This window comes from Dipodomys spectabilis, unplaced genomic scaffold (assembly GCF_019054845.1).
Source record: "Dipodomys spectabilis isolate Male_0828 unplaced genomic scaffold, ASM1905484v1 ptg000421l, whole genome shotgun sequence".
Classification (NCBI taxonomy): Eukaryota; Metazoa; Chordata; class Mammalia; order Rodentia; family Heteromyidae; genus Dipodomys; species Dipodomys spectabilis.
This window is the reverse complement of record NW_024871098.1, coordinates 4,114,519-4,402,876: the sequence shown is the minus strand read 5'-3', so window position 1 is coordinate 4,402,876 and position 288,358 is coordinate 4,114,519. Positions and strand designations below refer to the sequence as shown.

The 288,358-nt window shown below is 36.9% G+C and overlaps 2 pseudogenes; both read right to left on the bottom strand.

Moving 5' to 3' along the window:
- Positions 1–55,602: 55,602 nt before the first annotated feature.
- LOC122097314 lies at positions 55,603–55,702 on the bottom strand (annotated as a pseudogene).
- Positions 55,703–167,509: 111,807 nt separating this feature from the next.
- On the bottom strand, positions 167,510–167,609 carry LOC122097295 (annotated as a pseudogene).
- Positions 167,610–288,358: the final 120,749 nt, after the last annotated feature.

The window sequence follows — 288,358 nt, the reverse complement described above, 5'->3', positions numbered from 1 at the left end:
CAAAATCTCCCATGCTCCTGGATTGGAAAGATCAACATCATGAAAATGGCAATAATTCCCAAGGATATCTACAAATTCAATGTGGTACCTATCAATATTCCAACCTCATTCTTCAAAGAAATTGAAGTAGCAATCGAAAAATCCATAAGGAACACTAAAAGACACCAAATAGCAAAAACGATGCTCAACAGAAAGAACAGTGATGGAGGAATATCAATACCAAATTTCAAACTCAACTACAAAGCCATAGTGATCAAAACAGCTTGGTACTTGCACAATAATAGACTTCAGGAAAAATGGAATAGAATTGAAAGCCCCGAAATGAACCTACAGACCTATAGTCATCTAATCTTTGATAAGGGAGCTAAAAAAATAGATTGGAAGAAAGACAGCCTCTTCGGTAAATGGTGCAGGCAAAATTGGATAAGTACTTGTAGAAAACTAAAGCTAGATCCTTATATATCACCCTGGACCAGAAGCAATTCCAAATGTATCAAAGACTTCGAAAACAAAGCAGACACTCTGAAAACAGTACTTGAAGGAATAGAAGAAACCATAGGTCTCCTTGGCACAGGCCGAAATTTTCTTAATAGAGACCCAGAAACACAACAAATCAAAGAAAGGTTGGATAAATGGGACTGCATGAAATTGTAGAGCTTCTGCATGGCAAAGGATATAGCTAGCAATATTAATAGAAAGCCCACACATTGGGAGAAGATCTTCACTAGCCATACAACGGACCAAGGGCTCATATCTAAATTATACCTGGAACTCAAAAAATTAAGTCCCCCAACAATAAATCTTCAAAGAAACAACTACCCAATAAACAAGTGGGCTAAAGACTTAAAGAGAAACTTTTCTGAAGAGGAAAGAAGGATGGCCAGTAGACACATGAAGAAATGCTCATCCTCACTAGCCATAAAAGAAATGCAAATCAAAACACCATTGAGATACCACCTCACTCCAGTTAGAATGACAAAAATCAAGAACTGTAATAACAACAGATGCTGGAGGGGATGTGGACAGAAGGGAACCTTACTTCATTGTTGGTAGGAGTGTAAACTTGTCCAACCACTTTGGAAAGCAGTATGGAGGTTCCTCAAAAGACTCCACATAGAGCTCCCCTATGACCCAGCAATCCCACTTTTGGGCATTTACCCAAATGTTTGCAAACAAGACCACACTAAAGCTAACAGCACGACTATGTTTACTGCAACATTATTTACTATAGCTAAGATATGGAACCAACCCAGATGCCCCTCAGTAGATGAATGGATCAAGAAAATGTGGTATACATACACAATGGAATTCTATGACTCCATCAGAAAGAATGACATTTCCCCATTTGTTAGGAAATGGAAAGGCTTGGAAAAAATTATATTAAGTGAATTAAGCTAAGCCCAAAGAAAGACAGGTCCCATGGTTTCCCTTATTTGCAGTATCTAGTATATGTGTGAGTCAAGCAGAAAAAGTCAGATAAGTTGATGTTAGGGAAATGAACCCTAAGATATGTATTCAAATGTTTTTTTCTTTCATGTGATTGTTTCTAACACATTGATAAGACCATTTCTTTGTTACTATGTATGTCCCTCCCCGAAAGTATAACCCCTGCTTTCACTGTATTTGATGTCTCTATAATTTGTGGAGGGGAAAGGGAAAAACAAATCGTTTAAATATGGATACAGGTGGACCCATTGCAACAATGAGATGTACCAGTCGTTATGTCGAAAACGAACTTTACAACTCTGTTGCGGCATGGAGGGGGGCGGGAGGGGGATCTGGGAGTATTGGGTTGGGGGGGCTAGGGGAGAATGGGAAGGGATGGGCAGGGGAAATAAAGGAGGAGGCTACAAATCTTGATAAGAAATGTACTCATTATTCTGCCCATGTAATTGTAACCCCTCTGTACACTATTTTCACAATAAAACAATAAAAAATATATATATCACATTAAAAAAAAAGAAATGTTCTCATTGGTGCTGGGAAGGTGGCTCAGTGGTAGAGCCCTTGCCTTGCAGGCATGAGGCCCTGGGTTCAATTCCTCAGCACAACATAAGCAAAAAGCAAAAAAGCTGGAAGTGGGGCTGGGGCTCAAGTGGTAGAGCGCTAGCCTTGAGCTGAAGAGCTGAGGGACAGTGTCCAAGCCCAGAGTTCATGCCCCACGACCAGACACCCTCCCCGCAAAAAAGATATGTACTCATTATCTCGGCTATGTAATTCTAACTCTTTTGTACAGTATTTGCACACACAAAGAAGATGTAACTTATTCAGTTTGGAATATAGTGAATGAGGAGATGAAGAGAAATGGTTTGGAGTAAATATGTTCAAATACTTTATAACTTAGTATGATCACATAATAAAATTTAAGTATAAAAATAGGGTGATGAAATTAATAACAGGAATAAAATTTAACAAGCTACACTATGTGGACATATGTGTATAACACAATTAAAAATACTTTGTGAAATTAAAATTTCTAATAAAAAGACAAAAATTCATTCCAGTTGTTATAGATTCATATGTTAATTTCTTTTTTCAGTTAATTCCTTGACAAAGTAAAAGGAGAAATATATTTTGCTCATTTAGAAAGACAATCTTGTCCAATTAGCAGTAAAGTATTGTAGTTAATTACTGTCAATGTGAAAATGTTCAATCAACTTAACTATTATATTAGAATATTTTCAATGCATTCTTCAAAATATTATCTCTATAGGTATATACTTTTGCTATTTATTGAATATGTTTTCTTACTTAATTGCTATATACCATTTTCTGACTGTAGTTTGGTGTATGCAACTAGGATATATTATACCTGATCTTGAAATCAATTATTCAAACAGGTTTTTCAAATAAAAATGCTTATAGTGAAATAAAGAGGTAAATCCAAATTATGTATATTTGAAGACAATGCTTGGTTAGTCCTCTTCTCACATTACCCATTCCCTTCTTGAGAATAATACGCATTGTAAGGAAATGTTTAGAATGTTTTGGAGAAATAGTTTGACTTTAAACCAGTGATTTACTTTATGCTTCATTTTGTTTACTTTATATTCAGAAAAGCTAAATTCTTTTTTAAATTATTTTTTTTATTGTGAAAATACTGTACAGAGGGGTTACAATTACATGGGCAAGATAATGAGTACATTTCTTATCAAACATCGTAGCTTCACCTTTGTTTCCCCTTCCCATCCCTTCTCATCCTCCTCCCGTCCCCCCCCCCCCCGCCCAATCCTCCGCGCTCCCCCCCCCCGCCCCCCTGCACCAAAGTTGTAAAGTTCGTTTTCGACATAACGACTTGTACATCTCATTGTTGCAATGGGTCCACCTGTATCCATATTTAAACGATTTGTTTTTTCCCTTCCCCTCCACAAATTATATCGACATCAAATACAGTGAATGCAGAAAAGCTAAATTCATACCTTATTTTCCTTAGGCTTTATACACAAGTTTAATGACTGATAGGTGACAGATAAAGGTGACACTTTTTAAAAGTGGCTAAATTTCGGCTGAGGAATCTAGGTACAAGTATACTCATGCAGATAGGCCTCATCAGTAGTGAGACCATGATATCAAATTGTTAACCTCTGCTTACTGGTGTCATGCTTATGAGATTATGTGTATTATAAACAGTGATTATGAGCATTTGTTTTGTAAACAACATCATTTCATGGGTTAGGAACTGAAGTGAGACATTACACTCAGAACTAAATTGAAGGAGAAATCCAAAATTAGTTAACCATATACACTTAACAAAATGTTTCAAAAATGCAAACTAAAGGAAATAATTTATGAAAAAATCAACATTTACAATAAATACAGAATCAGTATGACTGATTTTTTTTTATCCAGGTTGCAATAAGGCTTGCATGATGAGTTTTCTGATTATGTGTTTAGTTAGGTCATGATATTTAGTTGGAGAAATTCTGTTTTTTCATATATTCATTTGTCAGATCAAAGAGTAAATGAATTCTATGCCATAGCCAACATCCATAATAATGTTATAGTTGTACCCTGCTACTTTGCCAACCTTTCAAATCAGTTCGGGTATCTTGGGTCTTTTCTCGATCTCACTAAATAGGTATGCAATTTTTTTTGTCAACACTAGAAATAGTTTGACCACCATTTATTAAAATTGTATTTTCCAGAAGCTACTATTCTCTCTTTTCATGAGATTTTTTACTTTCATTTATATAATGTGCTGATGTTTGCCTTTAGATAACCCATGTTCAGTCTTCTACAAACTGTGTAATTTAGAGTAGGTTTATATTAGGTACACTCATGTAAACAGCTCAGATTCTATTACTTGCATATTTTGTGCTTGTTAAATCAATTGTATTTAGTTGTCAATATGGATACTATTGGACTTATTCTTTGCATTTATGAATATGTTAAGTATGTCATGATTTTTGTGATTTAATACTGTAGGATTTTTTCCTTCAAATATGTGCAGATCTTACTTCATATACAGTTACATTTGTTTTAAACAATTTGATCCTTTCAAGGGATTTGCTATATTAGGTTCACCCAGATGAACTTAATTACAAATTAAAACAAACTTATTTCTGAGAGACAGTTATCCTTATAGTTCTACTCAAATTAACATGTATTTGAGGTTTTTGTACTTTTAAAAAACTGTACATAACATGTTTTTGTTCCTGGGGAAGTTCCACTTTCTTGGTTCTTTTTGCAGATATGGTGACTTCAACATATGTGTGCATTTTATTTCAATTGTTTTGTGTTTATATTTTTTTATATAAGAGAAAGTACAAATAGAATCAGTGATTTAGAACATTTTCAAATAGAATTCTAAGAGAGACATGAATTTTTATGACAACTGTGAATGGACAGGTCTTAGTGGAGGAGTAGCAAAATAACAGAGACATTGTTGGATGTGAGTTTAATTCTTCCTCCATTTGCCTCACTATTTCCAATTATATTACTTCAAAGTCTTTAGTGAAAAGAAAATAATTTTGTCTGTATGAACTCAGAATTTTTGGTTTAGTAAAAGGCGAAAGATTTGTACGATCTGAAAAAAACCAGAGTATTTTTTGGGGGGACACACTACACATTCATATTAGATTTTAACACTAAAATCTTTCTTCCTTAGTTTAAAAACACAGTTGTGAATTTATAATGTTAAAATAGCACCTAATAATTTATATGAAATTGTCCAAACTATTTTCACTTCACACTATATGCATTATAGAATGTAATAATACTGTGTAAGATAATATGTAATAATTGACTTTGTGCAAAGTTAATGACAGTGGCTATTTGTGAGATACTGAGTAATAGTAAAAATTATATTTGAATCTATTAAAAATCCCAGTTACATCTAAAAATAACTCATAGTTATAAATTAATGCTGAAAAATAAGTTTGTTTATTGGAAAAAGCCAGAAGTTTCAATAAGCTTGCTTTTTTAAAATTGCCTTGGATCTGGGCTTTGTTGGCTCATGCTTGTAATCCTATCTATTCATGACTCTAAGATCTGAGGATAATGGTTGAAAGCTATATGGACAAAAAATCTGTGAGACTCTTATCTCCAATAAATGTCCTAAAACACCAGAAACGGCACTGTGGCTCAAGTGGTACAGTGCTAGCCTTGGCATGGTGTTTTACTTTATAATTTCATGATTTTTTATGAATGCTTGTTCAGTGAAAATGTCATTGGTTTTTATATTTTGTGTTGGCATAAAATGAGCCTTCTATTGCCTTAAAGTAATCAGAAAAACACTCTGATTCTATGACAGCATAAATTTTGTGGGTAATGGTTAAGACCAAATTGCCTTTTTGAAAAAAAATTATGTCACAAGCCAAAAAAGAGGAACAAATGAAAATATAAGCCAAAAACTTACTCTGTAAATCTTTATGGACTAATAGTCTGTCAGTTTGTTTTAACTATTAATCAAAAATTAAAGTAATACTGGGTAATATTAACCAATTTAAATTTCTTCATCCTTGTCATTTAAAAGACACTTTAAAAAGAAATTCAACAGATGAGTAATAGATGAGTTTTGCAATTATGTAGTTTAATAGAGCTCTGAGTTGTGGATATAGGACATTCATCTAAGTGACTAAATATGTAAATTAAATCCCATAAAGTATATTCCTTCAATTTTCTGGCTAAAGTGTTCTACAATCTAGGTAATTTTAAAAGAAATATTGTATGTTGTTTCCTTGGTGACAACGTAATTGTAAGACTAAAAGTTTTCCTATAGCACGGCCACCTTAAACAGGATGGATGTGTTAGGGTTGCCATGTAAACCTTTTGGGACAGCTTTAATGTTTGAATCTTGGATAGGATTTGATTGGGAATTGTGCCACACCTTCCTGGTTTGAGAAGAAAAATGACAGGCCATACGAAATACTTTTATCTGATACATTGTTATATTAGTTTTTTCAAACGCACACATACACACATACATGCACACAGATACACACATTTGTAGTATAAAGACCCACTCCATCTGCAAGAAAATATTTTAATAGGAATTCCAGAAAATATTTAGTCTGCTGAGATCTAATTAGAATTTATAGAAATATCTAGTTGCTTCTACCCCTGGACATGTCATTATCATTGGTGAAGATGTTGCCATTTGAATTTAGAATGCCCCAGAAAGACCTATGTGTTAAAGAAAAATGACTTTCTATTTCTTACCAGACTCTGGAGAATACCTGAATAGTTCTTCTGGAGAGTAAGTTCTTCAGTGTGAAATCTATGAGAACATAGACTCTCGTCTACTTTCTTCTTACATCTTTTAATCATTCTAGGTCAAAAACTTTTCCCTTTGACATACTCCCCACCTTGATATTGTCTTGTGACATGCCCCAAAGCAATAAAACCAACTAAACATACACTGAAACCTTTAAACTTGTAAATCTGAGTAAGACTTTCTGTTTAATAAATGGACAATATCAGTTATTATGGTAGGTTATAAAGCTAACACAAGTCTAGTCTTTCTAACAATGTAGAGTATATTAACTTGTGCTTCATTATAAAATATCTAACTTCAGGTTTTATTTTATGTTCTAGTTTCTGTTGATCCCAGGGCTTAAACTCAGGGCCTGGATGGTGTTTTCGTGTTCTAGGCCAGTGCTCAACATACAATCTGAACTGGAATTCCATTTGCCCTGGTGGTTAATTGGAGATAAGAATCTAATGAACTTTTACTCAGATTGGCTTTGAACTGTGATCTTCAGATCTCAGCCTCTTAACTAGCTAAGATTACATCCTTGAACCACCAGTGCCTAGCCATGTTGCATATTTTGTGCAATTCCAATTTTCAGCATCATATAGATGCTCCTACTGCAATAAAAAAATTACCCCTGTTTTCACTGTATTTGATGTTGGTATAATTTATGGAGGGGAAGGGAAAAAACAAATTGTTAAAATAGGGATATAACTGGACCTACTGCATCAATGAGATGTACAAGATGTTATGTAGAAAAACGAACTTAACAATTTTGGCTTGGGTTTGGGGGAGGTTCAGAAGGGGAAGATGGACAGGGATGGTAAGGGGAAACAAAGGAGGAGGTAACAATGCTTGATAAGAAATGTACTCATTATGGGGCTGAGAAGGTGGCTCAGAGGTAAAGTGCTTGCCTTGCATGCATGAGGCCCTGGGTTCGATTCTTCAGCACCACATAAGCAAAAAAGCCGAAAATGTAGCTGTGGCTCAAGTGGTAGAGTGCTAGCTTTGAGCTGAAGAACTGAGGGACAACACCCAGGCCCAGAGTTCACGCCCCACGACTGGACCCCTGCCACCCCCCCCAAAAAAAGAAATATACTCATTTCCTTGCCCATGTAATTGTAACCTCTCTATACGGTATTTTCACAATAAAAAAAAACTTAAAACATACTAAGGATATTTGTAAAGTATATAATGAAGAATTTTCATTCTTTACAAAATCTATGCTAAACTATTTATATTTTAATGGACATTTCCTGCAACCAGTTTGATGTAGTTTAATACTTGTCACACCAACTTTCTCTATAGTCTACTGGAGATTTAATTGTTCATGTATGTACATATATGTGTATTTATATGTATATGTATAAGTATCTATCTATATATGTTCCAATGTGGATCATCAGAATTGAAACTTTGCTTTGTTTTACTGTACAGCAGTTAAACCTGGTCAGCTCATTCTGTGGCAATATTTGTGTTCATTCTAATCATTCCTTTTTTTACCACCCCATCAGCCTTCTAAAATCAGCTTCATTTCCTGGAGAAATTACCAATCAGTCCAACCAATATACACCCAGAGCGTTTTAATAAAGCAAGTTTTAATGAAGGAAGATAACATGAAGAGACAACTACAGAATTTCTACAGAGACCTGACATCTTTCACATTTCTGCCTTCCTCCTCATACTTAAGAAAGTATTGACGAATACTATAAATGTACTGCATTTATAACTTAAGGATCAGTGTTTGTTTGTTTTTTTTTCCAAATTGAAGCCTTCTTTTCCATGATTTTTGACATAAACTTTTGGGGGATTTTTTTTTATTGTGATGGGATTTCATCCAAAACAAAGCCATGTATATCAAGAAAGTCAATGTTTTCAACTCAGAGAACTAAACAAAAGAGGGAGAAAATTATGGTTAGCTATATATGTTAAGCACAAATATTGGCAATATCAAGATATTTTGAAATTGCATACTTTTACTGGATAAAGTTGCTCAAACCTATATTATCTACTTGGAAAATAGAGATTAGAGAATTCCAGCTCCAAGCAAGCCCACACACAAAATGAAGTTTCAGATACTCTAACCATTTGCTGGGTGCAATGTTTTATGTTTGTGTTAGGAGGACCACAGTCCAAGAATACCCAGGCATAGTGATACTGCCTCAAAATAAGCAATCCAATTATAATCTGCAGATATGGTAGTAGTAGAGATGCTGTTTCACAAGTATACGGTTTTGGGTTCAATCCTCCAGTTCCCCTAGAAATATAAGTGTGTGCAAGGGTAAGAATTTGGCATGTCTAAGGTCATGATTTCATACTCATTTAACAAGCTCTAATAAAGCCTTTACTTTTTTTGCTATTTTTAAAAAGTATAACCATAACTTCCATGCCACAAAGAAATGATTTCCTTTCATCCATTAAGTAATATGTTATGTGTTGGATACTGTCCCACTGAAATCATACTAAAGATCAAAAACCTATTGTCTTAGAAAGTGACTGCATGTGGAAACAGAATCTGAATGGTAACATTGAAGTTGAAGTCTCCTCCAAGAGAAGCAGAAGGTCTTGAATCTGCCAAGGAAAGAGGACTCAGAAGAAGAAAACTCTGATCTTGGAGTTTTAGTTCCACCAACTCAGAGGAAATATATTTACAGTGTTAATGCACTCAAGCTGTGGTAGTTTATTATTACAATTACTAGCAAACATGTGTATTCTATAATACATGAAAAGTCATTGACTCTTGGGGTCCATGACTCATCTCTATAACGCTAGTAATTAAGAAAGATGAGACTTGGGGGATAATGGTTTTCTGTGTGGTAGGAAAGTTCATGAGGTTCTATCTCCAATTAAGTACAAAAATTTCTGGGCTGGGACATGGTTCAAATGGTAGGCTGACTACTGTTAGCAAACTGAGCATGAGTTATGTTCAAGCCCCAAATTGGGAGAAAGAAAAAGTCCTTAGAAAACTACTATGAGAAACATAATTATGAATAGGAAAGCAGAAACAAAAGAAATAAACTTATTGATACAGAGAAAGCTTCCTAATATGAAACATGGCACAAACTATAATATTTAGGGTTTTCCTTCCTATACAGTAAAACTAAATGATATTTTGACTTGACGAAACTAAAATGTAAAACTGTATGCAATAAATAATCACATTACTTTTATGTTTCCATAATTTAACTTGTTTTCCTACAAATTTATAGAATACTGTAGCTATGGAAAAATCAATAAATGTTTCATTTTCATATAGGTTTACATATCCTTCAAGTGTTGTCTAAAATTGTTCTATACTGAAATGATTGTCATTGATATCTTTCTCAAGATTCCAAATGTTTATACTTTCAGCTGACCTTCCACAAACTCATACCCCAAACATAAATTATTAGTTTGTTCATGCAATCAAAAGAATATAAACATATGTTTCAAAATGTTAATTACATTTATCTGCGGTCATTAATGTAATAAAACTAATAGAATTAAGTTTATACCCTGAGAGAAATAAGACACTTCCTTCTAAATACAGACTGGCAGGCACACACACACACACACACACACACACACACACACACACACACACACATTTACCACTTTCACTGAGGTTAGGTTCCTGACATTGGGTATCAGACAATGATCTAATAATCAATCTTCCTGCCCAGACATAAAATACATTCATAATTCCACACATACAAAAACACCAGAAATTCAAAATAATGAGAACATTTAACAGAACCAACCAGCTCTTGAGCCATCTACTCACTGATTTCTTTTATTCATGATGATGCATTTTTCATATCATAATTAATAATAATTTTGAGTCTCTCTGATTAGCAGCCAAAAATATGTTATCATATAATAGAAAATGTAGGTAAAATTACCTGTCTGTAGGTAATCTTTAATATATCTTAACAAAGACTTCTTTTTAGAGTCTGTTTTTGGCATTTTGCCCTAATTACTCATATTAAATTACAAAGGACATGCCATATTCCTGAATTCATTTTTCGTAAAGGTTATGGTATGGAATTGAATCTGATTTGTTTGCTTATTCTAAAGTAAATTTTCTCAACAACTTGAATTATTTTTTCTGTTACTCCTAAGCAATTTGAAATATCAAATAAAACTGGAAATTCCCTTCAGCAATGATTTGTGAATGGCATTAATATTTGTGGAGGGATGCAAGACTTGAATTATCTAGAGTGCCTTAAAAATGGCACTGTTGGGGCTGGGAAGGTGTCTCAATTTTAGAGTGCTTGCCTTGCATGCATGAGGCCCTGGGTTTGATTTCTCACCACCACATAAGCAAAAAGAAAAAAATCCAGAAGTGGCACTGTGGCTCAAGTGGTAGAGCACTAGCCTTGAGCTGAAGAGCTGAGGGACAGCGCCCAGGCTCAGAGTTCGGGCCCCACGACCGGACCCCCCCAAAAAATGGCACTGTTATTCAAAAGGCTGATCGTTTAGTCATCTTTTAAAGTGTGGTCTTCTTATTTCATCTAAGAAGATAAAAGTATGCTTTTCATCACATTCTTGCATGCAAAACAGCAGAATTATTTCCTTTGTACATTTGATGTCCAGCTGTGAATGTAGTGAAACCTACAAACAACTGCACAGCTGTGTTAGCTGCTCTACATTTTGAAATTTTCTTCCAATAGTCCTTCTGATTTGAGCCCAAATTATGGGATAGTCACATAATCCACAATTACAAAGCACCAAATTATACGAAGACCACGTGCAAAATGAAGTTCAATTTTTTTCTGTTGTTTCCTTTTATCTTATTATCTTTTTAGGAGCTAGGGGCTGTTTATTTCTCATTATTGTTGATGTGACTTAAATAAATTTACCAGATTTTTCAAATAAAATAAAGACATATTTAGTCACAAAATACAGCTAAGCATTTGCGTGATTTATTTTTATTCTAGTCCTGTTCTCAGTTATCTTCAAATAACATAGAGATGAGCCAATCATATGTGTAAATCGACACATATCAAGCACACAGAACTCTAATTTCTATATCAACTTCACCTAGAAGAGAAAATTATCATTGTTTCATGTCTTAAGTAATGTACTTAAAACAAGTTTTATTAATTTTATCAATAAATTTCATAATTATGGAATTGATGCATTGCATAAGTATTTGATTGCTCATTTCCACTGAATTAATGTTACATGTAGTTTACTTTTTTACATATGAAATAATGACATTCTTGAGGATAAAACATGCCTGTTTTTCATTTTGGTTGCCAAAATGGAAATATTAGGCATTTTCAAAATTTAACTTTAAATCTAAGCCTATAAATTTCACTAGAACATGAATTGTGTTACTTACAATTTTCATATTAAAATAAAAAGTATTATTAAATAGAAAGCAAAATTATGTTATCACACCTTAATCCCTGAATTAACGTTTTGATAAAAAACAATTATATTTATATAACAAGATATACATATGCAAACAAACTATGAAATATGGAAACAGAAAACTTTTTGTTTTTTGTTTGTTGTTTATACTTTGTGATAATTCTCTCTTCTTTACCTTATGCCTGGCATATTTATTGTACATCTTCAGGAAGGTGAGGGGTGGGCACAGAGCTTTAGGGAAAAGAGCGAAAAATTGCACATTGATGAAAGTGAACTATTTAACACATGGATGGGGACAGGAGGGTGGAACTGGGAACAAGTGAGGGAACGGAAGACATTTCACAAAAGGAAATGTACTCTTTACCTGACTCATGTAATTGTAATCCATCTATAAATCACCTTAATAAGAACAGCTGAGTAAATTTATTTTAAAAAGGCAAAATAATGTTGTTTCTTAGAATCCTAGAAGTTTGTTTTGTTCACTGGTTTTAGCTGGTTGAGTCTATCTCTGAAAATAGCTAGGTTGACCTTCATTGGGCAAATATGTGAGCTACTAGTAGATAAATGTCAATTATGATTGTACGTTTTTTAAGACTCAAATTCATTTATTTCTTTAATCTACTTTGTATTATTTCTGTTTACCAGTTTTTGGTTTGGCTTGTTCCTGTTTTTCAAAGACATAGTTCCACATCATTAGTGCTGATTCAAGATGGTTCTAATTTGTTGATAAGCATACTCAAAGACGTAAATTTTCCTCTGAGTATTGCCGTGTTTTTGTGTCCCAGAGGTGGTAGTATTTTGTATGTTCACTTCTACTGAATTCCATAAACGTTGCAACTTCCCTTCATATCTCTTCAGTGACTCGCTGATGATTTATCAATGTGTTATTCAGTCTGTGAGTTTCAGAATTTTCTGTGATGACTTTTGAGGTCAAGATCTAATTTGGTCCCATCATGGTCTGACAAGATGTAAAGAGTAATTTCATTTTTATTTTTGAATTTTCATAGACTCTCCTTGTGATCTAAGATCTGATCTATTTTGGAGAATGTTACAGGGGCTTCTGAGAGGAATATGTATTGTGAAGCTGTTAGGTGAAATAGTCTGTAGATATCTGTTAGGTATAGCTTGTCAATGCAGTTATTTAGCTCTGAAGTTTTTTGCTAAGTTTTTACCTGGATGGCCTGTTCAGAGGTAAGAATGATGTGTTCAAGCAACGAACAATGTATTTGGATGTATGCATGGTTTTAGAGTAAGTAGTATTTGTCTGATGAATTTGGGAGCTCTAGGATTCAAGGCATTGATAATTAAAATTGTTATATCCCTCTGATGGAGAGTTTTCTTTATGAATATTTAATATAGTTCTTTGTCTCTTTTTTACTGTCATATCACTTTTAATTTAAAGCATATTTTATCTAATATTAGTATAACTACTCTGACCTCTTTATGAGGTCCATTTTTAATTTGTAAAGATCATGTACAGAAGGGTTACCATTACATAAGTCAAATAATGAGCACATTTCTTTTTGAACAGTGTCACCTCTTCCCTCATATACTCCCAGTTTTTCCCTTTCAACCTCCCTCCCCCATAAGTTGTACAGTTCATTTACAATGTAGCGTGTATTGAGTAGCACTGCTGTATTTGTTAACCCTGTGTCTCACCATTTCTGTGTTCCCCGTTGCACTTTCCAAACTTACATATGAGACAAAAGGTGCAGAAATATAAAAAATACAGCATCAGAACACAGAAGGAAAAAGCAAAATAATAATAAAAAAACCTCTCATTGTCTTTTCTTGGAGATTATTTTAATGAACATTATTTTATATGATGATATTCATATAGATATTTACCCTTGGTGATCTTCTCAAAAAGGCATCCTCCTTTGACCTCACTGTATAAATGTTTAGAATCCCTTATAATTTATTATGTGCAAGTGTAATGTTTTCTCTTTTACCATCCAAGTGTTTTTACTTTTAGAATTAGAGGCACATTCTAATATAACAAATGAGAGATATCAGGCAACTTATATTTCTTTGAGTCTGTCTTCCTTCACTTAATATAAGTTTGGTCCAAGTCTTTCCATTTGCTTATGGATGGTGTAATATCATTATTTTTCTGGGTAAATAGAATTGCATCATACTGAAGATTTTCTTCATGCCAAAGGAAAAAGTTAGCAGGATATATAGAAAGAGAACAGAATGGAAGATTTTTACTAGCTAAGAATCAGACAATTGGTTTCATAATTAACGCATATTTAGAGATCAAAACGTTAAACCCAACAAAAATAAAGCCTCAAATAAACAAGAACCCAATTAATATATGGGATAATACTTCTTAGAAGAAAAGGTAAGCATGACAAATAGACACATCTCTCTCCATAAAAGAAATGCAAATCCAAATAACACTGAGATTCATCTCACCCCTGTTACAATGTCATTATGAAAAAATGAACAATCACAGTTATTGATAAATGTGGCCCAAAGGAAACACTATTACCCTGTTATTGGGAATGTAATCTTGTTCAACCCCTTTGGAAAACACTATGGAAATTGCTCAGAGAACTGAATAGAGAGCTATCTATGATCCAGCATTCCACTTACAGGCATTTATACAATGGAGCAGAAACAAGGCCAAACTGAAGCTACCAGCAAAATCATGGTCATTATTGCATTATTTTCTCTAGCCAATAAGGGAGCAGCTCAGATGCCTCTCATTGTAAAAAGAGATAAAGAATAACATATGTATATATGAATTATATATATATATTATATATATACCTAATGTTATTGATCCCAATTTACAATTATATATGTGTGTATATATGTATATTTATATACATACATATATACACACATATATATATATATATATATATACACATATATATGCATACATAATGGAATTCTGTTCATCCATCAGAAAGAATAATATTGCACCATCCTTAAGGAAAATGAAACAATTATAAATAATATTAAGTGAAATAAAGCCCACTCAGAGAAACTTAGCTTGCATGATTTTCCTCATTTGTGGTAGATAGAAGGTGCCTATAAATGTAAAAGTAAACACACTGGATGGTATGCAAGGAGGTACAAATGAATTATCTGAAGTGTCAGAGTCACTGGAGAGTGAAAATTCCATAATTCTCTTAAAAGACTAAGTCACAGCTCAACAAAATAATTACCAATAAATATGTACTGCAAGAGAGGACAGTGGGGGGCATTATGTGAGGGGTAGGAAATTGAAGGTGAAAAGGATAGTATACAGGCAAGAATCCATTGTATACTTCCAAGAATTGAAATATACAAAGGAAAGGGTAGTGTGAAATGGGAGTGAAGATGTTGAAGTGGTAACACAATTCCAGGTGCATTGTACACATAAACTGCTTTGTTAAATGTCAAGTGATTCCATAACATAATATTGAGATACATAGGATTGGGGTTGTTTGGGAGGGGTGGATGAGAATGTTGAAAGAGGTGACAGTGATCAAGATACACAGTATCCATAAACTCAGTGAATGTACAACTACTTAAAGATAATAAAAATATTCAAAAATTAATTATGATAAATGAATAGAGTTGAACCTCAATTCAATTCCAATTTAAAAATATTTTTAACCTGTAGACTTGGAGAATAAAATTCAAATAATAAAATTTTATGAATATTTTTGTCAGAATTTGTGATATTAACTAAATATTACTTTGCCTTTTGTCAGCCATTGGGCTTTTATAAGAGAATACTTAAAAGTAAGTGGCTTAAAAACAACAGGAGTATATTACCCATATGCTAGAAGCTTGAATATTAATTTATTAATATTAATAAAAATGGTTGTTCAAACAATTCCTTATCTTATGGGGGTCCACTTTCTGGTTCATTATAATCTACTTGCTGGACGTTCACATGGCAGAATAATTATATTGGGCTTCTTTCATCAGGATCATTATTGTAGTGTCATCTCTGAAAGGTTGATTCTAATATCACCAGAAGGGGGAGTAGAATTTCAACATGTGTATCTGGAAGGAGTTACATAGTCCAATACTTTTTGCAATTTTTGCTTTAACTCAGTGTAGAGTATCATTTGGATATTATTTCATAGAAGATAATAACTTAAGGACAAACTTATATCATGTGACATGTGAATAATTCTTTTTAAAATGGGAATAATTATAGTGATAGCAAAGTGAAATATGATTGTTTAGTGGCTCTTGAATCACATCATAGGTAATCTTGTAAATGTGGCACAGCCTTTTTAAGGACCTTTTGATGTATTTGAACAATCTCCAACGAGTTAATTGCTTTCAGAAACATTCATTTGAGCCATCAAATACAGATCTCTTTTGATTTTAATTACTTTCTGCTATTAGGACTCAGACACCAAAATCAGAGCATGCTAATTTCTCTGATAAAATACATAATAAAATTTTTATAATTATATAACATTAAGACTGTAATATTAATAGCAATACAAATCCTTGTATTCACATTATATAATATATTGACATCCTTTGGTTTAATCAATTTTTAGAATATTTATACCTAAGTGTAAATTGTTGGCAAATATTTATTTGGTAATGTATAGAAAATGAGAAAAAGATTTGCATACATATTACTACAGATGCAAACAGATTCACGAGGTTATTTATGATCCTTCATTTGTTGCTTACATTTATGAATCCAGAACACGCAAAGAAGTGAAAATTGACAACTTGAATTTACTAAAGGATTCATTATATGAAGTTTTTGTTGGGCTAAATATATTTTATAAATTAAATGGTTTTGTCCCTTCCTTTTTCGCTCCCTTCCTTCCTTCCTTCCTTCCTTCCTTCCTTCCTTCCTTCCTTCCTTCCTTCCTTCCTTCCTTCCTTCCTTCTTTCCTTCCTTTTTGTTATTACTCCTGACTTTTTGGTCCTTTTTTATTGCTTTCTTTTTTGAAAGAATTAATTACTGTTCTGATAATCCCCAAATATTTACCCATGTTTGATAATTAGACTTTATCTGCCATTGTGTACACACTTAATCCAGAAATTTATTATTTAATTCACAACCTCTTTCTCTTAAATTCTTTAATATCAGTATTACCAATTTATACCTATATAATTTTAAGGTAACTAAATTTGAGAGGTTTTTTTTAGTTTTTCATGTCTCCTTTCTATCCTTGCCTTCCTAACATCCTATCCTTTTCTTCTCTCAATATCATATTTAAACATACATACTTGTTAAGTGTTTCACTTTTTTAATTTAAACTTTTTTTCATTTTTTCTTGTTTATTTTTTTTTCTTAATCTCTGTCCTATCATTCTGTCCAATCCATTTCCCTCTATGAGATTAGGACTTGGCTAAATTCACTCTCCTTTTATCTGTCCACATCCCTCTAATCTTATCTTCCCCACATTTCTCCTTAAAACTAATAATTTCTGGTTTGCCAAATTCTGCTTTGTTGTTCTTAGCCCATTAATCCATAGTTGTTTGATATTGAATAGATTTTATCTGGTAACTAGATTGTATCTGCAGTCTTTTGACTGTGCTACTACAAGACTTTGGTTGATGCTTGCCTTAAAATGATGTTCTAGCACAAAATTGGTGTTACTTTCATACCAAATGGGCAGAACAAGCCGGAAAAACACAAGAGATAATCAGTTGACAGAATAGTTAATAAATAATCCAGAGGAGAGTTCCCAAAAATCTCTACAAATACTATTGGTAAACATGGTGAATGAAAAGATTGAAAACCTGCAAAGGACGAGTGTGAGTGTGATACGGAGAAACAGGCAAACCAAGGATTCATACTGGAATCTGATGAGCATGAAGAAGCTACTCAAAGATTGATACAGGAATTGGATGAGCAGGTTGAGGACAGTCAAAGAGAAATACAGAAATTGTGTGTGCAGGCTGAGAACAGTCAAAGAGAAAGACAGGAATTACATGAGCAGACTGAGAACAGACAAAGACATACAAAGGAATTGTGTGAGCAGGCTGAGAACAGCCAAAGAGAACTACAGGAATTGCATGAACATGAGGAAGCTAATCAAAGAGTAATACAGGAATTGTGAGAGGGGGATGAGAAAAGACAAAGATCAATACAGGCATTCATGGAATCCATAAACAGACAGCTGAAAGAATTCTAGGAGACCACAAAAGCAATGATGAATGGAGACCACCAGAAGGAATGGGAGTCCAAGGAAACCATCACCAATCGACTAAGTGATTTGAGAATAAGCACATAACACCAAATTAAGGAAGTAAAGAAGTTAATCCAAGACCTAAAACAAAGCTCCAACAAAAAATTTGAAGCCATCAAAGCCCACCAATTAGAAGGAAAAGAAATAAAACACAAAGAAGAAAGTCTTGGCAGAAAGTTAGACCATGCAGTAGATGGAATCTCAGGTATTGAAGACAGCCTAGGTGTTATAGAGAAAGAACAATTACTTAAGACAAACCCAAAAAATATTATATATCTATTCAATATTTGGAAGACACCATCAGAATTCCTAATCTGAGGAAAATGTGTGTAGAGCAGCACCTAGAAATAGACGTTAATGGTCGAAGAAATTTGTTTCAGGATCCTAGCAGAGAACTTCCCAAACATGCAAAAAGATAGGCCTATTCAGATACAAGGGGCATTTACAACCCCCAAAAGACCAGACCAGAACAGGACATCCCACTGTCACATTATAATCTGAAAAGTATCAATTCAGAGCAAGGAAAAGAAGCTTAAAGCTGTCAAGGAGAAAAGATCAATCACTTATAAAGGGAAACTAATTAGAATCACCTCAGATTTCTCAGCAAAGAGAATTAAAGCAAGTGCCTGGAATGATGTATGCCATGCCCTAAAGACAAATAATTATCAACCAAGAATACTGTTCCCAGCTAAACACTCCTTCATAACCAAAGGTCAAATAAAAACGTTCCATAGCAAAGAAAAACAAACAATATTTCTCCACCAAACCAGTCCTACGAATTGTCATGTACTAGAAACCCAAAATCTCAGAGAGCAGCTCCAAAGGCATTTCTGGCACTATCACTTTTTATACATTCTTCTTAAAATCTTCTCTTTTCATGATTGCTATTATTTTGAATTATGGTTAATATTTATTTGACTTCTATTTTTAAATAATGCACCACCCAATTCTGGACCTCTTTTTCTTTATGTGTCTAATCTATTTCTGAAACATCTTTATTTGAATTACATGAACTTCCTGTAGTTGAGTAATTGTGGAGAATAAAAGAAAAGATGTCTCTTTGTGCAAGTCACATTAAAATTGTACCTTTAAGCTTTTTATTTTAAAATCATCAATTTTTCATTATGTTTAAATTCTGATAAAAATTAGCCTCTCAACTCACACAACGTTAATGCACTCTTTTTTTTTTTATTTGTGAACATACTGTACAGAGGGGTTAAAATTACATGGGCAGGATAGTGTGTACACTTCTTACCAAGCATTGCAGCCTCCTCCTTTTTTTACCCTTCACATCCCTTCCCAGCCTCCCCCCTATCCCCCCCCCCCAGTCCCAATCTTTCCCACCACCCCGCACCGACGTTGTAAAGCTCGTTTTGGACATGACAACTTGTACTTCTCTTTGTTGCAACAGGTCCACCTGTATCCTTAAACGACGTGTTTTTCCCCATCTCCTCCACAAGTTATACTGACATCAAATATAGTGAAATCAGGGGTTATACTGTGGGGGAGGGACATACAAAGCTGCAAAGAAATAATCTTATAAATGAGTTAGAAAGCCATGCATGAAAGAAAAAAAACCTTAAAATACATATCTAAGGGTTCATTTTCCTAACATCACATTATCTGACCTTTTCCGCTTGACTCATACATATACTAGATATGGTTCAATAATCTTATAAATGAGTTAGAAAGTCATGCATGAAAGAAAAAAAACCTTAAAATACATATCTAAGGGTTCATTTTCCTAACATCACATTATCTGACCTTTTCCGCTTGACTCATACATATACTAGATATTGTAAATAAGGGAAACCATGGGGCCTATGTTTCTTTGGGCCTGGCTTACTTCGCTTAATATAATGTTTTCCAAGTCTTTCCATTTCCTAACAAATGGGGCAATGTCATTCTTTCTGATGGAGGCATAGAAATCCATTGTGTATATATACCACATTTTCTTGATCCATTCATCTACTGAGGGGCATCTGGGTCAGTTCCAGATCTTAGCTATGGTAAATAATGCTGCAATAAACATAGTTGTGCTGGTAGCTTTAGTGTGGTCTTGTTTGTAAACATTTGGGTAAATGCCCAAAAGTGGGATTGCTGGGTCATAGGGGAGTTCTATGTGGAGTCTTTAGAGGAACCTCATACTGTTTTCCAAAGTGGTTGAACAAGTTTACATTCCCACCAACAATGAAGTAAGCTTCCCTTCTGTCCACATCCCCTCCAGCATCTGTTGTTAGAGTTCTTGATTTTTGCCATTCTAACTGGATTGAGGTGGTATCTCAATGTTATTTTGATTTGCATTTTTTTGTGGCTAGGGACGTTGAGCATTTCTTCATGTGTCTTTTGCCATTACTTCTCTCTTCTTCAGAGAAGTTTCTCTTTAAGTCTTTAGCCCACTTGTTTATTGGGTAGTAGTTTCTTTGAAGATTTGTTGTTGGGGGATTTAATTTTTTGAGTTCCAAGTATATTTTAGATAATAGACCCTTGTCCTTTGTATGGCTAGTAAAGATCTTCACCCAATCCGTGGGTTTCTATTGATCTTGCTAGCTATGTCCTTTGCTATGCAGAAGTTCTGCAACTTTATGCAATCCCATTTGTCCAACCTTTCTTTGATTTGTTGTATTTCCGGGTCTCTATTCAGAAAATTTCGGCCTGAGCCAAGGAGATATAGGGTTTCTCCTATTCCATACTGTAATGTTTTCAGAGTGTCTGCCTTGACTTCAAGGTCTTTGATCCATTTGGAGTTGATTCCGGTGCAGGGTGATATATAAGGATCTAGCTTTAGTTTTCTACATGTAGTTAACCAATTTTGCCAGCACCAATTACTGAAGAGGCTGTCTTTCTTCCATTCTATTGATTTAGCTCCCTTATGGAAGATTAGATGGCTATAGGTCTGTAGGTTCATTTCTGGGTTTTCAATTCTATTCCATTGGTCCTGCGGTCTGTTCTTATGACAATACCATGCTTTTTTGATTACTATGGCTTTATAGTAGAGTTTGAAATTTGGTATTGATATTCCTCAAGCAGTGTTCATTCCATTGAGGAGCGTTTTTGCTATTCGGGGTCTTTTTTTGTTCCATACGAATTTCTGGATTGCCTCTCCTATTTCCTTGAAGAATGAGGTTGGAATTTTGATAGGTATCGCATTGAATTTGTAGATAGCCTTGGGAAGTATTGCCATTTTCACGATGTTAATCTTTCTAATCCAGGAGCATGGGAGGTTTTGCCATTTTTTAAGTTCTGGGTTGATTTCCTTTTTCAAGATTTTAAAGTTTTCATCATAGAGGTCCTTCACTTCTTTAGTTAAGTTAATTCCTAGGTATTTTATTTTTTGAGGGGCTATTACAAATGGAGTTGCTTTCCTAATTTCAGCCACGCTTTTCTCATTGTTGGCATAGAGAAAAGCCATTGATTTTGGGGGGTTAATTTTATACCCTGCTACTTTGTCAAGGTTTTGAATCAGCTTGAGTAATTTGGGAGTGGAGTCTATGGGATTCTTTAAATACTAGATCATATCATCTGCAAAGACGGAGAGTTCTATTTCTTCTTTCCCTATTTGTATCCCCTCTATGTCTGCATCTTGTCTTATTGCTGTAGCTAGGCATTCTAATACTAGATTGAAGAGAAGTGGAGAGAGTGGACATCCTTGTCTTGTTCCTGAGTTAATAGGAAATGGCTTTAGTTTTTCACCATTAAGTATAATGCTGGCTGTAGGTTTGTCATATACAGCCTTGATTGTATTGAGGAATGTTCCATGGATTCCTAATTTTTCCAAAACCTTCATCATAAAGGGGTGTTGGAACTTGTAGAATGCTTTTTCTGCATCTACTGAGAGAACCATGTGGTTCTTATTCTTGCTCCTGTTGATGTGATGAATAATATTAATTGATTTGCGTATATTGAACCAGCTTTGCATCCCTGAAATGAATCCTGTTTGATCATGGTGTGTGATTTTTTGGATGAATTGTTGAAGTTGGTTGGCCAAAATTTTGTTGAGAAGATTTGCATCAATATTCATCAAAGAAATGGGTCTATATTTCTCTTTCTTTGATGAGTCCCTGCCTGGTTTTGGGATGAGGGTTATGATGGCTTCCTAGAATGTGTTCGGTAGTGAACTTTCTCGTTCAATTTCATTGAAGAGTTGGAGGAGTATTGGTGTGAGCTCTGCTTTGAAGGCCTTGTAGAATTCCGCTGTAAAACCATCTGGTCCTAGATTTTTCTTAGCTGGAAGGTCTCTTATTGCTGTTTCTATTTCAATGCTGGATATGGTCTTGTTATGCTTATTTAACTCATTTTGGATTAGGTTTGGCATGTCAATATTTGCTAGGAAAAGGTCCATTTCTGTCAAGGTCTCAAACTTATTACCATAAAGTTTTGAAAAGTATTCCCTTATAATGTTCTGAATCTTGGTTGTTTCCGTGGTGATGTTTCCATTCTCCTCTCTGAGTTTATTTATTTGGGTGTGTTCTCTTCTTTTTCTGATAAGATTTGCTAAGTGTCTTTCAATTTTTGTAAGTTTTTCGAAGAATCAACTCTTTGTTTTGCTGATTCTTTCTATAGTTTTTTTGGATTCTAATTCATTTAATTCTGATTTAATTTTAATTATTTCTTCACGTCTACTGGATTGGTTTTTATCTTGCTGCTCTTTTTCAAGAGGTTTACATGTGTCATTAAATTGTTGGGTTCAGATCTCTCCAATTTGTTGATGTAGGAGCTCAGAGCTATAAACTTGCCTCTGAGTAGTGCTTTTTCTGTATCCCAGAGGAGCTGGTAATTTGTGTGTTCATTTTTGTTGAATATCATGAACATTTGAATTGCCATTCTAGTCTCTTCTACGACCCACTCGTGATTCAGCAGTGTGTTGTTCAGCCTCCATGTGATACCAGACTTTCTTTGGTGGCTTTTGGTGTTGAGTTCTAATTTTATTCCCTTGTTGTCAGAGAGAATGCAAGGTATAACTTCAATGTTTCTGAATTTGGACAAGTTTGCATTGTGGCCTAAAATGTGGTGTATTTTAGAAAATGTTCCATGTGCTGCTGAGAAAAACGTGTATTCTGATGCTGCTGGGTAGGATGTTCGGTAGATATCTGTTGAATCTAGTTGATCTATGCAGCTGTTTAGATCTGCAGTTTCTCTGTTGAGTTTTTGCCGAGTTGATCTATCTAGTGGGGAGAGTGGTGTGTTAAAATCCCCAACAATTAATGTCTTTGAATTTCTATGGGATATGAGGGAAAGTAGTGTGTCTTGGATAAATTTGATTGCTCCATTGTTTGGTGAGTAGATAGTTAGAATTATAATAACCTCCTGAAAGAGAGATCCCTTAATTAGTATGTAGGGACCTTCTTTATCTCTTCTCACGAATTTTAATTTGAATTCTAGTTTATCTGATATTAGGATTGCAACTCCCACCTGTTTATGGGGGCCGTTTGCTTGGTAGATTTTGTTCCAAACTTTAACATTGAAAATGTGTTTTTTTTTTTATGGGCAAGATGTGACTCCTGAAGACAGCAGAGAGAAGGGTCTTGTTTTTTGATCCAACTAGACAGTCTCTGTCGCTTAATTGGAGAGTTCAGTCCTTTAACCTTAAGAGAAAGGACTGAGAGGTATTTGGGAGTTCCTGCCATGTTATCCACCTTCTTGGGGGTTGAAAATCTGGGTTCTTCCTATGGTTCTTGGATTCTCAGTTTGGGTGCAGTTTCTTGACCTTTATTGTGGTCTTGTTGATTTTCTATGTGTAGAACATCTTTAAGAATCTTTTGTAGGGCTGGTTTGGTGGAGATGTATTGTTTCCATATTTCTTTGCTATGGAAGTTTTTTTTTTGGCCTTCAGTTATGAAGGAGAGTTTAGCTGGGTACAGTATTCTTGGTTGATAGTTGTTTGTTTTTAGGGCATGGCATACATCATTCCAGGCTCTTCTTGCTTTGATTATCTCTGCTGAGAAATCTGAGGTGATTCTAATTCCTTTCCCTTTATAGGTGATTAATCTTTTCTCCTTGACAGCTTTAAGGATCTTTTCCTTGGTGTGAGTTGATTCTGTGTGGAATATAATGTGACGGTGGGATGTCCTATTCTGGTCTGGCCTGTTTGTAGTTCTAAAAGCTTCTTGTATCTGAATAGGCCTATCATTTTACATGTTTAAGAAGTTCTCTGCTAGGATCCTGTTAAACAAATTTCCTAGGCCATTAACTTCTGTTTCTAGGTGCTCCTCTACAACCATTATCCTTAGATTAGGCCTTCTGATGGTGTCTTCCAAGTGTTGGATAGATCTATCATATTTCTTGGACTTGTCTTGGATGGTTGTATATTCTTTCTCTATAATATCTAGGCTGTCTTCGATCCCTGAGATTCGATCTTCTGCATGGTCTAACCGTCTGTCAAGACTTTCTACATTGTTTTTTATCTCTTTTCCTTCTAATTGGTCAGCTTTGATGGCTTCAAGTTCTTTGTTGAAGCTTTATTTTAGATCTTGTATGAACTTCTTTACTTCCTTAATTTATTGTTCTGTGTTTATTCTCAGATCACTTAGTTGATTGGTTATTGTTTCCTTGGACTCCCATTTGTTGATTGGTTATTTTTTCCTTGGACTCCCATTTCTTCTGTTGGGTTCCACTCAGCATTCCCTTTGTGGTCTCCCTGACTTACTCCAGCTCTTTGTTATTGGATTCCATGAATGCCTTTAGTGATCTTTGTGTATTCTCTTCCTGCTCTCTCAATATAAATGAGTTAGAAACACATGCATGAAAGAAAGAAACATTAAAATACATATCTAAGGATTCATTTTCCTAACATAACATTATCTGACCTTTTCTGCTTGACTCATACATATACTAGATATTGCAAATAAGGGAAACCATGGGGCTTATGTTTCTTTGGGCCTGGCTTACTTCGCTTAATATAATTTTTTCCAAGTCTTTCCATTTCCTAACAAATGGGGCAATGTCATTCTTTCTGATGGAGGCATAGAATTCCATTGTGTATATATACCACATTTTCTTGATCCATTCATCTACTGAGGGGCATCTGGGTTGGTTCTAGATCTTAGCTCTGGTAAATAATGCTGCTATAAACATAGTTGTGCTGGTAGCTTCAGTGTGGTCTTGTTTGTAAACATTTGGGTAAATGCCCAAAAGTGGGATTGCTGGGTCATATGGGAGTTCTATGTGAAGTCTTTTGAGGAACCTCCATACTGCTTTCCAAAGTGGTTAAACAAGTTTACATTCCCACCAACAATGAAGTAAGGTTCCCTTCTGTCTACATCCCCTCCAGCATCTGTTGTTGTTAGAGTTCTTGATTTTTGCCATCCTAACTGGAGTGAGGTGGTATCTCAATGTTGTTTTGATTTGCATTTCTTTTGTGGCTAGGGATGTTGAGCATTTCTTCATGTGTCTATTGGCCATCCTTCTTTCTTCTTCAGAGAAGTTTCTCTTTAAGCCTTTCGCCCACTTATTTATTGGGCAGTTGTTTCTTTGAGGATTTGTTGTTGGGGGGTTTAATTTTTTGAGTTCCAAGTATATTTTAGATATGAGACCCTTGTCCCTTGTATGGCTAGTAAAGATCTTCTCCCAATCCGTGGGCTTTCTATTGATCTTGCTAGCTATGTCCTTTGCCATGCAGAAGCTCTGCAACTTTATGCAATCCCATTTGTCCAACCTTTCTTTGATTTGTTGTGTTTCCGGTTCACTATTCAGAAAATTTCGGCCTGAGCCAAGGAGACCCAGGGTTTCTCTTATTCCATCCTGTAATATTTTCAGAGTGTCTGCTTTGACTTCGAGGTCTTTGATCCATTTGGAGTTGATTCCGGTGCAGGGTGATATATAAGGATCTAGCTTTAGTTTTCTACATGTAGTTAACCAATTTTGCCAGCACCATTTACTGAAGAGGCTGTGTTTCTTCCATTCTATTGTTTTAGCTCCCTTATGGAAGATTAGATGGCTATACGTCTGTGGGTTCATTTCTGGGTTTTCATTTCTATTAAGTGAAGGACCTCTATGACGAAAACCTTAAAATCTTGAAAAAGGAAATCAACACAGAACTTAAAAAATGGCAAAACCTCCCATGCTCCTGGATTGGAAAGATTAACATCGTGAAAATGGCAATACTTCCCAAGGTTATCTACAAATTCAACGCGATACCTATCAAAATTCCAACCTCATTCTTCAAGGAAATAGAAGAGGCAATCCAAAAATTCATATGGAACAACAAAAGACCCCGAATAGCAAAAACGCTCCTCAAAGGAAAGAACACTGCTGGGGTAATATCAATACCAAATTTCAAACTCTACTATAAAGCCATAGTAATCAAAACAGCCTGGTATTTGCATAAGAACAGACCTCAGGACCAATGTAATCGAATTAATCATGCAAATTTGTAAAGATAGAATGGAAGAATAATTCTGGTTCCAAGCAAATCAGATTTAAGAGTATGGACTTAATTGGGAAAAAAAAGGCCATGTTGAGAAAGCAGGAATTATACTATCAATGAATGGGTGGCTAAGATCCCATTTCTTTTTCTATTTATTCTTTCTTTTTCTTTTTCTTTCTTTTTTTTTTTGTTTGGATGGTTGTGGGGCTTGAAGTCTGGGCCTCCACTCTTCAGCTCAAAGCTAGCGCTCTACCTCTTGAGCCACAGTGCTACTTCCAGTTTTCTGGTGGTTAATTGGAGATAAGTGCCTCAGAAACTTTCCTACTCATGCTGGATTTGAACTGCAATTCTCAGATCTCAGCCTCGTGAGTAGCTAGCATTATAGGCGTGAGCCACCACCATCACACTTAACATCACATTTCTAACAGTGTACATTCAGTATATGTAATGTTTATGTTTCTCTATCTTTATATGAACTCGAGTTAAAAATCTGGGCTACAGCTTTTGCGCTCACAAAAATGTTTCTAGTTTAAAAGTTGATACTCCTGGAAAAATAGAACCTAAGAATGTAAAGGAGTCTGGGAAGTTCAGTTTGCATCCAGCCTGGGAGAACAGTCTTTGAGACACTATTTATAATTACCAGCCAAATGCTGCATTGGAAGAATTGTTAATGTGATGGAATACTAGTTTTGAGCAAGATTGCTGTATAGAGCTTGAGGTTTTCACATATATATACAAACATGCACATACACACAGAGACACTTATATGTGCAGACACACATATGAAACAACTCCCAGAATGTGTAGAAATGTTAGAAAATAATAAAATATGTCCTAAGGCTAGAATCAAGTGATAATTTTTTAATATTAGAAAGTCCTCAAGTGAAATTTCCCCCCAAACTCTTGAGAATATTACATAGTTAGGGACCAGAGATAGTAAGAAATTCAAGTAATCGTTATTGAAGGGGTTGGATCCATGGAGGAATGAATCAGAGACCTCTGCAGGTGCATCTGAAAATGTTCATATCCTCTGTCAAATATTGGAAGATCTTCGAAAATAGAACATAAACATTCTGAGCTAACAGTCTTTTGAAAAATATTATCGGAGAAGTACAGAAATGCTAGTCTGTATCAAGATTAAATAAACCAGCAAAGTATGGTAGGACAATGAGATACAAGACTGGCATTCTAGCACTCAGACTAAGACAGGAGATTAGAGAGTGGAATTATATAGTGATAACTTCCCTGGACTAGGAAATATAATTTTGTCTCAATAATACAAAACATGAAAGGAATAAAAAACAAGAAAGGAATATACAGTTGCAAGTTTGGGCTAATTTTGTCATTATGTTTTAAGAAGTCAAGTTTCCTATTGAAATGCAACTCATATATAATCCTCAGTTGTGTTTTAAATGCTGTCATCATTACAGAACATTCCTAGATGCAAAATAGCTCATGATTCCCAACCAAAAATTTGAAAAAGTAAACATCATTCTGTTGGATTCCAAAGAAATTATGAAGGATTACAAAAGCTGAAGCCTGGAGAAATAGCGAAGTTCATCTAATGTAGGACTTTGTAGACCTGGCTAAATTAGAATTTAGATTTAAAATGAATATTTTTGTTTGTAATTTTTCTTTGTAATTTCATATTCTATTTCATATTCTAGAGGATAGGAGATTTAATTCACAAATGATTCTGGCATTCTATTTGCCTAAAATATTATTTCAAGTGAGGTATAATTAGAACTTAGTTAATAGATAATTGCAACAGTTCCTGTGTAACATGATAATGTGAATTATCTAGACAAAGTTGCCAACAAATTTATGATATTAATTTATAAATTTAGAAAAGGCAGAACTTTTTGAGACTTTGGTATGAATAGAGTAATTGTGTGACATCCTTTTTCTTCTACCTATATATAGCACAGGAAGAAATTTTCTTAATTACATACCTTTGTATACAATGAGAAAAATGCTAGGTTTGGAGTTTGTTTTTATTTTGGTTTTGTTGTTTGCTTTGTCCTAGGGCTTAAATTGTGGACTGGGGGACTGTCTCTGAGACTGTTTTGCTCAAGGCTACTGCTCTTCCACTTGAACAACAGTGCCACTTGTGTCTGGCTTTTCGTGAGCAGCTTATTGGAGATAAGAATCGAAGTAAACTTCCTACCTGGGTGGGCTTTGAACCATAAGCTTCACATATTCATATTCAGATCTCCTGAATATCTGTGATAGATAAAATGTAGCTATAAATAATATTTGCAAGTGTTTTGATCTCAAGAATACCACTGGGGGGAAAATGATGCAGCAAAGTTTAGTGTAGAGTTCTTTCCCCAATAAGAAGGGCATCACATTAGCAGAAGGGTAGTATTTTTTCACAATAATGATAAACTAGTCCTGATGGGAATTTAGGGAATTTTAAGGTCCACCTTACAAGTTGGAAACTGTTGGGCTAGGATGACTTTACAGCATAAAAACTTAGGATTGATGGTCATAGAAATAATAGTTTACTCTGATGAACATATGTTTACATTTGAGGAATTTATTATAGATACTTCATAGTTTTATCTTCTACCAGAATGTGGCTATTTTTTCTATTGACTTTTAAATTTGTACTCCCCCCCACTGGAAACTGCATTTATTGCAGAATAAAATGCAAACAGGTAATGTTTTGAATGTCTCTGGTATAGCATGTTCAGAATTTGAAAACGAGTAGTTAGTAGTCATAGGAATGTTGAAGAACATATATATTCTGTCCTCTTAACAATTAGTCAGTTTTCAAAGTTAGGAGTTTCCATAGAATTGAACTGTTTTCTGTTTTAGTATGACAATACTAAAATAAAGTTTTTTTTGCAAAATAATGGCAAGTATTTTCTGAAAATTTTGTATAGTTTGATAACATTCAAGTTGATGACCCTCTGATAAAGAAAGGGGTAATTAATAAAAATTAAAAGACAAATAGGGTTCATTTTTTTTAAAAAAGTAATACACATAGAATAATATTTACTATACCAACATAGTGAAATTATATTTTATGTAGCTTATTTTTAATTTGATTTTATTGTCAAGGTGATATATAGAAGGGGTTGCAGTAATTGTAAGGTAGTAAATACATAGCATGTCAAACTTTTTACCTCATCCCTCATTTTTCTCATACTTTTCCTTAACCCCAATACCCCTTACAAGTTGTAATGTAAATTTCCAACAAGTCTTGTGAGTATTGCTATTGCACTGGTTTGTCTTTTGCCCTTTGTCTTTCCATTTTGTTGTTCCTCTTCCCTTGTCAAATTAAGGTATGTGTATATACAATATACAGGATCCCGAAATCAAATACAGCAGGGAGTAAACCATAGGGGAAAACACAAAAGAATAAAGAAATCTCATTGTTCATTAAAAACAACAACCACAAAGAAAAACCTCTGTTTCCATTTCTAGGACTTTATTTTGCTCAGCATTTTCTTATATGGTCATATAAACATAACTATTGAGACATACGGCTCATCTGGTAGGACTATCCTAGACACTTTCTACTTATTGCAAATGAGGGAAACCATGGAATCTCTTTGTGTCTTGCTTATTTTACTTAGTAGGATATTTCGAAGTCTTTCCATTTCCTTATGAATTAGAAGCATAGAATTCCACCGTGTGTGTGTGTGTGTGTGTGTGTGTGTGTGTGTGTGTGTGTGTGTGTGTAACATTTTGTCAATTCATCCATCAACTGAGTGGCATATTGGTTTAAGACATGATTGCAAATAAGTATCATTTAGGGTCATTAAAAATGACACATGCCACTTCCCCAGACATTCTAAAATCATGATTTCTAAGTAAGGCAGGATATTATGGTGGCACAAGTGTTGAGATATCTGGATGAGTCTATGTCTGTCTTGCACTGAATTAGGCAGGAAGATATCCAATATCATATAGGATAAAAATGGTAGTGACAAAATATTCCCTTGAGAAAGATATAGGAGGTTGCCAGAAGTATGAAGTAGTTGAGATAATTTTGAAGAATTTAGAAATGCAAGCTCAGTTATGTCTCTTTAAATAATTATTATGTAAGTTGAAGGCAAAAGAAGGGGAAGAGAAGAAAATAACTGACATCAGATCATTGTCCCAAATCAGAGTATAAAACATAATCAATAACTTCCAAGTTAAAAAGAGACCAATATAATATGTCCCACTTAATTTAGGTACATGCAAAATATTTACTTGGCTTTTTCCTACTTTAATGCTCCAAAATAAATGAAGACAGAGAAAAGTTATGTGATTGCCATTATTTAAACCTGAACACTAACTGTGATGAGCCCTCTTTTTCTCATTTTGCACTGGGAAAATAGTAGCTAAGTTGATGATGTTGTGGCTGATTAGAGGTAGACAAAGGGGCTTCTACTTGTACAATTATACCAGAATAGTTTAAAGCAGTTTTTCTCCCAAGATATCCAACTACATTTTCTTAAGTTGTGCTTTGAACACACCCTCACACTTGAGCAGATTGTTTGAAATTATACTTCAGTATTTCCTTAGCACATTCTACTTTGTGCCTTTGTCTTTTTTGCACATTCCTTTTGACTTCATAGTTGCTCTATTTCCATTTCATCTGTAAAAACTGCTAAGAACATTGTTCAACTACCACTTCTTGTTTGCACATGCCCGGTCTATGTATGAAGGTACTTTGTACATGTTTAGCAATAGGCTAGTACTCACTCTCTGAGGAGAAAAGTTCCACATTATGCCCACATTAGAGGGCGTAGGATTTAAAGCATTTTGAGACAAACAGTGATATTAGAATTGAAAGGCTCGTTAGGGACATTTTCTTGGAGCTTCTTAGTTTACCCAGTAGATATATAAATATGCTCAAAACATGGAGCTAATTAGTAAGTATCCGAATTAACACTAGATCCTAGATGTTGTGTTAATACAAGTCACTATTTTATTATTGTTACATCAGAATCCTTCCCTACTTACAAATTTGGATGAGGAAATGAAAGAAAGGCATTAAAGTAAAATGTCTTATCTTTTTAGGCATTTAATCCTAGTGCTGAGGGTAATGTCTGAACTCTTCCATTCAATAAACGTTTAAAGTTTATAAGAGTACTTCCTACATATAAGAATTTGTGGAATGTTGATTAACAGGGTTATTTCAGCATGGAGATATCCCTAACAAGAACTAGATTAATAGAGTATAGGACAGTTATGATGTGTCAATCAATCATTTTCTATTCTAAAGAAGAATCAATTCGAGGAGTGTTCAGTAACATCAGTAATATCAGTGTTACTTGTCCTAGATTTATAATGAATAGGGTGATAAAATATCCAAACATAACTAAAGATATTTCAATAAAATCCCAAACTGATGTGGATACATGGGTCACTCATTGGAACTGTAGACAAATTAGTCTTATCTGTGCTGTAGTTCAATCTATAATCACCTGGCTAAACAAACTCTTCAAAAATATTCATAGTATTCCTCTGAGTAAAGATCATGAGTTATATCTGTACAATTCTTCTAATGTCAGTATAAAAGCATTTGTTCCCAGCATTTAAAATCAACAGGATCTGTTGAATTCATGGATCCAGAATTTTATGGCTTCACATTCATATCTCAAAATTTTATTAATATGACTTTCACCAAAACACTGTTTTTATTGAACTCATCTATGTCCTTTTAGTTTTCAAATCCAAATAGCATATTTCCTTCAATAACTTCCTGACAATTCTTTCCCTCCTTTACTTCTGTAAATCTGTTTTTATTACTTTCTTGTTTCCTTATTTATCTCTTTCTTCTATTCTTGTCCACTATGATGCTCACATTGCTCACATTTGTATCATAACTTTCCTTTTGTTCTTCCCTTTAATAATGCCCCAGATTTTATTATTCTTTTTCATATTAATGGTCGTGGATATTTTAATGATGTCTAAAAAGCCTTATCTATGCATCTGTTCAACATAAATTTTAGAACTCTCAGAGAGTTTTTTCCTCTAAATCCATCATTTCCTCCTGTAGTCCTTATTACCAAGAATATTACCAACGTGGTTGCCAGAGAAGTGGAAACACTTCAGATTTCTTCTTATCCTTCTACTTCCGTCCATTAGATAAGATGAATGATCAAGATTTGCCCAGTTTCTGTCACTAATATAATTTCTATGTACTCCTTTTTATGCCACTGAAACGGGCCTGTTTCAAATACTCATCATTGGTCACTTAGTCCTAAAACAACCGCTTACATAGTATGCTTTTTCCCCATAGACTTTTCATATTGTTGCTCTCCATCACCAAATTACTGCTCCATGTAAGCCCACAGAGTGAAGATCTCAGACACAAATTCTAGTATCATTATTTACTCACTGCATTGACTGTTGGCATTACATTTCTCATCTGTAAATGGATATAATCTACCAGAAATATTGAAGAATATATTTGTTGACATCTAGAGTAAGAAAAAAGAACAGTGAAGAGTCCTTACATTTTCCACCTTACCTTACAAATAAGAAAAGAGTCAAATTCAGTTTGTTGGTTTAAAATCACAAATTTTTTCATGCAGAAATAAAAATAAGTCCTCATCAGGCTACACTGTGGTCATCATCCTCATCAAAATTATTATCACCATCATAAGTGCTAATTATTGAAACTCTGATATGTGTCTATGACATTGCTATTATTTGTCTTTTGATTAATAATTTTAATGTTACCACTGTGCATACATCCATATTAAAATTTTGAACAAATAAAGAAACGAAAAAAACTAAACCATAGCAGGTAGCTTGACTATGTGCTTATTTTTGTTATTATTTTATTTTATTTGTGGACATATTGTACAGAGAGGTTACAATTACATGGGCAGGATAATGCATATATTTCTTACCAAGCATTAGAGCCTCCTCCTTTGTTTACCCTTCACATCCCTTCCCAGCCTCCCGCATCCCCCCCAATCCTCCATCCCCCACCCCGCACCGACGTTGTGAAGCTCGTTTTCGACATGACAACTTGTAATTCTCATTGTTGCAACAGGTCCACCTGTATCCTTAAACCACTTGTTTTTCCCCATCTCCTCCACAACTTATACTGATATCAAATATAGTGAAAGCAGGGATTATACTGTGGGGGAGGGACACACAAAGCAACAAAGAAATAATCTTATAAATACGTTAGAAACACATGCATGAAAGAAAAAAACGTTAAAATACATATCTAAGGGTTCATTTTCCTAACATCATATTATCTGACCTTTTCTGCTTGACTCAAACATATACTAGATATTGCAAATAAGGGAAACCATGGGGCCTATGTTTCTTTGGGCCTGGCTTACTTAACTTAATATAATTTTTTCCAGGTTTTTCCATTTCCTAACAAATGGAGCAATGTCATTGTTTCTGATAGAGGCATAGAATTCCATTGTGTATATATACCACATTTTCTTGATCCATTCATCTACTGAGGGGCATCTGGGTTGGTTCCAGATCTTAGCTATGGTAAATAGTGCTGCAATAAACATAGTTGTGCTGGTAACTTTAGTGTGTTCTTCTTTGTAAACATTTGGGTAAATTCCCAAAAGTGGGATTGGTGGGTCATAGGGGAGCTCTATGTGAAGTATTTGAGGAACCTCCATACCGCTTTCCAAAGTGGTTGAACAAGTTTACATTCCCACCAACAATGAAGTAAGGTTCCATTCTGTCCACATCCCCTCCAGCATCTGTTGTTGTTAGAGTTCTTGTTTTTTTGCCATTCTAACTGGAGTGAGGTGGTATCTCAATATTGTTTTGATTTACATTTCTTTTATGGCTAGGGATGTTGAGCATTTGTTCATGTGTTTATTGGCCATCCTTCTTTCTTCATCAGAGAAGTTTCTCTTTAAGTCTTTAGCCCACTTATTTATTGGGCAGTTGTTTCTTTGAGGATTTGTTGTTGGGGGATTTAATTTTTTGAGTTCCAAGTATATTTTAGATATAAGAACCTTGTCCGTTGTATGGCTAGTGAAGATCTTCTCCCAATCTGTGGGCTTTCTATTGATCTTCATAGCTATGTCCTTTGCCATGCAGAAGCTCTGCAACTTCATGCAATCCCATTTGTCCAATCTTTCTTTGATTTGTTGTGTTTCCGAGTCTCTATTCAGAAAGAAGAGAGCACACCCAAATTAATAAACTTAGAGATGACAATGGAAACATCACCACGGAAACAACCAAGATTCAGAACATTATAAGGGAATACTTCTTAAAACTTTATGCTAATAAGTTTGAGAACTTGACAGAAATGGACCTTTTCCTAGCAAATATTTACATGCCAAAACTAAACCAAGACGAATTAAACCATCTTAACAGGCCCATATCAAGCATTGAAATAGAAACAGCAATAAGAGACCTCCCAGCTAAGAAAAGTCCAGGACCAGATGGTTTTACAGCGGAATTGTTCAAGGCCTTCAAAGCAGAGCTCAAACCAATACGCCTCCAACTCTTCAATGTAAATGAAAGAGAAAATTCACTACCGAACATATTCTATGAAGCCATCATAACCCTCATCCCAAAACCAGGCAGGGACTCATCAAAGAAAGAGAACTATAGACCCATTTCTTTGATGAACATTGATGTAAAACTTCTCAACCAAATTTTGGCCAATCGACTTCAACAATTCATCCAAAAAATCATGCACCACGATCAACAGGATTCATTTCAGGGATGCAAAGCTTGTTCAATATAGGCAAATCAATTAATATTATTCATCACATCAACAGGAGCAAGAATAAGAACCACATGGTTATCTCAATAGATACAGAAAAAGCATTCGACAAGATCCAACACCCCTTTATGATGAAGGAATCATCATGGAAAAATTAGGAATCCATGGAACATTCCTCAATACAATAAAGGCTGTATTTGACAAATCTACAGCCAGCATTATACTTAATGCTGAAAAACTAAAGCCATTTCCTCTTAACTCAGGAACAAGACAAGGATGTCCACTCTCTCCACTTCTCTTCAATCTAGTATTAGAATGCCTAGCTACAGCAATAAGACAAGATGCAGACATAGAGGGGATACAAATAGGGAAAGAAGAAATAGAACTCTCCGTCTTTGCAGACGATATGATCTCGTATTTAAAGAATCCCATAGACTCCACTCCCAAATTACTCAAGCTGATTCAAAACTTTGGCAAAGTAGCAGGGTATAAAATTAACCCCCCAAAATTAGTGGCTTTTCCGTATGCCAACCATGAGAAAAGTGTGGCTGAAATTAGGAAAGCAATTCCATTTGTAATAGCCCCACAAAAAAATACCTAGGAATTAACTTAACCAAAGAAGTGAAGGACCTCTATGATGAAAACCTTAAAATCTTGAAAAAGGAAATCAACCCAGAACTTAAAAAATGGCAAAACCTCCCATGCTCCTGGATTGGAAAGATTAACATCGTGAAAATGGCAATACTTCCCAAGGCTATCTACAAATTCAACGCGATACCTATCAAAATTCCAACCTCATTCTTCAAGGAAATAGAAGAGGCAATCCAAAAATTCATATGGAAAAATAAAACACCATGAATAGCACAAACGCTCCTCAACGGAAAGAACACTGCTGCAGGAATATCAATACCAAATTTCAAACTCTACTATAAAGCCATAGTAATCAAAACAGCTTGTTACTGGCATAAGAACAGACCTCAGGACCAATGGAATAGAATTGAAAACCCAGAAATGAACCTACAGACCTATAGCCATCTAATCTTCCATAAGGGAGCTAAAATAATAGAATGGAACAAAGACAGCCTCTTCAGTAAATGGTGCTGACAAAATTGGTTAACTACTTGTAGGAAACTAAAGCTAGATCCTTATATATCACCCTGCAGCAGAATCAATTCCAAATGGATCAAAGACCTCGAAGACAAATTGACTCTCTGAAAATATTACAGTATGGAATAGGAGAAACCCTAGGTTTCCTTGGCTCAGGCCTAAATTTTCTGATTATGTTCTTATAACACATTATGGAATAGATTTTTGAAACATTGCAAATTCCTAACCAGTATGAATTAACTTCCTCTCTCTCTGTCACTACACACAAATATTTAAGAGTTTGAACAGTACTTTTTTCAAGTGATATACTGCAAATATTACTACAATATCATGTGTATATCTAAAATTTCTTTAAAGTAATAATCTCTACTTTCAAATCAAGTATTAGTTATTTTATTCTTGGAAACTTTTAGATAAAGACTGTATATCTTTGAAATGAAAAATGTCAAAATATTAGCATAAAAATTTTAGAGGGAGTCTGTCTTCAGAAATACATATATACATATATATATATATATATATACGTTATGTGCAGAAAGACATACATTTTTATAGATTATTTGTCATCTGAAATATGTACAAATATCTAAATTTCTGTGTAGAACCATGTACATTATAATGAAAGATACACCTCAAAACATCATTAAAATTTAAAAAAATACATCAAACCTAATGCCAGTGACTCATGCTTATAATTTGAGCTATTCTGGGTGCTGAGATCGTAGAAATGTGTTCAAAAGTAGCCCAGACAGAAAAGTACTTGTTAGAGTCTTATCTCCATTAATCACTAAAAACAGGAATTAGCTCTGTGCTTCAAGTTGTGGAGTGCTGGCCTTGAGCATAAAAACCTTGGAGACAATGCCAAAGTCTTGCAAACAAGAACAACAACAAAATGTATCACATTAATTTCACAAAAGCATCTTTTAACTGGTGTGAACATTTCTTAGAAACATGAATACATGCCCCTGGAAAATGTTAAGTAAAAGTATAGAATATTTACTTCTATGTTAAAGACATGACCCTTTAGGTTGTTTAAGGTATTTAGGTGATGAGTAGGAATTAAGAATAATGAGAGTTAGGTAATAGATTTGGACTGGACTTTTATTCTATTTTACAGTAGTAATAAAATGATATTTGTAATGATTATATAAACTTATTCTTGCTTGGTGTATGAATTATATTAAGTGATAAACATTTTAAAATGATTTCCAATGCAAAGGATTATCAATTCTTTTTTAATTTCAAAACAATTAAGAAATGTATTCCAAGGCTAGTTTGCTCTAAGACTATATTTGTTTTCTAAAATTACTTTAGGAATGAGTTAAGATTTAGATAACTCTGCACAGCAGAGGAGAGTGAGAGGGGATAGAATGATGGACCACATAGGAGCTGTATGTCATTGGTACTGTATTTCAAAAAACAGAAAGACTTCAGAGAAGAGAAAGAGGAATATAAGGTGTCGTGAATCAAGTTTCGATTTAATCCACCTAATAGTTTTGACTGAGAGTCAGAGAACATGGGAAAAATAGAAAATAAAATAGAAAATAAAGCATTGTAAAAACCTGTTACAATGTAATGAAATTGTAATAGGAATATGATAATTAATTTCCAAAGAAATAAAAGAAAGAATAGGTAAACTCTAAAGGGAAAAAGAATGAAGAGAGAAAAGAAGCAAAGTAAAACCTTCATCAATAACAAACACAAGAGTTTGGAAGTGGAAAGGCAGTAGAAATATTGTAAGTAACAATAAAATAACAATAAAAATTGCTAACGTGGATAGAAGATGGATCACATTTTATCATATATGATTTTGAATTCATAGGAAATGAAAATTTTAAAGACATAATTTAAAACAGTATTTGAATTATAACTAGACAGTATATCTCAGTGGTAAAACATTGGCCTAACATGTGTGAAGCAATGGTGTGATCACCCACACATTACAAAGTACACACAAAACACCCACACAAAAACCCACATTAACACAGACACACACACAATTTGGAATATTGATATTATAATATTAAACAGAGGAAATTATCAAAATAGTAAAAATATGTTAATATGAAATCATATTATTGCTCATACTATTTAAAAGTTTAGTAGAAATAAAATAGTCACAATATACTTGGATTCTTATAGATCAACTAAATTGAAAATTAAGAAATAGAAGACATGAGAATCGTTGCAAACAAGTTTTAAATAATAAACATTTTGAAACATGTATACTTTTGGCAGAAGATTTATGTTAATGGTATTTTAACTCAAGATTTAGAATATGATATCCAGGTGCTCTATATCTCGCAAGAGATGGCTATATTTCTAATCATTTCACTCTGGATACTTTTTTTTTTAATTTAATTTAATTTTATTTGTGAACATACTGTACAGAGGAGTTACAGTTACATGGGCAGGATAATGTGTACATTTCTTACAAAGCATTGTAGCCTCCTCCTTTGTTTACCCTTCACATCCCTTCCCAGCCTCCCCCCTCCCGCCCTAAATCCCAATCCTTCTCCTCCCCGCACCCCAGCCCCCCCCCCACCAACGTTGTAAAGTTCGTTTTGGACATGACAACTTGTACTTCTCATTGTTGCACCAGGTCCACCTGTATCCTTAAACAACTGGTTTTTCCCCATCTCCTCCACAAGTTATACTGACATCAAATATAGTGAAAGCAAGGGTTATATTGTGGGGGAGGGACATACAAAGCAACAAAGAGATAATCTTATAAATGTGTTTTTTTCTTTCATGCATGTGTTTCTAACACTCTGGATACTTTTATAATAAGGTCTCATCATTTCAAAGCCCCTCCCAAATCACAAACCCTACTTATACTACCCACCACAGCTAGAGAATGGAAGCCACAAATCACCATGTCCTGCTCAAACATTTTTTTCTTTTTTTTTATTTTAATTTTATTTTTTTGTGAACATACTGTACAGAGGGGTTACAATTACATGGGCAGGATAATGCGTACATTTCTTACCAAGCATTGCAGCCTCCTCCTTTGTTTACCCTTCACATCCCTTCCCAGCCTCCCCCTTCCCCCCCCCAATCCCAATCCTTCTCCTTACCCCACCCTTCCCCCACCCCACCGACGTTGTAAAGCTCGTTTTGAACATGACAACTTGTACTTCTCATTGTTGCAACAGGTCCACTTGTATCCTTAAACAACCGGTTTTCCCCCATCTCCTCCATAAGTTATACTGACATCAAATATAGTGAAAGCAGGGATTATACTGTGGGGAGGGACATACAAAGCCACAAAGAGATAATCTTATAAATGAGTTAGAAAGTCATGCATGAAAGAAAAAAAAAACCTTAAAATACATATCTAAGGGTTCATTTTCCTGACATCATATTATCTGACCTTTTCTGCTTGACTCATACATATACTAGATATGGCAAATAAGGGAAACAATGGGACCTAGGTTTCTTTGGGCCTGGCTTACTTCACTTAATATAATTTTTTCCAAGCCTTTCCATTTCCTAACAAATGGGGCAATGTCATTCTTTCTGATAGAGGCATAGAATTCCATTGTGTATATATACCACATATTCTTGATCCATTCATCTACTGAGGGGCATCTTGGTTGGTTCCAGATCTTATCTATGGTAATTAATGCTGCAATAAACATAGTTGTGCTGGTATTTTTAGTGTGGTCTTGTTTGTAAACATTTGGATAAATGCCCAAAAGTGGGATTGGTGGGTCATAGGGGAGTTCTATGTGAAGTCTTTTGAGGAACCTCCATACTGCTTTCCAAAGTGGTTGAACAAGTTTACATTCCCACCAACAATGAAGTAAGGTTCCATTCTGTCCACATCCCCTCCAGCATCTGTTGTTGTTAGAGTCCTTGATTTTTGCCGTTCTAACTGGAGTGAGGTGATATCTCAATGTTGTTTTGATTTGCATTTCTTTTATGGCTAGGGATGTTGAACCTTTCTTCATGTGTCTATTGGCCATCCTTCTTTCTTCTTCAGAGAAGTTTCTCTTTAAGCCTTTCGCCCACTTATTTATTGGGCAGTTGTTTCTTTGAGGATTTGTTGTTGGGGGGTTTAATTTTTTGAGTTCCAAGTATATTTTAGATATGAGACCCTTGTCCCTTGTATGGCTAGTAAAGATCTTCTCCCAATCCGAGGGCTTTCTATTGATCTTGCTAGCTATGTCATTTGCCCTGCAGAAGCTCTGCAACTTTATGCAATCCAATTCGTCCAACCTTTCTTTGATTTGTTGTGTTTCCGGGTCTCTATTCAGAAAATTTTGGCCTGAGCCACGGAGACCAAGGGCTTCTCCTATTCCATCCTGTAATGTTTTCAGAGTGTCTGCTTTGACTTCAAGGTCTGTGATCCATTTGGAGTTGATACTGTGGAGGGTGATATATAAGGATCTAGCTTTAGTTTTCTACATATGGTTTATCAATTTTGCCAGCACCATTTACTGAAGAGGCTGTCTTTGTTCCATTCTATTATTTTAGCTCCCTTATGGAAGATTAGATGGCTATAGGTCTGTAGGTTCATTTCTGGGTTTTCAATTCTATTCCATTGGTCCTGAGGTCTGTTCTTATGCCAGTAACAAGCTGTTTTGATTACTATGGCTTTATAGTAGAGTTTGAAATTTGGTATTGATATTCCTGCAGCAGTGTTCTTTCCGTTGAGGAGCGTTTGTGCTATTCATGGTGTTTTATTTTTCCATATGAATTTTTGGATTGCCTCTTCTATTTCCTTGAAGAATGAGGTTGGAATTTTGATAGGTATCGCGTTGAATTTGTAGATAGCCTTGGGAAGTATTGCCATTTTCACGATGTTAATCTTTCCAATCCAGGAGCATGGGCGGTTTTGCCATTTTTTAAGTTCTGGGTTGATTTCCTTTTTCAAGATTTTAAGGTTTTCATCATAGAGGTCCTTCACTTCTTTGGTTAAGTTAATTCCTAGGTATTTTATTTTTTGTGGGGCTATTAAGAATGGAGTTGCTTTCCTAATTTCAGCCCCACTTTTCTCATTGTTGGCATAGAGAAAAGCCATTGATTTTTGGGTGTTAATTTTATAACCTGCTACTTTGCTAAAGTTTTGAATCAGCTTGAGTCATTTGGGAATGGAGTCTATGGGATTCTTTAAATACAAGATCATGTCATCTGCAAAGAGGGAGAGTTTTATTTCTTCTTTCCCTATTTGTATCCCCTCTATGTCTGCATCTTGTCTTATTGCTGTAGCTAGGCATTCTAATACTAGATTGAAGAGAAGTGGAGAGAGTGGACATCCTTGTCTTGTTCCTGAGTTAAGAGGAAATGGCTTTAATTTTTCACAACTGATTATAATGCTGGCTGTAGGTTTGTCATATACAGCCTTTATTGTATTGAGGAATGTTCCATGGATTCCTAACTTTTCCAAAACCTTCATCATAAAGGGGTGTTGGATCTTGTCGAATGCTTTTTCTGCATCTATTGAGATAACCATGTGTTTATTATTCTTGGTCCAATTGATGTGATGAGTAATATTAGTTGATTTGCGTATGTTGAACCAGCTTTGCATCCCGAAATTAATCCTGTTTGATCGTGGTGCATGATTTTTTGGATGAATTGTTGAAGTCAATTGGACAAAATTTTATTGAGAAGTTTAGCATCAATGTTCATCAAAGAAATGGGTCTATAGTTCTCTTTCTTTGATGAGTCCCTGCCTGTTTTTGGGATGACGGTTATGATGGCTTCATAGAATGTGTTCGGTAGTGAACTTTCTCGTTCAATTTCATTGAGGAGTTGGAGGAGTATTTGTGTGAGCTCTGCTTTGAAGGCCTTGTAAAATTCCGTTGTAAAACCATCTGGTCTTAGACTTTTCTTAGCTGGGAGGTCTCTTATTGCTGTTTCTATTTCAATGCTTGATATGGGCCTGATAAGATAGTTTAACTTATCTTCGTTTAGTTTTGGCATGTCAATATTTGCTAGGAAAAGGTCCATTTCTGTCAAGTTCTCAAACTTATTAGCATAAAGTTTTGAGAAGTATTCCCTTATAATGTTCTGAATCTTGATTTTTTCCACCGTGATGTTTCCATTCTCATCTCTGCATTTATTAATTTGGGTGTGTTCTCTTCTTTTTCTGATAAGATTTGCTAAGGGTCTGTCAATATTGTTAAGTTTTGCGAAGAACCAACTCTTTGTTTTGTTGATTCTTTCTATAGTTTTTTTGGATTCTAATTTATTTAATTCTGATTTAATTTCAATTATTTCTTTCTGTCTACTGGGTTGAGGTTTATCTTGCTGCTCTTTTTCAAGGAGGTTTAGATGTGTCATTAAATTGTTAGTATCAGATCTCTCCAATTTGTTGATGTACGAGCTCAGAGCTATAAATTTGCCTCTGGGTACTTTGCTCTGTCCCAGATGAGGTGGTATTTTGTGTGATCATTTTTGTTGAATAGCATGAATATTTGAATTTCCTTTCTAATCTCTTCCATGACCCATTCATGATTCAGCAGTGTGTTGTTCAGCCTCCATGTGATACCGGACTTTCTTTGGTGGCTTTTGGTGTTGAGTTCTAATGTTATTCCCTTATGCTCAGAGAGAATGCAAGGTATAACTTCAATGTTTCTGAATTTGGACAAGTTTGTTTTGTGGCCTAAAATGTGGTCTATTTTAGAAAATGTTCCATGTGCAGCTGAGATAAACGTGTATTCTGATGCGGCTGGGTGAAATGTTCGGTAGAAGTCTGTTAAGTCTATTTGATCTATGCAGCCGTTTAGATCTGCAGTTTCTCTGTTGACTTTTTGCCATGTTGATCTATCTAGTAGGGAGAGTGGTGTGTTAAAATCCCCAACAAATATTGTCTTTGAGGTTATGTGGGGTTTGAGGGAAAGTAGTGTGTCTTGGATAAATTTGCGTGCTCCATTGTATGGTGAGTTGATATTTAGAATTGTAATATCCTCCTGAATGAGAGATACCTGAATTAGTATGTAGCGACCTTCTTTATCTCTTCTCACTAATTTTAATTTGAAATCTATTTCATCTGATATTAGGATTGCAACTCCCGCCTTTTTATGGGAGCCGTTTGCTTGGTAAATTTTGTTGCAGCCTTTAACATTGAAAATGTGTTTGTTTTTACGGGAAAGATGTGACTCCTGCAGGCAGCAGATAGAAGGGTCTTGTTTTTTAATACAACTAGACAGTCTATGTCGCTTAATTGGAGAGATCAGTCCGTTAACGTTAAGAAATAGGACTGAGAGGTATTTGGGAGTTCCTGCCATGTTATCCACCTTCTTGGGGGCTGCGAAAACTGGGTTCTTCCTATGGTTCTTGGATTCTCAGTTTGGGTGCAGTTTCTTGGCCTTTATTGTGGTCTTGTTGCTTTTCTATGTGTAGGACATCTTTAAGAATCTTTTGTAGGGCTGGTTTGGTGGAGATGTATTGTTTCCATTTTTCTTTGCTATGGATGGTTTTTATTTGGCCTTCAGTTATGAAGGAGAGTTTAGCTGGGTACAGTATTCTTGGTTGATAGTTGTTTGTTTTTAGGGCATGGCATACATCATTCCAGGCTCTTCTTGCTTTGATTGTCTCTGCTGAGAAATCTGAGGTGATTCTAATTGGTTTCCCTTTATAGGTGAGTAACCTTTTCTCCTTGACAGTTTTAAGGATCTTTTCCTTGTTCTGAGTTGATCCTGTGTGGATTATAATGTGACAGTGGGATGTCCTATTCTTGTCTGGTCTATTTTGGGTTCTAAAAGCTTCTTGTATCTGAATAGGCCTATCTTTTTGTATGTTTGGGAAGTTCTCTGCTAGGATCCTATTAAACAAATTTCCTAGACCATTAACTTCTGTTTCTAGGTGCTCCTCTACACCCATTATCCTTAGATTAGGCCTTCTGATGGTGTCTTCCAGGTGTTGGATAGATCTATCATATTTCTTGGACTTGTCTTGGATGGTTGTATGTTCTTTCTCTATAATATGTAGGCTGTCTTTAATCCCTGAGATTCGATCTTCTGCATGGTCTAACCTGTTGTCAAGTCTCTCTACTTTGTTTTTTATCTCTTTTCCTTCTAATTGGTCAGCTTTGATGGCTTCAAATTCTTTGTTGAAGCTCTGTTTTAGGTATTGTATGAATTTCTTTACTTCCTTAATTTGGTGTTCAGTGTTTGTTCTCAAATCACTTAGTTGATTTGTTATGGTTTCTTTGGACTCCCATTCCTTCTGTGGGGTTCCATTCAGCATTGCCTTTGTGGTCTCCCTGACTTCCTTCAGCTCTTTGTTAATGGATTAGATGAATGCCTTTAGTGATCTTTGTGTATTCTCTACCTATTCTCTAAATTCATGTATTACTCTTTTCTTAGCTTCCTCTAGTTCGTGGGATTCCTGCAGTTCTCTTTGAGTGTTCTCAGCCTGCTCACGCCATTCCTCCCTTTCTCTTTGAGTATTCTCAAGTTGCTCACTCAAGTCCTGTATCAGTTTTTGAGTAGCTTCCTCGCGCGTATGATATTCCTGTATAAACTTTTGGGATGCCTCCTCTCTCTCCCTATCACGCTCATACAGAGTCCTTTTTAAGTTGTCAAACTTTTCATTTATCATGTTTGCCAGCAGTGTTTGTAGAGCTATTTGGGACCTCTCCTCTGGATTATTCATTATCTGTTCTGTCCCATGATTATCATGAGTGGGAGTGGAGATACCCAGACTTGCCATTTTTCTTGTGTTTTTCCGGCTTACTCTGCCCATTTGAGATGAAAGTAGCACCAGTTTTGTGCTAGAACACTATCTTAAGGCAACCATTTACCAAAGTTTGCATTTGTACAGTCAATAGTCTACAGATACATTCTAGTTCAACAGATACATCTATTCAACATCAAACCACTATATGTTAATGGGCTTCGAACCGCAGAGAATTTGGAAAACCAGAAATTATTAGGGTTAGGGAGAGATGTGGGTAAAAGAGAAATAGATTGGTGTGGGGAGGCACAGGGAGAGTTAACTATGTCCTAATCTCAATGCAGGAAATAGATTGTGTAGGATGCAAGTAGAGAGAGACAAAAAAAGGAGAAAGGGAAAGAGAAATGAAAAGAGACCAGAAAAAAATAGAAACGTAAAAATTAATATTATTATGGAGATTTACAAACAATCTATTTAGAGAGTAATGTGAATATATTGAGAGAAGGGGAGGGACATAGAGGAGATGTGAAAAACTTAAAAAAATGCTTAAAATATTATATAAGTATAAAGAGGTAGTACTGCTATTAAGGAATTTAAGTCTCAGAGGTTTTGAATTGAGTAATAAATTTGTGGATTATGTGTGTACACAATGGGGGATAAGGTCTACTAGTTAACTAAGGGTTTATCTAAGGATGTGCAAGACAAGAGTTAAGTCACATAAAGAAGAACAAAAGAGAGGAAAAGATGAAAAGGATAAAAAAGGGAGAAAAAAAGATCAGAAGTTCAGTAGAGCTAAACAAAAAAACAAAAAGATAATTCAAAAAGAAAGAAAAAGAGAAAGAAGACAAAAAAAAATAAAGGAAAACGCACATTCACGTATTCCTAAAATAAAAATTATAAGAGGAAAAAAACGTTACTGGAAAACAATTTTTTTTTTCAAAAAAGGCAAAAATTAAAGATTAATAAAAGTTTTAGAAAAGAAAAAAAATATTTTTATATATATAAGGTACCAAAAAAAAAAGAAGAAGAAGAAGAAGAAGAAGAAGAAGAAAAAAAGTTCTTTGATTTTTTTTTAATCTTTTTGGGAGGGGTGGGAAGAATCCTGTATCTCCCTTGTGTCTGTAACCTGCCTCTTGTTGGAGTCTCTGGTCTGCTTGAGGTCCTGTGGCTTGATTGGTTTCTTAAGTCAGTTTGTTCGAACAGGCAGAAAAATGCTCTGCTTTACCCAAGATTTTGAGATCCCCCTCCCAGGTTAGTTTAATGGGAGGGTGATCTGCTTTGAGAATCACAAAAGAGGGGGATGCAGTGATGAGGCTAGGTTCTGGGTAGAGTTGAGGCCTTTCAACAAACAGTAGCTTTTCCCTGGGGCTATTTTGTGAAAAACTCACAGAGCCCAGCCTGGAGCCATTCTCAGGGTTTCTGTTTTTCAATTGATTATGGAGGCTGCTAGAGGGAGGGGCAGCCTCTGGCTCTGGTTACCCAGTGAGGAAAGCCACTCCTATGGCTGGCACCTGAGCTGGGTGACTTTTCCCTGGATGGATCTGAGTCTGGCAGGTCACTTCACTGTCAAGTTCTTGTGACCTGCTAAATGACTCGTTTTATTCCAAGGCCTGAGTTGGAGCTAGCAGCTCCGCCGAGCTTTGTCGGTATCCAAGATCGAGATCACTGGTGTTGGGGGGACGGGTGGCCTTCTCTCCTCTGCTCCCTGAGAAGGATTGAGGACGTCAGGCTTCTACTCACGCCAAGTCTTGGATCCTGGGTAGTCTCTGGTCTGCAAACTGCAGGATGAAGATGTCCGCTCCTTGTCGGTTCTTGCTGGTGTTGAGTAGAATCCACTCGCCTGCTGCATCTGACTCCTTCGTCCCAGACTCTCTGTGGCTGAGGTATGGGTGCCCTGCGGTAGCCACCGCAACCCTGCCGCAGCAACGGCGGCTGCTGGCAAGCGCTCAGATGTGTCTCCTTGCCTTGGCTTCCCCTCTCTTGTCTAACTCTCTGTCCTGTGATGGCACACTTGGTGTGATTCTCTGGCTTAGGACTGTTCACAGGAACTCTAAAACTGCTTTCTCTGCGAAAGCTTGTTCAGATTCCAGCTTCTCCTCTGCCATCTTCCCGGAACTCTTCAAACATTTTTTTAATTAAAGTACAAATATTTCCAAAATGTGACGCGGTAATGAAGCCTTCTTAATAAAGTATGTGCTTCTTGAAAACACAGTAACAACAAATATGTTTAGAACTACAAGAAACTAAATTTATTTAAATTCACCAACCATATAAAAATTAAGAAAATAATTGTTAAATATTCATGTTAAATATTTTAAAAGCAAAATATGCGTCTAAATAATTTACATGTGTAAAACTCATGCAAAATTAAATTAACTAATACGATGACTGTGAAAAAAGAATTACTCTAAAGAAACAAAAGAAAATAATTAAGTTCAAAATTTGAAATTTAGAAAATAAAATGACATGCATTCTTTAGTTGACTTACGTAACTGTAAACCCTCTGTATATCAATTTTATAATAAAAAATGCATGAACAAAGAAAGCAAAAATACCCATTGATCAATAGCAACAGCTAAAGCATCAGTATTTCTTTTTTTTTTCTGTACAAGAAAATCGATGGAGGGGATAACAATGTTCGTTCCATTGAAAAATATACTCATTACCTTACTTATGTAACTGTAACCCCTTCATACATTACCTTTACAATAAAATTAAATTAAAATTAAAAATAAACTAAATAATATACCAATTAAGAATTCTTAGAAGCCATTGTTTAAAAACTTTGTAAAAAGCTGCCCTAAGTACCCAAGGAATATACTTTGATGATACTATTTAAATACTTAAACTTCAGCAGAGAAGCAAAAAGATTATAAATGTTACAAAGTAAAATAATAAATCAGAATATATTACTATTAATTAAAATCATAAGTTGAATTTATAGTGGTAGTCAAATATGTGAGAAATGAGACGAATTGCCATTTGCAGTTAATAAGTGAGAAAGAATTTTCTAGGTCTTTTAAATTTATCTTAAGATAATGAAGAAACTATTTTGTCACATCATATGATAATCAGATAAAGATCATAGTAAACCAAAGAACAGATTGAACTAAGTTTTGGGATGTTAATGTATTTACCTATTTTGGTTGTGGGTAATTGTGGGGATTTCAACTTGGAGTATTGTTCTTGCTAGGCTGGTGTCATATCAGTGGTTAATTTTAGAATAGGGGGTCCCTTTCCACAAGAACATGCACCCGATCTGTCCTTTTAGCCTTCCATCATCCATGGCATCAGAGTTGCACACTAATTTGTCTAGCTGCCTTCCTTGGCTGGCCTGAATTCTGCAGTCCTTCCAATCTTAGCCTCTAGATAGTGCAGGATGCTTGAAATGATCCAGTCACCCAGCTATACATTGAGAAGGAAGTCCACTAAACTTTTGGCTTGGGTTCTGTTCTCAAGCCTCCTCAGTAGTTAAGATTAGAGATGGGATCCCCTGGTGCCAAATAGTAACAATATTTTTAAAGCTCCTAGACATATATATGAGTTAGGCTTGTGATTACCTCAGGAAAAGAATAAAAGAGAAGTGAAGCATAAAGGACAATCAGAATTTTAACTAGCTACTCAGAGGCTGAATCAGCTTAGCTAGCTACTCAGGAGGCTGAGATCTGAAGACCACTGTTCAAAGCCAGTCCAATCATGAAAATACATGTGATTATCTCCAAAAAATCGCAATGGAGTAATGGCTTGAGTGGTAAACCACTATCCTTGGGCACAGAAGCTTAGGGATAGTGTCCAGGCACTATCAAGCTTCAGGAATGATGAATACATGCATGAGCACCTGCATATGTGCGTGTGCATACACACGTGCGCATGAACACACAAACACACCAATGAGTATTTCAATGCGACCTTCTTTAATTTTTTATCTTGTTGTATCCTTTTGCCATGTATTAGTTCACAAATTAACAAAATCAGCTAAGCAGCTATTTACATCAACTCATCATGTTTCTCTAAAGTCTATTCTCTTTTTGCAATTATTCAGGAGGGCAATTCATCTCCCTCAACTCTGTAGTATTAGATGATTGTTTAGGTTCTTCCTAGCTATATGATTTTGTGAAATTCTGCAGCGAACAGCTTATTTCTTTCACGAGAAGGGAAGCCTCTGTCAAACAATTCATAATAGGTTTTTCTCCTCCTGGCAAGCATCTGTAGTTTTATTATCTTCGTATATTTCATGATCTGTCTCTGTATGCCAAAGACTGCTGTGAAAATAAAAAGACCCTTTTCAGCATTTAGCATTCATATAACATTCATAGGTATGAAGGTGTTTAAATATTACTGAAATTGCTTTGGAATAAATAATGTTGACCTTGACTATCTTGAGAAAGAAGAATTGGTTTCTCAGCACTTAGGTAAGAACGTGAGTGAAAGAAACAAAAGGAAAATTTGGAACAACTCAACACATACATTCAAATGAAATAAACAACCCAAGAAAACACAAATTAATTCAGTACTCAAAAACCTGCAAGAAATGTAAAGATTTAAAAAAATCAGCTATGATAAGCTTTTGAAAATCCTGACTACATGGGAGTCTACTGTTGTGAAGACAGTGGTTAAAACTTAGACTGGACAGAATGATCTGTACACAATGCCATGCACCTGTTATTCTAAATTCCAGGAAGAATAACATAAAGTGGACTGAGCCCAAGATCATACACAAGAAGGAAGCCTGATTCTATTTGAAAAATAATCAGAATAATTTAGGGCTGGGGGCATGACAAAGTGGCAAGAACACCCATGTAGGAGACACAAGACACTCAATGCAAAATATATTATGGTTATTGAAGAAAAAAGCTATGACTTTAAATAGTTGGAATGATTGTAAGATTTGAGTATTTCAGTGGAGAAAAAACCCATGAGAGAGATAGAGTGAACCCATGTTGTGATCCATTCTACTTAAGCTATAATGTTGTGTGGTACTCCAGACATAACAGAGTTATCTTGCAAATGAGCATGGATGTGCATTTGGGTGATGGAAATACTCTACTTACACAGGTGTAAATTAGATTTTTGGCTAGATTATAGTTCTTGAACTAAGACTCTGTGTGATGTCCCTGACCTTATTCTCTCAAGGCTACCACTCTACTACTTTGACCCGCAGTTCCAATTCTGATTTTCTCTTCATTGTTTGGAGATAATAGGCTCATGGACTTTCTTGCCCAAGATGGCTTCAAATCATGATCGTCAGATCTCATCCTCCTGAGTAACCAGGATTCTAGGCATAAGCTGTCTATTTTTTAAATAATTTAGTAAATCATACAGTTACAGAAATTATAAATTATCATTACAACCTGTGTAATAGATGTGTGTATGTATATATCAATGCATACAGATAGAAATATTTTAACGTATCTTTGTATCTACAGTAGATTTATGAAAAATCAACCTTTGTTGTAAAATAAAATGGAAACAAAAGTTATTATGGAGGAAAACAAAGGGAATTGTCACATGTTTCTTGTTGTTGAATGGAATATGAATTGTGAGAATCAGTTTAGGAAAACCATCTTAATTTAACAAAATGGATAATGGGTATTAATTCCAATCTCTCTATTTGCCCTTATTGTGCATCCTCACACATGAGTGTCAAAATCAAACCACAATTTTTGCTTTTGTATTTAATGCACCTGTTATAATTTAGGGGATTGATGAAGTAATCAAAAAATGATTAAAATAATAGTAAGTGAGCCTATGAGTTAGAGCTGAAAATGTTTTTAAATATTATAATAGCTAATTAAATTGAATTTCTCTTACTTTTCCTCTATTGTCATGTCCCTCATTCCCAAATTAGAAAAGTACATAGAAGGTTCTCACTAAATTATTGTACAATAATGAAAAAAATGCATTGCACAGTGTGGTTTTAGCTTATTGAGACCTGTAGGGTGTAGTGTGTTTTTGAGGACTTGCAAAAAGTTGTGATGGTGAAGAAAGGACGGATGTGCTTATTCTGGAAAATTGCCTAGAGGATTGCTCCCAGAAAGATAGTGACGAATTCTTCCAAAAGATACAGTAAAATCACTTTCACAATCATGTTCACTGCTGCACTATTTACTGTAGCCAAGTTATGAAAACAGCCTAGATGCCTTATGGTGGAGGAATGGTTGGAGAAAGTGGGGCACATATACACAATTGGATTGCACCCATCCATTATGAAGACTGTTACATAATTTGCAAAGAAATAGATAGATCTAAAAATATGTTAAGTAAACTAAGTCAGAGCCAGACACACAAAGGACCCATGTTCTGTCGCGTATTTGGAACATAGGACTTTATGCAAATTTACACAATAGTATTGCAGAAGAGTATTTAAAAGGCGAAATTTCTTATAAAATTGAACTTTTATCCAACAAAATGAATACCAAGAAGCTATCATTTGGCAGATATGAGAAAGTCAAAGGGAAGGAATAAAGAGAGTTATGGATGAAGAGAGGGAAGGTATAATATTCAATGCAGAAACTAGAAGAAATGAAAGTGGGGTGAGGTTTGGAAGGGTGTGGGAAAGTTATGTAAAGATCCATTGTACTTATAAACTGAATTGTTGAATAGAAATTCCTTCGTACAACTATTTAATAAAAATATAACTAAAAACAATAGAAACACGGCTGGGAAGGTGGCTCAGTGGTAGAGAACTTGCCTTGCATGCCTGAGGCCCTAGGTTCGATTCCTCAGCACCACATAAGCAAAAAGTAAAAAGCCAGAAGTGGCGCTGTGGTTCAAGTGGTAGAGAGCTAGCCTTGAGCTGAAGAGCTGAGGGACAGCTCCCAGGCCCAGCGTTCTGGACCCACGACCGAACCCCCCCCCCAAAAAAAAAAAAAACAATGGAGACATTTGAATCTTAAACTGTGTTTTCTTAAACCACGAGTCAAAATAATAGTTTCCTTCTCAGAAATTTTCTTTGAAGTTTTTTCCTCAAAATGACATAAAAGTGACCAACAAAATGAATGTCAATACATCACATTGCATATCCTAAAGAAACACAATATAAAAATCACAGTGAAAATGTTAGAATTCATCACATAATCAAATAACAGGGAGAAATGATCAAATCCTGATTGTTTTTCCAAGTATGTTACGTATGGTATCTAATTTGATCCTCACAATAATCCCATAAAGTAGAACTACTTCCATTTCTAATTCTCAGATGATGATATCGAAGTCTTCAGAGCTGGAATTATTAGTACAACATTGCACAAATGGTAAATCTTAGCCTGTGCCCCATTCCCACCGTATCAAATAACTTCATTCTAATTTATGGCTAAAATACCAGCACTTAGTCCACTAATTCTAGGAAAATTTCCCAGAATTATTGTCCACATTCTAATAATATTTCACTTTATCTTTGTTAGAAAATAGGAAACTAAGCGGGATGCCGGTGGCTCCATCTGTAACCCTAACTACTCAGGAGGCTGAGATCTGAGGACTGCAGTTCAAAGCCAGCCCAGGCAGGATATTCTGAGAGATTCTTGTCTATAATGAACAGCTAGTAAACCAGAAGTGGCACTGTTGCTGAAGCGGTACAGTGATCAACTTGAGCGGAAGAACACAGGGACAGTACCCAAGCCCAGAGTCAAGCGCCACAACCAACCAAAAAAAAAAAAAACAAAAAGAAAAAAAAGGAAATAGGTAACTGTAATATAAAAACTCCAAGTTAATAATCAATTTATACCTCCCTGGTGAAAGGAACTGCTAAACTATAACATTCTTGATTTCTAGCTCAAAATTTTAGAAATCATATTCTATCCCATGACAACACTGCATTGCCTGGAGACCCTCATCTCTGTTTAACACAGTCATACTGAAAGAATAACCTTCCCAATTCCTGATGGAAACAGACTGCCGGTCTATAGACCAATCATTTCCACATTGTAGCTCACATAAGTTGTTTACCATTAGAAGTATTTTGATTGCTTTTTATACCCAACATTTTGAGAGAAATGTATTACATTAAAATGCTATTAAAGCAAAACTGATATAAAAATCACCTTTGACCCCAGATAAATATTTTACCTTTCATATACCCAAAAATACAGTCTTACCTATCATTAATGTTAGGAACGAGAGGTTAAAAATCATAGACACCAAGACCTAAGCATCAATTAAAGACTCTCCAACTTGTGAATACAATTGGTTTAAAAAGATATCAATACTACTGCACGTTTTTCAAAATTTCTTGTGATACTGAAGATTCAATCATAAAATATTAACACTTGAAAACAACTCATTTTCTTGGGAGTAGGACACAAAACACAAGATTAATACTAATCATTTTCAAATACCTTTATTTTTCTACAAATTCACTCTTATAATTATAAAGAGTGTGAAACTAACTGAAGTACAGAGCCACAAAGGTAATAATTTAACTGCATCATCTACATTCAAAAAACTATTACTAGAAAACAAAATTATACTAATAATTAGCTCACCAAACCACTTTATTCTATTTTATTTACTTTCATAAAAACTGGGTTTTCATAAAATGATAGATTAAAAAAGCCTATATACCCACTTACATCTTCAGAACTTAAAAATATTTAGTTCAGAAAAGTCTTTAGCTCTATAGTCAATGAACTGAAATAATACTAAAATATTCAAAGGCTTTTCAGAAATTGCAAAACTAGCTCTGGGTTGTTATGTATATTGGAAAAGATATTCTAAAAGCCTTATTTGTTAAATTTGGGATAGTTACTCCCACAAAAGAACCATTAGTGAAGATCTAATTGCATGTACAAAACAAGTTCAAATGCATCCACAATCTGGAGGTGACACAGGCTTTTTGTATGTTTGTTTTTGAAAGGTATATATAACAAGCATATCCACAATACTGTTTTCAGTCAATATGATGGGATATTCAAACCTAAAAAATACAGGGTTGATTATCTTAGTGAGAATAGATATGATGTTACAAAGAAAGTTATTTTCAACAGAAATCTGGAAAGAGTTTATCCACCTTGTGTTTCACAGGAATAAACAGAGAGTAATACCTGTTTGGTCAATTAGGTCAAACTCACTCCATGAGTATATCTTAAAAGTTTAATCAATTTGAGAGGTCAAATACATGTTTTGTACTGACAGTCATCTTACAGCAATAACTTACTACTTAATTATATCTGCATCTTCTTACCTGACATATAACAAGAGCTGAAATTGGTCTCTTTTATCTAATTTAATGTTGTATATGCTTTGATTATGATGATGTTATTATTTGACAAATAAAATGTACAGAAGAGTGACTCCATAGAAATGACATGACAGAACACTGATAAATAAAAACATTGCAACACTGTTAGCTCTTTTCAGCCTCACCCTTTCCTCATTGGCAAGCAACATTGCAACAGCACACTCACACATATACACATACACACATATGTACACACATATATATGCATGCTAAATTCAGGGTTTAGTACAAAAAAGTACAAATAAAATATTAGTGATTTGGACAAACGTTAATTTGCCTTATTACAAAATAATACACAATCCAGTCACCATGGGTGTTACATTTTACTTGCCTCGCCACATGTGACCACTTAATTTATGTTAATTAATTAATTCATTCATTTGTTTTGTGCTAATACTAGCCTTGAATTCAGGGCCTGGTTCTGTCCCAGAATTTGTTGTTTTTTTGTTTTAAAAATTTATGAAAATTGTTCTCCTAAGTCATAATGGTTTGGTTAAGTTTCTTAATTTTCAAAAATGCCAATCCATCTTTGTGTCTGTACAAAATATTTTCACAATACAAAGCAACGGCAATATCTTACTTTAAAAGTTCATGGATTCAATGGTATTCTTCAAGTGAATTGCCTGACTTTGATGTCAAATTGTATTCAAGAGTTGTTTGTATACATCTCTAATGATTTCTGCAGAGTTTGTGATTTTTTAAATCAGAAATCATTTTAACTTATCTGTTGAAATGAGTAGTACAGAAACTAAAAATATTTCTGGTGCTTGTCTGAAAAAATTATATTTTAAAATAATCTGTATTTTGTTTGTATAATGTCCATAATCTATTTCATTCTCTCCTAGATATAATACTTTGAATTCTACATTGTTCTATATTATATAGGTTCATTAATAAATGTGTTATTTCAGATAGCATTCCATATAGAAAAAGTTTAAGATTCCTTTTTTACCTAGGTCCTTATAGTATTTTATTTCTTTGGGATAAAATGACAATGTTATCTACTTTCAACAGTTTTGTAAAGATTATGCTATATAAAGGCCTTTCTAAGGTGAGGATTTAATACACTGATGTCAAATTAACTTTCAGTTCAATGAATTATATGTGTTGCTACATTTGTATTTTTTATTGTGAAAATACTGTACCGAGGGGTTACAATTACATGGGCAAGATAATGAGTAAATTTCTTATCAAGCATTGTAGCCTCCTCCTTTGTTTCCCCTTCCCATCCCTTCCCATCCTCCCCCTGCCCCCCCACTCAATCCTCCCCACTACCCCCACCCCGCACCAAAGTTGTAAAGTTCATTTTTGACATAACAACTTGTATTTTTGTAATCAATTTTTTAATAACTGTTTTTCATTTCTTGCTTCTGAAGAATGAAAAATATTGAATTCTTCACAAATTTTCATATCATCCTTTTGCAAATGCCATGATAATCTCTATATTGTTGTAATTTGGGTAAACGTTCTGCTGAAGCATGTAGTATCCTGTAAATTTAAGTAGTTAATGATGCAATCTTTATACAGGCATATATCCTTGGTTGACTGTTTGTAACCAGGAAACCTTATTGTTCCTAAAAATGCTATTGATCTTAATTCTCTAAAATTCTGTGTATATTGGAAAAAACATATTGTTTGATCGATTGCTCACATTTGCAATTTTTTGTCAATGACAATTTCAAGTTTTTTTCATTTTAAATTTGATCATACTTTGAAGCCTTTATAGCTAGGTCCAAAGGTGATAGCTTTTCAAGTACTTATTTATCAACTGAGTTAGCTTTGTGGAGCTAATGGATTCAAAGCAAGCCTTGCTTAATAGTTACTTCTAAACTTCTGGGCTTAAAATTTCCTAAATGAGGTCGTACTGGCACAAATGTCTACCTGACCATTTACTCTTCTTTCATATAGCAACAGACCAACCAGAATATCTTACCCTGACAGCATAGATTGTCTTACTGGAACAAAACTAATCTTAGTTAAAAAGGATCATGGAGAGATGAACAATTAAGACAGAATCATTTAGACTAGAAGGTATTTTATCAAAATATAATTGTTTCTTATACCTAATATTTCAAAAGTAGCTAAAGCCAAGAAGATGAAAAAGTTTTCACATGCATGATTACCTAATGTCCTGGCCAGTCTACCATCCAACCAGGCAGGAATTTACATGACTGCCTTTCTTTCACCAAATATTTTCATAGTTACAAGAAAAGTCTATATGTTTCTCCTTGATATTAGGCCTTAAATTGGTGATGTTTATCACAGTGTTTCCTCTTGCCACTAGGATGTAAATCTACAAATGGTAAAGCTTTAGGTCCAACTCTGCCAAACACTGAGGTAGAAATAATGGAGCAATACTTTAAAACACAGTTGCTTTTGATGCCCCAACCACAACAGTACATTGCAAAACATGTGCCTTTTTCTTACATTATATATAGTTATATATTTTATCTTTATACGTGCTAATATTTTATTTCACACAGTGAAACTTACTAGAATTAATTGATAATTTGACATATAAATAGATTGGAATATAAATAATAAGGTTTAGAATGTACATTAGAATATAAAAAGCATCAATTCAATGTCTTCGGTATAAACTTTTGATACCTTCTAAGTGTTCTTGGTCTTCTGAATTCACATTGTAAAAAAAAATTATTGTTTTCCTCTAATCTTTAAGGGACTTTACCCTGCTGATCTGTTTATTGTTTTAATTCACTGATGCCAAAATATTTTTCTCCAATTTCGGAAGCCTTCCCAATGATTATACCCAATTTTTCTGATATGATATCTAAAAGGTATTACTCTTCTGCAGGACCCATGGGTACTAGGATCCCAGGTCCCAGTTATCTGCTTCATCAGATAACAAGGGCAAGATATCACACCTAGACTCATGAAACATGTCAACAGAAAGTAATTGAAAATACATCTCAATTCCTTTCGACACCAGAATTAGCAGTATGCAATTGTGAAATGCAATGCAACTTAAAATGCAAGATGAGATCACAAAATCTAACAGAAAGTACAGCAATTCAAACTTTCAAAAAAATGACCAGACCATATGTGTGACCAAGATCACAAATGTCACAAAATTATTTTTAATACCCCTCTTCTAATGATTACTGAAAGATTTAGTCCAGCATAAGTAGGCCAAAAAAACAGTTCCTGAACGATAGATCCATAATTGGTCTACCAAGGCTAGGAAAACTTGACTTCAGGTCAAATATAATTCACAAAAACATTAATTGAGAAGATCGTTAATGCTTCAAAATACTGGTACTTCAGTAAAACTTGGTTCTGTTGTATAAAAATGTTATCATTCACAAACAAATGACAACCTACATTTAATCTCCTGAAAACAGATTCCTTTTCAAATAATATTTTAAAAATCACATTCACCAAAATAACATTTGACACGTAGACGATAGTGACATTACAAATTTTTCAAGTTTAGGGTGCAAGTTACAATAGAGTTGATTAATTTCTCCAGCACTAATGCCAAGCAGTTTCAACCATTCATTAAAGTGCAGAAATAGTACCACCCACCATTTGTGTTGTTCAGTAGGTGCCTCCCAGAAATGTGTCAAATAGAACAACCTTCCATAATCCAAACCCAAACACTAGCTAATATAGTAAGTTTTATCACTTAATAAGGTACATTTTAAAAAGTCACAAATAGATGCTTTATCATATGTTGTTTTATGTTTTCCCTATCTGTCTAACATAGTAAGAAATATGACTTAAAGTCATGAATATGGGTACTCATCAGAGATGTGACAAACATAAAATCTGTCTTCTATTTCTATCATATTCCTCTATAGTAGTAAATCATGGTTTTCTTCTTTTTCCAAAACTTATAGGTAGTAGAAAATATTATCCCATGTAAAATAAAATAATCACAAACCTTTTAACAAAGCCATTTATAAAATTTTGTAGTTAGGAATATATTCTAAGCCATATTTAAACTTTCTTGTTGAATAAAGATTAATCTTCCAAATGGATGAGAATAAAATCATGTCTAGGTCCTTCACGTCTCCAGTCTTGCAAATTGTTATTTCAGATGAATAAATTATGGAAATATAAGCTGACATCAGTTCAAGTATATTCAGGATTGAAACTCCATGGAATGTATTTAAACCTTTCAAAATATTAACAGACAGTTTACCAGAATGACTATCAGGAAGTTGAAACCAGAGAGGAATAATAGTAAAGACATAGAATGAATGACAAATGGAACAAGGGACAAGTACAGCTAGAATACTCAATGTACACATGTGATAAAGGACGTGGTAAATCTGAAATAAATCTTGGAGAAGGGTTTGGTTGAGAATAACAGAAGGAGTCACTCTGATCCAGGAGAATTGGACAATTAGATGGACATATTTATTGTAATACACTTGCAAAACCTTTTGAAAATTAGTTAAAAAACACAACAAAAAACAAAAACACTCAAAAATCACAACCAAACAGCAATCTCTAGAAAGGATGAATGTGACCACTCAAAATTTTAAATAGTTAATGAAAGGTAGTCTTGGGAAAGCAAACAAAGCTGTTCAAAGAGGGCAGTTTTGGGTAGCAGAGAATTTTGAACAGATTTAAATAGATTGTCTAAGGATATGAATCACCTATATCTGCTGCAAATATTTTCTTCTGTGAGTTCTCTTTGTCTGCAATGGATAATCCAGTCCTCAGCCACACTTTATAGCTAGTGAAGATAGAATGGGAGAAACAATATCAAGAACCCATTACTCCACTGGAGACAGAAACGTCCTCTATGTTTTCTTTCATCTCTCTTAAATACTCTTTCGTCAAACTTTTAAGGCAAGTGATTTCTTTTGTTTTTTCTTTTTCTTTTTTAATTTAATTTAATTTTATTTTATTTGTTGACATACTGTACAGAGGGGTTACAATTACATGGGTAGGATAATGCATACATTTCTTACCAAGCATTGCAGCCTCCTCCTTTGTTTACCCTTCGCATCCCTTCCCAGCCTTCCCCCTCCCCCCCAATCCCAATCCTTCTCCTTCCTCCCCGTTCCCCCCGCCCCGCACCGACATTGTAAAGCTCGTTTTGGACATGACAACTTGTACTTCTCATTGTTGCAACAGGTCCACCTGTTTCCTTAAACAACTGGTTTTTCCCCACGTCCTCCACAAGTTATACTGACATCAAATATAGAGAAAGCAGGGGTTATACTGTGGGGGAGGGATACACAAAGCAACAAAGAGATAATCTTATAAATACCTTAGAAACATATGCATGAAAGAAAAAAACATTAAAATACATATCTAAGGGTTCATTTTCCTGACATAACATTATATGACCTTTTCCGCTTGAATCATACATATACTAGATATTGCAAATAAGGGAAACCATGGGACCTATGTTTCTCTGGGCCTGGCTTACTTCACTTAATATAATTTTTTCCAAGTTTTTCCATTTCCTAACAAATGGGGCAATGTCATTCTTTCTGATGGAGGCATAGAATTCCATTGTGTATATATACCACATTTTCTTGATCCATTCATCTACTGAGGGGCATCTGGGTTGGTTCCATATCTTAGCTATGGTAAATAATGCTGCAATAAACATAGTTGTGCTGGTAGCTTTAGTGTGGTCTTGTTTGTAAACATTTGGGTAAATGCCCAAAAGTGGGATTGGTGGGTCATAGGGGAGTTCTATGAGAAGTCTTTTGAGGAACCTCCATACTGCTTTCCAAAGTGGTTGAACAAGTTTACATTCCCACCAACAATGAAGTAAGGTTCCTTTCTGTCCACATCCCCTCCAGCATCTTTTGTTGTTAGAGTTCTTGATTTTTGCCGTTCTAACTGGAATGAGGTGTTATCTCAATGTTGTTTTGATTTGCATTTCTTTTATGGCTAGGGATGTTGAACCTTTCTTCATGTGTCTATTGGCCATCCTTCTTTCTTCTTCAGAGAAGTTTCTCTTTAAGCCTTTCGCCTACTTATTTATTGGGCAGTTGTTTCTTTGAGGATTTGTTGTTGGGGGATATAATTTTTTGAGTTCCAAGTATATTTTAGATATGAGACCCTTGTCCGTTGTATGGCTATTAAAGATCTTCTCCCAATCCGTAGGCTTTCTATTGATCTTGGTAGCTATATCATTTGCCCTGCAGAAGATCTGCAACTTTATGCAATCCCATTTGTCCAACCTTTCTTTGATTTGTTGTGTTTCCGGGTTTCTATTCAGAAAATTTCGGCCTGAGCCAAGGAGACATAGGGTTTCTCCTATTCCATCCTGTAATATTTTCAGTGTCTGCTTTGAGTTCAAGGCCTTTGATCCATTTGGAGTTGATTCCGGTGCAGGGTGATATGTAAGGATCTAGCTTTAGTTTTCTACATGTAGTTAACCAATTTTGCCAGCACCATTTACTGAAGAGGCGGTCTTTCTTCCATTCTATTATTTTAGCTCCCTTATCGAAGATTAGATGGCTATAGGTCTGTAGGTTTATTTCTGGGTTTTCAATTCTATTCCATTGGTCCTGAGGTCTGTTCTTATGCTAATACCAAGCTGTTTTGATTACTATGGCTTTATAGTAGAGTTTGAAATTTGGTATTGATATTCCTCCAGCAGTGTTCTTTCCTTTGAGGAGCGTTTTTGCTATTCGGGCTCTTTTATTGTTCCATATGAATTTTTGGATTGTCTCTTCTATTTCCTTGAAGAATGAGGTTGGAATTTTGATAGGTATTGCGTTGAATTTGTAGATAGCCTTGGGAAGTATTGCCATTTTCACGATGTTAATCTTTCCAATCCAGGAGCATGGGAGGTTTTGCCATTTTTTAAGTTCTGTGTTGATTTCCTTTTTCAAGATTTTAAAGTTTTCATCATAGAGGTCCTTCACTTCTTTAGTTAAGTTAATTCCTAGGTATTTTATTTTTTGTGGGGCTATTACAAATGGAGTTGCTTTCCTAATTTCAGACACACTTTTCTCATTGTTGGCATAGAGAAAAGCCATTGATTTTGGGGGGTTAATTTTATACCCTGCTACTTTGTCAAAGTTTTGAATCAGCTTGAGTAATTTGGGAGTGGAGTCTATGGGATTCTTTAAATACAAGATCATGTCATCTGCAAAGAAGGAGAGTTTTATTTCTTTTTCCCTATTTGGATCCCCTTTATGTCTGCATCTTGTCTTATTGCTGTAGCTAGGCATTCTAATATTAGATTGAAGAGAAGTGGAGAGAGTGGGCATCCTTGTCTTGTTCCTGAGTTAAGAGGAAATGGCTTTAGTTTTTCACCATTGAGTATAATGCTGGCTGTAGGTTTGTCATATAAAGCCTTTATTGTATTGAGGAATGTAAGTCAAGTGATTTTGAATTATATCTTTCATTCTTTGTCCTGGCAATGTAATTAACCAAACTAATTTACTAAATATTATTTGCCATTTTTTCTACCATGCTGTTTACTTGTCTAAAAGAGCCCATTAAACTTCACCTTTGCATTTGGTTGCCACAAAAACCCAACGTCTATGTTAATGAGGACAAATTCTAATGTAAAACTTTGTCTCCAAACAACTGGTCCAAGAAGCTGTGATCACAAATATTTAGCTATACTTTTTTTCTTTTACATTGAAAGTCTTCTTGTGTCTAAAGTGCCACAAAAATAAGTACTCCATCTACTTTTTGGTTCAATCACTTCTAACCTCAAAGATATATTTTGCTAAGAAGATGCTTAGAGGAAACCAAAGTATACTCCACTTTTATGTTCTCTCTTAGGTCTCTCCTTACATACCATATCAGGATCAGTGAAGTTATTCTTTGCAAAATTATTTCAATAGATTATTTTTCTCTTGGTCTTGCATTTGCTCAGCAAGATGTATGGAAAATAATAGAGTTAAATGATCCATACCTTGGGTGACAGTGTCTGTTACAAAGGACAATGCTTCTATGTCCTAAATCTATGTCCTCCTCTTAGCTCTTGCCTAATTTCCAATTAAGCACAGTTTCTTGGCCTCAAGTCGAGTGAAGCTGAAAGACTAAAAGATCTCCTCCTCACCCTGCCCCGCTATATCTTCATTCTTTCTCTTTTAAAACTCTTTGAAGTTGCCTCATTTGAACACAGAATTTATTTTCCTGTCTTCATTCAGTCTATTCTGCATTGTAGTGAGCCATATAGGCTCTGTAAAATCACTTTAGGTAGCAAAAATATTAAGACAATCTATATCAAAATTTCTGGCCTCCCTCCACTGCTGAAGTCAATATGCTTAGATAGGGCTTGTAAGAACATTGTTTGCTTACCCTTTCAATTTTCTCAATTCTTTTCTGATCCCAAACTTTTTGGCTTATGTAATGAGAAGTCTTCACTACCTCATGTTGATAAGGATATTATTTTTGTGAGCTGCTTATAAATGTGTAATCATTGGAGTATCCAATCAGATTTTTTTTCTGTGTTTCAGTGCTTCACGTGCAAAGACATTGGGGAAAGTGTTACAAACAGAAAAGTGTGAACCCAATACCTTCTTTCATTTTGGAGGGCACTTTCTGCCTAAATATTTTGACTCAAATTATCTTTTTCAAAGAATAATTTTGGTAATTAAAGTTCAATTCACAAATTTTGATGTCTAAGTTTTTTTAAGAACTTTGAATTTCACACAGTGAGAGTATATTTCCTGGGTAAGGACAATTCTCAAGGGAACCTACAGGATTTACAGTAAGGTTTCTGAAGTTTGTTTAGTGTGAAAATGAGCTAAATTTTTACCCACTTTTCTCCCTCTCAACTAAGTCTCCATAGTTTCTTTGGATGAAAGCCTATTTTCCCAGGCAATTTTCTTAATAGGCTAAGTTGTTAAAAAGTTTGAACACTTAAAATATGCCTGTCATAATTTTTAAACTCTTTTGAAATTCCTTTATCAAAATCACGTTTTCCCCAATCCTAATTCAACCTTTAACATCAAAAACTGTAACATGTTGTTCACATGATATAGTGTCCATGCAACTATTATTTTCCAGTGGTTTTATGTGTATATATGAACATATAAGCTGATGCTGAGCAAAATGAACTCCAAGATATGAATACAGAGATTTTTTTTGCAGTTGTTTTTAATGTACTATATGATTTCTATTTTCTTTGGGGTTTTCCCCCTATGGTTTGTCCCCGGCTCTATTTGATTTTGGTAGCCTGTGTATTGTGTATACATTTACCTTAATTAGGGAAGGGAACAGGAACAACAAAATGGCGACACAAAGGACAAAGAGCAAGACAATGCAATAGCATTACTCACAAGACAATATGTTGGAAATGTACATTACAACTTGTGAGGAGTATTGAGGTGAAAGAAAACTGTGAGAAAAATGAAAAGGGGTAACAAGTTTGAAAAGTTATGTATTCACTACCTCACAATTACTGTAACCCCATTGTACATCAATTTGACAATAAAATTAAATTAAAAAATAAGCTGCATAAAATATAATTTCACTGTATTGTATAGTAAATATTATTCTGTATTTCATATAGCAACTTTTTAAAAATCAATACTATTTGGCATCTAATTTGAATCGATTACTCCTTTTTTATCAGAGAGTCATCAACTTGAATGTTATCCAACTAGACAATATTTTCACAATAAACTTGCCAATATTTTGAAAAAAGAATAAATTTAGTACTTTCTCATACTAAAACCGAAAACAGTTTAATTCTATGGAAACCCATAACTTTTAAAAGTAAATAAGTTGTTATGAGGACAGAATATATGTGTTCCTCAAAACTCCTATGACTAATAAGTACTCATTTTCAAATTCTGAACATTCAATATCTGAGAGATTCAAAACAGTACCTGTTTGCATGTTATGTAATTTTGCATTAGATGCAGTTTCCAATGGAGTGTTACAAATTGAGAAGTCAACAGAAAAATAGCCACATTCTGGTAGAGGAAAAAATTATGAAGCATCTGTAATTAATTCTTCAAGAGTAAGCACATTTTATCAGAGTAAGCTATTATTTCTATGACCATCAATCCCAGGATTTATGCCATAAAGTCATCCTAGTCCAATAGTTTCCAACTTAAAAAGTGCACCTTAAAATTCCCTTAATTCACATCATGAATAGCTTATCTCTATTGTGAAAAATACTACACCTCTGATAATGTGATGCTCTCCTTGTTCTGGAAAGAATACTACAATAAACTGGGTTGCATCATTTTTCCCCTAGTGAGATTCTTGAGATGAGATCACTTGCAAATGTTATTCATTTTTATACTTTTTTAAACTATCACAGATATTCAGGATGCTAAGGTCAGAAGATTATGGTTGAAATCTCCAATAAACTCAGAAAAAGTCAGACACAAGTGGCACTGAGATTGAAGTGGTAGTGCACGATCCTTGAGGATAAACAGGCTCAGAGACAGTTTCCAGGCCCAGATCTCAAGCCCTAGGACAAACCAATAAAACAAAAACAAATCCCAAATGTAGCATTTTTCTCATTGTATACAGAGGCACGTAATTAAGGAACTTGCTTCCTGTGTTACATATAGGTAGAAGAAAGAAGATGTCACACAATTATTTTCTTCAGACAATGTCATACAAAACCCTCAAAAATTGCATTTTTTTCTATATTTATTAATTAATATTGATTTGTTGGCAACTCTGTCTAGATTATTTACATTATCATCTTATACATGAACTGTTGGAATTATCTATTAACTAAGATCTAATTATAACTGGTTTGAAAGCATATTCTAGGCAAATAGAATGCCAGAAACATTTGTGAATTTGTCAATTAAACCCTCTACTTAAAAAGAATTTTGTAGTATCCTATAAAATATTAAATTACAAAAAAAACCTAAAATATTTATGTTAACTCTAAATTCTAATTTAGAAATATCTACAAAGTCCTGCATTTGATGAACTTTGCTATTTCTCTAGACTTAAGATTTTGTAATCCTTCCTCATTTCTTTAGAATCCAACAGAATGATGCTTACTTACTTTTTCAAATTTTGGGTGGTAATCATGAGCCATTTTGAATCTGGGAATATTCTGTAATGAAGAGAGCATTTAAAACACAACTGAAGATTATACACGAGTTACATTTCAATAGGAAAGTTGATTTTTCAAAACATAATGACAAAATTAGCCCAAACTTGCAACTGTGTATTCGTTTCTTGTTGTTTGGTATGTTTTATTAGACAAAATTATACTACCTGTTCCAGGGAAGGTATCGCTATTTAATTCTACTCTCTAATCTCCTGCCTTAGTCTGAGTGCTAGAATTCCAGGCTTGTATCACATTGCCTTGCCATGGTTTGTTGGTTTATTTAATCTAGACATAGACTAGCAAATCTGAACTTCTCCAATGATATTATCCAGTAGACTGACTGCTCAGAGTGTTTATGTACTATTTTCAAAGATCTTCTAAATTTGACACAGGATATGATCATTTTCAGATGCACCTGCTGGTATCTCTGATTCATTCGATCCTTTTAATAATAATTACTTGACTCTCTTACTATCTCTCGTCCCTACCTATGTAATAGTCTCAAACTTTTTTGAAGAAAGTTCACTTGAGGACTTTCTAATATTAAAATTTATCTCTTAATTCTTACTCAGGATGTATTTCTATTGCTTTTTTAAAACTTTTCTGAATATTGTAAGAGTTGTTTCATTTATGTATTTGTGTGTGCACATATAAGTGCCTCTGTGTGTATGTGTGTGTTTGTATGTATGTATGCAAAAGCCTCAAGCTCTTATTCATCGATCTTGCTCATGACTGGTATTCTATCACCTGAGACATTCTTCCAATCCAGGTTTTGGCTGGTAGTGTGGCAAAGAGTGTTCGGCCCAGGCTGCATGCAAACTGAACTTCCCAGACTCCTTTATATTTTTAGGTTTTATTTCTCCAGAAGTATCAACTTTTAAACTACAAACATTTTTGTGAGTGAAAAGCCTAAGCTGTAGTCCAGATTTTTAACTCAAAATTTCATAGAAAGATAGATGAACATACACATTGCATATGCTGAGTGTACACTGTTAGAAATGTGATCTTAAGCAAGGTGGTGGAGAGATGTGAGGATTGGGGTTCAAAGCCAGCCCAGGTAGGAAAGTCCAAGAGACCCTTTTCTCCAATTAACTACAAGAAAACTGGAAGTGGCACTGTGGCTCAAGTGGTAGAACAGTAGCCTTGAGCTGAATAGCAGAGAGACAGCGCCCAGGCCCAGAGTTCAAGTGCCAAGACCACCAACAACAACAAAATGCAAGTAAAGAAAAATAAATGCGATCTTAGCCACTAGTTCATTACTATTATAATCCCTGCTCTCTCAAGATGGACTTTTTTTCCAGTTAAATCCATGCCCTTATAGTTGACTTGAATTGGAACCAGAATTATTCTTCCATTCTACTTTTTAAAAATTTGTGTGGTTAGCAAGCGTGATTTAGAAAGGGAAAGGCCTCATACTTCATGTTCCACTTAGTAACACTCCCATAAATCTACATACTGGACTTGGCTTTATTGTTTCGATGTTGTCTTCTTTGTAGTCTTCTATAGTGTATTGAACCCTTATACTTAAACACAGTACTTCTCTTTCTCCTATTATTGCAAATGTTTCTCTTACTGTTAACTCATGTGCACTAGGGAAATAATGTACAGCACATATACTCAAAAAAAGAATGATCTGAGGACCTTCTTCCCATTTAAAATTTGGCTTAATTTGCAGAGCAATTATGAAGTTTGAACTAAATGTACTCATGGATAATGTATTTATAAGCAATATAAATTTTATATTTTCTCTTTACTAAGTTGTCTCTGAAACACCTGTTACCTCATGCCCAAAAGTGTCCTTGTGTTAGTTCAATGAAGCCCGAAAACATTCCTTAGACCTCAAGAAGCACCAATGATTGTTACTGGACTTTGTGGAAACTGAGCCCAGGAGAGGAATTGAACATAGAGGAATGATAGAGTTCAAATTAACTTCTGCATTCCTTTTTACTGTACAAGTAAAGAATCCCAAGGCTTGAAGGAAACTCTGTCCCTTGCTTTTTCCAGTGTGTTTTTTATTCATATAAACTTGTCTGTAAACTTCTAGTTGAGAGTATTACAAAAGATAATAATGTGCCATGTGAAGGCCAGCATAGAATAAAAGGAATTAACATTGTTGTTTTTTTTAGTTAGTTTGTATTTGTTTTTGCCAATTGTGTGGCCTTAACTCTGGGCCTAGGCACTCTCCCTCAGGTCTTCAGCTCAAGGATAGTGCTCTACCACTTGAACCACAGCGCCATTTCTGACTTTTTCTGTTTATGTGGTACTGAGAAATCAGGGCCTCATGCATGCAAGGCAAGTACTCTACCACTGAACCACATTCCCAGCCCCTAATAACATTGTTTTTAAATTGTTCTGCTGCAAAGAATCAAAGACATGGAGGTTTAAAAGTGTCTTATGGATGGATATTTCACCCCTGAGATGATTCTCTTTTTGCAGGAGTCAGTTATCAATTCCTTTAGTCTGGTCCTAACTTCTCCATAGCAATAAGAATTCCAAAAAAGCAGGATCCTGTGAGTATGATCCACACAAGCAGCCTCTTCTCAGACCAGTTTCCTTTAAGGAGAGTCCCAAAGAAATATCGGGGGTTGTTTTTGTTCGCTTGTTTGTTTAGTTTGTCCGAGTTATGGGGCTTGAACCCAGAGGCTGGACTCTGTCCCTGAACAGTTGTCTTTCTTGCCCACCTATCCTCCAAGATAGTACTCTACTGCTTGAGCCAAAACTCCACTTCAGGCTTTTTTAGTGTTTATTTATAGATAAGAGTTTGACAGACTTTTCTGTCTGGGTTGGCTTTGAACTAAGACAGTAAGAAAGCCAAGTGAGATCAACAGTATGGACTTCTCTTTTGAAAAAAGAAATATTAGATGAAGTTTATTATAAAGCTAATATTTGACAATTTTTAAAAGAAGAGAATATGCCCAGCAAAGAAGCCATAACTTAAATAACTCAGCAAAAGTAGGTGTACTGAATCATTTTGGAATTATTTTTTATGCTTGGGAAGATTACTATTGACCTTGTCATTCCATTTGGGGAAACTGAAAGTCATATTTGCACTTTTTTTGTTGGTCATGGAGCTTTCACTCTGATCCTGGGCGCTGTCCCTCACCTCTTCATCTCAAGTTGAGCACTCTATCACTTTAGCTACAGCACCACTTCTGGGTTTCCTGTGATTAATTGAAGATAAGGGTATCATGGACTTTCCTTACAAGGCTTGCTTTGAACCAAAATCCTCTGGTCTCATCCTTCTGAGTAGCTAGGATTACAGGCATGAGCTACCAGCACCTGGCTCATATTTGCATTTATGTGTACTTAATGACACTATGTAGACAAAGAATGGAAATTTGATGACATTGCAGCTTTTCAGAAAAATTGGGGTAGGAATAAATATGTCCTCATTTTTCCATGTGGTTATATTAATGACTCATGAGCTATGGGACTCTTATATTAGCATCCTATGCCATCTGTGTAGGTGTTATTTAGTGTTAGGCAATATTCATAGAGTAATATAGAAAGACTGAGATATTTAGAAAGCAAAGGAGATCAGGTATGAAAGAACAGCATAGAAGGAGATACATTTATCACACAGATATTAAGAAGTAGCCTAAGAGATTTAGAATGTTAAAGGCAATGAGGTATAAGCCTAGTTGATAACTAGTTCTTCAATAACCAAAAATATTTCCCTAGAACAGTTTCTGGTATACGTTAGTTACTATCATTTATTCATTCCATCTGGAGTTATTCCTTCTCTTCTATCACAACTGTTAATTAGCCTATGCTTTTTTGGTGCCATGACTGACCAAAAAGATTTCCAAATCTCACTTAGACTAGCCTTCTCTGTGATTAGCAGTGACCACTCAAAAGCCTGGAATCTTTGAATTTCCAGAATTCATCTTCACTTCACATCTAAGTACATTCCTGGCATTAACTGCAGTGATCTAATGAACAAAACATTTTTGTTCAACACAGTACCCTAATATAGGCAAAATGCATGAATTAGGGACTGTTGTCAGGTATCCATATGGAAGGAGCAATTATATATTCCAAGTATGTGTTCTGTATTTTGTATTTACTAACTGTTTTGTTTTGTTTTTGATAGTCCAGGGAGCTTAAACTCAGGGCTAGGGAATTATTCCTGAGCTTTTTTTTTTTTTTTTTTTTTTGCTCAAAGCCACCACTCTACCACTTGGGGACAGCACCACTTTCAGTGTTTTTCTGTGATGAATTGAACCCAGGGGCTCATGCATGCTAGGCAATCACCACACCATGAAGTCACATTCCCAGCCCTAAATGACTTTCTTAAGATGACATTACATTTTCATTCTATAACTATGTATCATAATTTTGGCCAGGTGGTAGAAAATGACATACAAAACAATACTAAGTCCAGTAAGGCTGGATGGACAATGAATAACCGTCATGGTCTAGCCAGGGCACAGAGGGGCTTACCTCATGGAGCTGGTTCAAAAGGCTGAGCAAGACAGCTCCTAACCCACAGCCTACCTCCAGAATGAGAGGGCCACCTTGGGTTCCAGCCACATGAGGATGCTGGGCCACTTCCTCCAGCACGCATTAAACCATTTCCTGTGTGTGAGAGAGAGAAAGTCAGAAGTACACTTAAGCCGGGTGCCCATGGCTCAGACCTCTAATCCTAACTACACAGGAGGCTGAGATATGAGAATCATGGTTCACAGCCAGCCCGGACAGGAACGTCTGTGAGACTCTTATCTCCAAAGAAGCACCAAAAAACTGGAAGTGGCACTGTGGCTTAAGTAGTAGAGTGTGAGCCTTGATCTGAGGAGCTTGGGGACAGCGCCCAGGACCATAGTTCAAGACCCAGACTGATAAGAATTGGACTTCTTGACAATAATAGCACTCATTGTACTAGGGAGCATGGCAGAGAAGTCAGGCCAAGCTTCTTGTGAACTGGAGATCATGAGTATGTCACCTGGCTTCTCCTTGCCTCTGAATCACCAGCTGCAAAACTGAACACAGGGAAGGATCCCCTTCCTTATGGGGATAAGGTAAGGATGAAAGAGAGCTATGTTTTGTTTCACAATCCCTCACCTGTTCCACGATTAATAACAGGCCCCACCTGAGCCTTTTCCAGGTATCTTCCTTTCATTTGCTCACAGAATTGCCAAGAACCATATTTGATGACCGCTCCCTCTGTGCCCTATGCCAGAGATCCCTCTGTATAAATCCCTTGTTGCCTCACAATTGTCCCAAGAGGAGACTGCGGTCCAATGTTTGAGGCCTAACACAGGGCTTAGCCTGTGGTCAAGAATTGGCTGCTGTGCAGTAAGAGTTTGAGATAATCCATCTAAACCGATGCCTGAACATGGTGCTACATGCCTACTATCCCAACTACAGAGGACCAGGCCTGGTGGATCATGCCGGTCACAGATAGGAGGATCATGATCCAGCCCAGCCTGACCATATATTTAGTCTCTATCTTGGAAATGCCCAAGACAGAAAGGCTTTGCTCACATGGTGGAAGACCTGACTGGCAAGCATAAGGCCTTGAGTTCAAACCCTAATATACCAAAAAGAATCCGAGGCCCGGTGCCAGATGCTCATGCTTATAATCCTAGCTACTCAGGAGTCTGAGATCTGAAGACCACAGATCAAGATTTAATATAGGTTTGGCGTCACCCATCAGACATCATGGTGAGAAGACCCGGAGTCTGACCTATGCTGGTGCACTCCATACTCGCAGGGTGCACATCCTTACTAAGTTCTGGCTACACAATCTGTCCCCCTGGGAAACCACCCCCTGTGGGACACACCCCCAGGTCCTCCCAAGCTCCCACTGCCACCAACCAGGCCCAAGGGAGTAGACAGCTCCAGGGCACACAAATCCCTTGGTCTTGTAGTTTAATGGTGATAAATCCCCTTCAAGCACCTTACCCTTCCAGGCCCCTAGACCTCAGCCATGAAGCCCCCAAAGATAGCAGGAAAAGTTACCAAAGGGTCCGACTATCTTTGTTGCAACCCACTTCTACACACACACAAATCCAGACTGGTGACAGAAGACTCATCCATGCAGCACCTGAAATTTGCCAATTGATCACTCACCTGAGCACTGTCAGGATGTACAAGTAGAAAGATGATCTCTCTCTCTTTCCCTCTCTCTCTCTCTCCCCCTCTCTCTGTCTCTGTCTCTCTCTCTAATGCACACACACACACACACACAAACACACATACACACACACACACACACACACACACACACACATGACTCAGAGAAGTGCCTCTGTTCGTTCCTCATCTGGCACAATGTACAAGCTGGAGCATGGAGGTTCCCTTCGGAGAACCAGGGGCTCCCACCCAAGGGGAGCACCACTCAAATGAAACAGCACCACCCCGCCTCTCCCTTTCTCCAGGGCCAGATCCTGCCCCTTGGGAACAACCAGCCTTGACTCCACATTCACCAAAACCCTAGGCCAGGTTGCTGGGTGAAGGAGTCCTGAGACAGGTGTCTCCTCAGAGCCTGGGAAAGGAAACTAGCAGAGGGTCATGACCTCAGAGGAGTGTCTGACCAGGGGTGAGGGGAAATGGATGGAGTCCTAGGGCTACATATATCGACATACTACTTACTTCTAACCTACATGCTCCTGGGCTAATTGGTGGATTCTTGGGGAGGACGAGGAAATCAAATGGAACAAGAGCACCAGCACATGCTGGCAGAGCTGGTGATGATCCTGTGAGAACTGTTGACAGCTGAGGGGTAGGGGAACAGGCCGGGTGTATGTGTGAGGGGGGTTGGGGTATTCCTCCCAGATATTCACCTTCTGCTTTGACCCCCAGCGCCCTTCACCTCCCTCCTGGGCTTTTCTGGGACCCTCTTCAGGTGAAAGGATGACCAAGCACAGAAGACAAGGGCTCACACAGCAACGGGGGGGGGGGTCTATCTTATGCATCCAACAACCTTCATGCCCAGAAAAAAAAGACCAGAGAAGGCAGGTGTGGAGGTGCTGCTCCCCACCTTTGACTAAAGCCACCAAGTTCCCACTAGGGAGAAAAAGGGTGCATGGCTCTGTGGCTTCCACTGCTCTAGGCCAGGGACGATGTGGCACCCTGTCTTCACCCATCATTACATCTGCCCTTTTCCTGGGACATTGGCCGCTAGGGATGGGGGTGGGATCCCCGGGTTGACACCCACCCCCTACCCTTTTGGCGCATTAGTGGCAGAGCCCTGGCTGGACTGTTGGGTGTGATGGAGGTGCAAGTCTGGGACCTGGGGGGGATCTCCAAGTACGAGTGTCGCAGGGTGCAGGCCCACTGGGCGGCCACTCACTTGTGCTGCTGGGAGGAGTTGTTGGCTGATGCTCCTGGTGGAGTGAGCAGCAATGGAGGGGGCATTGCAGACACTTAGGTCTAGAGCAGAGGACCAGGGGCCGGGACCAGGTCATGATTGCAAGCTTACAAGAAGCTTGCCACCACCTGAGGTTTGAAATATGGTGACTTGGAGGAAGCAAAAGAGGGGGCTGGGAAGCAGGAGGGCACATCAATTTCCTACTCCAAATTATCTTCAAGTCTCTTGCTCACAACTCAGCCACCACTACCTTCTTCAACTGCTGGTAGTGGTGACGACCAACCGAGGGAATCCTGGGGGTACAGGGCAGCATGGAATGTGGGCATGGCCACAATTCTTGTATTCGATTGGTCAGAAAGAAACATGAAAGAATGGGATTGTGGCCAGAATCCTGTGATGCAGGCAGCATGTGCAGAGTCAAGATGACAGCAACTCCCCAGCCACTTTCTCTGGGAACTATGTCCAATTCAGTTGGGCACAAGAGGATGACCTGCTTTAGTCAATGGCTGCACAGATTCTTGTGTATGTCTGTTTGTTGTCAGTCCCAAACCTTGAACTCAGGATCTGGGCACAGCCCATGAGCTGCTTTTGCTCAAGGCTAGCCCTCTACCACAAGAGCTACACGGCTCTACTTCTGGCTTAGTTGGCACTGAATTTGGACAGGGGTCTCAAGGACTTTTGTACTTAGGATGACTTTGATCCTCCCATCACAGCCTTGTAAGTAACAAGGAGGATTGCTGAGAACTACTGCTGCCTGCCTCATCATTGGTCTTGCTGATGTTCTTGGACAGACTTGTGAGTTCCCTATCCTCGGGTTTAAGTGGTGGGAGCTGGAGCCTACAGTTCGAATCCTGGTCCTGCCACCTCCAAATGGCAGGAGATCCTATGAAATCCATTCCTATCCATATGATTACCAATGGAATGTGATTAATGTCATGAATTAATGAGCAGTTGTTGAGTTATTCTATGAAAAATTTATACACAATTATATTATAGGACACTGATTGATTTTAATTAACACTTTATTAAGCATTTAAACAATCACATTCATAAAATGGAGGCATAATGAAATACCGAAGAATTGGACCTCATATACTATAAAGGTGCCTTTTTTTCTGCCAAGACTGGGATTGGAACTCATGGTCTGGGTAAGCCTGTTGCACTGTGTGGGAAGGGGAAGATTTCCTCCTTGAAGACAGGAAATTCAAGTCTGTTCCTTAGGCCTGAAATTGATCCCCACCACTAGAAAACATCCTACAATTTACATATATGATTTATATTTATATACATATGTTGACTCCATATTGCATTCAGTGGAGTTTTTCATTTTATTTTTTGTTTTAATCATGTATTGACCGTTTATTTTATTGACTATTATGACACATAGAACATTGATTACATTGAATACATAGTATATAGGTCTGCATATGTTTTCCACTTCATACCTGACACCCAGAAGATTCACAGTAAAGGAAAACATGTGTCAACATCAGCTTCTTACTCCACTATTCATTGTTTGGGAGTGCTGACATCTGAACTCATGGCCTACAAGGCCAAATTCATGAATGGGTGAGTTTCAACACGCCATCCTGGGGCAAATTGAGCTGACAGGCAGTTCCTAGGACCTGAGATCGAGCCCCAGGGGTTGACAAAATAAGAACAGATTGACACACAGATGGAAGTATACTAATAAATATATATCTTTATAGCATGCTAGAGATGTCTGTCCATTATTCACTTATATAGACTACATTTGTACCAATTCTTGGGTATTTATTATGCCTCCATGTAATTATTGTTATTGTTTTCATCCTTAAACTATTAATGAAATCAATCAGTGTCTTGAAATTATTGTGTTCCTGTAAGTAATAGTATTCTTTTAATGCTTCATAAAATCAATCAGCCTCCTAAAATTGTGCTAATTTTATAGAAGCATCATTTACAATCAACTTATTCAACCATGACATTGATAACATTCCATTGTTATTCCTATGGATGGGAACAAGTCTCTTAGTATCTCCTGCCATTGGTTGTGTCAGGACAGGGATTCGAAATCAGGGCCTACCTTGCCACGTGGGCCTATGGCTTCCCCGGTATTCTGCCAGCCTTCAGTAATGCAAGGTGAAGTACCCTTTGCAACAGTGTCAGTCAGACCCAAGAGGGTCACCATGCAAAGGAAGAAAACATAAAAAGCTATCTCACAACATTTTTCTGTGCATTTTTTCTCTGCAAGGCCTGGGGGTTTAGGATCCCAGGAGCAGCTGTGGATCCATTGGCTCCATCCCAGCCTTGAGTGATCAAAGCTGAGGCAGAGTTGCCACAACATGAGTTCAAGTGTCGTGCTGAGCAAAAAATAAAATAAAATAAAAAATAAATGAGCTCCCTGGCTTGCAATTCGCGCTGTTTATTCTGCCCGGTTTTGGATTTGAACTCAGGGTCTGGGTACATCTGCAGCACTGTGGATGAAGGGGAATCTTACCATACTTGAAGATAAGAAAGTCAGGTCTGTTCATTAGGCCCGAATTCAAGCTCCAGCTCTGGAAAGCATACTATTTATATACATTGTAAAGATAGGATGTATACTTACCTATAGATGTTCAGTCCATACATGTTTGGTGTGGTTGTTCCTTGTATTTTTTTATTCATTTATTTACCATTGATTTTATTTACTACAATGACACCCACTCCGTTTATTACATTGATGATATACTATTACATAGCATCTAGATTTGTAGACATGTTCTCCATCATGCCTAACACCCAGGACTCTGAGAGAAAAGGAAAATAATTTTCACACTCAGTTTCTTACTTCATGATCCACTTGTTGGTAGTGCTGGGATCTGTCTCAGGGCCTAGCAGGACCAATTGGTGAGTAGGTCAAGGTGAACAAACCAGCCTATGAGCAACTAAGGAGCTAGGCCATTCCCAGGATCTGACATTGATCCTCAGGGTGCCCCCACTATAGCCATAAATTCATTATTTAAACATAGGTTCTATATTAACATATATGTTTGGACAGCATCTTGCATTCGGTGTACTTCATATTGTGTATTTTCCTGAGTATGGTGACAGATATAACTGTGATGACATGGATAACAACCTGTTCCTATGGTTATAGGGTTGCCTATGCATTCTCCATCTTTGTTGAGACCCAGGACTTTCACAGGAGAGGAAAACATGTGCAACGATTGCTTTTTGACATAAGGATGAATCTTTTGTCAGTGCTGGGATTTTAACTCAAGGCCTAGCAGACCCAATTGGTGAAAGGGTCATGGTGAGCACAAGAGCCTGTAGCCACAAAGGAGCGAAGCCATTCACTAGACCTGAGATCGAGCCCGGGTGGGGAACAATATAGTCATAAATTCATAATTAAACCAAGGATCTATATTTCCATACATGGGTGGGCAGCATCCAATTTTAGACTCAACTGTTGCATGAACTACTCTATCAATTGGTATTCGTATGCGTAGGAACAAGTCCCTTGCGATCTCCTGCCATTGGTAGGTGTTAGGACAGGTTTGAACCAGAAGCCTATGTTAACAGGAAGCCTATGGTTTCCCTGATAGCCCGCCAGCTTTCAGCAATGGCAGGTCAGCTCCAGTTTGCAACCAGGTAATTAAGACCCAGGATAGTCACCTTGCAAAGAAAAAAATCGTAAAACCCTCCAGCCCTCTGCAGCTCACCACTTTTTGTGCTTTCTAACTTTTTTTTTCTTCTTGCAAGCCCTCTGGTCCTAGGATCCCCGGATCGAATATGGGTCCAGATGCTGCACCCCAGCCTAGTGTGATCGAAGCTAAGGCAGAGTTGCCACGACGTGAGTTCAAGCCCCATGGTTGGCCAAAAAAATAAGAACAAATAAAAATTAATTAATTAATTAATTAAATAAATTAAAAAAATAAAGCTCACTTGTTTGGAATTTCTGCCAGTTTTCTTTCCTAGCCTGGGATTTGATCTCTGGGTCTTGGTAAATCTGTAGCAATGTGTGGCAAGGTGCAGCATTGTCACTACTTAAATTCAAACCCTGTGCCAAGCCAAAAATAAAAAAAATAAGTCACTGACCAGGGCAGGGGGAGTAGTTGTGGAGATGGGAGAGAAGGTATGGTAGGGAGAATACAGAGGAGGAGGCAACAATGCTCAATAGGAAATATACTCATTACCTTGCTCATGTAACTGTAACCCCTCTGCACAACCTATTTACAATAAAAATGTACAAAAAAAGAAACAATGTAGTTCTCAGAGAAGCACTTTAGGGGTAAAGGAAGGATGTTTGAATAGCTGTACAAAATTCTCCACTGTATTTTTGTTTAATATTCAGTATGAAACTGAATAAACATACCTGCTTCCATTAAAAAAAATTAAGTCTCAGTCTTGGAACTGGGGCCAGTATTTCTGCCATTGCTGGGATTTGATCTCACTGTCCAAGTAACTCTTTTGCACCATGGGTGAAGGCGAACCTCACTGTCCTTGAGGAAAAGAAATTCAGGCTAGAGTTCCCAGGGCCCGAATGAAGGCCCTGCAATGGAAAAACTATTTCTATACATGTGTAATATATGATATATACTTACATATGTATGTTTATTATATATTATGATTACTATTGATTTTGTATTTTATTTTTATTTAAGTCATTAATTTATTGTTTTATTATACACATATTTATTACATTTTGAACATACATTATAAAATTATACACAATAATTTAGGACATGAACTCATTTTTCATTAATATTTTATTAAGTGATGAAACATGATACATAATTAAATTGAGGCATTTGTCACAGTCTTCACGTTTAGAATCTCACTCAAGTATGAGCTGTGTTTTACCTTTGGACACCTTACTATAGTGATCTCTTTAGATGATTTATAGTCAGAAACATTTTCTTGAGGATAGGCAAGTTGAGGGATAAAATTGTAAGGGTGGGGCAAGAAATGTGGCTTAGTGGTAAAGAGCTCACTCAGTTTGCATGAATGCCAGGGTTTGAATCCTCAGTGCCACATACTCAGAAAGAGCCAGAAGCTGTGGAGTGGCTCAAGTGGTAGAGTGCTAGCCTTGAGAAAAAGAAGCCCCAAGACTGTCAAAAACAATAGGCCAGATGCCAGTAGCTCACACTTGGAACCCTAGCTCCTCTGAGGCTGAGATCTGAAGATCACTGTTCAAAGTCAGCCTAGACAAGCAAAACCTGTTAGACTGTTATCTCCAATGAACCAACAAAAGCCCACATGGCGCTGTGGATCAAGTGGTACGGTGTTTGCCTTGCTCAGGAAAAGTGTCTAGATATGATTCAATTCACACAACTGGAAAAAAGTAAGGGTTAATCAAAGTACTTTTCCTATTTGCTAATTAGGAGAACATTCTCTGGAAAATGAACGCTGATGTAGACCAGAATCGAAGTCAGAGCTCAAGGTTCAAGTGTAGCAGATCCATATGCCCAGCCTCTCAGACTCTAGCATTATAACCTGTGTCCTACGGGGTTCTGAAAGGTCCAATATTGAAAGACTTAATATGCTCCCCAAGCACTTTGTGATGAGCAGTTGGCTTGTATTGTCGATGTCATTACACTACTGAAACAAGCAGAACAGCAGTGGCTCACAACCATCACCTAGCTCAGGAGACTGAGATCTGAGGATCACAGGGTGAAGCCAGCCAGAGCACAAATGTCTAGGACACTCTGACTTCCACTTCTGAAATGTCAGATGTTCAAGAGATTCCTGTGTTTCTCTTGGTGATTAGAAGTTACTTGCACTCTAAATGTTCTTAGAATTCTTGAGCTATAGAAGCAGAAAAGAAACATTTTTGACCCATCCTGGGTTCAAATGAAGTTTTCAGGATCCAAGCCCTAGCCGTGTTAGCAGGAAGAACTCCAGTGTATCACTTTATTTCAAAGACAGAAAACAGTTTCAAAAGACATGCTAGATGAAGAGACCTAGGCCTGCAGGATTAGGAGGCAGAATGTACATAATCAACAGGGAAGTCAGCTGCAAAAGCACTTCATGCATTCCAGGCACAGCTAGCAATGGGGGGTTCCGTGAAACATTTGTTAGAGTTACATCAGGGTCAGGCTTTTCTCAGCCTCTTCAAACAATGACTGATTAACTTTCTCCCTCAGGTGAAGGGAGCCTCAGCCTATCTTTAGGTTAACAATAGAGAGCCAGTTTAGTGGGGGAGAGTGGAGGAACAGAGAAGAAAAACTCTGCTCTCTGTCTTAAGGAGTGGGGTTTTGACTCTCCATCTGTCAGATTTAAAAGACTCTTCTTCTACCTCTGCCAGTCCATTCTCCTTCCTTCATTTTGCACATCATTAATGCAAATTCCCAGTCCAAGGAGAAGCAGGGCCCTTTCTCTTCTGTCTCCAAGCACCTGAGTTAGAACTTGGCTCTGCCCTCTTGGCTCTGGGGCCTTCGGCTGCCTGAGAAGTGGGACAGAGACAGTCTTCCTGCTCTGTGGTTGTGTTAAGACAATGTGGTGGCCTGGCACCCTACAGAAGGCCTCACACTGGTCTGTATTCCCTTCTTTCCTCCTGACATCCAAGATCTATCTATCCACCTACCTACCTACCTACTTTCCTACCTACCTAAGTAGCTAGTGATCTCTTACCAGTTTTTGGGATGAATTCAAGGCCTGGGCACTGTCTCTAGCTCTCTGCTACTTGAGACAAAGTACCAATTCTGGCTTATTTTCTGTGTGCTACTGAGGAATCGATCCCAGGGCTTCTTGCATGCTAAGCAAGCACTCTCTCACTAAACCACATTCCCAGCCCCCTCATCTTTTTCTTCATGGTAGTTTTTACATAAGTATGCTCCAATTTTATGTCCCCAAGTTAAATTTTCTGAATATTGGTTATTTCTATGAACCCTAACCTTTTCTTCCCCTGCGTGATTTGTGACTTTCCCTGCCTTGGCCTCATAATAAAATGTAAATAAAGGCTGCTGAAAGCTTAAGTGTGCATCATACAAAGACACAGACCTGGAACCCTGGAAGAGAAAAGCCATGTACTTGAAATGAAGAGAATGATGCAGTATGTGCAATGAGTATATCCAAAAATAAATCAGTATATAACACAGAAGCATTGAATATGGTCTGTTTGCACTCAGGGTGGGAATATACACACATAAGTAGGTAGGGCACTGATACATTACTTGATATTCTCTTTTTTAATTTATTTTTTGGCCATTCCAGGGCTTAAAATCAAAGCCCGATGCGTTCCTCAGCTGTTTTGCTCAAGGGTGAGGCTCTACGACCCCCACAGCTCCACTTCAAGCCATCTGGTCATTAATTGGACATAAGCACCTTCCAAACTTTCTTGCCTGGTCTGGCCTGTTTTTCCTGCTGGGCTTTCTGTCTCAAAGCTGGAGCTACCCTCTGGGCCAGTACTCCACTTCTGGTTTTCTGTTGGTTTTTGGAGATAAGAGTCTCAAAGACTTTCCTGCTTGGGCTGGCTTTGAACAGCAATCTCCTGAGGAGGCTTCAAGCGGCTTTCCTCAAGGACTCTCCAAGGAGGTGCTCCACACAAATCCTTAGTCTACATCTTGAGACCATGAGCTCAGAGCAGAAGCCCAGAGCTTTACCATTTTGTGCCACAGCTTCATTTCTGATCTGTGTGTATGTGTGTGTGTGTGTGTGTGTGTGTCTGTCTGTCTGTGTGTGTGTGTGTGTGTGTGTGCATGCACGCTTCTGCTCTGAGCTCATGGTCAGCACATAGGCCCTGCATTCAACCTCAAAACCTAGCCACTCAGGACCCAACTAAGAGAACTGAAACATTTCAAAACCTGATGAGCTTTACCATACTCATATGACAGGAAGCATTGTGATACCAGACATATGCTTGGATTTCCCAAGCTTCCAGAAACCTGGGAGAGGCATCATAGGTCCATCATTGCTGCAGGTCCTGGGGTTGAACTGTGAGCCTAGGCATACTCCCTGAGCTCCTTTTACTCAAGGGTATTGCATTAACCTTGAGTTCCAGCCTTAATTCTGGGGTTTTCTGTGATCTCTCAGAAATAACAATGTCAGGGACTTTCCTATGCTGGCTGGATTCAAACTAAGATTATCTATATCTCAGCCTCCTCAGGAGCTGGGATTACAGTCGGCAACCACTGGCACCTGCCTTTCTCTTCTTCTTCATTTTTTTAATCTGGACAATATGACTTCTTAACAGTGTCATTCCAATGGTTTGAACTTATAAGTAAACTACCCCAATGTTCTTTACAGCTGCTTTCTCTGAGGATTTTCTCTCCTCATCTTCTCCTCTAGTCACAGGTTTGAAGCCAAAAGTGAGAAATGAGTGCCACAGGATTTGGGAGCAAATGTCCACAGGACATGCCAGATTTGTCACTGCATTGAGCTGTAGTGAATGTACTGTGGCAGGATGAGAGGACCAAAAGCTGGAGTGATCCTCATACTCTCTGCATTGCTCCTTTTGTTTATAAAATGACCTAATAATTATGAGTGCATTGTGTCTCCAACCTTAAGTATCTAGAACACACTAGAAGCATCTACATGTTTCTTTTTTTGTCTAGCACACACACATGCACGTACAACTTCACTTCTGGTCTGTGTGTATGTGTGTGTGTGTTTGTGTGTGTGTGTGTGCATGCACACAAATGCACATACACATGTGTGCGTACATCAGTCCTAGAGCGTGAACTCAGGACCTGAGCACTGTACATAGTTTCTCTTATACAAGGATAGCCCTCTCCCACTTGAGCCACAGAGCCACTTCAGGCTTTTTTCTAGTGAAGTGGTCCTTAGAAATCAAGCCCAGGGTTTCATATATGCAAAGTACTCTACCTCTAAGGCACATTCCCAGCCCACTAATTCAGGTTTGTTTGTTTGTTTCTTTTTTTTATTGTTGTTGTTGTAGGTTTTAGGAGTTAAAGTCTGGGCCTGGTGCTGTCCCTGAGCTCTTCAGCTCAAGTTTTGTGCTCTACCACTTGAGCCACAGAGCTACTTCAGGTTTTCTGGTGGTTCATTGGAGCTATGTGCCTCAAGGTCTTTCCTGCCCAGGTTAGCTTTGAACCATGATCTTCAGATCTCATCCTCCTGAGTAGCTAGAATGACAGGCATGAGTCACAAGCACCCAGCTTCCACTTCAGGTGTCTTAGTGGTGAATTGGAGATAATGGTCTCATGGGACCTTTTGTGTCTGGGATAGATGGGAACCCAGATCCACAGATCTAAGCTTCTTATAAAGTAAGGTGACAGACTTCAGCTATCAACTGCTAGGCCGTGGCACTCTGCTGCAAGGAGGTTAGTGGCTCCACGTGGTGGAGTGTTAGCCATGAGCCCAAGAGGTAAGTGTCAGCGCCTAGGCCCCGAGTTCAAGGTTCATGACTGAGAAAAATCAAAACACAACACTTGTCCACAGGATACAACTCACTAGTCTTCAGTAATACATAATTTTGTCTCTGCAATGGGGACATATCTGAGCCTCAATATTCTTGTCTGCATAATCATCTGAGTGGTGGAGGTCTTCGAGTACCAGGTGAAAGAATGCACCCGATGAAGGACACACCACATGTTACTCTTTGCAGAACTCAGCTGACAGCACTCTATGAAGGACTCAGCACATAGATCTATTCGATAAGTTGTCATTAAGATTAGGGTTCTTTCATCAGTATCACCATTCTTTGAGGAATATTTCACAAACCAAACAAGTTCACATCTAATGGTTTAATGGGATTTTTTTTGGGGGGGGGGGGGAGGCGCTGTCCTTCAGCTCTTCAGCTCAAAGCGAGCGCTCTACCACTTGAGCTACAGGGCCACTGCCGGTTTTCTGGTGGTTTATTGGAGATAGGAGTCTCACGGTCTCTCCTGCCCAGGCTGGCTTTGAACAGCGATCCTCTGATCTCAGCCTCCTGAGTAGCTAGGATTACAGGCGTGAGCCACTAGCGCCCGGCAGGACTGGGTTTTAAAGCCCCCAAGCAGCCAGGATGATAGGGGTAAGCAAGCAGCTTCTGGTTCCTTGCAGCTGGGTTGCAGGGGTTTACATCTGGCTAAGTCAGGTTAGGTGGCAACTGTCAGCACCAGACTCCTAGCTTGCTTTGTGATGAGGTATTTGAAGTCCTGTCCTTCTACAGTTGCAGTTAGAACATTCTGCCTTTTTTGGCAGCAGTACTGGGGCTTGAGTAAGGGCTTTGACACTGTCCCTAAGCATTTGTGCTCAAGGCTGGCACTCAATTGATTGAAAGACAGCAGAACTTCCAGGTTTTCTGTTTATGTAGCACTGAGGAATCAAAACCAGGGCTTTATGCTTACTAGATGAGCACTCAACCACTGAGCCCCAGGAGTGAACAAGATATAAATAGATAGAGATTGCTGTATATAAATATTATATACACAAAAGAGAGATATCTGTGTATTATTAAATTATAGATAATATTACTACCAATTATTAGGTATTAAATTATGTCTCCGTTTAATGATGTGTCCCAGTTGAACCATTAATAAAGCATTAATTAATAATTACTCAATACCTTGTTATTATTTATCAAATATGTATATACATCCATACATATAATTACATATTTTATAGAATGAGACAGATGTCTATATATAATTAAATTATGTATGCATCATCTGCTACTACCAATTATTATGTACTTAATTATGTCTTCATGCAATTTTTATTCTGTTAGTGCTTAATAAAATATTAACCTTAATGCAGTCCTATACTTATTATACCTAATTTTATCTTACAATGATTCATTACTAATTCAATTTGTTTATCATTTATTGTAGTGATAACTTTTCCACCTATAACATTTATTACATTTATGACATCCTCTTACATAGCATATAGATTTGCATATGAATTATACATCCTACCTGACACCGAGCACTTTCAAAGAAAAAGAAAACATGTGTCATGCTCAGCTTTTCACTCCACGATTACGTTTTTGGCAGTGCTGGGATCTAAACTCAGGGCCTATAAGGTTCAATTCATGAATGGGTGACTGTCAGCACAGCAGCCTTTAGCCAATTGATCTGCCAGGCAGTTCCCAGGTCCTGAGATCAAGCCCCATATGTTGACTCCATATCGTGTTTAGTGTATTCATTTTATTTTTTGTAGTATTCATTTATCTACCATTTATTTTATTGACTGTTATTACACAAGGAATATTTATTACATTTATTACATAAGGCATAGATTTGCCTGTGTATGAAACTTCACACCGGACACCCTGGCCTTTCACAGAAAAGGAAAACATGTGTCAAGATGGGCTTCTTAATTCACGATTCAATTTTTGTGAGTGCTGGCATCTGAACTTATAGCCTATAGGGTCCAACTCATAAGTGTGTGAGTGTCAGCACGTCAGCCTGGGGCATATGGAGCTGACAAGCAGATCCCAGCACCTGAAATCGAGTCCCAGGGGTTGACAAAATAAGAACAGATTGACATGCAGATGGTAGTACACAAATAAATATAGATCTTTATAGTGCCAGAGATGTTTATACATTATTCAGTTATATATGCTACATTCCTACCAATTCGTGTGTATTCATTATGACTCCATGTAATTAATGTTATTGTTTTCATCCTTAATGAATTATTAATTAAATCAACTAATGTGTCGAAAATATTAATTAAAATCCATCGGCCTCCTAAAATCACTCTAATTTTATAGTAGTATCATTCAAGAAGAACTAATTCAACCTTGACATTCAAAACCTTCCATTGATATTCCTATGAATATGAACAAGACTCTTAAAATGTCCTGCCATTGGTAGGGGTCAGAACTGGGCTTTGAACTCAGGGTCTATGTTGCCATGTTAGCCTGTGGCTTCCCTGGTAGCCTGCCAGCTTTCAGCAAGCCACGTTAGGAACATTTTTCAGTTGTGTCATTCAGATCCAGGATGCTCACCTTGCAAAAAAAACAAATGTAAAACCATCAGCCATCTGCAAGTTGAACGGTTTTATTATGTGTTGATTTATTTACTTTTTTCCTGTCAGCCTTTGGGGCCTAGGAACCCAGGTTCGGCTGTGGATCCAGTGGCTACACCCCAGGCTAGAGTGATCAAAGCTGAGGCAGAGTTGCCACGACCTGGGTTCAAGCCCTGTGGCAAAATAAGATTACATACATACATACATACATACATACATACATTCATACATACATACATATGTACACTACAAATATTTAAAAAATTATAAGGCTCCTTGGCTTGGCATTCATGCCATTTTTTTCTGGCAGACATGGGATTTGAACTCAGGATCGGGGTAAATCTACAGCACTATGGGGGAAGGGCAAGCTCACTGTGTTAGAAGACAAGAAACTCAGGCCTGTTCCCAGAACCTGAATTCAACCCTAGCACTCAAAAACATAATATTCGTATTCATTTTAAATACATGACTTATATTTACTTAGAATTGTTTACTGCAGAGGCTGGGAAGGTGGCTCAGTGGTAGAGCACTTGCCTTGAATGCCTGAAGCCATGGGTTCGATTCCTCAGCACCACATAAGCAAAAAGCAAAAAGCCGGAAGTGGCAATGTGGTTCAAGTGGTTGAGTGCTCCTCTTGAGCTGAAGAGCTGAGGGACAGTCCCCAGGCCCAGAGTTCAGGCCCCACTACCAGACCCAAAATGTTTACTGCATATTGCAGTTAGTGTAGCTAATCATTTTGTTTTTAATTATTTGTTATGTATTTTAGTGAGTATGATTACACATATAACATTTTTTACATCCTATCACATAGGACATAGATTTGCATAACTATTGTACATCATACTTGAGACCCAGGACTTTCACCGGTAAGGAAACCATGTGGGACAATTGGCTTCTTCCACCAGGATTAAGTTTTTGGCAATTCTGTGATTTGAACTCAGAGCCTAGAAGGCCCACTTCATGAATAGATCAATGTTAGCATACCAGTCTGATGCAAGTGAAGTTGTCGGGCAAATTTGAGGACCCGAGTTCACGACCTAGGAGTGGCCAATATATAAACAGATAGATGTGTAAACTGAAATGTTTGTGTGTATTTACATATGTATATGCATCTATCAATAAATGTATACAGAGACAGACATTTATGTAGATTCTAGTGTATAACTCCATATAAAGTTTGATGTCTATATTGTGTGTATATATATATATATATATATATATATATATTTACTAACAATTATTTGGGATAAAATTATGCCTCCATTAATTAATCATGGTAGAAGATTTAATGAAGTATTAATTAAATTAATGATCTATATTTATTGTGTACAATCTTATACTAGAATGACTAACTAATTAATGATTCAATTAGTACATGTCAACATTCTATTAGTATTCCTATAGATAGGAACGAGTTTCCTAGGATCTTCAGCCATGTGTAGGTGGCAGTCTCAGGATTGAACTCAGGGCCTCTGTGCCTGGCTTGGGCTCAGGCTTCATTGACAACCCCCCAGCTATGCAAGGTCATGTAAAATTTTCAAGCTTATTCACTGTCACCCAGGATGATTACAGTGCAAAGGAAACAAAGGTAATACTGTTGTGTATTATTCATCCTCCATTTTTGTTGGTTTGATGTTTTTTTTGCCAGTGATGGGAGTTGAACTCGGGTCCTAGGATACCTGGGTCATCTGTGGGTGTAAAAGCTGCACCCCATCTTAGGGTAATCAAGGCTGAGGCAGAGTTAGGACAACCTAATTTCAAGACCCATGCCTTCCCCCCCCCAAAAAAAATGTTAACACATTGACTTGGAATTTGGGCCATTTTATCTGCCATACCTGGGATTTGAACTCAGGGGCTGGGTAACTCTATTGTGATCTGGGTGACATAGGAGCTCACCCGCCTTGAAGAAAAGAAATTCAGGAACATTTCCCAAGGCATGAATTACAGGCCCAGGAGTGGCCAAAAATAATATTTATAAACATTTATAATGTACATCATATATATGTATGTATTTGCATAGATATTACATATTGTACCTAGGACACAAGTCTTTCACAGAAAGGAAAACAGTTCAACGTTGGCTTCTTACTCCATCTATTGACTTTGGCACTGCTCTGATTTGAACTCAGGGCCTGGAATGTCCCCAATTCTTGAAGTGGTCAGTAAGCACAGCAGCCTCAAAATAATTTACTGCCAGGCAGTTTCCAGGACCTGACTTCTAGCATATATATATATATACAGAGAGAGAGAGGGCTGGGGGAGAGAGAGAGATTTATAGGTATATTCGATTGTATATTTAAATATATAAAAATATTTATAGAATGCGAGATGTCTACATATAAAATTACATGTAATATATTCCTAATAATTAATAGGTATTGAATTATGCCTCCATTTAATGATTATCATGTTTTAAGGCACAATAAAATGCTTCCTTGAGCAAAAGGAGCTCAGGGACAATGTCTAAGCTCACAGTTCAAGACTCAGGACCTGCCGCAAAAAAAAAAGAGCAAGTAACTCCACGTATCTGTGTATATATGCAAGTATTTCTATCGGTGAACATCCAGAGTTACTATGAAAAAAGGAACCCAGCTAGGAAATTTGCTTTAAGTAGAATGATTTCATAGCACAGCTTTCAAGACAGTGCATGTTCCAGAGCTCCCCTCACGGTTCCCAGTGTAACTTCAGGGTTTCTCCACACCCCAGGCTACTGGAGGAAGTCTGCTTCATTGTTGGAACAGGCAAAAAAAAAGCCTTACTCCTGTACAGCTGTGTAACAAACATTTCATCCAGGGCAATTAGTGAGGATGAGTGTGGGTGGGTTCTAAAAGCCAGGAGAAAAAGGCCTCCTTTTACCCCAAGCTATCTCTCTCCCCAGTGCTCTGTTTTGACAGGAAGTCTTCATTTGTGCCACCTCCTGTGGCAGGCCAAGTTCCCTGTACTCATCCTCTCTTTGTTACACTGTGTTCCAATGTTGAGACAAACTGCTACAATTAATTAAAGAGTCCTTCTGACAGACAACTAGGGCCATGAGTCTAATGAAATGATTCATAATTGGCAGTGTTGCCTCCCTAGGTTTCCGGAAGCTTGCTAAATCTAAGCACTTGTGCAAAATCACAATGCTTCCTGTCATCTAGGGCTGGTGAAGCTCATCAGGATTTGAAACCTTTGACTTCTCCTAGTTGGGCCCTCGGTGGCTAGGTTTTGGGGTTGAACACAGGGCGAAGGTGCTGACCATGAGTTCAGAGCAGAAGCTCAGTGCTTTCCCATTTGATGTCACAGTTTCACTTCTGGTCTCTGTGTGTGTGTGTGTGTGTGTGTGTGTGTGTGTGTGTGTGTGTGTGCATACACCACTCCTGAAGGACTCAGGACTTGATCACTGTACCTGAGTTTCTCCTGTACAAGGACAGCACTCTACAACTTGAGCTACAGAACACATTAGATTTTTTTCTACTGATGTGGTACTGAGGATTCAAGCCCAGGGTTTCATACATACAAAGCACTCTACCCCTATGACACATTCGCAGCACTCCACTTCAGGTTACTTTTTACTTATAAGTTGGAGGAGTTGAAGTCTGGGCCTGGGTGCTGTCTCTGAGCTCTTCAGCTCAAGTCTAGAGCTCTACCACTTGTGCTAAAGAGCCCCTTCAGATTTCTGGTGGTTCATTGGAGATAACCATCTCAAGGAATTTCCTGCTCAGGCTGGCTTTGGACTGTGATCCTCAGCTCTCAGCCTCCTGAGTAGCTAGGATGACAGGCGCGAGTCACCGGTACCCAGCTTCCACTTCAATTTCTAAGTGGTGAATAGGAGATAATAGTCTCATGGGACCTTTTGTGTCTGGTATAGTTTGGAACTCAGATCATCAGATTTCAGCTTCCTGAGTAGGCAAGATGACAGACCTCAGCTAAAGACACCTAAGCTCTGACACTTTTATACAAGGGGTCGTTGGCTCCACGTGGTAGAATGCTGGCCATGAGCCCAGGATGAAAGTCAGCGCCTAGTCTCTGAGTTCAAGGTACATGATGGAGAAAACTGAACCCAAACAATTGTCTGCAGGAGACAACTCACTAGATTTCAGTACATACATTATTTTGGCCCTGACATGGGGGCATATCTGAGCCTCAACTTTCCCATCTGCACAATCATCTTACTTGTGGAGCTCTTACAAGGACCAGATGAAAGAATGAACCCCATGAAAGACTAGGCACACAACAACTCATGAAGAACTCATCACATAGTTGTATCCCACATGCTGTAATTAGAATTAGGGTGCTTTCATCAGTATCACCATTCTTTCAGAATCACATCACAAACCTCACAAAGTTCACCTCTAATGATTTAGAGGGGAATATTTTGGGGGGGAGTCAGCCACGTGGATTGCACTCAGAGGTTGGGGGTACTATCCTAAGATCTTTAGCTCAAGCCTAGAGCTCTGCCACTTTGAGCCACAGGTCAGAGATTTGCAGACTTCATGCCAGGGCTGAGTTCTAAACCCACCAGTGTCAGATCTCAGCCCCCGAGTATCTTGGATGACAGGGGTGAGTGAGCCAGCAGCATCTGTTTCGGTGGAGCTGTGTTGCAGTGGTTTACTTCTGGTTGTCAGGTTAGATGTCACCTGTCAACCCCAGACTCCCAGCTAGTTCTGTGATGAGGTATTTGCGGCCTATCCTGATATCATTGCAGTCAGAACATTCTATCTTTTTTTTTGGTGCCACAACTAGGGTCTTGAGTAAGGGTCTACACACAGTCCCTATGCTTTTATGCTCAAAGCTAGTCCTCTACTACTTAAGCTAGACAGCACAATTTTCGGTTTTTCTGTGCATGTGGTAGTGAGGAATCAAACCCAGGGCTTTGTATGTCCTAGGAGAGCACACTACCACTGATACCCAGGAGTGACAAGTGTACAAACAGATAAATGTGTAGATTGGTATATAGGTAGGTAGGTAGGTAGATAGATAGATAGATAGATAGATAGATAGATAGATAGATAGATAGATAGATAGATAGATAGATAGATAGGTAGGTAGATAGATAGATAGATAGATAGATATAGAGGTATATGCTTAAAACAAGAAAGAAATGTCTGTATATTATGAAATTGCCTATACGATATTACTACCAATTATTGGCAATTAAATTATTCCTTACTTTTTTAAGTATCATGATTGAATACATAATAAAGTATTAATTGAAAATTAATGAAGTATAATTGTTTTATAATATAATCATACACTAGTAATTTATTTGTTACTTTTATAACATTTCATTTGTATGGATGTATATCAGAATGCACCTTAGAATCTCCCACCATTCATTAGTGTCAGTACCAGGATTCGACCTCCAGGCCTAAGTTGCCTCTTTTGGCTATGGCTTCCCTAATAGCCCACCAAACATCAGCAATGCAAGGTCATGTACACTTTCTGGGCCTTGTCATTTAGGCCCAGGATGGCCACAATGCAAAGGGGGAAAAAAAGTAAAACCACCTTCTTGAACTTCTCAGTTTTTTTATTGTAAGAATACCATACAGAGGAGTTACAATTACATGGGCAAGATAACTAGTACATTTCTTATCAAGCATTGTTGCCTCCTCTTTGTTTCCCCTTTCCATCTCAGCTTTATCCTTCTCTTTTGATTTTTTTTTGTCAGCCCCAAGATTTGAACTCTGGTCTTAGGATCCCAGGGTTGGTTGTGGCAGAGATGCCAAGACCTGAGTTCAAGCCCCATGGTTTGGCCAAAAAATAATAATAATAAGGCCCTGACTTGGAATTTGCACCATTTTTCTGGCAGGCCTTTGATTTGAACTCAGGGTCTGGGTAACTCTGTGACACTGTGGGTGAAGGGGAAGATCACTGTCCTTGAAAACAAGAAATTCAGACCAATTCCCAGAGCCTGAATTGAAGCACCAGCAGTGAAAAAACTAATATTTATGTATGAGATCTATTTATATTGCATGGGTGTACAGCATATGGCATTTATTACACTTATTAATTTAGTATTATTACACATATAATGTTTCATTACTTCATATCACCTAGGATATATTTGCATTTGGATTATACATCACACAGACCAAGGACTGTCACAGAGAAGAAAAAAATGTGTCAAAATTAGCTTCTTACTCCACGAATAAATTTTTGGTCATGTTGGGATTTCAACTCACAATACCCAATCCATAAATGGGGTCACAGTCTTAGCAGACCAGTGTGTGGCAAACTGAGCTGCCAGGAAGTTCTGAGGACCTGTGATCAAGCCACAGTAGTGCCCAATATATAGATAGACAGAAAGATATATATATATATATAGAAAGATAGATAGTTGGATAGATAGATAGATAGATAGATAGATAGATAGATGTGTATATATATGTATATATATACATATATATATATATATATATATATGTGAGTGTATGTGTATATATGCATATATATATACAGAGAGGGAATGTGAAGATATTATATATATATATATATATATATATATATATATATAACCAATTATTAGTGATTACATTATCCCTCCATTTCATGAAGTATTATGGTTGAATACTTACAAAATCTGTAATTAAAAATTAGTCAATATCCTTCCATTAGGTGCTAGAATGGAAGATATAAATCCAGTAATTTGTGTGTGGCATTCTAAAATAGAATCAAGAATTAACTGCAAATTATTACTTTTATAACATTCCATTAGCATTCACATGAATAGGAATGAGTTTTTCAGATTCTCCCTTCATTTGTGGGGGGCAGTCCTAGCATTCAAACTCCAGGCCTGGGTAGTTTACTTCGAATACAAACCATTAGAATGGCACTGTGAATACTTCAGCTTGTCACGTTTAAAAAAAGAACAGGAAGAAAAGATGGCCAGGTGTCAGCGGCTTCTGCCTATAATCCTAGCTCCTCAGGAGGCTGAGATGTAGAGAATGCCAGTTGGAATTCAGCTGGGGCAGGAAAGTTCGTGACACTCTTATTTCTAAGAGACCACAGGAAAAAAATACACACATGGGTGGGGCTGTGGCTCAAGGGCAGAGCACTACCCTTGAGTAAAAGGAGCTCAGGGACAGTGCCTAGGTACATAGTTCAATCCTGGACCTGACCAAAAAAAAAAAAGGAGGCAGAATTCTGTGTCTCTGTGTATAGATGGATGGTGTATGGATGATGGGCATTCAGCAGGTTGCCCATGCCCAGCCCCCAAACCTGGGTAAGCTGGGACAAGCACTGAGACAATACTAAGTCTGAGCTGGCAGCTTGAACAAAGCATCCTTCTCTGCCATTTAAGTACTGAAACCCCAAAGGCTTTGCCTGGGCTTGTTTGTGCAACAGGTGCATTATGTTGTGGGTGAGGTTTCCCATCAGGACACCTAGAAGCCAGCCACTGCATCCAGGGAGACCACACTTCCTAGGCTGTAGGAGTTGTCCAACGTTCTTGCTACATATTCTAGATCCCTCTGTAGGATGTGGGGCCTGGTGCCTATCACTCATTCATCATTCCTGATTGCCAAGTCTCAGGCTGGTCCCAAATCCTGGGAAAGATAGGAAATAGCCAGTGATTTCTGTGCCGAAAGGGGTTAGCCAATAAGTCCCACCCTCATAGCTCCTGTTAAAGTGAGCCTTGGGCTGGGGATGTGGCTTAGTGGTAGAATACTTACCTAGATTGCACGAAGTCCTGGATTCGATTCCTTAGTACCACAGAAAAAGAAAAAGCCGAAAGTGGTACTGTGACTTAAGTGATAGAGTGCGAGCCTTGAGCAAAAGAAGCTCAGGAACATGCTCAGACTTTGAGATTAAGTTCCAAGACAGGCAAAAAAGGGACCCTGGTGAGATATATTCTTCTGGGACTCAGAGGAGGGCCGAGGTTAGAAGTAAGAGGTCAGGTGCTGATGGCTCACCCCTGTAATCTTAGCTACTCAAGAGGTTGAGATCTGAGGATCAAAATTACAAGCAGGAAAGACTATAATGAGACACTTTTCTCCAATTAAATACCCCAAATGCCAGAAGTAGATCTGTGGTTCAAGTACTGGAGTGCTAGCCTTGAGCACAAAAGCTCAGGGATACTGTCAAGGTGATGAATTCAAACCCCCAGACTGGCACAAACACACACACCAAGATAGAGCATTTGTCAGTTGGCCTGCACAAGTTCCATCTCTAGAAACTCAATATTTAAAAAAAGAGAGAAAAGGGAAGGAAAGAGTTGCTTCAGGAGGTGATATAACCAGTGCCAAAATTCCACAGCAGTTCTAAGATATAGAAAAGGACAGAGAGCCTCAGGCAGAAGGTACAGCATGAGGTATGGTGTAGAGCCGGTGGTGTGGGTGGAATGAAGGTTCTTTGACTTCAGACAAGTCTGGAAGGAGATTCAAGGCTGGGTCAAGTTTTGTACTTGAGTCACAGGTAGGGCAGAGGGTGGGGACCCAGAATGGGGCCCAGGGGGAAGATTAGCTTGGCTTTTCACCATGGACCCCAGCCATTTCCAGTGGCTGGAAGCATATTTTTCACAGCTCTTGACCCTCAGAGGCCTCCTTTGCATGGAGGAGTCAGGGCAAATGCAGGGAAGAACTCTTTCTTAAGAAAAGTTTCTATCAACCAGTGGCTCAACCCCTGTAAATCCTAGCTATTCAGGAGACAGAGATAAGATATCATGGGTCAAATCCAACTCAGGGGAAGAAAGTTAGTGAGACTCTTTTCTTGCCAATGAACTACCAAAAGACAGAAAAGGAAATGTGGCTCAAGTGGTAAAGTGCCAGCCTTTAGAAAAAGTTAAGAAACCAGGGCTCAAACTCTGAGTTCAAGCCCCAGTACAAGCACAGAAAAAAATAAAGAAAAGCTTTAAGAAGCTCCTAGCACACTGTGGTAAAAGGCCAGATCAGCTAAGAGCATGTGGTTCATGCATGTCCTCCTAGATCCTCAGGAAGCTGAGATCAGAAGATTGTGGTTCAAAGCCAGCCCTGGCAAGAAAGTCCAGGAGATTCTGATCTCCAAGGAATCACCAGAAATCAGGAAGAGGTGCTGTGGATCAAGTGGTAAGCTGAAGAGCTGAGCTACAGTGCCCAGGCCCAGAGTTTGAGCCCCTTGACAAACACCTGCTTGGAGCTCACTCTGTGGCTCTAGGCAGAGTACTTTTCATTGGGCCTCTGAGGGTTGAGTCTCCCAATGTCTAGGTGTCTTCAGAGCAGTCTCTTTTGCAGCCTTTGTGTATGGAACAGGCCACAGTATCGAGAAGGGTCCCGCCTTGGGGCATGGAGGTCATCAGCCCGCTCATCAGAATGGCATCAGTCATGGGTGAAGTGTGCATCTGAACAGTAAACCGACATTTCAGACCACGGTTCTGGGCCAGGAGGGCCAGGAGCTGCAAGATGGCACAGCAGGTAATGCCCACTCATGCGGGTATCAAAAGTTTGTGACTCTGTCAGGCACACCTTGGGCACGTGTTGAGGTGGGCTCATGAAAGACTTGTAGGCTCAGGTATCCACAGCTGGCTGGCTGATGCTTGTAGCAGTCGCTATCCCAGGAGTCCCAGGGCTCAGAGACCTGCTTTCCTCTCCACTGCTTGGGGACAGATGAAGGTCTGCAATCTTGGACTGACTACAAAGGAGCATTCATAGTGTCCTTCCCTTGGTCCTGTGGCCCTGTGCAGAGATGGAGGGGCAGATTCCATGGAACTTACTGCCATGGCCCATACCCACTCAGCCCAAGAAGGACTTAGGGAGAAAGCACTTGATCTAATTTGAGAGTTTACTATGACTATGACTATGCCTCAGGACTGCCCCCCAGTTCTAGCTCAGTTCATGTGTGTGTGTGTGTGTGTGTGTGTGTGTGTGTGTGTGTGTGTGTGTGTGTGTGTGTGGTGTGTGCGTGTGTGTGTGTCTTTGTATGTGTGTCTGTGTGTGTGTGAGCATGTGCGTGTGTGCACGCACACCCATGCATCTTGGTGCTAGGGCTTGACCTTAAGGCCTGGGCTCTGTCTGTCAGTTTTTTCGTTCAAGGCTACCAGTCTACTACTTGAGCCACAGCTTTTCTTTCAGCTTTTGGGTGTTTATTTGCAGAAGAGAGTCTCACACACTTTTCTAGCTGGACTGGCTCTGAATGGTAATCCTCACATCTCAGCCTCCTGAGGAGCTATGAATAGGACATCATCAGCTATTAGCATCTGGACACACTTTCCTTCTTGCCTAAAACAGAGTACCTCTCTCCAAGCCGAGTACCCATCTGCAGCTACCCCTCCTAACCCAGGCTTCAGAGGAAACATTCCCTTCCCTGAGGAGAAAGAAATAGGATCAATTTTGAGCTTTATGTTCTCCACACAGTCAGGGGCTGCTGGGAGCTGATGTGGAGGTCAGAAGATCTAGGCCAGGGCAAGCAGACAATGTGTTAGAACAGAAGAGAGTATGAGAAGACATCTTTGTAGCTGGATGCCAGTGGCTCATGTCTATAATCCTAGCTACTCAAGAGTGACACCTGAGGATCAATCAAGATTCAAAGCTAGCCTGGGTGGACTCTTCTCTCCAATGAATCACCAAAAATCTGGGAAGCAGAGATACCCTAGTTCAAGTGGTACAGCACCAACCTTGTGCAAACAAGCTAAAGGATATCACCTAGGCTCTGAGTTCAAGTCCTGGTAAACACAAACACACACACACACACACTTACATGTGCATGTACACACACATACACACAGTAACATCCTTAGCAGTTGCCAATGGCTCATACCAGCAACCCCAGCTAATCAGAGGCTGAGCTCTTAAGATGGCAGCTTGAAGCCAGCCCAGGCAGGAAAGTTCACGAGACTCTTCTCTCCGCTAAACGACTAAAAAGGATGAAAGGTGAGCTGTGGCTCAAGTGGTAGAGTGTTAGCTCAGGGACAGTGCCTAGGCCCTGAGTTCCAGATCTGAGATGCTTTTCTTAATAGACACCCTTTGCCATCCCCATCCCCACAGGCCATATATCCAGATTTTGGTTATCCTAGGTCTCACTTCCACTCCTGCCACTTCCACAGTACTGCCACAAAAGGCTGGTGTGTGGCCAACACTGGATTAAGAAATGAACATACACAAGGGGGGCATAGCCAGGTCATGGCTAATGCCCCAGAACATTGAGGTATTGGCCATACCAGTCTCTCATCCCCCAGTTCCCTAGCCCTGGAATCTAAAGTCTGTGTCTCTGTGTTCTGGGCATCCAGAATTGTCTAGAAGGACCTAGAGAGGTCCAGCTGGGGCCAGAAGATAGACTTTCCTGTGGTAAGGTACATTGACATTTCCTAGACACCGACAGATACTTCCAAGCCACCTTGGCCTCACCTCCCATGTAGCTCTGGAAGATCCTTGGTTGGGCGGCCTTCAGTCAGCTTTCATGCTTGAGTTGTCCAGAGCCACAGGCAACCACCCTTCCCCCACTCCACTACCAGCCTTCAGGAAGGGACATGCAGCCAGAGGTCCAGCTGAGGAAAACGATAGGACATCACATGACTGAGCCCCCGCCCTTCCCCCCACCCTGTGTCAGGGGACAACCTATGCCACCTGCCCTGCTAACCGAGTATCCCCTGGAGGTGGCCAGAAACATGGACGACTGGATTTGGGCCCCAAAGAAAAGCTGAAATTTGCAGGTCTCTGGCAATTTAAGACTCATTGTAGACCCTGATAAGGGGCTAAATGCAAGGTTGCTGTGCAGGAGGGGCACCATGTGAGGTCAGAAAGAGGCAAACAGGCACCAATGAAGGGGACAGACAAAGACGATGGAAAAATACACACACACACACACACACACACACACACACACACACATCACATGGGTAGCCCAAGGCCTCAGCAGTCCCTGAGCACCTGAATACCCCAACCCTTGAGAAGATGGCACTACCATCCTCAGACCAACTATAGACAAAACTCAGAGCTTCTCACATGTCTGGACTGTCTCCTGGCACAGCATGCCATTTCCTACTGTACACACCGCTATGTAGAAAACTCAGCTACCTTATTTTTGGTTGTTGGTCATGGGGTTTGAACTTTGGGCTTGTGCGCAGTCCCTCAGCTCTTCAGTTGAAGGTGCACGCTCTACCACTGGAGCCACAGCGCCACTTGCGGTTTTCTGGTAGTTCACTGGAGAAAAAGTCTCACAGATTTTCCTGCCCGAGCTGGCTTTGAAACTGGATCCTCAGAGCTCAGCCTCCTGAGTAACGAGGATGAAAGTTGTGAGCCACTGGCAATGCCTGGCTTCAGCCACCTTCTCACACCCAGGGGAAACCCACCTTCAGGCCACAAACCACATGCAGCCCTTCCCTTCAGACTTTAACACCAGCATACAAAACCATTCCTCCATGGATGGGGAGAATATAATTGACACTACCCTCCCACCCCTATTCCCATTCGCCCACTCCCTGCTTAAGAAAGGACACGACCTCTGGAGTTCTTGGTAAGGCAAAGCCCACCATGCTGTAACTTCACCCTTGGGCAAAACTGGGGAGTTCTTAGAAATGTCTGTACCCTGAGGCCAGTACCTGGTCTCCCAACCACAGCAACCCCTCTCCTTAACCATCTCTTGTAGGCAAGGAGTGTCTTTCTTTCTTGGATTTTTTTTTTTTGGTTGAGGGGCTTAAACTCAGGGCTTGGGTAGTGTCCCTGATGATGATTTTTGCTCAAGGCCAGTGCTTGAACCATGGTGCCACTTCTGGTTGGAGATTGGAAATGAGACTCCCCTGGGACGTTCCTGCCTGTGTTGGGGAAACAAGATACTCCCGAGTAGCCAGGATGATAGGCATGAGCCATCAGAGCATGGTTTATGGTGTCTCATTCTTTAGAATTTCCAACTAGTCCTCCTCTAGACACTCCAACCTAGTCACTCCTCTAGATCCCTTAGGGACAGCAAAGGGAGGCTCAGAATCTGGGTAGGGCCATAGGCATTAAAGTGCCCCTTCCACATCACTACCCCTCTCTAACCTCCCAACCGCCTCCTCTGGAAGGCATGGCCATCTGGGGCAGATCAGACCCACTAGGATTTCTGGGGCCTGCCCTGTATCCCATTGCGCCACTCAAATGGTATCTGAGGATTTTCTGGGGCCAGCTGCTCCATGTCTTGGTGGAAGATGTTGGGAGGTTTGCTGATAACTGGGTCCAGTAGATGCCAGGGCAGGAGTGTCCAGCTTCCCTCTGTCAAAGAAGGTGACACATAAAATGGATGGATCTACTAAGAGCTACAGGGCATAGCCATCCACTTGTCACCAAGGACCCTTGGAGTGCTGTTTTATGTTGACAGTCCTGGGGCTTGACCTCGGGGCTTAGGTGTTGTACCCAAGCTTCTTTTGCTCCAGGCCAATGCTCTTCCACCTGAGCCATGGTGCCACTTCCAGCTTTTTCTGTGTATGTGGGATCTAGGAATTGAACCCAGGGTTCCTGTGCACTAGGCAAGCCCACTACTGCTAAGACACAATCCCAACCCTGGATAGCTGTTCTTCTGTAACCACTTGGGCGTGTCTCAAGACAGTCCTGCACATCTGTACTGAGTTTCTCAGCAGCAGCTCTGGCTGGAAGTGAACATGCTCCTCTATGTTGTCCTTTATGTACAGCATCTTTGCTCTGTGTGCTTCCTGTCAGATACTCCTTGTTAAGCAAGACCCCTTTTCAAGTGCTGCTTCTAAGAATCCTGCTCCAATCACCCTGGCAGAGTGGGGTCTTCTCTGCTCTGCAGTCACACTCTCCCTTCCTACTGGAGTGGGTTGAAAGCACATGAAGGGGAAGGCCTGGTTTCCACCACCCAATTTTTGAAGGCTCTGATACACTAACCAGGGACCAATGCTGTATCACACTCCATGAGAGGGCACTAGAGGCCCAGGCAGTCTGGGGGCAACAAGATGGGTCCATTACTTTGTGTGGGCTTGAACTGAGGATCTGGGAGCTGCGTCTCTGAGGTTTTGTACTCAAGGCTGGTGCTTTACCACTTAAGCCATAGCTCCACTTCTGACTTTTTGGTGGTTCCATGGAGAGAAGCGTCTCACCAGCTTTCCAGCTTATGGCTGGCTTCAATCTTTGATCCTCAGATGTCTGCCTCCCAAGTAGCCAGGATGTCAGCTGTGAGCCTGAGCCAGAGGTGATGGGCACCAGAGCCTTTCTTTTGAGCTTCTGTTTATCTCATGTCAATTAGCAAGCCCTAGTTAAAATACTTAGTTACAGGAAATCAAGTTCCTCTCCTAGGTCAGTTAATCCAAGGAGATGAAGTGTCTTTGGAAAAGGCTAGTCTGAGTTGGCCTGGGTGAGTATGGGTGTATATGTGTGTGTGTGTGTGTGTGTGTGTGTGTGTGTATAAGTTTCAGGGATACCTACACTATTTCTCCGGTGCCTCATCCTCCCAGTGATGAGTACATCCAGGATCCCCACCCCAAGGAAGGCGGGTAGGGGAGGGTACATATGGTCACATTGAGTGGAATGATATGAATTCTATCCTGCAACTGAAGCCTGGAAAGATAATGGATAGGAGAAGTTTAGAAGAACATCAAGAGAAGCCCATGACCTTTGGATACAAGTACCAGAGAGAAGACTGAATCCATCCTTTTTGGTAGTAAGGTAACAGATGCCCACTATTCATTTATTTCATTATTTTTTTGTGAGTCCTAGGGCTTGGATTCAGGGAGTGAATGTCATTCCTGAGCTTCTTTTACTCAAGGCTAAGGCTCTAACACTTGAGCCACAGCACCAAATCTGGCTTTTGTGTGTGTGTGTGGGGGGGTGGTTGTTGGTTTATGGGAGATAAGAATCTCACAGACTCTCCTGCCTGGACTGGCTTTTAGTCACGTCCATCAGACATCAGCCTCGCCAATAGCCAGGATGATGTGCAGGAACCACTGGCACCTGACCACCACCATCCATTTATAATCCCCTAGGGCCAGTGCTGGACCACCTGCACTGCACCCCCTTGTTGTGAGTGGGCAGCAGACATGGGTGGGTTTGATACTTCAACAGCCAACATACCTTTGAGCATTGTTCCAGGTCAGTCTGATGGTGGCTTCCTCGTCATACACAGCAAAGACTTGGCTCTGTCACAAGAAGAAATGTCCCCCAGAAGGTGTCAGTTCTGGGGTCTTTCCTCTTCACACCGCCCCCACTCCCCAAAATGACATCCCAGCAAAGCGATGTAGACATAGAGTGAATTCATTTTCTTACATCCAGGGTCTGGCCAGAAAGGTAGCAGTGGGGAATCCAATCCAGATCAGCCTGAACATATATTGAGACTCTATCTCGGAAATACCCAAGACAGAAAGTCTTGGCTCACATGTTAGAAGACCTGGCTGGCAAGTCTAAAGCCTTGAATTCAAACCGTAATATACCAAAAAGAATCAGAGGCCCTGGTGCCAGAGGCTCATGCCAATAATCCTAGTACTCAGGAGGCTGAGATCTGAAGATCACAGGTCAACATTTAAAATAGGGTTGGCCTCGCCCATCAAACATCATGATAAGACCCAAAGTCTGAACCATGAGAGTGCACTCCATATTAACATCTTTACTAAGCTCTCATCCTTACTAAGTGCTGGCCATGCTCTCTGTCCCCCTGGGGAGCCACCTCTGCAGGCCTTACCCCCAGGTCCTCCCAAGCTCCTTCTGCCACCAACCATGCCCAATGGAGTATGCCACACCTGTTCCAGTGGAGTCTGCTTAGCATGGAACATCTGCTATCAGATCTGAGAGTGGGGCTTCAAAGAGGCCTACGTCCTGGAAAGTCTGGCAAGCCCCTGGGAAAGATGTGTTCCTGTTTCTCTTTTCTTTGCTGCATAGGAGTGCCCATTATTCTTTTACTGTTCCTGCTGCTTGTTCTACTTACTCATGCTCAGCATTCTCTTATTCAGGGCTCTTTCTTGGAAGTGATGATGACTCCAACATCCGATGAGTGTCCTGAGAATATGACTAATCCACCAGATTTAAGTGATATGCTGAAAGCCCCTCTTATGGAGGCTATTAAACAAGTCATAAGTGAAAATAAAAGCATTGGGGGTTTTATGATTTCACTTCAGCAGAAGGAATTGTTTGTAAGAGATTTACAAGAAGCTGTAGGCACAGCTAGAGCAGAAAGAGTGCATGGCTATTGGAGACTTCCCTTTAATCTTGAAGTATCTACAGTAGATAAGAAAGATGTAGAGGGATATTTAGACCAAAAACTAAATAAGATTCCTAAAAGATTGGTGGATGGAAGATGGCAGTGGCATATTAGGGGATGCTGGTGGGATCCTGCCTTATCAAGAGGGCCTCAAAGACTTCCCCCAGATCCATAGCCTTTTACAGGTGTGTATGATAAGGATAGCAACCGTTGGGAAAATTACTTAGGAGAAAAAATTTCCTATTACTCTCTTCCATTTACTGAGAGACTTGCTAGATCTAGGACTCCTTGATGCTTACTATCAAAAAGAATAAGGAAGATCTTATGAGACAGTTAAGGCCTCTATGGAGAAGAGTAAATGATTATGTGAAAGGGTTACAGAGAAGACACTATGAGCCTGAATTTGATGTATGGCCAGATTTAGCTATCTATACTGAATATCATGATTTTTGGCCACAAATTGGGGACTTTCTAAAGAATGGCAAAGAAGCACAATTGCTTAGAAAAGATTTGAAATGTATAAAGTACAAAACTAAGCAGAAGTAAAAATAAAATACTAGAGTTTATGCCTTTCTGTCTAACACCTTGCCCATATGCTCTGGTTAATGGTTAATAGGTGATAAGCATCTCAAAACCGATTAACTTTGCTATTCTTATGGGGTTGATGAGGTAAAGCCTGGAACAAGTGCCTATCATCATAGCTCATCATCCAAGAACAAGATCAGGCGACCAGCTGGTGACCACCCAAAGCCTTGCAACAAGATTATGTAACTGTTTGCCCTTTCTCATGGAGCCTTTTTTCTATAAAAGCTTGTCATCCTCTGCAACAAATCGCACTCAGCATTCACTCCTCTTGTGTATGAGTTGTCTGTTTGCCACCTCCCTACCTGTTCCAGTTACCCCTACTAGGTGTCCTCCGCCATCCCAACAGAGCCAGTCCGCAGCACGAGTAGACATCTCCAGGGCACACAGATCCCTTGGTCTTATAATTTAAGTGCTGAGTCCCCATTAAGCATCTCACCCTTCCAGGTCCCCAGACCTCAGCCACAAAGCCCATGTACCCCCAAAGAAAGCACGCCGAAGTTACCAAAGGGTCCAGTGCTCTTTGTTACAGCCCACTTCTACACTCACATACACACACACACACACACACACACACACACACAAACACAAACACACAACCTGCAGGGGTGGTTCATGTTTGCCTTCCTTGCTACTCAGGAGGCTGGGGATTGAAGAACAGGGTTCAAAGCCACCCCATGCCCATTCTGGAAAGAATGTGAGACTCTTATCTACAGTGAACCACCAAAAAGCCAGAGGTGGAGCTATGGCTCAAGTGTCAGAGCAATAGTTTTGAGCACAGAAGCTCAGGAACAGCACCTAGACCCTGAGTTCAAGGCCCAGGTCTTCTATCAGCAAACACACACAGACACAGACATATACACAGACACAGACAAAGAAACAGGCACAGACACACACACAGACACACACACACACACACACACACGCACGCACACACACACACACACACACACACACATAGACACACTGACAGCCCAAGGCTTCAGCAGTCCCTGAGAACAGAACCATGGACTGTCTCCATTAGGATCACATCCTACCCTCAAGAAGGTGGCACTACCGACATTAGACCCTCTATAGATAAACCAGTAAGCCTCTCACATATCTGGAATGTCTCATAGTCCAACATGGCAGTTCCTACTGTCCACACTGCTATGCAGAAAACTTAGCCCCTCTCCCTTTGGTCATGGGGTTTAAACTCTCGGCCAGGGCGCTGTCCCACCGCTCTTCAGCTGAAGGTGAGCAATATCCCACTTGCACCACAGCGCCAAATCCTGTTCTCTGGTGGTCCATTGGACATCAAGTCTCACAGACTTTTCTTCCCAAGCTGGCTTGGAACCATGGTCTTCACATCTCAGCCTTCTGAGTAGCTAGGATGACAGTTGTGAGCCATCAGCGGCTTCCGGCTTCAGCCAACTTCACATACCCAGGGGAAACCCATCCTCGTCAGGCCACACACTTCCTGCAACCCTTAATTTCAGACTTTGTCACCCAGCATCCAAATCCATCCTTCAATGGAGAGAATACAGACACAATAATCCCACCCCTGCACCCATTTGCCCACTCCCTGCCTGCCACAGGCCAAGTCCTCTTGAAGCTCTGGCTTCAAACTGGGGCAAACTTGGGGAGTTCTTAAAAATGTCTGTACAGTGATGCCAGCAGCTGGTCTCCCAACCATAGCATCCTCCCCCTCCCACCCCCCACACACACCTGCACCATCCTTTGCAGGCAAAGATAGTTTGCTTTCTTTCTTTTTTTCAGTTGTGGGGCTTGAATTCTGGGCTTGGGTGCTGTCCCTGAGCTCTTCAACTCAAGGCAAGCATTCTACTACTTGAGCCACAGCACCACTTGCAGTTTTCAGGTGGTCCGTTGGAGATGAGTCTCAGGGTCTTTCCTCCCCATGATAGCTTTGAACCATGATCCTCAGATCTCAGTTTCTGAGTACCTAGGATGACAGCCATGAGCTACTGGCACCCGGCCAAAGATAAATTTTCATCCTTTTCATCCTTTCCCCTCAGGAGACTGAGATCTGAGGACTACAGTTGGATTTCACCCTTGGCAGTAAAGTCCATTAGAACTCTTTTTCTACAATTAAACACCCAAAAAAGTTGGAAGTGAAGCTTTGGCTGAAATGGTAGAGTGCTATCTTTGAACATCAAAGACAAGGGATAAGATCTGGTCCTTAGTTTCAAGCTTTTTCTAGCAAAGACCCACCCAAGAAAGGGAAGCAGGTTGGCACACGGGAGCTCAAAGTTCACACATAATACTCAAGACTCCCAGAACAGACCCCATCCGGCTCTCATTCTCTAGATTCTATGTCCTACATCATGGCAGTCTTAGATGGGACTGACCATGCACCAAGTTAGGACATTCAAGTACAATCTCATACTGAGGATCCCCTGACCTTATCAACGAATCAGGATTTCTCATTGTCCTGCCTTGACACTGAGCAGCAAGGTGAGTTCTAGTTATCCAACCACAGGATGTGAATATTAAAGGATTTCTCGGCCAAGGGACTCCAACTGGAGGGGCTATAGGTCCCTCTCTCTCTGGAAGGAGAAAAGTGCTGGTCCATCCCAGGAATGTTCTTAGGTTGTGAGTATCCTCAAAGAAACAACCCTGCTCAGAGCTCAGTGCCTCTTGTTTTCCCACCAGCCTCAACCCAAGCCTGCCTCACCTTCAGTCAGCCCTCTCTGAATCCCAGACTGCCATGTAGACTAAAGGTTGAGCCAGCAGAGACCCACCTCTGCCCCTGAGAATGGCAGACACGTAGTCCTAGCACCCCCTAGAGGAAGTCTCGAAGTCACTCAGGTCCTGACTCCCGTCCTCATTCCCTGGCTGCGCTGTGCCAGTGGCCCACTTACCTCTGTCTCTGGTGGAGGAATGAACACCGGGGGTGTCATCTTCTGATTGAGCCATGGAAAGTCCCAGTCCCCAAGGATGTACTGCACAGGCATCCTGCAGTGGACAACAGCCAGGCAGTCAATGGTGAATCTAAGGTTCTAGGACTCTTAATAGAAGTGTGGCTGGGTCAAAGACTCCATAACTGGTGGTCTATGTTGTCAGGAGAGATCATGGCTTCAATGTCCTGACACACCTGACCTGGGATCGTCCGACCTCTTCATCTTCCTGCTTATGCCTTGCCCCGCCCTTGACACTCCCTCACCCCAACACCTCCCTAGCCCTTAGACAATTTCTTATTATCTGACCAGGAAATAAACTTGCTAGGGCCGGGATAATTGAAACCTGGTGACGCACCCTGAGCCCTAGGTCCTTCCTGAGGCTGCTTCCCCCTGCATTTGGTGACCACACAGCTCCTGGATGTCATGAAGTTGCTGAAGGGTCAGTGGCTTAGTCCTACATACTGGCTTTAGGCTGTGAAATGTTACCCACAGAGATTGTGAGTGGTTGGCTCTCTTGATCCAGGGACTCCAAACCAAAGCTTGCATGCTCCCTTCTTCCTTCCTTTCCTCTTTTTTTCCCTTTGTCCTTCCCTCCTCTCTCTCTGTTTCCTTTCTTTGTCTCACTCCTGGCCTTGAATTAGGAGCCTGGATGTTGTCCCTGAGCCTTTTTACTCAAGGCGACCAGTCTACGGCTTGAGGTACACATTCATTTCTGGCATTTTCTTTTTGGTTGTTACAGTCTTTCCTGGCTGGGCCTTAAGCTTTGATCCTCCCATCTCAGCCTCCTAAGTAGCTAGCATGACAGGCATGAAGCACCAGCATCCAGTTCAAACCAAGGTTTCTTCATGTCCTGTGGAACCAGCACTGGAACCTTTCATCATCTATGACAACCCCCACCCCTTCGAGCATGGCGCACACTGTAACTATTTGTTGGATAACTAAATGAGCATCTGTCTATGACCATATTACAGAAAAGTCCCATCCGATTCATGTAAGCATCCTGGGGCGGGGGGAGAGGGGGCAAGGCAAAGTCTGATGTAGCTCTCCCACAGTTCTCCCTCGTCCCTCTTCCCACCCTCCTCGTGCCACCGCATTTAACTGTTTTGGCTCCCAGGATGTGAGCCACAATGTTCTCGCTGGATTCTGGGGCCACTGGGATGTCTATATTCTCAAAGATCTCTGTCCAGTGGCTGACCAAATCTGTGGCACTGAATTCCCCCTCAGGTGTGAACGAGGTTGCCATGAGCTGAACCCCTGGCTCAAGTGGCCTCCTTTCCTCTCTGTGGGACCAGACAGGATGGCCCATTATATCTGGCCCCCAAGTTGCATGTTACAGAGAAAGGATTCTCGAGGCATCCCGGGTTCCACTTCAGGTGCTGAAAATAGTCTCTGCTCACAGCTGGCAGGCTGGGGATGGCAAGGTCACTCTCTGCTCCCCATGACATCCTCAACTGTGGTGTCACCCTAGAGAGAGCTGTAGAAGAATCAGCAGCTGCTAGAGAAATGCAGTCAAGGCATGACATTCATAGCAGGAGACCATCTGGCTTGGGAACTCTGCCTGTGCCTCTTTTAACATCACTGTTTGACAGCTGAATTGGTTCATCTAATTTAACCCATGAATGCAGGCATTAGTGGAAATTGCCAGCTTCAAGAAAAAAAAAAAAAAACCTGGAAAAGGTGGCATTTCACTTGTCCCAATCAAACTTAAACGGTTCCAAAATCAGTGGTCCCCTTTTCCTTCCAAGCAGCCTACAGCAGGTTACAGAAACTGGCATTCAGAGAGCCCTAGCTAACTGCCACGGTATGATACCGAGCAGGCTCCAGGAGGGGAAATTTGCCTACCACTGTCCAGCTGGAAACGGCCCAGGTGGGACACAGATTGGAGACTGCCGGACTCCAGGGAGGACTACACACGGATGCACTGCCTCAGGAGGGAATCCACGCCCTCAGTGGGGGCCCAGAGCCCCTTGCCCAAATGCTCACAGACACCGTCAATGCCCTGGGTAAGGTTCTCCTCTCATCCTTGGTTGTGGTGAAGCATCTGCCATGTTACACCGTTCGCCACTCCCCAGACACTCCTAGCTTCACAGCCCCTGCCCTACTCCCACCCATCTCGTTCCTTAATTATGTTTGACAGACACATTCCCAACCCTTGAATTAACTCCAACTATACACATGAGAGCAGAGTGTCTGGCTGGAAGAGTGCGGCTGTGGTCACACTGGCCTCACAAGGGTCTGGCTGAAGACAGGACAGGGGTCCACTCTGTTCTGTGGTTCACACAGGCCTCCTAGGGAGTCCCATGCAGGTCCAGCAGCTACTGTGGGCTGCAAGAAAGGGGAAGAGGGAGGTGGAAAGAGGTGGAAAGGAACATATACTGAAACCTTCCCCAAAGGAGCCATGAAATGGTGAAGGAGAAAACAAAAATTGTGGCTGGGCTCATACTGAGCATTCTGAAAAAACAACAAATACACACATACACACAAATAAATTGCTTTTGCTCTTTTTACATATGGTGACTTAAATATATTTTCATTTTTCTCATCTCCTAATCTCCCAACACACACACACACACACACACACACACACACACACACATCCAAATGGGTCACACAAGACTCACCATGAAACACCTGCAATTTGCCAACTGATCACTGACCTGAGCACAGTCAGGCTGTACGAGGAGAGAGATGATCGTTATCTCCCTCCCTCCCTCCCTCTCCCTCCCTCCCTCCCTCTCTCTCTCTCTCTCTCTCTCTCTCTCTCTCTCTCTCTCTCTGTCTCTGTCGCTGTCTCTCTCTGTCTCATACACACATACACACACACACACACACACACACACACAAACAGACTCAGAGCAGTGCCTCTCCTGAGTTTGTTGGTTCCTCATCTGGGCAATGTACAAGCTCGAGCATGGCAGTTCCCTTGTCAGAACCAGGGGCTCCCAACCAAGGGGAACACTGCTCTAATAATGCAGAACCACCCTGCCTCTCCCTTTACCCAGGGCCAGACCTTTCCATTGGGAACAACCAGCCTTGTCTCCCCATTCACCAAAACCCTAGGGCCGGACACTGGGTCAAGGAATCCAGAGACAGATGACTCCTCAGAGCCCTGAAAGAAAACACAGCAGGCAATCCTGGTGCCTCCAGAGAAGTGTCTGACTTGGGGTGGGATTGTTGTTGGGGAATTTGATGGGGTCATAAAGGCTACATACATACTCCCTATTTCCAGCCTAGATGCTTCTGGGCTAATTGGCAGATTCTTGGGGAGGACTAGGAGACCAGAAGGACCAGGAGCACCAGCAGAAGCAGGCAGAGCTGGGAAATGTGATCACCCTGTGAGTACTGTTGACAGCTGGGGGGGGGGGGGACAAGACAGGTGTATGTATGTCAGAGGGGGTGTGTTCCTCCCAGATAGTCACCTTCTGACCCCCAGTGCCCTCACCTCCCTAGTGGGTTCTTCTGGGACCTCCTCAGGTGAAAGGGTGACCTAGCACAGAAGACAAGGGCTCACACAGCAAGGGGGGCCTATCTCTTGCATCTAACACCCCCCAACCCCAGCAAAAAGGAAAAGATCCTAGAAGGCAGGTGTGGAGGTGCTCCTCCCCACATCTAACTAAAGCCACTAGGTTCCCACCAAGGAGAGGAAGGGTGCTGATGTGGCTTTCCCTGCTCTAGGCCAGGGGTTCTGTGGTGCCCCCTCCTCACCAATCCCTGCATCTGCCCTTTTCCTGGGACACTGGCCCTAGGAATGGGGGTGGGATCCTTGGGGCAACACCCACCCCTCTCTCCTGGGGCGCATTTGTGGCAGAGCCAGGGTGGACTGTGGAGTGCAGGGGAGGTGCAGGCAGGATGGAGAGAGGAGACAGGAGGTGGGGTCCGGGTCTGTGGGGGAGGGGGAAGGAGGGGGTCAGGGGTTTCGCCTTGTGCAGGAGTCACCAGGTGTGGTCCCATGGAGTGGCCACTCATGCGTGCTGCTGGGAGAAGCTGTAGGCAATGGCTCTGGGTGCACCCAGGCCCGGAGTGCAAGGACCAGGTCCAGGAACTGGGTCTGGACCTCATGCCAGGCAGGGACCCACCATTTCTGCTGGGCCACTGCGAAAGGGGCCTCGGATCAGACCAGGCAGGGCCATGTTTGAAATGCTACGCTGCTGGGAGGTGGAGGGGGCATCTGCCTGCAGCTGTGCTTGCTGCCACCCCTGCCTCAGCTGCCATCACCACCACCACCTCCGTCTCAACTGCCTGCTTCCATTGCCTCCACCACGGAAGCCACCGCCGTGCTTCCCGTGCCAGGACCTCAGATTCAGGGCAGCCATGGCCGCCGTGCCCCCGTGGGGCTGCCCGCAGTGATGTACCTGCCTTGCCGGCTCCAGGTGCTCTGTGCTACTGTTCAGGACTGCGCTTTGATGGCAGCGGCCGCCAGCCTCTAGAACAGCTTCCCCTCATGCTTGTGCTTGCTCTTCTCTCTGCTCTCTCTCTGCCCCCACTCCACTCCTGGGCCAGCACACAGGCGTGCCTGCTCCCCCCCATCGCTGCCACCACAGTGCACCCCAGGGCCCCTCCCCCTCCTCCACTTGGCCATGCCCACTCCTCCCCTAGGCCATGCCCCGTATTTCTAGCTGCAATCACAACCCTGACTGGGCTCTAAGGCTTCCAGGCCATGGCAATTGCAGCATCACCTCAGCTCAGCACTTTCTCCCAACCCCAGTACCTGCCCCAGGGATTGAATCTCCCCTCAGCTCCACCCCTAGAGGAGATTCTCCTCCATCCCCCTTCAATCCACACACTAAGAAGGTGCATGGTGACCCTTGTGTATGTGTGTGTATGTGTGTGTGTTTGTGTGTGTGTGTGTGTGTGTGTGTGTGTGTGTGTGTGTGTTTATGTGATGTTGGGGATAACTACTCTCAAGGACTCAGAACATAGCACTCTTTGGGATGACACACAGCACACTTTGAAAAACAGCACAAAGCACCCTGTGTAAAGGACTGAGCACACAGCTCCCTTTGAAGGACTCAGCATATAGTACCCTGTGTAGAGTACTCAGCACACAGCATCCTTTGTAGGAGGGAGTCCATAGCTTGCAGTGTAAAGGACTCAGCACATTGCATGCTTTGAAAAACTCAGCACATAACACACTTTCCCAGGGGCTCATTACATAGCACCTTCTGTGTTAAGACTCCACACAGCCCTTTGAAAGGCTGAGTAAAAAGCACCCTTTGTAAACCACTCATTGCATAGCACCCTTCGAAGAACTCAGCACATAAAAGAATTTTGAAGGTTGCTGCACATACCACACTATGGCAGGACTCAGCACATACCACACTGTGGAAGCACTCAGCACACAGCACCGTTTGAAGGACAATACAGAGCACCTTGTGTAAAGGACTCAGCACACAGCACTCAAAAAACTCACCTCATCCCTCTCTTCTCAAGGGCTCAGCACATAGCAGGACCCTTTTGGATGAATTAGCACACCACACCTTTTGAAGGACTCAGCATACAGTACATTGTGTAATGGACTCAGCACACAGCACCCTTTGAAAAACTCAGCACGGCCCACTCTTCTCAGGGACTCAGCACATAGCAACCTATGGGATGACTCAGCAAACAGCACCTTTTTGAGGACTCAGCACAAAACCCCCATGTGGGAAGGACCCAGCAAATAGCGCCCTTTAAAGGACTCAGCACATAGCTGTATGTCACAGGTTTAGCTTTCATTAGAAATAGGGTGCTTTCTTCAGTATCCCCATTCTTCAGAAACACTTCACAAATCCTACTAGTTCACATTTAGCCAACCTGTGTTTTATGGGGGAGGGTCAGCTGGGGGTCTTGAACTCAAAGTTTGGGGGCCATATCCCTGAGCATTTTGGTTCAAGGCTAAAGCTCTATCACTTGGAGGCACAGCTCCAATTTTGTTTTTTTGGGGTTGTTCTTTGACAGGTCTTATGGTGATAAGGAAGGCCAAGTTGGGGTGTCTGTATGCAAAGGCTCTTAGTTCAGCTTGGAGCTGACCTCTCTCTTCCTTGTGCTCCTGGGAAGCTGGGCCTCATGGAGCTCTCTTGGCCTAGGGTGGAAAAGACCTGCTCTGGTATCAGCAATCAGGGTGAACAAAAGTCAGCTTGGCCCCTGGTCACTTCTCAAAATTGAACTCTAGAGGACAATGGCATGGGGCTGCATATCCCGCATCTGGCCACCAGGAGGCAGGAGTGGCCCACCATAGGGATTGTACCTGGGAGTTATGTTTACTCTTGCTTCCCTGGGGTCTCCATCATGCTTCCAAGTCACCCTGGACAGGAAAATCCTTGAGACACTTACCTACAATTAACAATCAAAAAGCAAGTGGGGCTGTAGCTCAAGTGGCAGAGTAGTAGCCTTGAGCAAGAAAACTGTAGACCCTGAGTTCACACACACGCACACACACACACACACACACACACACACACACACACACACACACACACACACCACATGCATGAAAAATCAGAGATTTCTATACTGCAATCTTTGTATATTCTCTACTTTTTCCCCACTAAGCCTGGTGGCTGCTGGCCTAGGTGTCATGCATACAACACTACCTGGCATCTTTAATTTTGGGGAACAGAATGGGTAGAAGGTCATCTTTCTCTGATCCCAGCTCCTTGATTGGGTCATGGTCTATCCAGGCCCTTTGGGGCTCCTTTACAAAATCGCCAAGGTGCCTTCAAAAGTCATCACATACTGGGCACTGGTGGCTCATGCCTGGCATCATAGCTACTCAGGAAGCTGAGATTTGGAGGATCACGGTGCCAAGCCAGTCTGGGCAGAAAGTGTGTGAGACTCTTATCCTCGATGAACCGTCAGAAAACAAAAGTGGTCCTTTGGCTCAAGTGGTAGAGTGCCAGCCTCGAGAATAAGAGCTCAGGGACAGTGTTCATGTCCAACAACAACAAGGAGAGGCTTTGCATGTTGGCTTTGGGATTGGCATTGGCCAAATATAATTGGAATTTTCAAGTGCTCCAAGACAAAGCAGTGCCTCCGTTAGTCCTGTGCTGGTCCATCTTGTCTCACCCCCTGGCCTTGTCCATGCTTTGGGTCAGCATGGCTCTGGATGGAAGGAAGGGCTCCAAGGAGGAAGATCCCAGAGCAATCACCCCACCTCCTTCTGCCGTGCTCACCCTGCTGCTTCTGCTCTTTGCCATAAACTTTCTTCCTTGAATCCATCCATGAGGTCATCACCACCAACATAGTGGTGAGTGGTGGGTCTGGCCTAACTCGGGGAAGTCAGAGGTGGAAGTAGGTCTGGGATTAGGAACTTCCACCGTGGGTGTGGGCTGAGCCCAGAGTTGACCTTTATTTCATCCTGAGCCTTACTGTGGTGGGAAGACAGTGTAGACTCCACATTGAGTCAGGTAAGATTGGAATCTAGAGGACCCCTTGTGTGGGGGAGGATGTAGGGCCACTGCTCTTGATACTCCTCTCTCAAGACTCCCCTGTCCCTCCCTCATCTCTCAATGGTAGAAGATAAACTTCAACTAAGGGTGTGGGATTAGGGGGCGGGGAAGTATTTTGTTGTGAACCAGAAGTGCTTCATATTCATCCTAGCCCCTACTTCCTATTTATCTGAGGAATGGCCATATGGGTTTGGGAGGAGTGAATCATCCTAGCTGAGAAGGTGCGTCAGTGGTAGAGCGGTCACCTAGCATGACTGAAACCCTGGGCTTGATTCCACACAGAAAAAGCTGGAAGGGGAAGTGGGGCTCAACTGGTCGAGCACCACCCTTGATCAAAAAGAGCTCAGGGAGAGTGGCCAGGCCCTTAGTTCAAGCCCCAGGACTGGAAGAACAAATCTTTGTTGGAGGCTTTTTTTCCCCTTTCAAAACAATTTATTGTGATAAGCATAACATGGGTCTCTTCCCTGGCCACCAATGGGCCATTATATCTCTTGAGCTTGGGCCACCTCCCGGCAGCCTCTGCCCTACCCAACACCCAGTTTAACCTTCCCTTCACCCAGCAGATTGAGGCCTGAGAGAAGGCCACCTGACCACCTACTTCTGGTGGCTTCCAAGGCTTTTCAGAGTCAATATGTCACATGGAGAGTCATTATCTGCATCAGTCTACAGAAGAAAGGGAGGGAGCACTCCTCGCCTGAGCTGTGGGCAGATCTGTATCTGGGGCATCTGCAGCAGGACGTGCTCCTTGAGGGAGTCCTCTATGGTGACAAGAACCCTGACATATCCTCTGGCAGTTTCCACACTGTCTTCAAGTTGCAATTCTTCAAAACCTTTCTGCTCCTCCCTCATTTCACCCACCACAGGCCCTGATACATCTGAAGCAGCATTGGTGGGGGAGGGGGGGCTCGCCTTTGCTGGCATCTGGAGCCTGCTGTCCATGCCTTCCTCTGTGAGGATCAACAGCAGCTCCTGCAGCACTCTCCCCTTCTTCATCTTCTCCTGGGACAGCCAGCACACACACTTAGATTTCTCCCAAAACAGCTCATTCAGAGCCAACATCTGCTCTTTACACACCACGAGGGATTCCTCAATAGTTTGGATGTGTGCTGACCGCTGGATGCATCTCTGGTGGAGCTCACCTGCTGGATTCTGGAAGTCCACCTCATCAGGCAGGTTGTGGATGAAGCAGATTTACTTCTTGGACGCCCACATGTCCTGCTTCCCATCCCCATGAATGCTGTGGTGGCAGCACATGTGGCAGGGGGCTGTAGCTCCAGGTTAGTCTGTCACTGAGTTGCCAGGTAGGCCAGGTGCCTGCAGCTGGCCCACTGCTCCTGAGGTATGATTTTCCCCCCTCTAGATCTCAGCCTCAGTGTGTTAACAGAGCCTCATCCATCTACCAGGCAACATGGAATGTGGGCGTAGCCACATTTCTTGTATCCTATTGGTCAGAAAGAATCATGAAATAATAGGGGTGTGGCCAGAATCCTGTGATGCAGGCAGAATGGACAGAGTTAAGATGACAGTGGCTCCCCCAACTCCTTTCCCAGGGAACTCTGTCCAGTTCAGTTAGGGACAGGAGGATGACCTGCTTGAGCCGGATGGCTGCACAGATTGTTGTGTATGTCCGTTTGTTGCCAGTCTCGGACATTGAACTTAGGATCTGGCACAGTCCTTGAGCTGTTTTTGCTCAGAGCTAGCCCTCTACCACTGGAGCCACACGGCTCCACTTCTGGCTTTGTTGCGATTGAAGTTGGACAGGGGTCTCAAGGACTTTCTGGCTTAGAGTGACTTGACCATGATCCTCCTATCACAGTCTTGTAAGTATCAAGGAGGAGCCACTGGTGCCTGCCTCATCATTGGTTTTGCTGATGTTCTTGGACACACCCATGAGTTCCTTATCCTCAGGTTTAAGTGGTGGGAGCTGGAACTCGCGGTTGGAATCCTGGTCCTGCCACTTCCAAATGGCAGGAGATCCTAAGAAACAAATTCCTATCCATATGAATACCAATGGAATGTGATGAATATCATGATTGAATGGGCAGTTCTTGCATGATTCTAGGATAAAATTATACACAATTGTATTCTAGGACACTGATTGATTTTAATTAATACTTTATAAAGCATTTAAACAATCACATTCATTAAATGGAGGCAGAATGAAATACTGAAGAATTGGGCATCACATAGTATAGAGATGCCATTTTTTCTGCCCGGACTTTCTTTACTTAATTGCTATATACCATTTTCTGAATGTACATTGGTATATGCAACTAGGATATATTATACTTGATCTGGAAATCAATTATTCAAACTGTTTTTTTATCAAAAATGCTTATAGCAAATTAAAGAGGTAAATCCAAATTATGTATATTTGAAGACAATGCTTGGTTAGTCCTCTTCTCACATTACCTATTCCCTTCTTGAGAATAATACACATTGTAAGGAAATGCTTAGAATGTTTTGGAGAACTAGGTTAACTTTAAACCAGTTATTCTATGCTGCATTTTGTTTACATTGTATCTAGAAAAGCTAAATCTTACCTTAGGCTTTATATTCAGGTTTAATCTCTGATGGGTGACAGATAAAGATATAAACATTTTTTAACAGTTGTTAAATTTAGGCTGAGGAATCTAGGTACAATTATGCTCATGCAGATAGGCCTCATCAGTCATGAGACCATGATACCAAAATCTTAACCAATGCTTACTGGTGTCATTCTTATGAGATTTTGTGTATTATAAACAATGGTTATTACCATTTGTTTTGTAATCAACATCATTTCATGGGTTAGGAATTGATGTGAGACATTATACTCAGAACTATATTGAAGGAGGAATCCAAAATTAGTTACCAAGATATACACTTAACGCACTGTTTTAAAAATGTAAGCTAAAGGAAATAATTTATGGAAAAGTCCACATTTACAATAAATACAGAATCAGTATGACTGATTTTTCTTTTATCCCAGTTGCAATACGGCTTGCATGATGACTTTTATGGTTATATGTTTAGTTAGGTCTTGATATTTAGTTGAAGTTCTGTTTTTTCATATATTCATTTGTCAGATCAAAGAGGAAATTAATTCCATGCCAGAGTCAACATCCATAATAATGTTACCGTTGTATCCTGCTACTTTGCCAAAGTTTCAAATGAGCTTGAGTATCTTGGGTCTTTTTTGGATTGAACAATATATGTATGCAATTTTGTCAGTAGTATAAAAATTTTTTTACCACTATTTACTAAACTATTATTTTCCAGAAACTACTACACTCTTTTCATGAGATTTTTTTGGGGGGTCCGGTCGTGGGGCCTGAACTATGGGCCTGGGTGCTGTCTCTCAGCTCTTCAGCTCAAGGCTAGTGCTCTACCACTTGGGCCACAGCGCCACTTCCGGCTTCTTTATTTTTGTGTATGTGGTGCTGAGGAATCAAAACCAGGGCCTCATGCATGCAAGACAAACGCTCTACCACTGAGCCACCTTCCCAGCCCTTTTCATGAGATTTTTAATGTCATTTATATCATGGGTTGATGTTTTCCTTTAGATAACCCACATTCTGTATTCTATAAAATGTAATTTGGAGTAGTTTAAAATTATGTGCACTCAGGTACACTGCTCAGATTCTACTATTGGCATATTTTGTTCTTGTTAAATCAGTAGGATTTAGGTCTCAATATGGATACTATTAGACTTATTCATTGCATTTCTGCATTTTTTAAGATGTCATGATTTTTGATATTTTATTCTCTTAAATATGTGCAGATCTTACTCCACTTACAGTCACATTTCTTTTAAACAAATTGATCCATTCAAGGGATTTGCTATATCAGGTTCATCTAGATGAATTTAATTACAAATGAACACAACCGTATTTTTGAGACACAGTTATCTTTATGGTTCTAATCAAGGGTAACATGTATTTGAGGTTTTTGTGCTTAAAAATAACTCTGCACAACATGTTTTTATTCCTGGTGGAGTTCTACTTTGTTGGTTGTTTTTCAAGCTGTGGTGACTTCAACATATGTGTGCATTTTATTTCAATTGTTTTGTGTCTATATTTTGTTTCATATAACAGAAAGTACAAAAAGAATCAGTGATTTAGAACTTTTTGAAATAGATTTCTAAGAGAGACACGAAGTTTTGTGACATCTGGGACCGGATAAGTCTTGTTAGTGGAGGGTGTAGTAGAATAAAACAGACATTGTTTGACATGGTTTGAATTCTTCCTCTTATTGCCTCACTATTTCAAATAGTATTACTTCAAAGTCTTTAGTGGAAAGAAAATAATTTTGTCTGTATGAACTCAGAATTTTTGCTTTAATTGGGACACACTACACATTTGTAATTGATTTTAACTCTAAAACCTTCTTTCCTTCTTTTAAAATCACAGATGTGAATTTATAATGCTAAAATATCATCTACTAATTTATATGAAATAGTCCAAACTATTTTCCCTTCACATTATATGTAATATAGACTGTAATAATAGTGAGTAATATAATATGTAATAATTGAATTTGGGGAATGTCAATTACAGTGGATTTTTTGAGATACTGAGTAATAGTAAAAATTATATTTTATTCTATTAAAAACTTCACAGTTACATCTAAAAATAACTCATAATTATAAACTAATGCTAAAAAGTAAGATTGTTTATTGGAAAAGCTAGACGTTGCAATAAGCTTGCTTTTTATACATTGATTTGGATCTGGGCTTTTGTGGCTCATGCATGTAATTCTAACTAGTCAGGAGTCTGAGATCGAGGATAGTGGTTCAAAGCCAGCCTGGACAGAAAAGTCTGTGAGACTTTTATCTCCAATAACCCACTTGAAAACTAGAAACGGCACTGTGGCTCAAATGGTACAGTGGTATCAATGAGCAGAAGAGCTCACTGAAATCTGCAACCAGGCCCAGAGTTCAAGCCCCACGACCACCAAAAAAAAAAAATGACATGGATTTTTATTTTATTATTTCATTATTTTTTATTGTAAAAATACAGAAGGGTTACAATTACATGAGCAAGGTAATGATTACATTTGTTATCAAACATTGTTTCTCCCTCCTTTGTTTCCCCTTACCATTCCTTCCCATCTACCCCTCAAAGCAACCCAGGCACCAAAGTTGTAAAGTTCATTTTCCAACATAACTTGTTGTACATCTGATTATTGCATGGGACCACCTGTATCCCTATTTATACAACTTGTTTTTCCCTTCCCCTTCACAAATTATAACAACATCAAATACAGTGAAAACAAGGGTTATGTCATGGGGGAGGGACATACAAAGCAACAAAGAAATCATCTTATAAATATGCTAAAAATAATAGCAAGAGAAATTAAAAACATTTGAGTCCTTATCTTTGGGTTCATTTCACCTAACATCAACTTATCTGATCATTGCTGCTTGTCCAACACATATACTAATAATTGCAAATAAGGGAAACCATGAGACTTATATTTCTTTGGGTCTGGCTTACTTCACTTAATATAATTTTTTCCAAGTCTTTCAATTTCCTAAAAAAATAGGGCAATGTCTTTCTTTCTGATGGAGGCATTGAATTCCATTGTGTATATATACCACATTTTCTTGATCCATTCATTTACTGAGGGGTATCTGGGTTGGTTCCATATTTTAGCTATGGTAAATAATGCTTTAATAAACATAGTTGTGCTGGTAGCTTTAGTATGGTCATGTTTGTGATCATATGGGTAAGTGCCCAAAAGAGAAATTGCTGGGAAATAGCGGAGCGCTATGTGGAGTCTTTTGAGGAACCTCCATACTACTTTCACAGTGGTTGAACAAGTTTACACGCCCACCAACAACACAATAGGGTTCCCTTCTCTGCAAATCCCCTCCAGGTTCTGTTGTTATTGGAGTTCTTATTTATAGCCATTTTAACAAGGGTAAGGTGGTATCTCAATGTTGTTTTCATTTGCATTTCTTTTATGGCTAGGGAGGTGGAGCATTTCTTCATGTGTCTATTGGCTATCTTTCTTTTTTCTTCAGAGAAGTTTCTCTTTAAGTCTTTAGCCCACTTATTTATTGGGCAGTTGTTTCTTTGAGAATTTGTTTTTGGGGGATTTAATTTTTTGAGTTCCAGGTATATTTTAGTTATGAGACCCTTGTCTGTTTTATGGCTAGTGAAGATCCATAATTTAACTTGTTTTTCTACAAATTTATAGAATAGTGTAGCTTTGGAAAATCAATAAATGTTGCATTTTCATATAGGATTACATAACCTTGCAAGTGTTGTCTTAAACTTATCTACACTGAAATGATTGCCATTGATAGCTTTCTCAAGATTCCAGATGTTTATACTTTCAGCTGACCTTCCACAAAACTCATACCCGGAACATAAGTTTTTAGTTTGTTCATGTAATTATAGAAACATAAACATATGAAGCAAATGTTAATTACTTTTACCTGCTGTCATTAATGTAGTATAACTAATACAATTAAGTATATACCTTGAGGAAAATAAGATTCTTCCTTTGAAATACATGCTTCAAGGCACTCTCTCTCTCTCTCTCTCTCTCTCTCTCTCTCTCTCTCTCTCACACACACACACACACACACACACACATATACACTTACCACTCTGACTCAGGTTAGGTTCCTGACATTGGGTATCAGACAATCATCTAATAATCAAACTTTCCTGCCCAGACATAAAATACATTCATAATTCCACACATATAAAAATACCAGATCATTCAAAATAATGAGACTATTTAACGGAATCACTCAGTTCCTGTACCATCTACTCCCTGATTTAATTCATTTATGACAATGCATTTTTCATATCATCATTAAAATAATTTTGAGTCTCTCTGATTAGCAGACAAAAATATGTTATCATATAATAGAAAATGTAGGTAAAATTACTTTTCCCCTGTGTAATCTTTTATATAACTTATCAAAAACTTCTTTTTCTTTGCATACTCTGTTTCTGGCATTTTGCCCTAATGTCTAATATTAAATTACAAAGGACATGCCATATTCCTTAGTTCATTTTTCCTAAAGGTTATGCTATGGAGTTGAATCTGATTTGTTTGATTATTCTAAATTAAATTTTCTCAACAACTTGAATTATTGTTTATGTTACTCCTAAGCCATTTGAAATATCAAAAAGAACTGCAAATTCACTTTGGCAGTGATTTGTGAATGGCAGCAATGCTTGTGGATGGAATGAAGGACTTGAATTATATAGACTGACTTAAAAATGGCACTGTTCTTTATAAGGCTGATCATTTAGTAAGCTTTTGAAGTGTGGTCTTCATATTTCATCTAAGAAGATAACAGTATGCTTTTCATCACATTCTTGCCTGCAAAGCACTTCATGTCTATCTCCTACTGTAGTGAAACCCACAAACAACTGCACAGCTGTGTTAGCTGCTCTGGATTTTGAAATTTTCTTCCAGTAGCCCTAGTGATTTGAGCCCAGATTCATGGGATAGGCACATAATATACAATTACAAAGCACCACAATATACAAAGACAAAGTACAAAATGAGGTTCAATATTCTTCTTTGTTGTTTCCTTTTGTCTTATTGATTGTCTTTTAAGGAGTTAGGGGCTGTTTATTTCTCATTACTGCTGATGTAACTTAAATAAATTACCAGATTTTTCAAATAAAATAAAGAGATATAAAAAAAGACATATTCAGTCATAAAATAAACATTTCGGTGATGTTTTTTATTCTAGTCCTGTTCTCAGTTATTTTCATATAATGTTAAGATGAGTCAAGCATATGTATAAATTGACATGTATTAAGCACACCGAACTCTGGAATCTTTGGGTTTGATTTCTATATCAACCACCTAGAAAAGAAAATTATCACTTGCTTCATGTCTTAAGTAATCTACTTAAAACAAGTTGTATTAATTTTTTTTCTCTTAAAATATGTTTTCCTAGTCCTGGGTTTTATTATATATATAATTAATTGTGAAAATACCCTATAGAGGGGTTACAATCACATGGGCAAGGTAATAAGTACATTTCTTATCAAACATTGTTGCCTCTTCCTTTGTTTCCCCTTCCCATTCCTTCACATCTCCCAGTTGGTATAATTTGTGGAAGGGAAGGGAAAAAATAAATTGTTTAAATAGAGATACAGGCAGACCCTCACAACTATAAAATGTACAAGAAGTTCTGTCTAAAAACCATTTTACTAGTTTTATTAATTTTATCAATAGATCTCATAATCTATGGAATTGATTCATTGCAAAACAATTTGATTTCTTATTTCCACTGGATTAATATTACGTTTATTTTAATTTTTTTACACATGAAATAATGACATTCTTGTGTATAAAACATCCCTGATTTTCATTTTGGTTGCCAAAATGGAACTATTACACACTTTGAAAATTTAACTTTAAACCTGAACCTTCAAATTTCACTAGGACTTGAATTGTGTTACTTACAAATTTAATGTTAAAAAAAGCATTATTAAATAGAAAGCAACATTATAAGTTATCATACCATAGTCCCTGAATTGACTTTTATGATAAAAAAATTATATTTATATAACATGATATACATACTCAAACAAACTATGAGACATGGAAACAGAAGTCTCCTTTTTTGTTTTGTGTTTGTTGTTCTTTATACTTTGTGATGAATCTGTCTTTACCTTACGCCTGATATGTTCATTGTACGTCTTCAGGAAGGTGAGGGGTGTGCACAGAGCTTTAGGGAAAAGGGTAAAATATTGCAGCAGTGGAGTTCATTGAACATTGATGAAAGTGAACTATTTAACACATGGATGGGGACAGGAGTGAGGGACTAGGAACAAGTGAGGGAACCAAGACATTTCATAAAAGGAAATGTACTCATAACCTGACTCATGCAATTGTAATCCCTCTATAAATCACCTTAATAATAACAACAGAGAAATTTTTTAAAGTCAAATAGAATATTGCTTTTTAGAATTCTAGAAGTTTTTTTTGTTCACTGGTTTGAGCTGTTTGAGTCTATCTCTGAAAATAGCTACATTGACATTCATTGAGTGAATTTGTGAGTTACTAGTAGATAAAAGTCAATTATGATTGCTTGTATGTTTTTTTGAATTTCTGATTTATTTATTGCTTTAATCTAATTTGTATTATTTCTGTCTACAGGTTTTTGGTTTGGCTTGTTCCTCTTTTTCAAGGACCTAATCCTGCACCATTAGTGCTGATTCAAGATTGTTCTAATTTATTACCGCACATACTCAAAGTTATAAATTTTCCTCCAGGTATTGCCTGTGCTGTTGTGTCCCAGAGGAAGTAGTATTTTGTGTGTTCATGTCCACTGAATTCCATAAACGTTGGAACTTCCCTCCATATTTCTTCAGTGACTCACTGATGATTTAGAAATGTTTTATTCAGTCTCTGTGAGTTTCAGAATTTTCTATGATGCCTTTTGATGTCAATATCTAATTTGGTCCCATCATAGTCTGACAGGATAAAAGGAGTAATTTCATTTTTATTTTTGAATTTTCATAGATTTTCCTTGTGATCTAAGATATATATTTTGGAGAGTATTTGATGGGCTGCTGAGAGAGATATATAGTATGATGCTGCTAGGTGAAAAATTCTGTAGATAACTATTAGGAATAGCTTGTCATTGCAGTTACTTAGGTCTGAAGATTTTTTTTGCTAAGTTTTTACCTGGCTGGCCTATCCAGAGGTAAGAATGATGTGTTCAAGCAACCAATAATGTGTTTGGATGTATGCATATTTTTACGTTAAGTGGCATTTTTCTGATGAACTTGGGAGCTCTAGGATTCAGGGCATTGATATTTAGAATTGTTATATCCCCGTTTTCTTTGTCAATATTTAATGTCGTTTTTGTCTCTTTTTACTTTCATCCAACTTTTGATTTAAGCCTATTTTATCTAATATTTGTATACCTACTCTAGCCTGTTTATGAAGTCCATTTTTAATTTGTGAACCCTAAGATGTATATTCAAATGTTTTTTCTTTCATGCGATTTTTTCCAACATATTTATAAGATTATTTCTTAGTTGCTTTGTATGTCCCTCCCCAACGGTATAACCCCTGCTTTCACTCTATTTGATGTTGATATAATTTGTGGAGGGGAAGGGAAAAAACAAATCGTTTAAATAGGGATACAGGTGGACCTATTGCAACAATGAGACATACAAGTCGTTATGTCGAAAACGAGGGGGGAGGGATGGAGTTGGATTCAGTGAGGGGAGAGGATGGGAAGGGATGGGAAGGGGAAACAAAGGAGGAGGCTACAATGCTTGATAAGAAATGTATTCATATCTTGCCCATGTAATTGTAACCCCTCTGTACAGTATTTTCACAATAAAAAAAGCTGATGTACAGAAGGGTTACAATTATATAATCAGATATTGGACACTCTTTTGAACCATCTCACCTCTTCCCTCATGTTCTCCCAGATTTTCCATTTGAACCTCCCTCCCCTATAAGTTGTATAGTTCATTTTCAATGTAGTGTTTATTGAGTAGCACTGCTGCCTTTGTTCACCCTTTGCCCCACCATTTCTGTTTCCCCTTGCCCTTTCCAAACTTACATATAAGACCAAAGGTACAAAAATCAAAACAGCAACAGAAGCCAGGAGGAAAATGCAAAATAATAAAACTCTCATGATCACTTCTTTTAGATAGTTTTGCTGAATATTATTTTATATGATAATACTCATACAGCTATTGAGCTTTTGTGATCTTCTCCAAAGGGCGTCCTCCGTTGATCTCACTGTATAAATTTTTAGAATCCCATATAACTTATCTTGTCCAAGTCTAATGTTTTCTCTTTTACCATCTAAGTGTGTTTACTTGTAGAATTATAGGCACATTCTAATGCAACAAATAAGGGAAATCAGGAAACCTACATACACACACACACACACACATATACATACATACATATGTAAATATATACATACACATACAAGACATATATATATATATATAATTTTATTGATCCCTATTTTTAAGTATGTATGTATGTATATATACACACACATATATATACATATATATATATATATATAAATAATCAAATTCCATTAATCCATCAGAAAGAATAATATTGCACCATTCTTAAGGAAAATGAAATACTTAGAAATAATAATATTAAGTGAAATTAACTCAGAGAAACGTAGGTTGCATGATTTTCTTCATTTGTGGTAGATAGAAGGTTCTTATAAATGTAAAATTCTTCTTTAATTAATTAATTTTATTGTGAAAATACCATACAGAGGAGTTACAATTATATGGGAAAGATAACAAGTTCATTTCTTATCAAGGATTGTTGCCTCCTCATTGTTTCCCCTTCCCATCCCTTCCCATACAATCCCCACCTCTCCCGACCTGATCCTCCCCCTCTCCACCAAAGTAAAGCTCGTTTTTCAACATAACGATTTGTACATCTCATTGTTGCAATGGGTCCACCTGTATCCCTAGTTAAACGATTTTTTTTGCCCTTCCCCTCCACAAATTATAGCAACATCAAATGCAGTGAAAGCGGGGGTTATACCATGGGGGTTAAATATACTGGATGGTATACAAACAGGTACAAATGAATTATCTCAAGTATCAGAGTCCATGGAGAGTGAAATACTGTTATTATTCTCTTAAAAGATTAAGTCAAAGCCCCACAAAATAAATACCAATAAATGTGTACTGCAAGAGAGGACACTGGGGACAATGTGAGAGGGGTAGGAAATTGAAGGGGAAAAGGATAGAATACAGGCATTAAACTATTGCATACTTCCCAGAATTGAAATATACAAAGCAAGGGGTAGAATGAAATGAGAGGCAAGTTGTTGAAATGGTAACACAATTCCAGGTGCATTGTACACATAAATTGCTTTGTTAAATTGCAAGTAATTCCGTATATAACATAATATTGAGATACGTAAAGACTGGGGTTGATTGGGAGGAGTGAATGAGAATATTGAAAGGGTGACATTGACCAAGATGCACTGCAACCATAAACTGTTTCAGTGAATGGCAACTCCTTTGTACAACTTCTTAAAGATATTAAAATATTCAAAAAATTAATTATGATAGTTGAATAGAGAGTTGCACATCAATTCAATTCCCATTTAAAAATATTTTTAACCTGAAGGTTTGGAGAATAATATTCAAATAATAAAACATTATGAATCTTTTTTTCTAAAAATTTGAAATTTAAATCAAAACTACTTTGCTTTTTGTCAACCATTGGGCTTTTATAAGAGAATACTTCAAAGTAAGTGGCTTACAAACATTAGGAGTATATTACTTATAATCTAGAAACTTGAACATTGATTATAAAAAATGGTTATTCAAATCAATTCCTTGTCTTACGGGGGTCTACTTTCTAGTTCATTATACTTTATTTACTGGATGTTCACATGGCAGAGTAGTTATATTGGGCTTCTTTTATCAGGATCATTATTTCAGGGTCATCTCTGAAAGGGTAATTCTAATGTCACCAGACAGGTGAATACAATTTCAAAATATGTATTTGGGAGGATTTACATCGTCCAATATATTTTGCAACTTTTAACTCAGTGTAGTTTATCATTTGGATATTATTTCATAGAAAATAATAACTTAAGGACAAACCTATAACAAGTAAATCATATGAATGGTTCTTCTTACAATGGGAATATTTATAGTGATGACAAAGCGAAGTATGATTGTTTTGTGGCTCTTGAACTAGATCAAAGGTAATCATGTAAACATGGTGTAACCTTTCTAAGGCCCTTCTGATGTATTTGAACAATCTCCATTGAGTTAATTGCTTTCAGAAATACAGATCTCCTTTGATTTTAATAATGTCTGCTATTAGGACTCCCACAGACACCAAAATTAGAGGATGCTAATTTCTCTGATAAAATAAATAATTGTTATAATTAATATAACATGAAGATTGTAATATTATTAACATTTTAAATACTACTGCTCACATTATATAATACATTTACATCCTTTGGTTCCATCAATTTTTAGAATATTTATAACTAAATGTAAATTGTTTGTAAATAGTTATTTGATGATGTATAGAAAATGAGAAAAAGCTTTGTGTACATATTTACTACAGATACAAACATTCACGTGGTTATTTCTGATCCTTCATTTGTTGGTTTCATTCATGCATAGAGAACAGGCAGAGAAATGACAATTACAAACTTGCAATTACTAAAGGGTTAACTTACATGAAATTTATGTTGGGCTAAATAGCAGATTTTATAAATTAAATTGTTTTTGTCCCTTCCTTCCTTCATTCATTTTTTTTCTTTCCTTCCTTCCTTCCTTCCTTATTTCCTTCCTTTCTCCCTCCTTCCCTCCATCCCTACCTCTCTCTTTCTCTCTTCTTTCTTTCTCTTTCTTTTTCTTTCTTTTCTTTCTTTCTTTCCTTCTTTTTCTTTCTTTCTTTCTGTCTGTCTTTCTTTTTCTTTCTTTCTTTCTTTCTTTCTTTCTTTCTTTCTTTCTTTCTTTCTTTCTCTCTTTCTTTCTTTCTTTCTCTCTTTCTTTCTTTCTTTCTCTCTTTCTTTCTTTCTTTCTCTCTTTCTTTCTTTCTTTCTTTCTTTCTTTCTTTCTTTCTTTCTTTCTTTCTTTCTTTCTTTCTTTCTTTCTTTCTTTCTTTCTTTCTTTCTTTCTTTCTTTCTTTCTTCCTTTCTTTCTTTCTTCCATTCTTCCTTTCTTTCTTTTAGTCAGAATATTTCTTAAGACTATAGAAAAATACCAAATGTTCTACTCCAAGGAGTTATGAGGAATTATAACTATTAAGTAGATTAATCTTAATTTTAATAACCTATGCTATATCTTAAAACAAATTTTACTAAAAACCACTTCACAAAAGTTGCAGCATATGTAACAAATATGACTTTTCATGATATTGTTTATTTCTTCAAACTAAAATAAGAATTTACACATAATATTTTCCATGTCTCTCTGTGTATGTGTGTGCGTGTGTTTTGTTCTTGTAATTTGAACTCAAGGCCTATCCCTTAGTTTTATTCACTCAAGTATAGTGTCCTAACATTTGATCCACAACTCCACTCCTGGCTTTCTCTCTCTCTCTCTCTCTCTCTCTCTCTCTCTCTCTCTCTCTCCTCTCTCTCTCTCTCTGTATGATTGAGATGTGTCTCACAAAATTTCTTGCCAAGGCTGGCTTTTAACTCCAGCTTCCAGCGTACCCAGGATTAGAAGCTTGAGAGACTCATATTCAGCATGGATATAATATATTTAAATATAAAATAAATTTCTTGTTATTTGAATTCCAGAGGTCAATTTAACAAACTAACATTTAGATATTTATTTAGTTATTAAATCTGAACCTGCACTGTGGAAAAATACTTTTCATTTTTATGAAAAAATATACACTCGAAGGTTTAAATGACAGAATCTTTGGACAAATTGAAATACTCTATTACTCAAAAGCGACAAAACGATCATTAATCAAATGTCTCATGTAAGCTAAAATCAATAGGCTCTGTCAGTCTGAATGAAGCAATTTGTCATTAACATTAATTTTTATCTATTGTGGCTATACGATTTTCTATTCTTTTTACCCTAAACGTTTTTGACATAAAATGTAGATTCATATAATTTTTGAGTATGCAGAAATCTTAGTTACTGGTCATGTATTTCTGAGGTTAGAGTAGAAGTGGTTTCAGAGGTTAATTTCATGTATTTTATGTCAACACTGACTTTTGGAAATTGAATCCATCTAAATATGAGATGAATAAAGCAAGATATTCCATGACTTATCCAATTATTCCTATAGATCTGAATATAACTTATTGTTGAATGGCAGGAAAATCATATTATACCTACTTTCTATAGAAGTGATAGTATTCATTTTCCTTCTACTTGAAAGAATGAACCTCACTATAGATGACAAAATACTTGAATAAAAATGCCATAAAATTAGGAAAAATTCAAGCCATTATGAGTTAGATGAAATAGTCATTTTTGAAGATAAAAAATGAAATATCTTGACGCTTCCTTATCTGTTAAATAAAATGTATTTGCACTCAAAATATTTCATTCATCTCTCCAGCAATTGTATAACCTAACCAACTCCAAGCCAAATATCTCCTCTGATTAATTCAAGTAAATATTTAGGAACAGAAGTTATACAATTGTACAGAAATATCTACCCACCACTCTAGAAATTAAATCTGAAATCATAAAGGATTGGGATTAATAATTAGTTTTCACTATGTTGCCATAAAGAGGTGGTGAACATTTTCAAGTGGGCACAATTGTAGAGATTTGGTCACTCTGAACTTGTGATCAAAGAGGACAATAAAATCAAAGACCTTTCTTCCTCTTCCTTCTTTTTCTTCTCTGTCTCCTTCTCCCTTTCCTTCTCCCTTTCCTTCTCCCTCTTCCTCTCCCCCTCCTCCTTTTTCTCCCTCTCCCACTCCTATTCCTCCTCTTCTTTACTTCCTCGCTTCCATGAAAACACATACTCCATCGCATGTTCCTGACATGGGGTACTGTGCCACCACCAACCCAAAGCAATGAGGATAAGAAACATGAACTGACATGTATAAAATCAGAAGGCAAGATTAATCTTTCCTCCTTTTAGGTTGATTTTATAAAGTATTTTGTCATATTAATAGGAGACTAACATAGCATGCTCTCATTTAGTACAAGGGATAAGATAATGAAATGATTGATTAAATTAATATTATAGTAGGGCAAATCTACTTTAAAATATCAGATGTACTTCAACAAGAGGCAAAAAATTCATCACTATGATTTGCTATGAAAAGACAGCAGAATTCAATCTGTTCCTCAATGAAATTGACCTATAATTGGCAGTGTTGTCAATTTTATAAATTATTTATTAAGAATGAAGAATAAATGCCAACTCAAACTGCGTGATATAAAATTTACTTTGCCCCTGTAAACAGCCTTTGAATTCTATCTATATTTGGTCCCTAAAATGACTTGTATTTTATTCTAAGCATATTTTTAATTAACTTTAAGTACGTAATTGGGGGTTGCTGTTTGACCATGCAGTTTATAAATAGTTTTTAGTGAGTTATTTTGGTTTCCTTTTTTCTCTCCTGAGGTTTGTACTCTGGCCCTGGGTGCTGCCCCTGAGCTCTTTTGGATGAACACTAGAACTCTATTACTGGAGGAACAGTAGTACTTTCAGATTTTTCTGAGATTTAACTGGAGATAAGAATCTCACAGACTTTCCTGCCTGGGCTGGCTTCAAACCTCAATCCTCACCCTCCTGATTATTTAGGATTACAGGCATGAGCCACTAGTGCCTGTCTTAATACATTGCTTCCTTTTATTTTGGCCAGTCCTGGGTCTTGAACTTAGGGTCTTGACAATGGGCAATGTCCTTGAACTTCTTTTCCTCAGGCTAGCACTCTACAATTTGTATCACAGTGCCAATTCCAGAATTTTTGTTTATGTAGTACTGAGGAATCAAACCGAGGGCTTCATACTACTACTAAGTCTACCACTAAGCCACATTCCCTGCCCAGTATAATGCATCTTGATGATCATTTTCCCTCATCCTTCTCAATCCTATCTCATCCCTCAATTTACATAATTTTGTAGAATATTCACTGACTCGCAATACCATATATAGTCACGTAGAGGATATGCCACAGATCATATTTTATAGATAATCTCATTCATCAACATACTAAACTTATGCATTACAGAATTCTGTGATTTTAATTTCTAAATTATCTCTCAGATTCACCCACTACTATTCTAAAATTTTTCCTAAGGTTAATGCAAATGCAATCTGTAATTCTTCGATAAAGTACAATGATTCATAGAAAGTTACAGTTGGACTATGAACATCACCTTCAGTTCTAGAATATTTTGTCATCACAACCCTCTCAAAATACTCCAGTATTTATTAGTAGTCACTTCCTGTCATCATTTCAACCTACCATCCATTGACCAACCATTACTTCATAGTCTACCACTACAGATGTGACAATTTTATAAAGCTAATTTAATTACAAAATGAAGTTTATTTTATGTATTTCTCCCATGTAATATTAGTGTTTCCCAAGTAAGTTCATATAAATTTTTCTCAATTATAGAGCATATTGTTTTGTATGCATTTGAATAATTGTATAATGTCCTCAATTGGCATTTCAATATTTTATTATATATTATTGTAAAAGGTTTTGCTATGTATATTCTTGTACATGTGTCTCATTGGGCATGTGTTGAAATCTATTTTGTATATAAAATTATGATTCATAATGCTGGATAATAGAGCAACTATATGTGTAATATCTTAAAGATTGTCAGTATGTTTAACAAACTGACTATATCATTTTAAGTGCTAAACACCAATGTATAAGGATTCCAATTTCTACATAGTGGTTGTGCAGTGAAATCTTGTTTCTATTTCCACTAATCTCTATATGTATGCAATGACTAGGTAGGTTATGTTCTTTCCAAATGTTATTTGGTTGTTGACATATTATTACAAAGATATGTATTTGGACTTTTTGATAACTTAGTCAGGATGGTTAAGTTTTTCATTGGCATTAATATGCCCTTAATATATTTCTGATTCAAGTCTCTTTAAATCAGTGTATATGTATACCTACTATGTGTCCGTATGCATATATTCATAATTACATGTGTATATATACAAATAACTATATATGTATACACATAAATGAATATGCAGATGTATATATACATGTATATAGACATATATATATATATATTATTATTATTTTCATTTGTCCGTAAGCTATCATTTTACTTTATTTGCCAAACATGTCCTTTATTGGCTTTAACAATAAGCAGTCTTAAATATAGGTTCAAGTCTAATATTTTAGTATTATCTTAGACACCAATGGCCTTCTATTCTAATGAGCCATGAGCCCCGACTGTTGACCAAATTTCTTAGTTTGTTTACACAATTACTATAATCATGTATTTTCTCATCTATCATTGTTTCATTTCACCACAGAATCTGTATTTATCCTTTATGTCATGCTTGAATACCAATGCCTTTGGAAGATATTTATTAATTGGTGTATATTAATTTTATGAAGAAATCGTATTGAAATATTTTGCACACTCACATATTAATCAAGGGCCCGATTAACCTGTTTCTGTCTTTCTCAATTCCCATAGCCCTTTATTTTTCAATGGTTTTCTGTGAATGTCTTTGTACTATCTCCACACATCGTTAAAATCTATTTCAGTGCTGTTCACCCACCATCATTGAAAATTATACCATGTTGAATATAAAGACAAAAATCTAAATAAATGGAGACATATAATTTTTATGGATTGGAGGATGCATATTGTCTCCTGCTTCCTCCCCCCCATTTTTTGGTCATTCTTGGGGCTTAAAATCTGGGCCTGGGTACTGTCCCTCAGCTCTTCACCTCAAAGTGAGTGCTGTACCCATTGAGCAACTTTGCCACTTCTAGATTTCCCATGGTTAACTGGAGATAAGAGTCTCACAGACATTCCCATTCCAGCTGCATTTGAGCCACAATCCTCAGATATCAGCCTCCTATGCAGCAAGGATTATAAGCATGAGATATCAGCGCCCAACTTCACAATTTTATTTATAAGTTTTTGACAATTTCTTAAAACACCTGACCAACACTTTAATTCATTGACAAAGGAATATAAACTGGAATATATTTCTCTGTCCAATATTAAAACTTTTAGTGTAAAATTGTCATATTTGTAGAGGAAAGATTATATAGCTAAATGGGTCTGTAGGGCACCATATTAGAGCCACATACATATTATCAAGGAATATTTAATAAAAGTGTAAAACCAAACACTTGTGGAATGACATTTTCTTTAATAGTGGTGATAGATTAGACAGTATTGGGGAGAATTAAAAAGTGAATGTTGACTTAAATATAATAATTTATTCAAATATTCTCTTAAAGCAGGTTTTGAAGGTGGCATATAAAACAAAAAGAGTGATGTAAATATAAAGCAAAGGAAGATGTCTTGACAATTTTGGAGATGAAGTATACTTAAATATGGCATTAAAATTATAGGAAAGGAAAACTTGATATAGTAGAACTCAATAAAAGTGTAAAATAATTTAGTCTGTAAAAGCTCATATACAAGTAATGAATAGAAGTTGGGAGCAGGTGGCTCATGTATAACATCCTAGCTACTTGGGAGGCTGTGATTTGAGTATTGTGTTTGAAGGCAGCCCACAAAATAAAGTTCCTGAGAATCTTATCTCTGCTTAATCAGCAAAAAAGCCAGAACTGAGGCATGATTCAAATGGTAAATTGTTAACAAAATGCAACAAATCTCAGGGGCCCTGAGTTCAAACCCCAGGACCATACATACATGTAAAAAAGTAATAGTAGTAATACTAATAGTGATGATGATGATGATGATGATAATGATGATGATGATGGAAGGTACCCATAGTCAAGGATAAAATAGTTACAAATCCTGTATCTGAAGCATGCCTCAAACCTAGAGTCTACATAGAACTCTCAAAACCTAATGTTAAAAAAATCAATTAGAAAACATCAAAGTACCCCTTGTGAAAAATAAGCACAAGAAAATTATCATCAGTCATCAAATGAATGAACATTAGAACTAACATGACATCATAAAACATATATGAGAACTACTTCACATAATACAATAATGTCCATACTAAATGCGATCAAGAAACAGAGAAACTGGATGCTGGCAGGAAAACTCAAGATATAAATGAATGGTATTACCACTCCATACTTCATAAATGTGTAAAAATAATTATGTAGTAGGTGCCAGTGGTTCATACTTGTAATCCTAGCTACTAAGGATTCGGAGAGCTGCGAATCATGGTTCAAAACCAGCCTAGGCAGGAAAGTCCATGAGACTCTTATCTCCAATGAGCCAACAAAAAACTGGCAGTGGCTCAAGTGGTAGAGCACTAGCTTTGAGCTGAAGAGTTTAGAGAAAGCGTCCAGGCCCAGATTTCAAACCCCACAGCCGCCAAAAGTAAAAATAAACAGGTAAAAATAAATATTTTGGCATAAATGTTAAAATATGTATTCTAAAACTCTTTAAATCTTCACCAGATATAATAGTTTACATAAATGTAGGGAAGTGTTTTCTGGTCTTAGTTGTCATTGAATCAATTGTGTAAATCACATATTTCTCATTCAATTCATATTTATGTTTATATACTCATATGTCATAAGTATAATTAAGTGATAAGTGATAGCCAGTGCTGTTTATGGAATCTCTCTTGGCTTTCTAACATTAACCGTTCTACCCTAAATCTATATGCCCTCCAACTTTGCCAGAGGTTTCATTTACAGTAACGTTACTCATTTCATTGAAGCAGAAAAGTATAAGCCGTAGTCATTGTTAGGAATAACTGTCACATTTACATGCATTTCACTTAGTTTAAGAACCATGCCAGTAATAGCAAAATGTCTTTTGAGCTATTCAGTATCGTAAGTGATGAAAATCTTTATTATACACCTATTTTTTGACTAACATCTTATTCCTCAGGAAAATCTTTTTGTGAAACTCTGTGTTCCTGATTAGAGGATGGAACAAAGGCAATAATGAAAATAGTCAAGTAAAATACTTGAAAACATTTTAAAAAGCAATAACAGACACTCTTGTTTTGACTGGTTTCAATGAAAATGTACATTAAAGTTTCACGTTTTTGTTATCATTTAAACTTCAATTAGCAGTGTAGAAGGGAACAGAAAACTTTGTTTGAAGACAGCATGACTTTGAACAATTCAACATAAACATAATGGATTTATCATGTTTTTCTGTGTAGTTGCCAAAATAATAGAGAGCAATGGCCAAATGCAGGAAAACAACTAAGCCAAAACAATAAACTTTTGCCTATAAAATAATTATTAGGTTCTGACTCTTTCAAAATCAGGCTTGCAAAGGGGAAAAGTGTATTTGCTTTAGTGTGAACAATAAAAAATATAAAAATCCTTTATTAATGTTTTACATATCTTGACTAGGATTTCTCTTGTTAAAGAAGAGGAAAAGTATGAAAAAGATCAAGATTGTTTGACTATTCCCAAAGATCATTCTTATTTATTAGCTATAGCAACACAAGTAGTCTTGGTTACTCTCAGTATCATTCTTTTTTACATTTAGAAGCATTATTTGTTGCTGGGTTATAAGCTGCAAACCCTTAAGTATTAATAAGGAGTCATTTCCTGTGAGAGGAAAGTTGCTGTGTAAATAAACCTAAAATATCAAAGACAGAATAGTGGAAACTATTTTCTAGCTATATCACAATCTGTAGGTGTAGATTTTGTTTCCCATTGTTCCGAGGGACCCATTTTTATTATCTTCTTTTTCACCATCTAGTGATCTTATAACATTCTATAACATTCTGGGATTGTTGTACCTTTACTGGATTCTCTAATTTCTGTTGGAAAGTTAGGAAGGATAGAAAATTGAGTTTCTGTTTCTGTTTTACTTCATTTTTTATTACTTTAGAAAATATAACCCAAAATGACATAAATTATCTTTATAATATTAGGAGACAGATTTCATTTCCCTATTCGTACCTTAGCTTTCTACATAACTGTAGTACTTAGTGATCCCCAAATGTGAAAATAAAGATAGGGAGCTCCTTATTTAGATATTATTTAGAATTTCAAGACTTCATTAATGCAAGGCCTTTAGTAGTATGTACTCATACATGTATACAAAGGCAGTGGCAACTTTTTCATATTCCCAGAAACTAGGACATGTGTTGTCCCTGTAGTTGCATCAGTAAAAGGCTGTAGTTGACTTGGTTTACTCTATCAAATCTGTCAAATTTCGACAGATATACAGCTTGTATAATCCGTATTTATCATTTTAGTTCTAAAGGACAGAAATCTAAAAGAAGTCTCACTAGATTAAAATCGAGCCACCGACAGAGCTGAAATACTTTTCAGATGATTCTAGTGGAAATGGCATTTACTTCCTGTTCCGCTTTCCAGAAACTTCAGAATATGGGTTGTTGTCTTTTCCTTTATCTTCTAATGTAGCAACTTTACATCTTTCTGAGGGTTCTTACCCTAATCATGCCCCTTTCCCACTACAGCTGGGACTTTTAAGTACCCATTTGAATATACTTCCCCTATCTGATAATTATTCAAATTTGCGCTCCTTGGGTAATGAAAAGTGATTATTTTTACAAACTTAGATAGATAGATAGATAGATAGATAGATAGATAGATAGATAGATAGATAGATAGATAGATAGGTAGGTAGGTAGGTAGGTAGGTAGATAGATAGATAGATTAGATAGATAGATAGATAGATAGATAGATAGATAGATAGATAGATAGATAGATAGATAGATAGATAGATAGATAGATAGACAGATAGATAGATAGATAGATAGATAGATAGATAGATAGATAGATAGATAGATAGATAGATAGATAGATAGATAGATAGATAGATAGATAGATAGATAGATAGATAGATAGATAGATATGTATAAAGTGCAAATCTACATTTAAGGAATTAGATATTTGGGGATGATATTTTGGGAAGGTATTTCACTGCCTACCACAATAAGTGTGTAGCATTCTTTCTAATATGAACTGTTATCCTTTCATTAAATTTGAACAACATATTTCTTCTATGAATTATAACTAAAAAAAATTTAGTCCCTCAAAGCAATTAATCTTGGTTAAAACATTCTCATGTTCTAGAAGCCCTAAATCCCAGAGAGCAGCTACTGAAGCAGTGCTGGCACTGGCACTTTTTTATACATTCTGTTTAAAATCTTCTCTTTTCAAGAACATTTGACTGCTATTATTTTGGAATTATGGTTAATATTTATTTGTCAGCTATTTTTAAAGACTATACTACCCAATACTGGTTCTCTTTTTCTAACTTATTGTGTCATCTATTTCTGAAACACAGTTATTTGAATTACATGAACTGCTTAGAAAAAGGATGTCTCTGTGTGTTTGTCACGTTAAAAATGTACCTTACGGGGGCGGGGGAGGGAGAGATTGGGTGGGTGGGTGGGGGGAAGCAGGGAAGGGAGGTGAAGTGTAAACAAAGGAGGAGGCTGCAATGCTTGATAAGAAATGTACTCATTACCTTGCCCATGTAATTGTAACCCTTCTGTACTGTATGTTCACAAAAAATAAAAAGTAAAATTAAAAAAATAAAAATAATGTACCTAACAGCTATTTATCTTAAAATCATTTATTTTTCATTTTGTTTAGATTCTGATAAAATTTAGCCTCTCAACTCACAAAATGTTAATGCAGTCTTATTTCATGCCTGCCAAAAGCAAACAACAAATTACTATTTATTTAAAAATTATTTTTAAAAATTTTTTAAAATTACTATTTATTTGAAAAGCTATTTTAAAAAAATAGCCAAGGCAAATGGTTTATTAGATATTTAGAGTCATGGTCCCACATTATGGTGGAAGCCAGACAGGGAAAAATCATATTTTTATTCTTCTTCGAGCCACTCTGATTTACTTGTAAGTGGAAGCAGAATGTTATGGATGTCGGAGATGACTGTTAATGGTGCTTTACATAATAATGTCACATGTAACAGCCCCATGAGTCCTGCAGGTCTTAACACTGTACTTCATTAGTGATGTCTGGCTTTTCCTGAACAGTTTATTGGAGATAAGAAGCTAAGGAAACTTCCTGCCTCGGTGGGCTTTGAACCATAATCTTCAGATCTTAATATTCAGATATTCGGATCTCCTGAATATCTATGATAGATGAAATAATAATAATAATAATATATAATAAAATAAATATATAACAATAAATAATATTTGCAAGTGTTCTGATCTCAAGAATAAAACTTGGGGGAAAATGATGCAGCAAAGTTTATTGTAGTGTTCTTCGCACAATTGGGAGGGCATCACAGCAGAAGTGTAGTATTTTTTCACAATAGTGATAAGCAAGTCATGATGTGAATTTAGGAAATTTTAAGGTGCACTTTACAAATTGGAAACTGTTGTGCTAGGATGACTTTATGGCATAAAAACTTGGGATTGATTGTCATAGAAATAATAGCTTACTCTGATGAACAAATGTATACTCTTCAGGAATTAATTATTCTAGATAGTTCATAGGTTTATCTTCTACCAGAATGTGGCCATTTTTTGTTGACTTTTAAATATGTAACATCCCATTGGAAACTGCATCTATTGCAGAATTAAATAAAAGGCAAACAGATACTATTTTAAATGTCTCTGGTATGGTATGATCAGAATTTGAAAATGAGTATTTAGTAGTCATAGGAATTTTGAAGAACACATATATTTTGTCCTCTTAACAATTATTCAGTTTTAAAAGTTAGTACTTTCCATAGAGTAGAACTGTTTTCTGTTTTAGTATAAGACATTACTAAAATAATGTTTTTTTCAAAATAATGGCAAGTATATTCTGAAAATATTGTATAGTTTGATAACATTCAAGTTGATGACCCTCTGATAAAGAAAGGGGTAATTGAATAATATTGACTATACCAATACAGTGAAATTATATTTTATGTAGCTTATATTTTAATTAAATTTTATTGTCAAGGGGATATATAGAAGGGATTGAAGTAATTGTAAGGTAGTGAATATATAACATGAACTTTTTACCCACTCCCTCATTTTCCTTACTGTTTTCCTTCACCCCAATACCCCTCACAAGTTGTAATGTAAATTTCCAAAATTTTGTTTTGTGAGTATTGCATTGGTTTGCACTTTGACCTTTGTCTCGCCATTTTGTTGTTCCTCTTCCCTTGCCAAATTAAGATAAATATATATACAATGACACATGATACTGAAAACAAATACAGCAAGGAACAAGCCACAGGAGAAAACACAAAAGAAAAAAGAAATCACATAGTACATTAAAAACAACAACCCCAAAGAAAAACCTCTGTTTCCATATGTAGGAGTTCATTTTGCTCAGCATCATCTTACACATAGCTATTGAACAATTGTGCTCATCTGCTAGGACAATCCTAGATATTCCTACTTATTACAAATGAGGGAAACCATGGAATCTATTTCTTTGTGTCTTGTGTATTTTACTTAGTAGGATTTTCCCAAATCTTTCCATTTCCTTATGAATTGGAAGGATATAATTCCACCTGGTATATATATATATATATATATATATATATATATATATATATATATCACATTTTGTCAATTCGCTCATCTACTGAGTGGCACATTGGTTTGAAACATGATTGCATGTAAGTATCACGTAGGGCCATTCAAAAATGACAGAGCCACTTCCCCAGACATTTTAAAATCATGATTTCTATATAAGACAGGATTTCATGGTGGTCCAAGTATTGAGACATGTGTATCAGCCTAATGTATATCTTGCACTGGATTAGGCAGGAAGGTATCCTGCATCATATAGGATAAAAAATGGTAGTGACAAAATATTCCCTTGAGAAAGATATAGGAGGTTGCCAGAAGTATGAAGCAGTTCAGATAATTTTGAAGGATTTAGAAATGCAAGCGCAAGTATGTCTCTTTAAATAAAAATTATGCAAGTGGAAGGGCAAAAGAAGCAGAAGAGAAGAAATAACTGACCGCAGATCATTGTCCCAAGTATAAAAGGACACAATCTATAACTTCCAAGTTTAAAAGAGACCAATATAATACGTCTCACTTAATTTAGGTGTTTTTTTTTTTCCAGGGCTGAGGACTGAACCCAGGGCTTTGTGCATGCCGGAAGGGCGCCCTTCTGCTGGGATAACCCCCCAGCCCCAGTCCCACTTAATTAAGGTACTTGCAAAATGTTTACTTGGCTTTTTCCTAGTTTAATGCTCCAAAATAAATGAAGAAGTACTTCAACCTGAACACTAACTCTGATGAGCCCTCTTTTTCTCACTTTGCACATGGAATAAAATCCCTAAGTTGATTATGTTGTAGCTGATTAGAGTCAGACTAAGGGGCTTCTACTTGTACAATTATCCCAGAATAGTTTAAAGAAGTTTCGCCTGAAGATATCCAATTACATTGTCTGAAGCTATACTTTGAACACTCCCTCACACTTGAACACATAATTTCAAATTACACTTCAGCATTTCTGTGGCACATTCTACTTTGTGACCCTGTCTTTTTGCACATTCCTTTTGAGTTCATAGTTGCTCTATTTCCATTTCATCTGTAAAAATTGCTAAGAACATTGTTCAACTACCACTTTTTGTTTGGTACTATGTCCATGTTAAGAAATAAGGTAGCACTCACTCTCTGAGGAGAAAAGTTCCACAATATAACCGTATGACCACATTAGAGGATGTAGAATTTAAAGCATTTTGAGACAAACAGTGATATTAGAATTGAAAGGCTTCTTAGGGACATTTTCTTGGAGCTCATTAGTTTACCCAGGAGAAATATAAATATCCCCAAAATCTGGAGCTAATTAGTTAGTATCCGAATTAACACTAGATCTTAGACGTTGTGTTAAAACAAGTCACCATTGTATTGTTGTTACATCAGAATCCTTCCCTACTTGCAAATGGGTATAAGAAAATGAAAGAAAGGCATTAAAGCAAAATGTCTTATCTCTATAGGCATTTAATCCTAGTGGTGAGGGAAATGTCTGAACTCTTCCATTCAATAAAAGCTTGAAGTTTATAAGAGTACTTCCTACATATAAGAATTTGTGGCCGATTCATTGATTTATTTCAGCGTGGAGATATCCCTAACAAGAACTAGAGTTAAATAGAGTATACGGCAGTTATGATGTGTCAATGGCTTTTGAGGCATTTTCTACTCTAAAGAGGAATCAATTCCAGAAGTCTTCAATCACATCAGCAAAGCTGTATGTTCAACCTAATACTTGGTTTTACTTTTCCTACATTTATAATGAATAGGCTGATAAAATATCCAAACATATCTAAAGATATTTCAATAAAATCTCAAACTGTTGTGGATACATGGGTCACTAATTGGAACTGTAGGACAAATTAGGCTTGTCTGTGCTGTAGTTCAATCTCTAATCTGCTGGCTGAACAAAGTATTCAAAAATATTCACAGAATACCTCTAAGTAAAGTTCATGAGAGTTATATCTGTATAATTTTGCTAAGGTCAGGATAAAAAGCATTTGTTCCCAGCATTTAAAATCAACAGGATCTGTTGAATTCATGGATCCAGAATTTTATGGGCTCAAAATTTTATCAATATAACTTTCAACAAAACACTGTTCTTTTTAAACTTGTCTATATCCTTTCACTTTTCAAATCCAAATAGCATATTCCCTTCAATATCTTCCTGAAAATTCTTTCCTTCCTTTACTTAGGAAAATGTGTGTTTATTACTTTTTTGGTTCCTTGTTTTTCTCTTTGTTCCAATCTTGTCCACACTGGTGCTCACATTGCTCACATTTGTGTGAGAATTTTTCTTTTCCTCTTCCCTTCAATAATACCCCCCCTATTTTATTATCCTTTTTCATATCCATGGTCGTGGATATTTTGATGATGTCTAAACAGACCTATCTTTGCATCTGTTTAATATGAACTTTAGAACTATCAGAGAGTTTTATCCCCTAAATCCATCATTTCCACCTGTGGTCCTTATTACTAAGAATATCACTAATACAGTTGCTAGCCAGACCTGTGGAAGGACCTTAGATTTCTTCTTACCCTTCTACTCCCTCCCATTAGATAAGATGAATGATCAAGATTTTCTCAGGTTTTGTCACTAATATGATTTCTATGTACTCCTTTTCATGCCCCTGACACCAGCTTGTTTCATTTACTCATCACTGTCACCTAGTCCTAAAACAACCATTTCCAAAGTATGCTTTTTCCCCATATTCTTTTCATATTGGTACTCTCCATCACCAAATTACTCTTTGTAAGCACACAGAGTGAAGACCTCAGACAAAAATTCTGCTATCATTCTTTGCTCACTACATTGACTGCTGGCCTTACATTTCCCATCTGTAAATGGATGTAATCTACCAGAAATAATGAAGAATATATTTGTTGACTTCTAGAGCAAGAAAAGAGAAGAGTGAAGAGACCTTACATTTTCCAACTTAACTTACAAATAAGGAAAGAGTCAAATTCAGTTTGTTGGTATAAAGTCACAAATTGTTTCATGCAGAAATAAAAATAAATTTTACCTCCTTGCTCTAAGGCCTAAGTCCTTTTAAGGTAACTACAGATATGTAAGTAGTATTATGTAAATTTTGTCATGTGTTACAGCTGTATTGAAGAACATACTCTTAATATATTACTGGAAAACATTGGTTATTGAATTGTGTGTATATGAGAGCCATGGCTTTCATGTTATTTGAACTAATCACACTAAGTTGAAAAGTACAACTTATTCCATCAAAATGTGGAAATTAATGATTTTATTTATAAGAAAACAATACCGCCAAGAATAGTGAGCATACATGAAAGAGACTGTAGGAATTACATTATGGTTTTACTGTCTGTGATTACATTTCTTGATATTGAAACTCTCGTCTTGTTATTCTTATTGTATGTAATCCAAAGCTGTTGATTACTATGTATTCAATGTGGGAAATCTAGCTTCAAAATTGTGTAAAGTTTTTTTTTTCCTTTTGAATCACAACATGGTCATTATCAGGGTACACTGTGGCCCTCATCATCATCATAAAATTAATATTAGCATCATATTTGCTAACTATTGAAGTCTGATATGTATCTATGATTTTGCAATTATTTCTCTGTTGATTAATAATTTTAATGTTACCACTGTGCATACATCCATATTAAAATTTTGAACAAATAAAGAAACAAAAAAATTAAGCCATAACAGGTAACTTGACTATGTGCTTATAACAAATTATGGAATAGAAATTTGAAGTATTGCAAATTCCTAACCAGTGTGAATTCACTTCCTCTCTCCCCACCACTACACACAAATATTTAAGAGTTTGAACAGAATCATTTCAAGTAATATACTGTAAATGTTACTACAATATCATGTGTATATCTAAAATACCCTTGAAAGTAATAAACTCTACTTTCTATTGAAGGTTAGTCATTCTATTCTAGGAAACTTTTGGAAAAATATACTGTATATCTTTGAAATGAAAAAAGGTCAAAAAAGAGCATAAAATTTTAGAAGGTGTCTATCTTCAGAAATGTGTGTGTGTGTGTGTGTGTGTGTGTGTGAATAGAAAGACATACATTTTTAGAGATTATTTGTCATCAGAAATATATACATATGTCTACATTTATGTGTAGAATATGTACATTACAATGAAACAAACATCTTAAAACATATTTAAAATTAAAAAAATACATCAAACCAAGTGCCACTGACTCATGCCTATAAATGGAGCTATTCTGGGTAATGAGATCTTAGATTTGTTTTTGAAACTGGCCCAGACAGAAAAGTACTTGTTAGATTCTCATCTCCAATTAACCACTATAAACAGGAATTAGCTCTGTGCCTCAAGTTGTAGAGTGCTGGCATTGAGCATAAAAAGGCTTAAGGACAATGCACCGGCCTTGTAAACAACAACAACAACAACAGCAACAAAATATATTACATTAATTTCACAAAAGCATCTTTTAACTGCTGTGTACATTTCTTAGAAACATGAATACATGCCCCTGGAAAATGTTCAGTAAAAGTATAGAATATTTACATCTATGTTAAATACATGACTATTTAGATTGTTTAAGATATTTAGGTAATGATTAGGAATTAAAAATAATGATAACATATCAAGACTGGTGTTTTATTCTATTTTGCCATAGTAATAAAATAATATTTGTAATGATTATGTAAAATTACTCTTGTTTGGTATTTGAATTATAATAAATGTTAAACATTTTTAAATGATTTCCATAGTAAAGAATCATTTTTAATGGTATCAATTCTTTTGTAATTTCAAAACTATTAAGAAATTTATTCCAAGTCTGGTTACTCTAAGACTGTATTTGTTTTCTTATTCTAGTTTTCATATGTTGGTAGAAATTAAAATTCAAAAATTCAGTGGATGTTGGCATTCAGGAACATCTTCATAGATACTAGTATTAGAGCCCCTTAAATGGAATTGCTTTATTTCATTTGTTATTTTCACAAATAAATCAAGATTATTGTGTGTTTTGTTTCTTTTCATTGCTATTGGCTCTTATCCTGAGAATACTTTTTTTCTTAGCAAAGTAGAGAAAAGCAATTGGATTGAGCAAGTAACATATGGCTTTCATAAATCACAGGTGTACATATTTGGGTCTTCTGTCATTTGCTAAACGTTTCTTCCAGCAAAGGTTATCAATTACTTATAAGTGATGCATAATCCCTAGGTATTCCAGGTATCACATACACTTTTTGATTGAGTTATCTCTGTAAAACTAAAACAAACAGACCAAAAAACTCAAAATAAACAGAAATCAAATCTTTGTTCTAAAAGCTGTAGTTTAGAAATAGATTTAGCCAACACCGAAAACATCTTTTTAGGTATTCTTCAATTTGTGCGAAGTATCTTTAACAATAGTGTTTTTTTTTTTTTTTTGCTAACATGTAATTCACATGCCATATATAATCTCCTTCTATACAATTTAGTGCTTTGGAAGTGAATTGTACAATCATAGATTTTCCAAGCCTAATTTTCCCTTGCATTTCTTCAAATAGAAATGGTGTAAATTTTAGAACAGACATTAAAATAGATATAAAATTCACTTACAATAATTTGTCCAGCATACATCCTCAATTGTGTGTCTTATCAAAATTCGTTTTGGGGGATTATTTCCAAGGTCTCACACAGACTATTGAAGTGCACTGTCAGTGAACTACATTCTATGTCCAAATAAGTTTTTTAATTCTCCTTAATACACACATAGAAGTGTAATGGCTGAATCATATACAATTCTCTTTGACCTTTTGAAGACTTGAAAACTTGCTTGCTAAAATGATTACAGTATTATGCAAATCAATCTACTATGTGGAGTATATCAATTTCTCCACAAACGCATTACTATATTTTGCATCATCTTTTTATATTATGGTCATACTTGTGAGTTTTCATTTTATTTTTTCTTAGAAATTAAAGAGGAGCTTATTTCATATGCTCCTCCTATTGACTATTAATTTACATATGTTCTTTAAAGAAATATCCTGTTTGGGAAAACATTATATAAAATTAGAAGATATAAAAGTACTTAAGACTCAGTATCATTGTAGCATTAACATTGTACCATTAACAAATATGTGCCCTCTATCTGTTGGATATGTTTTCACTTCTTTCATAGAATTATAAAAGGTTATCAGTTGATATTAACCAGTACATTCTTCTTTTCTTTAGCCACTAATGCTTTCCATGTCAAATTTTTAGAAACCTTTACTGATCCAATGTCATGAATTTTTACATTTATGTTTTATAGGTTTTTACATCTCACATTTAGTTTGATAATCATATTTTATTTTAAAATTTTGTATAAGGTTTGAGGAAGTAGTCTAAGCTCATTCTTTAAATCTAAAGAGGCAATAGTGCAAATACACCAATTTAAGATTCTATTTTTATTTAATAAAGTCATGGCATCCTCTTCAAAATCTGTTGACCATAAAACTAAGAATTTATTTTTGACAAATCTGTTACATTCTTCTATGTGTCTGTTCTTATAGTAGACTAAACATGGTAATATGATTCAAATCTAGTATGAGGGCTCAAGCTACAGCAGTTTACAAAATTATTCTGACTGACCTGTATTCCTTGAATTTACATATAAGTTTATTGAGCAGGTGGACCAGTATTTAACAGTTATCTAGATGTTTGATAATCAATCATATTTGGCACTTTGTGAAAACACACGATCCCAGATATTACATATAGTAAAATGTCTTAAGAGAATGCTTGAAAAAACTAAAATTAATTTAGGAATGAGTTAAAATTTAGATAACACTATAGCACAATAAACCTGAATGATAATGATTTGAGCTGTACTACAGAGGAGAGTGAGAGGGGATAGAATAGAATGATGGACCACATATGAGCTGTATGTCATTGGTTTTGTGTATGTCATTGGTTTTGTGTTTCAAAAAACAGAAAGTCTTGAGAGAGGAGGAGGAGGAAAATAATTAAAGTGTCCTGAATCAAGTTTCTTTTTAATCCACCTAATAGTGTGAACTGAGAGTCAGAGAAGATGGGAAAAAATAAAATTAAAAATAAAGCATTGTACAGACCTGTTACAATGTAAAGAAATAGTAATAAGATTGTGATAATTAATTACCAAAGAAATAAGAGAAAGAATAGGTAAAATCTAAAGGCAAAAAGAATGAAGAGAGAAAAGAAGCAAAGTAAAACCTTTATCAACAAACGCAAGGGTTTGGAAGTGGAAATATTCTAAGTAACAATAAAATAACAATAAAATTTGCTAACATGGATAGAATATGGATCACATTGTAGCATATATAATTTTGAAAAAACATACTAGGAATGAAAATTTAAAAGTCATAATTTAAAGCACTATTTACATTATAACTGCACAGTATAGTTCAGAGGTAAAAATTTGGTTTAGCATATGTGAAACAATGTTATCCCAAGTGATATCCCAGTGATATCCCAAGCATTACAAAGTACACACAAATCATACACACACAAAAACCACATAAACACACACACATACCACATACACACATTGGGATTATTATTATCATATTAAACAAAAGAAATTACCACAAATAGTAAAAAGTAATTTAATATAGTAAATCATAATATTGCTTGTACTATTTAAAAGTTTAGTAGAAATAAAATAGTCACAATATACTTGGATTCTTATAGATTAAGTTAATTGAAAAATAAGAAATTGAAGACATGAGAACCTTTGCAAACAAGTTTTAAATAATGAACATTTTGAAGCATTTATCCTTTTATTTTGACAAAATATTGATGTTACTGGTGATAACCAGCTGCTCTATATCTCACTAGGGATGGCCATATCTCTAATCATTTCAATATGGATATTTTTATAATGAGGTCTCAGTTTCTCAGACTTTCCTGAATTACAAACCCTATTCACAGTTACTACCATCACTAGAAAATGGAAGCCACAAATCACCTTGCCCAGCTCAAACTTATTTTTAATTCAAGTACAAATATTTATAAAAAATAACCGGGTTATGAAGTTTTTCTTAATAAAGTATATGTTTCTTGGAAATATAGTAAGTATTTGTTACCTGGAAAATATGTTTAGAACTATAAGAAAATAAATTTATTTAAATTCACCTTCCATATATAAATTAAGGAAATAATTTTAGATATTCACATGTTAAATATTTTAAAAGCAAAATATATGTGCCTGAATAATTTACATGTGTTAAAATCATGCAAAATTAAATTAACTAATCCTACAACTATGAAAAAAGAATTACCCTAAAGAAACAAAAGAAGTTCAAAATTTGAAATTTAGAAAATAAAATGAATTGTACTGTTTAGTTGACCTAAATAACTGCAAACCATCTGTATATCAATTTTATAATGAAAATACATGAACAAAGAAAGCAAAAGTACAGTAGTTGTTTGAGTGTAGAAATAAAACCCATGGAGGGGATATCAATGTTCCTTCCATAAGAAATGTACTCATTACCTTATGTAACTGTAACCCCTCTGTATATTACCTTCACAATAAACAAAATTGAAATTAAAAATGAAACAAATAATATACCATTGGTATATTATTTAAAGCCATTGGTTAAAAACTTTGTAAAATCTGCCCCCAGTACCCGAAGGATATACTTTGATGATAATATTTAAACACATAAATTTCAGCAGAGAAACAAAAAGTTTAAAAACTGTTACAAAGTAATGTCAGAATATAATACTATAATAATACTAGATGATTATTTTTAATTTTAATTTTTACTGTGAAAATACTGTACAGAGGGATTACAATTATATTGGAAAGATAATGAGTACATTTCCTATCAAGCATAGTAGCCTCCTCCTTTGTTTCCCCTTCCGATCCTCTCCCAGTCCCCCCACCCAATCTTCCTCATCACCCACCAAAGTTGTAAGTTTGTTTTTCCATATAACGACTTGTACATCTCATTGTTGAAATGGATTCACCTGTATACCTATTTAAATGATTTGTTTTTTCCCTTGCCCACCACAAATTATACGAACCTCAAATACAGTGAAAGCAGGAGTTATGGTATTGGGGAGGGACATACAAAGAAACAAAGAAATAATCTTATAAATGTGTTAGAAACAATCACCTGAAAGAAAAAGAAAACATTGAAATACATATCATGGTGTTCATTTCCCTAACATCAACTTATCTAACCTTTCCTGCTTGACTCAGACATTTAATAGTTATTGCAAATAAGGGAAACCATGGATCCTAAGTTTTTTGGGCCTGGATTACTTCACTTAATATAATTTTTTCCAAGTCTTTCCATTTCCTAAGAAATGGTGCAATATCATTCTTTCTGATGGAGGCATAGAATTCCATTATGTATATATACCACATTTTCTTGATCCATGCATCTACAGAGGGGCATCTGGGTTGGTTCCATATTTTAGCTAGGGTAAATAAGGCTGCAATAAACATAGACGTGCTGGTAGCTGAAGTGTGATCTTGTTTGTAAACATTTGGGTAAATGCCCAAAAGTGGGATTGCTAGGTCATAGGGGAGCTCTATGTGGAGTCTTTTGAGGAACCTCCATACTACTTTCCAAAGTGGTTGAACAAGTTTACACTCCCACCAACAATGCAATAAGGTTCCCTTCTGTCCACATCCCCTCCAGCATCTGTTGTTATTATAGTTCTTGATTATAGCCATTCTAACTGGGGTAAGGCGGTATCTCAATGTTGTTTTGATTTGCATTACTTTTATGGCTAGAGGGGTTGAGCATTTCTTCATGTGTCTATTGGAAATCCTTCTTTCCTCTTCTGAGAAATTTCTCTGTAAGTCTTTAGACCACTTATTTATTGGGCAGTTGTTTCTTTGAGGATTTGTTGTTGGGGAATTTAATTTTTTGAGTTCCAAGTATATTTTAGATATGAGACCCTTGTCTGTTATATGGCTAGTAAAGATCTTCTCCCAATCCGTGGGCTTTCTATTCATCTTGCTAGCTATGTCCTCTGTCATGCAGAAAATCTGCAATTTCATGCAATCCCATTTGTCGAACCTTTCTTTGATGTGTTGTGTTTCTGGGTCTCTATAAGAAAATTTCGGCCTGTGCCATGGAGACCTGGGGTTTCTCCCATTAAATCCTGTAATGTTTGAAGCGTGGCTACTTTGACTCTGAGGTCTTTGATCCATTTGGAGTTTAATTCTGGTGCAGGGTGATATATAAGGATCTAGATTTAGTTTTCTAGAAGTGATGAACCTATTTTGCCAGCACCATTTACTGAAGAGGCTGACTTTATTCCATTCTATTTTTTAGCTCCCTTATCCTTATCCAAGATTAAATGTCTATAGGTCTGTAGTTTTATTTCAAGGTTTTCAATTCTATTCCATTGGTCCTGAGGTCTGTTCCTGTGGCAGTACCAAGCTGTTTTTATTACTATGGCTTTGTAGTAGAGTTTGAAATTTGGTACTGATATTCCTCCATCACTATTCTTTCTGTTAAGTATCATTTTAGATATTATTGGGTCTTTTATTTTTCCATATACATTTTTGGATTGCCGCTTATATTTCCTTGAAGAATGAGGATGGAATATTGATAGGTATCGCATTGGATTTAAAGATAGCCTTGTGAAATATCGCCATTTTAACGATGTTGATCTTTCCAGTCCAGGAGCATGAGAGTTTTTGCCACTTGTTTTTTCATAAGGCAAAGTTCTTTGATTATTTAATCTCAAAATTAAATGATGACATTACAATTCTATGTGTGATTAAATAATTCTTATAAAACTCATTAAGTGTTTTAGCTACTTTAAAGGCTCAGGTATTTTTTTTTTATTTTAATTTTATTTTTTGTGAACATACTGTACAGAGGGGTTACAATTACATGGGCAAGATAATGAGTACATTTCATATCAAGCATTGCAACCTCCTCCTTATTTTGCCTTCACATCACTTACCAGCCCCCCCCGCCCCCCCCCCCCCCGCGCTCCCACACAATCCCCCCCCCCCCCCCCCCCCCCCCCCGGCAACAAAGTTGTAAAGTTCGTTTTTGACATGACAACTTGTACTTCTCATATTTGCATCGGGTCCACCTGTATCCTTAAACGACTTATTTTTCCCCATTTCCTCCCCAAATTATACCGACATGAACTATAGTGAAACAGGGATTATACTGTGGGGAAGGGACATACAAAGCTACAAAGAAATAATCTTATAAAAGAGTTAGAAACAAATGCACGAAAGAAAAAAAACATTTAAATACATATCTAAGGGTTCATTTTCCTAACACCATATTATCTGATCTTTCCTGCTTGACTCATATATATACTAGATATTGCAAATAAGGGAAACCATGGGACCTATGTTTCTTTGGGCTTGGATTACTTCACTTAATTTTTTTTTCCCAAGACTTTCCATTTCCTAACAAATGGGGAAATGTCATTTTTTCTGATGGAGGCATAGAATTCCATTGTGTATATATACCATATTTTCTTGATCCATTCATCTACTGAGGGGCATCTAGGTTGGTTCCATATCTTAGCTATGGTAAATAATACTGCAATAAACATAGTTGTGCTGGTAGCTTTAGTGTTCTCTTGTTTGTAAACATTTGGGTAAATGCCCAATAGTGAGATTGCTGGGTCATAGGGGAGTTCTATGTGGAGTCTTTTGAGGAACCTCCATACTGCTTTCCAAAGTGGTTGAACAAGTTTACATTCCCACCAACAATGAAGTAAGGTTCCCTTCTGTCCACATCCCCTCCAGCATCTGTTGTTGTTAGAGTTCTTGATTTTTGCCATTCTAACTGGATTGAGGTGGCATCTCAATGTTGTTTTGATTTGCATTTCTTTTATGGCTTTTATGGCTAGAGAGGTTGAGCATTTCTTCATGTGTCTATTGGCCATCCTTCTTTCTTCTTCAGAGAAGTTTCTCTTCAAGTCTTTAGCCCACTTATTTATTGGGCACTTGTTTCTTTGAGGATTTGTTGTTGGGGGATTTAATTTTTTGAGTTTCAAGTATATTTTAGATATGAGACCCTTGTCCGTTGTATGGCTAGTGAAGATCTTCTCCCAATCTGTGGGCTTTCTATTGATCTTGCTAGCTATGTCCTTTATGCAGAAGCTGTGCAACTTCATGCAATCCCATTTGTCCAACTTTTCTTTGATGAGTTGTGTTTCTGGGTCTCTATTAAGAAAATTTCGGCCTGAGCCAAGGAGGCCTAGGTTTTCTCTAATTCCATCCTGTAATGTTTCCAGAGTGTCTGCTTTGACTCCGAGGTCCTTGATCCATTTGGAGTTGATTCTGCTGCAGGGTGATATATAAGGATCTAGCTTTACTTTTCTACAAGTAGTTAACCATTTTGCCAGCACCATTTACTGAAGAGGTTGTCTTCCTTCCATTCTATTTTTTAGCTCCCTTATCAAAAATTAGATGGCTATAGGTCAGTAGGTTCATTTCTGGGTTTTCAATTCTATTCCAATTGTCCTGAGGTCTGTTCTTGTGACAATACCAAGCAGATTTGATTACTATGGCTTTATAGTAGAGTTTGAAATTTGGTATTGATATTCCTCCAGCAGTGTTCTGTCCATTGAGGAGCGTTTTTGCTATTCGGGGGTGTTTTATTGTTCCATATGAATTTTTGGATTGCCTCTTCTATTTCCTTGAAGAATGAGGTTGGAATTTTGATAGGTATTGCATGGAAGTTGTAGATAGCCTTGGTAAATATTGTCATTTTCAAGATGTTAATCTTTCCAATCCAGGAGCGTGGGAGGTTTTGCCATTTTCTAAGTTCTGTTTAATTTCATTTTTCAAGATTTTAAAGTTTTCATCAAAGACATCCTTCACTTCTTTGGTTAAGTTAATTCCCAGGTATTTTATATTTTGAGGGGCTGTTACAAATGGAGTTACTTTCCTAATTTCAGACACACTTTTCTCATTGTTGGCATACAGAAAAGCCATTGATTTTGCCAAAGTTTTGAATCACCCTGAGTAATTTGGGAATGGAGTCTATGGGATTCTTTAAATACAAGATCATGTTATCTGCAAAGAGCGAGAGTTTTATTTCTTCTTCCCCTATTCAGATCCCCTTTATGTTTACATCTTGTCTTATTGCTGTAGCTAGACATTCTAATACCAGAATGAAGAGAAGTGGAGAGAGTGGACATCCTTGTCTTGTTCCTGAGTTAAGAGGAAATGGCTTTAGGTTTTCACCATTAAGTATAATGCTGGCTGTATGTTTGTCAAATAAAGCCTTTATTGTATTGAGGAATGTTCCATGGATTCCTAACTTTTCCAAAACCTTCATCATAAAGGGGTGTTGGATGTTCTCGAATGCTTTTCCTGCATCTATTGAGATAACCATGTGGTTCTTATCCTTGCTCCTGTTGATGTGATGAATAATATTATTTGATTTGCGTATATTGAACCAGCTTTGCATCCCTGAAATGAATCCTGTTTGATCGTGGTGTATGATTTTTTGGATGAATTATTGAAGTCGATTCGCCAAAAATTTGTTGAAAAGTTTTGCATCAATGTTCATCAAAGAAATGGGTCTATAGTTCTCTTTCTTTGATGAGTCCCTGCCTATTTTTGGGATGAGGGTTATGATGGCTTCATAGAATGTGTTCGGTAGTGAATTTTCTCGTTCAATTTCATTGAGGAGTTGGAGGAGTATTTGTGTGAGCTCTGCTTTGAAGGCCTTGTAAAATTCCATTGTAAAACCATCTGGTCCTAGACTTTTCTTAGCTGGGAGGTCTCTTATTGCTGTTTCTATTTCAATGCTTGATATGGGAATGTTAAGATGGTTTAACTCATCTTGATTTAGTTTTGGCATGTCTATGTTTGCTATGAAAATGTCCATTTCTGTCAAGTTCTCAAACTGATTAGCATAATGTTTTGGGAAGTATTCTCTTATAATGTTCTGAATCTTGGTTGTTTTCATGGTGATGTTTCCATTCTCATCTCTAAGTTTATTTATTTGGGTGTGTTCTTTTCTTTTTCTGATAAGATTTACTAAGGGTTTGTCAATTTTGTTAATTTTTTCGAAGAACCAACTCTTCGTTTTGTTCTTTCTTTCTATAGTTTCTTTGGATTCTAATTCATTTAATTCTGATTTAATTTTAATTATTTCTTTCCATCTACTGGTTTGCGGTTTTTCTTGATGCTCTTTTTCCAGTAGGTTCAGATGTCTCATTAAATTGTTGATTTCTGATCTCTCCAATTTGTTGATGTAGGAGCTCAGAGGTATAAACATCCGAGTACTGCCTTTGCTGTGTCCCAGAGGAGCTGGTAATTCGTGTGCTCATTTTTGTTGAATAGCATGAACATTTGAATTTCGTTTCTAATCTCTTCCATGACCCACTCGTGATTCATCAGTGGGCTGTTCAGCCTCCATGTGTTATCAGACTTTCTTTGGTGGCTTTTGGTTTTGAGTTCTAATTATATTCCTTGTGTTCAGAGAGAATGCAGGGTATAAATTCAATGTTTCTGAATTTGGACAAGATTGCTTTGTGGCCTAAAATGTGCTCTATTTTAGAAAATGTTACATGAGGTGCTGAGAAAAACGTGTGTTCTGATGCTGCAGGGGGAAATATTCAGTAGATGTCTGTTAAATCTACTTGATCTATGCAGCTGTTTAGATCTGAAGTTTCTCTGTTGAGTTTTTGCCGAGTTGATCTATCTAGTGGCGAGAGTGGTATGTTAAAATCCCCAACAATTAATGTCTTTGGATCCATGTGGGATTTGAGGGAAAGTAGTGTTTCTTGGATAAATTTGGGTGCTCAATTGTTTGGCGAATAGATATTTAGAATTGTAATATCCTCCTTAAGGAGAGATCCTTTAATTAGCATGTAGCAACCTTCTTTATCTCTTCTCACAAATTTTCATTTGAAGTCTATTTTATCTGATATTAGGATTGCAACTCCTGCCTGTTTATTGGGGCCGTTTGCTTGGTAGATTTTGCTCCAGCCTTTAACAGTGAAAATGTGTTTGTTTTTATGGGAAGATGTGACTCCTGAAGGCAGCAGATAAAAGAACCTTGATTTTTATTCCAACTAGAGAGTCTATGTCGCCTAATTGGAGAGTTAAGTCCAGTAATGTTAAGATAAATGACTGAGAGGTATTTGGGGGTTCCTGCCATGTTATCCACTTTCTTGAGGGTTGCAAAAACTGGATTCTTCCTATGGTTCTTGGATTCTCAGTTTGGGTGCAGTTTCTTGGCCTTTATTTTGGTCTTGTTGGTTTTCTATGTGTAGGACATCTTTAAGAATCTTTTGTAGGGCTGGTTTGGTGGAGATGTGTTGTTTCAATTTTTCTTTGCTATGGAAGGTTTTTACTTGGTCTTCATTTAACAAGGAGAGTTTAGCTGGGTACAGTATTCTTGGTTGATAGTTGTTTGTTTTTAGGGCATGGCATATATCATTCCAGGCTCTTCTTGTTTTGATTGTCTCTGCTGAGAAATCTGAGGTGTTTCTAATTGGTTTCCATTTATAGGTGATTAATCTATTCTCCTTCACAGCTTTTTGGTCTGAGTTGGTCCTGTGTGGATTATAATGTGCCGGAGGGATATTCTATACTGATCTGGTCTATTTGGAGTTCGTGAAGCTTCTTGTATCTGAATAGGCCTATCTTTTTGCATGTTTGGGAAGTTCTCTGCTAGGATCCTGTTAAACAAATTTCCTAGACCATTAACTTCTGTTTCTAGATGCTCCTCTACACGCATTATCCTTAGATTAGGCCTTCTGATGGTGTCTTCCAAGTGTTGGATTGATCTCTCATATTTCTTGGACTTGTCTTGGATGATTGTATGCTCTTTCTCTATAATATCTAGGCTATCTTCAGTCTCCGAGTTTCGATCTTCTGCATGGTGTAACCTGCTGTCAAGACTTTCTGCTTTGTTTTTTATTTCTTTTCCTTCTAATTGTTCAGCTTTAATGGCTTCAAATTCTTTGTTGAAGCTTTGTTTTAGATCTTGTACGGACTTCTTTACTTCCTTAATTTGGTATTTAGTGTTTATTCTCAAATCATTTAATTGATTTTTTATGGTTTCCTTGGACTCCCATTCCTTCTGTTGGGTTCCATTCAGCATTCCCTTTGTGGTCTCCCTGACTTCCTTCAGCTCTTTGTTAATGGATCCCATGAATGCCTTTAGTGATCTTTGTGTATTCTCATCCTCCTCTCTCAATTCCTATATTACTCTCTGCTTAGCTTCCTCCCGTTCATGCCATTCTTGTAGTTCTCTTTGAGTGTTGTCAGCCTGTTCATGCCATTCCTGCCTTTCTTTTTGAGTATTCTCAAGCTGCTCATGCAAATCCTGTATCAGGTTTTGAGTAGCTTCCTCACGCTCATGATATTCCTCCATAAACCTTTGGATTGCTTCCTCTCTCTCCCTCTCACGCTCATACAGAATCCTTTGTATGTTTTCAATGTTTTCCTGCATTGACCTTTTTTGGCCTCCTCTCTCTCCCTATCACGCTCATACAGAGTTCTTTGTATGTTTTCAATTTTTTCATTTATCATGTTTGCCAGCAGTGTTTGTAGAGCTATTTGGGAAATCTCCTCTGGATTATTCATTATCTGTTCTGTCCCCTGATTATCATGAGTGGGATTGGAGATACCCAGACTTGCCATTTTTCTTGTGGTTTTCCGGTTTACTCTGCCCATTTGGAATGAAAGTAACACCAGTTTTGTGCTAGAACACTTACGTAGGGCAAGCATCAATAAAAGTCTGTATATACACAGTCAATAGTCTGCAGATACAATCTAGTTCAACAGATACCTCTATTCAACATCAAACAAGTATATATTAATAGGCTATAAACCACAAAGAAGAATTTGGTAAACCAGAAATTATTAGAGTTAGGGAGAGATGTAGGTAAAAAACAGGAATAGAGTGATGTGGGAAGGCACAGGGAGAGTTAACTTAACTAGTCCTAGTCTCAAAGCAGGAAACAGTTTGGATAGGATTAAAGTAGTGAGAGAGAAATCAAGAAGGAAAAGAAAGGGAACAAAAAGAGACCAGAAAAAATAGAAGATTAAAAATTAATAATATGTAGATCGAGAACAAACTATTCAAAGAACGTTAATATAATGAGAGAAGTAGGAGGGATATAAACGAGATGTGAAAAACTTAAAAATAAAAATACCTAAAATATTATATAGGTATAAAGAGGTAGTACTGCCATTAAGAAATTTAAGTCTCAGAAGTTTTGAATTGAGTAATGAATTTGTGGATTAAGTGTGTACACAATGGGGGATAGGGTCTAATATTCAACTAGGGTTTATCTGAGGATGTGCAGAACAACAATTTAGTCTCATAAAGAAGAACAAAAGAGAGAAAAAGGTGAGAAGAATAAGGAAGAAAGAAAAAAAAAAAAGATCAGAAATTCAGTCGAGCTAAGCAAAAAACAAAAAGAAATTTTTTTAAAGAAAAAAAACAAAAGGAAAAATGCACACACATATGTACCCCTAAAATAAAGATTATAAGGAGGAAAAAAAGTTACTAGAAAACAATTTTTTTCAAAAAAGGTGAAAATTAAAAATTAGAAAACGTTTTAGAAAAGAAAACAAATTTGTAAAAGGTATAAAAAGAAGAAGAAGAAAAAAAAGTTCTTTAATTTTGGGGGGAGGGTTGGGAAAAATCATGTATCTCCCTTGTGCATGTAATCATCCTGTGGTTGGAGTCTCTGGTCTGTTTGTGGTCCTGTGGCTTGGTTGGTTTCTTAAGTCAGTTTGTTTGGACAGGCAGAAAAATGCTCTGCTTTACCCAGGATTTTTCGATCCTCCTCCCAAGTTAGTTCAATGGGAGGGGGATTTGCTTTGAGCATCACAAAAGACGGTGATGGCTTTTTCCTCAAGTTTGGAGATGCCATGATGAGACCAGGTTCTGGGTAGAGTTGAGGTCTTTCAGCAAACAGTAGCTTTTCCTGGGGGCTAGTTTGTGAGAAACTCACAGAGCCCAGCCAGGAGCCACTCTCAGGGTTTCTGTTTACTGATGTCGAGGCTGCTAAAGGGAGGGGCAGCCTCTGGCTCTGATTACCCGATGAAGAAATCCACTCCTAGGGCTGGCGCCTGAACTGGGTGACTTTTCCCTGGGTGGAGCTGAGTCTGGCAGGTCACACCATTAAGTTCTTGTGGCCTGCTAAATGACCCTAGTTTTATTCCAAGGCTTGAGTTGGAGCTAGCAGCTCCTCGGAGCTTTGTTGGTATCCAAGATGGAGATCTCCGGTACTGGGGGGGGGGAGGAGTGGCCTTCCCTCCTCTGCTTCCTGAGAAGGAGTGAGGACGTCAGGCTTCTATTGAAGCCGCGTCTTGGTTCCTGGGTCATCTCTGGTCTGGGAACTGGAGGATAAAGATGTGTGCTCCGTGTCGGTTCTTGCTGGTGTTGAGTAGAATTCGCTCACCTGCTCCGTATGGTTCTTTTGTCCTGGACTCTCTGTGACCGCCACAGCCACCTCTGTCGCAGATGCTACAGCGGCAGCTGCTGGCAAGAGCTCAGATTTGTCTCCTTGCCTGGATATTCCCTCTCTGACCTGTGATGGCACACTTGGTGTGATTCTCTGGCTTGCGACTGTTCACTGGAACTCTAAAACTGCTTTCTATGTGAGAGCTTGTTTTGCCTCCAGCTTCTCCTCCACCATCTTCCCATGTCCTTCCGTTTTTGCCACTTTCTAAGTTCTGTTTTGAATTCCTTTTTCAAGTTTTTAAGGTTTTCATCATAGAGGTCCTTCACTTCTTTGGTTAAGTTAATTCCTAGATATTTTACTTTTGTGGGCTATTACGAATGGAATTGCTTTCCTAATTTCAGCCACACTTTTCTCATTGTTGGCATACAGAAATGCCATTGATTTTTGAGATTTAAATTTATACTCTGCTACTTTGCCAAAGTTTTGAGTAATTTGGGAGTGGATTCTGTGTGATTCTTTAAATAATAGATCATGTCAACTGCAGAGAAGGAGAGTTTAAATTCTTTCCCTATTTGGATCCCCATTATGTTTGTATCTTGTCTTATTACTATATCTAGGCATTCAAATACTAGCTTGAATAGCAGTAGAGAGACTGGGCATCCTTGTCTCATTCCTGAATTAAAAGGAAATGGCTTTAGTTTTTCAGCATTATGTATATTGCTGGCTGTAGGTTTGTCATATACAGCCTTTATTGTATTGAGGAATGTTTCATGGATTCCTAATTTTTCCAGAACCTTCATCATAATGGGAAGTTGGATTTTGTTAAATAATTTTTCTGCATCTATTGAAATAACCATGTGGTTCTTATCCTTGCTCTTGTTGATGTGATTAATTATATTAAATGACTTGCCCATATTGAACCAGCTTTGCTTCCCTGAAATGAATCCTGTTTGATCATCATGTATGATTTTTGGATGACCTTTTGAAGTCGATTGGCCAAAATTTTTTGACATGTTTTGAATCAATGATCATCAAAGTCATGGGTCTATAGTTCTCTTTCCTTGATGAGTCCCTGCCTGGTTTTGGGATGAGGGTTATGATGGCTTCATAGAATGAATTCGGTAGTGAACTTTCTCTTTCAATTTCATTGAAGAGTTGGAAGTGTATTGGTGTGAGCTCTGCTTTGAAGGCCTTGTAGAATTCTGCTGTTAAACCATCTGGTCCTTGGTTTTTCATAGATGGGAGTCTCTTATTGATGTTTCTATTTCAATACTTGATATGGTCCTGTTAGATGATTTAACTCATCTTGTGTTAATTTCGTCATGTCAATATTTGTTAGGAAAAGGTCCGTTTCTGTCATGTTCTCAAACTTCTTAGCATAAGGTTTTCAGAAGTATTTCCTTATAATGTTCTGAATCTTGGTTGTTTGTGGAGTAATGTTTCCATTCTCATCTCTAAGTTTATTTATTTGGGTGTGTTCTCTTCTTTTTCTGATAATATTAGCTAAGGGTCTGTCAATTTTTTTTTTTTCGAAGAACCAACTCATTGTTTGATTGATTCTTTCTATAGTTTTTTTGGATTCTAATTCATTTAATTCTGATTTAATTTTAATTATTTCTTTCAATCTACTGGTTTGGGATTTATATTGCTGCTCATTTTCAAGGATGCTCAGATGCCTCATTAGTTTGTTGGTTTCAGATCTCACCAATTTGTTCATGTAGGAACTCAGAGCTATAAACTTACCCCTAAGTACTGCTTTATTGTGTCCCAGAGGAGCTGGTAGTTTGTGTGTTCATTTTTGTTGAATATCATGAACATTTGAATTTCCTTTCTAGTCTCTTCCATGACCCACTCGTGATTCAGCAGTGTGTTGTTCAGCCTCAATGTGTTACAGGAATTTCTTTGGTGGCTTTTGGTGTTGAGTTTTAATTTTACTCCCTTGTGGTCTGAGAGAATGTAAGGTATAAATTCAATGTTTCTTAATTTGGACAAGTTTGCTTTTTGTCCTTCAATGTGGTATATTTTGGAAAATGTTCCATGTGCTGCTGAGAAAAACGTGTATTCTGAATCTGTTGGGTGAGATATTCGGTAGATGTCTGTTAAATCTAGTGGATCTATGCAGTTGTTTATATCTTCGGTTTCTCTGTTGAGATTTTGCCGAGTTGATCTATCTAGTGGGAAAGTGACGTGTTAAAGTCCCCAACAATTAATGTCTTTGGATCTATCTGATATTTGAGGGAAAGTAATACTTCTTGGATAAATTTGGGTGCTCCGTTGTTTGGAGAATAGATGTTTAGAATTTTAATATCCTCCTGAAGGAAAGATCCATTAATTAATATGTAGAGACCTTCTTTATTTCTTCTTACTAATTTTAATATGAAATCTATTTCATCTGATATTAGGATTACAACTCCAGCTTTTTTATGGAGGCCATTTGCTTGGTACATTTTGTTCTAACCTTTCACATTGAAAATGTGTTTGTTTTTATGGGCAAGATTCCTGAAGGCAGCAGATAGAAGGATCTTTTTAATCCAGCTAGATAGGGTATGTCGCTAATTGGAGAGTTAAGTCCATTAATGTTAAGAGATAGGACAGAGTGGTACTTAGGAGTTTCTGCCATTTTATCCACTTTCTTGGGGGCTGCGGCAACTAGGTTCTTCCTATGGTTCTTGGATTCTCAGTTTGGGGGCAGTTTCTTGGCCTCTTTTGTGGTCTTGTTGGTTTTCTATGTGTAGGACATCTTTAAGAATCTTTTGTAGGGCTGGTTAGGTAGAGATATATTGTTTCAATTTTTCATTGCTATGGAAGGTATTTAGTTGCCCTTTGGTTATGAAGGAGAATACAGCTGGGTACAGTACTTTTGGTTCATTGTTGTTTGTCTTTAGGGCATGGCATACATCATTCCAGGCTTTTCTTGCTTTGATTGTCTCTGCTGAGATATCTGAGGTGATTCTAATTGGTTTCCCTTTATAGGTGATTGATCTTTTCTCCTTGACAGATTTAAGGATGTTTTCATTGGTCTGAATTGATCCTGTGCGGATTATAATGTGACAATAGGATGTCCTATTCTGGTCTGGCCTATTTGGAGTTCTAAAAGCTTGTTGTATTTGAATAGGCCTATCTTTTTTGCATGTTTGGGAAGTTCTCTGCTAGGATGCTGTGAAACAAATTTCCTAGACCATTAACTTCTGTCTCTAGGTGCTCCTCTGCACCCATTATCCTCAGATTAGGCCTTCTGATGGTGTTTTCAAAATGTTGAATAGATCTATCATATTTCTTGGATTTTTCTTGGGTGGTTGTATGTGCTTTCTCTATAATATCTAGGCTGTCTTCAATCCCCGAGATTCAATCTTCTGCATGGTCTAATCTACTGTCAAGACTTTCTACTTTGTTTTTTATTTCTTTTCCTTCTAATTGGTTGGCTTTGATGGCTTCAAATTCTTTGTTGGAGCTTTGTTTTAGATCTTGTATGAACTTCTTTACTTCCTTAATTTGGTGTTCAGTTTTTATTATCAAATCACCTAGTTGATTGGTTATGGTTTCCTTGGACTCCCATTCCTTCTGTTGGTTTGCATTCAGCATTCTCTTTGTGGACTCTCTGAGTTCTTTCAGCTCTCTGTTTATGGATTCCATGATTGCCTTTTTGTATTCTCATCCTGCTCTGTCAATTTCTGAATTACTCTTTGATTAGATTCCTCACGTTCATGTGATTCCTGTTGCTCTCTTTGAGTATTTTTAGCCTGCTCACGCCATTCCTGACTTTCTCTTTGTCTGTCCTAGGCCAGTTCCCCCAAATCCTGTCTATCTCTTTGACTGGTCTCAGCCTGCTCATGCCATTTCTTTATTTCTCTTTGAGTGTTCTCTAGCTGCTCACACAATTCTTGTATCAATCTTTGAGTAGCTTTCTCACGCTCATGATATTCCTGTATTGACCTTTGGTTTGTCTTCTCTCTCTCCCTATCACATTCATGCAGTGTCCTTTTTAGGTTTTCAATCTTTTCATTTACCATGTTTTCCAGTAGTGATTGTAGAGCTTTTTGGGAACTCTCCAGTGGATTATTCATTATCTGTTCTGTCCCCTGAGTATCATGAGTGGGTTTGGATACTCGAACTTGCCATTTGTCTTGTGTTTTTCTGGCTTGCCCTCCACATTTGGGATGAAATTAACACCAGTTTTGTGCTAGAACACTATCTTAAGTTAAGCATCAAACAAAGTCTGTAGTTGCATCGTAAAAGTCTGAAGATACACTTTAGTTCAACAGATATATCTATTCAACATCAAACAACTATGTATTAATGGGCTACGAACCACAAAGAAGAATTTTGCAAACCAGAAATTATCAGGTTTAGGGAGAGATGTGGGTAAAAATAGGAATACAGGGATGTGGAAAGGCAGAGTGTGAGTAAACTTAACTAAGTCTTAATCTCAAAGCGGGAAATAGGTTGAATAGAATGATAGTAGAGAAAGAGAGAAAAAAGAAAAGAAAGAGAAAAAATGAGACAAGAAAAAAATAGAAGAAAAAATATTAAAAATTAAAAAGTGAAACACTTAAAAACTTAAAAATTATGCAAAATGCAGACATAATATTCAGAGAAGAAATTGTATAGGATAAGATAAGGGTAGGGCTAGAAAGTAGATATGAAAAACTTAAAATTAGAAATGCTTAAAATATTATATAGATATAAAGAAGTAGTGCTGGTTTTGAATTGAGTAATAAATTTCTGGATTAAGTGGGTACACAATGGGTGATAAGGTCTAATAATAAACTATGGGTATATCTGAGGATGAGCAGAATAGCAATTAAGTCACGTAAAGAAGAACAAAAGAAAAGAAATTGTGAAAAGAATGAGAAGGAAAGAAAAAAATGATCAAAGGTTAGTAGAGCTAAACAAAAGAAAGTTATAGAGAAAAGAAAAACACAAGAAAAAAGCACACACACTTATACCCCGAAAATAAAAATTATAAAAGGAAGAAAAAAAAGTTAATAGAAAACAAAATTTTTTTAAATGTTAAAAATTAAAATTAAAAAAATGTTTTAGGAAAAATTTTTTTATAAAAAACTAAAAAAAGAGTTCTTTGATTTTTTTTGGGGGGATGGGAAGATCCTGTATCTCCCTTGTGTCATTAACCAGTCTCTAGTTGGAGTCTTTGGTCGTTTTGTGGTCTTTGATTTTCCTGTGGCTTGGTTGGTTTCTTAAGTTGGTTAGTTTGAGCAGGTAGAAAAATGCTCTGCTTTACCCAGGATTTTGTGATCCTCATCCCAGGCTTATTCAATGGGAGGGAGATCTGCTGTGAGTATCAAAAAAGTGGGAGATGGCTGTTTCCTCTAGTTTGGAGATACTGTGATGAGGCTAGGTTCTGGATAGAGTTGAGGCCTTTCAGCAAACAGTAGCTTTTCCCTGAGGGGCTAGCTTGTGAGACACTCACAGAGCCCAGCCTGGAGCCTTTCTCAGGGTTTAAGTTTACTGAATTTCAATTGATTGTCAAGTCTGCTGTAGGGAGGGGCAGCCTCTGGCTCTGTTTATCCAGTGAAGACATCTACTCCTGGGGCTGTCAGACCTTGCTCTCCCCAGGCTGGGTGACTTTTCCCTGGGTGGGGCTGAGCCTAGCAGGACAGGTTAGGTTCCTGTGACTTGCTACATGACTCTTGTTTTCTTCCAAGGCCTGAGTTGGAGCTAGCTGCTCAGCCAGGCCTTTGTCAGTATCAAAGGTCTCTGGTAGTGAGGGGGGAAGGGTGGCCTTCCCTCCTCTGTTCCCTGAGAAGGAATGAGGTTGTCAGGCTTCTACTCACACCAAGTCTTGGTTCCTGGGTTGCCCCTTGTCTGTGAACTGCAGGATGAAGATATCTGCTTCTAGTTAGCTTTTGCTGGGGTTGAGTAGAATCCGCTCACCTGCTGCGTCTGGAGCCTTTGTCCTGGGCTCTCTGTGTTGCAGGTTCAGCATCTAAGGCTGGCCACAGCAACCACCACCACTGGCAAGCGCTCAGATCTGTCTCCTTGCCTGGATTTTCCCTCTCTGGACTAACTGTCTTCCTGTGATGGCACACTTGGTGTGACTCTGGCTTAGGACTGTTCACTGGAACAATAAAACTGCTTTCTATGCAAGAGCTTGTTTAGCCTCCAGCTTCTCCTCTGTCATCTTCCCGGAACTTTTTCTAGAAGAATTTTTAGTGATACTCAAATATGTAAGAAATGAGGTAATTTGCCATTCTTTTGCACTTCATAAATGAGAAAGAATTTTCTAGGTGTTTTTAAATATATCATAATATAATGTAGAACTATTCTGTCACATCGTATGATAATCTGATAAAGATATTAGAATAAAGGACACATTGTACTAAGTTTTGGGATGTTAATGTATATAATTATTTTGATTGTGGAAAATTGTGGGGATTTCAACTTTGGGTATTTTTCTTGTTAGGCTGGCATAATATCAGTGGTTAATTTTAGGATAGTGATTCCCTTTCTACAAGAACATGCACCTTATCTGTCCTTTTAAACTTCCAATCATCAATGGCATCAGAGTTGTACACCAACTTGTCTAGCTTCCGACCTTAGCTGGTCAGGATCCTGCAGTCCTTCCAATCTTAGTTCTTAGATAGTACAGGATGGTGGAAATGATCCAATGCACCCAGCTATAGATTGAGAAGAAAGTCCACTAAAATTTGGCCTGGGATCTGTTCTCAAGCCTCCTAAATAGTTAAGAGTAGAGATGGGAGGCCCTGGTGCCAAGCAGTAACATTATTTTTAAAGCAATTAGACATATATGAGTTACGCTTCTGATTACCGCAGGAAAAGAATAAAAGAGCAGTGAAGCACACAGGACATTCAGATTTTTAACTAGAAACTCAGAGGCTGAATCAGCTTAGCTACCTACTCAGGAGGCTGAGATCTGAAGACCACTGTTCAAAGCCAGTCCAATCATGAAAATATATGTGATTATCTCTAAAAAATCAGAATGGAATAGTGGTAGACAACTATCCTTGGGCACAGAATCTTAGGGATAGTGCCCAGGCAGTATCACACTTCAGGAATGACGAATACAGGCATGAGCATCTGCATATGTGCATGTGCGTACCCACGTGTGCGTGAACACACAAACACACCAATGAGTATTTCAATATGACCTTCTTTATTTTTTTTACCTTGTTGTACTCTGTTTTCCTGAATTAGTTCACAAATTAACAAAATCAGCTATGCAGCTATTTACATCAACTCATCATGTTTCTCTAAAGTCTATTCTCTTTTTGCAAGCCTCCTTTTATTTGACCCAAAAGTAAATTATTCAGGAGGGCAATTCATCTCCCTCAACTCTGTAGTATTAGATTATTGTTTAGGTTCATATCCTAAAGAGACACATTATAAAAATTACAGTAAAAAATTTAGAATTCATCAAATGATAAAATAACAGGTAGAAAGGATCAAATGCTGATCGTTTTTCCAAGTATGTTATCTATGGTACCTAATTTAATCCTCACAATAATCCCGTAAAGTAGAACTACTTCCATTTCTAATTCTCAGATGATGATATTGAAGTCTTCAGAGTTGGAATTACTAGTACAACATTGCACAAATGGTAAATCTTAGCCTGCGCCCCATTCCCACCGTATCAAATAACTTCATTCTAAATTATGACTAAAATACAAGCACGTAGTCTACTAATTCTAGGAAAATTTCCCAGAATTATTGTCCATATTCTAATATTATTTCACTTTATCTTTGTTAGAAAATAGGAAAATAAGCCTGATGCCGGTGGGTCTACCTGTAACCCTAGCTACTCAGGAGGGTGAGATCTGAGGAACGCGGTTCAAAGCCAGCCTAGGCAGGAAAGTTCGAGAGATTCTTACCTATAATAAACCACTAATAAGCCAGAAGTTTCACTGTAGCTCAAGCGATACAGTGATCACCTTGAGAGGAAGAGCACAGGGACAGTACCCAAGCCTAGAGTTCAAGCCCCACGACTAAACAAAACAAAAAACAAAAAGAAAGGAAATAGGTAACTGTAATATGAAAATTCTAAGTTCATAATCAATTTATACCTCCCTGGTGAAAGGAACTGCTAAACTATAACATTCCTGATTTCTAGCTCAAAATTGTAGAAATCATATTCTATCCCATGACAACACTGCACTACCTTGGGACCCAATCTCTCTTTAACACAGTCATAATGAAGGAATGACCTCCCCAATTCCTGATGGAAACAGACTGCAGGTCTTATGGACCAATCATTTCCACATTGTAGCTCACCTAAGTTGTTTACTATTAGAGTTATTTTGATTGCTTTTTATACCCAACATTTTGAGAGAAATGTACTACTTTAAAATGCTATTAACAAGCAAGACTGATATAAAAATCACCTTTGACCTCAGATAAATATTTTTCCAAAATGCAGTCTCACCTATCATTAATGGTAGGAACGAGAGGTTAAAAATAATACACACCAAGACCTAAGCATGAATTAAAGATTCTCCAAGTTGTGAATACAATTGGTTTAAAAAGACATCAATACTACTGCATATTTTTCAAAATTTATTGTGATACTGAAGATTCAGTCATAAAATATTAACACTTGAAAATAACTCATTTTCTTGGAAGTAGGACACAAAACACAAGATTAATCCTAATCATTTTCAAATACATTTATTTTTTCCACAAATTCATTCTTATAAAGATTCTAAAACTAACTGAAGTACAGATATACAAAGAAAATAATTTAACTGCATTATCTACATTAAAAAACTTGCTAGAAAACAAAGTTATAATAATAATTAGCTTACCAAATTTACTTATACTCTTTTATTCTATTTCATTTACTTTCATAAAAACCGGGTTTTCATAAAATGATGCATAAAAAACCCTATATACCCACTTACATCTTCAGATGTTACTAATATTTATTTCAGAAATGTATTTAGCCCTATAGTCAATGAAGTGAAATAATACTAAAATATTCAAAGGCTTTTCAGAAATTGCAAGACTAGCTCTGGGTTGATATTTATATTGGAAAAAATATTCAAAAATCCTTATTTGTTAAAGTTATGAGAGTTACTCACAAAAAAGGGCCATTAGTGAAGATCCCACTGCATGTACAAAACAACTTCAAATGCATCCACAATCTGGAGGTGACACAGGCTTTTTGTTTGTTTTTGAAAGGTATATCTAACAAGCATATCCACAATACTGATTTTCAGTCCATATGATGAGATATTCAAACTTAATAAATACAGGGTAGATTATCTTAGTGAGATTAGATATGATGTTACAAAGAAAGTTATTTTCAACAGAAATCCGGATAGAATTTATCCACCTTGTGTTTCACAGGAATAACCAGAGAGTAATACCTGTTTGGTCAAGTAGGTCAAACTCACTCCATGATTATATCTTAAAAGTATAACCAATTTAAGAGGTCAAATACATATTTTGTACTGACAGTCATCTTACAGCAATAACTTACTACCTAATTATATCTGCATCTTCTTACCTAACATATAATCAGAGCTGAAATTGGTCTCTTTAATCTAACTTAATGTTGTATATGCTTTGATTATGATGATGTTATTATTTGACAAATAAAATGTACAGAAGAGTGGCTCCATAGAAATGACATGACAGAACACTGATAAATAAAAACATTGCAACACAGCTAGCTCTTTTCAGCCTCACCCTTTCCACATTGGCAAGCAACATTGCAACAGCACACTCACACATATACACATACACACATGTGTGCACATGTACACACATATATATGCATGCTAAATTCAGGGTTTAGTACAAAAAGTACAAATAAAATATTAGTGATTTGGACAAACGTTAATTTGCCTTATTACAAAATAATACACAATCCAGTCACCATGGGTGTTACATTTTACTTGCCTCGCCACATGTGACCACTTAATTTATTTTAATTAATTAATTCATTCATTTGTTTTGTGCTAATACTAGCCTTGAATTCAGGGCCTGGTTCTGTCCCAGAATTTGTTGTTTTTTTGTTTTAGTTTTCTCAAGCCTAGAATTTTACTGCTTGTCGCACAGCTCCATTTCTAGCTTTTGCTGGTTACTTTCAAATCAGAATCTAATGGAATTTTTTTTGCTTGGTCTGGTTTCAAATCACAATCCTCAGATTTCATCTTTCTGATTAGCTAGGATAAACACATGAGCCACCAGTGTGGCTTCTAGATTTTCCTCTATAGCTATCTAATGCACATACTTATATAGTAATTTAAAACGTAGAGTATAGAAACAAGTTGTACAGTGATGATATTGTCCTGTCAGAAATTTAAGCTAGTAAATTTCTTCTTAAAACCAGGAGCAAAAATACCATGATATAATATAAGAAAACTCACTATTGAACATATGATCTTTAAGAGTTTTCTAATAGATCCATTATTTGTTACTCAACATTAGAAAAAAACTGTATAATACAGTATTAAAAAAAAGTCTTTTGTAGGAATACTTAATTACCTTATTTTTAAAGACACCTGTTTTCATCTAAAAAAGTAGGCCTGTCTATTGTCTTCATGTGATTTTGATGGTTGAAGGTGCTTAATGAGAAGTCAAAGTGTATTACTAATCCTTTGCTATCAATTAAATCACCTTTTCTTCTTGGAACATACAATGATTAAAGCAATAGTTCATAATCAGCAAGCAATATTTCAGATTCACACTACCAGTGCAAGTGGATCACCAGTAATTAATCCTTGATACCATTTTCCACAAAGTTTTGTTCCAGATACAATCAGTCTGCCTTCTCTAGCTGCTTTCCTAGCCTGGACCTATTCCTTCACTCTACAGGAAAAGTGATATTCAACTGATTTCAGTCAGTTCTGTTACTAGAATTATCAGGGATTTAGATTCTTGTCTGTAATTTGGTCAAAGCTATGTCTCTTTATGTAGGCTATTAAAAATGTATTTACTAATTTCAAGTAAATACATAAATTCTGTTTCCATCTTTTTTAAAAAATAAAATTGTTTGAACTATAAATTGATCTGAGGCATGGATTTTGTGGCTAGCTAGGTCATTGCACATCTGTCTCTTTCTTCCTCTCTCCCTTTCATGGTTCTCATAGATAATATGACTGCTCCATAATTATCCTAATTTATTTTGCTTTTATATTTTTGGTTGCATCATTTCACTTTTTGCTCTGCCATTCCCCAAATCATTTACATAGAAGGCTTTATTTCATATTTTCTCGTTCCTAGAATAAGCTGCACATGAAGACACCACTGGTCCTCATTTTCAGTCTGTACCTTTCTACATGGAGGAAAACCTTTCCTCTGCTCTCTATCAATTCTCTACTCTCCAGTTAGAATAATTTCGAATAGTAAAAATGGAAAAAGAGAAAAAAAATCATGGTGAAATAACAGATGTAGAATATTCACTGGATTTTTCTGAGCAGTTCAACCAACATGAACTATTGGGGAATATATGTGCACCTGATTCCCACTGGTACTCAATGTCTCTGCTTAGGCAATTCTGATGAAGACAAGGCACAAGATGAAAAAGTGAGGAATGATATCATTCGCAGAAAAAATGGAGAAGTATTCAAGCAAATTATTCTATTGGCTGCTGAAAATAATCAGCTTACTACAGTACAGAGATTACTTTCCAAAAAGGCCACTCATGTGAATACTAGGAATGATGATGAATATACCTCTCTTCATCGGGAATCCTACAGTGGACACTTAGATATTATCCATGAGTTGGTGGCTCAAGGCAGATATTCATGCAATAACTGTGAATTGCTGGACATCCCTACACAGTGCTTATATGTGGAATAATACCAGACTGGATTCTTTCTTAGTTCATCATGATGCATATCGCAATGCCCAAACTAAAGTCCTCTTGACCCCCTTGCATCTTGCTGTTTGGAATAGAAATAGCAAAAATATGCTGTATCTCCTACTATTGAATATTATCAAATTATCAAACCAGTTCTGAAGAACTTTGAAGAAACTGCATTTGATATTGCCAAAAGGATAAATATGTATCACTACGTTTTTGGAGTTGTGGAAAGCTGTAAAAATTGTTCTCCTAAGTCATAATGGTTTGGTTAAGTTTCTTAAATTTCAAAAATGCCAATCCATCCTTGTGTCCGTACAAAATATTTTCACCATACAAACAGCAGCAATATCTTACTTTAAAAATTCATGGACTCCATGGTATTCTTCAAGTGAATTGCCTGACTTTGATGTCAAAATGTATTCATGATTTGTTTGTATACATCTATAATGATTTCTGCAGAGTTTGTGTTTTTTAAATCAGAATTCATTTTAACTTATCTGTTGAAATGTGTAGTACAGAAACTAAAGATATTTCTGGTTTTTGTCTGAAAAAAGTATATTTTAATCTAATCTGTATTTTGTTTGTATAATATCCATAATCTATTTCATTCTCTCCTAGATATAATAGTTTGAATTCTACATTGTTTTATAATATATAGGTTCATTTTTAAATGTGTTATTTCAGATAGCATTCCATATAGAAACAGTTTAACATTCCCTTTTTTCCTAGGTCCTTATAGTATGTTATTTCTTTGGAATAAAATGACGATGTTATCTAATTTCAAACGTTTTGTAAAGATTATGCTATGTAAAGGCCTTTCTAAGGTGAGGATTTAATACACTGATGTCAAACTAACTTTTAGTTCAATTAATTACATGTATTGTTACATTTTTATTTTTGTAATCATTTTTAATAACTGTTTTTCATTTCTTGCATCTGAAGAATGAAAAATATGGCATACTTCACAAATTTTCATATCATCCTTGTACAAGTGCCATGTTAATCTCTGTATTGTTGTAATTTGGGTAAACGTGCTGCTGAAGCATGTCATATCCTGTAAATTTACATAGTTAATGATGCAGTCTTTATAAAGGCATATATCCTTGGTTGACTGTTTGTAACCAGGAAAACTTATTGTTCCCAAAATGCTATTGATCTTAATTCTCTAAAATTCTGTGTATATTGGAAAACTTACATTGTTTGGTCGATTGCTCACATTTGCAATTTTTTTTTTGCAATGACTATTTTAAGTCTTTTTCAATTAAATTTGATCATACTTTGAAGCCTTTATAGCTAGATCCAAAGGTGATGGCTTTTCAAGTACTTATTTATCAACTGAGTTAGCTTTGTGGAGCTAATGGATTCAAAATAAGCCTTGCTTAAGAGCTACTTCTAAACCTCTGCAGCTTAAAATTTCCTAAATGAGGTCTTACTGGCACAAATGTCTACCTGACCCTTCACTCTTCTTCCATGTAGCAACAGACCAACCAGAATATCTTACCCTGACAGCATAGATTTCCTTTTTGGAACAAAACTAATCTTAGTTAAGAGGGATTATAGAGAAATGAACAGTTAAGACAGAATCGTTTAGACTAGAAGGTATTTTATCAAAATATAATTGTTTGTTATATCTAACATTTTAAAAGTAGCTAAAGCCAAGAAGGTGAAAATAAATTCATATGCATGATTACCTAATGTCCTGGCCAGGCTACCATCCAACCAGGCAGGAATTTACACTACTGCCTTTCTTTCACCAAATATTTTCATAGGTACAAGAGAAGTCTATATGTTTCTCCTTGATATTAGGCCTTAAATTGGTAATGGTTTAATCACAGTGTTTCATCTTGCCTCTAGGCTGTAAATCTACAAATGGTAAAGCTTTAGGTCCAACTCTACCAAACACTGAGGTAGAAATAATGGAATAATACTTTAAAACACAGTTGCCTTTGATACCCTAACCACAACATTGCTACCACAGTTTTTGAGTAGCTTCCTCACGCTTATGATATTCCTGTATAAACTTTTGGGATGCCTCCTCTCTCTCCCTATCACGCTCATACAAAGTCCTTTGTAAATTGTCAAACTTCTCATTTATCATGTTTGCCACCAGTGTTTGTAGAGCTATTTGGGAACTCTCCTCTGGATTGTTCATTATCTGATCTGACCCCTGATTATCAAGATTGGGAATTGAGATACCCGGATTTGCCATTTTTCTTGTGTTTTTCCGGCTTACTCTGCCCATTTGAGATGAAAATAGCACCAGTTTTGTGCTAGAACACTATCTTAAGGCAACCATCAACCAACGTTTGCATTTATACAGTCAATAGTCTACAAATACAATCTAGTTCAACAGATACATCTATTCAACATCAAACAACTATATGTTAATGGGCTTCGAACCGCAGAGAAGAATTTGGAAAACCAGAAATTTTTAGGGTTAGGGAGAGATGTGGGTAAAAATTAGGAATAGATTGGTGTGGGGAGGCACAGGGAGAGTTAACTATGTCCTAATCTCAATGCAGGAAATAGGTTGGGTAGGATGCAAGTAGAGAGGGAGAGAAAAAGAAGAAAGGGAAAGGGAAATGAAAAGAGACCAGAAAAAAAATTAGAAACGTAAAAATTAATATAGTTATGGAGATTGAAAGACCATCTATTTAGTGAGGAATGTGAATATAATGAGAAAACAGGAGGGAGATAGAGGAGATGTGAAAAACTTAAAAAATGCTTAAAATATTATATAGATATAAAGAGGTAATACTGCTATTAAGGAATTTAAGTCTCAGAGGTTTTGGATTGAGTAATAAATTTGTGGATTAAGTGTGTACACAATGGGGGATAGGGTCTACTAGTTAACTATGGGTTTATCTGATGATGTGCAGGGCAAGAGTTAAGTCACATACAGAGGAACAAAAGAAAGGAAAAGGTGAAAAGGATAAGAAAGGGAGAAAAAAAAAAGATCAGAAGTTCAGTAGAGCTAGACAAAAAACAAAAAGATAAGAAAGAAAGAAAAAGAGAGAGGACAAGAAAAGAAAGGAAAACGTACATTCACGTATTCCTAAAATAAAAATTATAAGAGGGAAAAAAAAGTTACTGGAAAACAATTATTTTTTCAAAAAAGGCAAAAATTAAAGATTAATAAAAGTTTTAGAAAAGGAAAAAAAAATTTTTTATGTATATAAGGTACCAAAAAAAAAAAAAAAAGAAAAAGAAAAAAGAAAAGAAGAAAAAAAAAGTTCTTTGATTTTTTTTTTTTGATTTTTTTGGGAGGGGTGGGAAGAATCCTGTATCTCCCTTTTGTCTGTACCCAGCCTCTTGTTGGAGTCTCTGGTCAGCTTGAGGTCCTGTGGCTTGATTGGTTTCTTGAGTCAGTTTGTTCAAACAGGCAGAAAAATGCTCTGCTTTACCCAAGATTTTGAGATTCCCCCTCCCAGGTTAGTTTAATGGGAGTGTGATCTGCTTTAAGAATCACAAAAGAGGGGTGATGAGGCTAGGTTCTGGTAGAGTTGAGGCCTTTCAACAAACAGTAGCTTTTCCCTGGGGCTATTTTGTGAAAAATTCACAGAGCCCACCCTGGAGCCATTCTCAGGGTTTCTGTTTTTCAATTGATTGTGGAGGCTGCTAGAGGGAGAGGCAGCCTCTGGCTCTGGTTACCCAGTGAGGAAAGCCACTCCAATGGCTGGTGCCTGAGCTGGGTGACTTTTCCCTGGATGGAGCTGAGTCTGGCAGGTCACTTTGCCGTTAAGTTCTTGTGACCTGTTATATGACTCGTTTTATTCCAAGGCCTGAGTTGGAGCTAGCAGCTCCTCCGAGCTTTGTCGGTATCCAAGATGGAGATCACCGGTGCTGGGCGGGGAGGGGTGGCCTTCCCTCCTCTGTTCCCGGAGAAGGAGTGAGGATGTTGGGCTTCTACTCACGCCGAGTCTTGGATCCTGGGTCGTCTCTGGTCTGCAAACTGCAGTATGAAGATGTCTGCTCCTTGTCGGTTCTTGCTGGTGTTGAGTAGAATCCTCTCACCCGCTGCGTCTGGCTCCTTCGTCCCGGACTCTCTGTCAATGATATAATTCATGAATTGTAAAACTGAGAAACATTAGAATTTAAACAAATAATTTATCATTATTGTTTTATTTCTGTGAATTAATGTAATAATTCAAAGTGTATTCTACACTTAACACTCATCTTAACATCAAATAATAAATTATTTCACATGACTCGGTTTTAGGTGGAAGGATTCAGAACTGTGATAAAATTCACACCACACAATACACGAGGGAATTACCCCTCTCATCAAGTTTAAGTTGTGGAAATTTGATTTCTACATGAATGTTATATTTCTGTCTAGGTGACATCTATACAAGTATATACAATTATATGCATGAGGAGTACTTCAGATGATACTTAAAAGTCATATTCATTAATTAAATTTTTATGATTTTGTACCAAATAAATATTTATAGAGAGACTGAATTTCTGATTAGATGATGGTGTATGTGGGCCAGATTATGCATATTGAGGCTTATTTTATATTCCTGATATTGTTTCTACAGTTAAATTTAATTTTCCATAACTGGGTTAAGTGTATTATGTTGGTATTATGAAAGTAATTCTTTGCCATTAATCCTTTGCCAGTTGTTTAATACTAATATAATTTATCCATGTGTTAGAAGTAATGGAAATAACAACAGATATAAGCAAGATAAATCAGTCTGAAGTAGAAAAGTATTTTCACCTTTATTTTGATAGCTGGTCCTCTTTTATACTACAGAATATCCTTGGGAAAATGTGCTCCAGGCTGGCCACAACTGCAGAATATTATGGTTTGATCTATCATAAGAGAAGGAAGGATGTGGAACCTCCCTTCCAAAAGTCTGCTTCCAGGCTTGTGATCTGCTTTATGGTGGTTACTTGAAAATGAACATTTTTCACAGTCAACCTTGAAAAGCCATCTTGATAGACCATTTCTGTAAGTGTATTACTACAGAGTTATTCATGGCTTTGTAAAGATGCCAGATTGCCTCATTTTGAGACAATTTAACAGGAATTTAGTCACCAGTTCTTTGTATCTTCCAGGGAAAAACCAATTGACTCTAGGCCAGGGAATCACTGGGGCCCAGAGACGCTAATACCTTGGATAGTAATCCTAGACCTCTAAAACTAAACACACACACACACATACACACAAATCAAACAATCAAACAAACAAAAAAATTCCAGTTAGTACAGCCAGTCAGGTCTGCTATCACAGCCTACTTAAAATCAGGCAAAAAAAGAGAAGCTGAGAGTTATTTAGATGATAACTAATATATTTTTTATGAGGCAGACTGAAATGAGACCCCAGAGAGAGGGTCAGGAAGACTGATCAGAGAGACTAAAATTGGTCACACAAAAATTGGAAAATAAAATTCCTTGCAGAACAAATAAATCATAGTAAGCCTGCACATATAAGAACAAGACAGCAGACCAAATTCCAGAAATGCACATTTTCTTAGAGGTCAGCTTAATGAATTATCAATGGAAATATTTGAATTCTTAAATATTTGACGACATGTGGAAGAAGGCTGAAGAGAAAGAAAATGCCATCACTCTGTTAGGAGGTCCAACATCACATTAGGAAGTAATCAAGCACAGATTTGTAATAAAAGAGTATCTCTGTACAGTATGTTCTCAAATAAAATAAAATTAAATTAAAAACAAGAGTAAATAATTATTCCAAATGAGAGCTTCATTTGTTTTGATCTAAGAGTTCTTGATTTAGGTGCTAGCAATTACCATACAATTGATCCAGTCCCACAGCTGAGTTAATACTGACCGCAGTATTCCCACATGAAGGAAAAGAGAAAATTTACAAATGTCTGATGAAATGAGTAGAGGGTGAAGTGTTCTAATAGTGATATCTGAGGTTTAGACACAGGTGATGAGGTCGATTTTCTTTTCTAAAAATCCCCCATTTTTAGCCTGGTGCCAGTGGCTCACAGCTGTAATCTTACCTACTCAGGAAGCTGAGATCTGAGGACGGCGGTTCAAAGCCAACCTAGGCAGGAAAGTTCCTGAGACTCTTACCTCCATTTAACCACCAGAAAACCAGAAGTGGCACTGTGGCTCAAGAGGTGGAGCACTCACCTTGACTTGAAGAGCTCAGGGACAGTGTCCAAGTCCATACTCCAAGCCCCTCGGCCAACAACAAAAATCTCCCTTTTCTTGGACTGCCTACATCATTTACTAACATTCAACAAAGAAGCCATTTTGTCAACCACTACATTTAAGTCCTATTCTAGCTACTGCAAATAGAATGATTTGCTATCCTATGTCAAAAGGTTCATATTTGCGGAAACAAATACCAGCAGTTGTAAGGTGTTTTTTCCAGTCCTTGATCTCTGGGCCTGGGCCCAGAACATGATTATGCTGGTAGTTTTCATGTGAGCTTGTTTGTTATTTATTGGATTACTGCCAATGAGGGTAATTACTGGGTCTAAAGGGAGATCAATGTTTAGTCTTTTCAGGAAACTCCGTACTGCATTCCACAGTGGTTGAACAAGTTTAGTTTCCCACCAACAGTGTAATAGAGTTCCCAATTGGTTACATCCATGCCAGCATTTTCTATTGCTAGTTTTCTTGATAATGGCCATTCTAATTAGGATGAGGTAGAATCTGTCTTGTTTACTTGTAGATTTGTGGGCACCTTCTAGCTACCATGAATGAATCCATGAAATCTATATTGCTCAGAGTCTGCATTCCTTTCTCTTTTCTCTTAGTATAATTTTCCCAAGCCTTTCATTTTCCTTAATACTGGTGAAAAGTCATCCTTTCTGATGGGTGAATAGAATTCCAGTGTGCGCTTGCGCGCGCGCACATGTACGTGTGTGTGTGTGTGTGATGATTATCGGCCCATGAGTTCATTTCTATGTCTTCTGTTTCATGTGTACTTTTGTAATTCCATATTAAATTTGGATTGCTTTCTTTACTGCATTGAAGAATATTGTTAGGATTTTGATGAGTATCGCATGGTCAATTGTTTGGGGCAGTATTGCAGTTTTTGCCACTTTAATTCCTCCAACCAGGAACATTGAAAGATTTTCCATATCCTTGAATCTCCTTCAATTTCCCGTTTTAGATTTGAATGTTTTCACAGTAGAGTCCCTTCACATTTTTAGTTAAATTAATTAATTCCTAGTTTTATTGTTGTTTAGTTTAGTTTAGATTAGATTTGATTTGATTTTGAGGCTAATACATATGAGGTTGTATTTTGGATTTCAGGTTGGTTCTTCCCATTGTTGGTAACACAGAAAAACTGATTCTTGTGAGTTTTATACCGTGCTACATAACTCAAGGTTAGCATCACCTTTACTAACTTGAGGGAGGAAGCTATAAGCACTTCTAAATACAGGATCATTTCATCTGTAAAAAGGGATAGTTTTACTTCTTCCCTATTTGTATCCCCTTTTTTTCTCTTTCCAATTGCTCTTGCTAGAAAGTCCACTACCATTTTGACGAGTAGTAGAGAGCGAACATCCTTGTCTCATTCGTGATTTTGTCTTAATGCTTCCACCGTTAGGTAAAGGCTAATTATCTCTATCATAACCATACTCTGTATTATATTGAGGAGTGTTCCATGCATCCCTAGCTTCTCAGATGTTTTTAATCATAAAGGGGTATTGGAGGTTTTTAAAGCTATTTCTATATCCATATAGATGATCATGTGTTTCTCACCCCTGCTTCTGCTGATGGTTTGTGCTATGGTTATTGACAAAAATATTGAATCAAATTGTATCTTAGGATGAACCCTATTTGATCATACTGTATGTATTTTTTGTTAGTTACTGAAATTGGCTGGTGAGAATTTTATTAAGAAGTTCTGTTTTAATGCTTATCAAAGAGTTCTCTTTCTTTGGTGAGTCCCTATGTGATTTGGGGAAGTGTGTAATTCTATCTTCATAGAATGTGTTTGATAATTCCCTTTCCCTTTCCATTCCATTGAAGAATTAGACCTGTATATTGTAAGTTCTTTGCAGGCCTTAATTTCATGGTAAATTCATTGAATCCTAGCTTTTTCTGGAATGGGAAGTGTTTTATTGACATTTAATATTCATTACTTCTTATGTGTTACTTCTTGCTTCAGATTCAGTATAGGAAAGCATCAATTTCTCCAGGATTCTCGAGATTATTGGCATAAGGTTTTCAAAGTCTTCTCTTATAACATTCTCAATTTTGCTTATTTCTCTTGTGTTGTCTCATTTTGTCTCTAATTTTCTCTATTTGAGTGAGTCCTCTTATTTTTTTTATTATGAAAGTGATATACAGAGGGGTCATTACAGTTACATAAGTAATGAGTACAATTTTAAAGTGTTAACCCTTCCCCATTTTTTCTTGCTTCCTCCAACCCTGACATCCCACTCCCCCAAAGTTGTAAAGTTAATTTCTAACATAGTGTCTAGTGTATATCACTTTTGCTTTGGTTAATCTTTGTGCCACCATTTCTGTGATTTTTCTTCCCTTTCTCCAAATCAGATAAACATGTATAAAACAAAGTGTACAGAAATAAAAAATAGTGAGTACAAGGAATAAACCGAAGGGTAAAAACTAAATACAAATAACCCAAAACAGCTCACTATACAATCATCTTGTATCCATTTCTTGGAACTCATTTCGATAAGCACTATTTTATATGGTGATATGCATATTGCTTTTGAGCTATTGTGAATATTGTAGACATATTCTATTGTTTCCAAAGGAGTGAAAATCGGTGGCCTATGATTCTTTGAGTCTTGCTTGTTTGACTTATTATATTTTCGAAGTGATTCCATTTCCTTACAAATGGGGCAATGTCATTCATTCTGATGGAAGCATAGAGTTTTGTTGTGAACATATATGACATTTTCTTGATCCCTCATTGCTGGCTCATAAGGGAGCTCTATTGAGGAACCTCCATACTTCTTTACAGAGTATTTGAACAAGTTTACATTTTCACCAATACTGTAGTAATGTTCCTTTTTGGCCACATCCCCACCAGGCCAGCATCTGTTATTTTTAGTTTTCTTCATAATGGTCACTCTAACTGGGGTGAGGTGGAAGCTCAATGTTGCTTTGATTCACACTTCTTTTATGGCCAGAAATGTTGCATATTTCTTCATGCGTTTATTGGCCATGCATATTTCTTCTTCAGAGAAGTCTCTCCTTAAATCTTTAGCCCACTTATGAAAAGAGTTGTTATTTCTTTGCGGATATGTTTTTATTTGGGGGATTTAACTTTTGGGGCTCTAAATATATTTGAGATATGAGGCCATAGTGTGTTGCAGAGCAAGTAAAGATCTTCTCCCAATCTGCTGGCTTTTTATTTACTTATCTATATAAGTTCTCTTCTTACTCAGACTTGGTATGGTTGTGTCAAGTCTGTTAATTTATTTAAAAAAGCAACTCTGGTTTTTTTTTATTCTTTCAATATTTTATTTTGTCTTTATTTATTTCTGATTTTTTAAAATTTGTTTCTGTCTACTGCTTTGGGTTAGGGCTTGCTCCTGTTTTCAAGGAGTTTGAGGTACATCATTAAAATATTTATTTGAGATTTCCCCAATTGCTTGAAGTAGGCACTCAGAGCTATAAATTTTCCTCTAACTACTGCATTTCCTGTGTCCCAGAGAAACTAGTATTGTATGTGTTCATTTTTGTTAAATTCCAGAAACTTTCAGTATTTTTCTAATCCCTTCAGTGTCCCACTGGTCATTCAACAACGTGTTATTCAGTCTTCATGGGTTTTACAATGTTTTTTTTTTTTTTTTTTTTGCTTTAGCTGTTTAATTCTAAGTTTATTCTGTTACAGTCTGACAAGATATGGGAATTCAAGTAATTTTTCTTTCAATTTGGACAAAATTTCTGAGTGACATAGGATATGTTCTATTTTGGATAATCTTCCATGAGCTGCTGTGAAGAATGTGTATTCTGATGATGAATGTATATTCTGTAGATGTCTGTTAGGGCTAGGTGGTCAATGTAGTTATTTATGTCTGTAGTTTCTTGGTTGAGTTTTGCCTGAATGGGTCATTCATGGATGACAATGATGTGTTGAGATGTGTTTTTAGGTTAAGTAGTATTTGTTGATGATGTGGAATGCTCCAGGATTCAAGCTATTGATATTTAGACATGTTATATCCTCCTAATTGAGCGTTGTCTTTATCAATATGTAATGTCTCTTTGTACTAATTTTAATTTAATTCTATTTTATCTTATGTTAGTAATTCTACTGCAGCCTGTTTATGGTGTCCATTTGCTTGAAAATTTTCCTTCCAGCCTTTCAGTTTGAGTATGTGTTTGTTTTTGTCAATAAAATATGTCTCTTGTAGATGCTAGATGGATGTGACGTGTTTTTTGATACCACTATTTAATCTATGTCTTCTATTTGGAAATTTAAGTCCACTGATGTAGAGTTAAGACTGAGAATTGCCTGATAAGTCCAGCTATGTTATACATTTGCTGTTAGGAGCTGTGCCTCATCTACTCTTAATCTACTTACTTTGTTCTCTGATAGGGAGCATTTTCCATAATCAGTTGCTGTTCTTCTTGATCTTCTCTATGTAGGATATATTTGATTAACTTCTATCCTGCTGATTTGGTGGAGATACATTGCTTTAAGTTGTTTTGTAATGAAATATTTTTATATTTCCTTTAAATGCAAAGAAGTTTGGCTTGGGCCCGTATTAACGATTGGTAGTTGTTTACCTTTAATGTTTGTCATATATCATGCCAGGCTCTCCTTTTTGCCATATCAGCTAAAATACCTGTAATTTATCACACTGTATATCCTTTATAAATAATCAGTCTTTTCTCTGTAGCAGCTTTAAGAATCCTTTCCTTGATCTTTAATGATCTTCTAATGGATTATAATGTAGTGGTTGATTATTCAGTTCTAGACTTCTCTGGTGTACTAAAGTTTTCTCTTTTCTGAATGAGCCTATCTCTCTGGATGTTCGGCATGTTCTCTGCTATATTTCTGTAATATGTTTCCCATCCATTTAGTTTCCTGCTCTTCTCATTCTTGATACCTATCTACCCAAAATTTTATTTCTAAATGAGTCTTGTACTTCTGGCAATATCATTTCTTATTTCTTGTATTTGTTCTAAATTATAATTTCCTCTTTCCTGTTAAACCTATTTTGTCTTTGACCCTGAGATTATCTTCCATGTCATTTATATGGAGACTTTCTATTTTGTTTTTGATTTCCCTGACTTCTAATTGGTCCTTTTTTAGGGCTTCTATCTCTTTATTAAAGATTAGTTTTAGGTCTTGTATGGAATTTCTGTACATTTTTTCTTTGGGTGGGGAGGTTTCAAAGGTTGTTTTTTTAGCTGTGTCTTGTCTCATATCTTTTAACTAGGCATCCATTTTTTCCTTGGACTCCCTTTACTTCTCAGAATTTATTTATCTTTGTTTCTTATCACCATGAATTATTTTGCTAATCTTTGTTTGGTCTCATCTGGTTCACAAATTTCCTTGTAGAGGTTTTCTATCTTTTCATTAATCACATTTTCAGCAGCATTTGAAATGTATTTTGATAACTATCTTCTAGGTCCTTGATTGTCTGTTCTAATGCCTGGTTATTTACTGTGTGAATTGAAGTACCCTGACATAATTTTTCTTGTATTTTTTTTCTGATTGGTTGTGTCCATTTGGAAGTTTTCTCTTGGGGAAACTATGATGTTAATAATTGATTCTCTATGTTCTTGGTTGATTTGCCAGGTGTTGGTTTGGTCTTCTGTTTTGATTTTTTTTTTCTGGAATTAGGTTTTTGTCTATACAATTAAGTGTAGAAGTATAAATCACTTGTGGTGAGATGTTGTGATGTTAATACTTATGCTTCCAGTGACAGTTCGGACTGTCCAATGATATGTTGAATTGTCTCTGTATGCATGTGGCTTTCTCTGATGTACATTTCTGTTCCTACTTTTTTCTATGTGGCCCTTTTATTTCTACACTGCAGATGTGCTTTTGAATATGTTGGCCAATAGAGTCACAGCAGTCACCTGCCTGGCTGGGCACGTTTTCAAAGATTTCTGTTTTCTAGTGAAGATAGTATAAAATCTTCTTATAAATTTTATGTCTATAATTATATCTATAATTATAGCTTTATATCTATAATTATAGCTATCTTGGTGTGACCCTCTAGAAGTGGAGTACTGGCAAGGACTCTAAATCTCTGGTTCATTAGAGAGAGTTAGGGAAATTTTCTGTTGTTATTCTGCCATTGTTTTTCCTCTTCCTCAGATTTATTTTATATATTGTTGATTTTTTCACATAATTTGGGATTTGTGATGGTTGTATCAGGTTATTTTTGTTTTTCTGCTTGTGTTATTTTGAAGTAGTTATTTCAGGCTTCTATGAAGAGACAGAAATAGAGAAATATTTGTTATTACATTAAGAGAAATAGAGAAGACATTTTAACCTATTTGCTACAAGTAAATTAGTATTAAGCAAAGCTAATGAAAATAATTACTTCTTACTCTACAGAGGACGAGTATAGTACTGGGGAATATCCTGGAGGAAAAGACTTTAGACTCATAGCAACTTATGCCTTATATTGAAATTACTGGCTAAACATTCTTCTTCAGAAAGGCAAAAGCTCCATTTCTTTCATATTAATATTAGAAAATCATAATACCTGCATGTTGAATTGTTTTCCTCTGCTATTTTCAATTCCATTCTTCATCCATTACATATCTTTGAATGACCAATTCCTTAAAATACCTATATTTTTTATATTGTGTTATAAATCTCAGTAATATAAATACGAATTTATCTCTGAGCCTCATCTTGATCTACATTCATATGTAATTTATGCAGTCTCAAGCAAGAAACCTATTTTACTCTATTATATGTTTTAAACAATAAATGCATTCTCTTTAGAAATATGTTCTCATCTTTTATATTGCTCCAGTAAACATCATGTGTCTAGTACTTTTAATGAAATATAAGGTTTGGAACTGGAAGCCACCCCCCTCCATTATCACTTTAACATAAACCCCTGGAAACTATTTTACATATAAAAATATAAAAGTGCAATGCACATGTTCATATATAAATAATATAATGGTTAAGACAATTAGACTCAAGGACTACCACACGAATTCTCAATTGACTTAAAGGCACCAAAAGATTGTGTTCATGAATATCACTTATTATTAGACAATGACTAGTCAATACAAAGTTTACATTATATTTGAAGTTTACAAAATGAAAATTATACCCAGATTTGCTGACAATATCCTGTTTCCAGGAATACATTTTTTCAGCAAACAGGGAAATAAAAATAAGGGTTTGACACAGAATGTAAGATGTAGAAGTAGACTGTCTTTCCTTAAGATGATAAGTACCTGCAAATCATGTGATATATTCAAAGATACTATAAAAATTCATAAGAGGATTTATGTTCAGAAATGATAGGTAAGCAAAGTAACTGGAAAACTGTATATGTAAATTGAGCTTTCAATATAAGATGGCAAGTTTTCAATAATGGGCCCATAGAATGTAATTCTGTATTTCTAACTCACATACAATATTCGGCATTTTTCCACATACTCCCGTTCTCTTACCTCAGTTCCTGATCAATATTCTTCTATTTCATGATGTCAATTCCTACTAAAATAACAAGGTGGATTTTTTTTGGTCTCTAGATCCAATACATTTTAGAATTTTGGAATAATATTAATTCATGGAGTTTGACTTGAATGTCAAGATTGTAGGTATTGTATTCAGGTTACTGTTAATTGGCCTGAAGCATACAAAGACACCCACTATACTAAGAAGAAGGGACTTGATCTCAGGGAAACATACAGGTCCAGGCAAGATCCTGAAGCAAAGAAAAATCAATGTAGAAAACACCAATCAACTATAATTACAAAGGAATGGAACTGATCTCTGATGTTTCTGGGTAGCAGCTGTGTGTGTTTGCATGTGTGTGTGTGTGTGTGTGTGTGTGTGTGTGTGTGTGTGTGTGTGTGTGTGGAGAGAGAGAGTGAGAGAGAGAGAATTTTACTGTGGCTTCCATATTTATAGACAATAGAGCATTACTTATTAGGGAGGGGGTGCTCATATCAGAGCTCTGATACCATTGTCATCACTTTTTACTGCGAAAAACAACTGCTTAATCTCTAATTAAATAGGGAAAATAAACTAATATCTAACGCGATTGTTTTGAAAATTAATTAGCATATTGAAGGCCAAAGAGAGGAATCAGAGATCAGTTTAAACTTATTCCTCTCTTCTGAATGTTACACAGCAATAGATGTGATTTCAGGAGTCTCTTGAAATGTAGTGACAGCTAAATTATTAATGTGCTTAATAATATGAAACATATGATGGAGAAATAGATCAGCCAGCAAGCACAAAGTACTAGTGATAAGATCGAACTTTTGAGCAGTTTGCCACATCTTTTAGGAATGTAATTCGTTCATATGAACTTCAAATTTTGTGGCTTTCTCTGTGTGATCAAATGGTAGGAAAGTACTGTAGGAAAGTACTGTACTGTTCAGCAAAATAGAAAATCCTCATGATCCCATCCTCATGTTTCAAATTTCCATTCCATACAGACTCTCTTTTAGAGTGCTTTCATTTAATATACTGCAGCACCTCATCCTTCCCTGTGGGAGACAGGAAAAAAGATAATTTTGTTTGAATATTAAATTACATAAATTAATGGGTACATGCATGATTTGTAAAATTATAGAAGTTTGTAATAAATGTAAGTAGGGAACATGTCACAAATGAAATATATAATTTACATCAAATGACAAGAATAGAAGACACAGCATTTTGTGTAGGAAAACATACATTAGATTAGTTGCAGAATTTCTAATTTGAGATAAATTTTATATTAGAGCATAATTCCCTTTACCCAAGTATTGAAACACTTCATTGAAAAGTATATTTCTTAGAGATATTTTTGCTTCATAATATTAGGGATACAGGTGGACTGATTGCAACAATGAGATGGACAAGTCATTATGTCGAAAAACGAACTTTACAACTTTGGCTGGGGGGTGGAAATGGGAAGGTATGGGAAGGGAAAACAAAAGAGGAGGCAACAATGCTTGATAAGAAATGTACTCATTACCTTGCCCATGTAATTGTAACCCCTCTGTACGGTATTTTCACAATAAAAAAATAATTTTAAGAAGAAAATAATCCCAAAGTAATTATTTTTCTTTTTATTTTCCTATTTCCATGTGATTTACCTCCAAATTAGAAATCCAGATATATGATTTAATTTAATTTAACCGAAACTATTATTGAGTATAAGGTTCTTATACTCTCTACATTCGTCACACTAAGATCATCAAATATGGTGACTTTGAAATGATTAGTCTCTTTGTGAACTATGTTAACATTATTTACAATGTGAGTGAAATGTTTAAAAATAGTATTTATTTTAGTTTAATTACTGTTAAGAGACAAGAACTGATATAATAAAAGGCTAAAAATGATTAGTTTTTAAATTTAGAATTTAAGAAATGTTTTTGACCACACTGGTTACTGGAGCCTTCACAACAAACTCATGAGATAATTTATATTGATGAAGCAAAAATCCTAGAGCTTAGACATTTACAAATACAAAAATCATGTCATTCTGAATATTTAGATCATATATTAAACAGAAAACTTAGCATTCAAATATCTGAATATAGTAATACATTTAATTGCAGGGTAAGTACTTGTTCTGAAAGGAGATAAAATTGCATTTATTTTTAAAAAGTAAACCTAAGTATATATTTGAATAAAATACAATGTTTAAAATATCACTCATGCAAGACAAAAGATGTACAGTTCATTGCTTTTCATGCCAGTTATGTTCTCTAAACTTACTAGAAATACTAGATTACTAACCCTAAATCATTGCTTTGTAGAGAAATAGAAATTTAGTTTAGTTTCCTAAAACTCATTACTACAAATTTTTCTCAAGCAATTACTAAGTAATTGTTTATATTTTCTGTCATGGAATCTTATTTGATTTTTATTCATTAAATTAAATAATTAGCCAATAACAATATAAATTTGCATAAACAAAGTTTATCTAACACATGTATTTTTTTCAATAGACCAATGTCACTCTTAAAGAACACTGGAAGGGGGCTGGGAAGGTAGCTCAGTGGTAGAGTGTTTGCCTTGCATGCCTGAGGCCCTGGGTTCTATTCCTCAGCACCACATAAGCAAAAAGAAAAAAGCCGGAAGTGGCGCTGTGGCTCAAGTGGTAGAGTGCTAGCCTTGAGCTGAAGAGCTGAGGGACAGCGCCCAGGCCCATAGTTCAGGCCCCACGACCGGATCCCCCCCCCCAAAAAAAGAACACTGGAAGGCAGTGTTATGTATTTATTAATTTTTAGTTATTTTGTTAATGGTTATTAATTTTCAGTAGTGGCATTTTCATTATGCTCTTTCCATAATATATTTAAAACTTTTGATTATACTCCATTTCCTTTTTATTACTCTTTTCTCCAAAGATCTTCTATTTTTCACATCAAATTACATCTTTATATATGCACATATAATCTAATTTGGAAAATTTAATGTGAACTGCAACTTAATTCAAGATGTACAGTGGATTAACAGGATGAACAAAACCTTGAGTATTTTCAGTTAACTTCTGAATTGAGCTATCATTATTATTTTGGTTAGGGTTAGGATCCCAGACAGAATTAGAATTAGGGTTAGAGTAACAGAAAATTTAGGTTCAACACAGGATGACCCATTGAAACAATGATACTCACAACACACTCTATTGAGAATGAACTTTACACCATCGAGAGAGAAGACTGAGGGAGGTAGGAGAGGGAAAGGATAGTGGGACAACTACAAAGAAGGGGATAACAATGCTCTGCAAGAAAAGAACGAATTACCTTACACATGTAATTGTAATCCCTTTGTAAGCCTCTTTACAATAAAATAAGATTTAAAAATTAATGAAAAATAAAACCTGACATAGATATATAAATAGAAAATATAAATGGAAAATGAAATAGAAAAACACTTTAAAACTTTAAAAATTTAGGTTCAAAATGCAAGTAAAATTTAGACCTACACGCTGAGCAAGAGATATGATATTTGTGAAATAGAGGCTTGCTATTAATATTATGATTCAGTTATATGTAGGCTTAGGATTAGGCAAGGTGTTCCAGTTAGAGCTGGGGTTAGGATAAGAAAAAAGATGTAAGATATTGTGTAAAACTGCAACATATTTTAAGAAGAAAGAATGGCATCAAAGTTAGAATGAATGAAAACCAATGTAGGTGTAATTTTAAACATTCAGATATAATTTGGTTTAAACTGTGAGTTACTGTTTTAGTTCTTGTTAGGATTAGGGAAGAATAAGCTTTAGGGTAAAATTTACTTTTCCATTAAGAAGTAGAAGCAAAAAAATTGAGTGATTCAATAGAATCCAAACAATTTTACTTACATTAACCATTTGTTGTTAACTCAGATTGTGATTAGGATTTGGTTTCTGGTTAAAGGGGGTTGAGGATAGAGTAAAGAAATGGATTAAACTCGTGGCTCACGCCTGTTATCCTAGATACTCAGGAAGCTCATTTCTGAGGATCACAGTTCAAAGCCATCCCAGGCAGGAAAGTCTGTGAGAATTTTATCTAAAATTAACCACCAGAAAAAAAGAAAGTGGTGCTGTGGCTCAAGAGGTAAAGTGTACACATTGAGTTAAAGAACTCAGGGATTGTGCCCATGCCTAGAACTCAGGGATAGTACCCAGGCCCAGAAATGATGCCCCACTACCAACAAAAAGAAAAAAAAGGAATGGGATAAATATTTAGTAAATCTGAACATATTTTAGGTTCTAGGAATTCAGTATGGGAGTACTTCAAAATATTCCACGTAGACCTGCCCTATGACCCATCAATCCCACTTCTGAATATTTACCCAAATGATCACAAACTAGGTCATACTTAAGCTCCCAGCACAACCATGTTTATTGCAGCATTATTCACCTTAGCTATGATATGGAACCAACCTCAATGCTCCTCAGTAGATGAACGGATCAAGAAAATGTGATATATATATATACACACACACAACTATATGTGTGTGTGTGTATATATATATATATAAATATATATACATATAGTTGTATATAAAGAGAGAGAGAGAGAGAAAATGGAAATCTATGCCTCCATCAGAAAGAATGACATTGCCCCATTTTTTAGGAAATGGATAAACTTGGTAAAAATGATATTAAATGAAGTAATCCAGCCCCCAAAAAATATAGGTCCCATGGTTTTCTTTGTTTGCAAGGACTAGTACATGTCTAGGACAAGCAGAGAAGATCAAAGGCTAATGCACATCTGACCATATAAGATGATGATAAGCGAAATGTACCCCAAATCAGAGACACAGTGGGTTTTCCTTTCTTGCTTTTGTTTTTAATATACTTATAATGCGCTATGTGATTCCTTTGTAGGTTTATCCCATCACAGTATAACCCTTGTTTTCACTGTATTTGATTCCAGTGTTCTGCATCTTGTATATACATTTTTGTAATTTGGGGAGTGTAAGGGATATAGCAGAATGCATAAATGTGGATGGAGGTTCAACCATTGTGATGGTGAGATGTGCAGGACACTGTGTCGAAAATGAATTTACAATGTCAGGCAGGGGTAAAGGAAGGAGGAGTTGGAGAGGTGGGGAGGGAAGGGATAGTAGGGGAAAAACAAAGGAGTAGGTAACAATGCTCGATTGGAAATATACTCATTACCATACTCATGTAATTGTAAACTCTATATGCAGCACTTTTACAATAAAAATATATAAAAACCCTCTGCCTGGTGTTGATTTCCAGCACTGCCCTTGGCATTGCATTTTTTGCCTTTTCTGGCTGTGGTTATGTCCACCTGCCCAGTGGATCAGTAGTCTTCAAGGCATCTTGGTCATGAACTGGGACTTGGCTTATCCAGTGGTGGTTGGAACCAGGCCAAGGACTAGACAAAACCACTTCCAGGACATGGCTTCTTAATTCCCAATGCAACAAGGATTGCAAGCAGAATTTCTCTGAATTTGACTCCAGAAAACAATCACTGAACCAAAAGGCAAGGTCACCAAACAGCTACTTTCCTCCCTCCATTCTCTCCTTTCTTCCTCCCTGGGAAAGTACAAAATAATTTTGCAGGTTTTGGCACACAAAAGTTGCCCACCACCTCCCCTGGTAAACTAGGTTTCAAGTCACTAAGTCATGTAAACGGATAATGCGATACTCATTATTCTGGACATCATTTTCAGGTTATTTGATGCTTTAATTGGTTGTTGGTGGTGGTTGTGGTAGGGGGCCTGAACTCTAGGTCTTGGTGCTGTCCCTGAGCTCTTCAGCTCAAGACTTGTGCTCTACCACTTGAGCCCAATGCCATTTCCACTTTTCTCTGCTTATGTGGTGCTGAGGAATTGAACCCAGGACATCATGCATGCAAGACAAGCACTCTACCACTGAATCTCCTTCCCGGCCCCAATGCTTTAATTCTTTTAAATTTATTTTTGTCAGTCATAGGGATTGAAATCAAGACCAGGGTGTAACATATCCCTGAGTTCTTCAGCTCCAGGGAAGCACTCTACCACTTGAGCCACAGTGCCACTTACTGTTTCTAGATAAGTGACTCTCAGACTTTCTTGCTAGGGTTTGATTTGAACCATGAATTTTAAAATTATTTTTCTTCTACTTGTTTATTGGAACATTACAGTTTTTCTGAAATTTAAAGTTTTCTGTAAACTTTTGTTTTCAAATAATCCAACAGCATTAAAAATTACATTTAGAAGCTATATTGTAGAACATCTTTTTGAAATTCTTATGTTAAGATGAAATTCTTATTCTTTGTAGATAAATTCCATTAAAGTCCAAATGGGAAATATGCTAATTTCAGCAGCCTTGAGTCTCCTTCCTATTTTTTTTCTCTCTACTATCTTTTCTTGTTCTGGAACAAGTGTCATGGACTGTCCAAACATTCAAAGGAAGCTTATTCCATTAATTTAATAGAAAAGGAATGCGGCCTGCCTGCATCTCAAGGCAACTTTGAGTAGCTTAATCCGAAAATTCACACCAGTGAATTTTCAAATTTATTTTATTAATTTTTTAAACCATTCATTAAAGGGGTTCCAAATAGCAAGAATAAAAAACAATGTTCTGCTTTCTAAGAATGTTTTAAAAGCTAGTAATTCAACAAAACACATTCTATTCTTCCAAGATTCCATGGTGAATAATTTCTCTTTTATCATAACCTTGACACTGACCCCTCCCTTCAAACTTGTAGCTTTATTCAGTTTTCTTGTTCCAGCTTTTGTTTTGGTACCAGCATCCGTAATCTCCTTGTAGTATTTGACAATGAAATTCCATTTGTTGTTAGAAAGCTCAATTAATATTGCCAAAGTCAGGCTCATGACCATATCACAGAGCATAAACTATTTAATATCATTAATGTGATTCTATGCAACTATTCCACCAATTAATATAAGTACCACATAATTTGTATCTTCATATAACTTTTAAAATGCAAAGTAGTTCCATATCTATGCCATAAAATAATTCAGAATACTAGTAGAAGAGATTAAGCTAAGCCTTTTATATCATCCCCAATAATTTATGTAGAATTTTCTTTTCTCATTAACATTCACCTTAGGGCCTTCTTTTGCTAGCAACAAGTTATAAGTCATGTCCTTGGATTTTAGTCATCTCTGAGTAACGTCTTTTCTTTCCACTGCCAGTTAGTCCCTCGTGTTAAATACCTGAGGAATTACTTGTCCCAATGTGCCTGCAAGAGGAGTATCCAAGTCGACTGTCTGTAACCACTCATCACTTACTTTGTTTGGGGATGGGGTATCAGAGACAAGGGTTTCATGGATCAGGTGGCTGGAACCATGGTATTATGAATTATGGTAGCAGAAAAGAGTAGCAGAGACTAGGATACCAGGGAAATGGTAATTGTGACTGTAATTGCTGAGTTGCAGTGGCAGGAAATTGGGTAGCAACAACAGTTAATACTGGCATACAAAACTGTTTAGCAAGGGCAAGAAAGCATAGAAAAAGTGAAAGAGTAAAAGTTGTGAGGGATTGTGGGGCACAATCAGGGCAACAAGGTCATGGGTGTGAAAATGGGTAGCCAGTACTATGCTAGAAGCAATTGGAATGGTGGGCTGATGTGGTTCAAAACTCTGGGTTTGCCTCTCCAGTTTTGGCTGTTAGATCTTTAGGGAACTACCTCTAGCAGCTCATTATCAGCTTGTTGTGTTCAGGCACGTGCCATCTATAAATACCTACTCCAAGTAGATTGCATTCTTTGACACCAGATATATTATCTTTGCCCTAAGCATCCTGAGAGACCACACTCCACAATGCTGCAGAACAGGCTCCACATAGTGAGTTGCAATCACCTCAAACAACACTTGCTGCTCCTCTCTAGTGTCAATTATCATGATAGAAAGGGATCTGAGATGTGCTCAACAGCAGTGCTCTGAGAAGTTGCCAAATCTTACCCTGGCATTCTGGGAGCTCCCTAGAAATGGGAAAGAGCATTTACTGATGCTCTTCCAACTTCTCTCTGTGGCTTTAGACAGCCAGACTGTTCTACCTCAGATGGGATACTTTGATGTTCAGGAAGCCTCGAATTAGCTTCATCTTCTCTCTCTAGGTGCTCATCATCTTCAGCTGCCTCTCCATTTCCCTCCAGGTAGTTCGCTTCATCTCCACTTCCTTTGAATTGCGCTTCATGTCAACCTGTGGCTATCACACCAAGCCCTTCCACTTTCTCATCTATCTCTCTAGCTGTGAATCTAGCACAACAAGCTACGTGTAACTTTTTTTATCTGTTTATCAAGATTTGACCTGGAATCCCAGGTGGTACTAGCTAACTGAGAACATGGGGAACATCTTAAATACTCCCCTGCCATTCACTGCTCATTGAGAAAGATGCAAATGTGTGGTGGTCAGTCTCTCCTTCTCCATTTCTTGTTCAGTAGAATAAAGTGAAGTCACAATGGGGATACTAGACAGCTGCTATGTCAGCAAGTGACCCAACCAAAGATAATTTAGTGAGGGGATACTTATCAAATGTAGTAGGATAAACCCACATATTTGTAGGAAACTACTAAGGGCTTTCATCAAACTAGTTATTTTATGTCCCAAGTGGCAGACCAATCTTAGGCTTTCCCCTAGATCTTCCTGATCTGAAGGCCTGAGGACTCCTACATACAACACAGACCTAATGACATGGATGAATAGAAAAGTAGGCGAGTATGGATTAGTATTCTGAAGGTGTGATAATCTGTTGTCTTGTCATGATTACCATTAAATCAATGTCCTTTCTCTGACCTTCACCATATCTCTTTATTTGGCATAATTGGTAGGTTTCTTAGTGTGTCATTTTCTCCTATTAGTTCAGTGCACAGGTTAAAATATTAGCATGCCAAACCATGGGTTTCCATTATGCTAGTAGACGTTTTCCCTTCTAGGACCTTCCTTCCAGATAATTATCTTCTGGGGCCCTCATATGCATATACTCAGAGAAGTGAATGTCTCACAAACCATGGAACATAGTTGCTCAATGATGATTAGCTAACATAGAGACTCAAATAGTTTTGGTCTGGAGCCTTTCTGAGAGGCCGTGTACTATATATGTGGGCAACATTGACAGAAACTCCTCAGAGCAATACCACTGGCAGCAAGTGAGCACTGACTACTACTCAGCCCTTACTAGTTCTACCTCGGGTATGAACACATGAACAACCTTGATTAGCTTATTACACAGTGCCCCCATCAATGAAATCGTTTTGAGCCTAGGAGAAAATCTCCATTGGGAGTAGACATAAGAAACAGATGATACCCCACACTCAAATGCCCCAGAAGAACAGAGTGTAAGGCTGTCTACACAATTGAGAAATAGGATTCTGAGGGTGGGAAAGGATGAGTTTAGATAGCAAACTTAGAAGTAATTATAAGTTTTTGAATTCCTAACCTAACTTCCTCTGCCCCTCAGATCAAATTCAGGAAGTGGTGGAATGTTTATGATCACAAAATGAAGTTTTTAATCCCAGGCCCAAACTCTAGGTGTTCTTGTTACATCTTCCCATCTGCCCCTAATGTAAAAGGTCAGAAAGACAAAGGGGAAGGGAGCCCCATGCACAGGAATATAATTGGAGCTTACAAGTCACTGAAATCTCTGACTTTCTATGTTGAAGGTAAGATAAAAGGCAGCTTGAGTTTCTAAGAACTCAGTTTCTAGGCTATATGGCTCCTTCAGAACTTCTTTCCCTCCTCCTATGTTTTGAGAGCAACATCTAGTACAGTGCTTCTGTCTCTTAGGTACAATCTTTCTCTTCACACAAAGCTTAAAGTAGACAATAGCTGGAAGCTGCTATTAAATCCAAAAAGAATAAAATAGCACAAGTAAGTGCTTCTGCTGAATTCCTGGACCCAACATGTTCCAAATTCTGAAGACAAAATGATTATGGGTGAGTACTAACAACTTCCACAGAATGGTGAGCTTAGAAAAATTTTCCCAAGCAGGTTCTGTCCAGGTTATTACTATGGCTAAAACCTACTGGATCAATGAACTTACAGACAGTACAAGTCAGAAAAGTGTAAGATATTGAGTCCCCAAAGAAGAAACTGGACCAAGAAGAGAAAACTTATCATTGCTGGAAAAGGAGGAAGACAACTAGGAGAACGTTTCTCTGAATATGGACATGGATATAATTATAACAAAAATGTAAGTTGTGGCTCATCAGTACAAACTATCAAATCAAACCTCACTAAAGCTAAAAATATAACATAAAAATAAAAAACACCTATTTAGATTTCAGTACTAACATGTATTTTAAGGAGTGTGTGTGGGGATGGTGGTCTGAGATTATATATGGGACAGCATTGGTTCTTAAAAATCATCATATTGACACTATCCTTTAGGTTTCCCATTCAAGTCTGGTAGCTTTCTAGCTCTACCACTTGAAAAACACAATTCTCGCTTTCTTCTGGTTAACTAGATAAACATGTATTGGATATGTCAACCTGGATTTGTACAAACTATGACCTTCAGATCTTACTGTATGGAATAGGTAATGTATGAGTGTGAGCCACTATGCTTAGCCCAGTATTTCCTGTAAGTTACTTAATCTTTCTGAATCTCAGCTTCTTCCTGTGTGGAAAGTGAAAAGAATTACTTTGTGGACCTTAGAATCTGGTGGGAGTTATGACTGAGTACAGGAAGTGTAAGTGTTCAGGATGTGTGGACAGAGTCTGACACTCTCATAAAACTACTGATATTTATATGAAATGAATTCCAGGAATTCGAAACAAGAGGGATTTTCCTATTCTTGTTTATCCATTTATGGGCATTGAGGGAGCCAGAGATATTCAAAGAGAACAGGGAAACAAATGCAGCAGTTGTACTCTGTAGATATTATGTTCACAATGAGGTATAACACTGTGGACAGGGACAGGAGGGAAAATCAGAGAGAGAGTGCAAAGAAGTGATGAGATTGTCAAACAAGAAATGAACTCATTACCTGACTTACAAAATGGTGATCCATATGTATACTACCTTTAACAATAACAATTTGAAAAATCCAAGTTTCTGATTCTTTCCTCCAGTTTTTGTAGGTGCCCTTAAGACTCAGGCCCACCAATGGAGTTTTTAAAGGTCAATTTATATGATAATGAATATAGAGCCAGAATCTCTTAAGAAATGTTATAAAAAGTATTTCATTCTTACTACCAGTTTCTCTTTGAGTGGCAATTCTATATGTTGTTGGCAGAGATTTTTTTAGTCTTTTTTCAGTACTTGTGAGGTGTTGAAATCCTTCTGAAAGCTTTGCAACAGATGTCTGCTATATCTTGGCACCCTGCCCCTAAATAAAATGATAATCAACCTTTAAAACTAATGTACTTGAGTATGAGTATTATTTATTTATTTTATTAGTTGATGTTGGTGAACTCTGGGCCTAATTGCTGTCCTTCAGCTCTTCAGCTCAAGACTAGTGCTCTACCACTTAAGCCACAGTACCACTTCCACCTTTTTCTGCTTAGATGGTGCTGAGGAATCAAACCCAGGGTCTCACGCATTCAAGGTAAGCTGTTAACCATTGATCCACCTTCTCAGCCCTTATGAGTGGTATTTTTGTGCAGGGGTGTATCAAGAAAATATATTGAGCAAATGTATTCATTTGCCACTAGACATATTCAAAATTATGAATTATCTGATATTTTAATGAATAAAACTATCATTGTTACTAGGAATTTTTTGTCTCCCCATGATAAAAACATAGAGGAGGTATTTTAAACTAAAACTACAAAATAAATTTTAAGATCTTGATACTAACAAATATGTCCAGGTGTTATTACATTAAACAGAAAATTCAAAATGGTTTTTCTTCATGAATACAGAGATCAAAGGTCTTATAATACTTATTTCAAAATGCAAATTAAAGCGAAAATCAGTCAGGAGGTAAAATTTATATTGAATGTTAATTTTTAAAGAAGAAAAGAAGATCCTAGATGGCAGACTAAAGTCAAAGCAATATCAGAGCTCTATGTGCTCAATAATAAATAAGAAGCCTTAATTGAAAAATTGAGCTGGAATATGCACATAGGACAAAGATAAGCAATCAGAGTCCACCACCAACAAAGAAACACCATAATGTATACCTCAGAAAAAAGAAAAATTTCAGACCAGGGCTCAACAAAGGATAACCATTGATACACATCCATCCCCCTACACACACACACACACACACAAGCACACACACACACACCCACACACACAAGAATGTATGCAACAACTCAACCTACTCACATTCATTCAGCATGAATCAAAGATCATCCTGTAATATTTGAAACTTTAAAAGTTTTAAGTCTTGTAAATAATTGATAACAGATTCATAAGCAATTATTTTCTGAATAACACTCTGATATGGAAATGAGAATTCATGGTGGTTATAACTACTTAAACATTTTTGAATCTTGAAAGAATTAAACAAGAGACTATCTGAATTTTGGGACTATATTTCTACCAGCTATTCTGCAAAGGCTTAATAAGAAGTTATGAAATCCAAAATTAAATACCAAATTAATACAATTAATACTTGTGTAAGTGAAGTGAAAGACACTGATCAGAGACCTATGCTGCCTCCAGTTCTCAGCCGATTGCACACTGTGGCACCTTTGATTCTGCTGGGCTAAGCCCACAGTTGTCTTCCCCAGAGCCATGGCCATGTTGGGGTTGGAGTTGCGAGCTCTGTGGATAGGTTGGGAGGCCACGGGGGAGGCCGAGCTGGGGTTGGGGCTGGGGATGGTAAGGAGAGGACGGGAGGCCCTGGCAGATGCTGGTGAAGGGAGGAAGGAGGCAGTAGGCCAGTGGCTCAGAAAGCAGCAGCCCCAAAGGCAGCTGGGTTCTGGAGAGTGTCTGTGAGGTGCGGAGTTTGGCCCCTGGGGCCCGGTGGCTGGGTGAAGAGAGGAAGGAGTTTCAAATCATACCGAGACAATGAGAAATGAGACAACCATGGCTGAAGAATTTCAAGAACAAAGGCAGGGACTTGTAGGTAAACTCTGGGGTCTGGGAGGGCAGCAATGCTGGGCCAGTGGTGGTCATGCTTCTCTGGAGGCCCTTGGAAGTGAGTGAGGGCCAGCTTTGCTGTGGGCTAGGCCTCAGTCTCCCCTTGAAGCAGGCATCAGGAATTGCCAGCAGAGCCTCAGTCTGCCCCACAGACCTTGCCTGGTGTGGGTGCTGCAGACCAGGCAGCTGCTGGGAGGCTTTGTGCAGCAGGGCAAAAGAAGAATGGTTGGTGGGCACTGCTCCATACCACCAGGCCCAGGGCCACTGCGGAAGTTCTGGCTCTGGATCAGGACCAGGGACTGACCTCCAGACAAGTGGTCTCTGGTGACCTGCGTGGTGGCTGCCAAGTGTGGGCTTGGAACTTCCTTAACATGGCTGAGGAGTCTCCACAGAGAGGCGCATTTGTTCCTGTTCCTCTCCCATCTTTTGGATTCCTGCTGTCCTCAAACCTCGTGCCATGTCCATCTATAAGAGTCATCTTCTCCTGGCCTCTGAGATGCCATCCCGGAGATGCTCACAGGGCTGCCCCCTTATGGTTCACCATGCATGCAGGGCTCACAGGGTGCCATCCTCCAGGCAAACTGTACTCCCATTTCAGCTTGGCCACCCTGCTTAAGGGAATACAAACTGCATTCTTACACAGAAAGCCAGGGGAACACAAGGCTGTCCTGCAGTCTAAGTCATGATGTGACTCCTCCTGTTCAGGTGTGGGGTAACTGTGGAGCCAACCACCCCATTATGTTTGATAATTTAAAAGGAAGAGGAAAAAGCTTCATTGTCACAGAGCTGCCATTGGAGTTCTCAATGTACACTAGTCTTGTGCTGAGATAAGGATCCCCAAAGACCACCAAGGAGCCAATTCCCATGCGAGCACATGAGAATCATTTATTGCAAACTTGAGACTGGACTCACAACTGTCACCATCCCAGCGGGTCAGAGTTGAGAGCCCCGACCCTTCAGTTAACAGGGTTTTTATAGGGTATAGGGCTGAGGTTAGGGGGTTCCTAGCTTGGCAGCTTCATTATTGGTTGACATTTAGTGAGTGAATATTGTAACAATCTTATTGGCTAGCGTGCACAGGCTAAGCAGTAAGCAGCAAACTAAGTTAACTATGATATCTTAAGAAACATCTGTACTTTTAGGTACCTTCCTGTCATTCGTCATCCATATGAACCTGTCATCCATGGCTATTGCTAGGGGAGTAACGAGCAGAACATTATTGGGACATTTCCCATTTTTTCCGGGAACCTGATTTATAACTTTCAGTAAAAGTCTTTCAGTAAAGGACTTCACAATGGATACTTTCTGTAAAGGCCTTCAAAATGGAGTCTAAGTCCAGAATGGCTGTACTTTGGCTAAAACCTCTCACTAGGTGTGTGTGTGTGTGTGTGTGTGTGTGTGTGTGTGTGTGTGTGTGTGTGTGTGTGTTGTGTGTGTTGTGTGTGTGTGTGTGTGTGTGTGTGTGATGTGAGAGAGTCAGCTGAGCTTTGGGGTAAAACACTTCTTCCTTTCAGCATTATGTTTTGTATCTAGTGGTTGTTCCCCCTCCCGAATTCTGAGTTCTAAAGTTGTCCTTCATATACTTTTATCCTTTGATCTTCTTGATATTCAGATTCCTACGGTCTGCTTGTGAACTTCAGCATTTGCTTCATGAAAGTGGTGCCTTTCTTTTAACCTTTATGAAGCCCTTTGCTCTCTTTAGATGTAGTTTATGCTTTGTTAGTTGTTTTACATAGGCCAGACTTATATGGCCCAAGCTGTGACTGTTAATTCTGAGATTAGATTAGACCAATATGAGATACTATCCTTTCAGTCTATATAGTGAAAGAAGTTCAGCATCTTTATTGTAATAATTTCATGGCTTTAAAAACAAAAAAAAATCCAGTGAAATAAATGTACAATCAGTTGTTTTTGTTAATTGTGCACCATTGTAATGAAAAAAAAATCTTTTGATGAAAGTGAGTATTTATAATGGGAAAAAATCAAATATTATAGAATTTAAGAATTGATCAAATACTAAAAGAAAAAGAAAGTCACTGATCAGGAATGAAGTACAAATGTAAGTTTTTAATAAGTAAATGAAATGTTTGAGATTCTTATCCACATAGGAAATACATAGGAAAATAAATAAGAAGGTCACTGAGATCCCATCTTACACACCAGAATAGATATTACCACTCAAATAAATAAACTGCTGGAGAGGTTGAAATAAATCAAGAACTGTATTTGGTTTTGTGGCATTGTAAACTAGAGCAACCCATATGGAGAACATAATGGAAGTTTACATAATACCAAAAAGACACATATGTTAATGACCTTTTCGGCAACTTGGATCCATATTGAAGGAACACAAGTCAACATGAACATCCATGATCATGGCAGCAATATTCATAGCAACCAAGCTGTGTAATAAACCTAGATGCACAAGAAAGAGGGAATAAAGAAAATGCTCTATTCATAGCTATAAACATATTCTGTTATATAAGAGAAGTGATTGTTTCTCCTGCATCATTGTTAAATATTTTCGGATATATACCTAACCCTAATTTCATAGGGTTTTGTAGCATTGTGTTTTTGTTTTAATGAGGGAGCTCCATATTGATTTTCAGAACAGTTAAAATATGTTAAAGATATCCTATAATACGTGGATATTAAAGCAAAATTTAAATATATAAATGAACACATCCAGGACCATCATATATAGTTTATAATTTGAAGCAATTTTAAGAAGGCAACAATTGGGGGAAAAGACAATGTTAGAAGATTAATAACAAATATGCAGACATGGAAAAATACAAAAAAAATGTGCAAATAATTAGTACTAATAGTAACAAAATATTTCCCTCAGGTTTTAAAAATGAAACTATTAAAATAATACTTAATAATATCAAATAAATTATTTTATAACAAATGGATTAAAAAATGTGATTTCATGTCTGAAGATGATAAAACATTTAAGTGTAATTGATTGAACTCAGCAAAGGAAAGCAACAGAGAAGTAGAGAATAAGAACAACCTAGGGTATGGATGAAGATACTCAGTAGAACATTGTGAGGAAAGAATGTGCACCATTTTCCTCATCTAAAGAGAGCTAGGACAGCTACTTTTTGACAGAGCAGTTGTTATATAGTCAGAGCAGTGGTGTTACTAATTTAGGTAGTAATTTATTACTTTTATTCCCTAATCTTATGATGTGATTCCCAAATGATGTGAGTGATCCTAGATTATCTGAGCCTTTCTCACACCAAGTTTCTAATTCCTCCCCCTGCCAATGATTCGTCTGTTACTCTCAATTCTCCTTGTTTCTGAACTCAACTCCTGTGACTTTTTGGTTCATGAGAAAGGGCTGGAGAAATAGGATGGATGGCCTGGATTCTGACCTAACATCCACTCCAGCTTGGAGGATCTGGTGAAGAACTCCACCTGGGCCTCAGAATCAGATATTAATTGACCTTTTTGGAAAGGGAGAAACTCACTCCCTCAGGCAGAATCTGTCATTCTTTGATTTTCTCTGAAGAGATTTGGTACTAGGGCACAATTCAGAGAATGAGCTTTCCCACCATCCACAACAGTCTTGTCAGGAGGAAGAGGTTGAAAACTAAATTGGCCTCAGTTCCCACAGGATCATTCAGAAGCCCAAGAGATCACACTTTCCTCCTCATCAGGGACCTTCTGGTAGGAATAGAGTCTGAGCAAAGTCTAAGATGGAGATTGAGACTGGGTCTAAGGAGGACACAAAAGAATGACCTTCTATTTGACTACAAGTGAGTTGTGTAGTGAAACATGACAACTTCATTAAAATATGAAAATATACTAGGTGAGTTATCTCACTGCCACTTTACAGGAGGTCAGTTTCCCCAAAGGAGAAGTTGTTAAATGTTGTGACTACCGACTACCAGTTTGCTCTTTAGGCAGTTGTCTCTCCCACCAATTCCCATGCTAGGAATTAATTGCTTCTTGCAGGCACTCAAAAACTTGTCCTGACTCCTAGGCAGGAATACTGTAGGCTATACTTTGGCTAACCTTTGCATTTGAGGTAGAATAGGCCTAGGCCAAGAGGTAGATGCAAGAAGGTGAGTATAAGCTCAGATTTGTGCTGAAAAACAATCGTATTGGAAAAAATTAAATGAAATTAATAGTTGATTGATTCAGGGTTTATAGCTACTAAATTTAGGTAATTATTTGTGACACATCTAGAACCATGGGTTAGGAAGAGAACAGTGAAGTAGGTTCAAGATAAGATGGAAAAGACACACCATAGCCATTACAGGAGATGAGAGTGTGAAGGAACTATTGGCATAGTTCCATTTACTATCTTAGGAGTGACCTTGGATAGGAGGCTTTTAGAATAATATCTAAAAGAGAGGGATTGCTGGGCACTGGTGACTCACACATGTAATCCAAGCTACCCAGGAGTGTGAGATCTGAGTATTATGATTTAAATGAAGCCCAGGCAGAAAAAGCCAGAAGTGGTGGTGTGGCTCATGTGGTAGAGCACTAGCCTGGAGCTCAAGGACACTGCCTAGCCCCTGAGTTCAAGATACAGGATCAGCAAAACAACACCAACAAAACAACAATGATAAAAAGAAATAAAAGAAGGACTTAAATATATGTGATGGAATGATGATCCTGTGTAACTATTTAGGGAACATAAAAGGAGACAAAATTTGGAGCAAAATAATACCTATTCATTACTAATCAAGGATGGAAAACAAATGCCAAATTCCTCTCTGGAAAACTACCAAACTTGGGCTGGGAAGGTTGCTCAGTAGTTAGAGTGCTTGCCTTATAAGCATAAGGCCCTGGGTTTGATTCCTCAATCAGAAGTGGCGCTATGGCTGGAGTGGTAGAACACTAGCCTTGAGGTGAAGAGGTGAGGGACAGCAACCAGGCCCAGAGATAAGGTCCCATGACCGGCAAAAGAAACCCCCCCCCCAAAAAAAAATAAAACAGAAAAAAAGCTTCGAAACTTATCTTTTCTCAAAATTGAGGCGTGGCTTCATTTACAGGAATTTTCCTTATCTAGCTCAATGTCATCATCATTTCAGTAGGCTTTTCTTGTTGAGATGTAATGCACCTAACTCTACTGAACCTAATCATGGCTAGGAAAGTATGGACATTGATATGTTTATTGTATTTTTCCTCATAAATTTATAATACTGTCAGGTATTATAAATAATATATAATATACAAATGCATTATATATGATATATTAAATATATTATAATATAACATGTTATATATTAACAGACTTCCTAATTTTAGTGTTAGGTACAAGCAACATATTGAAAGACATATGCTTGAATCTCTGAGTAATTTCTCTACCACTGGACAAATCCAAGTTTCATTCTTATTACCCAAAGAGCAACATAGGAACGCGATGCCCATGGAGGTGGTTCTCTGGATTTTGGAAACTGTGATCTGCATGTATATATATATATATATATGTGTGTGTGTGTGTGTGTGTGTGTGTGTGTGTGTGTGTGTATGTGTATGAATATATATGTATATTTATACTAGTGAATGTGTAAAACTAGCGCAACAGTTACATAAGTGAACACATATGTGCACACACACTCAATCACTTTCAAATATAAGACTTTTTTTTTTCTATGTGCCCTATTCACCTACACAGAGAGTACATGATTGTCCCTTTAGTTGTCCTGAAAGTTCTTTATCTGGCTACTGTAGCTTCACATCCTTTGCTCTCTAAGTAGCCAGATGCTATGTATTCAACAACAATACTTGTTACAGGCAACAGTATCCACTCTGACACACAGAGGAACTTGGATTTCAGAAATGCCACAAATAAGTGGGAGGTACAGCAGTAATTTTCAAAATTGAATAGATTATATATTTATTAGAAAGTTTGTAAGAAAAATAACTTCAATGTAGGATGAAACACTTGAAGAAAACTACAGTTTAAATTACATATGGCCAGGTGCTAGTAGCTCATGCCTATAATCTTGGCTAATCTGGAGGCTGATATCTGAGGATCACAGTTCAAAGCCAGCTTGGGCAGAAAAGTTCCCGTGAGACACTTATCTCAAATTAATCATTAAGACTAAAATTGATACTGTGGCTCGATGTTGTAGAGAGCTAACCTTGAGTCAAAGACCTCAGGAACAGTGCCCAGGCCCTGAGTTCAAACTCTGCAATAGACAATAAATAAAAATAAAAAATAAATTACTTATAATTTCTTACCAACTCTCTACAAGGAAAATATGATATGTCACATGACACATATGACTTCAAGTTACAAAGTTCCTGGGCATTTCCCCACTCTTGAGAACTAGGAGTAATCCATATTGAAAAAAAATAAAAAGATGAATGATTTATACAAAATTTCAAAACATACTATATATTATACAAAGAAATGCAATAAACATGCATTTCACAGTCTAGTAACATCATATAGTATAAAGAATCTGATTAACTGATTCATAAAAATCAATAAAATGCAATTAAAACATCCAATATCTCAGGTGTCAACTTAGCAGAATACTTTCAATCTATGATGAATATTTTGTAAATTACCCAGGCCTATCCATCCCACAATGGCAGAAGGCTCTTCCTGAGAAAGTCCAGAGACTTGTGAGTGCTCAATGTATACCTGTTCCCATTCTCTATTATTTGGGCATGTGATAGACTGAATATCTGATAACTTGACAAAGGTACAATTTAGGACTGGCTTCCAGTAATGCTATTTTAGTTCTCAGAAAAAAAGGAAATTGAAGACAATAGGAAAATCTGCCAGATCCTTGAAAGACTTCCATCATTTTGCTAAAATTGTACCCTTCTACTGTCACTTGAACAAACCAGTATTTGTCACTCCAACCACATGTACAAAAAATGGCTTTCCAAATATTGACCAGTTTTCATTTTGGCAAATCAAGACACACTATTGTGGTCCAATTTTACTTAAAATATCAGCTACAGTTGGCTCAAGAGATAGTTGATCTTACCAATTTCTTTTATTTTTTTTTTAATTTAATTTTATTTTATTTGAGAACATACTGTACAGAGGGGTTACAATTACATGGGCAGGATAATGCATACATTTCTTACCAAGCATTGCAGCCTCCTCCTTTGTTTACCCTTCACCTCCCTTCCCAGACTCCCCCCTCCCCCCCACCCAATCATACCCCCCTCCCCCCCACACCAATATTGTAAAGCTGGTTTTGACATGACATTTTGTACTTCTCATTGTTGCAACAGGTCCACCTGAATCCTTAAACGACTTGTTTGTCCCCGTCTCCTCCACATGTTATAATGACATCAAATATAGTGATAGGGACAGACAAAGCAACAAAGAAATAATCTTATAAATGCGTTAGAAACACATGCATGAAAGAAACAAAAGCATTAAAATACATATTTGAGGGTTAATTTCTTAAATTTTAGGTCATCACACAATCACTTCATAGCCCTTAAACATTAAAAATACGTATCCATATAAGTCTGCATTACATACTTATTACTGTTTTTCATTTGTCATCTTTTACATATTTGTGTATCCCAGGGCGTAGTTCTGTAATCTTCCTTCTCATGATTTTACCACTAAGTACATGTAATTATTTCTGCTTTTTTCCCCTCCGACTCTGTACTTTCTTTAATTCAAGTCCTTAATAGCATCCTGTCTACAGACGACTCCTAGCTACTTATTTTAGCAAACTCAAAAGATTCCAAAGTGAGCTTTGATCTTTATCTACAAACCTATCCCTCATTACTATTCGATTAAGTGATACCTCTTTTAGTTGTCTTGTCTAAATACCTTGGAGTCATTTCAGACTTACATACATTTTCACACCTCATATGAAATCTATGACCAGGTTTTGACAAATTATCTCACAGAATATATAGTACATGAGTGCTAATACTATGACTTAAATTCAGGGCCTAGGTTCTTTTACTTTTCTTTTGTGCTCAGGCTGTCAGTCTTCCATTTGAACCACAGCTCCACTTTTAGCTTTTTGGTTCTTCATTGAAGATAAGTGTCTAATAGTCCATTTACCTCGTCTAGCTTAAAACTATGATCCTCTATTTTCAGACTTCTAAATAGCAAGATTTAAAGGCATGAACCACTAAAACCACCCCTATTATATTTGAATTAAAAATAAATTTAAAGAACGAATATTTGTAATATTTTCAAATTAGTATGTTTTCATTTACACCAAAACACACTGCTTTAAGTGTTTTTCGTTATTCCAGTTCACTGTCCAAGAAAGAAAAGAAAAATTCACAACCGAAGAACCTCTGAATGTACGAGTGCTCAACCCTGCTAGCCACAATTTCTTTGCTGGGAAATAAAAAAAGATGGTATTGTCTACAGGCAAAGCAGGAGAAAATGCTCTTCACTGAAATTGCTGAAAGGCTGATAGGGATGAGGACAAGCAACATTATCCAGAAAGTATTACAAATTGTTTTCTGTGGATAAGTGTTGCCAATCTTAGCGGATGTTTATAGCAATGTGGAGAATATTTGAAGGTGAATATGGGATTACAGAGGTCTGCTTTCTTGAAGATATATGTTTATAGCATAGTTTACATACTGTTGAAAAGAAGACAGTTAAAATAGTGATGCTGTCATTCCTTGTATCCTTCACAGAATAATATTAAAACCAGTTTTATACATATATTATTTATAGTAATTATAAAATATCCCTAATTATGCATATAGTATATTACATATACTATGCACACAAAATTTATTTTTTCTACTTGTCTGTCCAGGAATTAAACTAGCAATATCTTTGAAAATTGATAGAAAAGTAGCGTCCTTACAACTTCGGTTGCAACATATAGTTTTACCCAATAAATAGTTATTTATTCTGAATTGGTTTAGAAATGGATTATCATAATATAATTTAACATTCAAAAATAATTATGTAAGAACATGCCAAGGATGGAATTAAAAAATATAACCTGACTCATGTCTATAATCCCAGCTACTTATGGGCTGAGATCTGAAGATTGTTACATGAAACCAATCTGAGTAAAATGGCTCAGGGACAACACCCACACAATAGTTCAAGTCTCAGTACTGGCACAAAAATAAATTATGTGACTAAAACATACAACTATATTTATTTAAATAAATTTGTCATTCCTGGTATCCTTCACAGTACAATATTACTATAAATAATATATTATAGAATATCAGTAATGATACATATGGTATAAACATGATTTATATGTTGTGTAATAGAATACATTACATATATTATGCACACATGATTTATACTGATAACACTAATATCCATTAAATTGATATGTTTTAGAATAGGGAATAGATTTTCTTTGGTACAACAAGGATGTAACTAGTCACGAAATTATTGCTTTTGGATTATATATCCATAACAAACTATTCACTGTGTATTCACGGGACTTCATGATAAAAGCCTGTGTTTATCAGCACAAGTGTCTTTGACATGGATTTGGTCTCCTTAAGCAATTACTTCAGGAATAATAAAAAGTGGAAGCTGAATGATGTTCATTCATGTATTTCTTGGGAAATTAAACTGATCTTTGTTTGGTATAAAGATCAGTGCACATACACTGTCATTAGCCACACCCTTTTCATTTAAAAATATTTATATTCTGTAGCATTGTTATTGCCATTATAGGAAGATAATGTGGGTTCATCTGCTCCATAGCTCTTGAAAGGTAATGAATGTGACAAAGAATATCCTCAGATATTCCTGGTGTAAACCTTGATTTGAATTATGGGTCTAAAACTGATCAGTCTTGGGTATTTGGGAAATTTGCTTCACCTTGTTGCCTACTTCTGTTTTTAATAAAATATTTAATTCATTTTCTAACTTGAAAAACACTCATGAGCACTACAATTACCCTAATGCAGGTGCAGTGCTTGGAATAGTGTCTGTGCATTGTGTAGTAGGTGCCAGAGAAGTCAGCTTCAATTAACATGGTCAGAGCGTCCTTCCTGAATGCCTTAAGAAATATATACCCAATTGATGTTAATATCTGTGAAAATTTGTCTTTACTACAAAAAGGTCTTTTCTTCATATCAACAATGAAAGTAATGATGGGCGGCCTGTGGCTTTTACTCTGAAGGAGTTTTGCCTAAATTTCATTCTTACTCTATTAGTGGTAGCAGTAACATAATTTAGTGCTACCCTTCATGTTTCTAGTTCTGTGTTCCATTTGGAATAGTATTTTAACTTACTTTATAAACTTTGTTTTCAGAATAAACAAACTACAACTGCTGAAGTTTTCAATAAATAGTCACTGCATTACATTTTATGTGCTTAATACTTTCCTGAAATTATGTCTTTGGGAGTATATATACCTGACAGACTATTTTTTATGATTTCTTATATGATTTACATCGATTTCATATGTTATTCTTTTATGATTTCTTAAAGATCCATAAATAAAATTGCTCAGAACAGAAAACAGTAGGTAAGAAGTCATAAACAATACTATTATGGTGGTCTTAATGGCTAAGCATAATGAATATGTAACAAAACTGTTGGAAGATTCATTTGCTCTTTTTGCTATTCTCTCCCCCTTTTTTGTAGAAAGGTTCTTACTATGAGGTGCCAAATGGTCTGGACCTTTCAAGCCTTGTCTCTGTGACAGAAGTGATGGAATTAGGGACATGTGCTCCCATGGATGGCGTTTAGGAAGTTCACAATATAGCAATACAAATACACATAAAGAAACTTTTGTGAGTGATGTGTATTCACTTCCTCAATTAACAAAATTTAATTCATATGTCAAAACATCAAATTACTTACATTACAATATATGCAGTTCAACTGGCATCACTAGCAACCCCATAAATTAGATGCAAACTAAAAGTTCTATTTCAAAAACTAACATCTAAGGCAGTGTTGGAAATACAGGAAGATAAACAATAAATCTAAAGAGTGAGATCTTTAATACTGGCAATGAGCAATGATAGCTCAATTGTTAACCAGGCTTGAAAAGTTCGGGTGTCAACTAACTTATGTGGTTAAAGTTGCAGTGTTGACCTTAGTAACAAGATTGGAGGTAACATTCAAAGCAGTTAAGGTTGCTGCAGTATTGTAGCTCACTACAGTGCGACCCTGCCTGATAATGGTAAAGCACAGAGTAGAAGTTAAGTCAGTAAAATGCATAGGAAGGATTCTCCACTGAGAATAACTGCAGGGTGATCATGACTCTTGCATTGAAAATGTATTGCCCACCATTCTACTTTAAGCTCTAGCATTTTTCTGATCTGAAGACAATTATAACATACAAATGTGCCATGAGTGCTGAGAGGTGTATATTACTCTAATGTATGTATCAATCCTCACAGGTATGGAATGGCCTGACCCTGATACTTCATTCTGTGTTGTTGAATTTCATGGAGAAATGGTCGTAATTAGGCAATTCACACTCACCTAAGTGTAATTCAGGCAACTGGGTAATCACTCCAGTGACGTGGTCTGAGCTATGAAATAAATAACATTATTTCACAATGTATATGTGTTTCTGAAAATGTATGCAATACCAAATACCAAATATACAAAAGGGACAATTATCCATCTCTTGTATTATCAGAAGTAAAGATAGTCCTGAATTGAACTTTCTTGCTAGAGGATCACAGGTTGACTGCTGATGTTTGGTATCTTTCCAGGTGATCCTATACATTTGTCAATCTTCTTTGAGGAAGTATTTTTATGTGGTTTGTTTTGAGGTATTCAGAATATCAGTGCTGTCATTAACCGCAACCTTGGGACAGCAAATACGATGGGATACCTGGCCAAAGAACTGAGAAATCACAGGAAGTGATAGGAATGAAGACACCAGAGGACCCAAAGCCTCATTGCCAGCTTCTGGATCCCCAAATCCTGCTTAACAGACTTTATATTCATTCTACTATACGGAGGTGGTCAGTGACTACAGGTATGTCCACAAACTAAGGCATCAATCTAGCTTGTGGTTATAATTATTAACATGAGGTATTGTTTGTAAACATAGTGATAATTGAATCCCTTATTGTTAGGGAGCAGAAGGGAGCAATAGTTATTACAACTATAGCACAGACATCCATCTTGTCTCGAAAGTCTTAATCTTTTAGTGTCCAACAGCTCTAACTTAAATACCCATGAGGTAATAACTCATACCCCTGTGTTCCCTTGACTGTTTGACCTTCCCAGAGCACAGCTCTCAGCCTTTTGATTGCTGTTTGAGATGGCTTCCCAATATATCCCTTTCCAGGTCTAACAACTTGACTCTAGAATCTCTCACAAGTACTGTGAGGGATGTATTATTTTGAAAAGGATATTTTTCCTAGGATAGGTTCAATTTTTAAATTTTATTTTATTTCAATTATACTTTACAGAGTGCTTACAGTTACATGAGTAAGGTAAATTCTTTATTGAATATTGTTACCACTCCTTTCTTGTTCTCATATCCTTTCCCACATCCTACCCTTCTCCCCACCCAAAAGTTGTCAAGTTCATTTCTGACATAGTGTCTTGTGAATATCATTGTTGCAGTGGGTCGCTCTTTGTACTTCTTTCATCACTATGTTTTTCCTTTCCTTCTCCAAATCAGATAAATGTATATACAAAATGGAAGATACCAGAATTAAGACAGAGATTGCCAGAGATAAACCAATGGAAAAAGGCAAATGGAATAAAATACGATCTAGATACACTACTTTAGAGATATCAAGGTTGACATCTGAAAAAATGACTTGTTTCCATATCTTGGAGTTCATTTCAATTAGCATCATTTCGTAAGGTCAAATGTACATAGCTCTGGAGACAGCAATCCCACTCCTGGGCACTTGTGGAAATGATCTCAAGCTAAAACTCACTAAATCTACAACTATATTTTTGGCAGCATTACTACAATATATAAGATGTTGAGCCAATCTAGGAGCCCCTCTATATATGAATGGATCAAGAAAAGGTGGTATATATACACAATGAAATTTTATGTTTCTATCAGAAAGAATGACACAGCCCCTTTCTTAAGAAAATGGAAAGACGTGAGAAAACAGTCATGGCACCTAGGTTCCATGGTTTCCTTTATTTTTATTAATATATGCTTAGGATAGTCCTGGCAGACAGGTTCACATTTTAATCTCTTAATATTCCCTTTTGTCTCCCTCTTCCTCTCTCATTCCATTTGTGTGTGTGTGTGTGTGTGTGTGTGTGTGTGTGTGTGTGTGTGTGTGTGTGTGTGTGTGTGTTTCTGAGCACGTGCACGCGCACTGCGCAGTAATGAAACTTGTCGTGGAGCCTCAAACTCTTGCTTGGTTTTTTCACTGACTGACTGAGTCTGTACTATTTGATACAAGGTTTCAATCTGTCTTTAATTGAACAATTGAACATAAATGTCTCATGGATTGCTACCCCAGCCATCGGTAAACTATGAACTTCCAATCTCAGGCTCATGACTATCTAGAAATAGGGATAAGGCAATGGCAGCCAGCTCTATTGCCAAGTGTCTTTTGCTTTGATTTGTTTTTTGTTTTTTATTGTTTTTGTGCATCCAAAATCTGTAAGGAAAACAAATCATTTATAATCAGTACTATTCAAATAAAATGTGTGTTGTTTGAAGATTACCTTAATAATGTTATCCTTTTGCATCCACATTATGTGATTTGATTTTTTTTATCTCCACTATTACAAACAGTCAAGTAACATGCACTTCTTGAATCTTCTTCTCTTGGTTTTACAGTTTGTTAGGTGTTTCAAAATAGAGTTTATCAAGGTATAACTCTTCACTACTGAAGCAAGACTTTTATGATTATTCAATGTCCTGTAAATCGTAAGTTCATCACTTCTTGTGGCACCTTATGAGCACAGGTAGTTTCTATAATACCTACACGTATGTTAGACCTAAATGCCATTTGCTCTACTGCCAAATATGCAAGGGCATCCTTTGTAATTCTCCTTGAATTTTCACTGCTCTTTACTCTACAGTGCTAAATCCCATGATGATCTTGTTTATTTTCCCCGCTGGTTCATTCATCATTTCATCTTGGGAACTACTGGTATGCACTACTGAACTTCTGTCCATTCTCATTGTGCTTTGGCTTAACCTTTCTCACTCTGCAGGGCCAGAGATGGGGATATTTTTTCAATCTTTAGCTAAGACATCTATCTTTATACTTTCTAGCAATACATTCATTGAATTCTTTCTGTAAAGTCTAATGCCTTGAAAATAATTACTGAATTTTCATGGCTTTTTGAATGGCATTAGGGAAGAATATAGGTCAGTAACTGTAACTTAGGTAAAAGAAGATTGCAATCATTCCTCAATAGCTGTTGTTCATTGGATAATGTTTACTTCAAGGTCTGCCTGCCTGCTTCCTTTTCATTGTTTATTTTTCATTTTAGCCTTTTCTTCTGGAAAGTATTTATGGGCCTAGTGAAGATCAATTCCTACTGTAATCAGTCATTAATTTTATTCCAATATAATTTCATAGATCCTTCTGAGTTTCTTCAGGGTTTGTATAGTAGTGCTTCACATTCTTAGGTAAGTTTTAACATCGAAGCATCCAATGATAAAGGCACATTGCTTAAATCACCATTTTGATGAATGCAATAAACCATGTTACAACCTCACTATACTGCAATTTTCTGGTTTTAAATTCTTTTAGATTAGAATTGATGCTGGAGAATGAACATTGTGTACAATTTTATATTTTCCTAATTATTTTTAGCATTCTTTACAATATTGTATAAAGTTAAAACATTACTATTTACTTAGTTTTAGGATTTCTAAAATGGTCAGAGTAAAATTTCTATTCATTCACAATTTTAAGACAATAGTTTCCCTTATGACCAAGTGAGACATTTTAAACTTTTTATTTGTGATCCTTTAAGGTGGTGCTGGGGAATCAAGTCCAGTGCTTCATGTGTCTTAGTCTACTGTGTGCCTCTAAGCCTGATGTGACCTGTGGTTTTATTTTCACTCAACTGGAATAAAGAAAAACTTCCCTAGGAAAGAATTATTACTTGGTTACTTTCTCCAGTATCTCTCACATACATAAAAGTAATATAAGACTACACTGACCGAAAATAGTGTTCTCCTATTGTATTTATTAGTAGTAACTTTTTATTTTTTGTAGCCCCACTCTTCACTAAGTCTTGCCCCTTTCCTATCCCTCCTTCCCATAAAACTTGACTAGATCGAATGGAAACTCACTTCCCGTCAGCCTCCTCCTTAAAAAGCCCAACCTTAACTAACCTACCCCCTGGTAGCCCTGCTATAAACTTTCAAAGGCCTGACTGCAAACAAACTCCTTCCTGAAAGCCCTCCTCTGCTATAGGGAAATCTCTCTTCCACTCCAAACCTTCCTGGAATCCCTGCTCTGCACCACCAGAAGCCAGGCCACATACATATCTCCTTTTATGTCCCACCTTGCTGCACCAAGAACTCTACCTACATCAGGTTCCTCCCTCAAATCCCCAGCTCATCCACCAGATACCCCATTCTAACTACTCTAGTCCCTCATAGTCGCATTGCTCCCCTTTCCTAGTACATCCAAGCTCCTCCTTTCCCTTTCATACCCCACCCCCAACTAGCCTTCTCCCTCGAGCCCCTCCTGTTTTCATCAGAACCTCCGCCCATAACTAGCCTACTTCTAAGTGGACTAACCTCTCAAACCCAACCTTGAACCTACCTCTTCTCACAAAACCCATCATGCAATACCAAAAACCCTTCACCTCCCTATAACTGCCCTTGAAGCCTCACATTGCTTGTCTAGAAGCTTCTCACACAGCCTATCTCCTGACTGGAAAGCCAGCCCTGTTCCACCACAAGCCTCTCCACCTCCCACAAGTATTCTCTCAATGCCCTGCCTTATTCCCCAGATGAACCTGACCCCTGTTGGCTCTTCCCAAGGATCCACATCCTACTCCACCAGATACCTTGCCCATAATTATCTACACCTTTGTATCTCTTGCACTCCTTCTCAAAGCCCCTCCTCCTACTAACCCCATGGCTCTAAGCCCTGCCTTGCTCCAGAAAAACCCCACTAGAATAACCCCACCACACTATCCCATCTCTCAACACCCACATTGCTCCACTAGAAACAACTGCACCAGTTGGCCTCCATCTGGAAGCCTCACCAGGCTCAACTGTAAGTCCTTGTCCCTCCATATTCCCTGTTTGAAGGTTGCTTTGTCCTACTGGAAACCCTGTCCAAAGACCATGGCCTGCCTTGCAACACTGAAATCCCCACCCAACATTACTCCTCTTTTTAAAGTGGTGACTGAATATACCAGAAACCCCATCATAACCATTCTAGTGCAGTGGATCCTATCAGTGCTCTCACAAAGCTCTGGTTCTGAAAATCTCCTCCATACATTGCGACTACATCCTTCTCTGCAGGAAACCCCACTTCCACCCTAACGCACTCCCCAAAGGCCTGCCCTTGTCCACCAGAAACCCTGCCCCTTACTAGTCCATGTCTTCCTTTTACCACCCTGACCTCTCAAAGCCAGACCATGAAAAGCCTCTCCCTCATAACTCCGCATTCCTGCACAAGAATCCCCAACTTCTGTCAGCCTCTTGCCTACATTCACTTCCCTGCCTTATGGGAAACCTCATCCTGCATATCCCACAAGGGCTCACAATGCTTCCCCAGAACCCTTCCTCTAAGTAACCTCCTCCTTTGTAGCTTTGTTCTTCCTTCTCAAAGCTCTGCCCCAATCAGCCTCCAGCCCTGTGACTCAGCCTTCTTCCTAAAGTCCCGCCTACTCTACAAGAGACCAGGCCCCTAACAAGTCTAGTACTTCCTGTCTCCGCCCTGCGGTCTCAAAGCGTTACACAGACAGGTCTTCACCCCCTAAGCCTCACCCTGCTCAACTACAGAGACTGTGCCAATACCAACTCCCCCTTTTAACCAGAGAGGGTTCTACCAGAAACCCACACCATCTCATCCATGAAAGTCCAATCTAGTAACTGTTATTAGAAATGTGATTTTGCACTGGCCACAGAATTCATACTAATCAATATGATAAGAAAGCAGTATTGCAAAAAGGCAACAAAAGTTAGATAGTTATTAGATGCCTTATTCTACTTTGGGGTTCTGTTACCAGGCAGATACACATTGTGTGAAAATGTATGAAGGTGATTTCTCTTATTGGAAACCATTCTTTAAAGTATCAGTAATGTTTCATGAATGATCATTTTAATTCTAGAAAATTCGTGCATATTTGTGCCCATTAACTTTAAAAAATATTAGTTATTTTAAATCCTCTGTTTTCCTTGAGGAAAGAGTATTAGATGACTTTCAACTCATCTCTATAATAAATAATTTTGGAGTTGCTTACCATCCTATGTACCAGACTTTTTAGCAACAGAAATTCTCTACCAGGGGGCTGGGAAGGTGGCTCAGTGGTAGAGTGCTTGCCTTGCATGCATGAGACCTGGGTTCGATTCCTCAGCACCGCATAAGCAAAAAAGAAAAAGCCGGAAGTGACACTGTGGTTCAAGTGGTAGAGCACTAGCCTTGAGCTGAAGAGCTGAGGTACAGCGCCCAGGCCCAGAGTTCAGGCCCCACGACTGGACCCTCCCCCCCCAAAAAAAAGAAACAAGAAATTTTCTAACAGAATCCACTTTGAATTTCCTCCTACCACTAAAGTGTCCTTTGGAAAAGATTGAAATGAGATTATACAGATAAAATGCCAGATATAAAAACGTATTTTAGATCATAACAAAATTATGATAAAGACCCCACCCAATGTGCTTTTAATTTTCTAACAAAAGGAACGTAAGCCTATTTAACTGTTGACTTTCTGAAGACTAGAAGACAAAAATATAAGAAATTCCCTGTTATGCCATGGTTCTGAAAACAAAACCAAAATAAGGAAAGACAACATAATGACACAGAAGGGAATGAAGAACTTGTACATTTGATATAGAGTGTAAAAAATATACTGAATCAGGTAAAAATTATTTTGGTCACCATGTCTGGTTGTTCAATATATTTCATTGTAAATATTGTTCTTTGTTAAGCTGTGACTTAATATTAAAAGTCTCAGCAGGGATCTGCCCAGGTAATTGTGTTGTTAGTCAATTTCATCATTGCAAGATCATCAGGATGAAAAACTCCACCTAACTTAAGACACACCTGCAACAGCAGTAGAGATATACTCCTATTGGTCCAACAGTGTAAGCCAGACCTGTGTTTTACCAAAGCCTTGTATGTGGTATGCTATGGTTTATTCAGGCTGAAGAGCCAAAGTAACTCCAATTTGAGATTAACCCCACCATCTTATGCTACGCTTTCCTCAGAGTAATCCCAAGAGAGAGAGAAAAAAACCACAGGTTGCCACCAATCTTGCCCACCCTTAAGAAATCAAAACAGTTGCCCAAGTGTTCCAAGAACAGTACATACCGATAGTTCAGAGAAAAGCCAGTGCGGTTCGGGTGGACTCAAACCAATCATGTAACTGCTTGCGTGGAAAGTCCCTAAATTTGTTTGTTCAGTACTATAAAACTGTGTTGATTTTGTGCTCAGGGATTCTTAGCATCACCGGTTAGTGAGTGCACAGAGGACCAGCTTGAGCTTGCAAATAAAGGACTCTTATGCTATTCATATTGGTCGTGGTCTCTGGGTGTCTTCCGTGGGTCTCAATCTGTACAAAATTTCTGGGGGTTCACGTGGAATCCCCCTCATAAACCATCTAGACGCCCCATCACAGAGACTCAAAAAAAACCCGCTGTTAATTCAAGGCACTGCTGTTCTGTATATTTGGTTGCCTGCAATTTCTGTACCTGTAATTCTGTTTTCCCTCAGGGTCTGTATTCTGGTTGTAAGGACTCTTGGTAGACGCGCTATAAGACTGCCAACGGGGTCTGTGAGAAGATGTCCCCAGACCCCTCTGGGTAGATTGCTGTTCAGTACGGACTTTTTTTGGAAATTTTCTGTCTGTAGTCTGGCACTTTCATGCAGACGTTTTTTGGGAAGTTTTCCATCTGTATTGGGAAGTTTTCCATTTTGGGGGAAACTCTCCATCTGTAGTTTGGCACTTTCTGGTTTACAATTTACAATGATGCAGTGTGTCTTTGTAAGTTCTGTCTTTGTGTTGAGTGTTCTGTTTGTCATTTGGAGTTTATCTTAGCCTTTGTCCTTGGCCCAGGAGGGTCTGAATATGGGGGAGAATCTGTCAGTCTGAGCAGATGGCTGCTAGAGACTTATTTCCCTTGCCCCAAAATGACTGGGACTTCTCTTTCACTTTGGAAGGCCCCTGGGTCAACAAAAACGCTGGTGAGACATCACCCCATTCACTGAGACCTGATTGTTCTCTGTTCTATGTTTCCTGAGGTAGGAAAGTTCTGGGTGAGAGTGGCAGGCTCATTCAGCAGACTCTGGATTCAGCTTGCTGAGTGAGAATGGCACTGAGTTCTGATAGGGATAAACTCAGCCTTTGGGTGTTGAGTTGTCTAGTTCTGTTTTAGAATTGGTACGAGCTTTAAAGGTGGGTTTTTGGTTTTTGTGTTTTTGTTATTTGAACATCTCTGGGGAAATAAAAGCTCCAGCCTCCAGCTGAGCTCAGTCACAGAGAAGGCTGTGTGGCTGGGTTTCACTTTTCAGCTAGTCCTGACAATGTAAAGTGCTCTTGTCTAAAATTGGATAAAAATCAGGCCAGTTTAGTTTCAGGTGACCCTCCCCCCAGCATTCCTCCAACAGAAGGAATTGAAAAGACTAATTGGTGAAATGCCTTCGTAAACAAGCAAGCCCAGGAAAAATGAAGCTCAACAAAGATACTCAGTTTAAAAAGAAATATTATCTTAAATTCTTGTTTGAAAATTTTAGAAAATGTATGTACAAGTTGTTTTTATTTTTGCGTGCTTAAAGATCTGTGTGAGTGTGTTTTGTATGTGTTTGTTAATATGTTGAAGATAGACATTTTCAACATTCTGTAACTATTGGGTGAGTTTAAATTTAAAATTCAAAAGGTTGTGAGGTTTGGACATTAACAAAATTTTTTTTTAAGAATTTTCACTTTGTTTCAAATGGCTTTTTAAGGATTCTTTAACTTGAAAATTAGAAAATCTGGTATTTTAGAATGCATAAGTCTCTTTACACTGTAATCAAGATATCTGGCTTAACAAAAAGGAGAAACTTAAAAGACAAGAGAAGAACTATTTTTAGGAGTGAAGGGTGAACATGCAGAAGTGCAGTTCAGCTGGGCATGCACAGTAGAACCATGCATGGTGAAAGAAGGCAAGCTGGCACAAACGCAGTTCATCTAACCCTAAAGAGTCGGACTGGGTGCGTGCCCATTACACAGGAAGGGCTAAGTGGCTCATCTTTATTCTGTACCTTTTACCTTCAGATAGACACTGGAAACATGATGGTAAAACTGAATGATGTAATGATCTGATTAGCATTGCTAAAACTGTCCCTTGGATGTGTTAAAATTAAAATTAAGAAGGCCTTAAAAAGGGTTAAAAAGTTTATTTATATAATGTGATTTGTTATCAATGATATTCTGCTATTGGATATTTTTTAAGGCATAATGGTGTTAAATCTAGCTTCATGGTACAGTGGTGGTGATTGTAATTTTTGCAATAAGAAAAAATTGTTATTTGAGTTTAAAAGTTTTAATGTGTATCTGTTTTAAAACAATCAGCCAAGATTAAATGAGTTACACCTAGCCTTAAGAGGTCAAGGGATTTTTCAAAATGCAACTAAAAACTAAAGTATAGAATATTAAAACGGAGATTACAAATTAGGAATTGATTTCTGTATATAAAGTTTAAAAGTAAAAATGTTCTAAACATTTGCCTCAAAGTGCTAAAAAGAAAAATTAGGATTACCAAAATAATTGCTTAATTCTTAATTTAGTTTGCTCTCATAGGTTTTTCTTGTAACAGTTCCCAGCAGGCCCACAAAAAGGAGTGAGGATTCTTGTAAGTTTATCAGATGTAACTTTGGCTCTTAGTAATTTTCAGGTAAGAACATGTTTAAAAGACACTTCTATGTTGACCACCTTGTTGCTTTTAAGTGGAGGAAAGTGGCCTTTTAGAGAATTGTTGATCTGCAAACTGGTTCAATGCCAGCCCAGGGAGAAAAAGGTCCTTGTGAAACTGTCACCTCTACTCAGCCAAAAGATATCTGAAAGAGCAAGCAGAGTTGCTTTATGACTCAAAGTGGCAAAGTGATGGCCTTGAGCTGTAGAGCTGAGGAGCAAAACTCAGGCCCCGAGTTCAAGTTCAGCAACTAACTAAGGGAAATGCCAATGAGGCATTTTTCCCAGTGTGGAGAAGACACGCCTGGGATGAAAGCAATGGAGGAGCATCCAGATACCAGAAGCCACTGCTTGGATGGCAGAAATAATGTCAGCTCCTAGAGTCATTTGTGCTTGACCTTTCAAAAATTGGTCAGAGACAGGAGGTCATGGGAACATAGTTTGTAAGGATGCCTAATGTCTATGCCTATCTAGCTTATAAGGGACAGGAACTCGTCAGTCATCTGTGATAGTACTAAAAAGATAAGGTTTTAAAATGTGGAAGATAGTTTAGATCCCAACCCCTGTATGTGCCAAAAGCTCTAATTGGCAGTAAATTTTGAGCTGATGCCAGCTACATGAAATTCATCTGCTCAGGAAAATAACTTTGTAAACCTGAGAGTGTGTTTCTATTGATATCTGTCTGAAGGCCTGCATAGGTAACTCAGACATTCTTAGGTTACCAGAGATCACATTACTATGCCATCCAGAAAGATCCTTTTGCAAACAGAAGTCAAATAAGCTCCACTGCTATAGCCAGAAAAAAGGTCTGTGCATTTGTTAAAAGTTAAAATATTGTTCTTAATGACATTTAACCCTGATGACCTCTTTGTAAAATAGGCTATGGTTATAGACTCCTGGCTAACTAGGATCAACATCACTGAGTCAGCTAGAAGAAGTGACAGAAAATGAATCTTTGAGCATCATCCCCTTTTAAGAACAAGGGACCAGATTTACTTTTTTTAAAAGGTGGCAAACAGACAGAAGGAAAAGACATGGGGAATAATAGTATGGGCCTGAGCCCACTATATCTGCCTAGAAAATCCTAGCTTTATTAAAAGAACTATCTAGTTTAAAAAGTTGTCATCCGGGTAAATTGTTCCGGGCTATTATCTAAATAGTTTTAAAATATAGTGGGGTCACAGCCTGCTAAGCTTATGCCACGTGTCCTTAACCAGATTGTGTAGGAATTTGCAGCTCAGCACGAGGTGTGACTGTCCCTTGGAGCCACTGAGAGACCCTGATGTTGCTGCTGCTGGTGCTGCTGCTGAACACCCTAATGGGTAAAATTCAACGACAGCCTGGCAGTCACCTGGAGGAAATCTGCATCATCACCCAGACCACCTCCATTGCAGTAAAATAGACTGAACTCCTGCTTGATTCCATCACCTGAGAATGCTTCCCTGTTGAAATCTGCTACAAAATAAGATCTTGTGGGACATTCTTTTGCTGATATCTAGTAACCCCCTCCACTCCCACAGTGGATATTGGGGGCCAGGATATCACTGGCTTGCCTTAGGCACTTCAGGGCCATCGCCTAGTTTGTCTCTGGTATGGTAATAACCTGCTTCTTCCTGTGTGTTTTTTAAAGATAAAGGAGAGATTTTTTTAAATCAATGGAGGTAGTAAGAGGAATGAGACCCACCCTAATCTTAGCCTTAAAATCTAGCAAGCGTTTCATCCCATTCCTTGAAGCTTTCTGAGATAACTTGTTTCCACAAGTCAAAGGAAAACAGAGCAGATTTAAACTCTAGTCACAAAGAAGCTCAAGGAATCATAAAGAAGAGGAGGGTAATAAAGAAAGTCTTACGGAAAGAATTGGAAAAAAATTGGTATCCTCTGGATAAGAAAGGATTTAAAAAGTAAGGAATGTCTTAAAATGTTTATAAAGAAGACAAACCACAGAAATTTTAAGTATGTAGCAAATGGTATGAGTATATCTTAAAATTGGAACTTATGAGTACAGCTGGTATAAAATTAATTGAGCTGGGGCTGGGAAAATGGCTCAGTGGTAGAGCGCTTGACTTGCATGCCTTAGGACCTGGGTTCAATTCCTCAGCACCACATAAGCAAAAAGAAAACAGCTGGAAGTGGCGCTGTGGCTCAAGTGGTAGAGCGCTAGCCTTGAGCTGAAGAGCTGAGGGACAGCTCCCAGGCCCAGAGTTCAGGCCTCACAACCAGACCCAAATAAAAAGTAAGTGAGCTGTGATATATGGAGTCAGGATTGCTGGAAGAAAATGAAAGGCCATTGGTACTGTTAATTTTGTTACTCACAATCAGATATTGCAGACTGATGTCCTTTGTAAAAGAAAGGATCAGCACAGTCCATCTATTTGTTCTGAGATCCCAATACCAAACTGTAAATATAGAAGACTGTGCCAATTAGGGGACCATGATTGGTCCCCGATGCTCTGGAAGAGGAGGGAATGAAGAGTCAAAGTAACTCCAATTTGAGATTAACCTCACCATCTTGTGCTAGGCTGCCCTCAGACTAACCCCAAGAGAAAGAAAAAAAAAAAAAAACACAGGTTGCCACCAACCCTGCTCACCCTTAAGAAAGCAGAGCAGTTTTCCAAGTGTTCCAGGAACACAATATGCCAATAGTTCAGAAAAAGGACAATGCAGTTAGGGTGGACTCAATCCAATCATGTAACTGCTTGTGTGGAAATTCCCTAAACGTGTTCACTCAATACTATAAAAGCTATGCTGATTTTGTGCTTGGGGTCTCTTACTGGCACCCGTTACCGAGTGCACGGAAGACCAAGCTTGAGCTTGCAAATAAATGACTCTTTTGCTGTTCACATTGGTTGTGGTCCCTCGTGGACATTTGGGGGTCCCAAGTCCGTACAACAGGGCTTGATACAAAATGTCTCTGTCCAGAGAATTAAATGATGGCATTTATAGCTAAAATGTTTTAGGGTTATTATTAACATGTGACACATGCTGAGCTGTTTATTTATACTTCTCTTTCTCCTTTTCTTTCTTCTTCCCTTTCTTTCTTTTCCCTTCCTTCCTTCCTTCCTTCCTTCCTTCCTTCCTTCCTTCCTTCCTTCCTTCCTTCCTTCCTTCCTTCCTTCCTTCCTTTCTTTCTTTCTTTCTTTCTTTCTTTCTTTCTTTCTTTCTTTCTTTCTTTCTTTCTTTCTTTCTTTCTTTCTTTCTTTCTTTCTTTCTTTCTTTCTTTCTTTCTTTCTTTCTTTCTTTCCCTCCCTTCCTTCCTTCCTTCCTTCCTTCCTTCCTTCCTTCCTTCCTTCCTTCCTTCCTTCCTTCCTTCCTTCCTTCCTTCCTTCCTTCCCTTCTCTCCTCCTCCGTCTCTATTGTCTTTTCTTTCTCTTTCTTTCTTCCCTTTTCTTTCCTCTTTTAGGAAACGAGTATGAATTTAGATATTTTGTTTGCTGAACAAGTATTCTACCATTAAAACAATCCTTTTTCAATTTAGTTACTTTGCTCATAGGTTATCAATTTTGCTGATGGCTGAACAAAGGCTAAGTTCCTCACCTCTGTCTTCCAAGTAGCTGGGAACACAAATGCATTCCAACATGCGAGACTTTAGGATGATATTAAAATCTTATTACTTTCCTTGCACACTGGTTCTGAACTGTGATCCTCTCAAATTCTACCCCTTTAGTTAGTGATGTGAATTCCAAGAGCCTGCCCTGTGTATAGATTGACTAAATGAATGATTGAAGGCAGTTTCACTTTAATCTCTTTTTTTGCCAGTCCTGAGGCTGTTATAATTTTATTTCTAGACAATTTTTGTGCATATGTGCACATTAGCGTTAAAATGTTGCTTTTCCCCTTTTTTATTATTCTTGGTCATGGGGCTTGAACTCCGGGCCTGGGTGCTGTCCCTAAGCTCTTTAGATCAAGACTAGCACTGTACAACTTGAGCCACAGTGACGCTTCTGGTTTTCTGGTGGTTTATTGGAGGTAAGAGTGTCTCAGATTTCCTGCTAGGGCTAGCTTTGAACTACCATCCTCAGATCTCAGTTCCTGAGTAGCTAGGATTACAGGCATGAGCCACTGGCTCCCAGCTAAAATGTTACTTATTTTATGTTCTGTGATTTAGTTGAGGGAGTAGCATGAGTGTGTAGAAAGTTAACTTTCAAGTCATCTCTCTGAATAGTTTCAGAGGTTGATTTTCATAATATTTATTGCAGTGATTAAGAACAGAAGCCCCCAAAGTAACAGAATGATCCTTCATTTTCTCCTTGCCATAGGTATTTTTGGAAGAAAATGAATGAGATCTAAGTCTAAGACTTGAAATTATAAAAAAATTATTTTGATGACACATAAAGAGCCAGATTATGCAGCTGCTTTTCATTTTCTAAAGAAAGGAACGTCAGACAAGTATATTTATTTGCAGGCTTTTTCATTTGAAAAACAAAGAACAAAAATATCATAAAAAAGCTGAAGGGGCTGGGAAGGTGGTTCAGTGGTAGAGCACTTGCCTTGCATGCATGAGGCACTGGGTTTGATTCCTCAGCACCACATAAGCAGGAAAAAAAGCCGGAATTGATGCTGTGGCTCAAGTAGTAGAGTGCTAGCCTTGAGCTGAGGAGCTGAGGGACAGCGCCCATGCCCAGAGATCAGACCCAAATAAATAAATTAAATAAAAACGCTGAAGAAGATCAACTACCATTTAAGTGTGATATAGCATTGGATACTTTAAGACACAATTTATTAAGGTACAATAATTATTTGCAAATGGTATCAGTTCGCTAAATTTATTCATTGTAATTTATTCATTTTATTTTATTTACATGTCACTTAGTATATAAATACATATATATATATATATGTATATATATATATATATATATATATACATATATATATATATATATACAGTATCTTTCCAGTGAATTGTATGATTAGGTAATTTCATCATGTCAAGTTCATCAAAAGGATGGACTTCCAGAAACCTTAACAACCCTGCAACAGTACTGCACATACAAACGTAAGTGTTCACAATTGTAAGCCAGATGTGTGTTTTAACAAAGCTTTGGATATAGTGTATTATTTTTTTCATTTAGGCTTGACACAAAATGTGTTTGCCCCTAGAAATAAATGATGGCATTATAATTATAATAATTTAGTGTAAATGTTACATTGAACACATGCTCACTCAGTATGAGTTGTTCTTTCTTTCCTTTTCTTATTTTATATTTAGGAAGTTGATTGCAGTTTTGATGTTGTATTTGCCAGACAGGTACTCCACCAGTGGAGTAATTCCACCAATCCTTTCTTATTTAAGTTACTTTACTCATAGAGTAGCAATTTTTGCTCCTATCCTAAAAATCTGGGATCATGATTGCATTCCAATATCCCTACCTAATGGGTGGATATGGGTGATACTTTCCTTCCTAGACTGATTCAGAACTGTGATCCTCTCAAATTCTACCACTTTAATAGTATGTGCTTCAGTTCTGCTTACCTCTAGAAGATATGATAGAAATAAATGATTACAGGTAATTTGAGTGAATCATTTGCTAATATAGGTGATTTGATATTAAAATGTAGGGTAAGTTTGAAAGTAGAACCACAGTAGTTAGATATTTTGCTAAGTAAGTTTGTTTCACATTAAAAACACATCTCTACCAGAATTAAGGCTTTATTTTGCTGTCTGTCAACTTGTATGTCATTTGGGAAATTTCATGTCTTCCATATGTAATAAAAGACTTTGAATGGTCTGATGTGCTGGCTCACATCTATAAATATGGTTAGCAATCAGAAAAAAATAGATCACAATTTGAACATTGCCTAACCAAAAATTTAGGATGTATCAATCTCAACAAAATAGTGGATCATGTTGAATCATGCCATTCATCTCAGCACCACAAGAAGCTAAGTCTCTGCTCAGTACCTGTGTCACATAGACCCCTGGCTCACTTGGAGGCACTCACCTCTCCTGATCCAGAAACTGGGCTGGTATTTAGCCAAGAGGAGGAAGGAGTCTGCCTCACCTTCCCTGGGTGGGCCTCACAGAATGCAGTATATTTGCTTGCTTTCCTCCTCCAAAAGGCTTGAAATGCCATGCTGCTAATTGTTCACAATTTGATTCCAGTGACCTGTGGTAGAGGTGTGAGGAAATATTAAATTAAATTTCACATTTGCCAATTGAGCTGCTCTTCCCAGCCTGTGAGTTCAACTCAGCAAGTGTTCATTATTTGAGAGTTGAGAATACTGAGGTAGGGGAGAGTGGGAGGTTGATTGAAAGAGAGGAGAGATAGAGAGAGGGAGGGAGGGAAGGAGAAAGAAAAGAAAGGAAGGAAGGAAGGAAGGAAGGAAGGAAGGAAGGAAGAAAGAAAGAAAGAAAGAAAGAAACAAAGAAAGAAAGAAAGAAACAAAGAAACAAAGAAAGAAAGAAACAAAGAAAGAAAGAAACAAAGAAAGAAAATGATTGAGAATGAATGGTTTGGAGTCAGGAGTCACTTGGCCGAGGAACTACCTGTATTTGGTATTAGGTCTGCCCCAGCATGCAGACCCTATGCAGACTGTTTCCTATGGCTGTTTCCACCCTTTATGTGTTACCTAGGTATCTGGCACACCTGGAGACAGCCACCTCCCCCTCCTGCTAAGTCACAACCTGGTCAGCCTCTGGTAACACTTTCCATGTGGCTACAGGTGAATCCCAGGCCCTGAGGTCACATCCAGATACAATGTGGCCAGACATTTCCCTTGCCTGGCCATATCTCATCCGGTCCTTGGCCTAGATATGTCCTGACACTAGGTTAGGTTGCTCCCCCTTTTTTTTACATGCCTCTCCGCCATGTATGGCATGGGCAGCAGTTCAGTAAATAAACTACTTTACCTGACTGAATACCATGTGGTGTTCTTTTCGTTGGCTACCTAATGAAACTTCCCTAATTAATATACCTTACACTTCAGTGTTTCTAGTTTTGAATCCATGGATATTTTTCTGACACATGTGAGTTCAGTATCTACAAAACAGATGTACTAACTTATCATGTAACAGTATAATTTTGCCTGGAATCCTTTTTTAATTTTTTCAATTATGAAAATACCCTACAGAGAAGTTACAATTACATGAGCAAGGTAATGAGTACATTTCTTATGAAGCATTGTTGCCTCCTCCTTTGTTTCCCCTTCCCATCCCTTCCCATCCCCCACCTACCCCACCAAAGTTGTAAAGTTCATTTTTTGACATAATATGTTGTACATCTCAGTGTTGCAATGGGTCCAACTGTATCCCTATTTAAACAATTTTTTCCCTTCCCTTCCACAAAGTATACCAACATCTGAATCTTTAATAGCAGCCTAATTAACCTGAAAGTCTATTTTCATTGCTTTGTTTTGTTTTTTTTGCTTAACGTAAGCAAAGATTTGGTGGGACATTCTGAAAAGATCTCTGCCTTCATATTTACTAATCACCCTGGGCTTCAACCTGTGAGGTACCAGCTCAGATGATGTAACTTTGAAATTCTGGAAAGCAGATGCACATCATAAGGCCCATGGCTTTGGGATTTCTCAGATTATTTTTTAAATGTAATTGTTACTAAGGTGTGTACAGTGAGTTTACCATTTCACAATTCATGTCATGTGTATATTTTTCTTGTAGACAATGCCATCCTTTCCTGAGCTTTCTCCCAGTTTCTTTTTTTGTTGTTGTTGATGTTTTTTATTTGTGTACCTGACCTTCAGCTTGAATTCAGGATTGGGTGCTGCCCCTGGGTTTTTGTAATCAAGGCTACTCTACCTCTGGAGCCCCAGCTCCTTTTATGGCTTTTTGGTTGTTAATTGAAGAGAAGAGTCACAAATTTTCTCACTCCTGCTGTCTTTGAACTGTGATCATCAGCCTCCTGAGTAGCTAGGATTAAAGGCCTGAGTCTTCAGTGTCCAGCTACTAAAGTGTTGGTTTTATGCTTCCCTGGTTGTGTTACAATTTTCCTCGACTCTTAGCACTAATACTACATATTGCCTGGCTCAAATCTGAATTGGTGGAACATACTTGTATTTTGATGAAGGCAAGAATAGGAAACTATAGTCCATAGGGACATATAAGCTAAACAATCCTTTGGAACATGGCATAAAAACAAGTAGGTTTATTGCCAGTTGACTGTGTCTTGTCTTTATTGTTAATTCTACACGGCCTGTGAATGATGTCAAACATATCCAAATGACCATTGGCAGAAATAATGTTTCTCATCCTGTTCAAAAAACAAAACAAAAACCAACCAAAAAATACTACGTATGAGTCCAGCAATTTCCTCTAATTAGAGACCAGTCTGCCCCAGTTTATGAAAAAAATGTCCTTTATTCAAGTGCTGCTGCTTTTTCTAACTACAAATATAATGAAATCTGTTGTAGTCTATAGAATTGTATACCACAGCTGTCATTTTAATTCACAAGAAATTCAGCCATTAAAAAGTTTATTTTTTGAGTCAGTTGTGGGGTGAACTCAGGGTCTGGGCACTGTCCCTATGCTTCTGTGCTCAAATTAGGTAGCACTCTACCAATTGAGCCACAGGCCACTTCTGGTTTTTGAGTTGCTAATTGGAGATAAGATTCTTATGGGGATTGGCTTTGAACTGCGATACTCAGATCTAAGCCTAGTGAGTAGCTGGGATTATAGGCATGAGACACTGGCACCTGTCTTCAAATAGACTTTTTTAAAATGATGAACTGCTTGGTGCCTCGGGCTCACATATATAATCCTAGCTATAGTTAGTATTACAGGTATGAGAAACAAACACTAGGTGTGTGTTGTTCATGAAAGTTTATATCGGCATGTTTTAATATAATTTGTTTCTTATACTACAATGCTCTTATTTTTATTTTCTCCTAGGTGAGGGTTGATAGGTGCTAGGCAATGTTGAAACTTCTTTGGTTGAGATGGAGCCATGTGGAAATTCTTGCCTGGAATGGCATAGAATTGAAATCCTCCTGCTCTCAACTACCCATGAACCTGGGATGATAAACATATTCCATCACACGTAGCTAATGGTTGGGGAGGATTGCAGGTAAAACTACACTGGTCTGGAAGTGATGTCCTGAATAGCAAGCTTCACAGGAAAAATCTTGTATTCCATTTCACGTTGAAGTAGTGTACGTACATACTTACAGCATACAATGATAACACACTTCATTTTTAATATATAGAATAGTCAATATAATTAGCAGGTTTATGTCCTAAAACATTGAAGCTAATGTATTTTGTTAACCTCCTGACTTTGCTATTTTGAAATATACCATAAACATGAATACATTGATAATGTGCACTAGAAGATTGGAAGTTGATAAAGATAGATACAAGTTAGACTATGTATAGGGAATAAATATTTATCTACTGCTGCTCTGAAGAACATTATCACCTATTCACCATGACAATAGTTTTCCTGCAGTGTACAATTTTCCATTTCAAAATCTGCCATTTTTCTTTACATTCTCCTTATACATATGAATGTTTTCCTGTTTCTTATAATGTTTTGAAATTATTATAAGATAGAATTAAAAAATTTGTTGAGTCTAATGAAATTATCTCATTTTGTTTGGTTTTGTGATGCTAAATCATTAAGACCATGGTTTCCTGAAAGTTATGCTAGCAGACTACATCACTAAATTGTATTCTAATTATATCTTATTATTATATTTTGATATAGAGTTTTGCTGTTGCTGTTTTATGATGTAGAGTGTTGTGAAGCTGGACTGAAACTTGAAACCCCATTGCCTCCAGTAACAATGCTTCATCACCAGGTTCTGGAGGCTCATAATTATAACTCTAGCTAATCAGGAGATTGAGTCCTGAGATTTAGTTCAGATAGCCTGAGCAGGAAATTGTATGAGTCTCTCCTCTCCAGTTCACTACAAAAAGCTTGCAGTGGAACTGTGGCAAAATTGGTAGAGCATTACATTCAAGGGAAAGATGCCTCAGGTTTGCCATCTAGCCCCTGAGTTCAAGTCCTAAAACACACATTTGCACAGACACACATTAACACACATACACACACACACTCCCACACACATGTATACACACATTGCAGGCAGTGTTGTATCTTAAATTCTTATCCAGATATTGGAAAACAGCTCACTTATTTCTGAATGTTTTTCCTGATTATTTTGAAGGAGAAAGGTAGTTCGTGGGACAGTCATGATAAGACTTTAGTGAGGAATACTTTATAAACGACTAGCTTATAAAACAGACAGGAGCAGTTTTTATCTTTAAATCTTACATTCCTTCAACCACAGTATTTTTAATCATTGTATTATGAGAAGACAATGTAACCTCTCTTATCTTCTCCCCTTCCCCTCTATCATAAAATATGACAAAAGTTTCAAAATAATCTTTTATCTTACCAGAATGTACACCTGTAAAAATATCTGACTATATGTGTAAGGTTTGTTTTTCAATACTTGTATGATTTTCCCACCTTTTATACTTGCCTTTTTTCCACATGACATCACACAGGTACTTCAAGAGCAAACAGAAGATTAGGAAACAAAAACCTAACAATGTTCTAGGAAGTGGTTGTCAAAAATAGATGCAAGAAGCACATAGCAGGCTGAGAGGGCCCTGAGAGGCAAAATGATTTGTGCAGATGAGAGGAATAGTGACAAACAAGGCATGGATCTGACTTAGGAAGGGTTCTATGAGGCTGAGACCATGCTGGTTCCTAGGCCTAGCTGAGGATGTTGGGATTTGACAATGTCCACATGTGTATAGAGTGATGTGGGAGGGGAGATTTCAGCCTTCAGTTTGTCTTTGGCATGTTCTTATGTGAGCAAACAGCTTAGATCATTGGGCTCTGAGAGATGACACTACTTCCCTCACAATGGAATATAATATGGAACTCTGAAAGCTAAGCAACTGTAACTGACAGTCAGCTCAAGACACCTCTTGTGGCCTGTAGCTCAGGAACAAGAAAGGTGTTCCTGTGTTGTTTTCAAAGTTCAAGAGACTCAGGTCTCAGCATGAGAGGTGTGAGTGCCTCACTCGATGCTGCAGACATTGGATCAGTGATAAACATGAATCCCATATCTCAGACCTTTTTATAAGAAGAAACCAAGGGAATCACAAGGCAACTCAGGCCAGGTATAACTAGGACAAGAAATCTATTTAATCTCATCCTAGCCCACAGTACAATCTTTTTATTGTGTGTTTTTATATGTGTTTACTGAGAAAATATTTGCAGTGTACTTTTCAATCCACTCTATTACAATTACTCATTTTGAAGTGTACTCCCATTTCCATGTTTCAAAGATCCATTCTTTTTACCACCTCAGTGTGACAATCAGTCAGCACAAACCCTGAATATGCCTGATAATTTATGGAGCTTGGACTCAGGCATGTTGGAAATGCTGGTAATGGAACTGGTCCCTGCCTACCAGAAAGGTGATCTCTGCTGTGTTGGAGAAAGTTCTCCACCATTATAGAGAATGGGCCACAATGGAGCACTTGCTGGATATTCTGTTTAAAAAGTGAGTTTTCCTTTTTCAAACCCAGGGCTGATGAGACCCCCTCTGGAAGGTTATTGGAATACTTGGTACCTCTCTGAGAGTGTTTCACTGGGGTCTGGTGTAGGAGCTTGGCTTGAGACAAAGAAGTACCCTCCCCGGCTACTTCCTTAGTATTGGGCTGCCAGAACATTTCATTTGCCTCATAAGCTAGTGGAACCTTAGCAGTATGCTTGCTGAGAAACTATGATTGAAGGAATGATTCAGTGGCACCCATCGTCCACCCTCTCCTAGGAAATCACTATCTTGGAAGCCTATGAAGGAATATGGACAGAACAAAGAATGCAACTTGAACTTGAATTTGGGGCCTGAGTGCTGTCCCATTCGTAGCACTTTACCACTTGAGCCCCAGGTCCAGGTCTGGCCTTTGGCTGGTTAATTGAAGAAAAGTGTCTTTACAATTTTACAAACTAGACTGGGTTCAAACTGTGATCCGTAGATCTCACTCTCCGGATTAGTAGGATTAGAGGCATGAGCCATTGTGCATTTATGTGGACAGAGGAATATAAGCATCCTCAAAGTATTTCCTTGAAATTGTATAGACATATCTCCACTTTTTGTCTGCCATGTTTACATTACCATGTGGGACTTAGCGACTCCCATGTGTGTCCTGTTAGTTCAGAAAAGGAAAAGCATAGAGTTATTCTCCTTATCTCCTGGCATTGGTACAGATCTTTCTACTATTACTGGGAGGAAGATGAACAAGATGAAGAAATAAGTGGACGTTGGCACAAAGAGAAGTTCTGTCTTTGAAAACTGGGTATCTTTGAAGTTTCTGAATCAAAGTCAAATCGTTTTTTGCACACCAGTTGTGATTTTTCCCCAGTGGGTTGAGGCTTGCCATGTCAGTGGATAGCAGATTACACAGTTGTGGATGTGGTTGTCGTTTTGGACTCTCATGGATGACAAGGAGGGTTGTGTATAAAAAGTCAGATCCAGTGGGGAAACAAGTTTCTCCTCCTGTCACATGGGAAATTGTAAAGGATTGTATTAGAGAAATTCCTAGAAGTGGGTTGTGAGGAGCATCCTGCATGGAAACGTCTTTTCCCACTTCCCAACATGCATGTCCCGCCAGAAAAACGTTATATTAAAAGGCTCAGGAAGGGTAAGGCGTGCTCTCATTTCTCTTGTCCCCAATCTGCCAACAGCATGGTTTGTTCCATCTTCCCTATGTGGACGGACTTCTAACTTGATGATTTCTATGAGCACAAGGACCATGACACCCTGAAAGAACTTACACAGTATGTCAAACTCAAAATGCCCTCTTCAAACTTGCTCTTCTGCTTCCATGTTCTTCTGGACCAGCTGGAGGAACGCATTACCCATGAGACTAAGAAAAATAGGAAGAAGTCCTTGTTTAGATGCCTCAGAGCTGGTGTATAGGGATAGAACCTGGGTCTCTAGGGATGTGCCGAATTGGCCAAGAGCCCTAAGTATGCCCCAGCTTGGCAAAATTCCTTTTATGGATGTTCTTTGCCAGGTAATATCTGTTATCCATTTGAAAGAACTTGGAAGTAGCCACTCATTAGAAACACCCTACTTTCTCATGTGTTCAGTCAAAACTCAAATTCTACAGATTCTCCCATTACATCCTCATAAAAGTTTAGTCAAACCTTAACATCTAGAGTTCTAAGAATCCTCTATCTATTTCCATTCTCAAGTTTGCATCACCATAGAGCAGCTCCTGCTGAACTCCAGAAAAAGAACCCATCAGTGATGTCATCTATGGTGACTGATAGAGATTGGAAGCCATTACTGATCTCCAAAAAGTATGTGAATATAAGAGTTTTTGATTTTGTAGAAAGGCCCAAGCAGGTTTTGAGTCCTGTGCTCGTCCCAGTGGTTCTGAACCCCACATGTGATGCAGGTGCACCTGCAAATACCATCAAGGAAGAAGACAATCCAGAATGTCTTCCATTGATATTCACAAGCCACCTAGATTGGCTCCAAACCAGTCAAAAAGACACGTCTTGGTATGCAGGGTAAATGTGTGCTAATGGAAAATGACCGCAGCCTATGTTCAGGAAAACCAATAAATGAGGTCCAAAATCTAAATTCAGTTGGGGAAAGGGAATCTTTCCTCACTGAATACTCAGACGAATCTGTCCTTCTGCAGGGGATCCAATTTCCAATTGAGAAATTAGAATCTGTCCCTCCCTGGACTCTGAAAGAAAATCCTGTCTTTAGTGAGGAAGTAAATACCTTTTGACTTTGAGGACTATGAGGCAGACTTCCTGCGTGAAGGCAACTTAGAGACCAATTTAGATTTAGAGTTTCCTTTCCCCTTTCCTGGGAAAATCTTTAATTTTCTTTTTGTTCTGATTGTTGCAAAATGTTCACTCTATTTATTTTTCTAACTTTATTAAAATGTCAATGTTCATTATATATTCCCGATTCATGAATACTAACTATGTTTCTATTTCAGACTACATTCTGAGGCATCGTACCCACGTGTTCTATTGGTCAGGGGGGATAGAGTGACAGGAGGCTGTACAAGAGAGCCTACTGCATATAAAGGGAACTGTTGAATGCACAGGGAGAGGCAAAGAAGCCAGGCCATGCCTGCATGGGGTGATAAGGTGGCTAAAAATGTCTAGGACATAGCAGATCTGATGTGTAGAAAACTATTCTGTCAATTGGGAAAATGCACAACATTTAGTGGAATGTGGGACACTCTTCCAACAGTGAGTTCAAATCTTTATACATCTTCATTGTGCTTTCAGTAACAAGGAAGAAAAATTTGGCCCCAATAATATAAAAAATGTATTTAGGTCTGAACATATTTGACAAAATATATAGGAAATATGTATAAGGGAAAGTAAAAGCCATCATCAATAGAAGAAAGGCTTACATAGATGAACAAACACAAAATCAGGAAGAAAAATAACATAATTAAATAAATTATATATACATATATGTTATATTCTTGATGTTATATATATAGTATATTATATAATATATAAGATTGAATATGATTTTTCAAACTACAAAGGCATTTAAATTTTTAGTCTTGAGTATATATTTCACAAAACATTAGTGTAAATTATTATTGGGGAAAGTATTGATATAATTTGATTATAATTATATGACTATATTTGTGTGTTTCTAGATCTAACACTGATTATAAATAGATGAATAAACATATACATATATTTTTATATATCTGTCTATGAAGTGAATATAATGAAAATGACTATACTATGTATAAAAAAGCAGTTAAAAGCTGAGTCTATAAGGCTCACGCCTTTAATCCTAGTGATGTGGGAAGCTGGGTTCTGAGTTTTAGTCTCACTTACCCCCATGGCCTTAGACTTTTAGAGGAGGTCTGGGACCCCCAGTGTAACAAAGAGACACATATGCAGTGGGATCACACTCCCTGAGCCCAGATGAAAGTCAGTAGAAATCAGGACAAGCCTCTTATGATAGTCTACTTAGTTCCTGTACCAAGATGGCCATATGTAGAACATCAGATGAAGACTTGTCATTCTCTCCAAAAGGGTCTAAAAATAGCCTTCTGAACTATAGTCCCTGACTCTACTGAATTAAACCTTATTTCCCTTCCCAAGCTGCAAACACATGGAAATATGGCAAGGGCTCAAGAGAGATGGACAAAGACTTACAAGTACATAAAATTATATACTCTGTTTCAGTAATTCAATGACAAATCATCAAAGCATGTCTTGAATTGTTCTTTTTTTAAAGGAAATGGAAACATACTCTGAGTGTATCAGGAACTGGGTGACAGTTTGGTTGCTGAATTGTTTAAGGCACTCCTGGGCAAAAGAGACACATATATGGGGGAAATTGTGTCGGGGTGGGTGTCCTCACACAGCTTCACAAAACAATGGCCATAACTGGTATGATGTCACAGCCACCTTTGCCATAGCCACAAATAGGTGTCAGGTACTGGTTTTGCCCTGTAGTGGACTCAACAACACCAAAATACACAAAGAATGAGAGGAATGACTACTAGCCACCAAACTTCAGCTTGAAGGCTGTTCTGACCAGAAGCTAGGATAAATTGAGCTGGAGAAGACTGATCTCCATGTAAGGCTCCTGAGCACTAAAGACTAGGCATTGTTACAGGTGTTGGAGAAACAGAAGTTAATGTGGCTCTCTCTTTACCAATTTCATGCTGAAAAGAAAACCAGAAATCATAATGAGAATTTCTATAAATCAGAGACATGACATTGGTGATTTTGTAGCAACAACTTCACAGTGGGGATGGGAGGAGACCTCCCTGAACAAGAGATAGTTGATATGAGAGTCATCATCCAGACAATTATCTAAGAGCAGGTAGTCCAGGCAGTAAGAACAGCAAATACATCCCCCATTGATAGGATTGGACCTGACTGGCTTCAGAAAAGTAAAAAAGAACAGACATACTTGCTTGTAAAGTAAGAATGGAATTGTACAATGAAAAAAAAGGAGGTCAAAAATGAAGATAGGAATAAATTAGATAGATGTTGTATTCTGTGGATTACAAGAAGAAAACTTCGGATTTTACCATAAATCTGAAATGACCAACTGGAACCAAAGTGCTAAAATAGTAGTCAGACATATCTGATTCTCCAAAAGAATATTTCTTTTCTTTTCCTTTCTTTTCTTTTTTTATTGTGGAAATACTGTACAGAGGGGTTACAATTACATGGGCAAGATAATGAGTACATTTCTTATCAAGCATTGTAACCTCCTCCTTTGTTTCCTCTTCCCATCCCTTCCCATCCTCCCCCAACCCAGTCTTATTCCCCCCCCACCAAAGTTGTAAAGTTCATTTTCGACATAAGAACTTGTACATCTCATTGTTGCACTGGCTCCACCTGTATCCCTATTAAGTGAAGTAAGCCAGGCCCAAAGAAACATAGGTCCTATGGTTTCCCTTATTTGCAGTAAATAGTATATGTCTGAGTCAAGCAGAAAAGTTCAGATAAGTTGATGTTAGGGAAATGAACCCTAAGATATATATTCAAATGTTTTATTTCTTTTGTGCGATTGTTTCTTACACATTTATAAGATTTTTTTCTTTGTTGCTTTGTATGTCCCTACCCCACAGTATAACCCCTGCTTTCACTGTATTTGATGTTGTTATAATTTGTGGAGGGGAAGAGAAAAAACCAAAAGAATATTTCTAAAATGTAATTGTAGCTTCCAACTGGAATCCTACTTATTCAGGCGGCTGATATCTGAGGATCAGTTTTAATTAACCCAAAGAAGAAATTTTGTAAGACTGATCTGCAATTAACCACCAAAAATATGGATATGAAGCTGTGGTTCAACAGGAAGAGCACTAGGCTTGAGGAAAAAACTAAGGGACAGCACCCAGGTCTCAGGTCCAAATCCCATGACGTCACAAAACAAAGAAGCTAACAAATATAATTTGGTGCTCAGTCATTCATCACTTAGTATTCTCGTTCAATGTATTTGGTATGAGCCTTGGAAATTATATCCTTAGCAATTGCTCTCCCCCATATTTTGCTTCATTACCATTTTTCAATGCCCTGTTACAATTAGTGTCTCCTCCAGTTAGCATAGCAGTCTTCCACTGGAAATTTGAGGATTTATTTTATTAATCATAAGAATTGTGATCAGTTTCCACATACATCATATGGGTAGTAGCCACATTCCACTATTGTGAATGCCTTTAATCCTCCTTTGAGTTAATGAGCATTAAGCCTTAAAAATCCTAGAGTTGTTATCAAATTAATTCAATAGTCATCATTCTTCCACCTAATCTTGTAACATATGCTTATAAAAGGAGACACTAATTGAAAGTGTGCACATGATACCTTCTAACTCTAATACTCTCAAGAAGTAGGGTTTTAAGAGACATTCTAATTGCTTTGGCAAAGGAAAGGATAAGAGATTTAAATAATTTACCTGACATCTCAGAAGGAAAATGCTATTGGCTTTAGAACAAATTCATTTGCCTAGAACTGAGGAAATGATTTTCAGAAATGCCAGAGGCAAAGGGTATTATTCAAATGACCTTATCATGAGGTACAAGCAGCCTGTCTAGATCAACTTTCCAGGAAAAAAAGCAATGAAGGAAAAGCAATTAATGCTTCTAAAACAAGCCAGTTGGAGGTGGTTCATGCTTGTTATCCTAGCTTCTTAGAAGTCTAAGATGCAAATAGTAGACAGGAAGCATTAGCTCTGTGCCTGAAGCCCAACTGGGCGGCCTCTGACAACAGACATCCAGACACACAACACCACCCCCATCTGAAATATTATCAAATACATTCACATAATATCTCCTGTTTGGGAGATAAGATGTATCAAAGACAGTTCATAAAGGAAGATAAAAAAGGCAGAGTGAAAGTGGAAATGTGTGCTCACTCATTGGAATATGTTAATGCCAGAAGGATGTTAATTGGGCTAGAGGCCCATTTGATAACATACACATCTTTCCTCACATATTGTCATTCAGGATAAACAGTGAGATTTTTGAATGCAAGAAATGTGTGTGAGCATGTAGCTTGTAAAAGTAATAATAAAAAGCTAGGCATTAGAAACTCAGGACTGTAAAAGTAGCTACTCAGAGTGGTGAGATATGAAGAACTCACTTCAAAGCCAACTGAGCAAAAAAGACTCTTACCTCCAATTAAACAGTAAATGCAGAAAGCTGAGCTGTGCTTCAAATGGTAGAGTGCTAGCATCGCATAGAAAAGCTAAGCAACAGTACCTAGGTCCTGAATTCAACCCCAGTACTGGCTTTCATACACGAAATAATCATGACAACACCACAGTATATGCATATATTAGCAAGGGATGTAGTTAATTGGATGATGACATCATTTACCTCACCTTTAGTCTCAAGCATTCTGTACAGTGTAGCCCAGTCTGAGAAAGACCATAGGTGAACTCTTTCCTCAAAATCACCAGATACATCCTCATTTCCCTCTGCACATTTATATTATGTATATATATACACACACACACACACATAAATGCTATATTTTTCTAACTAATTTTGAAATACATAAATTTACACACATGCTTCAGAATTATGTGCTCTTGTTTAGGTTTCATAGAGAGCACAATATGTCCAGTGTCTGGCTCATTCTTGTAATCTTAGCTGATCACGAAGGTGGGATCTGATGATCACAGTTTGATGGCAAACCAAGGTAATAAATCCTCAAGATTCTTATCGTCAACTAAGTAGAAATAGCCAGAAGTGGAGATGAGATTTGAGTGGCACAGTGACAGCACTGAGTAAAGCAATCTAAGCAAGAGCTCCAGACCCTCAGTTGAAGCCTGAGTACTGGCCCACTTGAACTCCAACAGCCAAATTCCCCCAAACACAAACCAAAAATATGTCAAAATATTTTGTAACTTTTGAAGCAAAATCCAATGAGGCAACATAGTTGTTAGTTTGTTGAACAGTTGGTGGTGAAACGCCATTAAAATGACATAACGAACAAATAACCAAGTAAAATTTCCCAGCAAAGAAACTTCCTTAGAATTCACTGGGACCCCTGACAAAGATATTTTTTTCTATGCTTTTTGAAAATGAGTGTTTTTTTTTCAGTAAGATAAATAGTATAAACCTTTACTGTAAGTTATAGGAGTCATTGGAAACTCAAGTGAAGTGAATGTACAACAAAATCACACAATATTACAAGTTTCTATGCCTCTGTTGAGACACTAGAAACCTGTAATAGTGTGGTCTCTCAGAAAGAGAAGAGGGATGCTCAGCATCACTGGTGATAAAAGAAATGCAAAGCAAAACCAAAACCACATTTAGATTCCACTCACCCTAGTTAGAATGGCCATTATCAAGAGAACAAATAATAAAAGATGCTGGGGTGGATATGGCTAAATTGGAACCCTACGACACTGGTGGTAGGAATGTAAGCTGGTTCAACCACTCTAGAAGGCAGTATGGAGATTCCTCAAAAGATTCAACATAGAACTTCTCCAACAATCCCACACCTCAGTATTTATCCAAATGATCTCAAACTAGGGCACAATAAGCTACCAGCACAACTATGTTCATTGCAGCATTGTTTACATAGCAAAGATATGGAGCGAACCCAGTTCTCCTTCAGTAGATGAATGGACCAAGAAAATGTGGTATAATTACACAATGGAATTTTATGCTTCTATCAGAAAGAATGACATGGTCCCTTTTGTAAGAAAATGAAAAGACTTGGAAAAAAATCATACTAAGTTAATCAAGCCAGCCCAAAGAAACATGGGCTCTATGATTTCCCTCCTTTGCAATGATTAGCATTAACCTGTTACTCCTGAAAGTGGATTATAATAGCTGAGGAGTTTTGAATATATATATATATATATATATATTCATAACATGTATATTCATATATATAATTGACCATACAAAATGATGCTAATTGAAATGAACTTCAAGACATAGAAACTGCAGGTCTTCTTTTGTTTAATTGTCAAGCTTGTTATAGCCAATGTACAGCAGCTAGTTCTTTCTTCTTATTTTATGTCATTTTTCTTTTCCTATTGGTTTTATCCATGGCAATTCCTGTCTTGGAATCTGGTACCCTGCATCCTGTATATGCATTTATCTGACTGGGGGAAGAGAAGGGAAATAACAAAATGCTGAAAGAAGTACAAAAGCTGACCCATTCCATCAATGATACTCACAGGACACTATGGCAGAAATTAACTTTACAATGTAACGGGGGTAGGGAGGACTGCAGTGAAGGGACAGAGGGAGAAAAACACTGGCGTGGGTAACAATGTTTAATTTACTCATGTAAATGTAACCCCTCTGTACAGCATCTTTATAATAAAATAGATTTTTAAAAATATAAAAAATTTTTTTTTTCATAAAATCTCAAGCTGATACTAACGGAACTTCTGAGTTCCAGTCAAAGAGATTCTGAGGACTTTCAAGAAGCTAGTACTAAGTACGTATAGCCACAATTAAGAGATAATGAGAAAAGTAGTGCTTTTTATTGTATTATATGAATAAGAAAAATTTCTTTTCTTTTCTGTTAACATAGAATTCGTGTTTGTGATCTGCATTGTTCCTAAGTCAGACTAATCTCCTGTCCTTAGCTCTCTTTGGTATGTATACCTTGGACACGTAATCTGAGATATAAGAAAGAAGTATTCTTTGTTCAATTTGGAGGCACTCCTCCCTGGGCAAGAAGTTAGACTGGAGGACCCTGACACTTGCTGCTGTTTCTCTTGCATAGCTCACTGAGGAACTTAGGTCTTTGAGAACGTGACTGCTAATTAAATGTTTCTTACTAATAAGAATTATTGGTAGAATTTGAAAACATATTTGGGTAATAAATAGACTAGAAAAAATGTTGTTTGCTATTTTTATCACTATATTTCTTTTTGTCTAAGTCTAAAAGCCAGACTTACCCTAAGGTCCTAGAATAAGCAAAATGGCTTATAGAGCTCAGATCATTTCTTTCCACGAAGATTACAGCAGCAAAAGAAATACAGGTCCACAACAGGCACAAGGAACAGAGATTTTGATGTCTCCTTAAGTCTTAGGATCGAATGTTCAAGGAGGAAACCTTGGGACTGATAACAGCTTAAGGACCTAACATTACCTGTGTTGTTCCATTATAGGAAGCAGTAGGTGCTATGACTGACTGGTGACCCTACCTGTGTCCTGAGAAGGCCCAGCAGGGCTCTCTCATGGTCACTGGAGAGTCAGGATTGTACTCTTAAGGGGACATACAGGAAGGTGGTAACAAGGCCTGAGTCAGGGTTTTGCCAGATCTAGATGATTTGTAACAGGCACTACAGTCTTCTGGCTAAGAATGTGGATATATCATCAGGGTCCTGCCCACAAATTTATCACGTGTTAGCTTACACCATTTCCTTATGATATCCAACAAAAGGTCATTAATTTCTTCTGGATATATTCTCATCAATATTTAGTAGGTAAAAAGATATAAAATCAAGTTCATCATGAGGAAAAAACCCAGATGAAAACCAAATTGCACGAGCATTTATAAAAAATGTTTCTCTGTACATATCAATTGTGACAAAGTATTAAAAGTTAATGAAGCTGGGAATGTTAAATGGATTTCTTTTTTATTATGGTTGGAACTGTCTTTTACATTTCCACTACTTAACAAAAAGAAGGTAGGCCAAACACTACCTATGTCTCACACCTGTAACTCTAGCTTTTTATAAACCTGAGATCTACAGAAAGTGTATTATAGCTAGACCAGGTAGGAAAAATCTGTGAAATTTCTATCTCCAATTAACCATTCAAAATCAAGAAGTGGAAGTTTGGTTCAAGTCGTAGACTGTTACCCTTGAGTTAAAAAGCTAAAGGTCAGCTCCCTGAGTTCAAGTCCCAGTATCGAAATACACACACACACACACACACACACACACACACACAAACACATTTTATCTCAAAAATAGCCAGTGACCAGGAAACATAAACAGATGATATTTTTCTTTATTTACTTTCATTTTTGTCATGTTTCTTCATTTATCTCTCTTTGAGAAGTTAAAGGGGCAAAGAAAAGGGGAGACAAAGGAGGAACATGAGCAACTGTGGTGTTCAATTGGTAATATATTGAAAATGACTTATGCAACTTGTTTGTGGGGAAGGACAGAATAACTGGAAGAGATGAAGGGAAAGGGTAACATTGTCCCAAAAGAAATGCACTCAGGGAAATAGAGCTGTGGCTCAATATGAGTTCCATTCTTCAGCGAAAGAGCTCAGAGACAGTGTTCAGGCCCTGGGATCAAGCCTCATTACTGACTGAAACAAAACAAAGACGAAAGAAATGTAGTCATTACCACCCGTGTTTAACTGTCCCCTCTAAAGCACAGTAATAATAATAATAATGATAAGAAGAAGAAGAAGAGGAGGAGGAGGAGGAACAGGAGGAGGAGGAGAAGGAAGAGGAGGGAGAAGAAGTAGAAGGAGAACAAGAAAGAAGAAGAAGAAGGAGGAGGAGGAGGAGGAGGAGGAGGAGGAGGAGGAGGAGGAGGAGGAAGAGGAGGAGGAGGAGGAGGAGGAGGAGGAAGATTAAGAGGATGAAGAATGGAGTTCCGGGAAGATGGCAGAGGAGAAGCTGGAGTCTAAACAAGCTCTCGCAGAGAAAGCAGTTTTAGAGTTCTAGTGAACAGTCCTAAGCCAGAGAATCACACCAAGTGTGCCATCACAGGACAGAGAGTTAAGCTAGAGAGAGAAAATCCAGGCAAGCAGACACATCTGAGCTCTTGCCAGCTGCTGCTGCGGCAGGCGGCAGCGGTGGCGATCTGCGGCAGCGATCGCAGGATCCATACCTGAGTCACAGAGAGTCCCGGACGAAGGAGCCAGACGCAGCAAGAGAGCGGATTCTACTCAACACCAGCAAGAACCAACAAGGAGCAGATATCTTCATCCTGCAGTTCGCAGACCAGAGATGACCCAGGAACCAAGACTCGGCCTGAATAGAAGCCTGACTTCCTCACTCCTTCTCGGGGAGCAGAGAAGGGAAGGTCACACCCCCACCCCAGTACCAGAGATCTCCATCTTGGATACCGACAAAGCTCGACGGAGCTGCTAGCTCCAACTCAATCCTTGGAATAAAAGGAGTCATTTAGCAGGTCACAAGTACTTAATGGCGGCGAGACCTGCCAGACCCAGCTCCACCCAGGGAAAAGTCACCCAGGTTGGGCACCAGCCCTAGGAGTGGCTTTCTTCCCCGGGTAATCAGAGTCAGAAGCTGCCCCTCCCTCTAGCAGCCTGGACAATCAATTGAAATTCAGTAAACGGAAACCCTGAGAATGACTCCAGGCTGGGATCTGTGAGTTTTTCACAAATTAGCCCCCAGGAAAAGCTACTGTTTGTTGAAAAGCCTCAACTCTACCCAGAACCTAGCCTCATCACTGCATCCCCCTCTTTTTTGAGACTCAAAGCAGATCTGCCCCCCTTTTAACTAGCCTGGGAGGAGGATCGCAAAATCCTGGGTAAAGCAGAGCATTTTTCTGCCTGTTCGAACAAACTGACTTAATAAACCTATGGAATAAGAACAGACCTCAGGGCCAATGGAATAGAATTGAAAACCCAGAAGTGAATCTATAGACCTATAGCCATCTAATCTTCAATAAGGGAGCTGAAACAATAGAATGGAAGAAAGACAGCCTCTTCAGTAAATGGTGCTGGCAAAATTGGTTAACTACTTGTAGAAAACTAAAGCTAGATCCTTATATATCACCCTGCACCAGAATCAACTCCAAATGGATCAAAGACCTCGAAGTCAAAGCAGGCACTCTGAAAACATTACAGGATAGAATAGGAGAAACCCTAGATCTCCTTGGCTCAGGCCGAAATTTTCTGAATAGAGACCCAGAAACACAACAAATCAAAGAAAGTTTGGACAAATGGGATTGCATGAAGTTGCAGAGCTTCTGCATGGCAAAGGACATAGCTAGTAAGATCAATAGAAAGCCCACGGATTGAGAGAATATCTTCACTAGCCATACAACGGACAAGGATCTCATATCTGAAATATACTTGGAACTCAAAAAATTAAATCCCCCAAAAAAAAATCCTCAAAGAAACAACTGCCGGATAAATAAGTGGGCTAAAGACTTAAAGAGGACTTCTATGAAGAAGAAAGAAGGATGGTCAATAGACACATGAAGAAATGCTCAACCTCCCTAGCCATAAAAGAAATGCAAATCAAAACAACATTGAGATACCACCTCACTCCAGTTAGAATGGCTATTATTCAGAACTCTAACAACAACAGATACTGGAGGGGATGTGGACAGAAGGGAACCTTACTTCATTGCTGCTGGGAGTGTTGACTTGTTCAACCACTTTGTTAAGCAGTATGGAGGTTCCTCAAAACACTACACATAGAGCTCCCCTATGACCCAGCAATTCCACTTTTGGGCATTTAACCAAATGTTTACAAACAAGACCTCACTAAATCTACCAGCACAACTATGTTTATTGCAGCATTATTTACCTAAGCTAAGATATGGAACCAACCCAGATGCCTGTCAGTAGATGAATGGATCAAGAAAATGTGGTATATATGCACAATGGAATTCTATGCCTCCATCAGAAAGAATGACAGTGCCCCTTTTATTAGGAAATGGAAAGACTTGAAAAAAATTATATTAAGTGAAGTAAGCCAAGCCCAAAGAAACATAGGTCCCATGGTCTCCCTTATTTTAATATCTAGTATATGTATGAGTCAAGCAGAAAATATCAGATAATGTGATGCTAGGAAAATGAACCCTTACATATGTATTTTCATGTTTTTTTTCATGCATTTGTTTCTAATGCAATTATAAGATTATTTCTTTGTTGCTTTGTATGTCCCACCCCCACAATATAACCCCTACTTTCACTGTATTTGATGTCAGTATAATTTGTGCAGGAGATGGGGAAAAACAAGTAGTTTAAGGATACAGGTTGACCTGTTGCAACAATGAGAAGTACAAGTTTTCATGTAATATATGAACTTTACAACGTTGGTACGGGGAGGGGGGAGGATTGGGTGAGGGGCAGAAGCTGGGAAGGGATGTGAAGGGTAACCAAAGAGGAGGCTGCAATGCTTGATAAAAATGTATGCATTATCTTGGCCATGTAATTGTAACCCCTCTATACAGTATGTTCGACAAAAATAAAACTTAAAATTAATTTAAAAAAAGAAAAAAGTATATATATATATATATACAAACATATACATATACATACACACAGTATATATAAGTTGGGATGAATTAAATATAAATGGATATTTATAATACAAATTTAAATATAACTAAATATATATTTACACTATATACATATATTTACATATGCAAGATCATATTATATCTGTATGTTTATAAATATATTTTAAATTAATATCCAAAGAGTACATCCGAAGATTTTGGGGAAAATATAGAGTTTCTAAAGGCCTACTACTGACCCATCATACTTTCAAGCAATTTTTTTCTCCTTATTACAATGTCTGGATTACTAACATTGAATGATTATAAAACAGAGTATCTGTTTTAGTGCTTATGATTTTGGATTAGAAACATCTACTTACTCGGTACGAAACCTACCAAAATGTGATCTTGAAATCACACTCCACAAACTGGACATATACACCAAATTAGCAACTTACGTTATCTCACATAAATTCAGTTTCCTTAGATTCATCTACATAATAAAAAATGCATGCATTTTCATGCTCACATACACCCACATACTCATATGACATACTAAATGTGACACTATAATAAATAATAATATAGATACTGAAATAGAACATTTTGCAAATGTAATTAAATTTTATTTTTTAGATATAATGCATTATTGAAATACTTATGAAAGAGCAGCTGAGAGGATGTTTCAAATCCTAGAGTGCCTGCATAAAGAACATGTTTCTCAGTCCAAACATCATTATTTCCATCCTTCCTTATCCCACATAAAAAAAACAACAACTAACTATAGAATTAACCTACATATCCCTTAATCACTCATTGAATAAAGAAATTGTAATATATATATGCATATATGCGCAATGATGTATTACTTAGCCTGACATAATACTGAAATCATATCATCTTCAAGAAAATACATAGAAGAAGAAATCTTCATATTAAAGCAATATGCCATACTGTGAAAAACAAATTCTAGATTTCTCATACGCAGAATCTAGACATAGAAAATAAAATGATTCACCAAGTTATAAAAGTTGGAACTGATTAAATTTGGAAAAAATTAAGAGAAGAGATGAAGAGAAATATTGTGGAGTATATATGTTCAAATAGTTTATTTTAGTATATGACATAATAAAAGTATAAAAATAAGAAATGAAATTCATAAAATGAATAAGATTTAGCAAGCTACATTATATGGATATGTGTATAACATAATAAAATAACTTGTGAAATTAATATTTGATAATAAAAAGACAAAAATTCATTCCATCTTTTGTAGATTCATATGTTAATTTCCACTTTTTGTTCAGTTATTTCCCTAATAAAGTAAAAGGAGAAATTGATTTTGCTCATTTAGAAAAACTATCTTGTCCAATTAAAATTAAAGTATCCTAGTTAATTGCTGTCAATATGAAATTGTTCAATCCAATTAATTATTATATTAGAATATTTTCAATGCACTATTCAAAATATTATCCCTATAGGTATATACTTTTTGCTATTTATTGAATATGTTTTCTTTACTCAATCACTATAGATCATTTTCTGAATGTAGTTTGGTATATGGAACTAGGATATATTATACCTGACCTAGAAATCAATTATTCAAAAAGTTTTTATCCCAAATGCCTATAATGAAATAAAGAGGTAAATCCAAATTATGTATATTCGAAGACAATACTTGGTTAGTCCTCTTCTCACATTCCCCATTCCCTTCTTGAGAATAATACACATTGTAAGGAAATGCTTAGAATGTTTTGGAGAAATAGATTGACTTTCAATCAATGAGTTACTCTATGCTGCATTTCTGTTTACTTTATATCCTGAAAAACTAAATTCTTACCTTATCATTTTCCTTAGGCTTTATATTCAAGTTTAACACTGATGGATGACAAAGATATAAACATTTGTTTTAACAGTGGTTAAATTGAGGCTGAGGAATCTAAGTACAACTATACTCATGCCGATAGAGCTCATCAGTCATGAGACCATGATATCAAAATGTTAACCTATGCTTACTGAAATTATGCTTATGAAATTTTGTGCATTATAAAAAGTGGTTACTAGCATTTGTTTCGTAATCAACATCACTTCATGGATTAGGAGCTGAATTGAGACATTATATGCAGAACTAAATTTAAAGAGTCATCCAAAATTAGTTACCAAGATATACATCATTTAACACAATGTTTTAAAAATGCAAGCTAAAGGAAAAAATTTATGGAAAAATCATTTAAAATAAATACAGAATACGTATCACTGATTTTTCTTAAATGTCAGTTTGGAATACGGTTTGCATGATGACTTTTCTGATTATATGTTTAGTTAGGTCTTGATATTTAGTTGGAGAAGTTATGTTCTTTCATATATTCATTTGTCAGATCAAAGAGGAAATGAATTCAGTGCCAGAGTCAAATCCCTAATATTGTAACAGTTGTATCCTGCTACTTTGCCAAAGTTTCAAATCAGCTAGAGTAACTTGGATCTTTTTTGGATCTAACTAAGTAGGTATGCAATTTTGTCAGTACTAGAAAGATATTGACCAACATTTATTAAAACAGTATTTTCCAGAAACTACTCCTATTCTCTCTTTTCATTAGATTTTTTATTTCACTTATATCATATTTTGATGCTTTCATTATGATAACCCACATTAAATCTTCTACAGTGTAATTTGGAGTAGTTTAAAATTATGTACACTCGGGTACACTGCTAGGATTCTATTATTTGCATATTTTGTTCCTGTGAAATCAGTAGGATTTAGTTCTTTATATGGATACTTTTGGACTTATTCGTTGCATTTCTGAATTTTTTAAGTATTCATGATTTTTGTGATTTAATACTGTAATATTTTTTCTTTTAAATATGTGCAGATCTTATTTCACATACAGTTACCTTTGTTTTAAAGAATTTGATCCATTCAAGGGATTTGCTATATTAGGTTCATCCAGATGAATTTAATTACAAATTAACACAACCTTATTTCTGAAAGACAGTTATCCTTATATCTCTGCTCAAGTTAACATGTGTTTAAGGTTTTCGTACTTAAAAAAAAAAAAACTGAACATAACATGTTTTTGTTCCTGGGGTAGTTCCAATTTCTTGGTTGTTTTTCAAGCTGTGGTGACTTCAACATATGTGTACATTTATTTTAATTGTTTTGTGTCTATATTTTGTTTCATAAAACAGAAAGTAGAAAAAGCATCAGTGATTCAGAACTTTTCCACATAGAATTCTAAGAGAGATACTTGAAATTTGTGACAACTGGGACCCGGGAGTTCTTGTTAGTGGAAGGGGTAGCAGAAAAACAGAGACATTATTTGACGTGATTGAATTCTGCCTCCTCTTGCCTCACTATTTCCAATGGTAATAATTTTGTCTGTATTAACTTAGAATTTTTGGTTTAATTGGGACACACTACACATTCATATTTGATTTTCACTCTAAAATCTTCTTTTCTTTGTTTAAGACCAGAGATGTGAATTTTTAATGCTAAAAAAGCATCTACTAATTTATATGAAATTGTCCAAACTAGATTCACTTCACACTATATGCAATATAGAATGTAATAACAAGAGTGTGAGATAGTATGTAATAATTGACTTTGGGGAAAGTCAATTAAAGTGGATTTTTGTGAGATACTGAGTAATAATAAAATTATACTTGATATTATTAAAAATAATCCGAGTTATATCTATAAATAACTCATAGTTATAAACTAATGCTGAAAAAATAAGTTTGTTTTTGGAAAAAGCCAGAAGTTTAAATAAGCTTGCTTTTTAAAAATTGACTTGGATCTGGGCTTCATGGTTCATGCCTGCAATCCTAGCTACTCAGGAGTCTGAGATCTGAGGATATTGGTTGAAAGCTAGCCTGGTCAGAAAAGACTGTAAGACCCTTATCTCCAATAAACCACCTAAAAACTAGAAACAGCACTGTGGCTCAAGTGGTACAGTGGAAGCCTTGAGCTGAAGAGCTGAACACCAGCCCAGCCCAGAGTTCAAGTCCCACGACCCACAGAAAAAAATTTACATGGATTTGTTCTTCATTATTTCATGATTTTTCTATGAGTGGTTGTTCAGTGAAAAATGTCATTAGTGTTTATATTTTGTGCTGGCATAAATGAGCCAACTATTGTGTTAATTTAATCAAAACAACTCTGATTCTATGACAGCATAAATTTTGTGGGTAATGGTTAAGACAAGGTTGCCTTTATGAAAAATATATTTATATCACCACCCAAAAAAAAGGAAGAAAAAAATTATATGCCAGGAAACTTACTCTGTAAATCATAATGGAGTAATATTCTGTCATAGGTGAAGATGTTGCCACTTGATTTTAGTATGCCCCAGAAAGACCAATGTGTGAAAGAAAAATGGCTTTCCATTTCCTCCCAGATTGTGGAGAATACTTGAGTAGTTCTGCTAGGGATTAAGTTCTTTGGAATGAAACCTATGAGTACATAGAATCTCATCTTCCTTCTTCTATATTTTAATCTTTCTCAGTCAAAAACATTTCTCTTTGACATACTCCCCACCTTGACATTGTCTTGTCACAGCCCCCCAAAGCAATAAAACAAACTGAACATATACAGAAACCTTCAAACTTTTAAATCTGAGTAAGCCTTTCCGCTTAATATGTGGACAATAACACTTATTATGGAAGGTTATAAAGCTAACACAGAAGTCTAGTCTTTCTAACAATGTAGAGTATAAAAAAATGTGCTTTATTATAAAATATCTAACTCCATGTTGTATTTTGTGTTTTTATTTCTATTGATCCTTAAACTCAGGGCTGGGATGGTGCTTTTGTGGTCAAGGCCAGTGATCTACATATAATTTGAACTGGAAATCCATTTGCCCGGTTGGTTAATTGGAGATAAGAATCTAATGATCTTTCCTACTCCTGCTGGCTTCAAATTGTAATCTTCAGATCTCAATCTCTTAACTAGCTAAGATTCAACCTTGAAACACCAGTGCTAGCCATGTTGCATATTGTGTGTAATTCTAATTTTCAGCATTGTATATATGTTCCTACTACAATGTAAAAAAACTTAAAATATACTAAGGGTAAATATATAATGAAGGAAGATTTTTTATCCTTTAAAAAATGTATGCAAAATCTATGATAAACTATTGATATTTTACTGTACCTTTCCTGCAATCAGTTTCATATATTTTAACAATTGTCAGGCCAAGTTTCTCTATATTCTACTGGAGATTTACTATTTCATGCATGCATGTAAATTTATGTGTATACGTATCTATCTATATATCTTCCAGACTTGTTACTTAGCTTTGTTTTGCTGTTCAGCAGTTGAACCCGGTCGGCTCATTCTGTGACAATATCTGTCCTCATTCTCATCATTCCTTATTTACCATACCATCAGACTTTCTAAAATCAGCCTCATTTCCTGGAGAAGGTTACCAATCAGTCCAACCCACAGGGTTTTAATAAAGCAAGCTTTAAGAAAGGAAGTTAACATGAAGTGACAACTACAGAATTTCCCCAGAGACCTAGTAGGTTATCAAAATTATATCTGACATCTTTCACATTTCTGCGTTCCTTCTCTTCTCATACTTAAGAAAGCATTGACTAACATTATAAATATATTGCATTTATAACTTAAGGATCAGTGTTTTTTTTCTAACCTGAAGCCTTCTTTTCCATGATTTTGAACATAAACATTTGGGAGATTTTTTTGGATTTTTATGGGATTTCATCCAAAACAAAGCCATGTATATCAAGTAAGCCAATGTTTTCAACACAGAGTTCTAAACAAAAGAGGGAGAAAATTATGGTTAGTTATATATATTAATCACAAATATAGGCAATATCAAGATATTTTCAAATTGTATAGTTTTACTGGATAAAGAGCCTCAGACCTCTAATCTTATCTACTTGGGAAAGAAAGATTAAAGAATTCCAGTTACAGGCAAGCACAGACACAAAAAAAAATTTCAGAAACTCTAACCATTTGCTGGGTGCAATATTTTTTGCTTGTGTTAGGAGGACCACAGTCCAATCAGGCCCAGGCATACTGATACTACCTCAAAATAAGCAAACCAATTACAATCTGAAGGTATGGCAGTAGTAGATATGCCGTTTAACAAGTATAGGGTTTTAGGTTCAATCCTCCAGTACAGCTAGGAATTTAATTATGTACCAGGTAAGAATGTGGCATGTCTAAGGTTAAGACTTCATACTGGTGTTACAAGCTCTAATAAAACCTTTACCTCTTTTGCTAATTTTTTTATAGTATAACCACAACTTCCATGCCCAAACCAAATAATTTCCTATGAGATTTTCTTCAGTCCATTAAGTAATATTTTATGTGTTGAATACGGTCCCATTAAAATCTTACTATCAAAAAACCACTGCATTAGAAAGTGATTGTATATTGAAACAATCTCAAAGATAGCATTTAAGTGGAAGTCTCCTCCAATAGATGCAGAAGGCCTTGAATATGCTAAGGAAAGAGGACTCAGAAGAAGCCAACTCTGATCTTGGACTTCTAGTTCCACCAACTCAGAGGCAATTTATTTACAGTGTTAATGCTACCCAATCTGTGGTCGTTTACTATTACAATTACTAGCAAACATGTGGAATCTATAAGACATGAAAAGTCATCGATTCTTGGGGTCCATGATTCATCTCTATAATCCTAGTGATTAAGAAGGATGAGACTTGGGGGATAATGGTTTTCCACCTGGTAGGAAAGTTTATGAGGCTCTAACTCCAATTAACTTAAAAAATTTCTGGGCTGGAGACATGATTCAAATGGTAGACTGATTACTGTTAGCAAACAAACTGAGATCATGAGTTATGTTTAAGCCCCAATCTGGGAGAAAGAAAAAGTCCTTAGAAGAATACTATGAGAAGACGCATTATGAATAGGAAAACAGAAACAAAAGAAATAAACTTATTGATATAGGCAATGCTTCCCAATGTGAAATATGGCACAAACTGTAATATTTAGGTTTTTCCTTCCTATACAGAAGAAATAAATGGTATTTTTACTTGAGGAAACTAAAATGTAAAACTATGCAATGAATAATCATATTACTTTTGTGTTTTTATAATTTAACTTGTTTTCCTACAAATTTCTATAATAGTGTAGCTTTGGAAAATCAATAAATGTTGCATTTACATATAGGATTGCATACCTTTGCAAGTGTTGTCTAAAATTGATCTACACTGAAATGATTGCCATTGATATCTTTCTCAAGATTCCAATTGTTTATATTTTCAGCTGACCTTCTATAAAACTCATACCCCAAACATAACTTTTTGCTTGTTCATGCAATCATACGAACATAAACATAAGCCCCCAAATGTTTATTACTTTTATCTGCTGTCATTAATGTAGTACACCTAATAGAATTATATATATATACCCTTAGGGAAATAAGATACTTCTTTTTATATATAGACTTCCAGGCACACACACACACACACACACACACACACACACACACACACACACACACACACACACACACATACATATTTAACACTCTGACTCATGTTAGGTTCCTGACACTGGGTATCACACAATGATCTAATAATCAAACTTTCCTCCCCAGACATAACATACATTCATACTTCCACACAAACAAAAACACCAGATAATTCAAAATAATGAGAATAATGAGCCATCCACTCCGTGATTTCATTCATTCATGATGATGCATTTTTCATATCATAATTAAAAATCTTTTTGAGTCTCTCTGATTAGTAGACAAAAGTATGTTATCATATAATAGAACCTGTAGGTAAAATTACTTTTCCCTAGTTAATCTTTTATATATCGTATCAAATACTTCTCTTTCCTTCTTGCAGAGTCTTTTTCTGGCATTTTGCCCTAATGTCTAATATTAAATTACAAAGGACATGCCATAATCCTTAATTCATTTTTCCTAAAGGTTATGCTATAGAGTTGAATCTTATTTGTTTACTGATTCTAAATTAACTTTTCTCAACAACTTGTATTATTGTTTATATTGCTCCTAAAGCATTTGAAATATCAAAAAGAACTGGATATTCACCTTAGCAATGATTGTGAATGGCAGCAATGGTTGTGGGGAGATGAAGGACTTGAATTATATGGAGTGCCTAAAAGATGGCAATGTTATTTAAAGGGCTGATCGTTTAGTTAGCTTTTAAAGTGTGGTCTTCTTATTTCATCTAAGAAGATAAAAGTATGCTTTTCATCACATTCTGGACTGTAAAGCACTGGAATCATTTCCTTTGTATATCATATATCCTGCTGCTACTGTAGCGAAACCCACAAACAACTGCACAGCTGTGTTAGCTGCTCTAGATTTTGAAATTTTCTTCTAGTAGCCCTCCCTAGTGATTCAAGCCCAGACTCATGAGATAGTCATATAATCAACAAGTACAAAGGACCACAATATAAAAGACCACGTGCAAAATGAGGTTCATTTTTTTCTTAGTTGTGTTTTTTTTTGTTAGTGAAAAATTGCAGCAGTGGAGTTCATTGAACATTGATGAAAGTGAACTACTTAACACACGGGTAGGGACAGGAGGGTGGGACTGGGAACAAGTGAGGGAACTGAAGACATTTTATAAAAGGAAATGTACTCATTACCTGACTCATGTTACCCAATAGCCAGGTTTCAACACAAATGACTACAATGAGATTGTCCAAATTATACTGTGACTTTTACCTCTCATGAATCAAAATTCTATCTAATAATTTTTGTCTTCCAGATGTTTTCACAACATTTCTCATGATTTTTTCTACTATTTTGTCTTCATTATTGATGCTTATACTATTTTTTGTTGTTGTCTTTTGTGTATATGCCATTTTTAGTGCTTGAACTCAATGTTTAATGGTCTCCCTTGTATTTTTTGCTCATGGCTGATGACATTCTATTCCTTGAGCCACATCCTCACCTTCTGCCTCCTGCTGGATACTTGGAGATAAGTTTTCACATTTTTGTCTGTTTGGACTGATATTGAGCTAAAATATTCAGGTGTTAGCTTCCTGAGTTTCTATGATTTTACACATGAACAACTATCACCACGCTTTGCTATACTATTATTTTAATTATGTCTTAGAAGAAAGTGAAGTCTATTTGTGTTCAGTGTGCAATTTTTAAATACAAGTTTGAATCTACTTGATATAATGTAACTCTTATCAATTTTAACAGTTAAATCAATGAATGCTACACATTCTCAAAGAAATATACTTGAAAAAATGCATAATTATTTTCTTTAAACAAGTAAAAGAACTATGAATTTCTTTCACTTTACAATTCATGTTTTATATAAATGTAATTAGCAAACTTCCATGACTAAAAGTAAATATATTAATTTTATACTACAAGAAGTAAAGTGATTATAGTTAAGAATAGATATTTCATCACAGCCAGAAGATAAGTTTTTGAGCATTTTCCCCATGAAGAAATGTTACATGCAGAAATTAATGGATATGATGTGGCTTGATCATTGAACAACATATAAATGAATGGGATTATCACTCCATACTTCATAAATGTGTAAAAAATATTTATGTTGCTAGGCACCAATGGCTCATGCTTATAACCCTATTTACAAAGGAGGCTGAGAGGTGAGAATCATGGTTCAAAGCCAGCCTAGGCAGGAAAGACCATGAGACTCTTATCTCCAATGATCCACCAGAAAACTGGCTGTGGCTCAAGTGGTAGAGCATTAGTCTTGAGCTGAAGACCTGACCAACATCGTCCAGGTCAAGATTTCAAGCTCCATGACAGACAAAAATTAAAAATAAACAGTTACAAAACTAATATTTTGGTATAAATGTTAAAATATGTATTATAAAAACTTTTAAATCCTCAGTAGATATACTAGTTTATATAAACGTAGAGAAGTGAAGTCTGGTTTTAGTTGTCATTGAATCAATTGTGTAAATCACACATTTCTCACTCATTTCATATTTGCGTGATTATATACTTATATGTCAAAAGTATAATTAACTGATATGTGATAGGAAGTGTTGTTTTAGGAATCTCCCTTGGCTTTCTAACATTAACCCTTCTACCTCAAAATAAATAGGCCCTCCAACCTTGTAAGAGGTTTCATCTCATTGAAGCAGAAAAATAAAAACCCTAATCGTTTTTTGGAACAACTGTAACATTTTACATGCATTTCACTTAGTTTAAGAATCAAAACATTCAAGTCATCTTAACTGTACAAGTAATAACAAAATGTCTTCTGAGCTTTTCAGTCTCTTAAGAGATGAAAACCTTTAATTATATATCTATTTTTTTCTGCCAAACATCCTATTCCTTAGGAAGATCTTTTGTGTAACCTTGTGTTCCTGATTAGAAGACAGGAACAAAGGCAATAATGAAAATAGCCAAGGAAAATATTTGAAACAATTATAAAACAATTGCCGACACTCCTGTTTTCACTGGTTTCAATGAGAATATACGTTAAAGTATCACGTTTTTGTTATCATTTAAAGAGCAATATTAAACTTCAATTAACAGTGAAGAAGGGAAAAGAAAACTGAAGACAGCTTGACTTTGAACAATCCAACATAAGTAAAATGGATTTATCTTTTTTTTCTATGTAGTTGCCAAAATAATAGAGAGCAACACGCAAAGGCAAGAAAACAACTAAGCCAAAGCAGTAAACGTTTGTGTATAAAATAATGGTGAGGGTCTGACTCGTTCAAAGTCAGGATTGCAAAGAGGAAAAGTGTATTTGCTTTAGTGTGAATGATAAAAAAATATAAAAATCCTTTATTGAAATTTTACATATCTAGACTAGGACTTCTCATGTTGGAGAAGAGGAAAGGTATGAAGAAGTTCAAGATTGTTTGACTATTCCCCAAGATCATTCTTCTTTATCAGCTATAGCAATACAAGTAGCCTTGGTTACTCTTAGTATCATGCTTGATTATATTTAGAAGCATAATTTGTTGCTGGGTTATAAACTGCAAACCCTTGAGTATTAATAAAGTCATTTCCTAAGAGATGAAAGTAGCTAAAATGTCAAAGACTTAGCATAGTGCAAACTATTCTCTAGCTGTATCACAATCTGTAGGTGTAGATTTTTTCCCCCATTGTTCCATGGGATCCATTTTGGTTAACTTCTTTTTCACCATCTGGTGATCCTATAACATCCTATACCATCCTGGGATTGCTTATCTTTACTGGATTCTCTAATTTCTGTTGGAAAGATAGGAAGTAGAGAAGATTGAGTTACTGCTTCGGTTTTACCTTTATTATTACCTAAGAAACTGTAAATCAAAATAACATAAATTATCTTTATAATAACAGGAGACAGATATCATTTCTATATTCTTACCCTAGCCTTCTACATAACATTGGTACTTAGTGATCCCCAAATATGAAAATGAAGATAGGGATCTTCTTATTTAAATATTATTTAGGAATTCAAGACTTCATTAATGCAAGGACCTTAGTAGTATGTACATCATACATGTGTACAAAGCTGGTGGCAACTTTTCCTTATTCTCAGAAACTAGGATACATGGTACCCTTGTAGTTGCATCAGGAAAAGGCTGTAGTTGAGTTAGCTTACTACACCAAATCTGCTGTATAATATTTCTACAAGATAATTGTCATGAATAATCCGTATTTATCATTTACATTTCTAAAGGACAGAAATCTAAAATAAGTCTCACTAGATTAAAATTGAGCCTCCTACAGAGCTAAAATATTTTTTCAGGTGATTCTAGTGGAAAAGACATTTACTTCCTTTTCTGCTTTCCAGAAACTTCAGTATTTTTGTTCTTGTCTTTTCCTTAATCTTCTAATGTAGCATCTTCACATCTTTCTGATGATTCTTACCTAATGATGTCCCTTTTGAACTACAGCTGGGACTTTTGAGTATACTTTGCCCATCTGATAATTAATCAAATTTGTGTTCCTTGGGTAATGAAAGGTGATTACTTTACAAACTTATACGTAAAATGTAAATCTACATTTGATTGATTAGATATTTCGGGACTAAAGATATTTTGGGAAGATATTTTACTGTCTACCACAATGAGTGTGTAAGCATTTTTTCTACAGGTTATAAGCTGCTACCCTTTCATTACTTTTGAACAACATATTTCTTCAATAAAATATAACTAGAAAAAATTTGGTTCCTGAAAGCATTTAATCCTGATTAAAACATTATCATGTACTAGAAATCTTAAATATCAGACAGCAGCTCCTGAAGCAGTTCTGGCACTATCACTTTTTGTATATTCTGTTTACAATCTTCTCTTTTCAATAGCATTTGATTGTTATTATTTTGGAATTATGGTTAATAGTTATTTGACTGCTATTTTTAAAGAATGCACCAACAATATTGGTTCTCTTCTTTTAACTTGTTTATGTGTAATCTATTTCTGAAAGAAACACAGTATTTGAATTATGTGAACTGCTTATTGAAGTGTGGAGAGAAAAAGAAGAAAAAAATGTCCCTGTGTGTATGTCATGTTGAAAATGTACCTAAAAACTATTTCTTAACATCATATATTTTTCATTTTGTTTGGATTCTGATAAAATTTAGCCTCTCAACTCACACAATGTTAATGCAGTCTTATTTCATGCCTACTAAAAGCAAACAACAAATTACTATATATTTTAAATTTTTTAATTGTTAAAATCATTATTTATTTAAAAACAATATTTTTTAAAAATTAGCCAAGGAAAATTGTTTATTAGATGTTTAGAGTCGTGTTCAGACTCTATTGTTGAAGCCAGAAGGGGAAAAAAGTCATGCTTTTCTTCTTCCTTGAGCCACTCTGATTTATTTCATATATTTCTGAAAGAATAAAATTCTGGCTTTGAAGCCTTTTGCTTGGTATCCACAATGTGTCATTCTTCCTTTCTTAATAGGAGAATTTGGAGAAAGGATGAGAATTATCACTAGAAAAAGGAGAAGAGGAAAAGAGAAGCGAGAAATCTAGATAATTTTTTCTTCCTCATCTCAATCACAAGGTCTGGATAATGATTGTGGATGTTAGATACAGTGCTCTAGAGTGATTGAAAACATTTATAAAAAAAGTTAACCCCTCAAGTGATCACATAGAGAATGCTTATTTATTTAAAAAATGTAATAGCATCAAACAGGAAGTGTTATCTATTTGTTTAGTACTTGTTTAGTATTTCTTAAATTCTGATGTGCTATAGTCATACAAGAAAGGTAAGAAACTAACATATTAATATCACATTCTAATATTCACTTAATTCTTGCTGTGTTTAAATTTTGCTTCAATTTTACATGTTACATTCTTCCAGTATATAAGTTGAAAAAAGATTCTCTCTGGAAATATGCTATTTTTATAGGGAAGGGAAAGGAAGTTAGCTCTTAGACACAGACAATGGGATAGAAATCTTCCCCTAGACATAGCCTTTGACCACTTCTGGTTCATTTTTGTAAGCCGAAGTAAGTCACGTGACCCATCTTGACATTGTAGTGTAGAGGTAAATCTCACCTACAGGAAGCTATTGCAGGACAGACTAATATGCCAAGATATGCAATACTTGAGATAAAGAGGAAAAAGAAGAGAACTATAACACAATCAGTCATACTTGCCATCACATGTCTCTGCAGGAAGGAAATCATTATGTTCCTTTGTTTCTAAAACTACTGAGATCTTCAAATCATGTCTTTTGTGCTTCCATGTTACTGGAATTAGAGAACATCTTAATACTGAGACAGCATAAAATCTCAAAGAAAGCTGGACTAATCATTTCAATACTACATTTTTTTCTGCTAGTACATGAAATCATTTTATAGACAATATTTTATATTGGTAACTTTTTTTCCAGATCTGGATTTTGATAATATATGTGACTATCCACCAGAATAAAGGTCTTAATTTATCTTCATCTTGTGCAGACAGCATATTAAAGTAGATGTGGGAGTTCATCAGTAGCATACTTTAAAAGTGCAAAAAATTGGACTGGGAGCCAATATACATATTTTTCCAACATCACCTTCCACATTCTCCTTCTTCCTTCCTAGGAAATACACCCAATCAATAAAAAGGCTTAGATTTTTGGCTCTTGAACTTGAAAGTGTAAGTAGAATGTTATGGATGTTGGGGATGTCTTTTTATGTTTTTTAATATAATAATGTAACATGCAACATCCCTATGAGTCCTGTAAGTCTTAACAGTGTAATTCTTTAGGGATGTGATAGGAATGTCAGCCTTACTGGACTTATTATTGTTTTCCACTTGCTTTTCTACCACCTAGCCTAAATTATAATACATAGTAATGGAATGAAAAAACAATGCCATATTAAGAAAGTCAATTAGGGCTCTGGGAATGTGGCTTCATGGTACAGTGATTGCTTAGAATGCGAGAAATCCTGGGTTCAATTCCTCAGTACCACATAAACAGAAAAGGAAGTGGTGCTGTGCCTCAAGTGGTAGAGTGAAAGCCTTAAGCAAAAAAGAAAAAAGAAAAAAAAAAAGAAAAAATCCCAGGAAGGGTACCCTGGCCCTGAGTTCAAACCCCAGGACTGGCAAAAAAATTTTTAGCTAGTAAATGCCAAATAAAGAACCTATATTTAAATATATAATTGCTCCTTCCAATAATGACTTAACAATAGTTCTTAATTCATGTACTTTACCTATGTTAGAAGGCTATGTTGAGAAAAAAACATTTTGTTAGTAAGTCATGACAATTAATGTCAGGAATGTGCTTAGATATCAGGTGAAGATTAATCCTGGAAATTCAAAGATTCTAGGCTTTTGAGTGGTCACTGCTAATCACAATGAGAAGGGTAGTCTAAGTGAGAATTGGAAATCTTTTTGGTCGGTATGGCACCAAAAGGTCACCAGCTAATTAATAGTTGTGATAGAAGTGAAGGAATAAATCCAGATGGAAGAAATAAATGATAATTGTTAGTTGTTGTTGTTTTTTTAAAAAAGAGGTAGCCGAGTAAGAACAGCACCATTCACGTGGTATTCAGGTAAGGAGTAGGTTTATTCTTCTTTCGGGCTGGCACCAGGCCATATTGGTCCTCTACGTGGTGGGGAAAGGCCTGAGAAAGATTGCTGGGATATCTGGGAAAGAGAGAGAGCTGGGAAAGATAAAAGAGCTAGAAAAGAGAGAAAAGAGTTAGAAAAGGGAGCATCGGGGAAAGAGGTGGGAAAGAGAGAGCTAACAATTATTTATATTAACAATTTATACTAACAATACTAACTACTAACAATTATTTATACTAAGTCCACCGTCAGACATCAGAGGATGCTAAAGTAAGAGTCCAATAGTTCATGAGTCATTAATGTAACAACATGGAAAAGGAGGACATATTTATTGCTACCTCAAATTTTCTGAAAAGCTGAAATGCCATCATTTGTTTCAAATTTCCATTATTTGTCTAGTGTCATTAAGTGCACATTAATACTAATATGAGCCGGGTGCTGGTGGCTCACACATGTCATCCTAGCTACTCAAGAGGTTGAGACCAGAGGATTGTGGTTCAAAGCTAGCCTGGTCAGGAAAGTCCATGAGACAATTATCTTCAATTAGCCATCAGAAACCAGGAAATAGTGCTGTATCTAAACTGGTAGAGCACTCAGTTTGAGCTCAAGAGCTGAGAACAGTGCCCAGGATCAGAGTTCAAGCCCCACAACCAACCAAAAAAGTCAAATATACTTTAAATTTCCCCAAAGTCAATAGTAATCTTCCCAAGCAGAAAAATTTTTCCAATATCATTCAGTGCACCTACTTTTGCTGAATTATTTAAGTTATGGCTTCTTTGCAGGATGTATTCTTTTAAAAATTGTCAAATATTACCTTTATAATAACCTTCATCTAAAATTTCTTGGTTCAAAAGAGAAGTCCATAAAGTTGATGTCACTTAGCTTTCTTACTATCTCAGTTCAAAGCCAACCCAGGCAGGAGAATCTGTCAAATTTTATCGCTAATTAAACACCAAAAAGTCTGGAAGTGGACTTTTGTCTCAAGCAGTAGTGTACTAACTTTGGGGCAGGTGAGCAGGAAAGACAATTGCTCAGGGACAGGGTCCAGGCTCTGAGTTCAAGCCCCAGAAGCAGCACAAGTTAAAGAAACAAACAAGCAAACAAAAAAACCCCACATATTTCTTTGGGACCATCCTTAAAGCACTGGTTTGAAAAGATGCTTCTTTTGCTGATCATACTCACTGGATCCTGCTTTTTGGAATCCTTATTGATATGGCGAACTCAGGACCAGAATAAAGGAATGGATATCTGACTTTTACAACAAGAGAATCATTTCAGGAGTTAAATATCCATGCATAAGACATTTAAAATCCTCAGTGTCTTTGTTTCTTTGCAATAGAACATTGTACAACAATGTTATTTCCATTTTTCTATGCTGGCCTTCAAATGTCATATTGTTTCCTTTTGTAATACTCTAAACTAGAAGTCCACAGAAAGTTTTATGAGTAAAGAGAACACTCGAAAAAGTCAGGGACAGAGTTTCCTTCAAGCCTTGGATTACTTCCTTGTACAGTAAAAGGACAGCACAAATTAACTTGAACTTTGTCATTTCTCTATACTCAATTTCTCTCCTGGATTCAGTTTCTACTTCCTGTAAATGTTCCTTCCAATTAATTCCAGTAACAATCTACGGTGCTGCTCCAGGCAAAGTGAATGTTTTCTGGCTTCATTGAAATAGCAAAAAGACATCTTTAGGCATGAGGTAACACGTGTTTCAGAGACAATTTAGTACAGAGAAAATATGGAATTTACATGGCTTATAAAAGATTTTCCATGTACATATGGCCATATAAGACTATGTTAAGTGAAATGAGCCCCCAAATAGGGACACAACTTGTTTTTTTCTTTCTTACTATTATTTTTAATGTAGCTAACATATATTATGTGGTTTTTTTGTTTCTCTTCTATTTTCTTCCTCCATGGTATAACCCGTTTCCACTGTTTGATATTGGTGACCTTGCACATACATTTTTCTAATGTGGGGAGGAGAAGGGAAATAAAATTGTGAAACAAGGATACAGTAATACCTGTTGTAACAATGAGATGAACAAAACACTATATTGAAACGAACTTTACAACTTGGGGGTAGGAGGGGAGAGTAGGGGTGGTGGAGAGAAAAGGCATGGAATGGGAAAGACAAAAATGGAGGTAACAATGCTCGTTAGATAATGCAGTCATTAACTTACTTAGGTAACTCTAACCCTTCTGTCCACCATTTTCACAATAAAAAATATGAAAAAAACCATTGTCCTGGAGTACATTAAGTTCAAATTTCCTAAGTGCTCTGTAAATTAAGACCTAGTTTAAGTGGGAAGAAGATTCTCAGAAACATTTTTTGTCAGTGTTTGTGTTGTGTAGTATTACCCAAGTGTACATAAGGTAACAGAAGGAGAAACAATAGGAATAGGAGAAAGAGAAGTTCTGTATTTAAGTATAATGGTTCAATATGCTATAGAAGACTCTGCAAATAAGACAACTTTGAAATAATAAAGCCAAGGCCAGTATGTAGATCTACGGGAGTGACATAGAGAAAGCATTACTACTAAGTGGAACATGAAAGATGAGACCACTCCCTTTCTTCTACTAGCTCTAAATCATGATAGCTAATCATTCAAATTTGGTAAAAAAGTAGAATGGAAGAATAATTCTGGTTCCAAGCAATTCAGATATAAGACCATGGACTTAACTGGAAAAAAGGCCATGTCGAGAGAGCACGAATTATACTAGCAATGAACTAATGGTTAAGATCACATTTCTTTTTCTTTTTCTTTTCTTTCTTTTTTTTTGATGGTAGTGGGGCCTGAAATATAGGCCTGGGCCCTGTCCCTCTATTCTTCAGCTCAAAACTTTTTCTCTACCTTTGAGCCCCACACCACTTCCAGTTTTCTGGTGGTTAATTAGAGATAAATGCCTCAGAAACTTTCCTACTCATGCTGGATTTGAACTGCAATCCTCAGATCTCAGCCTCCTAATTAGCTAGGATTACAGGTGTGAACCACTTGAAACCTGCTTAGGATCACTTTTCTAACAGTATATACTCAGCATAAGTAATGTGTATGTTCATCTATCTTTATATGAACTCGAGTTAAAAATCTGGGCTACAGCTTAGATTTTACACTCACAAAAATGGTTGTAGTTCAAAAGTTGGTACCCCTGGAGAAATTAAACTTAAGAATGTAAAGGAGTCTGGGAAATTCAGTTTGCATCCAGCTAGGGCAAAACAGTCTTTGAGACACTATAATTAACCAGCCAAAAGATGCATTAGAAGAATGTCTCAAGTGATGGAATACTAGTTATGAGCAAGGTTGCTGAAGAAGAGCTTGAGGTTTTTGCATACATATATACATACAAACACGCACATACACAGAGAGGCACTTATATGTTCAAACACACATATGGAACAACTGTCAGATTATGTAGAAAAGTTAGAAAATATGTCCTGAGTAAGAATAAAATCAAGTGATAATTTTTAATATTAGAAAGTCCTCAAGTGAAATTTCCCCAAAAAGCTTGAGAATATTACAAAGGTGGGAACAGAGATAGTAAGAAATTCAAGTCATCATTAATAAAGGGATCATATCCAGGGAGGAATGAATCAGAGACCCCTTCACTGCATCTGAAAATGTTCATATCCTGTGTTAAATGTTAGAACATCTTTGAAAATAGTACATGAACAATCTGAGCCATCAGTCTAACGGAAAATATTATTGGAGAAATTCAGAATTGCTAGTCTATATCTAGATTAAATAAATCAAAAAACTATGGTAAGACAATGTGATACAAGCCAGGAATTTTAGCACTCAGACTAAGACAGGTGATTAGAGAGTGGAATGACTTAGTGATACTTTCAGTGGACTAGATAGTATAATTTTGTCCCAATAAAACAAAGAAAGGAATAAAAATAAGCCAGAAAGGAATACGCAGTTGGAAGTTTGGGCTAATTTTGTCAATATGTTTTGAGAAGTCAAGTTTCCTATTGAAATGCAACTCATTTAATCCTCAGTTGTGTTTAAATGTCGCCTTCATTACAGAATATTACTAGATGCAAAAGAGCTCATGATTCCCAACCAAGAATTTGAAAAAGCAACCATCATTCTGTTAGATTCCAAAGAAATGTTGGATTACAAAAGCTTAAGCCTAGAGAAATAGGAAAGTTCATTTAATATAGGACTTTGTAGACCTGGCTAAATAAGAATTTAGATTTAAAATAAATATTTTTGTTTGTAATTTAATATTCTATAGGATACTATAAAATTGTTTTAAGTAGAAGATTTAATTTACAAATTCACAAATGATTATGGCATTCTATTTGCCTAAAATATTCTTTCAAGTAAGGTAAAATTAGTACTTAGTTAACAGTTAATTTCAACAGTTCATAAGTAACATGATAGTGTGAATAATCTAGATAAAGTTGACATCAAATTGATGCTATTAATTTATAAAAAAAAAGCCTATATACCCACTTACATTTTCAGATCTTAACAATATTTATTTCAGAATTGTCTTTAGCTGTATAGTCAATGAAATAAAATATTACTAAAATATTTAAATGGTTTTCTGAAATTGCAAGACTCTCTCTGGGGTGTTATTTATATTGGAAAAGATATTAGAAAAGCCTTATTTGTTAAAGTTGCGATAGTTACTCCCACAAAAGAACTATTAATGAAGAAACCTTTGTATGTGCAAAACAACTACAAATGCATCCACAATCTGGGGATGACATATTTTTTTTTTTTTAATATATATCTAACAAGTATAGCTACAATACTGGTTTACAGTCAATATGATGGGATATTCAAACCTTAAAAATACGGTGTTTATTATCTTAGTGTGAATAGATAAGATCTTACAATGAAAGTTATTTTCAAGAGAAATACGGAAAGAGTTTATCCAACTTGAGTTTCACAGAAATAACCAGAGAGTGATACCTATTTGGTCAAGTCGGTCAAAATCACTCCATGAATATTTCTTAAAAATATAATCAATTTAAGAAGTCAAATACATATTTTGTACTGACCGTCATCTTACAGCAATAACTTACTACCTAATTATATGTGTATCTTTTTACCTAAAATATATTAAGAAATGAAAATGATCGCTTTTTTTTAACTTACGTTGTAAATGCTTTGATTATCATGATGTTATTATTTAACAAATAAAATGTACAGAAGGGTGGTACCAAAATGTGGTGGAGTACTTATTTTTGTGGGCAATTTAGACACAAGAAGACTTTCAAGGTTAAAAAAGAAAGAAAAGAAAAAAGTATAGCCAAATATTTGTGATCACAGCTTCTTGGACAGGTTTTTGGAGACAAAGTTTTACATTAGAGTTTGTCCTCATTAACATAGAAGTTCAGTATTCATGACAACCAAATTCAAGGGAGAAGTTTAATGGACTAGCTAGGAAAGTAAAAAGAAAACCACTGGAAAACCCAAAAGTGGTGCTGTAGCTCAAGAGGTAGAGTGCTTGCCTTGAGCAGAAGAGCACAGGGACAGCACACAGGCCCAGAGTTCCAGCCCCACGACCAACAAAAACAAAAGAAAAAGAAATCAAATTAGTAACAGAAACTGAGAAAATCTTGATCGTTCATCTTATATAATGGGTGGGAGTAGAAGGGTAAGAAGAAATCTAAAGGGTTCTACATCTATGGCTAGGCAAATGTGTTAGTGATATTCTTGTTGCTAAGGATTACAGGTGAAAATGATGGATTTAGGAGAAAAACTCTCTGATAGTTCTAAAGTTTATATTAAACAGATGCAAAGGTTGATCTGTTTAGATATCATCAAAATATCCATGACCATGAATATGAAAAAGAATGATAAAATTGGGGGTATTATTAAAGGGAAGAGGAAAAGAAAAGTTATGACATAATTGTAGCAATGTGAACACCAGTGTGGACAAGATTGGAAGAAAGAGATAAGGAAACAAGAAAGTAATAAAAACAGATTTACAGAAGTAAAGAAAGGAAAGAATTTGCAGAAAGAAAAGGTCAAAACTGTTACAGAGACATTGAAGGAAATATGCTATTTGGATTTGAAAACTAAAAGGACATAGACAAGTTCAATAAGAACAGTGTAGAGATGTAAGTCATATTGATGAAATTTTGAGATATAAATGTGAAGCCATAAAATATTAGATCCATGAATTCAACAGATCCTTTTTATTTTAAATGTTGGGAACAAATGCTTTTATCCTGACCTTAGAAATATTGTACAGATGTAACTGTCTGTGAATATTTTTGAAGACTATTTAACCAGGAGATTATAGATTGAACTATAGCACAGACAAGCCTAATTTGCCCTACAGTTCCAATGAGTGACCCATGTATTTACATCAATTTGGGATTTTACTGAAATACCGTTAGATATGTTTGGACATCTTATCAGGCTATTCATTATAAATGCAGGACAAGTAACACCAAGTATAGGTTGAACATAAAGTTTTACTGATGTTACTGAAGACTCCGCAAATTGATTCTTCTTTAGAATAGAAAATGCCTCAATAGCTATTGATACGTCATAACTGCCATATACTCTATTTAAATATAATTCTTGTTAGGGATATCTCCATGCTGAAATAACCCTCTCAATGAAACTGCCACAAATTCTTATATGTAGGAAGTGCTCTTATAAACTTCAAGCTTTTATTGAATGGAAGAGTTCAGACATTACCCACATCACAAGGACTAAATGCCTAAAGAGATAAAACATTTTGTTTTAACGCCTTTCTTTCATTTTCTGATACACATATACATGTAGGGAAGGATTCTGATGTAACAATAATACAATGGTGACTTGTAATAACACAACATCTAGGATGTAGTGTTAATTCAGTTAATTACTAATTAGCACCAAAGTGTGCGGATATTTATATTTCTCCTGGGTAAACTAATGAGCTCAAAGAAAATGTCCCTAAGAAGCCTTTCAATTCAAATATCACTGTTTGTCTCAAAATGCCTTAAATTCTACATCTTCTAATGTTGGCATAGAGTTATACTGTGGAACTTTTCTCCTTAGAGAGTGAGTCCTACCTTATTGGTTAACATGGACAAAGTACCTTCATAAATTTACTTGATGTTTGCAAACAAGAAGTGGTAGCTGAACAATGTTCTTAGCAGTTCATACAAATGAAATGGAAATAGAGCAATCAAAGGGAACATGCAAAAAAGACAAAGGCACAAAATAGAATGTGCCAAGGAAATGCTGATGTACAATTTCAAATAATGTGCTCAGGTGTGAGGGTGTGTTCAATGTACAGGGTCAGACAATATACTTGGATGCCTTGAGAAAAAACTGCATTTAACTATTCTGGGATTATCATACAAGTAGAAACCTGTTATGCTGACTCTCTAATCAGTCACAACATCATCAATTTAGGGAATATTTTCCAAGAGCATAATGAGAAAAAGAGGGCTCATCACAATTGGTGTTCAGGTTGAAGTAACGACAATCACATAATGTTTCTTATAAGTCTTCATTTATTTTGGAGCATTAAAGTGGGGAAAAAGCCAAGTAAATATTTTGCATGTATCTAAGTTAAGTGGGAGGTATTATATTGGTCTCTCTTTAACTTGGAAGTTATAGGTTATGTCTTTTTATACTCTAAATTGGGACAATGAACTGCTTTCAGTTATTTTTTCCTCTTCCCCTTCTTTTGCCCTTCCACTTAAAGAGACATAGTTGAGCTTGCATTTCTAAATCCTTCAAAATTATCTGAATTTCTCCATACTTCTGGCAGCCTCCTATATCTTTCACAAGAGAATATCTTCTTACTACCACTTTTTTATCCCATATGATATTGGATATCTTCCTGCCTAATTCAGTGCAAGATACACATTAGACTCATCCAGATATCTCAACACTTGTACCACCATAAAATCATATCTTACTTAGAAATCACGATTTTAGTGTGTCTGGGGAGGTGACATCTGTCATTTTTGAATGACCATAGTTGATCATTACATGCAAGCATGTTTTAAACCAACATGCCTCTCAGTAGATGAATGAATTGGCATGTCCATTGCGGCGCTGTGGGCTGTGGCAGGAAAAAGGAAGAAAAATGATTGGCTACCCTCGGTTTTTAATCCTGGGTCCCAGAGCTGGCCAGATTTAGAGTTTCCCTGCATAGGGTAAGCATTTTTATAGGAATTCCTTTATTGTCTATTTTTTTTATCTACACACTCTTGCCCAGTGCTTTCCTTTTTACATTTAGGGCAAATTCCTGGTCATCTCTTGATAACATCAGTAGCCTTTTTACAATTCTTTGTATGTCCCGTTTGACCACATCCAAAACATTTTAGGTTAGATGGTTTGTAAAGCATGCCAGGTAGTGGGCACAGTTTCAGCAAACAACTGCATATGCAAGGATTCAGATGTAATGTCTTTATACGCCCTTTAATATGTATTTACATGCCCAGATTCTTTAATAGGCAATAGGGCTCATCTACAGTCCTCATTAACATTTTCATAAGCCAACATGCTCAGTAGTTGTTGCAGTGCAGCCTCTCCCACAGCAGTATGTTCCAAGGGCAGTGTCAATCATGATAAAAATTCAACATAGGGTTTATTAGGTTTTGAATTACTTTAGTCCAGGAGCCATAATGCTCTCCTACCAGCCGAATCCTCCACCATGCCTCAATACCTATGTCTCATAACTGCTCATGGATCTCTTCAGGAGAGTTCACTTGCATATGAGCATCTGCATATTGTTCTTTTCCACTCAACATGGGACAGGTTATGACCTGCAAGCGCAGATTATTGCTCTGTGCATTTTGTCTAGTCCTTTCTGTACATAACTCAGTAAGTCATATTTGCCATTGTAGGTATTCAGGTTCCTTAAGCAAAGCTCTACAAAGCATCTTCGAATCCTCGGGAGCAAAATTATTGTAATGTCGGGCACGCCCATTAAGCAATTCCTTACGTCACTGCCTTGTTAAGTCTGAGCATTCTGTTTTGTGAGGGAGTGAGGCAGTAAAAATTGCTTCGGCAAGAGGAGGAGCAGAAGGCTGTTTTACTTTTACTTTCTCAGATTCTCCTTTCACTCTGCTAATTTCTAACTCCATATGTTGAAATCTTTATTAAATCAATTTCATTTGCTCAGACATTCTATTACTCTTTCAGTTTGTTCCTTTTCAGCTTTCTTTACCTCTTGTTTTTTCTCTGTTAATTGTGATGCAGCCTTATCTATTGTGTCCTTAACCTCAGATTCCAATAGTAAATCTACAATAGAAGGTGCGGTCTCTTTCTTTAAGTCTGCTATTAATCTTTTCTCATTTAAAGCTTTAAAAAGGGTATGTAAAATAGCCCAAATGGACCAAAATCTAACAGGAATCCTTTCCCCTTCTCGAAGAGCTCTTTCTACATTATACTTTACTCATTTCCAATTATCAACATCTAACGTCCTTTTGTCGGGGAACCAAGGATTCCATTCCCTAACTACATTAATACACATTTCTATGTCAAAAGAAGAAATAGTTACACAATAAGCAGCAAGTAAATATTTTAGCAAATGTAAGTGCAGAGTAGACTTAACTTGTCCCATCACCCTGTAATTAAAAGTACTTACCTGAATATCCCTTCCTGTATTCAACACTGCAGGGTCCCTCTTTGGGTGCCAGTTGTCAACGTCTCAGGCATTGGGGTCCCTGGGTGAGGGTCGCAAAATCACCAAGACACAGGGGTTGCACAGTGCAAACAGCAATTGCCACTGCATGCTGTGTTTTATTGCTAGTGGATATTTAAAGACAAGCAAGTATTATCTTTGCCAAGATTTGTTCAGGAGACATTCACACAAAAAATTTCAACAGATACAATTTTGCTTAAACTATGAGATAAGTCTTTGTATATTTTTATCAAAACTATTTTAGAGCAAGCTCAAACCACTTCCCCGTACTCAGGAAAATGCTTGCCTAGCTGTTCGTCTATGCTTAAGTAAGCAGAAGAGCTACTTCCTCAGCTCCCATGAGTCTGATGTGAGCTTTGAGATAGGTAGAGAACATGTTTCCTCTCTAGCCTGGCATGCCAAAAGCTTTCCACTTACACAAACACAGTCCTCAGATAACCCTGAGGCCGGAGCCTGCATCATTCTGACCCTCCAACACAGACCCTGAGTCTTCACACAGATTGTCTCACCAACTCTTCTATTACTTTAAGCAAAAACAAAGCAAAGCAAAGCAAACAAAATAGACTTTATCGTTAAGCTGATATTAAAGGTTCTAGGCACAATTATACTGTTAAATGATGTTAGTAAATATGTTTTGTAGATACTGATCTCAGATGTGTCACAAAAATATCCATAGATTCATAACTAGACATTCTGAAGTATAAAGTATATTAATTAGGTGAGTTTCATTGGGTAACCAATGAAGAGAACACCACACGTGTTCAGTCAGGTAAAAAATTTATTTACTGAACTGCTGCCCATGCCATACATGGTGGAAATGCATGTAAAAAAAATGTGGTGACCCAACCTCGGGCAAGGATGTATCTATGTGAAGGACCAGATGAGGTGTGGCCATTTGGGGGAAACTCTGGCCACACTGGATCTGTATATGACTTCAAGTTCTGTGACTCACCTCTGGTCAGATGGAAAGTGGGACCACAGGCTGACCAGGTTGTGACTTAACAGGATGGGGAAGTGGCTGCCTCCAGGTGTGCCAGATACTAGGCAACACATAAAGAGTTGAAACTTAGCCAAGAAGTGGGAAGGTGTCTGCATAGGGTCTGCATGACCTGGGGCAGACCTAACACCAAATACAGGTAGTACCTCTGACATATGACTCCTGACTCCAAACAATTCATTCTGTTATTTTCTTTCTTTCTTTCTTTCATTCTTTCTTTCTTTCTTTCTTTCTTTCTTTCTTTCTTTCTTTCTTTCTTTCTTTCTTTCTTTCTTTTTTCCTTCCTTCCTTCCTTCCTTTTTCTCCCTCCCCCTCTCTCTCTTTTGTTTTTTTGGTTGGTCATGGGGTTTGAACTCTGGGCATGCCACTGTCCCTCAGCTCTTGAGCTCAAGTGGAGTGCTCTACCACTTGAGCCACAGCGCCACTTCTGGTTTTTGAGTGGTTTATTGGAGATAAGGGTTTCATGGACTTTCCTGTCCAGGCTGGCTTTGAACTGCAATCCTCAGATCTCAGCCTCCTGAGTAGCTAGGATTACAGGTGTGATCCACAGGCGCCCAGCTCTCTCTCTCTCTCTCTCTCTCTCTCTCTCTCTCTCTCTCTCTCTCTCTCTCTCTCTCTCTCTCTCTCTCCTCTCTTTCACTCACCTTCCCTCTCTACCCAACCTGAGTATTCTCAACTCTCAAATAATGAACACTTGCTGAGTTGAGTTGAACTCACAGGCTGGGAGCACAGCTTAATTGGCATATGTGAAATGTATTTAATGTTTCCTTATACCTTTACCACAGGTCACTGGAATAAAATAATGAACACTAAACAGCATGGCATCTCAAACCATTTGTAGGAGGAAAGCAAGCATGCACACTTCATTCTGTGAGGTCCACCCAGGGAAGGTGGGGCAGACTCCTCCTTCCTCTTGCTAAATCTCAGCCCAGTTTCTGCATCGGTAGAGGTGACTGCCTCCAAGAGTCCGAGTTACTCAAGTGACACAGGTACTAGGCAGAGACTTAGCCTCTTGTGGTGCTGAGATTAATGGCATGATTCAACATGATCCACTAGTTTGTTGAGATTGGGACTTCTTACATTTTTGGTTAGGCTATGTTCAAATTGTGATCTATTTATTTCTGAGTGCTAACCATGATTATAGATGTGAACCAGCACATCAGACCATTCAAAGTTCTTTAGGCCACATGGAAGACATGAAGTTTATTTTGCCAAAAGACATACAAGTTGACAGACAGCAAAAGTAAGTCCTTAATTCTGGTCAAAATGTGTTATTAATGTGAAACAAAATTACTTAGCAAAATATCTGACTACTGTGATTATACTTTCAAACTTACCCTACAGTTTAATATCAAATCACTTATATTAGCCAATTATTCACTCAAATTACCTGTAATCATTTATGTCTGTCCTATCTTCTTGAAGTAGGGACAACTGGAGCTCACAAAATTAACTAAAATGGTAGAATGTGAGAGGAACACAGTTTTGAATTACTCTACGAAGGAAAGTATCACCCATATCAACCTACTAGGTAGGGATATTGGAATGCAATCATGATCCCTGCTTTTTGGGCTGGGTGCAAAAATTGCTACTCTATGAGTAAAGTAACTTAAACAAGAAAGGATTGGTGGAGTGACTCCAATGGTGGAATACTTGTCTGGAAAACACAACATCAAAACTCAAATCAACTTCCTAAAGATAGAATAAGAAAAGGAAAGAAAGAGCAACTCATACTGAGCATGTGTTCAATGTAAAGTTTTACACTAAATTATTGTAGTTATAAATGTCATCATTTATTTCTAGGAGCACACACATTTTGTGTCAAGAGTAAATGAAAAAATAACACCATATATATAAAGCTTTGGTTAAACACAGGTCTAGTTTACAATGAACACTTAAGTTTGCATGTGCAGTGGTGTTGCAGGGTTGTTAAGGTTTATGGAAGTCCATCTTTTTGATGAACTTGACATGATGAAATTACCTAACCATATATAACCTAACAGTTCACTGGACAGATATATATATATATATCTCACATGTATGCATTTATATATTAAGTGAAAAGTAAATAAAATAAAAAATTATAATGAATAAATTAAGTGAACAGATAACTTTCCCAAAGTATTACTTTACCTGAACCGGTTCATATCTTAAAATCTCCAATGCTATATCACACTTACATGGTGGCTGATCCCCTTCAGCTATTTTATGATATTGTTTTTTCTTTGTTTTTCAGGTGAGAAGCCTGCCAATAAATATACTTTCATTACATTCCTTTCTTTAGAAAATGAAAAGCACTTTGTGTTATCAGGCTCTTTATGTATCATCAAAATATTTTTTATAATTTCAGGTACGTATTGTCTTAGATCTCACTCATTCTCTTCCAATAGTACCTATGGGAAGGAGAAAATGAAGGATTATTCTGTTACTTTGGGAGTTTCTGTTATTAATAACTGCAATAAATATGAAAATGAAACTCTTAAATTATTTAGAGAGGGAACTTGAAAGTTACCTTTATACACACTCATGTTACTCCCTCAACTAAATCACAGAACATAAAATAAGTAACATATTTAGCTGGGTGCCAGTGGCTCATGCCTGTAATCCTAGCTACTCAGGAGCTGAGATCTGAGGATAGTAGTTCAAAGCTAGCCCTATCAGGAAATCCATGACACTCTTACTTCCAAATAACCACCAGAAAACCACAAGTGGCACTGTGGCTCAAATAGTAATGTGGTAGCCTTGATCTGAAGAGCCCAGGGACAGAGCCCAGACACAGAATTCATACCCCCTGACCAAGAAAATTAAAAAGGAAAAAAGGGGGAAAAAGTAATATTTTAAATCTAATGTGCATATATACACAAAATTTGTCTCGAATAAAACTATAACAGCCCCTGGACTGGCAAAAAAAAAAAAAAAGAGATTAAAGTGAAATTGCCTTCAATAATCATTTAGACGATCTATACTGAGGGCAGACTACTGGAACTCACATCACTAATTGAAGAGGTAGAATTTGAGAGGATCAAAGATCAAAACCAGTTTTCAAGGAAAGTAATGAGTCTCATATCATCCTAAAGGTTCGCATGTTGGAATGCATTTGTGATCCCTGCTACTTGGCAAATAGAGGTGAGGATCTTAGCCCGTGTTCGGCCCTCAGCAAAATGAGCAAAGTAAATAAATCAAAAAAAGATTATTCTAATGGTAGAATACTTGTTCAGCAAACAAAATATCTAAATTTATACTCATTTCCTAAAAGAGGAAAAAAAGGGAAGAAAGAAAGAAAGAAAAGAAATGAAAAGAAAGAAAGAAAGAAAGAAAAGGAAGAAAGGTAGGAAGAAAGAAAGGCATGCGTTAGATGTTAACAATGACACTAAATCATTTTAGCTATAAATGCCATCATTTAATTCTGGGCAGAGACATTTTGTATCAAGCCTGAAAAAACCACAGCATACCACATACAAAGCGTGGGTTAAATACAGGTCTGCCTTACACTGTTGGAGCAAGAGGAATGTATGCCTATTGCTGTTGCAGGTATGTTAAGGTGTGTGGGAGATTATCATCCTGATGATCTTGCAATGATGAAACTGACTAATTAAACAATTACCTTGGCAGATCCCTGCTGAGACATATATTAAGTTAACAAAGAAAAATATATAAAATGAAATATATTGAACAAGCAGGCATTGTGACCAAAATTATTTTTACCTGATTCAGTGTATTTTTACATTCTATATCACATTTACAAGTTCCTCATGCCCTTCTTTCTCATTATGTTGTCTTTCCTTGGTTTTGTTTTGTTTTCAGAACCATGGTATAAGAGGGCATTTCTTATACTTTTGTCTTCTAGTCTTCAGAAAGTCTGCAGTTAAATATGCTTAAGTTCCTTTCATTAGAAAATTTAAACCACATTGTGTAGGGTCTTCATCATGATTTTGTTATGATCTCAAATACGTTTGTATTTCTGGCATTCTACCTGTATAATCTCACTTCAATCTTTTCCAAAGGGCATTTTAGTGGAAGGAGGAAATTCAAAGTGGATTCTAGAAGAGAATTTCTGTTAATAAAACTCTGATACATAGTAAATAAGCAAGTCCAAAATTATTCATTAGAGAGAGGATTTGAAAGTCATCTTTTTACATCTTAATACTCTTTCCTCAACCAAACCAGAGGATTTAAAATAACGAATATTTTTAATTTAATGGACACAAATGTGCACGAAAATTCTAGAAATAATAAATTGATCACTCATGAAACCTTACTGATACTTCAAAGTATGCTTTCCAGTTAGAGGAATCATCTTCACACATTTTCACACAATGTGTATCTGCCTGGTAACAGAATCCCAAACTAGACTAAGGCATCTAATAGCTATATAATTTTTGTTGTTTATTGGCAATACTGCTTCTTATCATATTGATTAGTATGAATTCTGTGACAATTATAAAATCACATTTGTAATAAATGTTACTAGGTGGGAACTTCACTGATTAGATGGTGTGGGGTTTCTGGTGGAGCCCTGTCTGATTCAAGGAAGGAGTTGGTATTGGCACAACCTCTGTGGTAGAGCAGGGTGGGGCTTTGAGGGTGAAAGCTAGTCTGTGTAGGGCTGTGAGACAGCAGGGAGGGGACAGGAAAGACTAGGCTTGTTAAGAACAGGGTCTCTTGTGGAGTAGGTGGGACTTTAGGATGGAGACTGGCAGGTGGATGGGTTTTCAGTGGAAGAAGGCAGGGTCACTGGGGAAGAAGCTGTTTGGGGCAGAGCTTTGAAAAGATAGAACAAGGCTACAAAGGAGGAGGGTACTTAGAGGAGGGGTTGTGGTGTAGCATTGTGAACTCTGGTGGGATATGTAGGGTAAGGTTTCCCATAAGGCAGGGAAGAGAATGAAGGCAAGAGGCTGACAAAAGGTGCGGATTCTGGGGCAGGAATGCAGAGCTATGAGGGAGAGGCTGGCTTTTCAGGGTCTGTGAGATGGCAGAGCAGTGCTAGGAAGAAGTGGGCTAGTAAGTGACGGGGTTTCGGGTGGAGAATGGTAGGCCTTGGGAAGTGTGTTAGGGCGGAGGTGGGGTTTCTGTCATAGAAGGATGTAGTAACAATGTATGGAGGAATTTTTCAGGACTAGAGCCTTGTGAGAGCAGGGATAGGATCCAGTGAACTAGACTAGTTAGGACAGGGTTTCTGGTGTAGCCTGTCAACACTACAGAAAGAGGAGTAAGGTTGGGTTGGGATTTCAGTGTTGCAAGGCAAGACATTAGACTTTGTACAGGGTTTCCAGTGGGGCAAGGCAACCTTCAAAAAGGGACTATAAAGGGACAGAGATTTACAGTTGAGCCTGGTGAGGCTTCCAGAAGGAAGCCAACAGATGCAGTGGTTTGCAGTGCAGCAATGTGGGTGTCGATAAATGGGAGAGTGTGGTGGGGGTTGTCTAGTGGGGGTTTTCTAGAGCAGGTCAGGGCTTGGAGCCATGGGGTTAATTGGAAGAGGAACTTTGAAAAGGAATGGTAGGTCTACAAAGGTGTAGGGTAATTATGGGCAGGGTAACTGGTTGAGTAGGGTGTGGATTTGTGGAAGGATCCAATAAGGGGAGGATTCATCTCGGGAAAAATGCAGCCACCATTGAGAGAGTAGATATGGGAGGTAGAGAAGCCTGTGGTGGGGCAAGGCTTGCTTTCCAGGCAGGAGATGATCTGTGTGAGAACCTTCTGGTCAACCCAGGCAGTGCTTCAAGGGAAGTTATAGAGAGGTGGAGGGTTTTTGGTGTAGCATGAAGGGCTTTGTGGGAAGAGGTAGGTTCAGGGCTGGGTTTGAGACGTTAGGCCACTTAGAAGTAGACTAGTTATGGATGGAGTTTCTGATGAAACCAGGAGGGGTCGAGGGAGAAGTCTGTTTGGGAGTGGGGTATGAAAGGGATGGGAGGAGCTTGAAGTAATAGAATTTGGGAGCAATGGGACTATGAGGGAAGAGAATAGTTAGGGACAGGGTAGCTGGTGGATGAAGTTAGGATTAGATGGAGGAGCCCGATGTAGTCGGGGTTCTTGTTGCAGCAAGGCAGATCATAGGAGGAGATATGGATGTGGCCTGGTTTCTGGTGGTGCAAAGCAGGGATTACAGGAAGGGGTGGAGTGGAAGAAGGCTTTTCCTGTATCAGAGGAGGACTTTCAGGAAGGATTGTGGTTGCAGTCAGGCCTTTGAAAGTTTATAGCAGGACTACCAGTGGGTAGGTTAGTTAAGGTTGGGCTTTTTAAGGACGAGGCTGACTGGAAGTGTGTTTCCAGTGGATCCAGTCAAGTTTTATGGGAAGAGGAGACAGGAAAGGGACAAGACTTAGTGAAGAGTGGGGCTACAAAAAATAAACAATTACTCTAATAAGAACACCATTTTCAGTCAGTGTAGAATTATATTACTTTCATGTATGCGAGAGATATTGGAGAAAGTAAGCAAGTAATAATTCCTTCCTAGTGAAATTTTTCTTTATTCCAGTTGAGTGAAAATAAAACCACAGGTCACATCAGGCTCAGAGACCCACAGTAGACTAAGACACATGAAGCACTGGACTTGATTCCCCAGCACAACCTTTAAGGACTACAAATAAAAATTTTAAAATATCTCACGTGGTCATAATGGATACTCTAATATCTTAAAATTGTGAATGAATAGAACTTTTACTCTGACCGTTTTAGAAATCCTAAAACTAAGTAAGTGATAATGTTTTAACTTTATATAATATTGGGAAGTATACTAAAATTATTAGGAAAATATAAAATTGTACACAGAATGTTTGTTGTCTGGCATCAATTTTAATCTAAAACAATTCAAAACCACAAAATTGCCATATAGTGAGACTGCAGCATGGTTTCTTTTCAGTCATCAAAATGGTGACTTAAGGAATGTGTCTTCATCATTGGATGCATCGATGTTAAAACATATCTAAAAATGTGAAGCACTACACAGACACTGAAGAAACTCAGAAGAGTCCGTGAAATGAGGTTGGAATAAAATTAATGACTAATTACAGTAGGAATTGATCTTCATTAGGCCCATAAATATTTTCCAGAAGAAAAGACTACATTGAAGAATAATCAAAACAGTGAAAAGGAAGCAGGCAGGCAGACCTTGAATTAAACATTATCCAATGAACAACATCTATTGAAGCATGATTGCAATAATCTTTTACCTAAGTTACAGTACTAATCTATGTTCTTCCCTTATGCCATATAACAAAGCCATGAAAATGCAGTAATAATTTTCAAGGCATTAGACTTTACAGAAGGAATTCAATGAATGTATTTCTAGAAAGTAAAGATAGATGTCTGAGATAAAGAGTAAAGCAAATATCCCCAATTTTTAGCCCTTCGAGGTGAGAGGGGTACAAGTCGAAGCACAAGGAGAATGGACAGAAGTACAATAGTGCATAACAGTAGTTCCCAAGATGCAATGATGAATCTAACAGGGGAGAAAATCAACAGGGTCACTTGAGGGGTTAACGTTTTCTATAAATGTCTTTAATCACTCTAGAGCACTGTATCTAATATCCACAATCATTATCCAGACCTTGTTATTGAGATGAGGAAGAACAAATACCTAGATTTCTCACTTCTCTTTTCCTACAGGAAGCTGATGCAGGACAGATTAATTTGCTAAGATATGCAACATGAGATGAAGAGGAAAAAGAAGTTAACTACACTACAATCGGTCATACATGCCATCATATGTCTCTGCAGGAAGGAAGCTACTATGTACATTTGTTACTAAAACTACTGAGATCCTCAAATCAGGTCTTTTATGCTTGTGTATTACTGGAATTAAAGAACATCTTGATACTGAGACAGCATAAAATCTCAAAGAAAGCTGGACTAATCATTACAATACTGCATTTTGTTCTGCTAGGACAAGAAACCACTTTATAGACAATATTTTATACTAGTAACTTTTTTTTTTCCAGAACTGGATTTTGTTAATATATGTGACTATCCACCAGAATAAATGTCTTCCTTTATCTGCATCTTGTGCAGTCAGCATAGTCAAATAGATGTGGGAGTTCATCAGTAGCACTTTTTAAAAATGCAAAAAATGTGGATTGGGAGCCAATATACATATTTTTCCAACGTCGTCTTCCACATCCTCCTTCTTAATTCCTAGGAAACACACCCAATCAATAAAAAGGCTTAGATTTTTGGCTTTCAAACTTGAAAGTGGAAGCAGAATGTTATGGATGTCGAAGATGACTGTTAATGTTTTTTTACATAATAATGTAAAATATTATGTAATAATGTAACATAATAATGTCACATGCAAGAGCCCTATGAGTTCTGAAGGTCTAACACTGTACTTCTTTAGGGATGTGATAGTAATGACAGCCTTACTGGGCTTAGTATTGTTTTCCACTTCCTTTTCTACCACTTAGCCTAAATTATAATACATAGTAATGGAATGAAAAAGTAAAGTCATCTTAAGAAAGTCAATTAGGGCTCTGGGAATGTGGCTTTTTGGTACAGTGATTGCTTAGCATGCATGAAACCCTGGGTTCAGTTCCTCTGTACCACATAAACAGAAAAAGTAGTGGTGCTATGCCTCAAGTGGTAGAGTGATAGCCTTAAGCAAAAAAAGAAAAATCCCAGGAAGAATTCCCTGGCCCTGAGTTCAAGCCCCAGGACTGGCAAAAAAATCATTTAGCTAATAAATGCCAAATAAAGAACCTATACTAGGAATATATAATTGCTCCTTCCAACTATGACCTAACAATAGTTCTTAATTCATGTACTTTACCTATATTAGAAGACTGTGTTGAGAAAACAAAAACATTTTGTTAGTAGGTCATGGCAATTAATGTCAAGAATGTGCTTAGATATCAGGTGAGGATTAATCTAAGTCTAAGTGAAATTTGGAAAACTTTTTTGTCAGTTTTGACACCAAAAATCCACCAGCTAATTAATAGTTGTGATAGAAATGAAGGAACAAATACAGATGGAAGAAATAAATGATAATAATAACTAAATTATACCAGAAGCTGTTCCAGGGAACCATATTTGGTTATTAAAGAAGTAGTTATCAAGTAGGCTTATTCCTCATTGCCTTTAGCATTCTAAATCACTTAGGCTAGTTCTTAATCTCTGTGAGATAAGTTATATCTTATTCTATGTTGTTCTTTCATATCTGATCTTCTTTGTTTTCTAAAAATCTCAGTATTTCTCTATTTCTCTAATGACAATTATTTTTACTAAGTCCACCGATGTAGACCTCAGAGGATGCTAAAATAAGAGTCCAGTAGCTCATGAATCATTAATGTAACAACATGGAGGGAGGACATATTTATTGCTACCTCAAATTTTCTGAAAAGCTGCAATGTCATCATTTGATTCAAATTTCCATTATTTGTCTAGAGTGTCATTAAGTGCACATAAATGCAAATATGAGCTGGGTGCTGGTGGCTCACACCTGTCATCCTTTCCACTTAGGAGGTTGAGACCAGAGGATTGTGGTTCAAAGCTAGCCTGGTCAGGAAAGTCCATGAGACACATCTTCAATTAGCTAAAAGAAACCCGGTAGTGGTGCTGTAACTAAAGTGGCAGAGCACACAACTTGATCTGAAGAGCTGAGGGACATGCCCAGGATCAGAGTTCCTGCCCCACGACCAACAAAAAAGTGAAATATACTTTCAGTTTCCCCAAAAGGACCTATGAAATCAATAGTAATCTTCCCAAGCAGAAAAACAAAAGGGGAGGTAACAATGTTCGTTAGATAATGTACTCAGTAACTTACTTATGTAACTCTAACCCCTCTGTCCACCATTTTCACAATAAAAAAACATCAAAAAATTATCCTGGAGTACATTAAGTTCAAATTTCCTAAGTGCTCTGTAAATTAAGACCAATTTTAAGTGGGAAGAAGATTCTCAGAAACATTTTTTTTGTCAGTGTTTGTGTTGTGCATTATTACCCAAGTGTACATAAGTTAACAGAAGGAGAATCAATAGGAATAGGAAAAAGAGAAGTTCTGTGTTTAAGTATAATGGTTCAATAAACTATAGAAGACTCTGCAAATAAGACAACTTTGAAATAATAAAGGCAAGGCCAGTATGTAGATCTATGGGAGTGATATAGAGTGACATTATTACTAATAGAACATGAAGGATGAGGTCACTCTCTGAGTTCCTGAGTTCTGAGTTCCTGAGTCAATGCAATAAAGGCTGTATATGAAAAACCTACAGCCAGCATTATACTTAATAGTGAAAAACTAAACCCATTTCCTCGAGTGATAATTTTTAATATTAGAAATTCCTCAAGTGAAATTTCCCCAAAAGAGCTTGAGAATATTACAAAGGTGGGAACAGAGATAGTAAGAAAGTCAAGTCATCATTAATAAAGGGATCAGATCCAGGGAGGAATGATTCCGAGGCCCCTCCACTGCATCTGAAAATGTTCATATCCTGTGTCAAATGTTAGAACATCTTTGAAAATAGTACATGAACAGTCTGAGCCATCAGTCTAGTGGAAAATATTATTGGAGAAGTTCAGAATGGCTAGTCTGTATCTAGATTAAATAAATCAACAAACTATGGTAAGACAATGTGATACAAGCCAGGAATTCTAGCACTCAGACTAAGACAGGTGATTAGAGATTGGAATTACACAGTGATACCTTCACTGGATTAGGTAGTATAGTTTTGTCTCAATAAAACAAACCAAAAAAGGAATAAAAAATAAACAAGAAAGGAATAGACAGTTGGATGTTTGGGCTAATTTTGTCATTATATTTTGAGAAGTCAAGTTTCCTATTGTAATGCAACTCATATATAATCCTCAGTTGTGTTTTAAATGTTCTCTTCAAAACAGAACATTACTAGATACAAAACAGCTCATGATTCCCAACCAAAAATTTGAAAAAGTATGCATCATTCTGTTAGAGTCCAAAGAAATGATGAAGGATTACAAAAGCTTAAGCCTAGAGTAATAGGAAAGTTCATTTAATGTAGGACTTAGTAGACGAGGCTAAATTAGAATTTAGATTTAAAATAAATATTTTTTGTTTGTATTTGATATTCTATAGGTTACTGCCAAATACTTTTTTAAGTAGAAGATTTAATTTACAAATTCACAAATGAATCTGGCATTCTATTTGCCTAAAATATTCTTTCAAGTGAGGTATATTTAGAACTTAGGTAATAGTTAATTCCAACAGTTCATAAGTAACATGATAATGTGACTAATATAGACAAAGTTGCCAACATTTTGATGCTATTAATTTATAAATTTAGATAAAGAGCAATTTTTTGAGATTTTGGTGTAACATGGTATGAAGAGAGTAACTGTGTGACATCTTTTATCTTCTACCTATACATAACACAGAAAGAAATTTCCTTAATCATGTACCTCTGTATAAAATGAGAAAAATGCTACTTTCAGGGTTTGTTTTTATTTTGTTTTTGTTGTTTGGTTTGTCCTAGGGCTTATCTTCTAGGCCTGGCCACTGTCCCTGAGCCTGATTTTGCTCAAGGCTATTACTCTTCCACTTTTACCTCAATGCCACTTGTGTCAGGATTTTCGTGAGCAGTTTATTGGAGATAAGAATCGAAGGAACCTTCCTGCCTAGGTGGGCTTTGAACCATAATCTTGAGATCTTAATAGTCAGACATTTAGATCTCCTGAATATATATGATAGATAAAATATATAACTATAAATAATATTTGCAAGTGTTCTGATCTCAAGAATAACACTGGGTGGAAAATGATGCTGCAAAGTTTAGTGTAGTATTTTTTCCACAATATGAAGGGCATTACATTAGCAGAAGTGTAGTATTTTTTTTACAAAAGTTATATGCTTGTCATGATGGGAATTTAGGGAACTTTAAGGTACACCTTGAAAGTTGGAAATTGTTGGGCTAGGATGACATTATGGCATAAAAATTTGGGATGGATGGTCATAGAAATAATAGCTTACTTTGATGAACAAATGTTTACTCGAGGAATTGTTATAGATACTTCATAATTTTACCTACTACCAGACTGTGGCTATTTTTTCTGTTGAATTTAAATATGTAACACCCAATTGAAAGCTGCACCTATTGCAGAATTAAATAAAATGCAAACAGGTACTGTTTTGAATGTCTCTAGTATGGCATGTTCAGAATTTGAAAATGAGTAGTTAGTAGTCATAGGAATGTTGAAGAACACATATACTCTCTCCTCTTAACAAGTATTCAGTTTTAAAAGTAAGGGGTTTCAACAGCATTGAACTATTTCTGTTTTAGAATGAGACAATACTAAAATAATTTTTTTTCAAAATAATGGCAAGTATATTCTGAAAATATTGTATAGTTTGATAATATTCAAGTTGATGACCCTCTGATAAAGAAAGGGATAATTAATTCAAATTAGCAGCCAAATGTTCATTTTTAATGAACATTTATTATAATATATTATAATATTTACATTTATGATTATAAATAAATAAATATTTATATAATATTTATATATTATAATATTTATTATACCAATACAGTGAAATCATATTTTGTGCAGCTCATTTTTTAATTTAATTTTATTGTCAAGGTGATATGTAGAAGGCATTGCATTAATTGTAAGGTAGTGAATACATAACATGATGAACTTTTTACCCGCTCCTGCATTTTTCTCACAGTTTTCCTTCACTCCAATACCCCTCACAAATTGTAATGTAAATTTCCAACATGTTGTCTTGTGAGTTTTGCTATTCCTTTGGTTTGCCCTTTGTTCTTTGTCTCGCCATTTTGTTGTTCCTCTTCACTCGCCAAATTAAGATAAATGTATATACAATACACAGGATACTTAAATCAAATATAAAAGGGATAAACAAAAGGGAAAACACAAAAGAAAAAAAGAAATCAGATAGTACATTAAAAACAACAACCACAAACAGAAAACTCTGTTCCCATATCCAGGAGTTCATTTTGCTCATCATCATCTTATATGGGCATACATACATAGAGTTGAGCAATTCTGTTCAACTGCTAGGACTATCCAAGACATTTCCTACTTATTACAAATGAGGAAACCACGGAATCTCTTTCTCTGTTTCTTGTTTATTTTACTTAGTTTGATTTTTCCAAGACTTTCTATTTCCATATGAATTGGAAGCATAAATTTCCGTAGTGCTTACATAAACCACATTTTGTCAATTCATTCATCTACTTAGTGGCATCTTGTTTTAAAACATGACTGCTTCTAAGTATCACTTAAAGTCATTCAAAAACGAGAGATGCCAGTTCCCCATACATTCTAAAAGCATGATTTCTAAGTAAGATAGGATGTTATGGTGGTACGAGTGTTGAGATATCTCGATTATTCTAATGTATATCTTGCACTGATTTAGGCAGGAAGATATCCAATATCATAGAGGATAAAAATGGTAGTGACAAAAATATTTCCCTTGAGAAAGATATAGGAGGCTGCCAGAAGTACAAAGTAGTTCAGATAATTTTGAAGAATTTAGAAATGCAAGGTCAAGTATGTCTCTTTAAATAATAATTATGTAAGTGGAAGGGCAAAAGAAGGGGAAGAGAAAAAAATAAGTGACAGCAGATCACTGTCCCAATAGAAAATAAAAAGACAATCTATAACTTTCATGTTAAAGAGAGACCAATAGAATACATGCAAAATATTCACTTGGCTTTTTCCTACTTTAATGCTCCAATGGCTTTCATAAAATGCAGATGCATAGATTTGTGTCTTCTGTCATTTGCTAAATGTTTCTTCCAGAAAAGGTTATCAATTACTTATAAATGATGCATAATTCCTAGGTATTCCAGTTATCACATACACTTTTGATTGAGTTATCTCTGTAGAAACTCAAAATGACGGACCAAAAAACCCTCAAAATGAACAGAAATCACATCTTCGTCTTAAACGCTGTAGATTACAAAGATTTTAGCCAACACCAAAAACATCTCTTCAGGTATTCTGCATTTTGTGTGAAGAATTTTTAACAATAGTTTTTTTGCTGACATGTAATTCACTTGCAATATATTATCTCCTTTTATTGTATACATTTAGTGCTTTGGAAGTGAATTGTACCTTCATAGGCTTTCAAAGCCTAATTTTCACAAACTTGCATTTCTTCAAATAGAAATGCTATACATTTTAGAACAGACATTAAAATAGATATAAAATTCTGTTACAGGAATTTGTCCAGCATACGTCCTCTATAGTGTGTCTTTTCAAAATTTGATTTTGGGGATTTTTTTCAAGGGTCTCACACATTCTACTTAAGTGCACTGTCAATGAACTACATTTCCCTTTCCAAATTCTTTTTACTTCTCTTTAATACATTTATAGAAGTGTAATGAATGGATCCTATACAATTTTTTTGACCTTTAAGACTTGAAAACTTGCTTGCTAAAATGATTGCAATATTATACAAATCGATCATTATGAGGAGTTTATCAATTTCTCCACAAATGCATTACTATATTTTGTGTAATCTTTTTATATTAAGGTCATACTAGTGAGTTTTCTTTTTCTTTTTTTTAGATACTAAAGAGGAACTTATTTCATATGCTCCTCCTATTGGCTAATAATTTACACATGTTCTTTAAAGAAATATCCTATTCAGGAAAAATTATATAGAATTAGAAGATATAAAAATACTTAAGATTCAGAATCATTGTAGCATTCACATTGTTTCATTAACAAATATGTTCCCTCTATCTGTTGGATATGTTTTCACTTCGGTTATAGTGTCCTTTGAATTATGAGCATAGTGTCCTTTGAATTATGAAAGGCTATCACTTGATATAATCCAGTATATTCTTACATTTCTTTAGCCACTAATGCTTTCCATTTAGAAACCTTTACTGATACAATGTCATGAATTTTTACATTTATCTCTTATAGATTTTTATATCTCACATTTAGTTTGATAATCATTTTTTTATTTTAAATTTTTGTATAAGGATTGAAGTAGGCCAGGCGCCTGTAGGTCACGCCTATAATCCTAGCTTCTCAGGAGTCTTAGATCTGAGGATCACGGTTTAAAGCCAGCCCGGGCAAGAAAGTCCATGAGACACTTATCTCTAATAAACCACTAGAAAGCCAGAAGTTGTGCGGTGGCTCAAGTGGTAGGTTGCTCACATTGAGCTGAAGAGCACACAGACAGCGCCTAAGCCCAGAGTTGAATCCCCATGAGTGACAAAAAACAAAACAAAGAAACAAAAAAAAAGGATTGAGTTAGTAGTCTAAGATCAATCTTTAAATCTCGAAAGACAAGAGTCCCAATACACCCATTTAAGATTCTATTTTTATTTCATAAAGTCATAGGATAATTTTCAAAATCTATTGACCATAAAACTGAGAATTTATTTTTGACAAATCTGTTACATTCTTCTATATGTCTGCTCTTGTAGTAGAACTATGTTGTCTTCACTACTAAACATGGTAATAAGATTCAAAGCTAGTATGAAGGCTGAAGCTACACCATTTTACAAGATTGTACTGACTGACCTGTATCCCTTGAATTTACATACAAGTTTATTGAGCAGGTAGACCAATATTCTACAAAGATATCTAGATGTTTGATAGTCACTCATATTTTGTACCTTGTAAAAGCACAAGTCTCCAGATATTATATATAGAAAAATGTTTCAGAGAATACTTGAAATAACTAAAAGTAATTCAGGAATTAGTTAAGATGTAGATAACACTGTAGCATAACAAAGCTGAATGATAACAACTTGAGCTGTACAACAGAGAAGAGTGAGAGGGGAAAGAATGATGGACCACTTAGGAGCTATATATCATTACTATTGTGTTTCAAAAAAAAACAGAATTCAGAGAAGAGAAGGAGAAAAAGTGTCCTGAGACAAGTTTATTTTTAATCCATCTAATAGCTTGTACTAAAAGACAGTGAAACTGGGAAAAATTAAAATAGAAATTAAAGCATTGTATATACCTATTACAATGAAAAGAAATTGTAATAGGAATATGTTAAATAATTCCCAAAGAAATAAGAGAAAGAGTAGTTAAACTCTAAAGGGAAAAAGCATGAAGAGAGAAAAGAAGCAAAGTAAACTTTTATCAATAGCAAACACAAGAGTTTGGAAGTGGAAAGGCAGTGGAAATATTCTAAATAACAATAAAAATTGCTACCATTGATAGAATATGGGTCACATGTTATCATATATAATTTTGAAAAAGCATACTAGGAATGAAAGTTTGAAAGTCATGGTTTAAAACACGATTAGGATTATAACTAGACAGTATAGCTCAGTGGTAAACCATTGGCTTTGCATATGTGAAGCCATGGTGTGATCTCCCAAGCATTACAAAGTACACACAAAGCACACACACACACACACACACACACACACACACACACACACACACACACACTCAAAAACCACATAAGCACATAAGCACTCACACACACACCACATCCACAAATTTGCAATATTGATTTTATCATATTAAACGGAGGAAATTATCACAAATAGTAAAAGTATGTTAATATATGAAATCATAATATTGCTTGTACTATTTAAAAGTTTAGTAGAAATAAAATAGTCACAATATACTTGGATTTTAATAGATTAAGTAAATTGAAAATTAATAGAAGACATGAGAACTTTTGCAAATAAGTTTTAAACAATAAACATTTTGAAACATGTGTCCTTTTATTTTGAGAAAAGATTGATGTTACGGGTGTTTTAACTCAAGATTTAGAATATGATAGCGATGTGCTGTATATAACGCTAGGGATGGCTATATCTATAATCATTTCACTCTTACTAGTTTTATAATAAGGTCTCAAAGTTTCCCAGTCTCTCCCGAATGAGAAAGCCTATTTACACTTCCCACCATAGCTAGAAAATGGATGCAACAAATCACTATGCTGACTTCAAACTTTTTTTTAAATTCAAGTACAAATATTTCCAAAAAGTGATCAGGTAATGAAGCCTTTCTTAATAAAGTATGTGCTTCTTGAAAATACAGTAAGTATTTGTTAGCTGAACAAATATGTTTATAACTATAAAAAATAAATGTGGTTAGATTCACAAACCATATAAGAATTAAGAAAATAATATTTAAATAGCCACATGTTAAATATTTTAAAAGCAAAATATATGTGTCTGAATAATTTACATGTGTAGAAATCATGCAAAATTAAATTAACTGATGGTAAACACTGAAAACAGTATTACCCTAAAGAAACAAAAGGAAGCATTTAATATCAAAATTTGAAATTTAGAAAATAAAATGAAGTAGGGGCTGGGAAGGTAGCTCAGTGCTAGAGCGCTTGCCTTGCATGCATGAAGCCCTGGGTTCGATTCCTCAGCACCACATAAGGAAAAAGAAAAATGTCGGAAGTGGCGCTGTGGCTCAAGTGGCTCAAGCGCTAGCCTTAAGCTGAAGAATTGTGGGACTGGGCACAGGCCCAGAGTTCAGGCCCCACAACCGGACCCCCCCACACACAAAAAAAAGAAAAGAAAATGAAGTGTACTATATAGTTGACTTAATTAATTGTAAGCCCTCTGTATATCAATTTTATCATAAAATGCATGAACAAAAAAAGCAAAAGTACCCATTGGGCAATAGCAACAGCAAAAGCATCAGTAGTTCTTGTTTTGAGTGTACAAAAATATCGATGGAAGATATAACAATGTTCCTTCCCTAAGAAATGTACTCGTTACCTCATTTATGTAACTATAACTCCTGTGTACATTACCATTAAAATAAAATTAATTTGAAATTAAAAATAAACCAAATGATATACCAATTACGAATTCTTAGAAACCATTGGTTAAAAACTTTGTAAAAAACTGCACTAAATATCCAAGGAATATAATTTGATGATACTATTTAAATATTTCAACTTCTGCAGAAAAGGAAAGAGTTTAAAAACTGTTACAAAGTAAAGAAATAAATCAGAATATATTACTATTAATAATAATCATAAGACGAATATATAGTGGTAGTCAAATATGTAAGACCTGAGGCAATTTGCCATTCATTTGCACTTAATAAGTGAGAAAGAATTTTCTAGGTATTTTTAAGTTATCATAAGTTTAATGAAGAAATTATTCAGTCACATCATATGATAATCAGATAAAGCTGATATTAGAGCAAAAAACAGATTGTATTAAGTTTTGGGATGTTAATTTATATACTTATTTTGGTTGTGGGAAAATGTGGGGATTTCCACTTGGGGTATATTGTTCTTGCAGGCCGGCACCATATCAGTGGTTAATTTTAGGATAGGGGTTCCCTTTCCACAAGAACATGCACTGATCTGTCCTTTTAGACTTCCCATCATCAATGGCATCAGATTTGCACACCAACTTGTCTAGCTTGCTACCTTGACTGGCCTGGATCCGCAGTCTTTCCAATCTTAGTTTCTAGATAGCGCAGGATGGTGGAAATGATCCAATTCACCCAGCTCTAGATTGAGAAGTAAGTCCACTAAACTTTTGCTTGGGTTCTGTTTTCAAGCCTCCTAAGTAGTTAAGAGTACACATGAGATCCCCTGGTGCCAAGCAGTAAGGATATTTTTTAAAGCAACTAGACATATATATGACTTAGGCTTGTGAATACCTCAGGAAAAGAATAAAAGAGCAGTGAAGCGCAGAGGACAGGTTGAATTTTAACTACCTATTCAGAGGCTCAATAAGATTAGCTAGCTACTCGGGAATCTGAGATCTGAAGACCACTGTTCAATCATGAAAGTACAAGCGATTATCTCAAAGAAAACCAAAAACCAGAATTGTTGCAGTGGCTGAAGTGGTAGACCACCATCCTTGGGCACAGAAGCTGAGGAATAGTTCCCAGGGACTATCAAGCCTCAAGAATGATCAATGCATTCAGGAGCATATGCAGATGTGCTTGTGCGTACTCCTACATACATGCACACATACAAAAACACAAATGAGTATTTCAATGTGAAGTTCTTTATTTTTTTACCTTGCTGTACTTTATTTCCCTATATTAGTTCACAAATTAACAAAATCAGCTAAGGACCTATTTACATAAAATTCATCATGTTTCTCTAAAATCTACTCTCTCTTTGGAAGCCCGGTTTTATTTAACGCAAAAGTAAATTTTTCAGGAAGTCAATTCATCACTCTCAAGTCTATAGTATTAGAAGATTTTTAGGTTCCTCCTAGCAATATGATTTTTTGAAATCCTACATCAAGCAATATATTTCTTTCACTAGAAGAGAAACCTCTGTCAAACAATTAATAATAGCTTATTCTCCTCCTGGCATTCATCTGTAGTTTTATTTTCTTCATATATTTCATGATCTGTCTGTGTATGCCAAAGACTGCCGTGAAAATAAAAACACCCTTCTCAGAGCTTAGCATGTGTATACCATTCATAGATACTAAAATTGCTTTGGAATAAATAATGTTCACCCTGAATATCTTGAGAAAGAAGAATTGGTTTTTCAGCACTTTAGGTAAGAACTTCAGGGAAAGAAACAAAAGGAAAAGTAAGGAACAACTCAACACATAGATTCAAATGAAACCAAACAACCCAAGAAAACACAAATTAATTCAGTACTCAAGAACCTGCAGGAAATGAAAGATTTAAAAAAAATCAGCTATGACAAGCTTATGAAATTCGTGACTACATGGGAGTGCACTGTTTTGAGGATAGTGGCTAAAGCCCGGACTGAACAGAAAGTTCTGTATACAATGCACCTGTTATTCTAAATTCCAGGAAGAATAACTTCAAGTTGACTGAGGCCAAGTTCATACACAAGTAGGAAGCCAGATTCTAGCTGAAAAATAATCAAGATAACTTAGGGCTGGGGCATGACAAAGTGGTAAGAACACCCATTTAAGGGGCACAAAACACTCAATTCAAACTCTAGTATTGGGGGTATTAAAGAAAAAAAGCTATGATTTTAAATAATTAGAACAATTGTAACACTTGAGTATTTGAGTGGAGAAAAATCCATTAGAGAGATAGAATGAACCCACATTGTAATGCTACTTTAGTGATAATGTTTAGTGGTACTTCAGACAAAACAGAGTTACCTTGCAAATGAGCATGGAGGTGCATTTGGGTGATGGAAACACTCTATTTACACAGGTGTAAATTAAATAGATTTTTTGGGGTAGATTGCAGTTCTTGAACTAAGAGGCTGGGTGATGTCCCTGAGATTTTTCTCTCAAGGCTACCACTCTAATACTTTGAGCCACAGTTCCAATTCTGATTTTCTATTCGTTGTTTGGAGATAAGAGGCTCATGGACTTTCCTGCCCAGAATGGCTTCAAACCATGATCGTCAGATCTCAGCCTCCTGAGTAACCAGGATTCCAGGCATGAGCCTTCGATGTTTTCAATAATTTAGTAAATTGTATAGTTACAGAAGTTATAAATTATCATTGTAACCTTTGTAATATATGTGTGTATGTATAGATCAATGCATACAGTTAGAAATATATTAACATATTTTTGCATCTACAGTAGATTTATGAAATAATCCTTCATTATAAAATAAAATGGAAACAAAAGTTAATAAAGAGCAAAACAAAGGGAATTGTTACACGTTATTTTGTGTTGAATGGAATATGAATTGAGAGAATTCGTTTGGGAAAACCATCTCTACTTTAACAAAATGGATAATTGCTATTAATTCCAATTCATCTATTTGCCTATATTGTGCACCCTCACACATGAGTGTCAAAATCAAACTATACATTTTGCCTTTGTATTTAACTCCCCTGATATAATTTAGGGGACAGATGAAGTAATCAAATAAAGATTAAAATAATAGTAAGTGAGTCTATGAGTTAGAGCTGAAAAAGGTTTTAAATATTATAATAGCTAATTAAAATACGTATTTCTTACTTTTTCTCTGTTGTTGTGTCTCTCATTCCCACATTAGGAAAGTACACAGAAGGTTCTCACTAAATTTATGTAATTATTAAAAATGTTTTGAAAGAATATGGGCACAGTGTGTTATTAGCTTATTGAGATCTGTATGGGTTAGTGTGTTTTTGAGGACTTTCAATACGTTGTGATGGAGATGAAGGGAAGGATGTGCTTATTTTGGACACTGGCTAGAGGATTGCTCCCAGAAAGATAGTGATGAATTCTTCCAAAAGCTTACAGTAAAATCACTTTCACAACATGTTCACTACTGCACTATTCACCGTAGCCAAGTTATGGAAACAGCCCAGATGCTCTTTGGTGGAGGATGGTTGGCAAAAGTGTGTCATATATACAAAAGTGGATTGTTCCTATCCATTATGAAGACTATTACGTTATTTGCAAAGAAATGGATAGACCTCAAATTATGTTAAGTAAATGAAGTCAAAGCCAGACACACAAAGGACCCATGTTCTGTCTCATATTTGGAAGCTAGAACTTTATACAAGTTTACACAGCAATATTAACCAAACCGTGCTATTTGTAGAGGAGTATTTAAAAGAAGTAATTTTTTATAAAGTTGAACTTTTAATCCAAAAAAATGAATACCAGGAAAATATCACTTGGAAGATATGAGGGGAAGTCAAAGGGAAGGAATAAAGAGAGTTATGGAGGAAGAAACTGAAGACATAATATTCAATGCAGATAGTATGAAACTAGAAAAAATTAAAGTGTGGTGAGGTTTAGAAGGGTAGGGAAAAGTTATATAAAGATCCATTATACTTAAAAACATGATTTATTGAATGGAAATTCCCTCGTACAACTAGTTAAGATAATAAAAATATAATTAAGAACAATGAAGACATCTGATCTTAAACTGTGTTCTCTTAAACCATGAGTCAACATAATAGTTACCTCCTCAGAAATTTTCTTTGCAGGTATTTTCCTCATAGTGAGAGAAAAATGATCAATGCAATGAGTGTCAATACATCACATTGCACATCATAAAGAGACACAATAAAAATCACAGTAAAAATGTTAGAATTCACCATATGATTAAATAAAGGTAGAATGTGCCAAATGCTAATTGATTACTTTTCCAAGTACTTTACCTATGGTATCTAATTTAATCCTCACAATAATTCCATAAAGTGGAACTACTTACATTTTTAATTCTCAGATGATGATATTGAAGTCTTCAGAGTTGTAATTCCTAGTACAACATTGCACACATGGTAAGTGTTAGCCTGAGGTCCATATCCAACTGTATCAATTAACCTCATTCTATTTTATGACTAAAATACTAGCATTTAGTCTACAAATTCAAGGAAAAATTCCCAGAATTATTGTGTACACTCATAATATTTCAGTTTACCTTTGTTAGAAAATAGGGAACTGTAATATGAAAACTCAAAGTTCATAATCAATGCATACCTCCCTGGTGAAAGGAACGGCTAAAGTATAACATTCTTGTTTTCTAGGTCAAAATAGCAGAAATCATATTAGATCCCTTCACTCAACACTGCACTGCCTGGGGACCCTATCTCTGTTTAACACTGTCTTAACTGAAATAATGACCTCCCCAATTCCTCATGGAAAGGGACTGCAGGTCTCATGGACCAATCATTTCCACATTGTAGCTCAACTAAGTTGTTTAAAATTAGAAGTATTTTGATTGCTTTTTATACTCAACATTTTGAGAGAAAGGTACTACTTTAAAATGCTAATAAAGCAAGACTGATATAAAAATCACCTTTGACCCCAGATAAATATTTTACCTTTCATGTACCCAAAAATGCAGTCTGACCTATCATTAATGCTAGGAATGAGAGGATAAAAAATCATAGACAACAAGGCCTAAGCATGAATTAAAGCCTCTCCAACTTGTGAATACTATTGGTTTAAAAAGACATAAAGGGCTGGGAAGGTGGCTCAGTGGTAGAGCGCTTGCCTTGCATGCATGAAGCCCTGGGTTCGTTTCCTCAGCACCACATAAGCAAAAAGAAAAAAGCCACAAGTGGCGCTGTGGCTCAAATCGAAGAGCGCTAGCCTTGAACTGAAGAGCTGAGGGACAGCACCCAGGCCCAGAGTTCAGGCCCCACTACCAGACTCCCCCGACCCCCCATAAAAAGACATCAATACTACTACATTTGTTCAAAATTTCTTATGATACTGAAGATTCAATTGTAAACTGTTAACACTTGAAAATAACTCAATTTCTTGGGAGTAGGAAACAAAACCCAAGATTAATCCTAATCATTTTCAAAGACATTTATTTATACTACAAATTCACTATTATAACTACAAGATTCTAAAAATAACTGAAGCATAGTGCCACTAAGGACATAATTTAACTTCATCATGTACATTCAAAAGACTTTGCTAATAGAAAATAAATTTATACTAATAATTACCTCACCCAATTCACTTCCATTCTTTTACTCTATATTTTTTAGTTTCATAAAAACTGGCTTTTAATAAAATGATGCATAAACAGACTATATACCCACTTACATGTTCAGATTTTAACAATATTTATTTCAGAAATGTCTTTAGCTGTATAGTCAATGAACTGAAATAACACTAAAATATTCAAAGGGTTTTCAGAAATTGCAAGATTCGCTCTGGGATGTTATTTATATTGGAAAAGATATCCAAAAAGCCTTATTTGTTAAAGTTGTGATAGTTACTCCCACAAAAGAACTATTAATGAAGAAACCTTTGTATGTATAATACAA